Source organism: Rhinolophus ferrumequinum, chromosome 4 (assembly GCF_004115265.2).
Source record: "Rhinolophus ferrumequinum isolate MPI-CBG mRhiFer1 chromosome 4, mRhiFer1_v1.p, whole genome shotgun sequence".
NCBI lineage: Eukaryota > Metazoa > Chordata > Mammalia > Chiroptera > Rhinolophidae > Rhinolophus > Rhinolophus ferrumequinum.
Window position 1 is genome coordinate 82571774 of NC_046287.1, and position 288358 is coordinate 82860131.

The following is a 288358-nucleotide window of genomic DNA, read 5'->3' on the forward strand; positions in this document are numbered from 1 at the left end:
TAGTGAAGTGGTTAGACATTCATATAATTTATGAAGTGATCCCTCCGATTAATCTAGTACCCACCTGATACCATACATAGTTATTGCAATATTACTGACTATAATCTCTATGCTGTACTTTACATCCCCAAGACTATTTTGTAACTACCAATTTGTATTTCTTCATCCCTTTCCCTTTTTTACCCAGCCCCTCAATCCCCGTCTCCTCTGGCAACCATCAGTTTGTTCTCTGTATGTATGATTTTGTTTTTGTTTTGTTTGTTCCTTCATTTTGTTCTTAGACTCCACATGTAAGTGACATCATATGGTATTTGTCTTTCTCTGTCTGACTTATTTCACTTAGCATAATACCCTTTAGGTCTAGCCATGTTGTCAAACGGTAAGATTTAGTGATCTAGTCCCATTTGTTTATTATTTCTTTTGTTCCCCTTGTTCAATGAGATATATCAGAAAAATATTAGTAGGAGAAACGTTAAAGTTTACTGCCTATGTTTTCTTCTACGACTTTTATAGTTTCAGGTCTTACATTTAAGTCTTTAATTAGTTTTGAGTTTATTCTTATATATAGGGTAAGAAGGTGGTCCAGTTTCATTTTTTTTGCACGTGTCAGTTGCATTTTTATATGATAAAGAACTATCAGAAAGAAAAATTAAGAAAACAATCCCATTTACAACTGCATCAAAAAACAAATATTAATAAAAAACCTAGGATTAAATTTAATGGCGGAGGTGAAAGACTTGTACTCAGAAAATTATGACACTGAAGAAAGAAATTGAAGAAGATACAAATAAATGGAAATGTATACTTTGCTCATGGATAGGAAGAATTAATACAATTAAAATGTCCATACTACCCAAAACAATTTATAGAGTCGATGCAATCCCTGTCACAATAAGCAATTACATTTTTCACAGAACTAGAACAAATAATCCTAAAATTGATATGGAATCATAAAAGACCCTGAATAGCTCTCCCACAAAGTGGGAGGTATCACAATACATGATATCAAACTATACTACAAGGCTATGTTAATCAAAACAGCATGGCACTGGCATAAAGACAGATACACAGATTAATGGAAAAGAATAAACTAATATTTAAAGAAACAGGGAAAACATACTTTCTAGTTGGGAAAGCTCTACAAAAATGCAAAATCAAATGCAAAAACGTATTCAAAATAATCTACATCATGAAAATAGTTACATATTGCTCAAAGCAATGCATTACATTATATGGAAGAAAATTATGTGATTTGTGTCAAAAAATGCCTGAAAACATTTGGCATTAAAATGCCTGAAAAGTTGGGACAGTTCTACAAAGTATTTACAGAAAATGTGTACATATTTGAGAAGAGTTCGGGAAGATCAGCATCAAGTTTTCAAAATTTAGTGGATAAGTTTGAAGGTGTCATAGCAATTGAAGATGAGTGCGCTATTTTTGCCTGTGCCCTAAGAGAACAGCCTGAAAATTTTAGGGAATGAGGCCTCTAACAGAAGGCAATACATAGGGCTCCCTATGAAAGGGGAACCAGGCAGGAAAGTAATAGTGTCGCCCTGTTTTTGTGCTGGTATGAGGAACAGATTGTTCAAAGGGATTATCCATCTCTAAAATGAATAGATGTAAAAAAATGATTGAACAGTGAATAGTTTCAGCAGGCCCAGAACTCACTGAACGTGAAATCAATGAGTATGTCATTAGCACCATAAAGTGTAATGTTATAGTGTATGTTACTATGACAGAAAGAAAAGAAAAAGAAATAGAAAAGGCAGCACTCCAGTCCAGAAATCATATCAACACCTGGGCCAAGTTCAGAGGCAGGTTAATGAAAGTCTGTGGAAAGTGGTGGCTAACCATCGTTGAAGAAACAGGGTATCAAAGAAAACAAAAAAAATATTAAAACAACTTAATACATCTCTGGAAGGTAGCGGAAAGTCCATTTGAATCTTTCCCAGTTCTTTTACTCCTCTCCATGAAAGAAAGAGCAGCTTATTTGGTGAATTTAGAAGAAGATCCCGAGTGTTTTCCAGTTCAATTCTTTTCCTCCACTTGGATTTAGGAGAAGAATCTGATTCTGTGTTACTCGCCCCTGCTTAGGTTTTTAGCCACAGCATCTACCACTGCAGGGAAAGCTTGGGGATATCTAGCCCAATCTCTGACCAGCTGGGAAACTCTATCTTAGTTTAATGTTTCATATTAGGCAGCCCACTTTTGCCATTCATCCAAGTTACATTCTCTGAGCTAACATTGACAAGTAACGAAGGTAAATTTCTTCCATCTATCTACTCCCATTTTCATTTCTACATTGGTTCTAAACCTGGGTGGTGAAGAGATCGACTTTACCGGCCCCTTCAAGACTACAGGAGGAAGGATTGGAGCAATAGGAGTTTTAACCAGGATAGACTATAAGGCCACTGTGTCCAGTTATGGAGACTACTCTCACCCAGACAATGTTGGGAAAAGTATAATTTTCTTTTTTCCTCTAACAATTTTGTTACCATCTCTGTACAAAAGAAAATTTGGGATGGCATAAGTTATACTATTAAAATGTACACAATAGAGATGGGCAAATATGTGCAAAATAGACATGCTACAAAACTGAGCACCGATGGAAGTATCTCATAATTTCTAGACATTTGAATCCTAGTGAGATATCAGTACAAGGTAATAAAGGGACAGGAAGAAAGAAAGTAAATTGAGAAGTAAGCAACATTTATGAAATACTGGGATTGGCTTTTCCCTAAGCTATGTGCTATCAATTCAATAACTTGCATGAACATCACTTCAGTCCTACAATTAAATTCATTTAAATACAGACCCATAGAATTGTTTAAAAATAAAATCATAGCTACTGAGTAGCAGAGTTAACATTCAGACCGAGAGTCATGATCTTTCCCTTATTTGATGCAGATGATAGAACTATCTCATGCTCTCAAACTTCTTGCTCATTTCATTAAGGTATCTTGAGAAGAGTTTACCTGCCATTTACATTTTCCATCCTGATACAAAATAGTAACATCTCTGTTTCCCAGAGTATATGCTATCATCAGAGCAAATTAGCTATTATAAACATAAAGCAAAAACGATGAAGAGTTTTCTACTTGCGACTGCTCAATAAGGTATAAATGTCCACCTAGATTAGCAGAAATTGTTGTCCCCAAGTTGGGGAAGTGATATTTACCATAAATTGTCTAACCTTAACATGTTTTTCTTTTTATGTTTGTTAGTTGAATTTTTTGCTGTTTTCTGTTAAATGATTCTCAAGAGAGTTTTAGACATCTTTGTCTTAGAGAGATTTCACTCTTTTATATAATTTTAATCTTTTCATATCACATTAGGAAGACAGCCGACTAATGATGTATATTTGATTAACTAAGAATATGTGCCATATGGAGAAATTGACAGCCAATGTTTGTAATAATTGATTAGTAACCTGACTTCAATTGCTGTAGTGTATACATGAATTCCCTTCAGGCTCTGAACAGCCAAATAAAATGAAGGAGGAAAGCATTTAACAAATGAGCAAAAGTGTGTATTCTTTCCTCTTAAAACAGGGGAAAAAAAGTCATATGTGGTAGCAGGAATTACTATTAAAATTTCTCCAAGGGGTAATTTTTTTCCCTATTTAAATAAAATCCCAATCTCCCAGATTGTGCATTATATGAAACTTTCATCCACTCAGAGAGCACTCATTTCACATCTCATCTGTTCTGTGAATGAGATGAGAAAATCATTCTCTTTTTTTTTTCTTTAACAGCATAAAGAATCCGTGGTGAATTGCATATTTACCATACAGGATTATCCATTCTGTCTTTTCAGAACACTGACTCACTGCAGTTCTCCTGTCCTTTTGCATTCTGACATATTCATATCGCTCCACAACTATGCCATACTCTACTTACTTAGTTCAATAAATTATGATATTTTATGCAATCTTCAATAGCCAAAAGCCAAAGGCTTAAGGAAAGAAGGAAAAGTTAAGTCAAAGAAACTGTTAATCAAATTTTAGACAATATGAACTCTTTGAACCATTCTTTATTTTCAACCACTATGCTTAACACCACTTTTTCCACAGTTAGTAGTTAGAATTTCATCATAAAATACTCCCATAAAAACTACTTAATTTTCCACTACAGGGAGGGAGGGTTTGATCTCTTATTAAACATTTTATGGAAAGTCTAAAAATGCTTTCAATTATTTATCGAATTGAAATCTAGGCCTTGGAAACTGCTGGCATTACACACACACATAATATCATCAGCCCACAGAGTGCCATTAGGTCATAAAGTGCTCTGTAGCAACATCTCTGGTACAGCTGCTGGTACTCATGCAACTTTTACTACAGTTATAAAGTCATTTATTACATTTTCTTTGTGATGCCAATGCATTGCAGTCTGTTATTTTATTGTTCCCGCTGTAATAAAGACTGAAATGTATATTGTGTAAATATATTGTATACATATATATATTTACACACACACAGACACACAGACACACACGTCCCTAATAACAAAGCCTGCTGCATTAAAAATCTCTTAAACTTAATAAGTCCATAAAAATATTAACAAGGGATATCAAAAAGAAATCTTTTTGTAGGACATTTTTTTTGTCAGTTTGTTTCATTGTTCTGCACAGAATTTTTTTAAGTTTTACTTTGCCAAAATATACTAAAGATGATATGGGTATTTTGACTGGGTTTCTTTTTTCCTTCCTTAATTACAATATCATTGTTTTAGAACATAATTGGGAACTCACTTTGGAATACGAACACTGACTATATAATTTACAAATAATCACATGAAAAGAAGCAAAGTCATTAAAACATAATAAGCTCCGTGGACCCAAAGGTAACTATAACTGATCATTACGTCATGTTCAAATTGTCTAAATTGAACTTTCCCTAAACTGAACTCTCCCTTTGATTTAATTGTACAGAAAGAGAATACAGTTTTCTATGAAGAAATAAAATCAGTTACGTGAATTAACTATTACCCTGTGCTAAGTTTATTTTGCAGTTGACACCTACAACACTGTAACTCCAAGGAGCAATGCATTCCCAGATGGGAGTCCTTTGGAGCTGCTGTTATAGCTGTAATACTTCTACATTTCTCCTATTCTCCACGCTCTTTCACTTTTCCTTTCACCAATTAAAAGAAAAAGTTTCTAGAATGAGAAAAAGTTCAAGAAAAACAATTATTTGTTTAAGCAGTTCTTGAAGCTGGACATCCTATTTATGAATTTTTTGATATTTAATTTTCCCCAAAGAGTGGTCAGAATGAAAAAATACAGGACGTTTAAGGAAAAGCTTAGCACTATATTTTGAAATTATTTTGACTTTTATTCTATTTTCAGTAATGTTTACCATTGTAATTGAAGTGCATTTATATACAACATGATGTAAAAGTGTTACAGCAATGGGCTAATGAAATTTAAATAATGGGTCTACATATTACTAGACTACTAAAATGACTTGATATTGAATTTGGAGTTGGATGGGCTCCTCTTAGCAATAGTTTCTTTATGCTCTCATTTAACTAAAAACTAGAAAAATTCATTTCAATGAGAGATTTTTATGTAGCTGCATACGGTATTTCTTTTCAACCTGTTTTTAGTCTCCACATGAGCATCGAGATAGAAAAGGGACCGTTATATTGAAGTTGAGACTTCCTCCCAGAAATGAAAAGTGGAGTCATTAGGACATTTGGCACCTTCCTCTTATGGCTGCGATGTACAGAAGGAGCACAGTGTGAGCTGCTCCTGTGTCTTAGATTGCAATTTGATTATAAACGGAGGAAATTCAGACTCCTGGTCCTGTGTATTTACCTCAAAATGGGATCAGTAAACTCAATTTTATCTCAAATTCCTACTCATGAAGTACAAGTTGGAGTTAGTAAGACAGAAAAGCTATAGGTATGTGCAAAGTAAATGAAAAAGAAATGCCAATGCGTTAGATAAAACAATTTTAAAGCGTTTCTAAAACTGGGCTATTAAATACATTCCAAATATTTCCAAAGTCAATGTCTACTATGCTTTTATGCATTACTAATAAGTTCTTTATATTAGTTTAGAGAATAAGTTTATTATACAATAAACAAAACATTTTAAATGAAATGCTGATCATAAAAAATAAGAACACCATGACAGCACATTTTTATGTTCATCTGTTATTTACAATTACCTTCAGAGAAATATTGTAGAAGAAATGTCTGAACTTACTCAATACCTACCACATAAAGTTCCTAAATCAATGTGCTTAATATTTAAGTCTCTGAGAAGCAGTAGTCATAAAGTGCAAAAGAGAGTCCTTACACTAATGGTTATCTATTTAGTATAGCTTGAATACATTCTATCTTATCAGTACATATTTATTTTTATCAGTTTAAATTCAAATGTAATATATTTACTAATTTTTTGTCTAATATATATTGTTTTCTAAACCAGAAAACCAAGGAAAAGAATGACAGTCTTTTTCAATCTGATGTGATATTTGTCAATTAAAGTTTATATTTCACATAATATTTGAACCATATTAGGTTATATCAGTGATTTCCAGCCTTCTTTTAGTCCCCTAAATGTGTGACAAATGAGTCAATTTTTGCATCTCTAGTTATTTGAAGGAATCATGCAGAATTTTCAAAATATATATAATTAATTTTATTTGGAGACACAAAATCACATCAAAGCATCTTGAGTGCTTTTTAAAATGAAAACTGCATTGCCCATAAGACATAATAATTTTCTTATCACTGTTCTAGTCAGAAAAGGTGAGTGATTTCACAAAGTACATTAAAGTGTTTCTATATAAGGGCTATTTTCCCTATTTAAAAAGCATTATGTCCCATATTGGAAGGGTAGTTGATTTGTCCAGTCAGCATTGAAAAAACCCATCCCTAACTTCAGAACCAAGCCCATAACGGTCCATCCATCCTGAGACCTCTTTTACCCAGACCTATGGACTCAAAATATTTTCATCTGGATGGCGATGAATTTCTTTCTTTCATGGTACTTATCATAATTTATACTTTAGCTATTTATTTGTTGTTGCTCGTTTATTGTCTGTCTTCTGCTTTAACGTGTAATCGATCTCCCTGAAGGGGAAGGAATTATGTCTGATTTGGTCATAGTTGCAACCCCACTGCCTGGTGTAGAGCTGTTAGTTAATAGATATTGTTTGAATGAATCAATGGACATTGATAACTAAATTTTAAAATATGGGTCTTGGGAATTACCATGAAGTATTTAATATTTTCAAAAGCATTGTAATGGATATTAGTAAACTAAATTGGATATGCATTTTACTAGTATTTTGAAGGATATTTTATTAGTTTTCAAAGGATATTCATTAATTTACATTTTTTATACTTCGTGTAGACATATGTAGAATATATAATATGTGAATAAATAAATCTCCTAGAATAACAATGTACTTGTTTCTAAGTGACAAGATCCATTTTATACTCATTCATTTGGTAAAGGAAGTTTATTATAGAATACTATAAAGGATCAAGAGTACTATAAACATTACAAATATTGTCTTTTTAACTTATAGCATATTTTGCCTTTTCTGCTACATAAAGCAATGCATATTCTGTACTCAAAAATTTAAGACATGTTTCATTGCACTCTAGTAATTTTTGGTTTTTTTGGACTACTAAACTAGAGGGAATGAAAATTCAACTTCATAGTCGTCTATATAGACACAACCTTGCAAAATGCAATTGTTAGTGAACCAGAAACTTTGCTCATTGTTTGGATCAGAGCACATTAAAACATGTCTCTAGAATAAAACTGCTTTACAGTTAGTGAAGGAAAACAGCAGTGTTTTCAGTCTTAGGAGACACAGGGATAAAAGCCAGGCAACTTACTAACCATCTAATAAACTATAGATCATATGAGAAAATACCCTCTAGTCTCAGATAAAGATAGACATTGATAGGGTGGGAGGAGGTGTCTTTTCCCAGTTTATTGCCTCCTGTTAAAATGAATTTAAGCTCCTTTCACTATCCTAACACACAGTTGGTTTCCACATACGCATATCCAACTTCACACATGAATTACTTACATTTTGTGAAAAATAGGGCAAAGATGCCTCTAGAAACACAGGGATGAAGAAAATATGGTTAATGCTTTTTCCTACAGTCCAAGAGACTGAGAAAAACTTAAGAAATGATAAAATGTGACTCAATCCCAATAGAGATGATGAAATCTAGTCATCGGGCTCATTATTTATAGAAATCCCACCTGCTCTTGACTACATTAAATTTTTAAGTTGTGCTTGTATAAACCGGATCATATGTCATGTTTCTCCATATGCTTCTTAGCAGGCATAGAGTGTTCTTAGTACCTTTTTAGACAGACTGAGCCCTGTGATATGATTCATTATCATACGTAAGTCCTAGGTTATTACCATGTCTTTGCCATTTGGAAAATGGTGCTCACACACTTGATATAAGGTGATAGAGTGGAACTAGATGTGCATAGTTAACTCACCTATGGACTTAAAAACCACATGCATTTCCAGGATCCTAAATAGATGAGAATTACTGAGGATTAAATTCCTGTACATGACACTAATTTTGGAAGCAGATGGTCTACACAACTTTGATGGCCCTTCAGTTTCTTTATTGCAAATAAAATACTAACTAGGTTTGAAAAAACAAAAGAAGAGCACAGCTGTCTTATTAGTACGTATTTTGATAAGAATGTCTAATCAGCCTTTAAGTGATGTGACAAGTTAAAAAAAAAAAAAAGAAGAATCCTCACATTTGTCATCTCATGTGTCATTATCGAACATAATATGCCCAATAATGAGCCACCAAGTACTGGGACTCCAGGAATGACTGACTTCAGAAAAGTAGCTGTGAGCCATAGGATATTTTCAGGAAATAGGGGTTTATTCTGACATAAAAGGTAGTGTTAAAGCACAATGGTATAATAAAAATTATAACTAACTTCTGTGAGCTTTGAGAAAATGTAAACCATTACCTGTTTTATAAAAACTTTGATCAGATCAGGGTTAGATTATCTCTGGAAATACTTAAAGATAGGTAGTGCCCTGTCTAATCTAGAAAAATTACATTCATTTTATAATTCATAATCTCCCAGATCGTTTTTGTTTCTATACTCCAGTGACATTTTGCACCCAGCTCCCATAACGGATTTATCATGCTGTAGTGATTAGTTGTTTAAAGGAAATTCTTGCCACAGCACCAAGAAGTCTCAGAAGGGAAGGGCCATATCATTTTCTCTTTTGTAACCCCAGCACCTTGCACAGGGCTAAATATTTGATTATCAATTAATTGTCAATACTCAATAACTGACCATTTATTAATCTAACAAATAATACATGAAATATAGTATTGGGCCTATGATTAAAATATATGAATGAAAGATAACCATGGGAAGAATAAGGTGGAGATAAAACTCTATTTCGCGCTTTTTACTTGTGGGTGGTAAAAAGGATATGGGTTGTTCCAGAGATAGTCAAATGTACATTAAGCACATCAGGGGTCACAAAACTAAATGGCTATTCAGAGAAGCAATAAATTTATAGAAGTCATACTGCTTATTTTGCTATCAATAATATTACTTGCCTAAATACATTATTTTTCAATATTAGATGTGCCACAGTGATTGAGCCCTTATCTGCATGCTACTCTGAAAGGCAATTCATTTGGAATAAGGTACAGCTGTTTGAGGAAGAGGCCCAAGAGACAGTAAGCACTTATGAATGGAAAATTCATAAGGAACAATTACAGACTCAGAAAACTGCTCAAGGACATATCACAGAAAGAATAACCAAGCCAACAGAGGAGGTTAGCCAAACAAAAGAAAGAGGAATACAAGTAGATCACGTGGTCCTCTTTTCCCACAGAAGTGGTGGGAAACCACCCAATGCACTAAGACAATGAAGTCCCAAGGGCTTACTCAAGCACCTCTTGGGAAATTGGTGTGTTATCAACAATAAAGGAGTAATTATAAGTTTAAAAAAAGGTATTCTCTTTTACATCAGATCATCATGATTTCTCCTATAGAGAGAGGATACAATCTGCTTAAATTATTGAAATTAGCTATATACATGAAACCTGATATGTTGAACAATACATTTCAAAAATGACACAGCAATAAGGTTTAGCATGGGAACAAAACGAATATTAAAGGATGTAGTAAAATCTATTTCTATGATATCAAAAGTAAAACTACTCTCACATCCTGAAGCTTGTAATTCTTATATTTACTGATTTACATATCAAGTGATTTTTTTTTTTTTTTTTTGTGAGAGTTAACTTTGCAAAAGGGCAAATAGGGGCCTGCCATTCACTGCCTCTCAGCTTGAAACTCTCTGGCTTTGCCCTGCATTAGGCAGCTCCCAGAGGAGGCCTCACAGGTGTCTAACACCTAACCACTTCAATCCAGTCAGCCCCATCTTCCCTTGGACTTCCTTCAACCTCCTAGTCATCTCACTTCCCCAAACTTTCTCATTCATCCTTTTTTGTGGGGTCTTTTCATATGCTTCCTTTAGGTTAGGAGTCTACCACATCCCTTTCCTGCAGTGAGATTTTAGTTCAAGTTGTACTTCCTCAGAAAACCATTTGTGACCCCAAGGTTGTTTTTTTATTTTTTTTTTCCACTGTGATTTATGTGCTTATACAGCCTGGTTTCTTCCCTCACTGCACTTGCCCCAGTTTGCACCAATGCTCTCTGTGGGACTGTCTTGATGTGTATTTCTCCTCCACTAGAGAATAAACATCACAAGAGCCAGGCACCTGCTTGTTTTAGTCTAAATGGAAATTACAAGTTTCTGAAATACATTAGGCATTCCTTAATATTTACTGGTGAATACAGGAATGAATTAGCTGTTATGACATACACGTATTCTGAGATCTGTTATTTTTTATAGTTAATAAAGCAGATATTTTTTGTGATTAATTAGGGAAAAAATATAAAATGAAACAAAAATCCTGAAAACAGAACAACTCAATTGAATAAAGAGGAATAATGAAGATAGATATCAGGAATTGGGAGGCACTGATATTATTATCCACCAGTTGTAACATTTCGTTTTGGAAACTTTCTACATAGAATGACAGAGGAAGTGACACACAAAATGTGGAGTAGTGAAAAAGGTCGGGGGAAAAATCTGAAACTAACAGGTAAAACAGGAATGGATCAGCTTTGGATCATTTTTAAACCCCCCTCCCCACCACCTTTCTATCTTTAAGTCCTTACCTCTGTTTCCTGTGCTGGATTAAGTATTTTTAGTATCTGGAAGAGCTTTACTACAAGTGACACACATATATAGAATGTTCCTTTGAAAATGATACTCATTGTTTTTACTATTTCCTTCTTTTCCTTTTTGTATCGAAGCATTTTATAGCTCACCTATTTAGAGCTGTTAATTTAAATTTGCTTTCAAGGTAGTTCCATTATTTGGGGGTAGAAAAGCAACTTGTTAATTAAAAGAACTGTCCTCCTCACCCCTTTTTACATAGATTTGTTAATGTAATTAGGTGGTGTACAATAACACACCTTACAAAACAATGTCAAGAGTATAACGACTTTCTTTAATGAAGAAAGCAGCAATGGTGTGAAGATGAAATAAAGAGCTTCTAATGCAAGAGTATGACCTGCCTGTGAGTTTTGAGATATGAAACTATTACACATCAGAGGTCAAAAGAAAGTTAGCCTACACGATAACAGTCAAAAAAGAAATGAGTTTCTAGGTGAAATATTTTTGACTACTTGACTATGTCTAGTTAATATGCATAAAATATTCCATTTCGAGTTGTCTTTAAAAGGTCCTATTTTAAAAACATTGGTATTCCATTTAATGATTTAATTTTCCTTGCATACTTGGTGAAGGGTGTAAGACCAGGCCTATACTTAAAATTTCTCAGAAAAATTCTAGCCAAGATATAATTAAAAGTTTTGCACTTGTTTTGTTCCATGTAGATAAATGAATGCCTGACAGGGGAAAGAATGTGCTACCCCATGGAGTTCCTGAGAAAATGGGAGGAAAATATGAAAACAAGGGACAAAAAACAAAGCTACAGAAGATTAACTTTTATTTTCTTGGAAGCTGACCTTTAGCTAGTATATAAGGTAGACTTCTTTGAGGAAATCCTTTCTTAAAAACTCAGAGCATGTGATTCTTTTGCCAAGAAGTAACATTTTTGCCATATTCGACACAAGGTTCTAGTCATAATTCTTGAGTTTAAAACATGAGAGTACGTTTGGCCTTGTGAACAGGTTTTTTGTCACTGTCTGCTCCACATGCACACTGAGGTTATGCTTCCCTCTGCCCTGACTCATATTTCCTATTCAGTTCACATGTGAGGCAGCTGCTTTGCTAGCAAATTACTTGTTCTTCCCTGTACATACACTGTGACATGACTTTTCTTCCACAACTCATGACTGGGGTTCAGCTTAAAAGAATTAACATATGTAAGTGCTTTGTACAGAACCTGGTACAGAAGAATTCAATATATGTTGGCCATCATCTTTCCCCTGAGGTAAGAATAAATGTTTGAATACTCCAATGTGTAAGAATTTCACAACTTCTGCCAAAACTACAATATTTTTCAGTCCATTTGCAACTTTTTGCTTATACCTTATTTAGACGTACAGTCAACTCTTATCATTGGTGAATTTGGTATTTGTAAATTCATCTACTGGTAGAAATGTATTTCTAACTCCAAAATTAATACTAGCAGTGCTTTCACAGTCATTCACGGACGTGAGTAGAGCGGTGAAAAATTTGAGTTGCGGGATGTGTATATTCCCAGCTGAGGTCAAACAAGCGACATTGTGCCTTCTTGTTTTAGCTGTCACACTGTAAACAAGTGTCCTTTTCATAGTGACATATTTTTAGTGCCACGCTTCTCATTTTTGAGATTTTTTGTTGGTGATTGTGGCATTTAAAATGGCCCCCAAGCACAGTGCTGAAGTGCTGTGCAGTGTTTCTAAGTAAGTACAAGAGGCTGTGGTGTGCCTTGCAGAAAAAATACATTATTAGCTAAGCTTTGTTTGGCACTGCTGCTTGTGAATTTCATGTTAATGAACCAGAATTTCATGTTAATGAACCAACAACACATAGTACATGAGATATCTTTAAACAGAAATACACATAAATTACAAACTAATCAATTAATAAAAGTACTGTGAGCAGAGGTTTGCAGGAAGTTAATCCTGTATTTCCCGTTGAAGCAAATGGTTCAGTATTCACTAAGTAGGGTTCATGGCAACTTTGTAGAACATTTCCAAAATAATGAGAATTGACTGCACTAAATATGAAAAGATATGCTTGAAAATGGTTAAATTATTTAATGTTTCTGAGCAAATGCAAAAATATTTGGAAAAATAGATTGGGGCAAAGCTGAGAGAGATTTTGTATGTCATACATAATGTTTGCACTTTTTTTTTCTTTAGGCATTTGGAAAAGCAATTAAATGTGTTTGTTTAGGATCATTATCTAGAAACTACCCAAAAAGCAAACCAACCAGAATAGAAAAGAATGTTTCTAGAACTTTATGCAAAGTAAAGATCCTAGGGATGGGGGAAATCAGTACTGAGAAGTTGAAATCAAAGTTTAATTGGAGGGGAAACAGAGAAAAGAGGCTGAGAAGTGCTGAAACATCAGGCTGGATAGTTGAAATGAGAACCTAAATGGATGGCACACACATTCCATCAGTTGTGGGGGCAACAAAACTGAAATAAAGACTAACATGTGGAGGTAAAAATGCTCTGAACCTAAATTTTTAAATATGAGGAATCTTTATTTTATGAAGAATCACAAAATCTCTCCTAGGATGGGAGAAATCCTTAAAGAAAGAAAACTGGAATACATAGCATAAATATCAACTTTATTAACACCATATATATATCATATATATGGTGTTAATAAAGTTGATATTTATATATATGATATATATAACACCATATATATATATATATATATATATACACACATATATATATATAATATATATAAAGACTTCTGGGACTTTTTCATGAGGTCATAATATACATGGTTATTTAGCTTTAATTTAACTTTTTTATAATGTATATATAATATATATTATATATAAAATGTATATATAAAGACTTTAAATATATAAATCTTTATTTTATAAAGAATCACAAAATCTCTCCTAGGATGGGAGAGATCCTTAAAGAAAGAAAACTGGAATGCATAGCATAAATATCAACATTATTAACACCATATATATATGTATGTGTGTGTGTGTGTGTATATATATATATATATATATATATATATATATATATATATAGTATATATAAAGACTTCTAGGACTTTTTTATGAGGTCATAATATACATGGTTATTTAGCTTTCCATTTAGTTGAAAAGATTATTGAGAGCAAAAATCACTATTCGAACCACTACTTTTGGGCCATACCCCCAAAACTCGTGAACTCATGGTTCAATGCTAGGAACCAAGTAAGTGTTTATTGAATACATCAATGAGCTTCTTTATTAATAGAATCTTTGGAATAAATTCCCTCTCTTTCCCAATCTCTCACACTCCCTTCTGTTGCCCAGTATCACCTCCATTTTTAGCCTTTGTGTGGAGTTGACAAGATCAAACATGGATGCACTTGTTCTGTGTTCAGAGGTTTTGGGGAAATATAGAAATCTGTTTTTATTACTATAGCCACTATACTCTGATCAAAAAGGGAAGAACAAAGCTAGTTATGCCTATACTCAAATCATCAAATCAGGTTCTGTACGTTGGACATATTAGCAGGAAAAGTATTACTCTGGGGACATTATTTATAATAATGAGCTTTGAAGTCCTGGATTAAAAACTACCTACTTTAGTCATACAGTGCAGGCTTTCTGATAAACCTTAAATATGCTGAAATCAAATAATGAACCTAATCCTCTTTCCTAAAAAATAAAAGCAGCCAGTAACAAGGAAACCTGGGGAACTTGGTTACATAGCAAATAAAGAAAATATTAGTGATAACAATGATTCTTTAGATGGCAGCCAAAGTTACTCAACAACTAAGGGCTCCTGCATAAACAACCCTCTAGATTATGTAGTTTTTAAGAACATCCTTCAATTTCATCAACTATTTTATAGCTTGGTTACCAAGTTTCTAATAATCTAATCATTATTATTTTTCCATGTGATATTATTGCAAAATCACAATAGAAAATTATGTGCTAAGGTAAATAACAGCTAGAAGTAGAACTGAAAATTTTTACTCCCAACAAAACTTGATCTTTATTAGGAAGTTCAGAAAAAAAAAAGGAAAATATTCTCATATCATTATTTAATTATTTCACATTTTTCAGGTATCAGTTAGTTCCACTCATTTATCAGCAGTTATTTAACTTGGAAGTGAACACACATTAAGAATTATGATTCAAATGCACTAAAGAAAAGGAAACAAAGGAAAGAGTATTTCCATTAAATCTAGTAAATCTGGTATACATATTACAAAGAAAAAAGATGTTCTCAAATGTGTAACAAGCATTTTTCTTCAAAGTGATGTGATATTACTGCCCTCATTACTTTATTCGACAGTTGCAGACTGTGCCTCTATGTGAGAAGTCGCTTTCCTGAAGGATCTACAAGTCTAATTGCCCCTAGAAACACCTTCCCACAAAAATAGCAACATTCTGAAGTGTGCTGTAACTATCTGGTCATCTGAGAAGGCTGAAGAGGAAAGGTACACGTGTCTTTAAGAATAAGCAGGAGTTCACCTGGTGAAAACAGGCCATTCCTGGCAAGAGAAAGTGCATATACAAAGGAAGCTTAAAAAAATACATACGCCTAGAATCGTGAAAAGTTTAGAGTGGTTGGGAGCTAGATGGAAGGCAGATATTGGAGGTAAATCTGACAATACAGGATCAAATTGTGAAGGGGGGCCAGTTTATCATGCTAAGTTTTGAGCTTTCCTGGAGTCAACGAGGAGCCATCAGAAAGTCCCAATAAACGCGGGCATTCATCAGTCCATTCAGACTGCTGTAACCGAGTAGCAAAAACTGGGTGGCTTCTAAGTAATAAATTTAGTTCTCACAGTTCTGGGGCTGGAAAGTCCTCCATCAAGATGCCGGCAGATTTGGTATCAGGTGAGAGCCCACTTCCTGGTTCATAGACCATCACTTTGCTGTGTCCTCACATAGAAGAGACAAGGGAGCTTTCTCTAGCCCCTTTTCAAAGGGCACTAATTCCATTCAGGAGCACAGTCATCATCTCCCAAAGGCCCTATGTCCTAAGAACATCACCGTATGGGTTAGCTTTCAAGATATGAATGGCGGTAGTAGGTAGCAGGAGGGACAGACATTCAGACCATATCACCATAGCGGCATCTTATTATCAGGCTTCTCTTCTGTGGGTGCTAGAATATAATATTATTAACCTGAGTATGAAATACTGGTGTCTGGATCAGAGAGAAGACCAGACACTCTGCTCTTAAGACCCCCATTTTCTGACTGCCAAGTTTCCGTGGGGTCAATATTATTTCTTGATAGAAAATATTCTCAGGGAGGGCAGACACTGCCCTCGCCCACCTGTCTGAATTTTCCTGTTACCTCTTGTAAAGCTTTATCACAAGGCTTTTTGCCTTGTAACAGGCCTTCTGGTTTCCAACTAATCTATCACTGATTGAAAACATTTTTAGTTGTCTCCCATCGCCAGTTGCTCACTCTACAGACGTTCTAGGAATTAGCTAGTTCTAGAGCCGTGTCGGACGGTCTGAATATCAATTTTTAGTATATCTTTGGTTCTAAAGTCCTGTGTATATCGATTCAAGATCTGATAAATTTCAGGTGCTCTTTGGCCAAATCACTTATGTCCTGGATAAATGGTATAATTGGGAAGTCCTTCTTTGGCAGTGTAAGCAAAAAGCTTACTTACACACTTACACATTTCCATTCTGTAGAACTTCAGAGAAAAAGGAGAGAGAATTGTTTTCACAGAAAATAAATTTAGCTCCTTCAAAGCCATTTAAAGGGATTCTATAAATATAGACTAGGGAAAGGAAAAGAAAAAAAAAGACATATTCCAGGGTCAAAGAATTCTGTAGCAATAATCTCTATATTGATTTCAGGTCAGATAACATCTGGGTTAGTTGAAAAGAAGGGTGTATGAGTGTGAAGCACCATAGAATTCTTTGAATGTCTATTGCTGCAAAATGCAACATTATGGTGGTAGAGCCTAGGTCTTGTTCATGAACCCTTTTGCGGATTAGGTAATTCTTTTGTTATATGCACTTCACAGTAATACCTGTTAATGTTATAAGCAGTTTTTAACAATTGTATTCTCTGATATTTTCCTAATGTGTATATTTATGCATAATGCTGTGTGAACCATTACACTTTAAGCATTTTTAAGGACTCTAACCTGTGACATTTTACTAATGTGTGTATTTATGTATATCACAGAGAGCTGTTAATGTTATAAGCCTTTTTAAGGACTTTATCCAGGGGCATTTTTAACAAGTGTTTATAAGTACTCAGAAATTCAAAATGTCTTCTTAGGAAAATACAGCTTCAAGTTATTTTGTTTATACAAGGTATATGGCAGTCCTGTGTGCCTTGCTCAGAGTAAGATTTTTTTGTTTGTTTCTGGAATGTATATATGAATAAGAATGTTTTACAAAAGAATGAAACATTCAGGAAAAACATCATAAATTGTTTAATTCTAGATAATTGAAATTTATAAGTGTTTATTGGACAACTATTTTACACAAGATAGCAGATTGGATAATAGAGAGAGCAAAATAAGAAAATGTTCTTGCTCACAGTGAAATGATATATTCCTAGTTAGTTCTAACAAAGGTAACCATGGGAAAAGCCATGGTAGAGATATAGAGTGCAATGAGAATGTAGAAGTGAGAAAAATTCTGAAACAACCGCTGTCTCTAAACAGGTTGCACTCTTTATTTTTCTGTAATTGCCCTAATATTTTCTTTTCTGCCTGGAATACACCTCCCTCTCTTAGTTCACTTATCAAGACACTACTCATCCTCAGTGTTTTCCTTCAATAATCCTAAAATCTAGAGATTCAATAGAAATTTCCTATTTTTAAAACCACTTTGAGATATGTAAAAAGCTCTACATATTTAATGTATATGAATTTGGGGTGCATATATATCCCTGAAACGGTCACTACCATCATAGCCATAGAAATATGCATCACTTCCCAAAGTTTTCCCACCCCCTTGATGATTATTTTGTGTGCGTGGTAAGAATATTAACATTCTTTTCTGTGTGCATTTGGAAAGTTACCCCACAGCAATATAAACTCCATAATTTCAGCAGTTTAATACACAAGCCCTCGAAGTCAAATAAAACCCTAGCATACATTCCAACAAGGAGTTTTGCTATAGGTACTTTAAAACCGATAGATGGTGGCCCCGCCTTGTTGCAACGACACCACGTGGAATATGTGATCTTCTTGGTCACCACATAAATAGAATATAAAGCTAGAGTCATAGGCTGATTTTTCTATGGTTTGTCCTGGGAAGGATACTCTTTACTTTCTCTCACAACAGACAAAGTCATTTATTACTGTGTTTCCCCGAAAATAAGACCTACCTGGAAAATAAGCCCCAGATAAGATCGTCAGCCAGATAGATGTATTTAGTACGTTATGACACTGTTCCAGACAACATGACTGTATTTGAATAAATGTAGTCTGTTGTACATGAAAAAATAAGACATCCCCTGAAAATAAGCCCTAATGCGTTTTTTGGAACAAAAATTAATATAAGACCCAGTCTTATTTTCAGGGAAATACGGTATCTACTAGCAGGAAATGGTAATGGTATATCTAGGAACTTTCAAATTTGTAGAGCTTCAAGAAGATATGCAAATGACAGGAAGCAGGTTCTTAATTGGTGGAATCTAACACCCCTATAGTTGGAAGGTCTGGTCACACTAAGAGATGATGCCAATCTTTAAAATATTGCCCTGTAGAACTTACACCAAAAGTACTAGAATTTCAGTATCTGAATTCAGGATGTAATACAAGCTATAGGGACATGACCAATTCTAGGAACTAGTCTCTAAGGTAAGTTCCAAACAGAAATATTTAATGCTCACATATTTGACCCAAGAAAATCAGGTTTCTTAAAATATAGCCAAAAGTCAAAATTGGTTCCAAGGCATGAAAACAGAGATAAAACCTAAGACCTCAAAAAAGGCTAGGTAAGGAGGATGGAAAGGATCCAACTGTCTCTGCTGTGGGGTCAGGAGAAAAAAACAGCAGCTAGGAATCCAGCTAGCCGTTATAGTTTGAATCATACTTGCTCATAGGAAGACTCAGTAGAGGCGTATAGTTCTGAAAATGATATATGTCAGCATCTTAAGTGCATGTGAAAATGGATACAGCTGATTTCAAATACTTCTCTTAATAGTAGGTTGATCTTACTTCTAAATATTCATAGACAATCTTAAATGAAGTAGATATGCAATTGACAGAGAAAATAGTATACATAATCTTAATATACATTTTAGCTCAACTAGTTTTGAGAACATTTCAAAGTGTATATTCTTAGTTGTAAGATATACACCACGAAAGGTATCTGGCTGCCACGGTCTTTCTGGATGGAGAAAATAATATAAGGATTTCCACACAAGTTTCACAAGGCATTCTGTGGACTCTTTATACACATCACTGATTGATATATGACTCTGATTGTAATTCTCATAATAGCTAGTTATTACAAACTGTGGTTATCCATATTTTTCCCTCCATCAATCCTGCCAGAAAATACACATTAACTACAATCCTATCATTTTTACTGAATTTAGTATTAAATACAGATTATAGATTAACAATTTAGTCTGGACCATAATGGTTCTGATGTTTTTCAGTAGCAACAGAGAGTACATACATTTGTATGTGTGTGTGGATTTTTCCAAATTACTACTTGCTTTTCCTTTCCTTACCTTGACCTAACTAGAGGCACAGCAGTTTTTCAACGTGTTCAACTTTTGTATCTTCTCTTTTGTGCAAACTATGGTCATTTCAAAAGGTAATTACTTCAAGCCTACTAATTTGCAAAATGACCCCGGCATCTATCCTTTTTCCTACAACTTTGACTGTGGGTCAGGTTCTCCTCACCCACTATGCACTGAGGCAGATTTTGTGGCCAGTTCTTGCTCCTGTGAATTCACAATATGCAGTGTTTCTGCACTGACCCCAAAGGTCTTGACACATTGACAGACTTTTTCCACATCACTAAAGATTTTTCATGCAGTGACCTACAGTTCACATTCCTTGCAAGAAATGTCCTGCCATTTCTATTAGAGAAATGGGCAAAACCTGGCTGACATTTCAGCAAACTCGCAAGACACTTTGAAATACTTAATCGTGGTCTCTTAACTAGAACTAAGAATTCCACCTTCTCTCTAAACTGTGAAGCTAAACGAGCATCTTGAAACACAAGATTCCAAAAGACAGTGTGCTACTTAAGGTATTTCTAGCGTACCTTGTTAGATTAACTGCAAAAAAAAAATTCTATTTTATATATGAGGGTATTTAATATACGGCCATTTGTAACTATTCCATGGGTACCTGAAACTAACTGTTAATATAGAAATATAAGTGCTTATGTCTATATGTGTATATTACATCTCTGTGTATGTATATGATTGTGTGTATAAAAGTCACCTTCGTCCAGGTGACTCTTAACCTTCACCTGTAGTAGCTTCTGAACTGATTTCTGTCCCACCAGTTTGCCCTGTCTCATCCTTACTCCATTCCATTCTTCTCACAGCAGGTAGGCCTTTCTTCTTAAAGTACATATGTGATTATCTCAACCCCCTACTTGAAACCCTTCAATGGCTTCCTTGTGCCTTTAGGACGAATCCCACACTTGCTGAGTTCCGGCTCCTCTACCACTGCAGATTCATCTCATGTAACTGTCCCTCACTTTATTGGCTCCATCAAACCGGCCATGTCTGGACAATCCCTCTCCTCTCCTTTATCAAATACTAAACACGTGCCATTCCCTATTTCTATGCCATTTCCATCCTCACTCCAGAGACTCTTTGCCCAGAAAACTTTCCCTCAGCCTCACTTATTTTCTTTAGGGCATTCTTTTTACTCATATAGAATTATACCAGGCAAAGGGATTATGAATTTCAATTAATTTGACTTTTAATGGGGAATTTATAACACTTGTATATTTGTGTATATATACCTATTGTAGTATTTTGAAGTTTATTTTAATACATTTCTATTCTATTTATTTTTAAACTTTTTATGCTGTAAAAACATTGCTTTTACGTAAAATATTTTTAAGACTTGTTTACTACAGTCTATTTCAGTGTTCTCATGAGCCCTTTCTAATATTTACATATCATTAATTAAGAGAACTCAATCTAGCAAATATATTGGAGAGTGATCAGAAATATGGTCAGGACTATGTACTGTTCAAAGCTCTTTACCTGGATGTTGGTGAATTATACATTGTAGTTGTGAGTTACAGTCACAAGCCACTAACCCAACTAAACAAGTAATGTCACTTTATTTTTCTTTAGCTGAAGACGATCTCTAGAGAGTCAAGTGATTCTTTCAGATGGCGACGTAATGCCACTGCAAAGTTGGGTCTTAGTCTTGTTGGACTCGCATGATGTCAAGTGAGGGATGCATATTGTCTTGTGTGAACTTCTAAGGTCACAGTCATTGTCTTTCACTCCCAACCTTATAACCTTTCTAAGTTCCAGGCAATTCTGGGATTCTTCTGGGATAACCAGAAAAATTCAGATGTTTTTCCATGGCGCCTATGAAAATACTGGGAGGCTGTTTAAATGCTCTACTGCCACAAAATGACATGTAGTCCTTCCTAGCCTATGCTCCCCTGCCTTTCCCAGCAGAGTGCGATTTTATCACTTCCCAAGGCTAACCAAAAATGGGATAACAGATCATGTCCGCTCTCAAATTCTCCAGTATGCTATTCCAGGCCCCCTCACATCCTACAAATGAGACCCACTAGAATAGCACCTTTTTGAATTCTGACTCTCTCTCTCACTCCTACTCCAACCTAGTTTAGCAACTTTTTCTGATGTGAAGACAGGGAAATATCCGACTGTCTATTCTTCTAAGTTATCTTTTTTCTCATATCTGGAACTTCTAAAAATCAAAAATTCTGATTCTATTACTTTTGGATTCTGCTCTAGCAAACCTCCCACAAGCTATAGATGCTCATGTGCTAAAGCTGGTGCAAAAGTAATTGTGATTTTTGCAATTATTTTTAACCTTTTAACACGCAATTACTTTTGCACCAAACTAATAGTAGTTTACGTTGAACTAATTGACAGATACAACCAAATGTTCCATTCAGTGTAGGTGAGGATTCATCAAACAAACTAATATCCTATACCTGTCCCTCCACCCCCATAAGGCATGCCATTAAACAAACCTCAAAGATTTTCCCTTTGATATACTTTCTAGAACAAGGAAACCATTCATTTACTTTGCTTTGAGAGGTTTTCCATATCTGAGTAATTTCAAAGAAAATTACAGGAAAACTTTGAGACTGAGTGTGACACTTTTATTTAAACCATAGCCTAAACCAAGACTGAGTTGGGTTTCTCTTAAAGCGCAGTTCAACAGAAAATCTTATTTGCCTTTTGACTTGGGTTAATATTTCCTGAGTCTGGTTCCTTTTATCCACAACAAGACACTGATAAACTTATCTGGGTTGTACCAATCTTTTCTGTGTATAAAAGAGTGAACTTTTATGCCATGTATGAAACACCTTTCTCAGCTCAAGGGCAACTACACATAAAACAATGTTTGTTCCTTCTAACCACACTAAAAGAATGTAACAAAATGATTCTCTACTGATACTGAGTATATGTTTAATAAAAGAATCAGTTCACAGAATCAAGTTCCACGAATAATTATAATTTCATATTTATGTAATACTTTACGTTTTACCAAACATGCTCATATATTTTAATTTGTATTTTAATTTTTATTTTTGTTTTATACATAGTTCTCATTCAAATAAATTCTAGCTTTTCTGTAAAATTAAAAAATAATTCATGCCCACAGAAAACTAGAAATTGAAACATCATATAAACAGAATAAGTCATCTATATTCCTATTACATAAAAGATACCCTTGAGTATCCAATGGGCATTTGTCTCATTTAGGGAGACCACCTCAGGGATGATGTAGATGCCTGATCACTGTACTGTACACCTGAAGCTGAAGCTGAACAATAATGAATGTCAACTACAATTTTATATATATATATATATATATATATATATATATATATATATATATATATATGGTTACAAGAAGCAGAGTACAGCATTAGAAATAGAGACAGTGGAAATGTAATGGCTGTATGCGATGTCAAAAGGGTAGTATATGGGGGAGGGGAGTTATCACTGTGTGCGGGATATAAATGATAAATGTCTAACTTAAAAAAAAAGATACCCTTGAAATATTTTTGCTGTCTTTCCATTTTATTGATTACATATCATATTCTATATCAAATTTCCATGTATTTAGTATGTATCATAATTTTGGATCAATTAAAATTGTTATTTATGATCGGATGACAATCTACATACCATAATTTAATTATTTTCCTATTGTTAGAAATTTTGGTTATTTCCTATATTGTGTTAAATTTTAAATAAGGTATTTATAAATATCCTTCTGCATAAATTTTAGTCTGCATTTTGGATTTTTTTCTTACCTTATGTATCCAGAGTAGAATTACTGTGCCTTACACTATAAATCATCCCTCAAAATGTGACCCAGTGCATATAATTAAAGGTGACCCTGACCCATTTCCAGGGGAGTCTTGAGGATAGAGGCTCTTGAACCCCTGGGCCCCCCAGGAGGCCAAGATAGGTAAATGATCTTGAACCTAGAAGGTTGTAGTCATTAAGGTAGGTATAATTTTTCTTTTCTGACTGATAGTTATTAATGCAATGTTATTTTTATTTTTGCTGTTTCTTTTGCTAAGTAGTTATTTTTGAAGCTTTGTTTGAGCATGTATTATTAGTTTATAGATATTACTATGTTGGTGTAAATGTAATTGTGGTTTAAAGGTTAAAAATAATTGCAAACAACACAATTACTTTTGCACCACACTCATATTTGTGATTACACCCTGTTTTCTGCTTTCTAAAAGTTCATTAAATTCAAAACTTTTCTTGCATTCAAATATACATTCACTAAAAACCTTTCAAAATCCATTTATGATTTAAAAATAAATCTCAACAAAGTGGGTATATCAGGAACATACGTCAATATAATAAAGGCCATATATGAGAAGCCCACAGCTAACAACATACTCAAGAGTGAAAAGCTAAAAGCTTTGCCTCTAAGATCAGAAACAAGACAAGGATGCATACTTTCACCACTTTTATTCAACATAGTACCGAAAATCCTTACCAGAGCACTTAGGCAAGAAAAATATCTAAAAGGCATCCAAATTGAAAAGAAAGAAGTAAAACTGCCACTCTTTGCAGATGGCATTATATTATATAGAGAGAAAACCCTAAAGACTCCACCAAAAATTGTTAGAATAAATGAATGCAATAAAGTTGCAGGACACAAATCAATATAAAAAGATCAGTTGCATTCTATACACTAACAACAAACTATCACAAAGAAATTCAGAAAACAATACCATTTATAATGGATCAGAAAAAATAAAATACCTAGGAATGCATTTAACCAAGGAGGTGAAAGAACTATATGCTGAAAACTTCAAGACATTGATGAAAGAAATTGAAGATACAAATAAATGGAAAGATATTCGGTGCTCATGAATTGGAAGAAATATTTTCAAAGTGTCCATATTACCTAAAGCAATCTACAGCATCAACGCAATCCCTACCATAATCCCCAGGGCATTTTTCATCGGTATACAAAATACTATCCTAGAATTTATACAGAACCACAAAAGACCCCAAAAAGCCAAAGCAATTAAAAAAAAAGAAGAAGAAGCTGAGGATATCACACTCCCTAATTTAAAACTATATTAGAAAGCTATAATCATCAAAAAGTATGGTATTAGTATAAAAACGAGACACATAGATCAATGGAACACAACGCAGAGACCAGAAATAATCCCATAGAGTTATGGTCAATTCAAATACGTAAAACAAAGGAGCCAAGAAAGGAAAACTGGACAGTCACACACAAAGGAATAAAATTGGTGTATTTTCTGAACCCCACACTTATGACAATATTTTTCTGCTGTCATCACACATAGATGATAGCTTACAGAAAATTCTAACTGCATTCTCTTTTCCCCTTTAAAGTATCTAGATATATTATTTTCTGAAATTTTAAGTTACCAAAAAAAAGTTCTAACATTTGTTTCTTTGATAATTTGATTAATGCACTGAACACTGCCTATGTTCACTTTTTCTCAGATTCCTTTCTTATTTGAATATTAGCTTTGCATCATTATGCTATATATGTATACGTATGTATTCTGGAAGGCTTAGTTATCAATATCAATTCTACATTTCATTTATTTTTATTCTACAGCATTTCTCTCTTTCTTACACTGTCTATACCAACAGGAAACTAAACAGACATTTAATTACAAGTTGTGATCAAAAACTACATGAATGTTGAAATTAAAAAATTTATTATAGTAAAAGACACATTGTCATTAATCCCTCTTAAAATACCCGCCCACCCTCACTTCGAACGTACTTCTCCCATCGTTCTTACCACTTTCTGAAGCAGTTCTGAAAACGTTCTTTCGTGAGTGTCTTTAGTTGTACTGCCATGGCTCCTCGATGTCCTGAATCATTTTAACTTTAGGGAAGAGCCAGAAGTTGCACAGTGCCAGATCTGGTGAATAAGGTGGATGAGGCGACACGTTTTTATTTGACAGAAAGTGCCATACCAGAAGTGATGTGTAACACAGAGCCTTTCTGTTGTGATGACAAAATACACTGATTGCTGCTATCGAGTGCCATCCAACGGAAAGGCAGAGATCTTCAACATGGGAAACTGCAGGTCGAACCTTAGAAACAGTGTGTGACAAGTTTCAACTTGTTCGGTGCAGTAAGTCAGGTGGGAGCTATGGTTGAGGAAAAAAATGTGTTTTAAAGTGTGCCGTAAATCATCCTCCATCATGACAATGCTTCGTGTCACACATTGCTTCTGTTATATGCCAATTTCTGTCAAATAAAAACATCATGTTGTGTTCTCATCCACCTTATTCACCAGACCTGGCACCCAGCAACTTCTGGCTCTTCCCCAAAGTCAATATATTTCAGGACATAGAGGCAGCCATGACAACGCAACTAAAGACACTCACAAAAGAGGACTTCCAGAACTACTTTGAAAAGTGGCAAGAACAATGGGATGTGTGTTCAAAGTGAGGGGGAGTATTTTGAGGGGGATTAATGGCAATGTGTCTTTTACTATAATAATTTTTTTTAATTTAAATATTCACTGTATTGTTTGATCACACCTCATATGTTATAGGAATGTGATTTGTCAACACACAAAAAATTGGTGTCTCATTTTAGTTTATTATGTGATGGGATTTTATTGTTTTTTCGAAGCAGCCAGATTCTTGTTTGCACTCCCTTTCCATTACAATCAATTACATTCTTCTTTTCATCCTGTCATAGACTACAAAGCCCAGTAAATCACATTAATGAGTGTTGAAAGGGTGTGGTGGTTCATAGCATCACATGATATGCTAAGACCACAGATCAAGTGCTTTAAATTGTAGAAATAAGAGCAGACCTTTATGAAACGTATACTTTCAATTGTGGCTTTATATATTTCATCTGATCAAAGTATCAGATATCAGCCAACAGCCATAATGAGAGAGTGAATTTTCTTCGTATAGTCATCCAAGATAATGGCATTTTTTTATTTCAGGAGAAAAGGAGTGTAAACCAGTGCACATTACTGGTTCCTTTTTTCAATCAACCTCATAATCTCCACTCTTCTGAAAAGTGATAGAACATCGAGTTTAAGCATATAAACTCTGGAATCAGGAAGTATAACTGAAGTAGGCTTTGTCAAATTTGTCTCAAAGTCTTTGTAAAATAGAGAAAGAATAACTACTCCATGAGTTACTATGAGAATAAAACATACTACAAAGAAAATACAAAGTAGTGCCTGTCATATAGAAAACCCATGGAAGTGTTAGCTGTCATTATTGGTTAGTAAAAAAATCCCCCAAATCAATCCAATTAGTCACTCAGTATGTATCTCCTTGCACTTAGGACAAACTTGTACAATTGCTAACCAGACAAGACTCTAAGCCAGAATTCAGAGGATGCCTTTGATTACTCTAATGATGTCAACTCTCCTTTTACTCACCCTTCATCAAGAAAATGGACAATCTTTCTCAGGTGCTTCTTTAGTGTAATTTGCAAGGCTATGGCCACCTTGATTATTTCTAGGACTAGAGTGTTAGCAACTTGATGGCAGACACTATGACTTATTTACATTTTTATAAAGATTTAATGTATGCTCTGATACAGCCTGTCACTTCAATTTTACATAGAATAACAGACTAGATTAATGACAAAGTGATTAAAAGAATCTATGTAACTAATCATGGCTCTGTTTTCTATCTTCCCTGTACTTAAAAAAATTTAATCTGAAATTGATGAAGAATAGATTGAGAGGAAATACAATTAACGTGAATAAATTTGCTTAATTTTGGTAGCATCTTAAAGTAAAAATAGCAAACATATGGATTTTATTTCTCTTAGAATTCGCAAGGATTAAAATGAAAAGGAATAAAGTGTTTGGCAAACATGTTTTTAATTCAACAGATGGATGGTTTTTCTACTTTTGCTGATAAAAGAAATTAACATAATGAAAATGTGTATTCTGCCTTAATTTTTGCCTTTTCTTGCACTTCAGTGAGAACTTAAAGTCCCTTCTGGCCTCTTCAGGTGTTTCAACAGTAAAGATTGTATTTTAATGTTTTTTTTGTTTTCTTCTTCTGGCAGACAAGATAGTAGAACTTATCCAAGTATGCATTTCATTAGACTATAGAGATCTGCTAACTTAAACGGGTTAATGATCGTGAAACTATAGCAATGACATTTCAAGTTACATACCTACCACCAATAAATTATGATATACACATAGCTCATATTTCAAAAGCTACTTAAACATTTTTTGTTAAAATTATGATTATATTTTCTATTGGCATTATGTAGTGCTAAAATGACAAAATTATTTTTAATTTTCATTACCTGCTCTAAGAATATTAATTATTTTTGTTAAATTTATTGGGTGATATTGGTTAATAAAATTACATAGGTTTCAAGTGTACAATTCTATAATACATAATCTATATATTGTATTTTTACCCTTCTATAATTGTGTATAAAGTAATTTGAGTTTTATGAAAATAAAATATTTTGAACTAAAATGTATACACATGTAAAAAATATTTTCAAATACCTTGTGGGATATATATTTCAGCTTAGTTTTCATAGTCTATTTCAAAATAGTTATATTTTGTTTTCTAGGTTCCCTTTTTCTGCCATCAAAATAAACATACTTCATGTAGAACCTAACTATATATACACATATATATATATGTGTATATATAGTCAATCATATCTCAATAATGCTAGTTAAGTAAAATATACTTCGTTAAAAACTTTGAATAAGACTCCATTTTGAAGTTATGTTGAATTAGTGGAAGTATCTGGTAATTACTGATTGATCATTAGATAAAAATATGTGCTAAATTATATGAAAGATAAATCACATGTATTCATGATACAAAACTCATTTTCAAAGATTATATTCCTTTACAATGTTACATGTTCAAACTCACTAAAAATTATAGAAAAGCAAATCTTAAAAGATATATTTATCACATATAAAATTGTCAAAGATTTAAACAAAATGAGTATAGTTAGCATTAAGCAACAGTACATAAAACAGAAAATAATTAATGATGGTGGAAATTGGCCATAGTGTAATCTATTTTTGAAATCACTTTAGCAATATGCATTAGTAGCCTAAGACACTTGAAAAGTTAGTCAGTAATTCAGGTAAATACACATGTACCATTGGTGATAGTGCAAAAAGGCCTGGAATTATTTAAATGTCCAAAATATTGCAATGGTTAAATTATACTAGTTTTGTGATAGTATTAAGTCATGTTTCCATAGCTTTAAATGTTTCTATTCTTTGAACTAGTAATCCTAAAAAGCTCACCTTACCGATAATGATATATGTACAAGGGCATTACAGCATTATATAAAAGATCTAAAGGACATCTTTTTAGATACATGTATGTGAACCTTCTATATAATAAAATAGAACCCAGTAATTAAAATAATGCTTTTAAAAATACTAATACTGGGGGGGAAGGGTTCATAACAAACAGTAAATGAAAATACAAAGAGCAAACCAGCATATTCAGTATTATTCAAATTTTTTATACAAGATCCATAAATGTATAAATTCTCACAAAAGAAATACAAATAAAAGTACAGTGAATATACATACTAGAAGCCAAAGTGATTTATGTCTTGACTGCATGAGTTCTTTTCTTTATGTGTTTTTCAAATTTTCAACAATTAATGTCAATTTTATTATAAAATAGAATATTGTAGCATAAATAGCATTGGATTAATTGCTAAGAGCACTGAGCAAAATGGTTTATATATTTGATAAAAATTATATGAAGTATATTTTTGGCAGATAGTACGTTGGATGGAAATTATCAAATTGTATCTCAATTTTCTTTTTCATTGTTTCTACATTTAGTAATTGGAATTCTTCTGTTAAAAAAATGTCCCTTTTCTCTCATTTATTCATTTTGTTTTATCACTATGGACTTACAGATATTAATTTTATTTGGGAGATTATAATTTTTATTGTCACAATTTATTTTGTTGGTGAAACTGTTCCAGCTTTGGCCATTGGGAGACTTTTGAGTTCTCCTTTTAACATGCCTCCAGCCTTTGTTTTTAGCACTTTCTGTCACCTGCAAGATGCTCTACATTCATCTTGTGTATTTACTGCATCAATTCAGAATCAGCCATTTCTTCAAGGGGCATGGTTCCTTTTACTGTAGTATATTTTAAAACCCAGATTGTGGTTTCTTATCACTATTGGAGCATTAGCACTTCTAGGAACACCACAGTTATAATTGATGTCGGCAAATATGCACAGACAAATACTAAAATGTGGTCAAAGTTTTAACAAACAGATTTTTTCCCACCCCTGAAATATTTATTATTGTGATCACTGTAGCATATATCCACACATGTTTGATACTCTTCACCTCAAGAGGTGAAGTTTAAACACCTTCTTGAATGGGGCTGGACTTAATAACTTACTTCTAGTGATTGGACTATGGAAAGGAAAAGTAAATTTACACTGGAGAATCCTACCAGTCACTTCCTTAAATGATCATGGTTAACATCACTCAAAGTAAATCATGCTGCTATCACCTCACTATGGTGTGATAAGAACACTTCAGTGGTATTCCTTCACAAAATCTGTAGTACCAGGTTAATTATGAAAAATATCAATCAAACCCAAACTGAGGGATAGTAGACAAAAATATCTAACCAGCAATCTTCAAAAGAGTCAAACTTGTGAAAGAAAAGACCAAGAAATGCTCATAGACTCAAAGAGACTAAGAAGATAAAGACTAAATGCAACGTCATATGCTGAATTGGATCTTGGAACACAAAAAGAGCATTTGTGAAAAAACCAGTGGTATCCAAGTCAGGCAGTTTTGTTCATTGTATCGCAACATTAAGTTCCTAGTTTTGATAAACACACTATGGTTAAAAAAAAAAAAATCAGGAAAAGTCATGTGAAGGTATACAACTCTGTACTATCTTTGTAATTCTTCCACAAGTCAAACGTTTTGAAGAAAAAATACAAAAGTAGTAAGGACATGGTTCCAAAATTCATGAGTTTTAGTTCACACACAAAGCAAGGACTGACTGTATATTTCTTCGTTTCACATATGATAAAGCCCAGAACAAAGTAGACTGCATAAATGGAACTTTCAATTATTAGTGATAATTTCATTATTTTAGGTTAACAAGATGTAATTTAAAACTATAAATTGAAGTTATATTCTATGGGAAATTGAAACTGGGAGGAGGAATTTGCATGTAATGTCAGAGGCTGTGTAGCATGATTGAAGACTTGTGAATAGACAGACAGGGCTTCTGGGTACCCAAATGGGCAGTCATATCTACTGATGCTATCTAAAAGGAAATGATGATCTTCGATTTATTTTTATGCAGCACAACTTGGAGGCAGCAAAGAGATTAAACGTTATTTTATAGCAAGAGATGTCTTGCTGCAATACTGAATCATCCATCTTCTACGTCTCTGGGACCAGAGCCATGTCCTTGATATCTCTTTTATCCCTACGATGACTAGTCTAGTGTTCTTTACACTGAAGGCTCTCCATAAGTCCTTGCTGACGGTCCACCTTTCGTGATTCTTTCCTCCTCCGACTGACTGCAGTCTATCAAACCAACCATGAAGAATAGATGGAGATACTAATGCAGCTCTTCTGAAATCTATCCAGTTAGTTGTTACACTACAGTTTAAAATGGAGTGTGTGTCTGTCAGGATGGCAGAAAGGAGGAAATACCTTTCAAGAGCCCATGACCATTTGACTGATTCTAGTGAGATGGAAGAGGTTCACAACGCTTCTAATTTCAAATATCAGGATTTGCAAGCATTTCTGTTAAAGCTGTGGAACACAAGCATGTCTCCTGCCTCAAAGAATTATGGAACTTTATCGGTGCTTTTAAGAAGCATTTAGTGGTAGTGCTCCACATCTGACACATTGGTCCCATAAACCTGACTTAATATATACCACTTAGAAAACTGGGACAATAGAAATGTTTCAAGTCTCATGTAAATAAGAAAGCTCATCTTATTCTGATTCAATAAACTTGGAAAACAATGGGCATTGAAGCAAAATTAAGACTCGATGCTTATTAATGGTTAACCTTTCTTGTATCATTGTCAAGGTTAGCTAGGATTCTATTAAGCCACTATTTGAATTTGTTACAAAATTATTTAGCTTATAGCACTATATTTACAATAAATCTGGATAACCTGCATATGAAAACTTTATACAATATCATTAAGCCAGCTGACTGACTATACTCATTCTTCTAAATCTCCAGCAAGTGGGACACTGAACTTTTTCTTGGCTACATAAAGTGTTTAGCAATGACTAATATATGTTGGCTCCAGAAAAAAATTAAGAATTCAAATTTTAAAATAAACCTTGACAAACATAGTATTAAAAACCCAGTAGGTGGCTTTAGTTCTCTATAATTAAGGCAAGCCTGAAATGTAACTCTAACGGAACCCAAAACATTGATGCACGTGCAATAATTCATACCCCCCAAAAAAAGAATCTTATGAGGGAAAAAAAAAGTTCACTATCTTAGAAGGCATGATGTGATTAAACAGATGTTTGGCACGTAATGGTTTATAAGCCAAGAGGTACATTTTCTAAAGGAAGCACAGCATTATCACACTGGAATATTTCAATGAAATACATTTATTTAAATTTAAAAGAGAAGTGATTTCATCAACATTAAAGGTTGAAATACATTAGTAAAGAAAAAATGGGCAAATCAATTCTATTTCCAAAACAGTATTTTCATCTTAGAGGACCATCTTGCTCAGATGCTACATATTTAGATCAGGTATTCTATATCTCTCTCACCCTTTCTTTCTGCCTTTCCCTTAGTAGCTCACCTCCCATGAAGAGAATCCTTTTGCATTTGGAAAATCCCAGGGTTTTAGCTGTTTTGGCATCCTACTAAGGGATCTAGTCCAAACCTCACTGCCATGAAGACAATGATGCCTATAAGAGATGGCTGTGCTTCCTGCTCTGTCTTCTGTAGACTGTGTAAACAATAAAGCGGGAGCTGGAAAAGGCTCAAATAACACAATCTGCTTGGAAGCATTCCCTCTGTATAAACCCAGGACGAACTGAAAGGTAGCTTAAGTATCTTCCATTGAAAGACATCCAGAAACCTCTTACTGCTTCCTCTCCAATAGTATTTCTGTTACAATGTTGTATAAAGCTAAAAAACGACCACAGCATTTGATTGGTTTTTCAGTGGTCAATTTAAAAAAAAAAAAGCTTCATCAAAGTGTATACATTGAGCAACAGCATCTTCAGAATGTTAATTGATTCACCTGTATTTCCTAAAAAAACTAGATATAGCACAACACTGCAGAAAAAATAAACTAAACCCCACGAGTTTTGGTAGTGTAGCCAACTCACTGGTACTGAAGCAGCACAATTCCGTGAGATAATGACTGTAGGGAGGGGAAATAACTGCAGAGCAGCTAAGCAGCTTAGAATAAGCTGAAATGAAGCCATGTGGCATGGGGGTGTAAGTGTTCAATAAATGCCCTCGAAACACAGTGGGAATCAGGGACAAGCCCTGTTAACATGGGACCTTTGATGATGGAAGTTCAGCTTAATAGAGAAGGCAACATTTCTCTTGAGTGCTTGAACTTTTGTAAGTAGTCATACAATAAAAGATAGCCTTCACATACACTGTCAAATAGTTTATAGCTATATGGAAGTCATTTCAGTTAAAGATAGAGAAGAGTAATAGCAATACTCATCTTTTAAAAATATACAGGGTAAAAGCTTCAGGGAACCCACAGAATTCAGCACATCAGTTGGCTGGCATGAAGGACTGATAGGTTTTATGGGTATGGACTACAGAACACATTTAGTACATGTATTCTGAATTAATAGTTATTTCTTGAACTATACCAACTAACTGAACCTCTATGTAAACCTCATAATTTAATTGTCTGATAGGATTCTCCGGAGATCTTCAAAGCAAGGATGAGCTTGAGTCAGTGCAGATTGCTCAGGGCTGCCTGACACTGGCTGGCTCTAAGCAAATCAGTTCGGGAACTCACTTTGGACCACGTTAAAGCTGGGATGCTCCCAGCGTAAACATGGTTACCAAACCAAAGCACATAATGCAGGACAGAACATCCGCATTCCAACCCATGTCCAAAGCTCACAGCAGTTTTGGGACACATGTTGGTGAGCCATACCCTGTATGTTGGGTGGGAAAGAGAAGTCATATAACTGCTGAAAAATATGGTTTGACAAACTATTCCATTCCTCAAATTTCTGTCACGGCCATTGTTCACAAACACCACTATTTTATATGATAGCTCTGGGGTAATAATGAGATTGGTAAGGGGCATGTTTCAGTCCCTGTTGGTTTAGCAGAAAAATCAGAATTATGTTTAATGCATATTTCTATTAGTTATTCCAAAACGGAATAGATGGAAAAAATATAGTAGTGGAAAGTCATTATGAACTCGTTATACGTGTTTTAGAGAAAGAACTATTGTACTTGGAAGAATATGTTATAAGCCACTTGACAAAAAAGAGCAACTAAGATTATAAAACTGACTGAGCAAATAAAAAAAGCATAAAAAGGGCAGAGTGAAATAAGTAATGAAAGGCTTTCAGTATGAAAATACTGACTGGAGTACATTAAGAAGTGGAAATGAGATGGTGGGTGTATGTGTAGAGCTAGTCCTGTGTGGTGTTACAACTCAGTATGTAATTCTGCAGGCATGAAGATAAAAAGAGTAGGTGAACACAGTTTTAAAAGAAAAAATAAATGATTAAGTGATGCAGAAGAAGAATTAGTGGTAATGACTGCTGAAAACAAGAAACCCCAGATGTAAGTTCTTCCATAGGTGTTGAGCGTCACATGCTCACAGATGTGGATTTATATGCACCATAAAATAAAAGTGCATGTCAGATGTGTTAGTGATAAATAAAAGAGGTAAATTCCTACACATCAATCAAAACCGCACAGCTTAATTACAGATAGTACGGGCCTTGTTAAGTGTCTATATGACCAGAGAAAAGTGAGAGAAGTGAAGAAATAAACAGTAAGGATAAAAGTAGTTTTAAAGATTAAAGTACTTAATTCAAAGGCAAAATGATAAGCAATGACAGTCACTTCAATTACCACCCAGCACAAAGTAAGCAACAGCTTTCAAGGTTCTCTGTCTGTCTAGCACTGCATAAATCACTCCTCAGTCTGCTTTGATCCACTAAGTAAGACCTACATGAGTAAATAAGGAATACCTCAATTGTTTCATCGTAAGAACTAAATCACAATAATATAAAGCAAACTGTCAAGACAAGTGGTCACAGCAAGTCAATCAAGACAAGAGACTCAATATGGGAAATCTAACTTTATACTCAGGCCACAAAAATATACAACCTATATATTATGGTGAGATTGGTATTCATACAGCTTCAAAACAAGTCACCTAGCTCATGCTTCCAACCAGACCATTGCTCTTAAGCCTCTACTTTATTGAAAACAAGACACTATTTTCAGTCATAAAATAACTCTAATCGACCTGACTGCCCACTCCATGGAAGTCTATTGAATGTTTTGCATAAACTCTCATAGGCAGTGCAATCTGACGCTCCTGCCCTTGTGTCTGTACTGGAGGCCTGATGGACAGAACCTGAGAGAGGTAAGGTTTATCAATTCTCCCAAAGGAACACTCGAATACAAATAATCTCAAATACATTTGAAAAGCAGAGGCACACTGAACACTCTGTCCACTCCCATGGCAGGCCACTGTGTACATATTTCTCTCCTCCAGAGAGTAGCCAGTCACCCATGACAATTTCCTGGGTCAGTCAAGGTCTAGGAAAATTTCACAATCTGTACAATTGAACTAGAAAACAAAGGAAGGGGGTGAAGACCATGAATGCACGTAGGACTGAGCCTTAGGCTCCAGTCATGGAGTCCAAAAAAAGGTGGCAGCAAGAAATTTTTCCAACATGAAACTTAGAAATGGTGTGTTTAGACTGCTATCCACAGTAGCTCAATTTACACGTGGAACTCCCCTCTATCAGTATAAAGCTATAGAAATGTCAGTGACCAACTCTTCCATGGGTTGACAGCACTGGACAGGAAAGGAAATCAACTATTTATAAAGTAACCACTATGTGGTATGCAGTGTACAATCCACTAGGGGCACAATATTTCCTTTCATCTTCTCAATAGCCATCAAGTTACATATTATTGAATGGTTTATCAAGATAAAAAAAGTTGGAGGAAGCTAAATTGCTTAGTGTCAGACAGCAGAAAATGGCCTAGTACAGATTAAATCCAGTTCTATGTTATTCCAATCTCATGTTTTTTATAGTATACATGCTGACTCACCAGAAGGCTGCTTCCGCACCTCAGAGGCTGAATTAGGCTGAGGTAAGGGCATCCGTGAACTCCTAGGCAGTGGCAAATATCTTAGCAGTTGGGTTGTGGTTCTCAAAATAGCAAGATTAAGATGCTAGCCCAAAAGATTCTTGGAAGAAAGACATAAATGGGCATTTGGGATAAATGTGATCATGTTTGGGTCCGAGGTCAATGTTCACCAGAAAGGATTTTCACATTGGTGGTAGTCGACAACTTACGTGAAAAGATGATTTTCCTGGAGCTTTCAGCTGGTTCCTTTCCTCAGCCAGCCTCTTACTTGTCCAATAGTCCCCACAAAAGGAGTTGGCATGGTGGGCAAGGACAAATATGATACATGGGCACCACATTCATTCCGGAACACTTAACCTGTCACCAGCACAGACCCTACTGATGGTGGTTATTGACCTGGATATCACGTGTATCAAGGGGTGTTGCTACCTAAGGGGACAAGTAGTCTGGAACCCAGAGAAGTCCCTGGACCATCTCTTGGTACTCTGTGCCCATTGACAGAAGTGAATGGGAGATCACAGCCTTCATGACCTCACAGGAGCTCAAGTCCTCCAGAGATGATATTCTGCCCCTCAACTGCCATGAGCAAGCTGAAATGTTGGCCAAGAGCAAGGGAAATCTAGCATGGGTGATGGGAAAGGGGGATGAATATTCATTATAGCACTTGAATCACCTGTAGTAACGGAAATTCAAGCCTGTTACACTTACAAGTACTTTATGTAAGAAATCTTTTGAAAAAACTGTGGCCGACAACTACCACGCAGAGCTGGTAACTAAAAAGACCTAATGATGGATCTGAGTAGTACAAAGGGCGGACAGGAGGCAGATAGAAGATGCTTTTGCTGCCCCTTCTCATTTCCTTGGCTCGTCTTTAATGTCAGAGATAGCTAGATTGGATAGTTTCATGCAAACTGATCCTCGGACTGAGAGTAGTCCACCACAATTGCCTTTCCCAATTCTTTCAGATTTGTGTCATAAAGTCATCTTCAGAACCTATGATCCTGACTGACTCTTCCAGCACAAGTGCTTTACAGAAGTGAGGCGCCACCCTCAGCCTGTGCAGGACGAGAGCTGGTGGATAAATGCTGCAGCCTAGAGACAAATCTGGGAAGCCTTCTACGTGCTTCTCAGCTGTCCCTGCACAATCCAATCCCTTTTGCCTGCAGCAATGACAGTGATGACACATTCCTGTCTGTCCTGCTTCACTCTGCTTCCTCACTTCTACTTGTTGGAGTCAAGTCTCAAATAAGCATGCTGCCCCAAGTTCAGATGCTACTTTTAGAAATGCAACTGAAACACCTATGTTTTATGTAAACCTCCTAGATATTAAGAATGATTCATACATTATAATTTATAATATGGAAATCATTCAAATAGTACTGGATAAGTATGTGTTATTACATGTAGATTAGCATATGTAAGTAAGATTATTCCTGTAGGAGCCATGGTTTTAGTCACAGATTATATTAAATGCACCTGTCCATTAAGAGTGTTAAAGTATATGATTATCCATGTCTACTAAGCTGCTCTTTTTCATCCTGACATTTAATATTGTCACAAACAAGCAACTAGTCCTACTGAGCCTTGCTTAGGATTTCAAAGGAAGTGTCTCCAGGCAGAAACTTTTTAATTAAAGTTTGATTTAATGAAAATTATGAATCACAAAAACAACTGCATCACAAAAACAACTGCATCAAATATCCAGAATGGAAATAAATCTGTAAAGTTCTAACCTGTGAGCTTCCAATCATCTCTAAATTTGCTACAGCACCCAAGCACAAGATTCAGATTTCTGTCACCATCAATTTTGTTCTGTTTACTCCAGCCGGTTTCCCTCTTTGGAAATGAGCACTGCTTTTTGTTGTCGCTATACTGTTTTCAATTTTGGACTCCCCACAGTGACTTGCATATAATAATGATAAAAGGAATATTAGCTAATATTTGGGAGCTCATACTACGCAAAAGTTTACATTTCACACATATATCCCCGTACTTAATTTTCACAGTAGCTCTATGAAATAGCTATCCCCATTTTATAGAAAAATTATGGAACAAGAATATAAAATAAATGCATCTAATATCATGCCCCGTGCTAACACAAGTATACAATTCCCAACAGTCTGACTCCAAACCATTCATTCCTAACAACTAGACAATTATGGCTAAAAAAAAAAAAATACTAACTATTTCAGGGAGACAATTCCTCAAAAAAAAACAAAACAAAACAAAACAAAAAAACCCTCTTAAGGATTAAAAAGTATAGTTGTATCTGCACAGTTTTTCGCCATCTCACATGCTTTTTAATATTTTGCAAGATTTTTTTCTAAATTATAAGAACAATTTCCCCATCATGTTAAGACACCACTGTATTCCTTTATAGTTCACTCTTTCAGAATATGCTTCATTATTACTCTAACTCATCAAGAGAATTATTGAATACTTAAGTCAAAAACTCAATCTTTGTGATAACACAATAAAATTCCCTTCACGGACACCATATAGTAACTGCCAACTCCCCTTCCATCAAACCTATCCATACTTAAGACCATAAGTATCATCTTATGAGTATTTTACCAAGCTCTTTTGAGAGAAATTATGTTCTCTTGGCTATAATTAAGCAATAGAATGTAGGTCGTTTCTATGTGTTTAGAGAAATACGCCATTAGGAAATTAGGTTTTTCTGAAATTAAAACAATTAAGCAAAATCATCTGTGGAGTTTTAAAATCACTTGAAGAATGAAGGAAGGGATTTATGAGGAAAAGTCTAAGAAGCTGGATAGTATGATATCTGAAGGGAGATAATAGTAGTAAGATAAGTGAAAGTTATAAACGCTGTTGAAGAGACAGAACTATTTGTCATCCTAGTATCCTGCTCTGTCTTGAAACAATGTGATACTGCAAAGTGCCAAATACATTTTCCTCCACATTTAAGGTTATATAACCTGCTGCCCTGGAAATGCAACCCTGAGAAGAGGACTAGAAATAGCTTGCCATTTATGTAATAGGTACCAATTTGCTAGGAATAGATTTAATTTTATCAAAACTTTTGAGATTCCATATGAATCATTCTGTTAATATTGACTGCAATTTAGATAGAAATAGTTCAATTAGAATGTTTCGCATTGGAGGAAATAAATCACCTTACACCATTGCTATTTCTAATGTGGAACACAACACTTTCACCTGATTCCTGAAAGAAGGATTTCTGTATAGCCAAGTCAACTCTTTCCTATAGTTGGTAGAGCTGAGCAGAGGTTGAAACTGTGGGTAAGACAGCTGAGAATGGGGGGAAGAAAACATGCTGCAGTAAATATAATAGAACCTAATCTAATATCAATATTGAATGTCTGGAAATCCAGAAATTTCTCTCAAGCACTTAAAAAACCAAAACGGACAAAAACAAATAGAATCAAAACTAGAGTAAAATGTGAGTTATTCCCTAAGACATAGCAAATTGTTTACTTTTATTCTAGACTGATCAACCCAATGAGTCAAAAGAGAAAAATGCAAGTCTGATATACAAAATAATGAAATATAAGAACAACGATCTATTTAAAATCCCCAGTATCTTAGAGATTCGGTAACAGTTTTATTAAAATTTATTTGAAGAAACGTAAGCCCAGGCACAGAGCTATGATACAAGATGGAGGTGTCTGTGGGAGTCAAGCGATTTCAGGGGGGGGGAAATTGCCTTTAGAAATTCTTTTTAAATCACCAAGAATAACCACTAATCATTTTGTGGTCTAATCTTCCTTAATGTATTAACCATGTTTAAATAGATATACAAATCTGTTTAAGTCATAAACATAATTCTCTAAAATGGAAATTACTTAGTATCAAAAATAAATGACTCATTTATCCTTCGAATTGCAATTGTTTGTATTTGATCTATAATATCTTACCAGCTTGGTACTACAGTATTACTCACAGCATATTTCAGATGTCTTTATATGGTGAAAACCCTGTGGTGACAGGAATAGTCAAGCATAGTTCTTGAGATCATAACCCAGAATGATCTCATTTTTTAAAAGCCTATCTCATATGTAAAACAATTATTTCAGTTTGTCACACTGAACTTGAATTGTCAAGTCCAATATGTAGACAACCCACAAGACTAGATATTGTTCTTGACATGATCATTATACAAAGGTTTAAATTGTCAGTGAAGATAAGAAAACCCACAATATGTTTCTCTGATTTGTAATCATTCTTCCTTTTTTGGTTTTCCCATTATATATTTTACTTAACCTTATAAATGTAAATATCAGTTTTCTGGGAGGAAGCTGGTGGCAAGATCATTAGACTGTTGGATATATTTGATGTGAGCCTCTAGGAAACAGGCAAACCTCGTGTGTGTTTAAGAATGTTCACCTTGAACAAATTGCTTGTTACATACAGATAACTCCAAGTAGAATTTCAGGCTGTTAAATGTATATTATCCCACTGGACTAGTTCAGAAATTATAAATTTCTAAGCTTACCCTGCAGACAAATTTAAATAAAGTAATTTTTAAATAATGACTCACAATAATTTGTGAAGTTTCATAAAAATTGAAACAAATTGTAATAAAAATTATTCAAAATTACTATTTACAGAAAAAAGTAAATTATTTGAACTTTTTATAATCATAGAGGACAAGGAAAATTGATTGTTGATTGTCTATATTGAGAAAAAAATATGTAAGATATTACATGAGTAGCATTCTCAACGTAAATGTTTTAATCCCACAAATATACCTGCAAGTGTTTACTCCATTAAATTTACCACTCTTGATTTATCATGCTTTGACACAAAAGATTCAAAGTTATTTTTGTGACTTATCTATCACATCAAATTTGCTGTGGACATGCAATTTCTGGCATGGAAATTTTAGCCATCTTTAAACCTCGTATATGGGGAAGTTGAGCATGAAAAGACTAACTGGAGAAATCACAGATTTATTCTTGCTATATATACTAGTTATGACTGTTTTGAAAATTTCACCATCATTTCTATAGTAAGCATCCTCTTATTTTAGGATGGCTACTTTACATACAAAGCATGGACAGAGAGAACTCAAATCTTTAAGTAAAAGTGAATATCCTCCTTAAAACTTAACGTTTTAATTTCTTTATACATAATTTACATAATTTGTGTTAATATATCTTTAAGTTCCTTGCCTAGGTAGTTGGTAGGAAAGAAATTATGAATATGTATATGCGATATAATAAAAACTTGTCTGAAAAGTTTAGAACCCCTTTGGAGAAGTCAACCAACTAATGAAATCATTATCATATAGGTTAGACAGCAGTTGAAATGAAGGGAAACTCCGGAGTACTGAGCTCTGGGCCTGCCTGGAACACTCCGCAGGCAAAGCATTAACAACATGCAAATTATTTGAAAGTAATACAGTCTGCATTCCCAGAGTAAACCATGTAGTCATTTTCATTCTGTATATGGGTATAGAAAGCTTTCTGCATGACCCCGAAGTAATAGTTCCAGAAAGTTATATTTTGTAGATTAGAATAACAACACCTGCAAACCTTTGGAAAAGGAGATCAAGATTCCCAAGGACTTCTGCAGGGAAATCATCACTCAAAGCTTCATTTGGTTGTTTCTGTAAATGAGGTACTACACGTATGTGTGGAAGCTGTTTCCATTTCCACTGATAAAGGCCCCAGATAGGTAACAGATAGAGCCTTGGTGCCAGGATGAAATAACGGTTCCTCTCAGGAGCTGTGTTGCCTCAGGAAAGACATTTGACTTCTGTAAGTCCGTTTTTTATTGGTAAAGTGACCTTAATAATTCCTGCTATTGGACTTCAGAGAGCTACTGTTGTGAGAATTAAATCAAATAATAGATATGAAAGTATACTCTCCAGATTGTAAACCTCACAAATATTTTAGCTACACTAGGTTATCTGAGAAAAATTATGACCCTATTTTCATTTGTTTTCCTTTTCTTTGATTCCTCATTTTCTCAACTTATGAGGAAATATTTGTCCTAGAGGAGTCTATGATCTCCTCTAGCTCTGAAATTCTATGATGTTAAGTGGCATATATTGGTGAAGAGAAACTTTCAGGGTAAAAAGTCTAGAGTCTCTTCCTTTTGTATCTAAGAATTAAGGAATTTGGTTAATAAGGAGTAATAAAAATATTTGCTAAATCCTGTCAGTATGTATTCAAACTGTATTCATATGGTCATTTAAATATGCAGTTATAGCTTAATTTGAGGATTTTCAAGCTGAACTTGTAGAAACAGAGTAGAATCATGGTTACTGGGCCTAGGACGTAGAGGAATTGTGGGGTGCTATTTAAGGGGAGAACTTGCAACCAGTCAGTGAATAAGTTCTGGAGAGCTAACGCACAGCATAATGATTATAATCAACAATACTGTATTATTTATATTCTTCAAATTGCTAAGAGACTTAATTGTTTTCACCAGATAAATGATAATTATGTGATGTGACAGCGGTATTAGCTACCGCTATGATGGTACCATAGGGCAATATATGAATTTGTCAAGCCAACGCATTGTACACCTTAAAATTACACAATGATATAGGTCAATTGTATCTCAATAAATAAAAATTTTGAGGCTTTCATATTTGGGAAGATCAAACAACTCCTGGTGCCCCAACCACCCAACTTCCTATATCCTCCCCTCCAGGGAAAGGTCTCTTGGGAAAGAGCATAAAATTCAGACTGTTATTAAAGAAAAAAGTCCTAAAATCATATAACAACATCTCAAGCAGTGTTGGAATTTCAAAATTGGCTTCAGAGGTGTCTCTAGTTACCTCTTAAAACCTTTATGCTGACTTTTAGGTCACATCCTGAGACAGAGAACATTCCAGGCTTACACAAGAGCAAAACATTTTTACACCAAATGGTACAATAGAACATACAAAATTGTACACACACACACACACACCAGCTGCATTTTTTCGCATGACTCCAATATGCGTGAATTTCAGTTACTGTGGTTTAGTTAGATAATATCACACTCAACAACAGTTCAAATTTCAGTTGCCATATTAACTATGAGTAATTAATTGCATTAAATACAAACTTTGCTGCTAGCTCTTCAGTATGCAAACCCCTATGTAAATAACAGATGTGCAGCATGATAAATGCCAATCACAGCAACTATCTCAAGTTTCATTGTGATTCATCACCGCGCTTCGGTAATTCAATTCATGCACAGACAGGAGAGGATGTAAATGTATTGCTTCCTTGTCTCCCAGTGATAAACCTAAGTAACATTTTTACAGAACTGGATAATTCAAAGAGAAATTAGCTAATAAACATGAAAGTACAGCAAAACAACAACAACAACAAAAATCCAAACACTAGAAGTCCAGTTAGAATCAACTGTACCAGAGCCCTAGAAGCTGCAAACTGTGGGCATGCCATCACTGTTGCTGGTCCAGAGACTCTAGATTTACAGCCAAAGGAATCTAGTGATGGTGAACTTAACAACATAAAGGATGAAAGTGGTTGCGACAAGCAGGAAAAAGATGACCCAGAGGTAAAACAGTTGGCAAAATCTTCATGTTAAAGGAACCCATTGATGTTCCACAACACTGATGGCACAAGGAGAAAAATGTTGAAAGCTGATCCCACCTCAAGAGTATGACAATTAGTGCAATGCAGAGATGCTCGCCCCATGTCATAAGCTGCACAATAAGAAAAAACAAGTACTGTTCAAAACAATTTTTTGCTATGTGTTTTACCAAAAATTGGCTGTCCCATGCAACTGTAAATGTAACAACCAAATATCCTTTTCCAAGAGTAATCCTGACTCTGAGCCAGGCAGATACAGGATAGGCACAGTGTAAAACAGAAAAGGAGTCCTACAATGGGGACCAGCAACAGGTCAAAGAAACTTCTCTGATCCACTTACCTGATTTCACCAGTCCCCTCATGTGAAGAGATGAATGTCACAGTCGGACTAATGTTCAGTATTCATTGCAGTTGGCTAAAAAACAAAAAAATAATAATAATTCTCAATGTTTCCAATGTGTCAAATTACAGTGGACTAAATAAATATTAGTTTCATTATTTTTCATCTTTCAATGCATGTATAAATGAAGTAAGAGAGTTTTTAATATTTAGACTAAAGTTTACAAAAGTCTTGGAAAAACCATAATTTTTTCCATTGATTAATAGATTAGTAAGATCACTTCACACAGTTTCAGTTTGAATGGTAATTTTCATGGTTCCACAGTACCATTCAAAGAAATATATGTATCTACACACAAACACACATACACGCACATATGGTGTGATTTTTAAGAATAATAAAAGCCTTGATGGGAGGGGATTGGATCAAGGATATTTGGGGCACATACAAATACTCATGCCAATTTTGTTCCAATTTATTAATTTCTATAGCACTTGGTGCTCACATATAGACAAACCCATAAGGAACATGAATTTCTTCTACAAAGTTCATGTTTTTGCTCTTTACTTTCAAAGTGACATCTCTGTCACCAAAGATGGATTTAACAAGAGACTTATTTTTAGTTCCCCATATGGCTGAATTAACGTTGCTCCAGCCATTACAAGGCACATTAGTTCTTTGCCAGGATGTTTTCTCCTGGAAGTAGGCTTGAGACCTATCACACGCCATGATCTTAATGTTAAATACCTTTCTTTGCCTCTTAAAAGTCTCTTCTCTTTAGCTTATATTCCCATTGTCATATTATTTGTCGTATCTTTCATACTTTCTATTTTCATTCAGAAATGTTTTTGAGTTTTAACACTTCTATTTTGTATGATTATGTTTTAATTATCTATGTAAAACCTGCAAGCTCTAATAATTTGGCTTACCTTCTCAATTAAAAGAAAGTATTGCGTTAATAAAAGGAGGTCTATAGTCTGTTGCATTGAGGAACTTTTATTGTTAATCCATTGAAAGTTTTCCTGAAGAAGCTTCTCTAATGTGTTTTGTACTTTTCATGCCATCTGAATTTTTAGTTGTATCTTATATTTTGTGATTACAAAACTATAGCACTTTATTTATAATCAACTACATATTGTCATTAATAACAAATTTATGCTTAAAAATTAAGTTTTTAAATAAAAAAAGTTTCCATCGTCATCTACTGCTAACTTATGCACAGATTACAGAAAATAATGTATCATACAGAAAAATTTTGTTTACAAAGCTTTTGTTGTACCTTACTTATGTTAGCATTAAAACAAGATAAATGAAAACAAGATATTGCTCTAAGAGTTATGATTTTTATGAACCAACTACAGAGATACCAAAATTATGATATATAAACTCAGTTCAGCAAAGGTGATCCTCTAACTTGTTCTGGGCACATTTCAGGGTAAGTTTTCAACCTTAGACAGAAATATCAAATCCATCTATAACTCTTCTTGAAAGACTTATATTATCAAATAAGAAAAAAAATTCCTACCTGACTTCCTCATGATGGGACTTTGACACTTGAATCAACTAATAATTGTAACTGTTTCACATACAAGGTCACTTTTGACAAATGGCTTCTTACACATGGTGAAAACACTCTTTCACTGTCAGGCTAAGGGTTTTTTGTCAGTAAATGAAGTTATACAACCAGAAGCATCTTTGGATGGACCACAATACACACAACAGGGCACTGGGAGCAAAGAATAAGGCTACGTCTTAGTCTTTAATTATCTTCCCAATTACAAAAGCAAACACAAACTAGTATTAAAAAGCTATAGGTAACAGATGTACGTGAGTAAATCACTGCAGATACATAATAAGCCCCTTGTTTTACGTACAATTGGGGTAGATGATAGATAAAAGACAGGGCACTATGGGGGCTGTGTATAAATACCATTATAGTATGGCAAATAATTCCTAGTGACGTTCACAAGTAAATAAAAAGTCCGAGGCAGTGACCTTCCTCATGAAAGTTTGGTTAAATGGGGAAATTACACATATTTTTTCATTTACAGTTGAGACATAAACCCATATATGGACATTTTCTTCTCTATTCACTGAATAATTCTAATAATTCATTGTTAACTTCTAAAAAAATTATCCCTTAATATTAGAATTAGTTGAAGAGTCTTTTAGGAGTTATTATGTAATGAACACAGTAACTTGTCTCCTTTTAGAAAACAGAATTCTTGTTGTGTCACATAGAGAAGGAGCTATTCATGCAATTTTCTGAGAAATACGGGTATGTATTTTATGACCAAGAATTAAATCCATCAAAGTATTTGTTTATTGAATGCCTATGGTGGGCTTAGCCCTGCTGCATTATACGGGGAACAGGAAAGAAAAAAAATAATGATGTCGCATGCAAATTTAGTATGATCAAAGGCATTATTACACTAAGTGTTAAACAATTATGCCAGCATGATTTAATAATTTGAAGATGAGGATGGATGAGGGGAGTAGGAAAGGAGGGAGTCCGTTTAATGGAAGATACTGGTTTTTGTTTTTACCATCACAATTTACTAAACCTTGGATGGATAAGAAGGACGCTCAAGATCATGACAGAGAGAGAGAGAAAGAAGAATTATGGATGATGGAGAGAACGTGATCCATTTCTGAGCAGTGGGAAGAGAGACAACGGGAGAGAGGAAGAAAGGAGAATATGGGCTAAGGGATACCACGCCTGAGGGAAAAAGCAAGGTATGGGCGAGAAGGATTGCTAAGGAAAATACCAAATTAAGATAGTCCTGAAACTCCAGACAAGTCCATAGAGAAGACAGTAATTATTGGTTGCTCTTATTTGAAGACAGCAGTGAGAATGAGAAAAAAAGGCATTTGAGGCCTATTAATCTGGCAATAAAGTGCTAGGACAATGGCCTTTTGATCAAACCTTGTTTTTAGGTAAGCCTTAGAATAGAGTAGATAAATGTCCCAGCAGAAGTGAACATTTGACAATTCACAATATTAGAACAGATAGCGTGTGAGAATTCTAGACTCATGATAATAATTCATCATCACCACAGAAGCAAGGGTTGTAGCCATTAAAATGGATGACCAAGAAGGAATACCAAAGATAAAACTTTGAGCAATACTTGTAGCTGAAGCCAGTAGATCATAAATAAAAGCATTATGAAGAAGGAAAGAGAAGTAGGATAACATACTGTTATAGAAATGAAGGAGAAATTTTTAAGAGGCTGACCTAGCTAGTTGTATCAAATGTTAGAATAAAGTCAAGAAGAATGAGGTTAAGTAGGTAATAAAAGTAGAAATTTGGGAGATACAGTGGTTTCAGCAAAGTTCTGAAGAGAAAATTACAAGGCATGAAAGGAAAGAAAATGAGAGAAATAGGTAATAGAGGAAAAAAAGAAATGAAAGGAAAAGAAATGAGGGGGGACGAAAGGAGGGCTGCAGGGTGGGGGGGAGAGCACATCAGAAAGAAATGCAAGGTGATTTAAAGATTTATCCATGGAAAAGCAATGGAATTAACTTGGCTCAGTTCAGGGCTCAAGGTCTGACTTGTCTACTTGCTGTTACGTAACCTGGACAGTTTGGTCTTAGTCTTTTTCCTTCATCTGCAAAAATGAGATAATTATGGTGCCTGTTTCATAAGATTTTTAGGAGTTAAATAAACAAGAAAAGAACACAATACATCTTGGCAATGTATTAGTATTATAGTACTTTGACAGGCTTTTGGTGCTAGGAAAGGAGTCAAAATTAAGGAGAATATGCTGGAAAAGGAGTAACCAAGTTCTAGAAACAACGTTAACCTGATGTCGTTATTCTATTGGACTGCCTCAGTCTTTTGGAACAGATCAACTTAACATGGGCAATTTTCATAGATTACTAATTGTGTATTCAAACATTTTCCCACCAATACATAAATCTTGGCGATTTAAGATTTTAAAAATCTTATAAACTTTCCACAGAAGAAATTTATAAACCGAGTAAGTCTGGGACTTGTCAGTAATATATTGGCGTTATGCCATTCAGTTTTTGGGTTCTTGTATTCATTGGGGGTCATATAAAACACTTACTAAATGATTATAGCATAATGCTATTCTTGGTCTCTGCAACAAGGTAAAATACTCATAACCAGTTTTCATAACAAAGATAGGATGGGAAGATATTAAAGGCAATTGAGAAGATGACATTTTCTACCCTTTAAATCAATATCAGCTTAAGAGTCTCCAGTGGATTTAGGAATACCACATTTGGCACAGATCTCAGAATTAACTGTTACAGCACTTACTTTCTTAATTTATACTTAATGGTATAATAAATCTACATAAATTTTGAATGCTTCATAGTTATACGGCTTGCTTTCCCAAATGGTTTCATAATTGAGAGTTAGCATGGAACCTAAAATAAGAGGGCTTTCCCCAAAAATGGGCAAGTTTCCATTCACATGGCACCACGCAGAACAAGGACGAACTGCTCATCAAATTTAAACATTGTGGTTGTATACATTGAAGAAAACGATAAAAAAAAACACTTAAAGTTTAATATTCAAGGCATATAGTCTTTAATTCTATAAATATTTTTTGGGAAAATGTTTAATTATAATGTAAAAAAAATGAGACTATAAATGTATTGCCTGGTTTTTAGATGTGTAGACAACAGGGCACAACCAATGCTCTCATACCAGACTGGAATATTGTAACCAATTGTACACCAGATGGAAATGTTGTATGTTAAATAACATGTCCTGTTGGTTATTGTACTTTGAAGTATGTGAGATATATTATCAGCCAAATCCTAATTCAATGAATACCCTCAACAGATTGTATGATGGGTCATTTTCACTGTGGGGTGTAAAAGAATTACTAAAAAAGTTGACAGGCAAAGCATATTAGAAAATAATCTTATAAATTTGATTAATGATACTTGCCAAGCCACATTTATTCAAAAATAATGTATTCTATACATGTGGTGGCATGGGAAATCTTAGGCCATCCCCTGAGAAACCGTAATGAATGCAAGCAGCTAAAAAAAAACTGTCTTTTTATTACAAAACATCAAAATCAAAAATCAAAATCAGTCTATGTATTTGAATTAAAACAAACTTATCACTGAAAAGGGCATTTTTAACCAAAACCAAGCCAATGCTGTAAGCAAGTACCATAAGCCCTCATTTAACATGGTGGACATGGAAATTGTGACTTTAAGAGAAACGATGTATAACAAAACCACGTTTATCCTAGACTAATTAATAGAAACAAGAGTTAAGATCCTATGGCATATCACAGATTCTGATCACAAAATCATGACCAAACTTCTAATTAAAGACCCCAACACTTCTAATATTAAACACTGAAAAAAGTGTGAGATATATAAATACATGTAAGAAAGATGAATAAAAACAAGTGAATTCTTTTCCAACCAGTTAATTCCAATTCAGGGTTGCAGGTGAATTGAGCCTCTCCCTGCATCTCAGAACCAAAGTGGGACCAGCCCTGAACAGGATGTCCTTCCATTTCAGGGCCACTCAACCCACACCCACACTCACTCTGACTGCGATTGTGTAGACACGCCGATCCACCTCACGGCACATCTTTGGGATGTGAGAGGAGGCCAGAGTACCCAGAGAAAACCCACCCAGACACAAGGAGAATGTGCAAACTCCACTCAGTGGCTCTGGCCCTGAATTGAGGTGTTTTTTTTTTTCTCCTCATCGATGTTTTAAGTAAATGACGACCTGGACAGTCACTGTGGAGTGCCACTGCCCAATGAAATACGTGCATGTCTCCACCCCATAGAGTCAAGATGTAGAGGGAGCCTGGAAATCCTTAGTTCATTAACATATACGCAGTGTTCCCTTAAAATGTAAAATGAAGTTAAGTGAATTTAATTTAGTCCTATTTTTCCCAACCATATATACTTTATTCTATGAATACATAAAACTTTTTCCTACAAAATCTTCAAAAGTCAGTGTGCATTTTATACTGCAGCATACCTTAATTCAAACTAGCCACATTTCAAGACCTCAGCAGCAACATATGGCTAATGGCTACCATTTTGGACAGACCTATATTGATGGTACCCAATATCATAGCTCCTTTATTTTCTTATTCATCAAAACAAGGGTAGTCAGTAAATAAAAACTTGAAAATGCCTACAGAATACATTATCAAAAAGGACTATGAATATCTACTTAGTGAAACTGCAGATAATGAAAACAAAACTCTATCAAAATCCAGATGTTTTGCCTAAGCCATAATGTCAAAATTACATGTACATGGTTGATTGAAACATTTATTTTTCATCAACAACAATAGAATGCTGCTCTGTGATTTACCCTGTTAATTTAATTAATATAGAAGTCACAGTGGTTTAGACTCAATAAAATTTTGGGTCCTGAGTTATAGGATTGTATGTCAATGCTGACCTAATTGTATAGGAGGATACAATTTCTGCATTTTTATGATCAGAAATTATACCCAAATTTCTCTTTTAAAATTATTGAAATCTCTTTGTAGATAGATTTTGTAATTTTGTGACTTGCTTCTTGCCTTGATTTTTATTATCTGCAAATCCTATTAAGAGATCTCAAAAATTAATCATTAAAAAATTCTTAGCTATCTTTTTCTGCTATTCTGTATCTTAGAAAACTATGTAATTTTCTTATTGACACATTAAGGATTTAGAGATTTGTAATACCAATTTGTAGATAATGTATAATTACTTATGTATACTTAGTTATCTGTAATTGTAACTAAAAACTTAAAAACAAGGCAAAGGCCAAGAAATAAATGAAAGATTATTCTTTTTATTAATCTGTAGTTAGACTAATTGTTTCTTTTCTAAAGTAGAAATCCACTCTCTTTTGTAGTCTAACTTAGCATCTTCAAATGTACACTGCATATACTATTTTAAAAAGCCAGCATCAAGATTTTCAAAATGCATTCTTAATCTACTGTTTTACTCTTGCATTTATAACATGAAAATATTTATTTATACCCCCAAATACAGTACAAATTTATTTTACGCTTCCAATATTTGGTACCAGTCTTTCTCCATCACTGACTGTTATTCCTTCTTCATGTGACATAGTTAATTTCCCCCCCCCCACCAATCCTTCAAGTCCCAAAATAAACATTTCTTCAGGAAATTTTTTCCAGAGCACTCTTTCCTACCTCTGATATCCACTACTGATTCTTATTAATAGTTATTTAATAGTTGTTCTAGCTGGGATTTTTAAGAGACTGAAAAAACATCCTAAAGATGAAAAGAAGCAACTCTGCCTAACTTTTAGGATAACAGCTGTTATTCGAAGGATAGAACATCAATCACAGGATTCCAGAAAGAATAACCATACTTGGACTAAACATGCCCATGCAGCTATCGGTTGTTGGATCCACTATGCAAACTTAAACCGGCACGTCAACAGAATGCATCAATTGTGAACATTTTTAACTTCCTCATTTTAATAATTAAGTCCCAATGTTCCAGGAGAGAGGTTCGATTGGCCAAGATTATCAGCCAATTATTTAGCTGTAAGTGTAGAGAAAAGAGATCAAACAGAAGTACACCAACTAGACTATAATGGAAATGCAAGTACCAGATATACTACCTCACCAATGTAGAAAGAAATTTCCCTTCTTCAGGAAACTGGGATGGCATTATAAAGGAAAAAAAGATGATTGGTGCCAAAAATATATAAAGCAATCCAGTAGTTAACTAATTTATTGAACTGTTTGTCCTTAATGGCTATTTAACTTTAGCTACACAAAAAGTAATTTTTCTTATTAAAGTAAAAATTTATAAATAATTTTCTGTTTCTTAATATCTTTTACAATACTTTGTACATAATAGATCCTATTTTGATTTTTCCATTTATTTCTCATCTATGAACATTAACACATATTTCTACTATAATATGAACTTCCCTAAATTAATCTAATATTGTATGTATGTAAACATGCACACGTTGACATATTTTTTCATATCCATTCTTTCACCTGTCTCAGTTTAATTCAGTTCAAATGCAATATTCTGTATAGGAAGATACTAAGCTCTGGGATAGAAAACGGAAAAATATGCCCCTTTCCTTCAGTCTTGTGCTTCAGTGTTTATAGTTTTGCAAAATAATAATTACTGTAATAAGTTATGGTCTAACAACAACTTGTATTTTAAAATACCATTGATTTTGTTTTCAGAAATTTAGACTATCTAAAAATTTGAAACATATTTATTAAAGCAAAGGGACAAACGGAAAAGAATGCTAGCTGTGAATGAAGGTTTAATCTGAATTAAACTTGTGACTTACACGAGGACTATATAAAATTTCCAAATCATGCATTCCAAAATAATCCTAGGATACTGTCCCTCAGTATACAATTACCTATTAAACACAAATGAGAAGTTGCTGTTAAAAGTGCTGAGAAGGTCAAGATAGTGGATTGGGTAAACACTGTGCTTACCTCCTCCCACCACCACCTCAAAACTAAACTACAAAACAATCATCATTGAGAATCACCTGAAGTCTAGTTGAACAGAAGTCCTATAACTAAGGACATACAGAAGAAGCCATATTGAGAATGGAAGGAGGGCCAGAGATGCAGAACAAGCTGTTCTCACATCCATGCGTGGTGTTCAAAAATGGGGAGGGATATCTCAACTCTGGAAGTCCCTTCTGAGGAGTGAGGGGGTTTCCAGCCCCACATCAGACTCTCCAGCCCAGAGTTCCAGTGCCAGAAAGAGAAGTCCCCACAACTTCTGGCTGTGAAAATCAGTAGATTTTGGCTATGACAAATGGTGGCTGGAGTCCCAGGCATTCCTCTTAAAGTGCTGGCACATGGACTTACCCCTGATGGCCTCACTGGCTCTGAGCTCCAAGTCTGGGGCAGCAGCTTGAAAAGCACGAAGGACATAAAAGAAAATGAATTGTCTGGCTTCAGAGTGAGGGCTAGAAGGGCAGCTTTTTCTGACACACAAATGCTGGTAAAACCAAAGAGAAACAATAGAGAAAAACAAAAAGGCAAAGAAACAATGGAGACACAGTCTTACCAGAAAACTAAAGATAAAATGATAGGAAATCCTCACATATCAATAATCACCCTAAATGTAAATGAACTGAACTCACCAATAAAAAGGCACAGAGTAGCAGATTGGATCAAAAAACTAAACCCAACCATATGCTGCCTCCAAGAGACACATCTCAGCCACAAGGACAAACATACATTCAAAGTGAAAGGGTGGAAATTAACACTTCAAGCAAATGGTATCCAGAGAAAATCAGGTGTTGCCATACTGATATCAGATGAAACAGACTTCAGTATAAAAAAGGTAACAAGAGACAAAGATGGATATTTCATAATGATAAAGGGGACTATACAACAAGAAGACATAACAGTCATCAACATTTATGCCCCCAAATAGAGAGCAATGAAATATACCAAGCAACTACTAACAGAACTAAACAGAGAAATTGTCCAAAACACAATTATAGTAGGGGACCTTAATACCTCATTGTCAGCTATGGATAGATCATCCAAACAGAAAATAAAGAAATATCAGCCCTAAATGATACATTAGATGAAATGGACATAATTGACATTTATAGAGCACTTCATCCTAAAACATCAGACTATACATTTTTTTTTCTAGTGTACATGGAATATTCTCAAGGATAGACCATATATCGGGACATAAAACTAGCCTCAGCAAATTTAAGAAGATTGAAATCATACCAAGCATATTCTCTGATCACAAGGCTTTAAAATTGTATATTGCAAAAAGAAAGCAGGAAAAACCACAAGTATGTAGAGATTAAACAACATTTTAAAGAACAATCGGGTCAAAGAAGAAATAAGAGGAGAGATCAAAAGATACATAAAAACAAATGAGAATGGATTTTTAAGATGCAGCAAAAGCAGTTTTAAGAGGGAAATTTATATCACTACAGGCCTATCTCAAGAAACAAGAAAAATTCTAAATAAACAACCTCACGTTACACCTTAAAGAATTAGAAAAAGAAGAACAAATGAAACCCAAGGTCAGCAGAAGAAAGGAAATAATAAAAATCAGAGCAGAAATAAATGAATTAGAGAACAAAAAGACAATAGAAAAAGTTAATGTGACAAGAGCTGGTTCTTTGAAAAGATTAACAAAATGGACAAACCCTTGGCTAGACTAAGATAAAAAGGGAGAAGACACTAATTAACAAAATCAGAAATGAAAAAGGGGAAATTATCACAGACGCCACAGAAATACAAAGGATCATCCAAGAATACCATGAAGGACTATATGCCACCAAATTCAATAACCTAGAAGAAATGGACAAGTTCTTAGAAACATATAGCCTTCCCAGGCAGAATAATGAAGAATTGGAAAATCTAAATACACTGATCACCAGTAAGGAAATTAAATCAATCATCCGAAACCTTCCCAAAAGCAAAAGTCCAGGACCAGATGGCTTCACTAGTAAATTCTACCAAACCTTCAAAGAGGATCTAATACCCGTCCTGCTCAAACTCTTCCAAAAAACTGAAGAAGAAACAATACTCCCTAACTCATTTTGCGAAGCTAACATTATCCTGATACCAAAATCTGGTAAGGATAACACAAAAAAAGAAAACTACAGACCAATATCTCTGACGAATACAGATGCAAAAATCCTAAACAAAATTCTAACAAATCGAAGGCAACAATACATTAAAAAGATTGTTCATCATTATCAAGTCGGGTTAATCCCAGGGGCACAAGGATGGTTCAACATATGCAAATCCATCAATAAACACATAAAAAACAATTATCACATAAACAAAATAAAGGATAAAAATCATATAATTATATCAATTGATGCAGAAAAAGCATTTGACAAGATACAACATCCATTTGTGATTAAAACACTTAATAAAATAGGTGTAGAAGGAAAATACCTTAAAATAATAAAGGCCATGTATGACAAACCCTTAGCTAATATCATAATTAATGGTGAAAACTGAAGCCCTTTGCTCTACATTCAGGAACACGACAGAGCTGTCCCCTATCACCTCTGCTTTTCAACATAATGTTGGAAGTCCTGGCCAGAACAATCAGGCAAGACAAAGAAATAAAAGGCATCCAAGTAGGGAATGAAGAAGTTAAATTGTCACTCTTTGCAGATAACATGATGCCAGATATAGAAAATCCTAAAGACTCCACCATAAGGCTATTAGAAACAATAAATGAATACAGTAAAGTTGCCGGCTACACAATCAACGTACAAAAGTCCATTGCGTTCCTATATACTAACAATGAAATCTCAGAAAAAGAAATTTAAAAAAACTTCATTTTGCAATTGCAACAAAAAGAATAAAATACCTAGGAATAAATTTAACCAAGGATGTGAAATGCCTATATGCTGAAAACTATAAGATATTTTTAAAAGAAATTGAAGAATACACAAAGAAATGGAAAGACATTCCGTGCTCATGAATTGGAAGAATCAACATAGTTAAAATGGCCATATTACCCAAAACAATATACAGATTTAATGCAATCCCCATCAAAATCCCAATGGTATTTTTTTTAAAAAAATAGAACAAACAAATCATCAGAGTTTATGGAACCACAAAAGACTCCGAATAGCCAATGCAATCCTAATAAAAAAGAAAAATGCTGGAGGTATCACACTCCATGACTTTATAACTTGTACTACAGGGCTACAATAATCAAAACAGCATGGTATTGGTAGAAAAACAGACACATAGACCAATGGAATATAATTGAGAACTCAGAAATAAAACCACATAAATATAGACAGATTATTTTTGAAAAAGAAACAAAAAACATACAATGGAGAAAAGACAGCCTCTTCAATAAATGGTGCTAGCAGAATTGGAAAGCCACAGGCAAAATAATGAAACTGGACTGCTATCTGTCGCCATATACAAAAATTAAATCAAAATGGATAAAATACTTAAGCATAAGACCTGAAACAATAAACTGCATAGAAGAAAACTTAGGTACTACACTTACGGACCTTGAGTTCAAAGAGCATTTTATGAATTTGACTCAAAAGGTAAGGGAAGTAAAAGCTAAAATAAATCCTGCATAGAAGAAAACTTTGGTACTAAACTTATGAATCTTGGGTTCAAAGAGCATTTTATGAATTTGACTCCAAAGGCAAGAGAAGTAAAAGCTAAAATAAATGAATGGGACTATATCAAACTTAAAAGCTTCTGCACAGCAAAAGAAACCATCGACAAAATAAAGAGACAACCAAAAGAATGGGAGAAGTGTTTTGCAAACAGTGCCTCCAATAAGGGGCTAATGTCAAAAATATACAAGAAACTCATGCAACACAATGAAAAAACAAACAACCCAATTGAAAAACAGGCCGAGGACCTGAAGAGACTTTCTCCGAAGAGGACATAAAAATGGTAAATAGACATATAAAAAAATGTTCAACATCACTAATCATCAGAGAAATGCAAATAGAAACCACAATGAGATATCACCTCACCCCAGTCAGAATGGCTGTTATCAACAAGACAAATAGTAACAAGTGTTGGAGAGGCTGTGGAGAAAAAGGAACCCTCATACACTGTTGGTGGGAATGCAGACTGGTGCAGCCGTTATGGAAGGCAGTGTGGAGGTTCCTCAAAAAATTACGAATAGAATTACCATATGACCCAGCAATCCCTCTCCTGGGTATCTACCCCAAAAATCTGAAAACATTTATCCATAAAGACAAGTGTGCTCCAATGTTCATTGCAGCTTTATTTACGGTGGCCAAGACATGGAAACAACCAAAACATCCTTCGATAGATGAATGGATAAAGAAGTTGTAGTATATATACACAATAGAATACTATTCGGCAGTAAGAAAAGATGAAATAGAACCATTTGTGACAACATGCATGGATCTTGAGATTATAATGCCAAATGCAATAAGTCAGGCAGAAAAAGTGGAGAACCATATGATTTCACTAATATGTGGTATATAAAACGAAAACAACAAATGAACAAGATAAACAACTGAAAGAACAAAAACTCACAGAAACAGACAATAGTCTATGGGTTACCAGAGGGTAAGAGGGGTGGGGGAAGTGGGGCTCTAGAAGAGGGTAAAGTAAATGCGGTTTAATATATGGTGATGGAAGGAGAACTGACTCTGGGTGGTGAACACACAATGTGAGATACAGAGAATGTATTACAGAATGGTACACCTGAAATCTGCATAACTTTACTAACAATTGTTGCTCCAATAAACTTTAATTTAAAGGAAAAAAAAGAGAAACCCTGGTAGAAGTCTCATTTCCTTGTTGAGCCCTCCTATCACCTAGTCTGCACACGGCAGGCACCATATCTGAGTCTCTATCAACCTGGCTAACGCTGTTTGCTCTGCCCTGGTGATTCACTGACACTCCCCCGCCCCCCAACTTGCTGGCCAACCCAAGCTACTTCTAGAGGTTTTTCCATACAAATGGCCTGTCTTAGCCCATGCTACAGCATTTCCTAAGATCTCTCAAAGGTTCACATACTGCAAACAAGCAGAATCTGGCGATTGCATACCCCATACATCTTGCTAAGCAGCACCAAACATGAAACTAGAGGCAGCAGACCTTAGTTGGCAGCTTACCCTTTCCCAGGCAACTCCACGCCTAGCAAAAGTGACAAGCATCCACAGATCACTTTGTAGCTCATACCAATTGTCCTCATACAGGTCACAGGCTGCTGGTGACCTTGGCCTGTAACAGAGTCCCTCCCAAGAGGTCCTGAAACCAACATACCTGGTGGCCTGCTTCAGGCCCCACCAGAGCAACACCCAACCACCTCAACAACATACCCAAAGGGCAGACTGCGCAGGCACCAGAGCCCCACTAAAGAAAATCCTGCTCCACAGGGTTTATCTCTGCAAAAAAGCTCCTCCACTCTAGTCACAGCCAGTCCTTTCAAGTAATCTGCCCAAGGGCCAATCACTCCCATTGATATGCAAACAGCAACCAAGGCTCAACTGCAAGAGGAAGGCATGGACAATCCACACAAGGGATATATCTGCTCAGGTGACCAGGGAGACCATACCACTGGGCTCCACAGGACAGCTACTACATAAGGACACTCTACTATGACTAGCAGACATAGCAGCTCTACCTAATACATAGAAACAAACACAGGGAAGCAGTGAAGAGACAAACATGTCTCAATGAAGAGACAAACATGTCCCAAATGAAAGAACAATACAAAGTTCCAGAAAAAGAACTAAACAAAATGGAGACAAGCAATCTACCAGATTCAAAGTTCAAAACTCTAATTATAAGAATGCTTAGTGATCTCAGTGAGAGAACTTTAACAAAGAGATAGGAAATATAAAAATGGAGATAGAAAACATAAAAACAAACCAGTCCGAAATAAAGAATACATTACAGGGAATCAACAGGAAAGTAGATGAAGCAGAGGATAGAATTAATAATTTGGAAGATGAGGTAGCAGAAAACACCCTATCAGAACAGCAAAAACAAAAGAGAATCAAAAACAGTGAGGATAGTTTAAGGGGTCTTTGGGTCAACACCAAGCCTAACAACGTTTACATAATAGGGATACCAGAAGAAGAGAGCAAGGAATTGAAAACCTATTTAAAGAAATGACAGAAACATTTCCTAACCTGGCAAGGGAAATACACATTTCCAGGAAGAGCAGAGTCGCAAACAAGATAAACTGAAATAAGCCCTCACCAAGACACATCATAATTAAAATGTCAAAGGTTAAAGAAAAAGAGAATCTTAAAAGCAGCCAGAGAAGAGCAGTGAGTTACCTACAATGGAACTCTCATAATACTGTCAGCTGATTTCCCAACAGTAACTTTATAGGCCAGAAGAGATTGGCAATAAATATTCAAAATGTTGAAAAGCAAGGAGGACCTACAACCAAGATTACTCTACCCGGCAAAGCTATCATTTAAAATTGGTGGACAGTTAAAGAGCTTCCCAGACAAGACAAAGCTAAAGGAGTTCATCACCACCAAAACAGTATTACTAGGAATGTTAAAGGGACTTCTTTAAGAAAAAGGGGGGAAAAAGATAAAAAATATGAATAAAATTGCAATAACAACGTATCTATCAATAATTACTGTCAATGTAAATGGATTAAATGCTCCAATCAAAAGACAAAGGGTGCCTGAATGCATTAAGAAAACAAACCCTTACATATGTTGCCTATAAAGGACTCACTCCAGATGAAAGACACACACAGACTGAAAGTAAATGAATGGAAAAAGCTATTTCACAAAAACAGAAACAACAAAACAGCTGGGGGTAGCAATACTTATAGCAGACAAAATAGACTTTAAAACAAAGGCTATAACAACAGACAAAAAAGGACCCAGTAATTCCACTTCTTAGTATTTATCAAAAGATACCCAAAACACTATTTCAAATAGACATATGCATCCATATGTTCATTGCAACACTATTTACAATAGTAAGATATTGGAGGCAACTTGGGTATACATCACTAAATGAACAAAGAAGTGGTACTTATATAGATATACAAATAACACACACACACACACACACAGCAACATTACTCAGCTATTTAAAAAAAAAAAGGAAATATTGCCATCTGCAACAACCTGAACTAATCTAAGTGTTATTATGCTGAGTGAAATAAGTCAGACAGAGAAAGACAAATGTCATGATTTCACTTATACGTGCAATCTAAAATAAATAATAATAATAATAATAATTGAACAAACAAAACAGAAACAAACCCATAGATACAAGAACACTTTGATGGTTGCCAGACGGGAGGGCGTTTTGGGGAATGTGTGAAGGGGAGGAAGGGATTAAGAAGTACAAATTGTCAGTTACAACATACTCATGGGAATGGAAAGTACAGCATGGATAATATGTCAATAACATAGCAATAACTATATATGGTGTCAGAGGGGTACTAGATTTATCAGGGTGATCACTTCGTGTGTTATGTAAATGTCTTCATCACTCTGTTGTATACCTGAAACTAACATAATATTGTATGCCAACTGTAATTTAAAAATAAAATTAAAAATAAATAAATAATAAAAAAGTGCTGCGAATTTCAGAACTAGATATCGTTGGAACATGCTATGGTCACGATGGGCTCTGTGAATTGGCCTCTTGCCTTGGCTAAAGCAACCATTGCTAGATTAGTGAAAACTAAGTATGAAATTCTATCTAAAGTAATGATCATAATGATTGTCCTCAGATTATCAGATTAGGGTATCACAAGAAAATAAGCATCTGCATAGTTTTGGTTAAACAAGCTACAGTTCTACTGACACAATCAGTAAAATGGTGTATATTTTTTGTCAGAAACATAATTCTATGGCTCACTAACAAGGATTCCGTAATTAGTATCATAGTTTTCTCTGAAAAGTCTTCCATGACATATTTTTTCTAATTTCATATGCCTCTAGATGTCACAAACAAGTTACCCAATACTTTGTTTTTAAAAATCAATCATTTAGAAAAGTGTACATAAGTGTCCAAAATAGTTATAACCCTCAATTGAACCACATAGGTAACCTATCAGGAGCCCATCTCCACAACACAGGCGTCTTTTAAATTTGCCTTCTAAGTTAAATAACAATATTTACTCCCTCTAGTTAATAATAACTCAGTGAAGTGTATCAACACCACAGCCATATATGCTGCCAAAGCGAGCACCACAGCCATTAGATTTAATATTATGTGTAATGATAACTTTGTTAATAATTCAAGTTCAATTTCTTAGATTCCATATATACAATATGCATTAATCACTTTAATGTAAAATATATATCAAAGACAACATCACAGGAAAAATATCAAATTTTTCTCCCTAGATGCATAAATCACTTTGATTTGTTTTTTTGTTTTGTTTTGTTTTACTGTAATTTAATGTCCATATTTGTGAAACCTGTTATCTCCTCTTGATGGATGTGTCAAGAGGTTCCTCATGTATGGAGTTAGTGGAAATAATGAGAAAATTATAAAATGCAGCATATGGGATTGGACAACATTGAGAATGTGGCCAGTGGAACCAAAGTCTGCTTGTATCTACACTTGACTTATCCATCTGCTTCTCACTCTAATCCCAGCTTAAAACTTAACAAAGGACCAGAAGTCTCAACCTAATCTTAGGAAATCTATAAAACCAATGTTGGGTCATGGACCAACAAGTGTTGGATTAAATATCCAAGATGACACAGAAGTGCAATATAACCAGCTCTATGCATAGCATATAGTACAGTCGGTAAAAGTTGAGAGAGTTCCAATTAAGATAGATATTTCTTGTTTACACTAGGCCACCTCCTCTACCATAGAAGATAGAATTTATAGCCTCTCTAGATATTATTACAGTCTAAATATTCCAGTTACTTATAAGGTAGCACTTTATAAAGGCAAATCTAGGAAAGTAAGTCAATAGATGCTTATTTTTATGTTCAGTTTTTAGACAAATAGAAAAACTCTCATTTCTGATTTTAAACAAAACGTGGGAATATAAATATGGCTCCATCCCTGCTGAAGTTGAAGATGGCCAGCCATAAACACTGCGAACCTCCCTGACTTAAACCCAACCATGTATTAGACATAAATGACAAACACTACAATTAAAAAGCAGAAATTGTCAGCTCTCTGTCCCAACTTCATGCTGCTAAATGTACTTTCAATATTGATATCTAAGTAGGAAAAAAAGCAAAAGGATGGAAGTGATAGACCATTCTAAAATAATCAAAATAAATCTGTTGTCACTACATTAATAGTAGGCAAAATAGATTACAGATGAATATGACTAAGAATGAAGTCATTTTTGAGATAAAGATGTCAGTACATAAAGAGGATATAAAAAAACCTAAATTTTATGTACATAACAGGTCTTCAAAATACAGAAGAATGTGACTAAGAATGAAGGCTTTTCATAAGGATACAGAGGTAAGGTCTCCTGGAACCTACTCACACTGAGACTGTTAACTATTTCTCCTGCTACACTCCACCTCAGGCTATGGAAAGAAGCAGCCTCCTTGAAGATGCTTTCCCCTCTCCCACCAGAGAGGAGAGTACCGCACAGGGAGCCTCCATCCCCCTACAGGGCCTGGCACCTTCTGCCCTCAGGGCCTTGTTCTTCTGCCTGTCAGCATGGCTCCCAAGTTTATTAGATGCCCCATCTCAGTGCCCTGGCTCACAGGATCAAGCAGGATGACTGGTCCCTCTGCGGTGCCTGAGTTAATCTCCCTGTCAGGTTCCCCTAGGCCTCTCCTACTTCTCAGCCTCTATCTTCCTTGATGCAACCACCATCATCTGTGAACTTCTCTCCTGCAGGCTCTCCACATTCACAGTGTGCCGCCATTTCACTCTTCAGTGTGTAATCTGAGCTGCTGTCACTCCCTTAACAATTCCTCACAGTTCTGCTCCTTTGAGAAATCCTTTTCTTCTTTTTGATCACATGGTATATATGTGTTTTCTATCATTACATAGTTTATTTGTATAGCTTGGGTAGGAGACGAGACTGTAAAGCATATAACAGTTTGCCCCAGGTCTGACAATTTCAGAGTATCCTAGAGGGTACAAATAGCTTAAACCATTTTACTACAAGTGTCCTTTTGTCTTCAAAACTCTTTAAGGCAGCACACATATCTTTATTAACCCTCTAAGATGTATGCTAGATCTATGATAAATCAAACAAAGCCCTCCATATCCATTTCTTTACATCCCAATAGACAATTTAGGCGGGCTTAGTCTGAGTTATTTTTGGTCTTTCCTGAAGGGAGTAACACCATGTTGAAAACGAAACTTTCTAAGGCTCAGCTAGACAAAACTTTGTTTTTTAAGTGAGAGGGGCCATGATTATAGGGTAAGGACAAATCTCAGAACTTGCACAGATCACAGTAAGAAGGGCAGGCTGGTGGGCAGGCCAGGCTGAATATGACAACAGGAGAGAAGCTTTACCTCACTGTTAGGCCACACCCCAAACTACCTAATCTGACTCTCGTGGCGGGAATCAGGTGTTAACAGATTTTGAACACTCCACACTTGATTCCTTCAACCTGCAGCCAAAGCTGAGAAAGAGTCCTGGATGGAGATTCAGTCAGAGTTTTGAAAGCCATGTGGTCTCATCCATCAAGCAAGGAGAATTTCCATTTGATTTTTAACTCTGTTACAAGCTACTGAGTCCTACTTCCCCATTGCTACTTAACACCACTGAAGCTGCTCCCAGAAAAGTTATCGAATTCAGAATACCAGAAACAAGTACTTTCAAGAAGAGAGAAAGAAATACCATACGACCTCACTTATATGTGGAATCTAAAGAAAAGAATAAATGAACGAACTAATCAGAAACAGTCTCAGATATAGAGAAAAAACTAAGGGTTGCTAGATGGGAGGGGGGTAGGGGTGAAAGAGAAGGTGAGGGGACCAGAAAGCATAATCGGTAACCACAAGATTGCCACAGGGATACGAAAGTCAGTTTGGGGAATATAATCAATGATGTTGTGAAGATTTTATAGGGTACCTGATGGACACTTGTCTCATTAGGGAGACCACCTCAGAGATGGTGTAGGTGCCTGATCACTGCACTGTACACCTGAAGCTGAACAATTATGAATGTCAACTATAATTACATATATATATATATTTGCAAGAAGCGGAGTACAGCATTAGGAATAGAGACAGTGGAAATGTATCAGCTATATGTGATGTCAGAGGGGTAGTACATTGGGGGAGGAGGGTTATCACTATAATAAATAATATGAATACACAATTAACCACCTGTTTTATACAGACATTTGCAACATTTCTAAGGTGCGGTAAATGAATCCTGTTGTGACTGATCTTCAAATACTAGAGAGAGTTCAGGGATCTCTTTATTTTAAATGGTACCCATCCTTAGTTTCACTCCAGGAAAAAGCAGTTTGGGAAACTGCAACACAAGAAATTCTCAAAACAAAGGACATTTTCCCCATTAGCATAAAAACCACACACAAAGCTCCCCCAAGAATTCATGTAACAAGTAGCTTTCATTGATGCATCGTATCATTAGAACCTAAGGGGTAATGCCTACTGAGATTTTTATTCCAGGACTTGATTTATTTTCTTGAATTAAGTGGACCAATGAGATCAAAGTAGAAATAATGATTCTATCACAAATGGGTCATTTTCAAACTTTTCCACTCAACTCAAGTGTATTTATTTTGGGGAAATAAGGTGGATAACATGATTATTCATGTAACTAAATAAATTTTGTGGTGCATCAGATGGGGCCTAAAGGATGAAGAAAAATTAGTCCTTTTAGTTGAACATGTTAATCCATATGAATTTCATCTATGCCTCCCCAAACTTCCTAATATCCGTGTTATTAATGGGTCAGAGCTTATAGTTTAAATATTTTTAAATAGGTCTTCACAATTAAGCCTCTCTAGTTCATTGTTAGTCGTTTAGGGTAAAATGCAGTTAAAATTTTTGGTAAAAATATTTAATAAAATAATCATAACAATAATGTAAGAAATTAGGACTGTAATTAGTCAGTTTCTAACTATACAATAATTTGTAAGTGCTACCTAAGCTTTATTTTATGCATATATACTTCCCTAAGAAGAAAAGGAAATATGATTTTTTAAATGTAGTGTAGTTCATCACTTTATATAATCATAATAGCCTCAATTATACACATTTTCAATATCAGATAATTCATGTAATTGCTCTGCTTTGGTTAAGCTGAAGCTCATAATTTCTCTGATTTTCCCTGAGAATGATTGAAAGACATTAAATATCTGGGATATCAGGTAATATTATTAAGTCAGCATTGAGATAGTGTCAGAGAAATTAGTGTTTTGGGAAGTTTAAAAGAATTTTTTTAGGATAAAAGGCATCTGTTATTACACTATACCTTTACCTCTATCTGTATTGTAGAGAATAATTAAAGGCAGTAAAGAGGAAAATATTTTAAATAAGTTACTACAGGCTTTTCTAGCCATTTAAATAAAAATTTGAAATGCAGTCTCAGAGCTCATCTGTCTATTTCATGACAATTCTACATTGTTCTGAATTTTACTTTTGTTAACTAACGATAGAAGCCACCAACTAAAGACCACCGAGAATATAGTTGTGGCTGAAAAAAATGTAGCTTTATTTAGTTTGTAGCAAAGGATGATACACACAAGAATAATCATGGGACTTTCCCAGAGAAGAAGTTAGGGAAGGATAACTTTAGAATTCTTTTTCTTAGAAGTTCATCTCAAAATATTTTACCAAGGTAAAATATGGTATACCTGTCATAACAGTGATTGCCTGTATATATAAAGTTGAAGCCATTTAACCATTAGTGGTACTTTGCATTGGATGACAAATTCTCCTAACTACACTGTATCCTGCTCATTCAGCTACACGTATACCTGCACACTTTTAATAGACTCTTGATCCTATCGAAGTTGCCATCCACCTATTTAAAGAAGTGGTACAACAGTACATATTGAAAATTATACCTTCACACAGACACACGCAGATAAAACGTTAGCTGAATTTCTGATGACTGAAAGTAAAATTATTGCTATCTTACTGCTTTTGCACATGAAAATTCAAGTGAATACTATTTATTGGTCTTATTGTTGGAGGCCTATAACCATATTACAGCAAGATGCAAAACAAAACCAAAATATACTGGCTTACTTCATTTATCTGGAACATGGCATAAAGTAAGCTGTAAAAAAAAAATAGCTTGCATCATTAGATTGAGAATGAATATAAGGAAAGGATATGCTTTAAGATTTAACTACTGCTGTTTTTACGAAGGTAAGCATTCCTAGAAATATCAGATATAGGACAAGCACTCTTACCACAAAGATTTATTAAGGAAAATAATCAAACCACATATATAAGCTGATAAACAAAATAAAACATGTATAAAACATGTTGTATGTATGTATGTATATCATGTAGGTAGTGAGAAACATGAGCTAGCTCAATTCATAAAATCTCTTTACCCAACAAATCATAATAATTTAGACTTTCTTGCTTGGTTTTTAAGAGCACAATTACTATATTCAGCTCCCAAATTCCTTATTCCTCACCACGTGCTTTCACCACTGCTGTCACTCAAATTGCTATCCTCTGTGCTAACATGTACTGCATTAATGTCCAAATACCCAGGCTTTGAGGTTTTTACCTCCTGTCTTTCAAGAATCTATTATCTGCCTATTCTCCTCATGAAATACCACTCACCGTGTTGTTCAAGATATAGTCTTCCAAACGAAATTCTTGCTTTCTCCTAGCCCACCTCTTCCAAAGATAACCATAGATGTATTTTTGGCAATTTTTAAATTTCATCTAGATGGAGTCATACATTATATAATAATTCAGTCTGGCTGATTTTCCACACATTGTTGCAGGAGGTCAGGGAGAGGACATGACTGCCCACTGACCCACAAGCTGGTCCCGGGTAATTGGAGGCTGCTTACCCCTCCCCTGTCCTTGGAATGTATGTTCTGCCTACTGTTCCCATACTAGGAGCCACTTCAAGGACACAGCCCTGAGATGGTAATGCATTATTTATTGTATACGAGGTCCGACGATTAAGTTCACGAACTTATCCTAGAAAAAGTGCTACATTCCTCATTGCTGAATATCACTACGGTCACCTTAGAAGTGCTCCCCTTGGGAAGCTATGCACTAATGCCAGTGTCTAGTCCACCTTTCAAAGCAATTTTGGAATTCTTTTTCTGGAATGGCCATCAGAGCTGTCGTCGTATTACCCTTGATGTCCTAAATGTCATCAAACTGTCTTCTTTTCAATATTTCCTTTACCTTCAGGTAAAGAAAGAAGTAATTAGGGGCCAGATCAGGTGAGTAGGGAAGGTGATCCAATACAGTTATTTGTTTACTGGCTAAAAACTCCCTCACAGACAGTGCCGTGTGAGCTGGTGCATTGCCGTGATGCAAGAGTCATGAAAAGTTCAGGTCATCTAATTTTTTCACGCAGCCTTTTCAGCACTTCCAAATAGTAAACTTGGTTAACAATTTGTCCAATTGGTACAAATTCATATTGAATATTCCCTCTGATATCAAAAAAAGTTAGCAACAAGTTTGCGAACTTAATTGTCTGACCTCATATGTGGACTATCTGGACTGTATAGGTGACTGAACCCCATTAAGGTGTCTACACAGACTCTTAAGATTCCAACAGGAAGTGCAGAGTTCTTGTAGCCACCTAAGACAAGACTCGCGTGTAAGTTCCCTTGCGTATAAAAGCTGCCACCTGCCAATCAAGAGCGGTGCGCATCTTTCCTTGGTCTTTCCTTGCCCTCCGTGTATGGGGGCCAAGTTCTAATTTTGTCTGTGGATGCTGTGAACCAACACACATTATGTCTTTGAGATTCTCTTTGGATATTGAATATAATAGTAAAGGCAGATTGTTTGTCTTTCATTACTGTATAGCAGGCTTCTCAACCTCGTCCCTATTCACATTTTGGACTGACTAATTCTTTGCTATCAAGGAGTGTCCTGTGCACAATAAGATGCTTAGCAAGATTGCTGGCCTCTATTCAATAATACCAGTAGTATTCCCCCAAGTTGTGACAACCAAAAATATCTCTGAATATTTTCAAGTGTCCAGTGGGAGACAAAATTGCCCCCAGTTGAGAACTACAGTTACATAGCATCCCATTGTTGGACTGTATCATATAATTATATATCTCCTTTACTCCAGTGGAAATGTGGTTTATTGGAGGCCTGGTAACAACCTGGACTTATTCAAGAAAATAAGGCCTGAGAATAAACTGATCTTGTATATAAGTGAGAGTTTACACAAATTTTGTGAGAGCTTGGGGAAAGTGGAGGAGGCAGAGAAGGGAAGTGAGGACAACTATACGGAAATTGCCACTAAATGTAAGCACAGGTGAAGAACAAAGTTCACGAAGCAGATTCTGGAGACGTTAACCTAAAGCACCAAGGCAGGTAGTTGTCCAAGGCCCCAGGAGAGCTGGAGGTCTATGAAAATATTCCCATCAACTGTCTCAGAATGAAATTGGAACTGGATCTTACACCACTCAAAAAAACTAACTCAAAATAGATAAAGACTTAAACGTAAAACCTGAAGCCATAAAACTCCTAGAAGGGGAAAGCTCCTTCATATTGGTTTTGGCAATAATTTTTGTTTGGATAGGACACCAAAAGCACAGGCAAGAAAAGCAAAAATAAACATTTGTGTGGGACGACCACACACTTAAAAAGCTTCTGTGCAGCAAAGAAATAATCGACAAAAGGAAAAGGCAACCTACTGAATAGGAGAAAATATTTGCAAATTACATATGTGATCAGTGTTTTATCTAAAAATATACAAGGAACTCACATAACTCAACAGCAAAAAGAAAAATCGAATTTAAAAATGAGCAAAGGACTTGAATGGACATTTTTACAAAGAAAATATACAAATGGCCAATAGGTACATGAAAAGATGCTCAATATCACTAATAATCAAGGAAATACAGATCAAAACCACAATAAGATATCACCTCACACCTTTTAGAATGGCTATTATCAAATGACAAGAGATGGTAGATACTGGCAAGAATATGAAGAAAAGGGAACCTTTGCGCGCTGTGGGTGGGAATACAAATTGGTGCAGCCACTACGAAAAATATTATGAGGTTTTTCAAAAAAAATTAAAAATAGAACCTGATCCAGCAATCCCACTTCTGAATATGTATCCAAAAAATATAAAACCCTATTTCCAAATAATGTCAGCTCCTGGGTGTTTACTGCAGCATTATTCACAATAGCCACAGAAACAACCAAAGAGTCCATTGACAGATGCATAGATAAAGAAAATGCGACAGAGACAGATACTATAGATAGAGGTGAGAGAGAGACATGGAGAGAGAATGAAATATTATTCAGCCATAAAAAAAGAAAATCCTGCCATTGTGACAATATGTATGGAAGTTGACATTATGCAAGGAGAAAGGCAGTCAGACAGAGAAAGACAAATACTGCATCATCTCACTTGTATGTGGAATCCAAAATATACTAAACTCATAGAAACAGTAGATTGGTGCTTGCTAGAGGTTAGGCATGGGGTGGGTAATGGGTGAAGGTGGTCAAATGGTACAAACTTCCAGTTATAAGATGAATAAGTTCTGCACATCTAATGTAAAGCATATGACTATAGGTGAAAATACTGTTTTATATGCTTGAAAGTTGCTAAGAGAGTAAATCTGAAAAGTTCTCAACACACGCACACACATACACACGCAGTGACTATGTGAAAGGATGCATGTGCTAACTAACCTTATTGTAGTAATCATTTTTCAATATCTACACATATCAATAACATATACCTTACAGTTGTCTTATGTTAGAAATCAATTATACTGCATAAACCTGAAAAAAAATGCAGTTCCTCTTTGTTCTTGCTGTTATTGTTTGTACTGCAAAATAGGCTAGTACTCTTAATTTTTCTTTTGAAGAAACTGTATGTTTTACTCTAGCTACTTTGAAGATTTTTATCTTTATCTCTGTTCAGCAATTTTATACGATCCACTTAGGTGTAATTTTCTTCATATTTTTTCTGATTGGGGTCCATAAAGCTTCCTGAATTGTAGGTTGATGTCTTTGCGAGTGTTGGAAATTCTCAGGCAATATTATTTCACATATTGCTTCTGTTTTATTCTCCTCTTACTCTGGGACTCAAATTACGCATAATTTAGATTTTTTTTCAGTACAGCCCCTATACCTTTTACATTCTTTTCTGATTTTCCCATCCTGTTTCTATATTTGTTTAAAATATTCTGATCTTTTTCAGTCTTCTATTTTTTTCTTCTGCCATATTTAATATGTTGATAAGTCTACCTTTTTAATTCTTATATGCAGTTATTGTATTTCTTTAGTTTTAACATTTTAAGTTGACTTTCTTATAGGTTTCATGTCTCTGGTAAATCTCTCTTTTCCTTTCGCTCTTGCTCTCCTTTTTTTTTTTTTTTTTTTGAACGTGATAATCATGATTATGTAAAATAAATATCTAGATTTTCATCATCTGTATTTTTAGCTTGTTTTCATGCATTTTACAGACATTTCTGATCATTTTTAATAACAATTGTAGATGTTCTAGCTGATGATCTTCCTTAACAAATAATTAATCTTCATGCAGACATAGTGTCTTGGTGGGTCGCCCTGATATTTATGAATATTGGATTTTCTTTGGTAAGCTCTCACCCTGTAGGCATCAGGCATAGACCTTTTTCTTAAAGCATATGCTTTCTGGGAACTTAACTGAAAATCCTTGACTTTCCAGTGGGGGTCATCCAATTTGTTAATCTCTACGTTGCCGCTTCACTTTCTCTATAACTGTAAGACCGCCAAAATGTTTGCTCAGTTCTTTAGATATCAAACTATAGCTTGCTAGTCGGTGCCTGGATCTGTTCCTGCAGACCACACAGTTTAGGAAGTGGTCAAAGCCTTGGCAGTAAACTATGCAGTCTCGCATTCACTTCTATGCAGTTACTTTCCCCGTCAAGTTCAATTCTTCTTGGAAAGCCCAACACCAATTTGCACCTCCCCAGCACAATGAGACCTCCATGAGCTCCAGGCCCTCACTTTCTGCTCTGCCCCCTCACCCACTGACTAGGAAAAATCCTGAGAGAAAATGTAGAGATGAACTTGGGGCCCACACATCTTCCTCTCTTATCTCCAGAATTTGCCCCCCACCCTGCCCCAAGTTCTGTCTATCTTGATTGTTCTCTGATACTTTCAAAGAGTTGCTTTATGTACTAATGCAGCTTTTTAATACTTTTACAGTTTACAGAAGGTTAATGTGATATGTAGTAACTTGTTATAGTTGATAATGGAAATCACTGAATTATATGTGTTTTCAGTTATGAGAAATACTAGCGAACACATCTCTTGAACAGATGTGAAATCCCTAATGATGAAAAATATCTGGTACAGTTACTTCTATTTGTAGGACTGCCATGTTCTCTCTCTTTGTATGTTCTTGAATTGTCTGTCATTTCTTCTGTCCTTCTGTGATGGTAGTGGTAAATTAATCCCAACCTGCCTGTAGGCAACTAGAAAAGTTGCCAGACCAAATTTAACCTAAAAGGTTTTGGTTTTTTGTTTGTTTGTTTTTTTAATGATTGTGATATTTCCAGCGTAACACAGTAACTATCCTCCCTGTTGCAGCAGCTCAGAATTTCATGGTTAACCAATTTCACATTGTCGGTAACAAATTTTAACATTTATAACGAGTTTATTTTCCTGTAAAAAATACCCAAACATGTTTTTAAGGAACAAAACATTTGAGCAGTTATGTGGCCCTTTATTGATGCTGCATTATGCTTATGTTGAAAATCTATGGGTAAGTAACCCTCAGGATGTCAGTAGAATATTTTAAGTGCTATGAACTGGGTTATTTAAAATCTACTCTCCAAAAAGTACTTGAAATGCCTATAACTCAGCTAGCTCAAGACATAATCACAGAGTGGAACTTTATATTTCATATGGTAAAGTAGCTCATTGAACAAAAAGGTACATTAATGTCTACTACACAGAGAAACCTAATGTTAATTTTTTGACTCTTAGCCAGTGGAATCTGCTGAGCCTGTTATGGTAAACATGAGATTATCAAAGAGTTTACCAGAGAAATCAACCCAATAACATTTTTTTTTTTTCTGGAGGCTTTCTTACCAAAGAAAATGCTTGCTGTGAAATGGGAGGTGATAGTGTCAGGATATAAAAACTTAGAAATAGATTATTCTACATAAAATTGTACTGGATTTTATTCCTATTCATTCCTATAAAATGGGAATGGAAGTTTATGGGGATCTGTAAGATAGATCAGCACTTTAAATCACATCTGTTCAGTTTACTACAAGCTGATGTCTTATTAAAATCAAACAACAGCATACTTTAGAGCCAAAAATTATTACAAGACCGTCACACCAGGAAAAACTATGAAACAAATAAAACAAGATGTAGTGAATAGAGCTACTTATTAAGCATGAAAATGATCCTTATCTGGGACTATTTGGATGCAGTGTTAGAAGCATTTCATTTCTCAGTTGTCATCCCTGCAATAAATATGAAATTATTGTTGTATTTTTCCCAGAAATACATAGATATCCCATCTTAGAGCAGGAATTGGGGGAAGTATAGAATCGGATTGTTTTTATGAAAGAAAGGAAAACTAGGAAAGAGACACAAAAATATTGATTGATGAAGTGATATGTAAAAAATAAGGGCACAGTTTACACGTGGGGGTTGGGAATGGTATCAGAGTATCATGTATTTTAAAGAAACAGTTATTTTATTCTTTTTTCCCCCAAACATGGATGCAGGATAATAAGATTAATATAGCCTAAGCTTGAATTACAACAAAGATTTCAATAAACGGCTTGTGTGGGTAAAAAAAAAAAAAAAAAAAAAGCCTATTGTGCTATTCATTTCAGAATGACATAAAATGTACACAAATCTCAAATCCTGACAATATATATTTTTATTTATCAATGAAGATAACTTTATGCAACTAACTTTATGCAACTAACTTTATGCAGAAGTAGATTAAACATCTATTACTGTAATTCTGGTTATTTTTAATAAAGTAAAATTTACTCCTGGGAAACACCCAATTATCAATCATTTGAAGGTGCTGTATTATTTTAATTAAAATAAATGACCTGCATAATGCATGACTATATGAACATGTGAAAAGTTAATAGCTTAAAATGCAATGATATTATGAAGTACTTGCATCAAAATCTGTGGTCAAAGAAATGTACATAGATCCAACTACCTTGAAATATTTGGATATTCTTCTTTTAATCATTTAAAAAGTAACAATCAATTTTATCTGGAACTGATAGCCTTTGCTAATGATTAGGTTTAATCTTCCTATTGATCACTTAAAGCTTGCTCTGAATTCAGAATTAATGGACAATTTATTAAAACACTAGATAAACAGAATTGGATGTCTGGAATAACTGTAGAAATGTGCAAAGGTGTGAGGTCACACCTGATGGAGTTGATCCTATATTCTTTAATTGTCAAGAAGTAAGGGGAACTCAGTGGAAAAACACTTTCCAAAAAGTAAAACCTACTAACATTAAAGTTCAGCCTTCTAAGTTTTCATTTATTGATTGATTCCTCCATTCACTGTCAGTCAGTTATTGACACATTTATTAACTCCCCACTGCATTATAAACTAGATTTCTTATATCTCCCTCCAGCCTGCTTGACCACTTGATCACCAAAATTTTTCTTTTATTTTGTCTATATTCATTCTATGAAAGTCTTCTAATTTTAAACCAGTGATATGCTCTAACTCAGATACCAGTCCCATAATAGACTAACTTCCCTCGAAGATGCACTACATCTCTATATATAATATTAAAACATCAAATAACATGTTTGTCTTACTTCAGATGCTATAACAAAATGCTACGGACTGGGTGGCTTAAACAACAGACATTTATTTCTTACAGTTATGGAAGCTGCGAAGCGCAGATAAAGGTTGCTAGCAGCTTTGGTTCCTGGTGAGGTCCCACTTGTAGACAAATGCATTCTCACTGTGTGCTCACAACCTTTCCTTGGTGAATGTGTGTGAAGAGAGAGGTCTCTCTGTCTTCCTCTTTTTACAAGGGCACTAATCCCTTCACGAGAGTCTCACTCTCATTACCTCATATAAACCGAATTACTTTCTGAAGACCCCACCTTCAAATACCATCATCGTACTAGGGTACAGCCTTCAACACGTGAATTGGGCGGGGACACAAACATTCAACCCATAACGATGTTTATTAGAGTGTCTGTAATGCTATGTGAATATCTCCGATTGTTTTCTTAATATCCATGCATTTTTTATGAAAAAACGATTGAATACTTACCATATCCTAGGAACTATGATAAACACAGGACATGGGATCTCAAAGCTCTCAAGTTCATGAGGAATTTATAATTTTATGGCATAGATATGCACATTAATAGATATTACCAGTTATACTACTGAGATTAAAAAAAATACGTGTGTGTGTGTGTGTGTGTGTGTGTATCATATTTACATCATATAAGAACGCAAAGGAGAAACTGATTACTTATGACTGGAGGGACCAGGGGAGGTTTACAATAGGAGGCAAGAATTAGCTGGATCTTAGAACATGCATAGTGAGACGTAAGGTTGAAAAATGTAGAATGTGATCTGGACAAAGCAAACTTGTGTGAAAATGATCATGGCTTTTTGAAAATAACCCACTTTGATTTGGTGTATAGTACTATGAAGCTCTATCAGAAATGTGTGATATTTACACACCCACATCCTTTTGGATATACAGAAGGTGAGGATGGAAAGGGAAGTTTTGATTAGGCTAGAAAAGACCTTCGATAGCATGCAAAGTTCTTGGCTTTACTGGTAGATTGTAGGAAACCAGGGTTTTTAGATGATGAGTTAGGTTTCCAGATTATTAAGATATTGAATAATAGCTATGTATGGAGTGCTTTTGATGTATATTCTTTGTACACTTCTACAAACTTTACAGGCATTGACTTATTTCATGCTCAAAGTAAATGTTGGTATTTTCTTCAACTTACAGGTGAATAAACTAAAGATTGGAATCACTTGTATAAGACCACACAGGGGAAAAGTACCAGAAGCAAGTGTCAAACTCCAGTCTTTCTGACTCCAGGGACTACATTACTAACCTCGGCACTGTATAAAATCAAATTTCTCAAGGTGGCTTATAAAATGTAATGTACAAATAAATGATTAAAAATTTTGGTGATAGCTTCCTCTGCATTTTGCTTTCCCCAGCCTGGACTTGGGATATGCTTGCCTTAGAGGTAGGGGTTGGAGCTGTAGGGGACAATGGACATCTATTACACTTTCTAAACATTTTCATTCTATCTGAAAAAATAACTAGAAGTAATAAGGAAAAACTAAATAATACTATCTCCCATCAAAATCTATGACTTCACTCCACTACATTTAAATGCTTGCTCTAAAAAATTATTGATACGCTCAATATCTTTCTTCTAATTTCCCAGTAACTTCCAGAAAACTTAGGTGAGGCAGATAATAAAAGAGATAATGTGTTACATGAAAGGTGATGAAGTTTAAATTTAGGGACATACTTTAAAAATGCTTCTAATAAGTGCTGACAATTTCAAAGCTCTTTTTTTCAGTTCATGGTGAAGAAACAAAGTAGCAGCATTACTAGTGATTCAAAGTAGATTCCAATTTAAGTGATGTTACACTATATACAGCCATAGAAAATGATCTTTTCTGTTTTGATGATCAGTTTCCTATGCTTGGTTACCTTGACCCACTATCTTGAGTTTGTCCACCTCTATTCTTGATTTATGATTTCACAACTCAAAACCAGACCTGGTAGTTTTATCCTGATACTTACATGCATTTCTCTTTCTGGAAATTGTTTTTACACTGTGAAACTTCTTTCTCCTGATCTTTGTTTACAACCCTGATACAAAGGAATCATTCTGCTCCCCTCAAACTAATGCTCCCTAAAAGAGCATAGCTTTCCACCAAGGATTGGTGCAGTACCCATCCAACTGGATCATAGAACTAATAAAAGCTCATTTAAACAGACAATCCAGAGTTAGAGAAGTTGTGAAATAATATGATTATTAGATGACAATATGGTTGTTCTTTTAAAATATCTATCCAATTAATAATCTTAACCCTACAAATTGACAATTCAACAATTTAGAAAATTATTTATATTAATGTATATTTTATATGAAATAATTATTAAGCACCAAATTTTTTTTAAAAATTCTGAGAATTTAATATGAACCTGAAATTGTAATATGCCATTCAAAATTAGAAACTCCAGTTGTGTATAATAATTTCCCTTTATATTATAGTATTTTTTTCCTTCTCAGTTCCCATATGCAGTTAGGTTATATAAATTAGGATTGCCATGGATTGATCATCACTAAAGACAACATAATAAATAAATACATACATACATACGTATATATCTACTTGTAAAAACTTAGCATTTCTATTACACTAAAACATCCACCATTCAATTGTCAATTCGCTTTGCTATTTTCTCTTTAGTCCCTTCTAGTATAAACGGCATTATTCAACAGTAAATCAACAATATCCAGCAATGGTAAGACTGAAGTATTTAGGTTTATAAGTTAAATCTAGGAAATGCATGATAGAATATGATATGATTATTTCCTTTAATTAATGTGCTCCATTAAAGAGAAAATACTTGCAATTTTACTTAATTTTCAGGACTGAACATGCTATATGTGGAACAAGAATTTCAACAACCATAATGCAAAGAGCCATTAGCTTACACTTAGTGAGGGTAAGAGTCATATCCTTGTATATTTCAATGTTCCACATATTTTCTACTTTTTAAATACCCACAGCTTCTAAATATGGAACTTTGAATTCCAGACCCCAAGCAAAATAAAATGTTATCATTATTAGGTTGACAGTTTTTCAAAGACATCAAAGATATTTATCACTTCACAAGACTTTTATACTAAAATAAAAATACTTGCCTATTTTAAGCCATCTTACATGGATAATTCATTTGAGTTTAAAAATCAATGGAAGTTGTCTAATTAACCAATACCACACATTCATAATTTAACATGTAGATTTTTAGAAGTTGGTTTAATGTGTGTTTTATATTAGGATAATGTTAACACACAATTTAGACCTGAGGTTAGCTTTTGATAATTTGGTGGTCGTGCCTCTTTGACACTTCCCTCCTCACACTCTTCCAATGGCTGTTTTTTTCACTCAGAGTAAAAATCGAAGCCTCTTCCTAGGGCCACAGGACCTACCCTGAACAGTCCCTGTTACTTCTCTTAACTTCTCTCTTGCTCTTCTTCTAATAACTAATAAATAATAACAATGAGGATTTCTTGCATCCATAAAATGAATAGATTAACCAATACAAACAATGTATCTATAATATAGGATAAGAGGACCAAAAATGCTATAATGTTTTGTACAGGTTTAAAAACCTGAGGACACTCTTTAAAGGACATTTGGAATATAAGTAGGAAGTTTATTCAACTTTTTCAATAACCTTATCAATTTTCTAGGCCAGATAGGGGAATAATACATAAAAATGATTTTGAAAAAGTGATTAAAGTTTTCGTTATTTTGTCTTTCGTATACTTATCTTGAAGAAAACAAGCTTGATACTAGAGGAAAAGGAAGGGAAGGGAAAGGAAGAGAAAGGATGGGAAGGGAAAAAAGAGGAGGAGATGGGAGGGGAGGGAGGAAGGAAGCAAAGAAAGAAGGAAGAAAGATCTGTAAATATAAATATAGTCGTATATCACTAAACATAAAATTATTTTACACAATATTCTTGTTTTTGAAATGCATAAAGCAACAGTTCATTTCTAGATAAATTATAGTCACATAGATATCCTGTTTGTAAAACCACTTATATATTCAAATAGCAAAGCATATTAAATAACAGTAAATATTTCAAAACTGATACCAGCTGACACACTACAAGAGTTACGTAACTAAGGAATTCTTACTGATAATGACTGTCACAGTAGCTAACATCTTGTGAAATAAGTTATCTATAAGCAGAGAACTTGAGTACAGTTTGCTAATGTATCTTTTACTTGTGCATGCTTTTTATTCAGCATCCCATATAGATTCAAAATTCATATGCAATTTATAACTACTGATGGAGTGGTTTTCTTTGTGTTTGAGATGGAGAGCATTACTGTTCAATTGCCATATCTGTGGGTTATTAAATTTCACATCCACCACTATTAAAATATTATTACCCATGATTGAATGTGTCAATGAAAAATAACTACTTGTCAGAGGAAAATAATATTAAAAGAACAATAGGGCAATGAAGACCACACAACCAAAACTGTAATCCATTTATCATTTCATTGAAGAATCCAATAACATTAGAGACATGCAATAATGTAACTAAGTAATCTTGGTTTATTTGTGGGAAAAACATTAAGGAAAAACAATGATAATATTTTGGGTTTAGTTTTCCTTACTTGCTCAGAAAATTCTTGTAATATCTAAGGTGTCTGGAAACAGAATAATATTTCCCATGTATGGAAAAATAAAAGAAAAAGTCGTATATTCTGATAAAATGTACCGGGAGAATTAGTTCAGGCCATTGGATAAATTGATCACATAAATCTCTAGCAAAATATATTAATAGCTACAGTAAAATCCAATAAAACAAAATTAGCATCTTTCTGCCTCAGGCACATTCGACTTCTCTCACAGATCTGTTTCTAGCACCATTTCAGTTCGATGCCCTCTGTCGACAAAGAAAGTTTGTCTTTATGATACTCATTTTTTTTCCCTCAAATAAAGAACCTTTCTAACATTGAAAAACTTTGTATTAAAACTGTACAAAGATTGCTTTGAATTAGCATCTGGACAAATAACTAGAAAAAGACTTGCTTTTCCTTGCCTTCCGGTCATTAAAGAAAAAATACCCAAAAGAATAATGCTTGTAATTCTGGCAGTAATGGCTCTGTTTGAATGTCCATTAACTGAAATAAATGTTGTGATGATATTTTGCAGAATGTAAAGCAATAAATGTTATGCAGTATGATCATCATTTTATTTAATCAAAGACGGGTCTTTATAATGTATAGTTGGCCAACTAAACATTACTATCTAACCTAAAATAGCAGTTTATTAATAGAATTTTGATTTTTCCCCCAGAATACTTTTTACTGATATATTAAAATACTTGATCTTCTTCCAAAGTAGGTAAATTCATTGTTAAGCAAATGTTATAGTTACTTATTAGCATAATATTGTTATTAATTTATTATTTGAAAGCTGACTTAAGTTATTAAATAGTTAATTTTCAGAATGCTTTGCATGAAAGATCCATAATATTTTTCTTCTAAAAATAGAACAGAATCCACATCTTCTCATAAGGATGAGGTGGGGTTATAGTAGTCCTTAAGATGCACACCAATGAAACACATACAAGTTTTTCAGAAGCCAACCAGATTCAATATGTAGGTCAAATTATTTTCATTTTTCCAAACATATGAAGACAAGCTAATAGTAGTGTTGTGTTTGAAAAGGAGGTAATAACTTCGGTCTACTCAAAACTACCATGTGTAGCAAAAGAAAATAAAAAAAATAAAAACCACCTGCTCTTTAGTTGGTGTCTGTATCTCTCTCTTGCACAGATATTAGGCTTAATGCCTTGTGTTCTGAGTGTCTGGCTGCCCCAAGTTAAAGATACTTTTCCCTGTGGTTATCAGTGAAAAACCATGGTATTTGTTATTTCATTATGATACTTTTTTTTTTTAACTCTAAACTTCACTGAAAAAATAAAGAGGCAATAATACTTTTAAAAATTTGAAAACAGAAGAGTAATAGGGAGGGACATGCTTTTCTGAATGTTAGCCTAAATAATTAAAAGAGAACTGTACAAAAAAAATCCAATATAATAATTCAATAAAATAATAATCTGGTGCAATAACAAATTCAACTGGCAAATTAACAGAATTTGCCATAAAATAGACCCTACTATTTATAAACATTGGTTTTATGCTGAAGAAATTATCACAAACCAATGAAGAAGGAATGTAGTATTTAATAAATAGTTTTAATATCATAAACCAAAATCAGTTTCACATAGACAAAAGAGTGAATATTTAAATAAATTATAAAAAAATAAATGTAAAGGAATATTTAGCTTGTTGCTGAATTGGAAGCAATTTGTTAATTATTTAAATATCAGAAGTAATATAAAAAATGTTGAGAATGTAACATACAGTAACTAAAGTTTCTTAATGCCAAACCACAACATAAAGAAATTTAAGTTTTAAAACACTTTAATGGGAAAATATGCCAAGATTAATGTTGTGTTTGTATACACACACACACACACACACACACACACACACACACACACACACACACACTGGGTGTGTCCCTGAATGGAAGAATAGATAAAGAGCTGTTACATATATATAATGGAATATTACTCAGCCATAAAAAAGAAGGAAATCTTGCCATCTGTGACAACATGGATGGACCTAGAGGGTACTGTGCTGAGTGTAATAAGTCAGACAGCGAAAGACAAATGTCATACGATTTCACTTATAAGTGAAATGGAAAGAACAAAATAAACAAATAAAACAGAAACAAACTCATAGATACAGAGAATATTTTGATGGTTGCCAGATGGGAGAGGGTTTGGGGGTGGGTGAAAAGGGGAAGGGATTAAGAAGTACAAATTGGTTGTTATACATAGTCATAGGGATGTAGGGCATAGCATAAAGAATATAGTGAATAATATTGTAATAACTATGCATGGTGTCAGAGGGGTACTAGATCTATTGGGGTGATAGATGGGAGGGGGTTAGGTGAAAAGGTGATGGGATTAAGAAATACAAATTGGTAGTTACAAAATAATCATGGGATGTAAAGTATAGGGAATATAATCAAGAATGTGGTAATAACTATCGATAGTGCCAGGAGGTACTAGTCATGGGGGTTCACTTTCTAAATTATATAAATGTTTAACCACTATGCTGTACACTAGAAACTAATATAAAATAATATTGAATGTCAATTCTAATTGAAAATTTAAAAAAGGGGGTGAAGATCAATAATATTGTGATACCGTGGTACAGTGTCAGATGGTTGCTGGATTTATCATGGTGATCACTTCTTTAGCATAGGGAAGATAATCAATAATGCGTAATAACCCTGATAGTGCCAGTTGGGTATTGTTGAGTAACTATGATGTACACCTGAAAATAATATAATCTTGTATGTTAGCTATATTTTAATAAAAATCTTTTTAAAAATAAAAAAATGTGAAAAGTAGGAAAATATGATAACAAATAGGCCAATTAGACTTAAGAGAAAATAAGAAAATATAATTATTTAATAAATGTATAAAAATTTTAATTTCTGTATTTACTATAGTAATTAAAGAAATATATGCCCTAATATATGGGAAAAAAATTTTTTAATATTATCCAGTGGTCAAAAGTGGGTAAAGGGAATATAAATTAATTTGAACATCTGGAAAGCATTTAACAGTTTGTATGGAGAGACTTAGAAATGTATACACCAGTTACTTATCCTAATTCTGATATCTTTCCTAAGTATATCATCACATATTTGGATATAAAAATATGTAAAAGTACTCCATTGCAATCTTGCTGCAATAATAATCTTGTTATATGATATAGAAATAAGTCAAATTTTCAAAAATTAGAAAACAGGTCACTTATTTTTTTTATTTATTTATTTATTTATTTTTTGCATTTACTCAAGAAAATTTTATTTTGTATCTACCAGCATCAACACCATAGTAGGCACTGGGACATGAAGATGAAATTAGATAAGGCTATTCCTAGATCTCATTTGCTGCCAAGAAGATATCTATGTTAGGGAGTTGCATTCCCCTGGTCAAACATTCACATATGTTTTTAAGGCATGTGTTTCCCGACCTAGACCATCCTTTAGGTCACTTATTAATTAAGGTAAATCTATATAAAAGTATATTTTATGTAATGAAATGATGGCATGAGAAAAATTTTGTAATATAATATTTAGTGAGAAAAGTACACTGTAAACTGTACTTAGAGTTTGATTACAATTTGGGCATAGAAAAAATATTGAACACAAATATACATAATGCAAATATGCTAATGATGGCTATCTGAATGATGGGTATGAAGTGATTTTTTTTTCAGTTTGTTCTCTATTTTCTAAAATTGGCATCTACTTCTGCAATAATCATTGCAAAAATCACACCACAGCAGAAAGTGGCTTCTCTGAATATCTATTATGCTCTTACTTCATCATTTTTTATTTTCTGCTAGTTTGCAATTATTAAAATATAACTATGAGTTGCAGAATTACTTTGAATTTCATTTAAATGATAAAGCAAGAATTTTACCACTACCAAATTTACCAAAAAAAATGATATTTTATGTTATACTATCTATTATCAACCTGGATGAGTTTTATGATTCATAAATAATAATTTTAAAGACTATTAGTATATTCACATCTTTTAAATACGTTCATAGTTCATATTTTCCCAAAGCTCTGTCAAGCAATAAATGTTTAAAGAAACAAGTTTAAACAAACTTTTTTATACTATATACATCTATATATTAACGCTTTGTGAGATATGTTCAGTTTATGAAGAAGTTTATGAAAAAAATTTGAATTATAAGTGAAACTTATGAGTTTAAAGTACATTTATTTAAATTACAGGCACATAAATTAATACAGGACAAAACCACTTTTAAGTAGCAATGAGGTGGAACATAATACTAATTAATTTGCAGTTGCTTAAATTCAAATGCATATTAAAAGTAAAGGATTTCTTCAGATCATTGTTTCCATTTTTTCTAATAATGATCATTGATAAGAAATAGGCATCATTCTTCTGATGTATAAGAGTACTTTTGAAAAACCATATTGCAACAACAAATTATATAGAATACTTTTTGGCTAAATCATTTAAGTGAGGTTATTATCTCTTCTGTTCCTGTATCCTCCACACACCCGCCTCTCCAAAAAAATCCAAATATTTTAATATTCAGGCAAGTTCACACACTAAAATAAGGGTAATATTTAATTAAAATCCCCTCCTTTTCCTTAGCCCTTAGTTCTTTTTTAAAAACTTAGTATAACAGCATAAAAGATAGAAAGAGTATCAGCAACCTATTCTAATCTAAGTTTACATCCCATGATTGCTGCTGGTTAGAAGCCCTCATTCCTCAGACATTTTGTAAGAAATTGTTTTTATGAGACTAAATGCCCAAACACAATTTTTAAAAAGACATTTACACATTACAGTCTTGTGAAAGACTGATTCAGCAGACCTTCACTTTCTTTCATTCTCATGTAAGCAATTTTAGAAATTGGTTATTCACTTTTTGGGTAATTTACAAAGTATATTGGTACAAGTTAGATTGTTTCGCCCATCTCATTTTTATACTAAATCTATTTCCCCTAAGCAGTCAAAACTACTGTAGTATAACATTTATTACTATCTATTTTTTATTACTTCTCAACCCTGTAGTTATGTATCACTTCTTTGAATTTCTCTCATTAAAAGTAATACAGGTATATTTTTTAATCTTGTAAATACATTTCATGTCATATCTTATTGGAATAACTAAAATGATATTAATAAATCAATTTGTATGTAAAGGGCTTCCACACCCCTCTTCTGTTTTCCCTCTCTCATACTTGACTCTGCATCCTCAAAGTGTAGAATTGATTAGATATTCATTAAGTCTGCTAAATAAGTCTTTACACATTTCAATGAGCAGCTATCACTTAGGAAATGTCAATAACCTTGGAAGTCAAATCACGCCGATTTCCACTAAAGCATGGAAAAAACTATTCTTCTGGATGTATTAGCTAGTCGTACTGAGAACATTCAAAAACAATTAAGCTTTTGAATATGGACAGGAGACTTGAGGAGTGTGGAAAGCGCACACTGTTGAAAGTAGAAGCTGTAGCTTCTAATAGTGGCTTTGTCACTGATCAGCTGCATGATCCATGACAGGCCAGTTATGTGATCTTTCCTGGATCTCAGATTCTTCTGTAAAAACAATACTTAGTTAAAATTTCAATTTTTTTACTCAGCTATCATTGGAAAAATATAATTAAAAACAAAAATTTTCTTCCAACCCATAAAAACATACAACATATAATTACATGCATGTATATATACATATAATATACACATGTATATAAGTATGTATGTATGCATGTGTACATAGAGACAGACACAGAAAGAGATTAATTATGGGAATTAACTCACATGACTATGGAGGTTGCGAAGTCCTACAATCCGCCATCTCCAAGCTGTACAACCAGGCAAACCAGATGTGTAATTCAGTTCACGTCCAAAGGCCCAAGAGTTAGGAGTATTGAAATGCAAGGGAAGGAGAAGAAGGATGTCCCAATTCAACCAAGAGAGAAAATTCACCCTCCCTGTCCCTCAATTGATTGAGTGAAGCCCACCTACGTTGGTAAAGGAGGATCTTCTTTCCTCCCTCCACTGAATCAAATGCTAACCTTTTCCAGAAACACCGTCACAGACACACCAAGAACTTATACGTTATCAAGCTATCTGGGTAACAATTAGCCCAGTAAAGATGACATGTAAAATTAACCACCACATAGCACAAGTTAAAAAATGTTATTTCCATGGTCTCTAATGCCCAGTAAGACATATGTGTTTAAGAGAGAAACTTGTGGAATATTGATTGGATAAAAATTTTAATACACGCACATGCTAATAAGAATCTGTCAATGGTGGATATACTATGAAAGGTCCAGCCTGGTAACAGAACAATCAGGAAGTAAGTGCAAGGAAGAAAGGCGAGTGTAAGCATGAGGGGGCCACTCTTTCCCTGGAAATATCAGTATAATATTACTGTAAGACTTCATGGACTTTTGATTAAACCCAGATCTTTGCTGATGCTGGTGCAGTATTGACCGATGTTCAATTAAACCTATGTTACATCTAAAATCATAGATTCGATAAAAAAAATAATCTTGATCTGTTACTCACCTTTTATTGATGAAATCATACATTTATTCAGAAGGAAAATGTAATAATGTAGAGAATTAGTGTTTGAGATAGATGGAAAATGCTACCCGGCCCCTGATGAGTATACAGCAACTCCTTTCTAACATTTGTTTCTTTTTTTGCATTCCTCGGGGGGTCTCCTTTTCAAGGAAAAGAGATGGGCTTATTGTTCAGTCAATAAAGTATTGAACGCTACACTCCATAAATGTTGATTTTTTTTAATAAAGTTTTTAAGTTCAGGTATTTTTATCCTGGTTTTTGTTGTGTAATTTGCACAAGGGATTCGTGTGCCTGCTCTATACTGTCATTTTTGTGTCATTTCTACTCCCGCGAAGAGCTGCATGGAACCTTTGAAGAAAAGAGGAAGCATTCAGAGTAGACTGCTTCACATACGTAAAGAAACATGCTTAGCTTAGATTGAGATACTTGATTTAAACCACATCCCTACAACATGCGCATTATCCAATGATGCCTGCAAAAAGGAGTAAAAGAAAATGCTTTGTTACATGTCTTACCTACTTTAAGGTGCTGACTATTGAATAATTCTGCTGCCTCAGAACTAGGTTAACTACTTAAAGTTGTGTAAATGTTACTGATCATTTCTGTTGCTTTTTCATACAATTAACATAAACTTGATCTATGTTGGTAATTTTAAAAAACACACACACAAAGAATCTTAGGCAGCATTAAAAATGCTGATCTGCAATTTGCTCCCAGGAATGCAGAAGCTCATTCTTACATACCCTAAGGGTGAGCAAGTTTAGATATTTTAATAAATTCACAAGTTAAATTCTATAAAAGAGAACCAGAAATTAATACTAAATTAATACTAAACTCTAAACAGGCTTGGATATACCATACTAGATCATAATTAATATGCAAATGTTTCATTTTAGGAAAAAACACTAATATATTTCCAAATTATAGACATGTAAGGAATCATTCACAAAATTACTCTATAATTACAGTTGACATGGACAAAGAACAAGAGTTTTCTAAAGGACTTAATCTAAGTTATATATATATAACCATGATAAAGTTTGATTTATAAATTAGACCAGTAAGAGATTAACAATAGTAACTAATAATGAAATAGAACAATTATAATAATATACTGTAATACAAGTTATGTGAATGTGGTCTCTCTCTTTCTCTCTCAAAATTGATCTGATAACTGAGTGACCAAGGGGTGGGGAGCATATACAGTACGGAGATTCTGGAGAAAGGGATGATTCATGTCCCAGGCAAGACAGAGCATTATGACGGGAGACTTCATTACGCTTAGAATGGCCTGCAATTTAAAACATATGAATTGTTTATATGTGGAATTGTCCATTGAATATATGGTTAATTACAGGTAACTGACACCACAGAAATCAAAATCACAGATACAAGTGTACTACTGTGTACCTTCCAGATGGTCTCGACAACATATTTTTTTCAAGGCTGTGTCCTTGAAAATGGCTCAAATTGTGGGAACAAGTGTTCCCACAGGACAGGGGAGGGGTGAGGAGCCTCCAGTTGCCGGGGACCAGCTCTTGGGTCAACCAGAAGTCAGTTCCTCTCAATGACCTCCAAAATGTTTGCCTAATTTGAGATGGACGTTTAGAAACAGAAAATGAATTCACTTAACTGTGGAGGTGAAGAGAGAAAATTTTTATGTTAGATAACCCTACAGCAGAATTACTAGCAGAATAAGGTAGTATTCATCCATACTGACCCTAAAATCGTATGCTTCACTGTCCAAATTCTAGTTCTTACCAACATGCAAAACATGGAAACAAGTTCATGTTGGTTTACAAAAACAAACCGAAATCAAGTCTGGAGAATAACTGATTACTTTCATCTCCAGTCCTCCCTATTCCGGTACAGAAACCTATCTTCATTCAAAAATCAAACATGGAGACTTCTGCTTTAGGCTATTTCAGATTTTGTAATACTGAAATTGCCTCCCTGCTATTAATAAATAGAACATTTGACAAAGTATATAAGGAAACTACTTTTAGACATTGTACAACAAGCAGCACAAGGCTGAATCCCTGAAGGACAGAAAACAAGCAACAAACTCAGCCTTCTGCCTAGAGAAAAATCAGTCTCCCTTAGTTGAAGAGAAAGAAATCAGAGTTCGAAGAGGCTGAGACAGCCAGAACAGAGTACGGCAGGAGAGAAAGCTATACAGAGAAAGAGCTCCAGAAATCTGCTTAATGTTCCCCTAAAGCTTATTGCTGAAAATTAAGTTGCACAGGCAACGAGTGAAACTCCATGAGACCAGGTAAAGAAAAACAGGAAGTTATAAACGGAACAATTCTCAAAGTTCACCCAGGGAAAGAGAACATTTGAGTTCTAACCATCCTGAATAGAAAATCCTCATTGAACACACAGGGTATTCAGTAAGATGACAGAAGAGTGACACCTTAGTAAAACTGGGTTTAACAAGCCTTGCATGAAGATTAATCTATATTATCTATGGTAGACAGGTTCCTGTTCTCTGTCATACAAATTTGTAAGTTTCCCTCCCCTTGAGTGTTGATGGAACACTATGCACTTAACAAAGAAGTTACACTGATTTATAATTTAAAAACTCTCAACAAACTTGGAATAAAAATAAACTTACACAAAAAATAAGAGCAAAAATCAATGAAGTAGACAATGAAAAGATAATAATGAAAGTAAATGATACAAAAAGTAAGTTCTTTGAAAAAAATCAGTAAAATTAATAAAACTCTAACTAGATTGATCAACAATAAAAAGGAAGATGCAAATTATAAATGTCACAAATGAAATATGTAACATCGCTACAGATATTGTAGACATCAAAAGATTAACAAGAGAATATTGTGAATAATTATATAAGCCGATATATTTGACAAAATAGTTGAATTAGATTCCTTAAAAGACACAAAGATTGACTCAAGAAAAAAATACAGAATCTAAAGAGCCTTATATCTCTTAAAGAAATTTGATGCTTAATTAAAAAAAAAAAAACACTTCTCAGTGGTAAAAAAATTAAAGGAAGAAATATCCAGCAACTATTCATAATAATAACTCCAAAGAAATAAGGAATAGAAGGGAACTTTCTTAACTTAATAACTAGTATCTCCAAAAGCCCAGAGTTCACCTCACAGTGAAGGTGGAAAGACAATAATTTTCCACTAAGATCAGAAATACAACAAAAAGTATCCACTCTCATCTCTTCTACTCAACGTAGTTATAGTGCAATAAGGGGGACATGAAATAAAATTCAAAAAGATTAGGAATGACTTGATTATCCCTTATCGATAAAATCTGAAGGAATATGTAAGAAAGTTATCAGAATTAATTAGTGAATTTAACAAAATGCAGAGCATAGTCAATTAAAAAATTACATTTCTATATAAAAGCACTGAAACAAACCTAGAAATTAAATTTTCAATTAATTTATCTTACAATACATCCAGAAACAAGATATTCAGAATAAATTTTGAAACTTTGGGCAAGCTATGTACAGTGAAAACTACAAAAAGTCACTGCAAGAAATCAAGGAAGGTTTAAATCAATGGAGAACTACATCATGTTCAAGGATCAAAGAATGAAGATTGTTAAGATGCCAATTATCTCAAAATTGATCTTTAGAATCAATGCAGTCTCAATCAAGCACATTCTGTCTTCCCATTCTCCCTCATTATTACCATCGATTTACTTTCAGTCTTACATGTAAAAACCAAAGTTACTGAAGAGTGTTCCCGAGTCTATGGAGTTGGAGGAAAAAGACAGGCAGGTAGAATGAAAGCAATAATGGTAAGTGATTTACAAGGTCTAACAATTATGTTCGTGAACTTGCCACCGTGCGCTTACATTGGCAGCACTGTACAAACAGCTCCATAAGGTTTCATAACCTTGGTATATGAGTGTCTCACAGCTGTGTTTGTGTCGACATGTGGCGGTATCTCACTGAGTGGCGTTCATGATCGTTTTTGCATGTTTTTCTGTGCAGTCGTGAGAATGTCTGAGCTTGAATTAATGCAATGAAGAAACTTTAAATTTCTTGTTAAACTTGGCAACAGTGGAAGTGAACTCAGGGACATGTTACTCCAAGTTTATGGTGATAATGCCATGAAGAAAACAGCAATGTACGAATGGATTAAACGTTTTTTGAGAGGAGAGGATACATCACTGATGACGAGAGGTCAGGGCGGCCATAATGAGCAGAACTGACGAAAACATTGCAAAAATTCATTGAATTGTTTGTCCAATTCATCGGCTGACTGTGAGAAGCATAGCAGACCAAGTAAACATCGATAGAGAAACAGTTAGGAAAACCTTAACTGAAAATCTTAGCATGAGAAAGGTGTGTGCAAAAATGGTCCCAAAGGAGCTCACTGATGAACAAAAGCAAAAGAAGAGTCGAAGTTTGCCAAGACCTTATGGAGAAGCAAGATGATGTTTTGGGCCGTGTTATCACTGGTCATGAAACAGGGGTGTACTAATACAACCCTGAAACAAAGCGTCAAAGTGCATAATGGAAGTCACCCATTTCTCCACCACCAAAAAACTTCCGTCAGTCCAAATCAAGTCTCAAGGCAATGTTATTAACCTTTTTTGATATCAGAGGGATTATTCATTGTGAATTTGTAATAACTAGACAAACAGTTAATCAAGTTTACTTTTTGGGATTGCTGAAAAAGCTGCATGAAAAAGTTAGATGACATGAACTTTTTGCCAACAATTCATGGCTCTTGCATCACAACAATGCACCAGCTCACACGACACTGTCTGTGAGGGAGTTTTTAGCCAGTGAACAAATAACTGTATTGGAACACCCTCCCTACTCACCTGATCTGGCCCCCAATGACTTCTTTCTTTACCCAAAGACAAAGGAAATATTGAAAGGAAGACATTTTGATGACATTCAGGGCTTAAAGAGTAATATGACAACAGCTCTAATGGCCATTCCTGAAAAAGAGTTCCAAAATTGCTTTAAAGGGTGGACTAAGCACTGGCATCGGTGCATAGCTTCCCAAGGGAAGTACATCTAAGGTGACCGTAGTGATATTCAGCATTGAGGTATGGTCGCGAACCTAATTGTCAGACCTTGTATAAATATAAAAGGATTCTTTATTTTTATTATATCTGATTTCTATTTGATTTCCACAAACACTCTTCTGAGCCTTGAGAGTAATGTTTTCTTCCCCTCATGTTGCAGATTTTAATAGATTTCATATTCATTTGACATATTTTTATTCATTTTTGAATAGATTTTTTTTTTAGGTCTGACTTTGCCAACAAAAGAGTGTTCAAATTTTCCTCATCACCCCTGACTTCATTTCTAACTCTAATGCCATTCATGTAATATTGAGAACATTGTTCTCTCAAATCTAAAGCCAGAAGTGAATTGATGGACTACTGCCCTTAGCCTTATTTCCAATAACTAGCTAAAGATTATTCCAGAGTTAATTAGTCCAGGCTACACTGGACTATTGATTCTTTCTGTCCCTTTCTAGGACTCTGAAAAGAGAACAAATGTAGAATAAAAGCAGTGGTCTCCAAACTGTTTTCGCAAACCCTTATCAGAAAAACAAAACAAACAAACAAACAAAAAACCCACAATGTATGGACAAGTGACATATTAATGAGGCACTCCTGTTCAGTAATGGAGTGACTACATGTTATCTAGTTTAACATTCTCTTTAACCCAAGCTGGACAAATAAACAGAAGTCTTCTGTTGCCTATCTTCTTATTGCTCTCAAAGCGTGCACAGGCAAGGGTTATGTTTATCATTCCAGCCTATTATTTTTTCAGTTAATTCTTGCATAGGTTGACTATTATTTTTAGGTTTCATTGTCATGGTTTATTTTCATCACTTTTGTGTACAGGGGACAGAATGAAATTTTCATGAGCATTTTCATTTGGATATGGTATAAGACATATTGCATATGGCAAGCCAACAATTCACCTGAGAGTACCCGAAAGGTCAATCTTCTAAAACAAAAATCTGATCATGTTACTCCTCTTGGTAAAATCCTTCAGTGACTCCCAATCTCCTACAGAATACAATTCAAACTCCACAGTGGGGAGGACATAGCCACTCATGATCTAGCTTCTGCCTTCTATTTCAGCATCACCTCTGGCCACTGCTTCAGACATACCCTAGCCTCTCATACTTAAGAAGAGTTTTATTCCCCAAACACAATTTGTTGTTAATGCCATGATTTCTCGGCATGTACTGTTTCTTTTATGAGAAATAAGGAGTGTCTGTTATTTTCCTTACCTGCCTGTTTGGCCAACAATTCATTTTCCATAGAGCTAATATGTAAATCACCATAAGAAATGGATACTCAGTCTACTATATATGACTGTATATGTGTGTATGGTGATATGTATACACAGATATGTATAATTATTATTATACATGCACACATATATGATTATGATTATATTATATAATAGAGCTTCAAAGAAATGAAGACGTCTTCAAGCATATCTATCTATCTATCTATCTCAGACATGGTACTATGATATGTATTTATTTTCCATCCATCTACTTCCTTCTTCTATTTTTGTAGACTGGATTTTTACCATCTACATCATGCTTTACCCCAGTTTGCATCCCACAGTCACTGTATCCCAAATACAAATTCTAAACCTAGAGGAGCCAATCTGATTTGTGTTCACCTATGAACCCATGAACTGAAGAAGAAATACAGAATGTGAATTGAAGAAAAATGCCACCTATCAGGCTTTGGTCCATGTAGCTACTCTAAGGGGACATATAAGGGGAGTCAGGGAAGTGAGAGAAGAACTGAGATCTCTGCAGGCAGGAGGTTTAACACCTGTATCTTCCGCCTGTATTTTCCATTAGACTGTGAATTTCCTCAGACAGAGATTTTGTCTCCTTCATCTTCATATTGTCAGAGTCTAGCACATATCTGAAACACAGTTTGTTATTTAATGAGTTGATGAAGGAAAAAAAGATAGGGTGCTAAACTAAAAGGGAGTAATTGGCCAGAAAAAAATATTTTAATATGGGAAGTCAAACAATATTTGTAGGCTGAGAGGTGGTACAGTTGAAAAAATATAAGATATAAGCCAAAACAAAAATATACAGTTAGTAGAGCAGGCCATGAAAAGCTGGAAGAGGACAAGCCCTGGATTACAGATTTAGCGGTTTACTGCCAATTTTATAACCCAACACAAAGAGAAAAAAGTTCACCCACTTTATTGATTTTTAGCCCTCAATTACAATTTCATATATTATCCCACCCAACAAAATATGTCTTATAATTATTAGTTGGTAATACCAGTTATAATGATATTGGAAAAATAGCATATTTTTTATTGTTTAAGATAGTCTTTTACTTCATTCATGATAAGCCCTGAGGTATTAAAATTAAGGAAACATATTACAATACAATCACATATATTACATAAAGAATATATATGTGTATATATATATATATTAAATAATAGCAATCATATACATATATATGTATATGTACAAGTTCAATTGGGAACAAGTATCTAATTTTAATATTTTCTGGATAACACCTATTTTATGATCACTTTTTACCAATGTTAGTAGCCAGCTTCTTACTAAAAGGGTTGTAGTATTTTAAGTAAAGTAAACCGTTCGCAGAGGTCGGAAAAATTATCTAAAGAAAGAGTCATACTTTTGTTCTATTAACTCAGTAACTTAATAGTGAGGATATGAAATAATTCTTATTGAAAATTACTATTCTGCTAATATTTAGAAATAATATTTCACATTTAATTACATAACTTCTTTAGGATATTAACTTACAAAATATTAGGCACCATTTTAAGAGATTTACATTTAATTTTCACAACAACCCTAGAAAATTGACAACATTATTATTCTCCCTTTATATATGAGGTAACCAAGGCACAGAGAAGCGAAATAACTAACTTGAGCTCTCACTGCTGGGACAGGTTGACAGGCTCTTGGCTACAACGCAATAAATACTGCTCACACGAAGTTTGTAGGAGTCCTCATGAATTAGTTTATGATTAATGATTAAAGTAAAATTGCACATGGTATTTATGAATATTTTAAATTATAGAAATCAAATAGCATTTATGATTCATCGCTGATTGCTGAATTTTTGTCATCTTATTTCTGTGAGGAAAGACATGATAATCTGTATATCTTCAGTAATTATAAAAGGTCCATCCACATTGCTTTAATATAAGTGAAAATTTGGAATTACTGAGTGATTTGATTAAGATTGTGGTTAGAGAACAGGACTTGTTAAAAGACTCCATTAGACCAATTTTGTAATTATTAAATCTTGACTTTGGAGGACAGCCAATACCTAACATAGAAGTTTCTTCCTGTGCATAAGGAAAAGTATAACTACTGCTAACGGCAGCAAACGACCATTGGTGTGAAAGGCATCCCAAGAGGTGTCGGTACATCGTTCTCTTCCTGAGATTGACTTCTCTACTCAATATCCATGAGGCGCGTTGCTCTGACTTGGCCCTCCCTGGTCTCTTTACCAAAAATGCAAATCTATGTTCCTGGAAGGCAAATCTGGTATTTCACCCATAGCCCAACACCATGTTTCTTCCTCTACTTCTTAAGTCTTTGATAAGGACATACTGCAGATCAGTGCAGACAAATCAAAGGTCAAATATGATATACATTTGCCAAATGGAGTATGCCTCATATTAGAGTGAAGTTCCCCTGAGAACATTTAAGGAAGCATTTTAAATAGCTGTTTAGCACATATTACTAATAGACAAGTAGTAGCTAATCATCAGCAACAACGCTGTTACATTTAACTCCTAATCATTTACATGTAAGAAAAACATAATTATCAATCAATAGTATATTTACTTTAAGTAACACTGAATGTAATTTATTTTTATAATTTAGAACCATTTACCTTTAAGTCCTCTAAAATTACATCATGAGATTAGGGCAACTGAAAGGACATTGAAAACTAAATGATAAGTATCATTAAGCCCTCCATGCACTTTTTTTCATGCCAAAGTGCCATCTAATGCACAGTGAGCAAGTACAGACCCTCTGAAGTTACCATATATAATATATTATGAAATACATTACATGTATAATAAATGTTTATGCTACAAAAGGAATACCTTTATTGCACACAGTGTGCCTATGCTGTAATATATATATAATCCCTACTATGAAATGTACTTGCTCCCAAAATGAAAAGTCAGAATTTCCTGATTCTACTTCTGCCGCTATATTGTTCTATAACCCTTCTAAACTAACTTCGGTTCTCTGGCATTCCACAAAAGATCACGCTCAGTCTCATACTCCTCCTGCATCCAAGGCATATAAAATTTTTAAATTAAACAGATACATATTTTGAAGTGCTTTCAGTAACAGAGTGCAGGTGGGTGGGAAGCCACAAAGTTTGAATTTCATATTGTGACTATGTAAGATGTAATATGTAGATTTAAGTAACACCCATGAGTTCATCTAATGGTACTGCATATACAATATTTTGAAAACAGTTATTAAAGAAAACAGTATCAAACTTTTTTATATTTAAGGTACTTAAATTATTATAATATTATTTGTACATATTGATTAATGTTCTGTTTATCCCTGAATGAACTTGAAGTCATATCAATAAAATCTGATAAAATAGCTCATCTAAAATCATTTTAAATATGAGAATCCAAATGATTTCTGATTACTTCAAAAGGACCCCTACATATATGAAATGTACAGTTTATTTTAGGAAGAAATACGCTAACCCACTTAATCACAACTCAGCCCTCTAAAATTCTTAAGCTAAAATTCTGTATTCTGTTGCTTTTTCTAAATTGCTTTATATATAATTCCTGGAATCCAAGCCTGTAAACTAGAGATTATCTTTATTCTCTTCTACAGTTTTGACTTAGCAGCATTTTTGATTATTTTCGTAAACACATTCAGTCTCTTTGGGGGATTATCCAAACCACTGCTAACCCAGGGTGTTATTTCAATGTTGAAACTATTGTTTTGCTATTTTGTAATTAAAGAGATTTTTCTTGATGCAAATATTCAGCAACATTCTTTAGGGACATTTTTAAGCAAATGTTCCTACTTTGTGTGCTTTAGCAAATGAAGTAATTTTTGTATTTTGCCTATTCCATTTTCTAAGATTGTGGAAGTGCTTTGCTCCTAGAATGTCCTACAATGGCTCTAAGCACAGCAGTCTGAAGAAAGCTTCAAGAATACAGAAACACAATTTGAAACAATGTGGAGTAACTGCCGACTTTTGGGAAATAACAACAGCAGACAGACCGACCTGGCACACAGCAATCAGAAATGAGGTCAGGTCATTCACATTCAGCAAAAGCCGCAGGCATTTTAAGGGAAGAGAATAAACCAAAAACAACCATTTCCCCAAGCCAAAAGAGTCTTCAGATGTACAGTGAAAAAGGCTCCTGTCTCCACCTGGATCCTTGCAGGTACCTTTATGCCCAATTAACAACATCAGTTCATCATGTTATCTTCCAATGTAGAGTCCACCAACATAACGTAGTAGTGTAATTTCAATAAATTTATTTGACCAAGCTATTCAACGTGACTCTCTCCATTTTCAACTGCTGACTTTAGCATTCTTATTTTCTATAGTCATTTCTTCAAGTAATTTTCTGCATATTCAGAGGACTGGAAAAAAAAAATTTGGTTGAGAATTGTGAATCATGTGCAGCTAGCTAGTAATTGAAATGTTTTCTAAGCACACACTTTTCAGTAGGGTATTGCTGTGGGGGTAAATTTACCTCCTGTGGATTGTCTTCGAAGCTATAAAAATGCCTCATTTTGTTTTATTTTGCTTGAGGTTGGGGTGGGGAGTTGATATTACATCTCCATTCAGATAAAATGATTTTTGTTCCATATGTTCTGTTTGAAGGCCTGTAATTTCACCACTGTTGATGGTGGAAATGAAGTCTGGTGGAGGAAATGATGTGGAAAGTTGCATTTGATATTTCTGGGCTGTCCTAGCGAGTTTGAGAGTGAGCAAGCTAACAGATTTTACACACATCTTCCATGACATTCGAAAGCTAAATAGCCTTTCCTTTTCAAAGAGTAATTATTTTGGTTTGATTTATCAATAATGTTTTCACTGTAATTATAATAGAAATAATGAATGGATCTTCTGTCTGCTAAGAATTATGCTCTCTTGCATGGAGCTTGTTTGGTGGACTTTACCAATAAGTCAAACAAATTTAACACATTAAGGCTGTTATACACATTAATTTTCAGCAGAGCAACACAATAGCTCTGTTTCCAGCCAATAGTTTCTTATAATAAATTGACATCAAAACAAACGAAAAGTTGGAAAGTTATTTCTGCTAATATAAATATATGTATTATGTAATGAACCTGTTTCCATGCAGGTTTATGGTGAAATCGACACTTCATCTTGATACATAGCAGTGTTAAAATGTAGAAACAAACCTCAAGTAGAATAAACACAAATAGTACTGAAATTGATGGTAGAACAATGCATAGGTTCAAAAACCATCACCACTATTTTGATGAGCTTCTCCTTCCTTCCTCCCTTCTTCCCTTCCTATTTTCTTTCCCTCCTTCTTTCCTTCTTTCCTTCCTTCCTTCCTTCCTTCCTTCCTTCCTTCCTTCCTTCCTTCCTTCCTTCCTTCCTTCCTTCTTTCCTTTGATAGAACTTACTGAAAAGAACAATGCGATCTTTTGAAAGAAATAATGCCACATGATTTCTCAATCAGTTAGCCTTTTGCTTGGCCATTTGGAGTGGTCACACCTGTCACCTTATGGCTATATGCAATAATGAAAATGGACCTTTTAATCAGTTACACACAACATATAATGGCTGCAAGACTCTAACATCCTTTATGCAAATTATTCTTTAGAGATTATTAATTAGTTTTTGAGGAATATTAATTTCTTTAATGCTCCAAAATTATTACTACTGGGAAATAGGCCTAAATTCATTTTAACTATGATAAAATTGCACTCAGTGACAATTAATTGAGCAAGGCAAAAGAGATCTTAGCATTAAATGAGAAGTGCATTCTTATTATTGCTTCCTGTGGATACTTTTAAGGTATGTGCACAAACATGATTTGAAGCACAATAAGTAATATCTCTGTTCAGATAAATGTTCTGATACCTGATTTAAAAAAAATTTATATGCAGTAACACTGAGTTCAAATGTGTTTTTATAATCATCATTCTTATGTTTCTGTATATTTTTTAAAAAAATACAAATTTAAAACATGCCCAAGAGACCATCTAGTACTGATTTGCTAGAACACTAGTGAGCTTTTTAAGCTCAACCAGCAGGACTGCCACGCTATGCCAAGAAGTCCATCCTTTTTGACTGCAAATGAGGCCCTCGGTTTTAACTAGAAATATCCTGGGGCAAATATAAAAAGAAATATAAAACACTGACAAAGTTAATTTTATTAAAATTAACATTATCTTCTATTCTACCAATTCACTATTAAATATAATACCTTAGGCAATATTATGAAACAACCTATATTCAAATTTGTGGGTTAGGAGTGTCAGCAACTTTGTTCCATTTTGTTTTCTATCTTAGTAGTAGTATAGTTTCAGATCTCAAATATATATTTTTAAAATACATTCTTGGAAGACTGAAGCTAAAAACTCCAAATAAAAAGTGTTTAAAAAATAAAATAAAACAAAACAAAATATTTTGGACCACATTTTATGATTTTTTTGCATTAAATGCTAATTTAAAAGATTAGTATCTGTGACCTATTAAGAGAGGAAACTAACTAGAGAATAATTCAGTTTGTGGGAAAAAATAACCCTTGAGGATTGTGAGATTCTCAGATTGGTAAAGGACAAGCTGTAATAAAAGCTCAGGGTATGGCAAACTATTAATGTGAGACTATTTACTATTTACTATTATAAATATACACCCAGTAGTATATAAAGTGACTATATGTAAGATGAGCAACTACTATTCACTGTTCACTAATTTTTATTGCATGCATATTTATTTACTCCATTTAAATGTGTCTTTGAAGTTTTTAAAACTAGGTCAAAGATTTTTAACACATTGAGAGGTCACAGATCCCCCTGAGAGTTTGAATAACATTTGATATCATCTTTCCAAAAAAAAAAAAAATGTAAACATGCATATACAAATTGTTGCAAACTCCGTACAAACACTTGGTACTCCAAAGGCAATCTTTGAATCCTCTGGGGAGTCAAAGATATAGCCTGAGTTTAAACCATTAAATTATGGTTTAGCCAGTGATAAGCTTCAAAAGTTGCTGAAAAACTAACATGTCCAAAAACATTACTTTTATTAGTCTGCCTTCATGCATGAAATGACTATTAATATTAAAATGTTATAGCTTGGAAACCATCTGCTAAGCATGTTATGATAACTGTAAAAACTTACAAAATATTATATCAAAATACTGGCATATAATCTTGTCAAGGTAAGTCAAGTGGATATTCATAAACTGTCTACACTGAGGTTTAAAACAAAGCAGACAAACACCCAGGTAAAGTGCTATAGGAAACAGGTAGCATGAGGACTCAGGTCTTGGTTACTGGCTGGAATGCAGAAGGCTCATAAAGAAGTAGTAGAGGGGGCTGAAGACCAACAGTTCCTTTTTCAAAATTTCTTGGACGAATGATACTAGTTTGCAATACAGCTAATATATCACATATTATGCATGAGAACGGTGACCATACAAACGTGTACAAAATCAAAATCTTCAAAATATGCTGGTTTAATTCATGTTTAATAACATTACTTTCATTTATATCCTGAATAAATAGTATGGGCAAGGCAAATTCAAAGGGAAATAGCTTTGTTCTTCTTGTTAAGAAATCATCCGGGGACATTTCAAATAATCAGAATATGGCCTCCTGATCAAACAATGGTACAAAAATCAGCTTAATGAAGCACCTGAGTCTGGCATGCCTCATAAATCTTTCCTTTTCTCATTTTCACTTCCTACTAAATAATAATAATAATAATAATAATAACTCATCCCAAATAGGACTCCTTGTAAGTAGGACATGTGGTCCACTCACAAATGTGTATCCCTAACTCTAACCTTAACACTAGGTAGTTGGTGACATCCTGGACCAAGACCCTCCAAATCAGGAGGTAATGATACAGACTAATCTGCAAAGGAATAATTATACCATAGAGCATTGTGATACTACTAGGATGGAGAGCTTGCTAAAGAGAAGTAAATTGTGAGATGGGACTCGAGGGCAAATAGTGTTACCCCGTGGCAGGCCTGCAGGACCTGCCTGAAGGTCTAAGAGGACTGGCTGAACCTCCCCCACAGCTCTGAGAAACAGGAAGGTACTGAGTCAGCAGTTAAAACTTGTCAAGATTGGCTGAATCCAGTGGAAAGCAAGATGACTGTCCAAATGACCTCCAAAAGATTTTAAAACTCGCTGTAATATAATCTCCATGCTAAATAACACACCTACCAGCGCCATGACAATTGACAACCGCCAATCCAATGGCAGGAAGAGACCGTAACCGAACAAAAAGAGGTGGGACCCTGATTCCGAGAGAGAGCAGCCACCCCTCCCCCAGAAAAGCCATGAATATTCCTCCTACCTATTTACCTAAACCCCCTCTTCATTTCTACTGCCCTATTCAGGCCACTTCTCCACCGCTAAGGGGGAAGTTGATCTGCGAGCTGAGCTCCCGTTTCTCCTTTCTCTGGCCGTAGAATAAAAGCTTGCGCTGTTGATGCTCAGTTTCCATCTCATAATTGGCTTCGGAATGCCAAAGAGGAAAAGAACCCCTCTTGGAGTCCTCAAAAGAGACTGTCACCCTTTGGTAACACTAGGATTTCTAGACTGTGAGGTTATGAGCCTGTAAGTGGAGGGTGGGACACAGAACGAAGAGGGGAAATGTGGAAGGCATTAAACCCAGGCAACATTTGAGGCAATTACAAACACAGGGTGAAGAGGTAAGCACACAGCAAAGAGAACAGGAAACCCAGGATGTCCCTGATAATTCACTCTCTTTAGGATTCAGGGTAAAATGAGAGAGATCATAAGAATCATCTAACAGAGGGCTACGCTATTACTAAACCAACAATAATCTTGGAAGTAAGAATGGATAGTTTTTCCTCAGAGAGAAAAGAGTGGGGAAGGGCAGAAAAGAGAGAAAAGAGGACATTGTAAGGTATAGCAGAGGGAGTTAACATTACTCGGTTATTTTATCAGAATAAAAAGTCACGAATTGAGAGGGACGTCAGGCCTTGATGAGAATCAAATAATTTAGAAGAGCTAATGTTTAGAATTTAAAAGCTAACAGGAAGAGATCTGTGAAGCAGCCATAAGGATCCAACTAGTCCTGAATAATGTGATTTGAATTGAACTCAATCAGTTCAATCACATAACTTGTCACAATAACAGTTGTCAGAATTGAAGAGGAAACCGTGGAATCAAAACAGCGGAATATAAATATATATATTTATATATATATATATTCTGGGAAGAAAATTTCTTAAAAGAAATATCTTGATAAACCACTTCAAATTCAAGGTTAACCACCAAATCTACCTCATTTTACCAATGAAGGACATGATCTTGTAACAAAACATAATTCCAAACCCGAATTGCACTTTGGTTGCTGGGCACTGATGTGAGGTTTGGTCAGCCAATCTGAAGACAGAAAGCGGGTAGAGCAGAATGAGTTTCCATAATATAGAAGAAGAATGCTGGATGGGAACTGGCTGAATATCCAGGGAGAGTAGAGTTGGATTATTGAATAATCCCATTTAAAACTTTATCCTATCTTTTCAGTGAGTTGGGAACATGCCATAGGACAAAGTTCTGGACATAGAAAGCCCCCAGTCTTGTAAGCCCTTTTACAAAGACATTGGGAGGATACTGAATAGGTTAGCGGGAGTCTCTAAAGTGTGGGGTCTCCCTATATAATAGGGAGGGTTGAGGATAAATCAGGCAAGTTATATTTGGGTCTCTGCAAAGTCTGGGTTTTTTCCAGGTAGGTGAAATGGAGAGCAATGTTTAGCATCCAAAGAAGAGAATGGCTGGAATAATGACCCTTAAAATCTTAAGTACATAGGAAAGAAAGTAAAAACAGAAGAGGATGTTGAATGGCATAAATATGGAGGGAATAATAGATTGACTTTTCAATTAAGATCAAAAAAAGGAGTGCACTTTTAACAGTAGAATAAATAAACTAGAAGGATGTTCTTGGAGATTTGTCAATTTTAAATTATTAGTACTCTTCCTTCTCCAACCTCCCTTCACCCACAGCCTTTTGTACATCCTACCACACACTCCATGGATACTTAATGTATGCAAATGACATTATGCATTAAAGGGATTTTTGTTGTCTTCCAGCGGAGCTCAGAGACCTAAAAATGCCTGCTCTTGATTTTATCTTCATAGTGTCAAGACTCCTGCAAATGTACTTGCTTACAAAGTGCTGTAAAGCAAGAGTCCTATCCTACAATATCATTTCAATCCTTACAGTATACTCCATACGGGGGCAATGGCTTCTGTTTATAGTGAAGTATAGCAGAATGGGCAATTAACTCAGAATTCCTCAAAAGAATGGGGAAAGTATTTCTCCAGGGTTTTTTTCTTTTTATTAATGACTTGTTATTTTGTACATGATATATGAAGAAGTAAAAGCAAAAGGGAGACCTGAAATGCCATAAGGACGTGACTCTAGTGTGCTGCAGGTATGGTTCTTAAGGCACCTCTGGGAACAAACATTAAATGAGTTAGGGGCTTATTCAGTGGACCCTGGAATGTCTCATGCAACATGTCATTTCAATTTTTTATGCATGAAAAAGAAATCCCATCATGTTTTGGACTTTTTTTTAGATTTAACTCATTTTTAGAAAGAACGAAACTTTGTGTTTAAAGAGGGCATTTTGCCTTAGGAACACAAAGTGCTTTGAAAACCTTATTGTAGGTTTTCCAATAGAGTGAGATTAGATGCCTGTTTTTATTTTCATGCACTGGGTAGAAAAGTGACTTGGACAAAGTACACCAAGTTAGTGACAGAATTCAGAATTAAACTCAGTACTCTTAAATTCAAAAACAATGCAGTATCAACAAAGATAAATACTCCAAGACAAAGAAATACGTTCATAGGAAAGTAGCACAATATTTTTGGCATTAAAATATATCTGTTTTCAGATGTATTTTAAATAGCTTTTTCAAATTAGAATTAAAGATAGGGCAGGCTAATAATGAAATTCTTAAATTCATTTAGGCTACACAATTAATGACTCAACCAGTTCTAATAAAATATATAATGCTGAACACATACAAATTGACGATTTGAAATTTTTCTCAAGAAGTAAGTTTAATCATTTAGGAACTATGATGGCACTATTCTCTTAGATTAAGAATATAGTGTCGTTAGTTTGTTTCTACCTTGTCATTATTTTAATACTGAGATTAAGATTATTTTGCTAATTGGGTAATTGCAACCTTAATCAAAACAAAAGGTTTATGCCTTTGATATTTTCTTCAAAATAAACACATAAAATCAAACAATCAACTACTCTAACCCTACAGTGGGTTCAGCATTCTCCTGGATTTTCACTAGAGTTTTCACATTGTCACAAATACAATTTCTAGAAACAAAACTTCTCACATTCCCAGTGGCATTTTTCTGCCTTAATTTTACTGTAATCTATTTATATCCTAGTCCTTTCATTCCAATTTTTGAAATATTTTTATTGAAATATTTTAGATCAGTGGGCATTTATTAAGGGATTACTATGTGTTAGGTTCTTAAGAGATGAAAATGAGTGAGAAAGTAGTTCCTATAGTCACAACCTAGTGAAGAGGGCAGTAATGTGAACAAGTAAGTAAAATGTAATGACAGAAATATAGATGGAGTGCACAGAAGTAAGAAGTACAACTGGACAACAGCAGAGGAAGCATGGCCTCTCTGGTTCTGTGGGTGGACTGGTGGGGAGCAGCAGCTAATTATGGACAGGGCTTTGGGCCAGCAGATGTCAATGTCATGTTGGTAACATCACCACCAGGCCTGTCGAAGGCTAGAAACTACATTTCCCAGAAACCACTTGGTCTGAACATTGCCAAGATAGAATCTGCCACTGAGAGGAATTTATGGAAGATTTGGAAGGAAGAAGGAAAGCAAAACCACTAAGTTTGGCATTCTATAGTTACTGGTGCGACAGGTGTCCAGATCCCGCCACAAAATTCCACCTTGTGGTTCCCCAGAATCAGCAGCTTCCTTCACGCTCACATAATGACTATTATTCCAATTCTCTTAGCCTCAGCCTTCCAAGCCTTTGGTCTTCCAGACCCAACCACAGACAGATAAAGTCTAATTCCTATATTAGATCCCATATATAGATTCCTATATTAAACAGTTTTTTTTTCCCCCTAATACTTGTAGTGAATCTTTTCCTAATTGTCTGAATCCAGACAGATGCAGACAATTTCACAGAGAAGATGAAACCTGAGCAGGGTTTTGAAAGCTAAATAAGAGTCCATCAGGCAAACAAGCTATAAAAGTCATTCTTGTAAACAAGAAGAGCATGACCACTGGATGCAAATTAAATGTTCTAAACCCATGAAAGAACAAAACCATTTCCTATGTAACTGCTCCCTCTCTATCCACGGAAGCACAGATGGTGCATTTTCCTGCTTAGTTTTCTTCTTTACTCAAATTCCAAGGAGTGGCCCAGACTTGAGATCAAAGGTTGAAAGGCAGTTGTCAGCTTGGGGCTTTAGGCAGTCCTTATTTCTGTCACCACTTAGAGATAGCTCGTGGGAGAATTAATCCAATCACTGTGAACAGAGCCAGAAAGAGAGATGGAAGCTGGGCTTTGGAGAAATAAACTGAACCTTTGATCCAGGCATGACTGAAATTGGTTCCTTTCTTGGATTTCTCATTTGTGTGAGGGAAATGAAAAAGGAAATCTTTTCTCCTATAAAACACTTGATGTGTTTATAGTCACTCAAAAACAAGGGTCCTGATTAATAATACAGTGTTTGAGAAATGTAACCATTTGAGTTACTTTGAAATCGCTCCTTGGTTTCCACACTGATTCTGCCATTTCTACAAACTGTGTGAGAATAAAAGTTGAAAAGTGTAACTCATTTTTCAAAGAATATTTATTGTGTCAAATAGGGCCAGACACCATACTGGGTACCACTGGTCATTTAAAAAGACAGGCAAAGATCCTTGCCCTCAAGGATCTTAAAGTCCACTATGTAGATACAAGTAACTTCATAAGAAAGTAGGTTATGTAGCATACCATACCATATAGCTGCAATAGTTTTGCCCTACCTCAACTCCAGGTGACTGAAATGAGAAGGGCTAACCGGTTTGTGATGTGTGAGTGATAACTGCTTAACACAAGTCCCTTTTGACTTAGGGATGCCCCAAGTCCTACAACATGCCTCTCTCCAGTCCTCACCCTGCTTAACCAACACATCATAACTTATGCGGGGTCCTTATGACATGCTGTGTTAAATCAAGAAAAACAAATTCCCTGTTTGGTGGCATCTGCAAGTGTTGGTTAAGGCTCAAATACAATTAGGTGATGACTAGTAGGAAATGTAATGTCTCACTAATCAATGCATACATTCTTTCCCTTCTGTAATCCTGCCACTTCTCCGATGTCCCAATCTCCACCAACCTAAAGCTGGTGAATTCCATTGCTTTCTGGAAGTTCTCAATAGTATGCTATTAATAGCAAACTCTATCTCTTTGCTCAGTCTTGCTTATGTCATTAGCTCAGGCATCTGGTGACTTTCTGGAAAGGGGAGTTTGTGGGTTTGGGCAGGTCTCTCTAAGGTTGATTGAAACACAGATTTATTACTTCACTTAACTGCTCATGTCCCAAAACCTCCTCCTCTATCCCTTCATCCACTCTTTTAGTTAATGAGTTTATTCTTACTTCACGAAGAAAAATGGAGCAATCACAAGGTAACATTTAACAGACTCTCAATATCACATCTATTACCTACCACCATCTGCTCCTATGTAATCTACTCTCCCATCTGTTAACTTATATGAACTTTCAATGACCCTTTCTAAAACCAATTCCTCCACTTTGCCCAGGCTCCCAACTCCTCTCGGGTACTCAAGAACACTGCTGAAATGATTCTTTCCTTGTTTTCCTTTTCTTATTTTTAAATTCTAATTGGCTTATTCTGATGACATACACATATCCAGTTATTTCTCTCATGGAAAAAAGAAATCTCATTTTCTGTTGTATCTGCAGAGGTGCCTGAGAAGGAGTGTCCAGTGATTTAGGGGGAAATGAAGTACATGTGATTATTGTAGCCCATGTGAAAAAATAGTGTATTAAGGGAAATGGAGGAAGTATCATGCCAGTGTTGCTAAGACAGACAATATAATGGCAGCTTGTAGCAACAAGGATGGTTCCAACGTGGAAGTCATTGGTGAGTCATAAGAGCAATTAAAATGAAGAGGTAAGGGTAAAATTTGACAGGAGCATGTTTTAGAAGGATTAGGATATGAGGAATGGGACATAGAGTGTTAGCTATTTCAAGGAATAAAGTGGTAGTGTGTTAAACAAAGGAAGTGGAGATGTTTGTTATACACAGCATCGCAGAAATTCCTTTTGTGGTGACAGATAGAGAGTAGCATATGTTTGGTGCAAGCACTGGGGACAGAGAAGGGACAGTCAGTCTGTGGAAGTTCTCTTCTGATTACTTCAATTTTTCAGTGAAATAGAATGCAAGCTGAGGGCGGGGGAGGAGAGATTGGGGTATAAAAATATAATAAAATATACGAAAAAGTCTTTTTGGAAGAATAGGTTCTGGACACACAGTCTGAGCCAAGCAGCCCACTTGAAGTGCGATCGGTCAGCATGATTATGTGTTTTCTTCAACCTCATTATAATACAGGTATGGAATTAGGTGCAGAGTTGAATTTCTTCAGGGTTGTAGGTTTGCCAAGCCAGTACAAGCAAGAAAGGTGGGGTAAAAAGTTGAAATTAATGCAACTTTTAACAGTGATTTACCATGAAATCCATGCTAGGTAAGGATCAAGAACATTAAGCAGGTGAGGGATGGTTAAATGATAGTGACACCAGTGGATTAAGGAGTCTTGGTGGTACTGGATGATTTTTGGACTAAGAGTGAGCTGTGACAAGTGTGGTAATAATAGGATACATAAAATTTGGATTTTTTTACAAGAGCTATCGTGACTGACAAGGTCTAGTACCATTTGTGGAAGTAAATGCCTGAGAGAATGAAAGGTAAGTAATGTTATAAGCTCTTTCTCCTTAAAATTGTTGAGTAGCTTTCTGTTATTGCAAGATTAAAGTCAAAGCTCTATAGCACATGGTATAAGGCCCTATATGGTTTAACTCTCTATCTGTCCTATTCTAATCTAAACCCCCACCACTCCCTCTTAGGCATCCTACACTTCAGAAATTTCAAATTACCTCAGTTTCTCCGAATATGTATGTATATATATATATATATGTGTGTGTGTGTGTGTGTGTGTGTGTGTGTGTGTGTGTGTATATATATCCCTCTGTCTGTAATGTTTTTTTTCTTTGCCTGACTGATAAATTACATTGAGCTCAATCATCTGTGAATTTTTTCCCAATGAGCTATCTCACTTGCTCTCTCTCTATATATATAGATAGATAGATAGATATAGATATATATCAAAAAATGTATACACATTTTAAGAAAAGGAAAAACTGTATTAAAACTGTAATGCTTAATATATACTGAAAACAAAAGATGAATACAAGTCATGTATATACATTTTTGGCACCCCCGGTATAGATAGATAGATAGATAGATAGATAGATAGATAGATAGATAGATAGATAGACAGATATAGATATGTATTTGTATATAGATAGAGGTACATCCAGTGTTTAGTGTTTATCCTCTTAGCAAAACATTACTTCCTTTAGAAAAGAGCCAACTTGCTCATGTTTGTACATTTTGTGCTTAATAGAATGTCTGACACATAAAATAAATACAAGTATGATGACTAAGTAGAACGACAAGTATTAGCAGTTTATCTTCTTGATAAAAGGTTCATACTCCATTTCCTAAGTCATTTTACACCTTCATTTATGGATATTTCCTTATGAAATCAAAAGCTACCAGGTTGATTGAAAGGCATCAGATACTATTAATACAGACAGGAAAAATAAATTTCTCTTCTTCATATTCCACATTGACTCAAACATCTTCAGATTGTTATAACCCAGAAGTCCAAACATTCTTATTGCTCCCCTCCTATATAACCTAAGGCACACATTTACAAATCATCCTTACAACGTATTTGGAAAAACTCTGCTTTACAAAAGTCTATAGATAGGGCATTTTACTTTGTCATAATAAGAAGGGTCGTACTGATTAATGCTATTAGAGTTTTCAAATACAGAAAAATAATATTGTTAACTGAATATTATAACTTAATAAGAAAGACCCTGGGAATACAGGAAGATATCTAATAACTTTTGAACTTGACAACTAATGCATGTTTTGACTTAGTGCAAAGAGACTGTGGTTTGTAAGAACTACCACTCTATCTACTAACCTTAAAAGGAAAAATAACAAAGAATCTGATACAGGAGATGCGAATCAGAATACCATGCTGAGTAATGTAACAGAAGTCTCCCGGAGTGACCAGAGGTATATCCAAAGAGGGCAATTGTAGCAAAATGCCTTTTCTGTGGTTTAACCCCTATCTCTTACTGAAAAGATAGATGAAGTAGTTGGTATGTGTCTTTTCTACTGTATTGTCCTTCCCACAATTTACTGCAGTGTCTCTCTTTGACCAGAACATCTAAACACTGCCCAGATAATCCAAGGCTTTGTAAAGAATACAGCAACTGTTGCTCTCTATCTAAAGATTCTGGGTGCAACTTTATTTCACATGTGGTCTTTGAGGGACCTAGGAACCAGAAAAGAGCCGCAAGATGCCTTTGTATGAAACAGTCGGTACCAGAGGTGGCTGCTCCAAACAAAATGGTAACATCACATCGACTTCCCCTGTAATGATCACTGAAATCCCTCTGCCAAACAAGGAAGAAGCCCTGGATGAACCCATGAAAAAAATCTCCCGACACAAACCTTTTAGAGATGCATAAGAATGGAGATGCCTGTGTATGCATGTGTGCATGAGCTATCTGTAAGTAAAGAGAGAAGAGATGTAGAAGAGTGTACAGAAAATCCTGAGAGACAAACACATGGTTTTGCCCATGATCTGAAGCTGCAACAGAAGCCCATGAACTAAGGGATTCTGCAGATCCCAGGAAACTGGGGCTTGAATAAAACTCACACACTCACACATGAGGACAGGGAAAAGGACCTTGAGGAATTGTTACTAAGAACCCACATACACTTTGGATGAAGACTCAGTAAAAGCATAAAATTAATAAAATAAAATAAAAATGCTCTCCCTGATGGAAGAAGATATGTTTTGCTTATTTTTTCCTGGGCTCTATTCAGAAAAAAACCTGGACAAATACATGCAAAAAAATGAAGCTGGACCACCTCCTTACACCATATACAAAAATAAATTCAAAATGGCTTAAAGACTTAAATGTAAGATCTGAAACCATAAAATATCTAGGAGAAAATATAGGAAGAAACTTCACAGACATTACCCGGAGTAAGATTTTTACTGATATATCCCCTCACGCAAGGGAAGTAAGAGAAAAAATAAACATGTGGGATTATATCAAACTAAAAAGTTTTTTCACAGCAAAGGAAACCATCAATAAAACAAATGGGAAAAGATACTGAATGTGAAAAGATATTTGCCAATGATATATCTGATAAGGGATTAATATCACAAATCTATAAAAAACTCACTCAACTCAACTCCAAAAAAACAAACGACCCAATTAAAAAATGGGCAGAGTACTTGAAGAGACATTTTTCTAAAAAGGACATACAGATGGCAAACAGACATATGAAGAAATGCTCAAGCTCACTAACCATCAGAGAAATGCAAATAAAAACCACAATGAGATACCACCTCACCCCAGTCAAAATGGCTATCATCAATAAATCAACAAACAACAAGTGCTGGCGTGGATGTGGAGAAAGGGGAACGCTTGTGCACTGTTGGTGGGATTGCAGATTGGTGCAGCCACTATGGAAAACAGTATGGAGGTATCTCAAAAATCTGAAAATGGAACTACCCTATGATCCAGTAATTTCACTCCTAGGTATCTATCCGGAGAAATCCAAAACTCCAATTCAAAAATCTTTATGCACTCCTATGTTTATTGCAGCACTATACACAATAGCTAAGACATGGAAACAACCGAAATGCCCATCGGTAGATGACTGGATTAAGAAACTGTGGTACATTTATACAATGGAGTATTACGCAGCCATAAAGAAGAAAGAAATCTTACCATTTGCAACAACATGGATGGACCTAGAGAACATTATGTTAAGTGAAATAAGTCAGACAGAGAAAGATAAGTACCATATGATCTCACTTACATGCAGAATCTAAAGAAAAGAATAAGTGAATGAACTAATCAGAAACAATTTTGGAGACAAAGAGGAAAAACTGAGGGTTGCTAGATGGGTGGGGTGGGTGGGGGTAAGGGGGAAGGTGAGGGGATTAGAAAACAATCAGTAACCACAAGATGGCCACGGGGTTTTGAAAATTAATCTGGGGAACGTAAAAATAGTGGTTACCAGAGGGTAAAGGGGTTGGGGGGTAGGAGATGAGGGTAAGGGGGATCAAATATATGGTGATGGAAGGAGAACTGACTCTGGGTGGTGAACACACAATGTAATTTATAGATGATGTGATACAGAATTGTACACCTGAAATCTATGTAATTTTACTAACAATTGTCACCCCGATAAATTAAAATAATAATAATAATAATAATAATAATAATAATAATAATAAAAGAAAAAAAAGAATAAAGGAAATGAAAAATAAAAATTAAAAAGAAGAAAGAAAAAAGAAATGCCTGAAATATAGGATAAATAGTGAGAAAAGAAATTATTAAATTTGTAGATAAACTTTAAAAAGCATTAACTGTATAGTTAATGCAAAAGCAGCATAAACAAAAAATAATGAGTCAATTTTGTAACCACTGAAAAGTGAGAATTCAAATATAACAATTGTTGATAAGAAAGGAAAACATTTGTCCTAATCAATCTTATTCAATTTCTTTCTTTTTGAGATGAAGGACTGTAGACTTACACATTAATGTTAGATATTAAAGTGAGCAGGCTTGTGAATCTCAACACACCGAAGAATTATTTAAAAATGAATCATAGACAAATATAAAAGGAAAAACTACAAAATTTCATTAAAAATGAAAAATTCATTGCAACTTTTGATTAGGCAAACATTTCTTGGAAAAGGAACAAAAAGCACCAATAGAAAAGGAAAATAATGATAAATTGGACTTCTTCAAATTTAGAACTTCTACTTGTAGAGATATTCTCTTACGAAAGTGAACAGCCACACACTGGAGAAGATATTGATGCATTTGAGCAAAATATTCAACCAAGAATATAAAAAGAATTCTTACACTGCAATAAGAAGAAGACAAGCAACCCAATTAAAAATCAGCAAAAGATTTCAACAAACACTTCATCAAAGAAGACATTTGAATAACAAGTCATGAAAAGATGCTCACCATCTTTACTCATTCAATGAATGCAAATTTAACCTACATTTGGATACCAATACATACCCACCAGATTGCTAAAATTAAAAAGACAGGTAATACCAAGTGTTAGAAAAGACAAAGAGAAACTGGAAAACTTACATATTGCTTGTTGGTAGGTAAATTTCTACAGCCATTGTAGAAACTCTCCAGCAGTCCCTTGTAAATGTAAACATACATTTGATATGATCTAACTATTCCATTTCTTGGTGTTTTCCCAGGAGAAGTGAAAACATGTACACAGAAGAAGATTCATATACAAATTTTCATAGCAGCTTTACTCATAACATCAAAACTGAATGCTTTACTCAAAACATCAAAGCTTTACTCAAAACTGAAAACATCATGTGTCCATCAACTGAGGAATAGATAAAAAAATGTATATATTCATACAGTGGAATACTACTTGGGATTAGAAATAACAAGCTACTGATACACACAACAACATGAATGAATCTCAAATAGATTATGCTGAGCTAAATAAGCCAAATGCAAAAGAATGCACCCTCTCTAATTTCCAGTGCATGAAGTTCTAGAACACACAAAGATAACTTACAGGGATTGAAATCACTTACATGGTTCATAGCGCAGTGTTGGAAGATTGACTGCAAAGTATCACGAAGGACCATGTGTGGTAATGGGTATGTTGTATACCTTGATTAAAGTCATAGCTTTGCAGGTGTATACATTTGCCAAAATTCATCCACTATACAATTTAAAGGAATGCATTTTTGCACATAATTTATACCACAACAAAGTTTTTAAAAATCCAGCATGATCAAGTTTCCAAAGACATTAGAGTGGAATGTGCTGAATTGTGAACCCACCAAATTTATGTGTTTAAGTCCTAACCTCCAGTACCCAAGAATGTAACTATATTTAAGTATTAGGCCTTCAAAGTGTGATTATATTAAAATGAGTGCCTTTAGGATAGGCCCTAATCCAATATGACTGATGTCCTTATAAGAAGAGAGACAGACAGAGAGAGAAAGGCGAGGGGTGGAAAGGAGGGGGAGAGAGAGAGAGAGAGAGAGAGAGAGAGAGAGAGAGAGAGAGAGAGAGAGAGAGAGCGCCTGCGAGAGCGCAGGGATGCACACATACAGAGGAAAGGTCATTTGAAGACAAAGAAGGCAGCCATATACGAGCCAAGGAAAGAAGCCTAAGGAAAAACCAAACTTGCCAACATCTTAATTTTGGACTTCTGTCCTCCAGAACTGTGAAAAAATAATTTTTTGTTGTTTAAGCCACAAAGTCTGTGGTATTTTTTTATGGCAGCCCTAGCAATTTATTACAACTATATTTAGTGATTAAATATAAAAATCTTAAGTGTATTTTATTAGATACATAAAAAGTATATGCTAATATTCAATTTCACTACAAAGCTTAAAAATAAAGTTATTGGCAAAAGGAACAAAAGGATATTATCTAAAGTGATTATGGTATGTTTCTAAAACCTTGATCAAACATGACATATAATGGTGAAAGATTAGAGGCCTTTCTTTAAAAATCAGAAACATATGAGTATGCTTAATATGACTTCTTTCATCCAGTATTCTACTGTATTTTATAAATAGAAAAATAAAGAGTGGAAAAGAAATAAAATCATAAATATTGGAAATGAAAAAGGAAAACTCATTCTTTGCTTATGTTATAATTGTGTATATATAGGCAATATAAACATATCTATAAACTTACAACAAAAAGTTAGTTCAGCAAGTTTGATAACAAGAACATTTTTTTTAAATCTATTATTTTACTGTAAAATAGCAACAACACAAAAATAAATTTTTAAAAATTAAATTTCACAACAACAAACAAAACTATAATTTATCTAGGTAAACCTATAGCAATGATATGCAATAACTTTATGGAATTCTAAATACAAAAAGAGATATATGAATTGAGGATTCAATATTAGAAAGATGTCAATTCTTCCAAAATTTATCTCGAGCCAAAATAATTCCTTTCAACATTAAAACAAGTAACATTTTTTGCTGTTGTTTTGGAGAAACTTTACAAATTGTTTCTAAAATGTATATGAAAATTTCAAGTCCAAAAATAGCCAAAATTCTTAAAGAAAAATAACAGTGGAGGGAGGGGTTGAGATACCTAAAAGTCATATTATAAAATTATAATAAATAAGATTGTGGGAATTTGTTAAGGATAGACAAGAATAAAACTGGTTCTCAAAAGTGCTTAGAAATGGAGCCACGATATAAGATAGAATTATCATTGCAAATCAGCAGGGAAAAGAAGACGTTTTTAATAATTTGTTCTGGGATAGTTGGGTATCCATGTGGAAAATAAGCAAAATGAAATTAGATCCCTATTTCAAACCATATATAAAAATAAATTCAAGGCACATTAAAGATATATATGTGAAAAGCATATCTATAAAGTTTTTGGAATAAAAGATGAAAGACTATCATAAATATCAAATGAGAAAGGATTTTTTATGTAAGCAAAAAGCAAAAAACTTAATATAAAAGACAGAGTAATTTCTCTACAACAAAATTCAATATAAACAAAATAGGCAAGAAACCACAAAACAGAAGAAATATTTGTACTCTATGTAACCAAAACAGAATAAGCATTCAATATGTTTAAAGAATTCTTTAAATTAATAAGAAAATAAAAGCAATTCAATGTAAAAATAGGCAAAGTAATTAACAATTCACAGAGAGCCAAATAGCTAACAAGCATATAAAAAGTTTCTTATACTCACTAGTAATCATAAAAATTCTAACAATAACCTACTCCTTTATGATTGTTATTTGTCAATATTTAAAATGACAAGATTTCAAAAACATACAAGTTTGACATTACCAAATGTTGGTAAAAATGTAAAGCAATACAAACTCTTGCAAACCGCTAGTAGGAGTATAAATTAGTACAAAATTTTTGGAGAAATAGTTGAATATGGAATTCCACACCCATTACTGAAACAATGCTTGTAAGAGCAAAACATATATATGAATGTTTCCTATAAGAAGTGAGGCATAAAGAGGTTAATTCACATTTCTAAGGTCACTCAGCTAGTAAGTGGTGAAATCATTATTCAAATCCAGGAGTCTGACTCCAGCATCTCAATCCTAACCACTCCGCTGATGTATAATATAGCAATATCATAAAACACTCTGCAGCTATTAAAAAGAATTATTCAGTTCTGTATTTACTAATATTAAATGAGCTCTAATGTATACTGTTACACAAGAATCAATGCTAACAAATGTAAATAATCTATCAGGATCTACAGATAATATATTAGAACTAATAAGTGAGTTTGGAAATTTTGTTGGAAACAATGTCAATATGTAAAAATTATTTTTATTTCTATACACCAGAAACAGCAATTACAAAGTTAAATTTTAATAAGATATCATTTTATGAGCACATACAAAAAAACAAATAATATGACTAAATCTAAACATATACAGTTATTGAAAGAAATGAACTAATCCTAAATAAATGTGTGCAAATGCATATACATTAATAATAAAAGATCGATAAATTAGAATACAGTAAAGTTTTAAAATTCTGTTCATGAAAAGATACCATTATAGAAGTACAAATCAAATCACTTAATGAGAGAAGACACTTGCGACATATATAGCCAAAATACAACTTGTATCCAGAATACTATATAAATCATTTATTCAAATCAATACGAAAAGATAAACAACTCAATCCTAAATAAGCAAAAAGGATATCCTTTCACAGAAAAGATATACAAATTATTATTAAAAATATGAAAAGGTATGCTCCCTCTTTAGTAATCTGAAATAAAACCTCCATGAGACACCATTAAACATGCATTAGAATGGCTTAAATTAAAAAGAGATTTACAGCTAAGTTTTGGTGAACATAGAAGTAGGAACTCTCATAAGTGCTATAGGTGTGCAAATTGGTACATCCACTTTGCACACACTGCTTATTAAAGTTGATCTATGACCCTACAATTCCACTCCCAGTATATATCAAACAGCATTGCATGTATGTGTACATCAAAAGACGTTTTCAAAATATTTATAGCAGTTTTATTTATAACCACCCTCAACTGAAAAAAACAAACAAACATCAATATTAAAATAAAATCTTGTTGTATATTCATGTAAATAAAATCCCATATGGTAGTTCAATGAATGAACTATAGTTACACATTCACAAACATAATCTGACAAAGATAATTTTCAGCAAAAGCAGCCAGACTCAAAAGGATATACACTGTATGATCTAGTTATGTAAACTTTAAAACAGGCAAAAACAATTTTCTAGGATATTAGAGGTCAGAAATGGGAAGGGAAGAGGAACTTGTTGCTGGTTTGTAGTTCGAGCAATGTTCCATTTCTTGACCTGAGATGAGGTTACATTCATATTAGCTTTGATAATTCTTTGGGTTATACATTTATTTTTTGTACATTTTTATATATGTGCATCACACTCCAATAAAGATTTTATAAAAACAGTATTTAAAACTGAATGTGTATTTTTATATTATCTGCCTGTATGTGCAGAGTTTAGATGAATTGCATAACTGACAATGACTATATTTGAGGATAAGGTAGATAAAGTACAGGGCTGTCCAATGTGTTTTAAAAAATCATTCCCATATTTAGGTAATTTCCCACTTTACATGTCAAACTAGAAAACTGGCCTGCTCAGATTTAATAGTCATGTTTTGTTGGTTTACATTTCAGAGTATCCAATCATCTTGAGAATTTTTGGCTATCTGATATTTTAAACACATCCCCTTTCTCTGTTAAAAAACAGTGGTATCTGTTGTTTGTGTTAGGGAAATAGAATTAAAACACAAAATATCCTCCCAATTCAGAAAATGTTCCACAAAAATAGAAGAGAAAGAAATCAATTATATTCTTGAATAAGCATTAAAACAGAATGTGATGTGCCTCACACACAATGCAGTAAGAAATTTCAAAGATAGAAGGAAAAAAAACTCACCTTTTACATAGCCAAGCAGAAATAGCCAATTACATACATGTTCTCAAGATCAAGAATAACTGGTTCTCAAGTAAGAAGATGATAGTACCATATGTCAGACATTGTTCATGTTACACATGGTTCATGTACCCACATAATTGGGGTGACCTTCTGTGTTAGTTAATTGGCTTTATCCAAAGGAAAAATAAACTTCTAATATATATATGAATGGGGATAGTTTTGCAACTTGGAGTAAGATACCCACAATGTTAGGCTCCAACTTTGCCACAGATACAAGGAGCTAGGAGTGCTTTCTTCCTTAGTAATTACATCTTAAAGAGATAGTTCCCAGATCCTTCAGAAAGGCAATCTGTGTTGTAAAGCTGGCCAGAAGCTTAGTGAGTTTTTAAAATATTTATATACATTTTAAAGAGAGAAAGACTTACAATTATAAGTTTTCTAAAGTAAATCCTGTAAGAACAGAGAAAGGGGAGAGTCTCTTTATTTTTTTTAATAAAATTTATTGGTGTGACATTGGTTAGTAAAAGTATATAGGTTTCAAGTGTACAATTCTGTAATACATCAGCTATACCGGGGGTACCAAAAAAAGTGTATACAAGTGGACACTTTGGTCAGTGCTGCTCAAGCAGTAGTTTGCCCTAATCAGAAGTTTCTGGACACTGATGGTAACCACTTTGAGCACCTCTTGTAATTGCAGAAGTCAAATGAGAATTGTGTTCACTTTTGTTGTTGGTATATATTGAGTATTACAATTTTAATAGTATTTTCCTGTCTTAAAATGTGTATACATTTTTTTGGCACCCTCTCTACATTGCATTGTGTGTTCACCATGCAAAGTCAATTCTCCTTCTGTCACCATATATTTGATTTCCCTTAACATCCTTCTGCTACCCTCCTACCCCTTATCTGCTGGTAATCACTAAACTGTTGTCTGTGTTTATGAGTTTTTGTTTGTTTTTTGTCTTGTTCATTTGTGGGTTTTAGTTTTATATCCCACATATGAGTAAGGTCATGTGGTTCTTGATTTTTCCTGTCTGATTAATTTTGCTTAGTATGATAATCACAAGATCCATCCGTGTTGTCACAAATGACAATATTTCATCTTGTCTTAGGGCTGAATAATACATATATATATATATATATATATATATATATACACACACACACACAACCAAATACATATATATATTATTCATATATATATATATATATATATATATATATATATATCACATTCAATCATCAGTCAAAGGATATTTTGGTTGTTCCTTGTCTTGGCCACTGTGAATGGTGCTGCAATGAACACAGGGGTAAATATATCTTTACAGATAAATGTTTACAGATTTTGGGGGTAGATACCCAAAAGAGTAATTGCTGGTTCATATGGTAATTCTATTCTTAATATTTTTAGGAACCACTATACTATTTCCAATAGAGGCTGTACTGATTTACAATCCAATTAGCAGTGTATGAGGGTTCCTTTTTCTTCACAACTAACACTTGTTACTACTTGTCTTATTGAAAATAGCCATTCTAACAGGTGTGAGGTGGTACCTTATTGTGATTTTGATTTGCATTTCTCTAATAGCTAATGAAGTTGAGCATCTTTTCATATATCTATTGACTGTAGGAAATCCTCATACAGCAATAATCACCCTTTGAAGTAATTTCAGATTTTCAGAAGTTACAAAAACAGTAAAAAGGATTCCCTAACAATTGTTATAGTACCATGTTTGTTTTATCATTCCCTATAATATATTTTTTCAACTGTTTGAGCATAAAAAAATAATAATCACCCAAAATGTAAATGTTATTAACTCACCAATAAAAAGGCACAGAGTAGCAGATTGGATCAAGAAACAAAACACAGCCATATACTGCCTTCAAGAGACATACAAATATCTCAGCTTCAAAGACAAATATAGACTCAAACTGAAAGCGTGGGAAACGATATTTCAAACCAATGGAATTCAGAGAAAAATGGGTGTAGCCATACTTATATGTGACAAAATAGACTTCAAGATAAGGTAACAAGAGACAAAGATGGACATTTCATAATGATAAAGGTGACAATTCATCATGGAAATGTAAAACTTATTAATACATAAGCTACCAAACAGGGAGCACAAAATATGTAAAGCAACTAATAATAGAACTAAAGGGAGAAACTGACAAAAACACAATTATAGTTGGGGACCTAAATACCTCATTGACAGCTGTGAAAAGATCATCAAAACGGAAAATCAATAAAGAAATATCAGGTTTAAATGACACATTAGACTAAATGGACATAATTGACATTCACAGATCCTTTCATCACAGAACACCACAATATACATTCTTCTCTAATGCACGTGGAACATTCTCAAGGTTAGATCATATGTTGGGACATAAAACTAGCCTCACCAAATTTAAGTAGATTGAAAGCATACCAAGTATATTCTCCAACCACATGCTTTGAAATTGGAGATAAGTTTCAAAAAGAAATTTGGAAAAACCACAAATATATGGAGATTAAATAACATTGTACTAAAGAATGACTGGATCAAAGAAGAAATTAAAGGAGAGATCAAAAGATACATAGAAACAAATGATAATGAAAATAGAACTTATCAAAACTTTTGGGATGCTGCAAAAGTGGTAATAAGAGGAAAATTTTATCATTACAGGCCTATTTCAAAAAACAAGAGAAATTCCAAATAAACAACCTAACATTACATATTGAAGAACTAGAAAAAGGAGAAAAATGAAGTCTACAATCAACAGAAGGAAGAAAATAATAAAAATTATAGCAGAATTAAATGAAATAGAGAACAAAAAGACAATGGGAAAAATTAATGCAACAAAGAACTGGTTCTTTGAAAAGATTAATGAAATTGACTAACTCCTGGTTAGACTCATTAAAGACAAGAGAGAAAAGACACAAATAAACAAAATCAGAAATCAAACAGAAATTACGATGGATACCACAGAAATATAAAGGATCATACAAGAATTCTATGAAAGACTATATGCCACCAAATTCAATAACCTAGAAAAAATAGACAAGATTTTAGAATTATATAGCCTTCCTAGACTGACTCATGAAGAACTAGGAAATCTAAATAGATTGATAAACACTAAGGACATTGAAACAATCATCAAAAACCTCTTCTCTTATTTTCAATAGGGAGAATTAAGTCTCTTATTTGAATTGGCATTTGCCCTTAGACTTGCCACTTAAAAACCTAATAAATGAAGAAACTGTCTTTATTTTTTTTTTATTAAAGTTTATTGGGGTGACAATTTTTGGTAAAGTTACATAGATTTCAGGTGTATGATTCTGTGAAACTATCTTTAATAATACAATGTTTGACACATTTTGGATATTTATTAAATCTATTAATTATCATGTATATATGTATTTTTATTTGAATATTTACTATGTCCATTAATTATGTATATACGTATTTCTATTTATACATTTATACAGACATATATGTAAACTATATATATTTTTAAAAAAGAAATGTTAATTCAGTTCAGATATATAGAGGTTAAAAAGAAAACTGAGTTTAATTGTTTCCAACATAATATCTATAAGTATCCCAACTAGTTTTCCCATTCACATGGCAATATTGAATCAGGCAAAATTCCTAGTGGTAATTCAGAGGTAGATTAATACTTGTTAATTCAACAAAGCACTGTAATGAGCTGTAAGGATGGGGGATATGCAGATTCTGATTTGTGGCTGCAACAGGACCTCCAATTTTGTCATCACTGTATTTAAATAGCATTTTAATATTTTGAAACTCAGCATCTCCATTTAAAAAAATACAGTAAGTCTAATTGCCAGCCTCATCAGGGTCTTACCTGGTTGATTAAACCTTATTGAAAGGTCTAGTGGGGGATTTTCAAGCTCCTCCGTTGTCTAATAAGTTTGTATTAAGTGATTCCCTTCACTCACAATACAAGAAACTCAGATACATAAGGGACCTAGTTAGGGGATAGTATTACGAAGACCTGGTTAGCTTCTTAATTAAGAGAAAGAATCTATGATAGAGTCAAGATGAGAACATTTTTTAAAAAGACTTCCACCCTCATTTCACTCCGAAGCCCAATAATCTTTACATGAAATTTGAACATTTGTATGGCTATGCATTATATTTTAAATTATTTTCAAAAATATAAAATACTCTGTGCAATACACTTCTTCACTTAATCAGGGGTAATCAAACCCTGATAAAAATGAGTGTAGCAAGGAAGAAAAAATAAATTGTTTAACCAATACACCCTATACCATAGTTATTCTCAGCAATATATTTCAAAGTATTGAAAGTCTTTACTAGGAAATTCTTTCTTATAAAATCAAATTATGTCATGCCCAATTAAATATATTTAAATGTACTCCTGTATTTTTCTTTGTAAAATATATCAATATAGCCCACATTTTATGACCTATAAATCCTATACATACTAAAAAAAAAAACAGATTAAATCTCATTTTTCCTAAATAGATTTTTTTCAGTTGTTCCAAACCCATTAAACTATTCTCTGAATTTGTACTAAATGATTAGCCCAAACCTTACAATTTATTAATCATTGCCCTTAGCTTCATATTGTTGTATAATTGTATTATTTTCCAGAATAGATTCCTGGAAGACTTTTATTAATCATTTCTTCCCAGGTAAACTATTTCCAATTGACGTAGTCCTTTAAACATCACTATGATATTCCTATTGAACCTCTTAAATTCTTTGCATTCCTTTTATGTTTGACTCTAATACCTTTCTCAGAAATACTTCTCTCTTGTCTATCGATTGCAATTTCACGCATCTTTAGAGTAGGATCAAGCACTAGAGTCAGCTTTTGAATTTCATCCTGTTTTTTCACTTGCACAGATACTTAGCCATTTATTTCCTATTATTTTTTGTTGATTATTTAGGCTTTTGTTTGTTGCTTGTTTGTTGTCCTATTACAGTTGGATTTTTTTCCCCAGGAATATTTGTTCTTGGTGAGCTTCACTTAATTCCTTTTTAGTCATGGTTCCAACTTTCAAGGGTTATTTTATAATCATGCTATCACTAAAATTCACCTCCTCTCACAGCCTGGCAAAGGGAAGAGTTAAAATTGGTAAACTGGATAAAAGATAAGTTACCAAAATCAGATTACTAAAGAAATTCAAGGGAAAATAGGGGGAGTATTAGCAAAGATGTATAATTTGCCATTGTGAAAGGTGATTGCTGCAGAACACTGAAATTCCCACTAGAATTATCAGTCAAATCTCAGCCCTGCTTCCTCTGTCTGGGATAATACGGGCCCAGACATGGACAGATTGCCACACCTCTTTCAGCAATCAGTAGGATCTAGCCAACCAGCATATCTTTATGCCCCTGGCCCTGTTAACTTGCAGGATCTGAATATAGTCTTGATCCCTAAACTCTGTTTCTGCATCCCATCTTCCCGTTGCTATAAGCTTCACCAGAGAATCAGGTTTCCCTAACATTCTCTCTATGAAGGTCTCACAAGAATCTTCTCTTGGAAACTTGATGCTTCAAATGAGGAGGTAAACTATCTTTCAGACCATCATCAGGGGATCAGATTTGGACCCCAAGACCACCACCACCACCACTACCACCACCACCACCACCACCACTACCACCACCACCACCACCACCACCACCACCACCACCACTACCACCACCAGCACCACCATGATACTTGCTATTTCAAAGATTAAGTATTGAATAACAGACACAGGGGAATGTTGACACAGAGTTATCAGAGAAAAATGTTCTTGGCGTCATCTCTCTATGGTGTCCCTCCTACATAAATTTTATTTTTAAAAACTAAAGAAAACTTATCCATGTTTTTTTAAATTTTTCTAGCAACAATTACCTATCAAATCTATAAAGTTGATATAGGATTTAGCAAATATATTTAATTATTTTCTTTCTTCCTGGTTTTTGTTCATTTCATTTTGGTTTGTTGTTGTTGTTGTTGTTGTTGTTCCGTTTTGGTTTTTGTATTGCATATGCCCCATGAGTTTGCTAAACCTCTTCATCAAATACCCAGTATTGTTTGTCTTTAATGGGCTAATGTTATTTTGACCAAAATAATAGTACGGGGTGGGTTAGAAGTCCATTTACTAAATGTCAGTTGCTGTGTCAATCATCAAGGATACAGGGCTATAGAACTACCCCACGTACAAAATGCCACATAGCGCAGTACAGCTGACTGATTCACAGACAAGTCATTCCAGGTACACAGTACAATGATAAACTCACACATTAGGTAGGGGGATGGTGCAGAGGGATTTCCCAAATCAAATTGAGAGAATCAGAAAAAATTTCCTGGAGAAGGCGATAATTCAATTGCACGTAATAGGGGATGTTAGGTATTTCAGAAAGAGAAGAAAGGGTAAATAGTGTTTAGTGGTAATAAGGAGCCCTAAAAATGTTTTGTATTACTGATTAATATGCTGCAAAATATTGATGCTTCTCTCTGAATTGTTTTTATCTACCATTCAATTTCAGTATGAGACCACCCCCCAGAAAAGGAAATGGTTAAACTAGGAGGGTTCTCCTGCTGATTTAGTAAGTCACATGTAAATAATGTTATGGTTGGTTATAACACAGGTAAGTAAGCTGGTAGAAAACTTTTAAGTGTCAACTCTAGAAACATTCTCCATTTAACATGCAGCTGAATATTATCAGTAATCAAACACAAAATGATTTAAAAGATGAATTACTGTTTATCTAAAAACTGGTGCCTCACTGACTCTCTTGTCCTACAAAGTTAGCTAAGGATACATACTTTGTTTCTTTCTCCTTGTAAGAGACATCTTGAATTTGATTTGTATATGGATGAAACATCAAACATGCTAATTTACTGGTTAATATTCCCCTTTGGCACATACCAGCAAAGGATAATTGGCGATAATGTGATTTAAACTTACATGAATTTGTAGCTGTTAATTGAACCTTCACTTTTAGTAACTGCATCACAGCATAGAAATAACTGTATTCTCATAAGATGTTCCCAAATCTCCCTCTGAAGAGATAACCATCAGAGTGGGCAAGTTTCAGTATCCTCCCTCCCATCTGGAATCTAGGGGATCAACTCTAAATCACCTCTAACATTATCTTCTAATCTCATGATTTGATGATTATGGAATGGGCTACTTATCTATTTATCTCTCAAGGAAAGGAGAGCACAGTGTGAGGAGGGGTCATTAATCCAAGGAGGGGACTTTGAACTAATTTCAGTGAGGGATGAACAGAGTCAAGAGGTGATTTTAAATTGTAATGATGAAGAAGCAATCAGCTGATGCAGATTTTAGAAGTTATACCAGGAACAATAATGAGAAAAGAGGATACTTAATCACATTCACAAAAGAATTATAGGAATACATAATTAAAGCAATGATAATGAGTAATAAAACTCTTGGTAAGACATCTTTCAAATATCACTAGAAATAGAGTAAGAAGCAAAAAGACACTGTCGTCTATATTAGAAATTTTGCATGGAAGTTCAAGAAGACGATTGGTAAAGGGAGAAAATCTCAGAGATAAACAGAAATGGCCATCAGATATGTGATGAAGGGGTTTAACAAAAGTGTACGGCATACACTGTACAAAAACAAAAAGAAAAACAAGAAGACAATTTCGTTTTTTAATATCTTCTAAGAATAGAGGAGTAGCTGCAAGGATTTTATACATGAAACTGAGGAAAAAGTGTAGAAAAAGCAAATGTCTTTCAAAAATGCAACTGTTAGTACAGAGAAACAATACAAAACATCTCATGGCTTAGAGGGGGAAAAGCAGAGCAGGAAAATGTGTAAATAGAAGTATTATTAGATGCTTAAATAGAATCAGGACAATGAATGAAATACACTGCAAGGTACCAGCTTGGGAAAAGGATAAGTTCTCTAAATCCTAAAATCCAAAAATTATTCTATAGAAAATGAAAGTGAGGAAAAAATTCAAGACGAGGTATATATAAGCAAGCAGAGACCAAGTATAATGGAATACTGTAAACAATAAATAGCAAAATGCAAGGGAATTGAATTATACAGCAATATAAGGTAGATATATTATCATATTGACATATATAAATAGATCAGTAAGCACGTTTATTTCATCATTCCTGATGACCTGTGTGTGTGTGTGTGTGTGTGTGTGTGTGTGTTTTGTATCCTCCTTTGAATCTTGTTGGGTCCTTCATTAATTGGTATGTCAAATGAAATATTTGACATGTAATCTTTTTATATTTTTATATTTTTATATTTGTATATTTATATTTCACCCATACCTTGAAAAGCTTTTAATTTCTCATTTAAATATCTATAAAACATATATGTGTATGGAAAAAGTAATAACATACAAGGGAAATAGAATGCAATGTTTGTATTTATGCATGTATGTATATATGTGAGTATGCAATAAATATGATGCATGTGGTAGATACTATATAGACATAAATATTACTTATTTAAATGAGAATTAATAATCTTAGTGCCCACCATATGCCATGTACTGCTTTAAGTGCTTTATATAATAACTCATTTCATCCTTGCAGTTTCCCTATTAACTGAGTGTGAGGTAGGTCCTTCCCACTATGGCTCCATTTTACAGATAAAGAAACTGAAACCCAACGAACAAACACACTCATAAAAATATTAAGTGGCAGCGCTAAGATTCTGAACCCAGAACACTTGGTTCCAATGGCCTTGCTCTTAATCTTCCATTGTGTAAAGATGATTGTCCATAAGCAGACAAAATAACCTTCAAAGGAAATTAACAAATATTTTTAAATAAAAGAGGAGATCTAAAATGTCAGGCGTTAAACTTCATTTACTTTCCTCTTCCCAAAAGGGATTAGGTGTAATCACAGTCCTCACATAAATTTCAACACTGATAGCACAGTGACTATAAACAGTAGCTTACCAGGAGAGGTGACTATTTAGTCAAGGTACATGTTTTTCTGTGACTTCATGAAATCTACCCTGGAGCAATCAGAAGTTACTGATTAAATCTCAGAAACATTACTTATTATATTTAAAGACTAAGGAACAATGAGATACCAGATGCTGAGCAAATGCAAACATATTACCCACTTTACAAAAGCACATAAATAAATAAATAATGTTATCCTCAGTAATTATAGACTAGTAAACTCAAGGAAGGACTTGGAAAGTTTCTGCAGCAATGAATAAAAGAATCAATCTATAATTATGGGGTGACTATTAGGAATCACTATAGATTCATCAGAATAGATAATAGCTCCCCAATGTGCTAGCTTCCTCCTTCTTTGAAGCAAAAAAAATGACTCTGTGAATGTATTATGGGGTATTAAGGAGGATAGGTGGAGAAAACATGGGTGACATTTTCAACTCTAATGCTGTTTTCAACATTTTCACACAAACCTGTTTCCCAGCCAAATATTATATTCTTCACCTGCTCGTGTTTATACATTAACGTAAATGTCCCTGAGTTTCAGTAGCCTGCAAGTATCAGGACCCTGCCAATCAATGTACACGTGTAGTATTGTCAAATCCGATAGTTAACGTGTGACAGAAGAACAGTACCTGACTAAGTAGGTACAGAAGCAGAAAAGTGACATAATAAGTTCCAGCTCTACGCCCTTCTTGGTGATCCTTCCTCATCCAACATCTGTGTCTAACTAAACCATTTGTGGAAATTTTTGCTCGTGAATTCAATTTGAATTGTTGTTTTTCAAATTTTCGAAATTCAAACTTAATTTTCCCAACCCAACCTTCTTTTCAGTTTCCCTCCCAATTCCTTTTGCTCAGTTTAACCCCACTTTTTTTTATTATTTTTTTTTTTTTGAAATGCAGTATTCCTTTGTTAAACAACATGTCACATTTGCACATCAAGTTAAGCTTCTCGTTTAGTTCTAAAAAGAAAATCTGTTAGGAAGATTCCCCCCTCAAACTGGTTCAAGGTAATTGGAGGCTCACTCAGGGAGCAAAACCGTGACACTGTTGATATCAGTCTACCTGAAGCAAATTACTAAAAGCCTGTCAATAAAATCTGTGTGAAACAAAAATATGAGGTAAGGTTTGTCCTCTTTTCTAAGAATTTCTAGGTCCTATTTATTTTTGATGTATTGAAAATGTTTTGAATGTGTTTCCTTCTGCTTCCATTATCTATGAAATACATTTTTATTAAGACTGATCAATTCATGTCCTTGAGGATATTGTATTTCCAAATTGACTACTTATTACTACTTATCATCTTCAAACCTAGTTATTGTCACTTTCCAGGTTTTGCTTTTGGAAAAATAACAGATGATACAAATGAGTGCTATTAGCCTTAATATCTCACTTATCTGGATGACTTATCTGTCCATTTAAATCAGGTGATAGCTACCCAAAGTTATCCAGAAATGCAACCAAAATATGCATCACTTGAGCTATTTACTAATATTAAAAACTCACAGAAAAGTCATGACTGACATAAATGCAACTAATGACTGATTATTTGGTTTTCCCAAAGCAGAAGAGTAAATTAGGGTAGAGAGATTAAATAAAATATATTGACAACAGCAAGAAGGGACTCTGATGAGTGGGAATACAGAAAGAAATAAAGCACATATAAAGGGCAATACATTAACTAAAAGGTAGAATACCTGGGACAATTTAGTATTTATTAATAATTTATCTTTAGATGTTCTGTAGGTTATTCAAAACAGCTTGAAATAAAAGAGCAAAGCATATGTAAGCATATCATAAACCAAGTAGTGCAGAAATATAACCGTAAAATATGAACAAGTAGAAAAAGACAAATATATTAATGATTTGGTCAGCTACTGTTAATGGGTATTAAAATTACCGTCAGACTTTTTAGAAGACTGGATGATATCATTAATATGAGAAACATAACCCCAAAATCTTAAACAAGTAATAATAGCCAACACTTACAACGTTTTCTTACTATTCTAAGTGGTTTACATATATTGATTCAGTCAAACCTAAAGGTGTTGGTAAGATTACAGCCCCATTTTAAAGATAAGGAAACTGAAGCCCAGAGATCTTAGACAAATTGCCCAAAGGTCACTCAGTGAGCAACTGAGGAGACAGGATTCCCATCCGAGTCCATGATGATATGAATTCCTTAAAAGAAACAAATCTTTTCTAAAAGGAATTTATCAATTGAGTCTTTATGTGAGAATCATGCAGGAACGTGATGGTCACTTTTTCAATAACAGTGCTTTTAAAACATGCACAGGGATTTTTTTTTTCTTCCCTAATGTCCTAAGAACATAACAGTCAAGTATAACTAAGTAAGGAAATTTCTGTGGCAGGTAAACTGCTTTGTTCACTCATCCATTTGACAAAATTAATGAGTGATTACTATGTGCAAGCCACTGATACAGAACATAAAAGAAACCCAACCCCTGCTCTCAAGAAGCCTGCAAGCTGGTCAGGAACAAATCGGAATAAATACAAGAGCACTGGACGGAGTGTGATAGATGCAAGAAAAAGATATACATGGTGTTACCTGTGTGCACAGGGGAAGGAGAAAGAACCTTGCTCAGGGCTGGGGTTAAGACCACTTTTATATACAATGCACAATAAGCGGTGAACTGGAATGCAAAATAATTAGAAGGACGAGGAGGAGGATTTAAGGGAATGCACTAAAGGAGAAGCAAAGTCTCTAAGACATGGAACAAAAATCATCTGTTTAGGGAATTGAAATTAGTAACTCTCTTCAGCTTTATTCTATTTTAGGAGAAGAAAACTTCTACTAAAACCACATGGTGTGACTGTGAAAAGTGCCGGTTCCTCAACCACTCCTTAAACCTACTGCTTTAGAATCTTTTGCAGTGGAGCCTAGGAAACTGCCTTTTGAACAAGCTCCAGAGGTGACTTTATGCACAGGGAAATCCAAACAGGATGGAGACCACCTAGTGTGGAACATTTTCAGGGATTTTACTAGTCTCCCACGTCAAAGTTCCTCTCTACCCTGTGGACTGCTGCCTCAAATTTAGGGTAATACCACCACCACAGCACTGGGCCTGGAGAGTTGAGTCAGTATCAAGATATGCATGCATGTAATTGAGCAAAGTGGACAGTTCATTGGAATTTTTAATACTGATTATTTGTAGTTATAATTTGGCAAACTTCTGTAAAAAAAGAAAATAAACTTAACATATATAGTTAATAATACACTGTTCTTTATGATAGTTATTAAATAATATGGTCACTTGAGTCTTGAGAGACTTGTGAGAATAAAATTGTATCATTGGTGCAGGAAATGTTACTACATGCAGAGGATTGTTTATATGTTTTATTCTATGATTCACCATAATTCTTTACCTGTGGTCATACACCTGCCTGGTATAAGCTTGGGGAGAGAGCAGAAAAGAGAATCAAATTCAGTATTCAGTAAGAATGAGTGTGCCAGATTTTTCCTTCTCTTTTTAGGATGCATGTCATGCAACATAGTTCAAGTAAAAGAGAATAAATAATGAAGTAATTTTACTGTCTTCAAAAAGAATCAGACTTGGATAAAAGTTAACATACCTAATGAACATTTCCACATAATAAAATGCAGGGGCAGAGAAGGGTGACAGTCTGTACTTCTATCATGTTCCTAGTTTCAGTAGAACATTTCATTTGTCCCCTATCACTCAAAGTTTTCTGTATATTGGAGAGGCACAGGGCTGCAGTGGCTCAGTGATGGGCTGCAGTGGCTCAGACTGGTTCACAGAAGAGACAACAAAATATTTGGGAATTGTGTGAGGTTTAATACCCTTGGTAGTCTAACTGTAGCCATACTGGGAGCATTTACATCATCATAGAGAAATCACAGCCAATTTACCAGGACACCAGTGCTGAGGACCTGAAAGCACAGGACTTTGACTTGAGGTTTGTTGGACAAAAGCTTAAATCCTTACTCTGCAATCACTACCTGTATGAACTAACTGAGGTCACCTTTCCAAACTTCCATTTAACTTCTCCCTAATAAGGATAAAGTTACTTACTTTGATAGACAATTGACTTTATATAAAATAACTTTTGGTTGAAGCACTTAATCATTTTAAAATGACACCCAATATATCATGCTGGACTTGAAATTGTCCCCTTGTGTTTTAATATAATAAATATCCTGCTGTTTGAAATGCCCATGGCCTTTATCACCCAAAATTCTTCAGATCACAAAATGTGAATTCCTTCGAAAGATTGCTTAGACTGTCAGATTTCTGATGCAATTACAAAACAAAACATTCTGAGGAAAATCGGTCCAAAGTTTCTCAATAAAGGCAACACTTTTTTTAACCTGCCTTTAAACATTTTGAGATAAATGATTTAAATACAAATTAAGTACAAAAGAAAGTATCCAAGCATACATTCTCACTCTTCATTTCCCCAAAGAAAATATATCTTCTCTGCTCTAAAGTGCAATTAGTGAACAACCTGTCCAGTTATCTCATGAGTGCATTGTTGAGAACTTAAACTTGACAGCAAACAGTAACGATGATCTTTTTTAAATTTAAAGTTTGTGAAATATATATAGAGGCACATCACAGCTCCATGCTAGTGACCAGAACGGTATAACTAGATATTAAAATATCGAATGCATAATACGATGACATCATGCAAGAATCAAAGATATTTCAAGAAATCTCCACACTGCGAAATCCATTAGTAGCACTTTCCAATAGAACTTTCTGTGATAATGGAAATGTCTTAGACCAATGCCGCTTAGTATGGTAGCCAACAACCACAAATGGCTTTTGAGCACTTGAAGTGTGAACAGTGCAAATGAGGAAGTGAACTTTTTGTTTTATTAAAATTTAATTAAATTTAAACCTAAATATCTACATGTGGCTAGTGGTTATCATGACAAAAGCAGAGACCAGACATTTTAAATGTGTTCATGATGGTGTGTGTGTGTGTCTGTGTGTGTGTGTGTATAGATTGGTGGGAAGGATAAAATGGTGCAATCTGTAATTGTGGCATTTATACAATAGGCTAAAAACCTAATGCCTCTTCCTTATTTTAAAGCTACGTGAGAGTCATGAATCCCATCTCTTGATGTGCCTTATTTTATGTCCTGTCTGCTGTAACGCTATGAAAAGTAATCCCCCCTCAGGCTTGTAAGTGGCTTAATAGGTTTAATCTTTGTTGTTTAATTAATGGCCTCACATAAGCAGTAAACAAATAATAAAATATTTTGTTTCCCTCCAAAAATAAGAAAGAATATTTGTGTTTCCAAAACACTGATGGGTAGAGTATATTGAAGGAGCCAGTGACAGTTAATAAAACATTTTTAAACTCTCCTATTTATAATTTACTTTCCTTTTATCTAATAAGTACAAGTTATTTCTTCCAAGTATATTAGCCATTTCTCTCCTTCATGTTTTTGTATAGAAACCATATTTAAAATTAAAATTAAAAAGTTTATCACAGAATTTTTAGTCTAGAGATTTAGATTTATTCTTTAAACTAGTGGTACAGCTAAAGCGAGTAATTAATTTTAAAGTGGATGATTTCTTTCATATTTACAAAAATGTTGGCATTACACTAAATGATTTGTACCAATGTACAAGACACCTAAATAAATGCATTCTTTTAAAATCTTTACATCTGTTAGAAAGAGATGTAAAATATCAATATGTCATTAATATTAAGAGAAATGAGGTTAGCAAGATTCAATATATGATGGGAGTTTTTTTCTTGACATTTAACCCATCATATTAAAATCTTCTTCAAAGGAAAGAAATATCAGCTTGTCACCTGGAGATCGAAATTGAGCTGCTCTAAGACAAACTGCTGTTTCTTCCCCATGATGAAATTCATAGGACAGACAAAAATGTCAGGACAAAAATAGACCACCTGGGGAAAAAAAAAAGTCATCAGGAGAAGTATTGCTATTGTTATAATTACATCTAAAAAAAAATTTAAAAGCCAGTTATTTTTTCCCTAGTAGCACATGAAAAAAATGTTGATTTATATTGTTAAATACTTAGGTTAGAAAAAAATGTGATAAGATTATACTTTTGGTAGTTTGTAGATTTAAATTTGATAAAAGATAAATCATGGATAACATGATATTTTAAAGAATAGCAAATAGTTTAGTTCATAATATACAAAGGAGATACCACAAGCTGGCATTTTGAAACTCCAAGAAGACAAAAACAAAGATATATATCAATATTAAATATCATGCAAGATATTGGGAGGTTGGATACCATAATACATATTTTACGAGAAAAATCTCCGGACATTCCAGAGTGACAGGACAGAAAATAAATCTGCTAATAAGATTCAATAGTCTGTATTTTCCTGCAATTTAAAAATTATCTGGGATTGGTGTCTTCTGGTCAAGATGGCAAAATAGGTAAAAGTTGTTCTTGCCTCCTGTCAAAACCACATCAAAATTATAACTAAACCACAGAACAACCATCACTGAGAATCGCCTGGAGTCTAGCTGAACCTACAATTAAGGACATACAGAAGAAGCCACCTCCAGACTAGTAGGAGGGGCAGAGATATGGAACAGGCTATTCCCTCCTCAGCCCAGAATACCAGTGCTGGGAAGAGATATCCCCATAACTTCTGGCTGTGAAAACCAGCAGGGATTGTGGCTGAGTGAGATGGAGAGTGGCTGGAGTCCCAGGTGCCCCTCTTAAAGGGACAATGCACAGCCTTACTTGATGACACATTCACTGGCTCTGAGCTCCCAAGCTGGGGCAGCAGCTTGAAAGGCGCCCCAGGGACATATGGGAAAAAAATGAATTGTCTGGCTTCAAGGAGAGCTGGAGGGGCAGCTTTCTCCCAGTCAGAAGTGCTGGCAGAAGACATTGTTCCTTTGTTGAGACCTCCTCTTACCCCAGTGTGGAGATGTGGGGAAGGCCGGGGGGTGGCGGGGGGGGGCACCATATCTGAGTCTCCCTCAACCTGGCTAATCCCTTTGCCCTGCTCTGGTGATTCCTAGAGATCTCACCCTATCCAAATTGCAGGCCCACCCAAGCTCCTTCCAGTGTCTTTTCCATACAAATGGCCCACATTGGCTCATGGTACAGACTCTCCTAAAATCTCTCAAAGGTTCACAAACCCCAAAGAAGCAGCATCGGGCCTTGGTGTGTCCCCCACCTCTTGCTAAGCAGCCCCAACCCCATCACTAGCAGCAGCTGGCCTCAGTTTACAATTTAGCCTCTCCCAGGCACCTCCAAGCGCAGCACAAACAGTGATCTATCTGCTGATCACTTTGTAGCTCATACCAAGTGGCCTCGGGCAGGACACAGGCAGCAGCTGACAGTGGCCTGGAACAGAGCCCCTTCCAAGAGGCCCCAAAACCGACATACCTGGTGGCCTGCTTCAGGCCACACCAGAGCAACACCCAACCACCTCCACAAATGACAAACTGAGCAGGCACCAGAGCCCCGCTAAAGCAAATCCTGCTCCACAGAGTCAGCACTGCAAGTCAGCTCCTCCACTGTAGTCACAGCCAGTCCTCTCAAGTAATCAGCCTAAGGGTCAATCACTCACATTAACATGCAAACAGCAAGCAAGGCTCAACTGCAACAGGAGGGCTATCATTTAAAATCAAAGAACAGGTAAAGAGCTTCCCAGACGGGAAAACGCTAAAAAAGTTCACCACCAAACCAGTATTACACAAAATATTAAAGGGACTTCTTTAAGAAGGAAAAAAAGATTTAAAAAAATATGAATAATAAACACACACGAAGGACACACCTGGATCACCAAGCTCAGGTAACCAGGGAGACTGCACCACTGGGTCCCAGAGGTCACCTACTATATAAGGACACTCTACTAAGACCAGGAGACATAGCAGCCCTACTTAATACATAGAAACAAACACAGGGAAGGATCAAAATGAGAAGACAAAGAAACATGTCCCAAATGAAAGTACAGAACAAAGCTTCAGAAAAAAAAAAAAAACTAAACAAAATGAAGACAAGCAACCTATCAGATGCAGAGTTCAAAATTCTTATTATAATGATGCTTTTTATTATAAGGATAGTGACAATTTCAGTGAGAACTTCAATAAAGAAATAGGAAACATAAAAATGGAGAGAGAAACCATAAAAAAAGAAGCAATCAGAAATGAGTAATGCAATAAGTGTAATGGAGAATACATCAGAGGGAATCAACAGTAGATTAGATGAAGCTGAGTGTTAAATCAGTGATTTGGAAGATAAGGTAGCAGAAAACAACCAATCAGAACAGCAAAAAGAAAAAAGAATTGAAAAATTGAGGATAGTTTAAGGAGCCTGGGACAACATCAAGCATAACATTTGCATTTATAGGGGTACCAGGAAAAAAAGAGAAAGAGCAAGGAACTGAAAAGCTATTTCAAGAAATAATGACAAAAACTTCCCTAACCAGGTGAAGGAAATAGACACAAAAGTCCAAGAAGGGCAGAGAGTCCCAAACAAGATGAACCCAAAGAGGCCTACACCAAGACACATCATAATCAAAGTGACAAAGATCAAAGACAAAGAGAGAATCTTAAAAGCAGCAAGAGAATAGCACTTAGTTACCTACAAGACAGCTGCCATTCGACTGGTAGCTGTTCTCAACAGAAACTTAACAGGCCAAAAAAGATTGGCAGGAAATATTCAAAGTGATGAAAAGCAAGGACCTATAACCAAGGCTACCCTACCCAGCAAGGGTATCATTTAAAATCAAAGAACAGGTAAAGAGATTCCCAGACAAGCAAAAGCTCCAGAAGTTCACCACCATTTATTTATATATATATATATATATATATATATATATATATATATATATACACAGTGGAATACTATTCTGCCATAAGATGAAATAGTGCCATGTGCGACAACATGGGTGGATCTTGAGATTATTATGCTAAGCGAAATAAGTCAGACAGAAAAGTCAAGAACCATATGATTTCACTGACATGTGAGATACAAAACTGAAAAACAAAGGAAAAGGACAAAGAAACAAAAACTTATAGACACAGACAATAGTTTAGTGGTTACCAGAGGGTAAGGGAAGTGGCAGATGAGGGTAAATGAGATCAAATATATGATGGTGGAAGAAGAATTGACTCTGACTCTGGGTGGTGAACACACAATGTGATATATAGATGACGTATTACAGAATTGTACATCTGATAGCTATGCAACTTTACTAACTATTGTCACTCCAATAAACTTTAATTAAAAATAAATAAAATAAAATTGAATACTAAAATCAAAATAAATAAATAAAAATTATCTTCAATAAACACCATATAACAGATACAGTTGATACTCCTAAAAATATCACTCCAAAGAACGGACTAAATACAGTAAAATACCAGGCTTCTCTGTTTCTGTAAAATGGAAGAATATATATTTGTGCAGGTTTTATTACACGCACTATTTGCCAATAGCCACCCCATATTATTAACTGCTCGATTTTTAATGTTACGTACTTAGAAAACTATTAGCAACTTTCATGGATACTTTATCCTGTAGGATATGTTACATTATTTTCTAATGAGATTTTAATTCTTGGTAAGTGAATACAATTATCACTTGTATTTGGATTTAACTTAACAATTATATCACTTTTATAACTCATTTTCAATTATTTAGTGAAGTATTTTCTAGTCTTCTTATCTTTATTCTACATTGCTTTCCAACCAAAATTTCTCCTATATGATGAATAATATAAAGAGAGAAGTTCAAATACAGTGTGACTTTACCAAAAATAAATAACCATCATGGTATGTGATAAAATTGGTACATCAGATTGACAAAATATTCTTTAATTTTATAAAAGTATTGGATTTAGAGTTCAACTGTAAAACAGGGAAAGAGGGAGAGTACCTAGTGGATGATTTGGGTTGTGCATAAACTATGACAAAGTTCTCCAAAACAAAAAAATTAAAGCATAATTCTGGCCAAGTTAGACTTTGTGTGTTTCAGTTTTCCAGAATGAAAATATTGTCTAGTAATAGAAGAGCAGAATGGCAGACTTGTCACTTTTCCAATTTACGATGACAGAAATGTTTCACATATTTGTTGTGTGTTTGATGGCATTGTGAAGACATACAAGAAAATTGCTTTAACCACAGAATGCCCATACCATATTCAAAAATGCCTAACATTTAAGAACCTAACCTTAAGAACAATTTAAGGAATAACACTAAACATCCTACTTCGTTCTGTAGAGAAATTTCAAAAAAATGTATATTTATAGTATTTAGAATATGTCAGCACAACCAATTATTCTTATGTTTTAAAATACAATTTAACATAACATTTTATTTTTATCACAGGTTCAAATAACTGAAATAAACATTTTACACAAACCACGTTTTCACCTTTTTCAGTCAACATTGTTTTGAAGATTAGACATGTCAGTTCAAGAGTATGCATCCAATACATTTTGCTTTTTTTTCACTCCCCTGATAATAAAAGCCTAAGTTGCTTCCAATTCTCTACCTCCACAAACACAATTTGATGTGTTCCTGCTTGGGATTGAGGGCTTTCTGGAATATAATAACAAATATCGGATTAGTGAATAATAAGATACAAACATTTGTAAATTCACCACTACATGTTTCCCTTCAGGAAGGCGACATCAGACTTCCTACAAGCAAGAAATGACAAGTAGCATTTCTCCATATCTTTGTCAACACATGGTTGTATCCTTCTCAGTTTTTGAATCTAGTGGGTGTGAAATAGTATTTTATTCTTGCTATATTTTGCATTTATCTGATTATTAAAGAGATTGTGCTTTTTAAAAACATAACTGGTCATTTTGTGCCTATTTATATCATTTGCCAATTTTCTTAAAATTTCTCCATCTTTTTTGGTTGCTTAGAAGACATTCTTTGTATAATTTCAATAGTAAGCCCTTTGCAAACATCTCCCAATCTGTCACCCATCTGTTGATTCTGTGGTATTCTTCACTGAATGAAAATCCTGAATTTTTATATAGATAAATTCATTGCAGTTAAATCCAAGTGCATTGTGCTTTTAGGGTTTAAAGAACTTTCTCCCCCATCCCCATATTTTTTATACATTTACTATCTGCACTGGTGACATTAAGTAATCTGGAGTGCATTGCATGTGATGTGAATAGGGAGCCCACTGTATTTCTCAGTTGGGTAAATCTGTTTTCCCAAAATAATTTATGAACTTTCATCACTGGATATGGTGCCACTTCCATCATCATCTAGTTCCCAGGTCAAGGAGTCTGTTTTTGAATTTTATTTTGTTACATTAATCTTTTTGTGTTTTCCTATAATAGTATTAATTGCTTTTATCACTTAGGCTTTATACTGCATCTATATATTTCCTCAGAGATATCTTTTTTCTTAACTAAGCTTTGCATGAACATTTGTGTATGTACGTTCAATTCTTCAAAGTGAATTTTTATTGGAATCACATTGAATTTGTAAATTAATAGAAGAAAATATTATTTATATTGTTAAAGACATACACTGCCTTACATTTATTAAAACCTCCTTTCATGCCCTTTACCGTGTTTTTAAAATTTCTATTATAATGGTTTTGCAGGTCATTCTTTCTCAGTTAATTTCTACATACTTTTCATTTTTATTGCTATAGTTTTATATTGCATTTTTAATTAGTCATTACTGATTTAGATGAATGCTGAAGAACTGAGTAAGTTAATCTAATGCTCAGTAAACTTATTTAATTCTCTTATTAATTCATAATTTGCTAAGATTTGTATGGAGATCATATAATCCAATGTTAATAAATATCCATATTTAAGCTCTTATTTTACTATTTTATTCTTTTTCTCAAAATTTCTAAAAATTCACATTTATTTTACTGGATTTTAAAGAATTACCCCTAATCTCCAGTAATTTATTGAATTATAATAGTGAAAATTGGACATCATGGTTTTGCTCCTGATCAAAAATAATGTGTCGAAAATTAATCTTTAAATATGACTTTGTTATATTTATAGTATAAGCTTTTAACATATTAAGACAGGTACCTTCTAATTTTCTGAGTGTTTTCAACGAACATATCATAAATAGAAATACACTTTACAAATTGTTTCAATATTTAAAATAAATAATAAACTGTGGAATGCCTGTTCAGAAACTATTGATATATTTATGTGATTTTTCTCAATCTATTAATGAGCTGAATTACATTGGCAAATTTTACCAAATGAAAGTATGCTTTCTTTCAGACTTATGATAAATCTTATTTGATTTAAATTGTGTTTGGATTTAGGAAGCTAATAAATTGTTATGCTCACGTGGAATTATTTCCATATGTATAAATTTAAAAAAATTATTATAGTAAAAGACATGTTGTCATTAATCCCCCTCAGAATACTACCCCTCCCTTTGAACACACTTATCCCATCTTTCGTACCACTTTCTGAAGCAGCTCTGGAAGTCCTCTTTCATGAGTGTCTTTAGTTGCACTGTCATGGCTGCTTCAATGTCCTGAATTCATTCAAAACGTTTACCTTTCATGGTCTTTTGTGACTTTGGGGAAGAGCCAGAAGTCACACACACCGTAATATTTTTATTTGACAGAAATTGCCGTACCAGAAACGATGTGTGAAACGGAGAGTTGGCATGATGGAGAATGAAGTAGACACTCACGAAAGAGGACTTCCAGAACTGCTTCAGAAAGTGGCAAGTACAATGGGATAAGTGTGTTCGAAGTGAGGGGTATTATTTTGAGGGGAATTAATGGCAATGTGTCTTTTACTGCAATATTTTTTTTTTTAATTTAAACATTCATCGTATTTTTTTATCACACCTTGTATATTTATCAAGAGCCTGAGATGTTATTTTTCAAGTTGTGTAACATAAAATCCTTAAATGTATCAAGACTTAATTGCCTTCTAATCTCTTGCACAACAGAGGCTGTCTTTATGTTCTTTGTATCCATTATTTTATATAGCAAATATATGCTAATAAGCCGACCACTGTTCTAAGAACTGGAATTATAGTAGGAAATAGAGCTGAAAGGCCCTGTCCTTTTGGAATTTACCTTTTAGTGAGAAAGCTAGATATAGATAAGTAAACAAATAAATAGTTTTATAATAGGTAAGTGCTATGACTAACAATAGAATGACTGACAAGGCTAAGGTCTGCATGGAATATAGTTAGGAAAGGTAATGAGTTAATAATTAAATAGAAGTTTTAAAGCAGTGATAGAATGAAGCATGCATGCACTAGGGAATAACGATCCAGGCAAAGGAAAGGACCCTCCAAGAGAACTTTGAATATAAATGGCAAAGCTATGAAAGTTATGTAAAGTTCTGGAGGCACAATCACCTTTTTCTTATTATCCACCTTATTGATGACAAGTTCACTTCTTAGTCTGCACCTGGAAAGCAACACAACACATACTCTTTTTATATAGCCTCGCTGTGTTGTCTACCGGGTTTTTATTTGATAAAACTCTCCCAGAAACAGGTAGGACTGTCACCTTCCCAAATGCCCATCTCTAGAAAACTCTGAAACAATAGCATAGATGACAAAAACACAGGTTGTGCAAATAACCTGACTGAACGATGAAATTTTACTAGACTCACGCCTATCAAGTTATTGAAATACAAATGACTACATTTAAATCAGAGATAAACCATATAATTTTGAAGGTCTCCAATTATTAGCTCTTTAATTTTCTCTAGGTATGTTTGCAAACATCATTCTTGCTTCATTCAATATTTTCAGTAAGTCTAATTTTAGTAGATATTTTATTAGAGTCTAAACTTTTTTTAAAAGATTAAAAATAATGTGGGACTTGCATGAGCTCATAGCCATGTAAGGAGAAGAGAAATGCAATAATGTGTGATAGAGTTACAGAGGGCTGGTCAAAAAGTACAGAGAGAGTACTGGGGGTACAGAAAGATGGCCCCAAATTCTTTGACATTCCTCCCATCAGGAGATCAGGGCTCTGTCCCCTCCTTTGGAATCAGGCAGGCCTGTGACTGCTTTGACCTACATATTACAGAGGAAATAATGCTATGTGACTTCCAAGGCATACGAGTTCCAGAGAAGCATGCAGCTTCCATCAGGCTCTCTTGGAATGCTAGCTCCCTGGGTATCTCCTCTCATAACACAGCCCTAGGAGCCTGCAGCCACGCAGTGAGAATCCTAAGCCTTATGGAGCAAGCACATGTAAGTGTCCGACCAACAGTCCCAGCTGAGCCTTCTGGTCATCCCAGCTCAGGAACCTGACTTGTAGGTGAAGAAACCTCCACATGGCTCCAGCCTCAAAAGTGTGAGTTCCTTCCAGATATTCAAATCTTCCCAGGCGCAGCCCCAGACACAGAGCACACAACCATTCCTGATGCCATTTTTATTCTTGATTCACAGGAAGTCACAGCAGAATGAACTAGTTGACATTTTATGTCCTTAAGTTTGTGATGGCTTGTTATGTTGCAGTTGATAAATGGAACATATAATGATCATACAGTTCAGAATTTTCAGACAGCCTTTATTTCAAATATTCAGTAACTTTAATCCTTCAAAATCCTTCAGAGTATCAGGTACTGGCCTAAAATTTTCTTTCAGTAAGAACAGTCCCTGTACCACTTATCCTGCCCGGGAAAGTTAAGGAAGGCTTCACAGAGCAGGTACCATTTGTCAATATTATTGAAAAGTGGCCTGATCTATTTTTGGTATCCTCTGTACCACTGTTCAGGGCCAACACCCAAAAAAGCGTTTAATGTTTTGAAAAACACCTCAAAATCATTTCTCAATTGCATATTATTTCATCTTCAGTTTTGTCATCTTCCTGAACTTGGTACAAATTCTGTGTCATTCTAGAGGTAATTTAGCAAGGCAGGCCAGTCAGTATTGTGACAGCAGATGATGGAAAAAGGAAGGCTGCTTTCTTTTGTCCCTACAATGGATAAGAAGGAAGGTGAGAGGGAGACACATGCAAGGATTCTATTGCTTTTTGATCTTTATATTATCTCTGTCTGTGTCAGCTCCTCAATGTAGAGGTACCATTTAGTCTTTGCATCTGCAAAAAAGGAGGAGTGGGGCATTTTTCTTTTCTTTTTAGCTAACCTAATTTTTTTAAATTATTTAATTGGGCCCAGAGGCTGTGCAGTGGGAGTATACAGTTTAGGAAAAATAAAACCAATGAGTAAATCAGGGCATTTTATGCTTTAAGCTTTTATGAGGACAAGTGTTAACTGAGGACGGTGTAACATTGTTATTACGACTGATTAGTCACTAACAGCAGGATTTCAGAAAGAAAAGAAAAGGAAGAAGCCACTGGCTATTACACACAAGAAGCTTACTCTCAGTTTCTCCACAGTGAATGCTACATTCAGCCACTATTAATCTATTGTTTTTCTATGTAGATTTCATATTCATCTGTTTATTATATATTTATTTCACATATCACTTTTTCTTCCGAGTATTCCTACTTGATTTTTTTCCGTCTACCTTCAGCTCCCTCGGGACAAAACTCGCACCTACTATCTGTTCAGATAAATTCAAATCTCACATGATAACACTTGCCACAGTATCACAACTAATTTTCTCCTTTCAATTAAAGGTCATAGTTTGTTTGAGAAGAGCAAAAAGAACTGAAACCAGCATATTGACATTGTGTAAATGAGAGCTGGACATCAAGGGGTGTGTAGTTAATGAACAAAAGATCATTGCTTAGTGTTTAACGGCAGAATTACGGCTTCGGATTAAATTCACTGAAAAGATGAGTGCCAGAGGACAGTCAGCCAGGCAAAAGGGCATCCACCCCGCACAGTGGGTTCTCCAACCTCTCCCTATTTATTCCTATGTATAGTTTGAATCTTAGGACTAAAATGTGCATTTGAGGGAACAGCATGCATTTTTCTCTCTTGTATGGCATATATAGCAAAGTACTTGTAACATATGAACTGCTTTATATTCTTCAGCACAACAACCTGTATCATAAAATTGCATTTTTTTCTCCTGTGGGCTAGGAAAAAATACGTAAGGCGGAAACACCATTCTGAAGCACATGTTAGATATTAGGCCTACTAATTTGAAGACTAGATAAATGAGCAAATAATAAATGCAGATATACCTATATTTTATGATTTAATTATTAATAAAGCAGGATAATAAACATTTATTGAAAAGGAAAAGTTTGAAAAATAAATTGCTGGAATATTTTTCTTTCATAAAGAAGTTTTTAGATTCCTACTTTTAAATTAGTTTTGCTATGCTGGTATAGTTACATGTGTGTGTGTACCTTCCATAAAGAGGATATAAAATGTATTTTAATATTTTAAATTTCAGTTTAAATTTTTCATTGGAATGTAACTTCAGTGTTTACTAGTGGCTCAGAGATATGTAGTTGCAGCAAAAGAAACATTGATGGTTAGACTAGCAATTTCTTATATCATTACATGATATGAAAGAGTTATAAAATACATAGAAATCTTTAATACAAACTTTATGTTTTATTCCCTCAATAAACTTGACTGTCAGATGTCAGTTATACATCATAACCATCACTATAGTCATCAATTAACAAATTCTGGTATTAGCTGAGAGATGAATTATTGCTTATGTTTCATATTTTAAATAATCTAAATTGCACGTTTTAATATATGTTTAGACAGTCTCTCAGCTAAAATAAAAAAGGAATACTATTTATACCCATCCACCAATAAAGATGCTAATAGACAAGCAGTGTGTATCAGTGCACATTATAGAAATGAGCAAACATTTCAAAAAGGCTAACGAAACAACTTTGCTCTATTATCTTTCAGCGCTCGTTTAATTTGTATGGATAATTTTCCTTACCTATAAAAATTAAGGTTTAAATTAACTTGCCTGTATCTCTACAGTCTTATTGTTAAAAGTTAATCACCTGCATACATATTCTTTGTTTAGAAATTAGAGATAATCTGTTTGATAAAAATTCAATCTTTGTGGTAACAATTTAACCTTTGGAACTATAGCAGCATAGGGAATGTATAAATATAACACATAACCACTGTCCTGAAAAAGTTTACCATTGATTTCAGGAGGGAAATCTAACACAAAATAAATGATTCAAGACAACATAAAACTGGGACAAAGGTGTGTTATATAAGCTGTAAGAATTGCAAAAGTTCACAGGCAAAGAGATCAAGGAAGCTAGACTAATTGGGATCTTTCATGGGGGATGCTCTCCCATTTGGCATTCAGGATATTGAATGCTTTCAGCTAACAACCCCACGGTAAATGTGCATCTAAATTTTTACTATAAAAATATAATTGCACTTAGAAATGGAAATGAGGAAAATTATTGTTCTTTAATGATAGGAAATGTTAATTGACAAAATTATGGAGATATTCTATGGAAAATGTGATTCACAATTTTTTAAAAATGAACAATTTACAAAATAATAATGATAGGAGGACCCGTAATAAATGAAGGCTTAAAATAAATAATTTTTGGTGGCATAACGATCAAATAAATTAACCTAAATCTTGTTAGTTTTGCACTCACAAGTTTAGAAAGTAAATCATTCTGGAGGAAGAGGTTATCTCTGGAAGAATAAAAAAGGACTCCAAGTCAGAAAAATACACAGTGACTGAGGAGTAATAAGAGATTCTCTCAGCAGAATTCAAAAATTTAATATGGGCCAGCAAGTCCATATTACTCTTCAAATTTAAATGCAAGAAAACTTATATAATAACTTGTTATGTGGTCATTGGGAACAAAAACTCAAAATAATGGCTTTTTAATTTACAAACAGTACTAATGGAAATCCAAGTATCTGAGATCCTAGCAAGATGAGCGTAGATGGGGAACTTATCAAAATGGATTTTCTGTCCACCTTCAAGATTCATAGAGGAGAAGTCTTCCATTGGTGGGGAGAAATTGAGATCAACCAAATAAATTAAATGGAAAAGATATAACGGATCTGTATGGGTAGGGACATGATGGTAAATGCACAACAGCTGGAAAGACAAGAGGGATTTTCATGGGTAATGATCAAGTGACTTGCCAGTGTTGAACACACAATGCACGATTAAAAAGTAAATACTCTGTAGTCCTACATTCCAATATGAAGATAGTTAATATCCTAGAGCAACATAGTACATGGAATATAAATATGAAGTGGATCATAAAAACAAAGTGAGAAAATACTAGTTATATACCATTATAGAAGGAAAGCTAGATTTTAAAATACACATTTAATAAAATATGGATACTGAGTAACATTTACAAATGTGCTCTTGAAAAAAACAAGAAAAAACTTTAAAAGCTGAATATATTCATAGGGTATCATAAAATGTTCACATTTTCTTCAATACCTTTTAAGAAGGAATATAAGAAAACAAGTTCTACAAAATTGTACATCAAATTGCACTTTGTCATTCCCCAACAAAGCATCAGTCATAATAGTTGGAGAAATTTAGCAGTCATGAGTAAATAAGAATCAGATTAATATTGAAAACGAAAATCCAATGAACGATTTATGACTTCATAAATTGAGGCATTAATAAATTTGAATGAAGAACGATAAAGTACACATGAATTCAATAAATTATTTAACTGATAACATATTTGAAACATGAATATTTGCCTTAATTGAGAATAAGCATTTCTTCCACAAAAAATCATGTCAAAGAAAAAGACAAAATTGAATAAACCTCTAAAATAAACAGTAAATATACTTCTACGTTAATAAAAAGGGGTTTATTTGCTTGTTTAGATTTGATTTTGCTTTTGAAGACTTAATAAACATGACAAAGGAAATGACTGATTTCCAGGTATTAATTGGGGCTAGGGACCAGGATGCATTGGGCACATTATTGGAAGTACACAGTTAATATCACTGTTCTTATTCATTCATCCACAGAAAGAACAGAAAAGCAAAATATCAGAGAAGCAGTGGGAACGACTTTACTAATAGTGAGGATCCGTTGTGTGAAAGAGCCTCAGAAATGTATGTTAGTCAAAAGACCATTAGACTGTAACTTTATTAACTTCCAACAGAACATGGCAACAGGTAGCAGGAGAGCTTCTTTGAACACAAAGCAACAAGAAAGAGCACGTTCTCCAATCAGAAGACATGTGGTTTGTTATCCATTACCTTACTGCTTTATTTCCAAAGGGGAAAAAAATAATAACCCCTCTGGTTTTCTGTGTTACCATGAAAATAAAGCATACAAAGACATCTGCTACATTGTCTAAAAAGCCATGGGTATGCATTTCTTTCATATCTAAAATTTAACCAAATATAATTGATACAAAAGATATTTAAAGGGGAATTTTAAATAGTTTTATTTATATAAAGCAAGCCACAATAGTTATGGAATTCATATTTGTCTTATATTAATACAACTTTGAGTGCAATTTTCAAAATATACCGATTTGAGCACATGTTCCATAAATTCAATATATCATGTTATTATAAATTATATAGTAAAAGTCATATATAAAACTGACTCTAGAGAAAAGGAATAAGACTCAAATGACAAAGAGTTCTTTTTTTTTTTTTTTTTTTTTTTTTTTTTTTTGATGTGTCTCTACCACCCCAGGTAGTATGTAGCCTGGCCTGGGATGGCTCCCTAATCGCCAATGTATCTACCATGACTTGAGTTGCCTCCCTAACTTCTCAGATGTGTTGACTCTCCCTGTGGATATTATCCTAATTTCCCACGTGTGTGTACACTGACTTGCCATTTCTCCCTAATTTCCCAGGTTTGCCTACTATAAACCTAGGATATCTTTAATCCTAAGGAGTTCCTAAACTATCCTTGATGTTGCCCTAATTTCAAAAGTTGTATACACAAACCAGGAAAGTCTCTCCAAATTCCTAGGTGTGTCCACACAGATCTGGGATGATTTTATAATTCCCCAGTTCAATCACCATGCTTGGATGCTCCCTCAATGCCCCAGGGCTATCTTTTCTGATCTGTCTCTTTAATTTACAAATCTTTCAAACCTAATCCCAAATGTCTATCTAACTCCCCTTGATTGTCTGTATTAAACAGCCATTGTTCGCTTATTTTCCAAGTGTGTTTACCCTGACCTTGTAGGTAAGCTTAATTCCCCTCAGATGTCTACAATGACCTGGGTTGTCTCCCAAATTCCCCGGGTATATCTACACTGAACTGGTATGTAAGAGTTAATTTAATTTGTTTTATTTTAGGAAATATGATTTAAACCAGAAGAAAAATCATTGGAAACATTAGAAAAAGCACACAATACATTAGTCATAAAATACTGATAAACTTTCCTTATGAAATAATGTGTTTGAATAATAAAAGATTATACATGGAAAGAACAGAGCCTATTAAGTTTACAGAATACAACAAAACTTGAGGATGTCAAAATGAGTATGTCTTATAGATGGGTCTATTAAAAAGATAACACATGGTAGTCAAAAGGTATACTTTACTAAAATAAATAATTTGTTCTAATTTGAGAAAAAGTTAGCATTATTACTGTCAAAATAGGTTAATGTCACTGTTATTGAATGCTGCATCTCAAAATTTTCTAATGGCAGAAACAGAGATGGTAGATACAAAGTGGAACTAAGTGTATGTCTTAGGGAATCTGTTGCCATAGTAAATTAATGCTGCTGGTGCTTGTTCCCTAATATATCACAAATAATTGTTCATTTCTTTAAAAGAACAGTATAGAAAATTGTACTTTAATATTTTTTCAAATAATTCACTTTACTTTGTAAGAAAAGGAATATCCTCAGGGAAATTTTCAAATAGGATTAAACTGAGAGACACACTGCTTCAAAACAGAGATCATCAACTGTACTTGCAAATGAGGCATCAAAGCAGAGCATTTGTTAACATTTCCATTTTAATTACTAGTTAAATTGTACTTATTTGTAATTGTGAAAATCAACACTCTGAAAGTTATTTTTAAAGCCTGTACTGCACAGAGCAATCATGATTTTTCTACTGTATCACTAAAACCCTCTCGTACATAAGCAACACCTAGGATTTAGGTTTAATGTCTTTTCCCTGAGTTTTGAGACTAAAGAATCCAGAAGAAATCCCCAACTTATCTACCTTGTCTATATTTCAATACTAACAATTACATACCAGATGCAAGGAATTGAGTCAGTTATCTGGATAATACTAAATATTTTCCCATTTCATCTCACACAGGGGAAATGATAGCTGTTTAGCTAGGACTCAATTTTAATTATTTATTCAGACATTCAGTGTCATGTGGATAAAATTATATGTGAATTTGTTGGGATTTTTGGACACTTGTTAAAAGTACCTAAATATCTTCCATTTTGAGTGCAACAGCTAAAATGTATCTTATTGATATTTAAATTTTGGAATTAAAATGTAAATGGTATGCCAGGCAACTATTTTGGTTTATAATTTATTTTTAATCTACATCCTAAGTTTTTGATCCTCAGCAATTGGTAAAAATACTGTAGTACTTGCTAGAGTGGAGATTATGTAAAATATGTAATATGTATTTGTATTTTATGCAGCAGTTAAAACTATGCACATATTTTACACACATAAGCCTGATTTGTTTTGAGGTATTGGCTCTAAAATACAGATATGACTGCAACTTTAAAATGTTGCATATATGTTGTTTAAAATATAGCTATAAGATCATTAAACTTTCAAGTAAATAATAAGATATACCTTACAGTTTGAGAGACAACTGTATTTTATTTTCCTAACATACAAATCTACAAGCAATGATTTTTGCCAATGCTATTTGAATATAGCAACCAAAAAAATAGCTACTCAGTATTAATTTTTTTCACTCCTTTTAAATTGTATCAATGAAATTCATGCATCCATATTGAAGAGAAAAACCTACAAATACATACACACACACACATACACACACACACACACACAGAGTCAAAACATGAATTTTGTTGTAGTAAATGGACTTTTTAATGATGCTCTCAGTAAGGAAAAATTGTTTCCCAGCAGGAATTCCACAGATTTCAAAACTGTCTGAATGCACAGTAATAAAATTATTCAAGCTCAGGTATTGCCATTTTTATTATTTTTAGCGTCTGCCATTCTTCCATGAAAGCACACTCATTCATTCTGTCACCTAATTAGCATCATGGCAAGTTATGACAAGCCAAATAGCATGAGTACGGAATCAAAGATAGCATATTTTGTCCACAAAAATAATCTTATCTGTTTGTCTTCTTTTTCAGACACATCTCAACCATTTTATTAACTCAGTCACTGAAAATCAGACTAAAGTCCAGCTGCTTTGCTCTGAATCAATCCGAATAAAATCTACAGTCTACAGAAAAGTCAGTGATCTGAATATTTGATTATCCTACTAGAAAAGGCTTTCCAAATGTGGGGATTTTCAAACTTTATTTTTAAAATCTGTGTGGTGGAAATACTCGTAAGTGTTCATTTTTAATTCCCTTTGTATTTTACTTCAGTTATTTTTAAGCTAGAAAAGTGCTTTGCAATAGAGCAGATTCACCTGCTTTGCAAACATGGCCAGGATTGTTTCCGTTATCTTTCAGCTATTACCATGACAACGGCCTTTCGCACACAAATTAATGAATAATCTTATCGAATAAATTTAGGAAACATTACCGTGTTTGGGTTGAGAAGCTTAGGACCAGTGCACTTCATAATTTATAACACATTCTAAAAAGGTGGGAAAATTTGTTAAAGACTACCATTAAGATCTCTGCTTTTGAAAGATCAAATTTGGTTATTCAGATTGATTACAGGCATGACTTTTTTATTGAAAACTATATCTTCATGATAAAAATGTCCTCTAATCTTATATTTATAATTATGTAAATCATCTTTGAATGGCAGGACTTGATGTATATTTTTTTATATAGGATTTCCAGACTATTTAGACAGAAAATTCCAGAAATTTAGAATATAATCACATCAGGAGTCTAACCTGCCTCAAGAGAGCACTATATTTGGCATGTACACACTTGCTATAAGTCATTGTAAGCATTGTTCAATCAACAAACGTTTATTGACTGGTGTCTTTGTGTCAGCCATAATGGAATGCTGAGGACATGGTGATGAAAGACATTCAAGACCTCAAAGGGCTACAAAGTTACAATCTAGCAGGGGACACAGCCAAGAAAATCAATTATAATTTAATACCATTATATAGGAGTACAACACGTGCAATGGGAGTAAAGGGAAAGAACATAGAATCTGACCTGAAGGGAGTCAGGAAGTGTTCATCACTCAATTGTCCCTGATGGCTAGGGTGAAGAAGGCTAGTCCATGAAGATGAAAAGGGGGTTTTGTTGCTGCTGTTTTTGTTTGTTTGTTTATTATGAAGTAACAGCAAATGCATTAACAGAAAGACAACAAAATGATATAAGTTAAATATAGCTAGAGCAGAATTTGGTGATTTCCACTGACCCAAAGAATTGATGCTTATTTTAATGGTTGAGTAGTTTCTATATGTTCTTCTATATTCTTCATTTCTATGTGTAGAAAGTCCTTGATGGAGAAACATACTCATTTTTTAAAAATCTTAAGCATTCCAACATCCAGAAATAATTGATATTAATATTTCTGTATATTTATTTTCCTTTTTCAAATGTAGCTACATATTTTTTTGTATTAAATTGGAGTTATTGGGTATATGTAGTTTTATACCTGTTGTTCTATTTAACATTGCAAATACTTTCCCATGTCATTAAATATTTTAAATTATTTTTTAAATAATATATATTGAGTGATTGTGAACACATCACCATCAAAATGTACCAAAATATACTTACTCAAGCCCTGAGTCTTTTTGCCCTTAGGTATTTGTTATAGACTAAATCGTGTCCTCCCAAAATTTATATGTTGAAATCTTAACCCCCAATGCTATGGTATTTGGAGATGGGGACTATGAGAGGTAATTAGGTTTAGATGTAATCCACTCCCCACCCCACCCCCAAGGATTACTGTTCTTATAAGAAGAGAAGAGAGATCAGGGCTCCTGCTCTCTCAGTCATGTGGGGACACAGTGAGAAGGCAGCCTTCTGCAAACCAGGGAAAGAGCCCTCACCAAGAACCAAACTGACCACCTCCTTGACCTTTGACTTCCAGCTTCCAGAACCATGAAAGATAAATGTCTGTTGTTTAAGTCATCCACTCCATGGTATTTTGTTACAGCAGCCCAAACTAAGAGAGCATTTACAAATTTAAAAAGAAAAAGAAAAAATATCAATATACACTTATGTGTCATATTATCCCTAATTGTTTTGAGAAATAGGATTATGGGAGAAGATTATACAAACATTTTTAAGGATCTTGATGTAAATTTCTAAACTGCTTTCCAGAAAGAATACATTCCTACCAATACTATATGAGAAATTCCATCTTCTAAGCATCTCTTATTATCATAGTTATATCTTTTGATTGCCTGAATATTTTTTTATCTTGGCCTAACTTTTCATTTTGAATATGAAAAATAAATCTTAAGTTCCTTAGACACATGCTGTGTAGTAATGATTCTTATTAAGCTATTAGGACAGCATATACTCATGGTTAACAAAGTCAAAAATTTTTAAACCTGAGATTCAAAACGTTTCTTTTCAAAATGAGAAGACCATAAAAGGTATAGCTTTCCTCAACAGTTGACATTTTTGAACACTCATCATCAGGTGACAATCCACAGGCTCTATTAATAAGGGAATATAATGAAGGAATGAAAATGAAGTTATGGAGTATCATCACCTATATGCTTGACTTTCTCATCTACAGTTATTTTACTATGTTGCATATTGAGACTAATGTTGAACTTCCCTTAGAATGCAGACTATTTCTGTACATTATGTCATTCTTCAAAATAACCTAAAATAGAATAAGTTCTTTCAGCTGAGCTTTTTATTCTTTTATTTTTCAAGACCAAAAGAAGAACTTTGAATAAAATCCCAGATTCCAGGGTTAATCCCCTTGACCAACCATTAGTCAATAATATTTCTAACTAAGGTTACAACCTTTCAGAAGGTTCAGATATGGTATTGACAATGTTTAATGCCAAAAGGAAGTCGGAGCCAACATTCGCTATAGCCAAGAAGAGCTAAGAATGAAACGTATGCCTTTGATTTCTGTAGACAATGTCACCTCACCAGTGACTGCTTAGGCTTCCAGTCCGTGCAGCAGTCTCTTCCTGCAAGTCAGGGGGGCTAACCCCCGAGAGACTCTCAGACCTCCAGGATCTACCTGGCACTGACTGAGGCCTCGGCGGTCGCTGTGACATGAGCAAAGAACAGAGCATGCAAGATCGTAAATGCCTTTCTATAGCCTCTTTAGTCAAACATCAGCCATCAACACACCAAACAGTAAAGCACATGGAGTAATACAAAAATTGGGTAAAAGAGAGTAACGAACCAGGCCCAAAGTCAGAGTCCTGGTGGAGGGAGGGAGGTGGGTCCAGCAGAGGTTCTGTTGGAGCGGAGCAGAGTAGAGGGTTCTCAGAGCAGAGTGACAGCATGGTCACCTCTCAGTCGACACCGGTTCTGTGAGCTGCAAAAGTCCTTAGTTCTTATGCAGTTCTGAGTGCCTTCCTGATGACACCTTATCAGGGCAGCCAGCCTTATCTTCAGCAGCAGACCTTCGGAGTGTAGCTGGTAACACCAAATTACCAGGGCAATAGGGCAGCTCCCTGGGCATTGTCTGCTAAGTTCTCTGTGCATGTCCAAAATGGAGTTATTCTTGTTCATTCAATATGGAGTCACTCGTGCTCACACAAAGCTCATTCTAACAGCTTCCAGGGGCACTCTACAAAGACACGAACAATTTTAATTCACTCAGAAGTTCCTCAGTATTTGCAGTTCTGGATTAATACAGATCACTGGATTAATACTTAAGGATTCTATAAAACATACATACAATAATTTTTAACCTCATACTCCTAAGGATAATTAAATTCATTTTTGCAAGAGACAAACTTCAAAGTCTCCATGGCTTAAAACAATTTTGGTGGATTTTTTGTCCACCTAAAGTCCAGTACAGGTCTTGTTGTATCTCATTGTTCTGTCATCTAGAACATGTGCCTCCAAAGTCACAAAGAAAGAAAGAGTAATTAGGAGAGACACATCAGCTCATATCTACCTCAGCTGAAAATAATACGCCATTTCTGCTCATCATTCATTAGCCAGGACAGCAGGGAAGGCTAGAGGATGGAGCGTAGCAAAGGGAAAGGCTGATAAGCACTCCATGGTCTTGCCACGTATCCAAATGAAGGATATTAGAAATCCATAATACATGAAAGAGTTAACAGAGGTCAGGTCTCTACCATAAAATGTTTATTGAATGAGTCATCAACCTTATATTAGACACTATAGGGAAACATAAGACCTTTAACACATAATCTCTATCCACTAAAATTCTAAAATGCGTAAGGTAGTTAAGAAGTTGATGAAAAAATATGAATAATTTAAGGACTACTTTTTTTGCAGCACAGAAACTGCAAAATTTAATATTAAAGGGGGAGATTCATGAATAATTAGGGTAGTCTTCATAAAGAAGGTTGTAAGGGTGTAAGTTTGTCCCTAAAGGACAGATTAGTGGGATTTATTCAGGAACAGGGAAAAAAAAAAGTGCATTAGAGGCAAGATAATGGGTTCCAGGCAAAGCAAAAGTGAGAATGAGAATGACAGCCTCAGAGAACCTTAAGAAAATGGGCCTAATTAGAGTAGAGAGTACATTCTGAGAAATCGTGGGAGCTAAAATTAAATAGACAGAGCAGAGAATCTTGTAAACCACACCGAGGAACTTAGAATTGATACAGTAGAAAATTGGGAGACATTTAAAGTTCTTGAGCAAATGTTGAAATCTATTTGCTTAAGAATTATACTTCACCTATTTCCATGAGGACATGAGGTAGCTTACAAAATTAGGCATCGAGAAATAAAACCGAACAGTGTCTGCTTGATGAATTTAATGGACTTAATGAATTTAATGAAACAGAAGGAAGAGATACTGGGCTACACAGCACTTGAAACAACAGCTGTGCTATGAGTATAGCTCTTAATTTTCTTACTTAAAACCAAAAAGAAAATAAATTGGATTAAGTAATTTTCACTGGTTGGGCCAAAAGAAAACAACATTCTCCCATGTGTGTCATGATACGAACAGTGTTTGAGAAAGATTTCATTAACAGTGCTCTGCAAGGTAAGCTGGCAGGAATGGCAGAAGTCAGAGGAAGCAGCATCATGTAGGTGCTGCAACAAACACCCAAAAGACCAAAATAACATGGCAGTCGTAGTGATCCAACTAGCGCAGAAACGGCCTTGTGTGAGTTTATCATTGGAGTCCCTAAATAGTCTCTGACAGTAAGCGTTACTCAAGGAAGGTGAGGGCATTCTAGAGTTTTCACAAATTAAAAAAGACATCACTGAAAGTGAAACCAGGTCACATTCACTGATCTCAACACCAACACTTCAACGAATGGAGCTAGCGTCCCTTTTCCTTCAACTCACCACTTTTATTTCTGCTAAGGGGCATAACATTAATGTTGCTAAAGCTTCATACATGCTAGCATTGGTTATTCAGACAAGGTAAGGAAATGGCTTATATGAATAATTTAACTTACCATGACTAATGGTATTGCTTTGGGAACACCCAAACTTTACTCAGAAAAATCACAAAATCTTAAAGCTGTAAGAAACCTTTGGCGGTCATTCATAGCACCTTTTCTTATTCATGTAATGCCACGTCTAAATCATTATAATGACTACTATTTAAAAGTCTTTTGGAACAGAAGATGGCATACTCTCTAATTGATATGTGGCCTTACACGGTATAAAATATATCCAGTTTACAGATTGCTATTTTTATAGAGAAAGATAATTAAACTCTCCATATTATAGAATCCAAAAACCAATGCAAAAAAAAAAAAACAAGTTTAAAAATGCAATAACAACTACTGTTCTTAAGATTTTAAAACAAATTAAGTGAAGAAAATTAAGATAAATTAGTAAATTTTCCAACAATCCTTCTGGAAGCTTGCTAGGTTCCCTTTTCAAATATATAAAACATGTGATACATGTTCTGTATGACTACTAAAAAGGGGTGGCTTAAAAAAGCACGTTGTTAAGAAATATACATGACCTTTTGAAAAGGAGGTAATGACAACTGGCTTGTTCTCATTGAGTACTCTCTCCTATGTAAATAGAGAAAAACAAATTTCAAAACCTATCCAAGAAAATATGAACAACTAATTAACTACAATGAAATGTCACTATAGGAAACCAGCACCCTTTCAGCTACTTCCATCACTTGTTCTGATTTCTGAGTAATAATTAAGTCAACCGTGTTCCTGCACAGATATTTATTGATTCTCTTGTCATAATGAAGATGATACAGTATTGTTCCTTGGGTTAACATGTGACAATCCTCTGAGTCACTGGATTCCAGACCATGGACCTCAGAAATTATTAAAGACATTATGATTTGTTGTTTGGGGCTCCTTTGAAAGAAAAGGTACCAATCTGTTCATTCTATCACATACGGGCTGTACAACAATATCACTGCACAAAGGTTTTATAAGCTTGGCAATTCTACGAAATGTCACTCCACAATGAAAAAAAAAAGGAGTAAATTCAGTGAACTATGAACATTATGCGATCAAATAAGCTCTAACATTCGAGATTCTCCAAACAATGGACTAATTCTTTGATTCTGTCAGATTAAGTTAAAAATAAAAATTTGAAAAGTTATTATTTTCTTTTTTTTGCTTTTCTTTGCTTGTTTCATTTGTTCACCAATTTTGCTCATTTCCTTTAAATAAAAATTCTTTAAAATGGAGGCAACCAGTGACAAATGCACTAGAAAAGATCAATTTGATATAAAGGTATATATGGACAATTTTGAAAACATTGTTAACATACAGTAAATTCATGAATATGTAGCTTGACATCTTTAAATGCAAATTGTCAAATCAACCTACATGGGTCAAATTGAGACATTACCGACAATTAAGTTAATTAGCATTTAACCATTTTTGATCTGCCTATTGTTTTTTTGATAACTTATGGCAGTTTCTTTGTAAACATGATCTATAATTTTCTAAATGTATATTGCCATTTCCATTATCTAAGGATAATGAATATAAAAGGCCTATTAAAATATTTTAAATAAGCAAATAGTTTATTGAAAAAGAAAACACAAAAACAAAATTTCAAGACAGATGGTAAGATTTTCAGTTCCTAATCTTATAAACTGATGAAATTTCAAATAACTTCAGGTCAGTTTAATTTTTTTAACAATCCATCTAAACTGAAAGGATTGCATTGACTTTTCTGTGATTTATTGATGATCAAAATAGTATCACTTTTGATTTCAAAAAAAAAAAAATCCAGAGGATTGGGATATTGATGCAGGGAAAGTAAGTTTATAATTAGTTTTGAATTGTCAGAATTGCTGACATCACTGTAGTATCTCAGTGCTGTCAGATTAAATTCTAATCTTATCAAATGGGAATGCTGTTGGTCCTAAAGTTCAATTCTCAACAGCTTCAGCAAAGTTCCCTTCCAGTGAGACATGATTTGCCAACACATAGAAAACACCAATTCTTCTCTTCAACCACTTAGAAAAGAATTTACTAGTAAAACTTATTTTTCATCTATGCATTTATTGAACATGCTGTAAGAGAGTGTATATGAATATATATTCACAAATATATATATATGTACATATGTAACATTAATTATACCTGATATTTAAATGTAAATTTATATAAGTCAATTTATATTGGTCATATTTAGATTTTGAGTTCTTAATAGGTGGAGACCCTACACTATACACACTGTGAGTATTTAATATGTTTCACATGTAGAAACAAGTAAGTCTCAGACATGGATGAGAACTATGACCTCTAATATTCCATCAATATAGCACACAATACTATCAAAGTTGTGTATTCACCAGGCACCCATAATTCTACTACCTATAGTTTCATGAATTCTAGTTCAGCTTTGTAGAATATCCAGCTGGCATAATTTATATATACATTTTTAAAACTTGTATTACAATCCCACAGAAATAATGCAACCTGTCAATATTTTTCCTAAGAATAGGCCCCACTGCATTTTATAGTTTAGTAAAAAAGGTATTTTTTCAACTAATCTCATCTCTGTGACATAATGTGTCTAATAAAAACTGGCATTTAGGTGCAGATTGTACATTAAGCAGAAGATAACAGATGAGCATATCAGCTCTTTTACAATTCCAAGGGTAAATTTAGTGATAAAACTGTACAACATGAACTAACCTGACTTTCATCAGTAACATCTGACTATATCAGTTTTCCGACTAGTTACCTGTTTGTACTACTCCTTAAGGCACAATGAAACAAATGACTCTTGCAATATTAAGACAATGGGCATTGGTTAAAAGGCTTGGAAATTTTCTTCCACAAACCTGGAAAACGCTTGTTTTAAATTTAGTCTTTTAACCTCATATATATTTTTCTTATAACCTCTTAATAATGTTTGCGCCAAAGTGTACCTATTGTGCCATCTTCAGGACATTTTTAGAAAACAACCGTACAAAGTATGTTAGAACTGATTGTCCTTTATGGAGTTTTTTATTATTATTTTAAAGATATAGAAAGTTTTGTCTATATATTTATTGTTAAATTATAAAATGTGCTTGTTAAAATTCTATTATAAAGCAAAATAACCAAACTCTAACGTATGTGGGATATAAACATGAAAAAATGTACATGTAAATATAAACATACACACGTATACGTACATACATACATACATACACATTTTTAAGTACTGTACAGCTTCTGAAGCACTTACATATAATCTTATTCTGCATTTACAGCATTCCTGTGAAGTAGGTAGAGCATAAACTAATATATTCCTTTTAGAAATGAGAAAACTCAGGTGTAAAGATGTAAATTAGTTTGTCCCAAGTTTCAGTTATTGAACCATATAGCCAAAATTCAAGCCTACTTCTTTGTACTCCAAGAAAATAATTATTTCCACTATCATAGTGGTTATCTTTATAATCAATGAAGAAAATTATATGTAACTCCTAATTTTCTTATTCAACAATTTCTTAAATCACCGATACTGAAAATTGGAATAAGTCTTGAATATAATGAACATATTTCAGAGAATCAGCATTTATACCTAGCTCAATTCTTTCATCATTCCTGAACTTTACTTACCTAAGAAACCTATAGTAAGACAAGGACTTATCTCTCTAATAGAAAATTATAGAATTATACAAATCAGTTCACATATACAAAATGAATTGTTTATATGATAAACCTGATTGTGCAAATTCAATTTTGCTGTACTTACAGTTCTAAGATGTTCTAGAGAGAACCAATACATGCTAGTGTCATTTTGGTTAACCATATATCTTGGTTTGCTTGGGACTGTAGTATAATTACTAGTAGAGTAATTTTTTACATTCAAATGTGTACTAATTTGGACAATGACCAGTAATGAAATGATCAACTGAAGATGGTTTATGAAGGAGAGTGGTAGACCTGATCCAATGGTACTAATTACAACCTGAACGTGGAAAGTATTATAATAAGTTGACAGCACAGTGACAGGCATTCCCTCATTGGAAATCCATTCATTTTACATGCATCCTGAAAACACAGGAGACAGAATCAGAAGCCATAGGTTCCAATTCTAGCTTTGTCTTTTATGAGGCTAGTGAACTTGTATGTATCTCTGAAGTTCTCTAAGCCCCTGTCCCCTTGTACAAGGATAGTAACAGATAATAACACCTCCTCTCCAAGGTTTGTGTAGGACTAAATAAAACCACCTTGCAAAATCAACTAGAACTACTCCTGGCAGCCAGGACTGCATGAATGAATGCTCATTATCAATCTGCACATCTCTGAGGTTTAGAGAGACCACCCGGACATGAGTGATATCAAACAGATGCTTCTAGTGAGTGAATTTTAAGGGACATGGAAGGCATTATCTCTACAAGAGATTTTCCCCCTATAATGTAATCAAATTCCATTTTTTAAGATAACAATCTCACAGATAAACCAACAAAATATGGCTTTCCCTGGTCTGAAAGAAAAGCCAAACACCTACCGGATGCTAATTGATTTGGGGCATCACTGATTCATGGACTTTTCTAATGAGAACACCTCTTCCTAAAGATAAGGTTCCTAAACTTATGAGTTACAAGCCCAGTTTTAAAGCCTGATGCAAGTTATGACTCCACCCCTAAAAACAAATGATGTATAAATGTGTGTGTGTGTGAAATACACACACCTGCACAATTATACATACAATTTCAAGAGGTTTATGGAAAACTTTAAAGCCCAAATGATAGGTTTTGGGTTAAGAATTCCTAAACTCGAGCAATGGTGTGCTCTTTGTTGACCCCATAATACATATGGTATTATAGATATTAACAACTGAAATGACTGCTTACTGAAGCAATACTTAGCCTTACTGTATAGCTGTATGCTGATATTTTCTACTCTGTTCCATACCAGTCTGTTCCATTACATTTTACTCTAAACTATACTATCTGGTTAAAAATAATAAAGCTGGTTTGACCAACTATATTGATTTCAGATTTCATGCTCAAGATAGAAAATTACTGCTGTAGAGTGTGACAGCTGTGGTCTCAGGACTTGTACAATGGACGGCAAGTTAACACTAATTATTAGTCAGAAACTTAAAGGAGATAGCCTTTGAAGAGGGAAAGGTAAAGTAGGACAAAAGGGCTAAAGGAACTGGTGGAAGCAAAGCCTTCAGGCCTTCTCTCTGCTTGCACACAGATCTCTGGTACACTTTTAGGATGTGGCATTCACTACAAAGCCATTTTTGGTGTTTAAGTAGACTATATAATTTGCATTTGTGTAAAAATAAATGGTGGAGGAGGGAAACATGAGACCTGGACAATGCGACACCTCCCTGAAATGAAACAATCCTGACACACTGCTTTTAAGGAAAAATATTTTCTCAGCAAAGTTCCAAATAAAATAAGAGGGAATCAAAGTGTGTTCAACAGTAAATTCCTGCATTTATTGATATTGACCTTGTTTCCAAAAGGATTTGAGATAATTTCCAAAGGAATTAGGATCTATTTTTTTCAAATTAATTTGGAATTAAGTGCATTAGTAATGAAACTCTTAAAATCATGTAAGAATTGGTTCAATGATACTACTCTGGTATGCATGAGCACTCTGAGTCATGCATCAAGACTCAGACAGGCTTGTTCTACTTCTGCGGAGGGCGACCTGTATCATCAGAGCTGTTAACCATCTGAATTAAAGCCAAAATTGGGGTGATCTTTGCATTGTTGGTTTTTTAAGCAAAGAGAAAACGGATCCCATGCAAAAGTTATAACAAATAATACTTGCAGTTAGATCCATATTTCAATTTAGAAAAAGAGACTGGAAAGCATTAGTTGATTCTAGAGTGTGCAAGTTAGAAGGAGGAACTGACAATAAACAATAAACATGATAAAAAAGCAAATTGTACTATCTCTTAAAAGGGTATCAGAGGTTCAAGAAAAAAAAATAGACCAGTGAAAGAAAGATCAAGAGAGCAGGGCTGGGGAGAGCTCAGGTGGCTTTAGAGAAGTGGCGCAGGGATAGAAAAGAATGGCTTAAAGCAGAGGCAGGGAAAATAGGTTCCTCAGAAGTTTTGCAACCTACATGACTCAGATCTTTTTGATGTACCGATGTCATGAATTCAGCTGCCCATTTTTTTTCTGGCAAATTATAGCTTGTGGTGAGTTTTAAATAAATGAGTTTACTTTGTTTAAAAAACAACTGTGAATGTCTCGATTTTATCAAAAGAAAACTCTGATAGTATGATCTTAATGCATCAAATAAAAGGCTGATTTAAAAAGCAATTTGAGAGAGTTTTACAAATGTTAGTTTGAGAAAGAATATTAATACCATTTTCTGATAACCTATGGTGCCAAAACATTATGAAATAGAATCATAGTTTACTAAAAGCTATGTAATGCTTAGTTTATTGTTAAGCTCCATGAATCTCAGTGATAGTACCTAGTCACTAGAAAATGGTTTAAATACATGTCTATATATAAAACAAATGAGCTAGTATCCAATGCTTGGATTGGGAAATTCAATGAGTTTTGACTGTACTAAAATTATAAAATATTTCTGAAGAAAACAGTAGATCATTCTTTGAACATTAAATAATTTGGATTAATAACCTATATCATTTGATTGTATGTATTTGATAGTAATTTTTCATTTGTTTTATATAAGCTAAGGAACTATTTGAAGTAGCCCATCAATTCTAACCTTAAAAACATCAATGGACACTCTGTGTCATTGCTTCCAGGCATAATTCTCAAAAAATGTTCCTGATAGGCTGTATATTAAATGGTGCTAGTATCATATATATCATAAATATTAAGTCTAGGGGAAAAAAACATAAAGAATTTTTCATGTGAGAGCTGAGTTAGAAAGCATTAGAGAAGAGGAGAGTATAGGGTATGCATGGGCGTGTGTATGTGTGTGGATCTGGAGTGTGGACCTATCAATCAAATACATATCAATTAATCATTATGTTCATTTTTAAATCATTTTCATTTGATCTATTATAGAAGACAGGTTTTCTAATACTTAGACTTTTAGCAGTTTACCTGAATATATGTCTGCAACATCTCTACAACTAAACATGACTTTATCTGCACTGTATCTTTTACCTGCCCACTGCCCTCGAGAGTTCTCGTTACACTCAAATTTGTAGTTGTAGACTTGAGACCTAAGCTCAGCCCTATTCTCACTGTTGATCTCCCAGCAATTTCCCAGAATTTGAGAATTATAGTTTCTACCATTTTATTCTAAGGTTTATTCTCCTTGGGTATAAGAAGAAGGTGGTCTTGCACATTGCACACACCAAGTAGGAAGCACACGTACATAAAAACATCAACTCTGGGGAAAACTTGTTTTCTCTGTGGTTATGGCAGAGAAAATGCTATTTACTCCCCAAGCCTCATTTCCTTTTCCCTTATGAAAGCTGCTGGCTTATATGTCACAACCTCACTTACAGTGACTGAGTCCTAGCCAAAGGAGTGTGGACAGAAGTGGTGGATGCCCTGTCCAGATCTTCCAGTTCTGCTCCCTTTTCCTTCATCTGTAGAAACCTACAAGATTTAGGAGCCACTAGCTAAAGCCACTCTGTTCTCTTAATGCGTGCGTGGAGAAGAGCACCTCTGACACACCTCCACTGAGATCTAAACAACAGTCTGGAATGTTTGTCAGAAATCAACTCTATTTGGCAGCCACTACAATTCTGGGTTGTTGATTTCAGCAGCACGTGTAATTTACCATGACTAATAGTTTCTGGGGATTGATATGATGAGATGCTTCAAACATTGCTTTTACATGCTTTAGTGAGGCCACTTACCTCTTCAAAAAGCTGAGAACATTGAGAAAAAGGGTCAGAGGACCGGGAAGACACCAGAAAAAATGCCTTACCTAAGGTATTAAAGGTGGGTGTTATATAGAAATGTTAGTCCTCAATATGGACTTAGAGAACATCTTGTTTTTCCTAGTTTCTTTACAAAAAAATGGAAATGAATACCCCATGGTTTTAAATGAATGGCCTAAAAATCACGTAAACAGTTGGAAACAAAACTAGAACAATAAAATAACCTTAATTTTTATATTGTATCATCCCAGAACTCCTGGATACTCTTTGTAACCTGTACTTCCTGAGAAATTTAATGACATTGAAGCCTGCAAAGAATTCAGGAGGACGTGAGAATTTAGTAAGAATTCTTATAACTCAAAAGACATAATCAAAATTGCCAGCTGCTTTTTCTATCCTGTACTGCAAAAAAATTCCTAAATTACTCTAGAACAAGTTGTTTAACCAGTGTGTTACAGCACAGTGGTTTACATATGTGTGACCATCTTGGGATACTGAGAGAGACCTGGAAGTTAGAGATCTAAGTTACATTCCATCATCAATGAGAAGCTTCATCCATTCACCCTAGTGTGTTATATAAATATTATTCTTTTCCATACATGCCATGACAAGAAAAGGAATTGGAGTAAGCACTGACCTACAGAAAACTTGATGCCTTGGCAGAATGGCAGCGGGAACTGGTAGCACTGTAAGAACCCTACCTGATTATAAGAAGATAGAAGTGAAATTTATGTCCTTCAATGAAGTTTAGGAGCTAACAGCTTGTGTCTCCTCAACCATAAACGGACCTCGGTCTTATGACTTATCAGCAGAGGCACATTAATATTTGCAGTTAATATCAGAGCCTATTCACTCCATGTTTGTTTTAATCCACAAGTTGGCTAACTATGTGCCACAAACCAAAACCAGACCACTGCCTCTTTGTGTAAATAAAACTGTATTAGAACACATCCATGCTTGTTCATTTATGTATTGTTGGTGACAGATTTCTCACCATTACAGAACACCATATAGCCTGCAAAGCCCAAAGTATTTACTATCCGGCCGTTTACAGAAGAAATTTGCCTATCTTTGTTTTAATTTATCAAGATCTAAGTTCTCAATTTCATATTTACATACCTAGGCCATTCCAAATTTAATAATCTAGGTTTTGTGCTTTAGTCTCAATAACAACAACAAAGAATTAAAATAAAGACAGTATTTTCTAAATGTAATTATTTGAGGAAAATTTCACAGGAACAAAAAAAATTTATGTAGGGTACATCATGATACACTCTGATATTTATATTTCAGAGCAAATCATCTCTATTGTATGAAATAGTCAAAAGACTGAGGAAGACTTTAGCTTGATATTACAAAGAAGGTGGGAAATTGAAAAAAAAAAAGGTTTTGCCTTTTAGAAACGAATATAAAATTGAGACATTGATCTCTCATCAACTAAATACGGTACTTTTTATTTAACCCGTGTTTTAACATCTTTGTATACAACTTAAGCAAAACAGTTTTTGTTTTCCATAGACTACATTATATACTTAGTAAAAATATTGCCTCTATTTCACAAAACAGGACAATCTACAAATGTCCAATTAGCTCTAAAAATAAATCACATTTCTGTATCGGTGCTAATATCTCAATAAATTGTGTTTTATGTGTTTGCTGTTGTTTTGGTTTTAAATTTTACTTGGTTTGAGATTAATTTTTAAATTAGAAGTAGTTTAATTCTCTAAGGTCACTGAAGGCAAGGAGAGCATCTAAACCTTTTGTATCTCTTGTACTTTACACAGTGTGCAGCACCAAAAAAACAAATGAAACAAAACGAAACACATTTTTGTTGTGGTAATGGTTCAATAATAAGTGATTCAAATAATAAATATACATGTATTTTGTATTTAATTCAAGATTTTTCTGAATTTTTACAAAGTCCCATTTTAACCTTATCATTTTTAGAGCTGAATATTTTGGAAATATAATAATGTATGTTAGAAAAGCTGCTAATTATAGCTTGCTATTCAAAATTGTCAAGTTTTATCCTTATTTGAATTTTTTAGCATGCTGACTTCTAAATTTTACTGGGTTGATATACATACTACTGATACATGAATTTCACATTCAGATATTCTCCTACACACTTAAACATAATATATTCATGTATCACTTTTGATTATACAAAAAAAAAATCCTTGATGACTGAATTTGGTAGTTTATTAGGCTGAAAAAACAAAACAAAACAAAACAAAACCAGAACCTTATGGAATTGAAGAAAATATTTGCAAACCACATATCTGATAAGAAGTTAATATCTAAAATATGTAAGAAACTATCATTCAAAAGCAAAAAAAACAATAACCCAATTTAAAACTGGGCTAAGGAGTTGAATAGACTTTCTCAAAAAAAAGACATACAGTGGCCAACAGGTGTGTGAAAAATGCTCAACATCTCAAATAATAAGGAAAATGTAAATCAAAATCATGATCATCTCATACCTCTTATGGCTATTATAAAAAAAAAACAAGACAAGTGTTGGCAAAGATGTGGAACATTGGAATGCTTGCACATTGTTGTTGGGAATGCCAAATGGTCCAGCCATTATGGAAAAAAGTAACAACTCTTTTCAAAAAATTAAAAATAGAACTACCATATGATCCAGCAATCCCATTCTGGGTATTTGTTCAAAGGAATTGAAATCAGGATCTCACAGAGATATTTACACACCCATTTTTATTGCAGCACTATTGACAACACCCAAGGTTTGGAAACAACCTAAATGTCCATCAACATATGAATGGATAAAGAAAATGTGGTATTACAAACAGCAGAACACTATTCAGCCAGAGACACAATTTCAGAAGGAAATTCTGCAATATGCAACAACATGGATGAAACTTGAGTACATCATGCTAAGAAACATCCCCGAAAGACAAAGATTGCATGATTCCATTTATATGTGATATCTAAAATAGTCTAATTCATAGAATCGAAAAGTGGAATGGTGGTTGCCACGGGCTTGGGGTGCAGATGGCAAGTTACTAATAAATGGACACAAAGTTTCAATTAAGCCAGATGAATGAGTTCTAGAGCTCTGTTATACAACATTGTACCTATAGTCAACAATAACGTATTGCAGAAGTAAAAGCTTAAGAAGGTAGATCTCATGCTAATTGTTCATACCATAACAGAATACTTTTAATTAGATCACTTAATGTGTTCTACTCTTATTTTTTTTATCCAAATTTTAAAAAGAAGAAAAAAACGAAACTCCTGGAAAGTAACAGAATAGATAGACTTGCATGAATAAGCTAGACTTTTCTCTTTTCCGAAATTGTCAAAATAGTTGATAAGATAGCACTATAAAATAATCAGTGGTTAGCTTCAGAACTCCTTTTTAAAAAAGGCTTAAGGCTATCAATCTATTTAATTAGGCTTCATGTTTACTTGGGTGACTCGTGAGTAGTTCCTGGGTATTATGGAGCAAGGGAGCTATCAGTGCCCTGCCCTCCAGGACCCTATGGGTGTGTTTATTCTGCTCTTTTTTCACTGAAAAAGAATACATGAGTTTTAACATTTATAAGTGGACAATAAACAAATTTTTTAATGGATGTCTTGTACAAGATTTCAGATATTGAGAAACTAATTTTGCTGAATTTTGACTTGTAAGTAAATCAAGTTCTATTCTACAGAGATAAACTTTCTATCCCCAAGGAGCATGATTTCTCTCTACCTCTCCCCTCTCTCTCATGCTCTCAAAAAAATTCTCTATTAGTAAAGGCTAAAGGGAACCCCTTGTAGTTTTGTAGATGTCACACCTGAATTATTACAGTCACTTTCTTAATTGTGATATTTGATAAATAGGTTTCTTTCCTCCAAAAGAGTAGACAATATAATGAAAAATGTTTGTACAGCTTTGAAATATATATCAAAAGCTGCTTAAGAACGACTGGGAAATATATTACTTAAATATATATTATAAAAATGCTGATGCAATCAAATTGGAACCTAATTTAATTGAGCTATTGATTTGAAAAGCAATTTTCTATCAAGAACTGTCATTATTCAAAAACTAATTTTACGCCTTTAAGGAACTTCTCTTACCATTTTCTTTCAAATGATGGCTGGGAAAAGCAGAAATGAACTGTCACTACCACTGAGAGCATATTTGTTCAATGTTTTGTTACATCTGATAAAAGGCTGTAGCTGAAGAGATTTTTATTAACTTCAAAAAGTGTCACTTTTTCCTAACAAAGATACCAGAACCACCAATTAGTCCTTCCAAATATAGTCAATGTACTAGGAGGGCGTTCTCTAAGTGTGTAAGCAATGGCAATGGTAACCAGTAGGGGAGGTATGTAGGAAGCCTACCTGGGAATACTTATCAGGCAGGTTTCAGACATCAGGGGTTTGGAGTCTGGATAACAAGCCTGACAGGACAGCAGATCATGGTCTATAGATTATTTACTCAGTATGTGATCACCAGCTTTAGCAAAAGAGGGAAAAAAAGCAGAAGTTTGAAGTTTAGCGAAAGTTTAGGAGAGAAAGTGGGACAGAGAGCGATTCCTGCTGTCAAAAAAGCAAAGTGTGCTGCTGCAACGGTGGCAAAGGCTTAGAAACTGGGGGGCTAGAGGAAGATCTGAAGCCTTTTGAACGGTAAATGTCCCCGAGCGGTATTCCACATAGTTCACTCCCCAGCTGAAAGTTTGAGAATAATTAGTGTTGATCATTTTCCCCACAATGGATGAGTTTGCAAAGTCAAAGCTATTTGGCAGGCATGGCTATTTGGGGAAGGAATTTGGAGCAACCGTCTGCGCTGCAGCCCATCTACATGCTGTTACCCACCACAGAGGCAAGGCAGCAGAGAAATGCCCATCTTGCTGATCACAGCTTTTCAAAGAAAAGGGGGGCGTGAGGGGCGCTCATTTCATTCTTCCAAAAACCTTTGTCGGTGAAGCAAAGAGAAAACTGTTGAAACACATCTGGTACAAAAGAAGTCAATCAGGTTATTTCTCAAACACAGATCATGAGTCCGTAACAGTGTCTAATGAAATTGTTTAGCATATTAATATGCTGTTAATTGAAGTTGAGAATTTAAGAAGCATTTTAAATGATATGCCCACCCCGACTATTAAGTAATCACTGTTTAGTCTAGTCTTGTTGTAAATATAGTAGAGAGACTTAAATAATTCCCAACATGAACAAAGGGAACCAAACATTGCACAGGACAGTTAATGTAGAAATTTCAAATGCGACAGATGCTTCAACTTTTGTGTTTTTGAACTTTTCAACTCTGGTCCCAATGCTATATTTTCATAGTACAGAAGCATGGAAATCTCCAGTAAGTCGTGGTACTGGTGTTATTCAATGTTCATAGCACATATTTCCCTAGATCCCTTTGATGCTGCCATTCTAAAGGTCATGGTAGTCCCCCCTAGAATTTTCTGCATTCGCTTTGCTCTAAGATACAGAAATAAAAAACAAAAGCATGAAACACAAAAAAATAAAAAAAATTTAAAAAGTAGACTTTGAGTCTAAGTCTAACCTTAGGACTCTGTAAGCATGCAGTAATCATTACACTTTTATTTTTTTTACAACTAATTAGAAAATAATTACTTTATATTCACCAGTCACAGCTACAATGTTATTCTCAAGCACAAGGTAGAATGAACCAGTTACATCCAACTGGGGATTTACACACACACACACACACACACACACACACACACACACTCTATAAAAATATCTCTGAACATTCTCCAGGAAAATTAGGATCTGTCTTAAGCACTTATAAAAAATGAAGAATAGGTATCAAAGAGTCACGGATATGAAATATATCTAGTGTGCATATGCATGTGAAAAGGCTACTAAGTAAAATACTATAAATGAAATTGTGAGCATAAAATTCATATTATGCTCTAATATGCTACCATTATTTTTAATCCAACATTTGCTCATTTTTATTAGAATTCATATTCCCATTAACTCTCCTAAAAAACCAATGTCTCGGTACTGTTAAATTCAGCTGTAATACCATGTTGGCCTAAGTAAGCAAACCAAAATCTAAGTCTGTACATGCCTCAAGGTTGGGAAATCAAAATGCTAAGGATGACCAATCACAAACAGCCAAGTAGGCACTGAGCTATAACTAGTCAATATTTCCTTACTTTGCTTCTGCCTTTTCTCTATAAAGTCTCTCCCCCACTCCTGTAGGTGGGACACTCCTAACCACCTCCGGTTTGGCACTGCCCAATTAGAATCAATTTTTTTGCTCAAATAAACTCTTAATTTTTATTTTTTTTAATATGCCCAAATTTACCTTTTAACAGTTCTGATGTCAGAAGAGATAACCAAAGGAGACTGCCAACGGCCTACAGGAGAAACGAGCAACCAGGCAAAGGTATCTTTCTGAACCCCTTGAGCTCCTGCTTTCTCACACCTGTGGAAGTACTGGGCAAGTCCTTTTCCCATCTTAGCTCCACAGCTTTTGCATTATGAGCTTTCAGACTTTGAGCATTGCTTTTTGGAGACTGGCTCCAGAAACCAGTCAGAGTCAGACTGGCTTGGACTTGGAAACCAGACCAGATCTGGAGTTGTTCTGGGTCCAAATTAAGCTGGACTGGGTCTAGTGTGAGGCCTCAGGTGAGTCAAAGTTTGTGTTAAGGCTGAATAAGCAGGTTACCTTACCAAGGATAACCTTGAATTACAGTGGCCACAGTGGAGAGCTTTTAACCTAGATGAGCTTATCCATATAGGAGGCGCCCTAGAGAAAAAAGGGGTCTCAGCCAAGCACTCACCATAAAGGGCAGAGGGAAATTTGTTTTTCCTCCTGTACAGTGACTAGGATGAGACCTGCTGGGACACCCCACTCACTCCAGAGCCTTCAGACAGGATCCTGAGAAAACTGGCAAAAGCCAGCAGGTGATAACTCCTATCAAAGACATCTCTCCCAGACTTCCACCTATGGTGTCTGGTCAAGAAGATACAGTAAAATTTCATATTCCTTCCTCTCCAAATTCAGATTGATGCCAAAAAAAAAAAAAAAAACATTTATAAGCATTAGATCTTTGAATTGTGACTTGTGAATTAGCTTTTAGATACCCACTGATTTTCCATCCTTTCTCTCCCAAGGACAGCTATTGCCTTCTTGTTTCTGTGTGTGTGTGTATGTGTGTGTGTGTGTGTGTGTGTGTGTGTGTGTGTGTGTCCTGAGAACTTGGACTTGGCTTGGTAACTCTCAGATTGGGGGCCCCCAAAATATGGCCAGACAGAAATGTGTGTTACATGCCATTTATGGGTAGATATGGCTGGACAGAAATGTGAATTGTACTTTATTTGTGGCTAGGGTCCTACTGACTGCTGCCAGTTCTCAAGGGAATTGTCTGAGTCATTCTTTCTTTTGACTGTCTTTGGGAGAATCTGTGGATCTTGGAAGGGTAATATCTTCTGCACCCTTTCTGAGCCTGCCTCTTGGGTCCAGGGAGTTGTTCAATATTGCCGGGAATATTTACTGTTTGTCTTTGCTGAAAGCTTACAATATATTTGGAATTATTACTTTTTAATAGTTTTATGGTCAGAAGTTGGCCAAATTTGGAAGCTAACATTTAGAGCCTGGTAGGAACTTTTCCTTTTTTTTAGGCCTCCTCCCCTAAGTTAAAATGAAACTATATACTGTAGTAGAGGAAAAATAATTTTCCCTCTACCCTTCTAGGTTCTTGGCTGAGACTTCCTGTAATAAAAGATAGGAAAACTGAGTAACTCCCAAAATGTCCCAAGTCACCACCCTAAATACTATCTGCAGGTAAAGACAAAAGAAAGATGTTGGGTTTGGGGACCCAGTTATGGAAGGTTACCAGGAATAGCAGAGTAAAGGAGGATAGGATTGGTATGCAGATTTAAGTTGGTGCCTTCTCCACTGATAAGAGTTTCTAGAGATTTGGTTATCCTACTCTCACTGGTACAGAAAAGGAGACACGCTTACAAATGGAGATTTCCATTTTAAATGTAAATGTATCTTACAAAAGCATAACTACTACTTGGTTTTCAGAGCTTCTCCTGTGTGTGCTGTTTCTTAAAAATAATCAGCCTAAAATAACCCTTATGTCAAAGAAGCATATTTGAAATGGCAAATTCTGCTCCCTATCAGTACCCAGAGAGAGAGAAAAACCTTCTGAAGTCTTTGCGGAAGAATTTACTGACACATTCCAAAGGCAAACAGCTCTAAAACTAGAAAACAGAAACCTTTTGCTTTCCGTCTTAGTTGAAGATCTTCTCCCTCATATAAAGAAGCAAATTGAAGATAATGTAGTTGGATGGGTTGCCAGCACCTTCAGGTTCATTCAGGTTGCAAACCAATTCTTTGAGGAATTAAAAACAACTGTCCTTCAAATTGAGGACTACTTGTACATCTAGTCCTCCAAACTGAGGTTTTACAAAAGTGGAAAAAGCCCACCTATCCCTTTTACTTATTCCGAAACCTCTCCTATTCATCTCAAAAGGCTTGTAGGTATAAAATTCTAGATTCAGGAAACAAAAATCATTCTTAGAAGAACTTGCATTCTGTCCCTATGCCTTTGAGATGTAAACATTCTACCCAGTCTTCTCTAGGAATGGAGGCAATTCTAATCAGAGGGGGAAAAAAGTGGGGAAGCTATTTGGAAACTAGGTAAATGAAAAATCTTAAGTCTTCTTCACAAATATTAGTAAAAAATTCAATCCATCTGAGCAAGTAACCTTAACATATTCCATGTCCCAGGAACACAATTTGGATTTGTTATTGTATAAACTAGTGAGTTTTGCGTTATCATACCCATATCATGGCTGAAATTTTAAAACAAAAGCTATAAAAATCTCTGTTTGCATCTGTCTGTATGTTTTTGTATGTATATACGTTATAGATGTAATATTTTTCTACCTCAGGATGATATTACCAAAATTAATTTGTAAAGAGTTCTATCTAATTGGCTTAAAGACAAATAAGCACTATATAAATTAAGTATACTCTCAGAAAATAAAAACTAATCCAAATGTTTTCTAAGTTTATGTGATCTAAGATAATCTTCAGTGAATAAAAGCTAGTTTCTTTCTTGGTTTAATTAAAATAAGCATGTGCTCAGAGTTGTCAGCATTAAATTTAATGCAGATATGCAACCTTTATTCCACTTGGGTTCACTAGCCAAATAAGTTATCTCTGTTACAAAATTTGTCAGCAACAAAGATAACTTTTAAGATAATGGTTAGCTATTTAATGCCTCATGAAATTTCATGAGTAATCGAAATATGATTGTTATGAACAAGTGAATTAGATAGAAGTGGAATAAAAGTTTATAAATGAACTTTTCAACAATGACAAGGTTTTTATAAAACATGTCTACTTAAAAATAATCCCTAAACTCTTTTAGTAACTTGAAGGCTTAGCGTTTTTGCTGAGTTAAAGTTAAATGATAGAAATTTGTTAGCTATTGAGATCATTCGCAAATAAGATAAAATACTGAAACATTAATTAATCAACATATGTTTATCTACTTTTGGCTGCCTATCACAGAAAAACTAAAGATATTTGGGACTACTAGTAAACATGTTTTGTGCCACACTGAAAATTTTACTATGAAGAAAATATACTTCTAGAAATTATAAAATGCTTTTATATATTTAACAATCCACAGAATGTTAGTGTCCACAAATTGCTGATTCCTTCATTTTCACTTGGAATTAAGAAGTCTAAGGGTTAAGACTAGACTCATTTTGCAAACAAATCGGTCTTCCTGTGATTATCTTTGATAGAAATGAGGGTGATTGTAGAGGAAAAGAATACGTTTTAGTAGTAATTATAACACAATCTTATGGATATCAGATTCTAGTCCTGTTCATTGTTTGAGGTTTAGTTATATATCTGTAAACTGAACTGGATCATGAATTCTTCTAGTTTCCTCTAATATCTAGCTACAACTCTTCAAACTGTCTTTTTTCCAATTTTCTCCCAACCTTCTAACTTGGAATCACTAAGAACAAAGACTGCCTTTGAACCTCCTTGGAAGGGACCATACCAGGTTGTCCTCACTACCCAGACCACAGCCAAACTTCAAGGACTTGAACCTTCAGTCCACCTCCCCCAATTAAAAGGACTCCTCCAGACTCTTGGAACTACATGTCAACTGGAGATCTAAAATTAAAATTGATGAGAGAGGTTCCTCCCCTCAGACAGCTCCTTGAGATGGACAGCTCTCCCAAGATCACAAATCAAGATCTTCATATCCAATATGAAACCTTTATACCTTTTACATTTTTTCTACTTGATTTTTTTTCTCTGTTAATGTACAGGAAGACCACGCTCCTTAACTCTGGCAACTATCGCTGAATCTACCGCTAAGGCCACAGCTGCACAACAAACATCCCTAGACTTTCTTGCTAAGGTGGTGTTAGATAATACAATTGCTTTAGATTACCTACTGGCTGAACGAGGAGGAGTCAGTACCATAACAAATACTGTACTATGATCAACACTTCCGGAATTGTATAAAATACAGGAAATTCACAAACAAGCCAACTGGCTATAAAACAAGTTGATGCGTCTTCGGGTATATTCTTTGATTTATCTGATACAAACCAATTTGGTTCATGGGGGACCCCGACAAAGGTGCATGCTTCAAAGTCTCTTGGTGTTATCCTCCTAACTGTAGTCTCTCTGGTGTGCTATATTCTCTCAAAGTTCTTAAATGTATGTTCATAGCCATCAGCAGTACATCAGATGGTCTCACTGTGCTTGAAGAAATAGTAACAAAATGGACAATGAGATGAGCAGCTAAAACAATTATTCCGTGGATCTTACATCATAACCTATGAATTTCACAATGAGACAAGAGCAACTTAACTCTGATATCTCTCTCATATATGAGAGGATGAGCAAAAGGGGGATATTGTTAAATTACTTAAACAAAGAGGCCATTAGACTGAAATGGCTGTAAAGTTGTGGTGCCCTATGTAAACAAACCAAAATCTAAGCCTGCAAATGCCTCAAGGTTATAAAATCAAAACACTAAGTACAACCAATCACAAACAGCCATCTAAGCTTTAAGCTATAGCCAATCAATAATTTCTTTACTTTGTTTCCACCTTTTCTCTATAAAAGTCTTCCATAAGTTCCCGTTGGTGGAACACTTCTAACCACTTTTGGTTTGACGTTGCCCAATTTGAATCAATTTTTTGTTCAAATGAACTCTTAAACATTTGAATATGCCTCAGTTTATCTTTTAAAAGTACACAGTACTTCTCTAATTCTTCAGCTTCAGAGAGCACACAATGCAGTTTTCAGCTTACTTTTCCTCTCTTGTCTGATTTGCAAGTCCATTAATTCATTCAGAAAATACTTGAACAGTTAGCTGCAATCTAAGAGATCTTTTTTGAGCATTTTTATTAGAATACCAGAGGAAATGACTGACGAAACAAAGAAAAATGCAGGATCATAAGAACTGAAACAAGTTTGGGGTAGTTTTTAGTTCATTTAGGATTCCTGAGATGGATCCACTACCTATACAGAAAAATACTGAACTTTTAATGCTTTGAGAACCTGATCTGTACCTATTTTATTCAAAAATGAAGTTATTTCCATCCTCAAACCACATCTCTCCTTTGATCAAAATCTGTTGTTACTTCATTGCATTTTGCACTATTATTTTCTGGACTTCTTTTATTAGGTTGGTGTAAAAGTAATTGTGGTTTTTGCAATTATTTTTAACCTTTTGAACCATAATTACTTTTGTACCAACCTAATGCATGTTCTGCCTTTCATCTGGTATTTTTAGATTGCCATATATTCCTTCATTCCCCAGACTTTATTTGATCATTCCAAAGAAATTTGCTCCAAGTCCTGTTAGCATGTTTTTATTCTGGAGTCTTTCTCTAGTTTTTCTATAGTAGTAAAAAAAAAAAAAAAACCATGACTGAACACAGAGACACAAGGAATAAAGAATATCTTTACCAGATTTTACTGCATTTACATATAGTTATGTGACTACATTCTTGTCAATAAAATGTAAACAAAATTGTTATTTAGCAGTTTCCTAGACACTTCTAAAAAAAAAAAAAGCTGCATGTCATTCATACTAGTACTAGTAGTTCCTTCATACTACCACCTGGGACCATCTCAAGCCATGAGTCACACAGAGCTAAAAAACAAAGCAGAAAAATACTTCGTCCTTGACAATGTGGGGTGCTATCGTGACCATGGACCTACTTGGACTTCTATGTGTGAGACAGAATTAAATTTCTATCTTGTTTTGAGCCCCTTTATTTTCTCTCTTTCAGTGTTGTTCTGACACATACAATTTAATGTAGTCCTAAAACAAAAGTATTCAAACAAAGTTTGAGAGGTTGGACTAATGTTTCCACCTCCACCCTCACTTCCTGTATTCTGTTTCTACATTTCTGCCAGTTTCGTGTAGCTTACCCTGCGCCTTCTGTTGGAATGTAAGGCCCTGTGGGACGTAATGACTTGGACCTTGAGAGCACACGACACTTTGCACATCTAAGCAGAAAACTTCAATGTGACGGCAGTGAGCTCAGCCTGTCTGTTCTTGCTCTCCTTCATGAGACCAGCACGAGCCATGGAGGCTCCTCCATCACCGTGGGTCTCAGAATGAGAAGACACAAGGACCCAAGCCAAGCAGAAATACGTCTTTATTGAAGTAAACCACTGAGATTTTTGTTGTTGTTATCTCAGCAAAACTAATATGGAAATTCTATATAAACTCAAACAACCATAACGAGGCATGGAAGCAACAAGCTCTATAGACTAGGTTCAGTGTGGTTTTGAAAAATGAGGCACACCTGTTTACTTTAGATGGCAATAACACCATATCCATCACCAAACTCACACGTGGTAAAACATGAGTAAATGAATGAACCTTCTTTTGTGAAAAGACTCAAAATAATCATAATGGACTTTATGATTTATTATTTTAAACAATTTATTCATTCTTGAACTTCACCTCACAAGTTAGGCTATTTTTCTCCTTTTGTGCTTCTGTAAAAACTAGTATGCAAACCTCTATCATTATCCTTTTAATATTGAATGACCACTATCTCTAATAGGTGTGCCTGGTTAAAAATACAAGTCATCATTTAAAACAAAAATAGGCAAACAGTGACTCCTCTCAGAAAACAAGGCTGATACAGAGAAGAGAAGGGATTATAAGTAGCATATCAATATCTGCCTGTTAAATGATACAGCCCATGAATATAAGCTAGTAGTAAGATAGCCTCTCTGTGACTAATATATACAGACTAAAATCACAGGAAAACAGGGATTAAAAAAAGGAAAACTTCACAATATATTCTCATCATCCAAAAACCCTATAAGCAATATTGAGCATCTAGATTTTGGTTTCTAATAAGATACTGAAATAAAAGGAATGAGGGATCCTTGGAGAAATGGCTGATTCTAGTACTAGGGTAGGAGATAATACAAGCATGTAAGAGGGGCTTGGCACATCCTGTAAGACAAAGAAAGCGAGGAAGAGTTCAAAAAATTAATTATAAAAATAAAACACCACAATGGTGTAGGTATGTCAAAGGAACACAGGAGCCAAACAAAAGTGCTCCCAATGGCTGAACCTGGAACGATAGGAGCAACAACATAATGTTGGATTGTTTCCCAAAATAAATATAAATACCCACAAGGATTTAGTTAATTAAGAAAGAAGTGATAAATATCCTATGCAGAAGAATTCCAAATAATTTTTGTAGATGCTCCATCTTGCAGAAGGTGGACCACAAATCCCTACTCCTTTACTGTGGACCGCACATCATGACTGATTTCTAAAGAGTACAGGATGGAAAAGGGACAGGGAAAGTAACTTTAAAGTGGAGAAACCTGTTGCACACTATTCTCAGTTGGATAATTCTGTCAATAGGAACAGTGACTAGTCATGTGGTTAGTATGCACCCTTGGTGTGATGAAAATGGCACGCTACTTCTGTGGTTTTTCTCCCCAAAACATAATAATCCCATTCCAATCATGAAAAAAACAGCACACAATCCCAGCTGAGGGATGGTCTACAAAACATCTGACCAGTAATTCTCAGAACTATCAAAGGCCATCAAAAACAGGGAAAGCCTGAGAAACTGTCGCAGCGGAGAGGAGCCTAAGGCAACATGACGGCTAATGTACTGTGGTATCCTGGATGGAATTTTGGAACAGAAAAAGGACATTAGGTGAAAGTCTAAGGACATAAGAATGAATTATAGACTTTTAAAGTAATAACGTATCAATAGCAGTTCATTAATTGTAACAAATCAACCATATTAATGTAACATATTAATAGAGAAAATTTGGTGTGGGGTGTATGGGAACTCTCTGTACTATCTTCAAAATTATTTTGTAAATATAAAACTGTTCTAAAATTTTAAAAAGTAAATGCAGCTTTAAAATTTATTTTAAAATCCATATAATACCTTTCTTCATATCTCACATTTTCTTGATTAAAATGGAATTTTAAAGTATCTTTTCAGGATACATTTATTTTATTGCCCATCCTACAGTATCAAAGTAACTAAAATGTTATCTATATTAAACTTAAAATGCAATTTCATAATTCTAAAGGTTTTAGCATTTTAAAATATCTAGAGGTGATTTAAAAGTCATTATAAATTATATAGATTAAAAGCTATTTCAAATGAATTAGATTCTTATTCATATATTAAGCTTTGTTCTATAAATATAGGAAGCCTTCTAGGAAAGCTAACATTAATGTCTTTTAAATATGTGAATAAAATAATGGTAAGATTTATACCGTGACTAAACAAAGAAGAAAAATCTAAATAACATTTTGGTCAGAAAGGTCTGAATACTGAAAAGATGGATGAGAATGAAATTTCTAGGTTTCAGCATCTAACAAGGAGTTTTGCATCAAAATTCAATTCAAATAACACCAAATTAGAAGGGATCAGTAAGTATAAATACAACCTAAATTACAACTATGTTTCCAATAACTAATTACATTGTGATTTATTAATGCTAATTCGAGCCCTTCTTTGCTTGAAGAGCAAATTGAGAAAAGCATCATAGCACAAACTCTCTGAGGGATTAACATTTCTATAATAGTTTGCATTAAGTGATTCTGTATATTATATATACAGATACACATGGACATACACTCACACTTTCTTCTTGTAACACATATTAACTTTTTTTTTTTTTACAAATATTACCATATAACTTACTTTGCTGGGTATTTATTGATTTTCTATTTCCTATCTGAAGCAACTGGCTTACTTTACTTGTTGATGTTTTCATTGATTTTTCTATTTCCTTTTGGAAATGAGATGAGAGCTTTTAAAGAGGTCATGCTACTTGGCAAGAATAAGATGTTAAGTTGTGAGGTGTTATTTCCATAGAAAGTAGCATTTTCTTTTTTTTACTCTATATTGTACGTCATCATGTTGCCTCTTTATTTTACATCTATATGCATTATTCTACAGATTAACTTTGCAAGAAAAATGTGATCCTAGCCTGATTTAAATGTATCACCACGTGAATTTCCATTACAGTGAATTCTCAAAGGGAATAACCCAAGTTTTGGAAGGCTATTTCAAGTCTCATAAGATATATGTAAAATCTTGAAAACCAGGACAATTTAATACCAGAAATGTTAGTTGCTCACATATCACTTTTACTCTGAAAGTAAACAATTATTGGGATAATTCAAGTAACTATCATCTTTATCACCCTAATTAGGGAGAAAATCCTCTTAACTTACTAGAATGTGGAGTTCTGCCTTAATGGAATGACTATCAGAGTGAGAAGACAAACCGGCTTCTAAGTTTTCTAAGAGAATGCAATTTTGCTACCTACACAGAATCAATGATTCAAATGCCATCTGGCACTAGTCAAACATACGAGAGATGCCTGATTTTTTGCAGTTGCTGCATGAGGGGCATCATAGCCAATCATTCTTCTAAAACTACCCTGTCCAATTCAATAGCCACTAGATACCTGAAGCTACTGAGCACTTAAAATGTCACTAGTATTAATGGAAATGTTATATAAGTATAAAATACATTCTGGATTATCAGAGTGCATAATATCATGCTAAAAATTGTATATCTATTATCTTGAAATAATGTGTTGGATACATTGGGTTAAACAAAGTCCATGATTAAAATTATTTACCTGTTTCTTTTTCCTTTTTTTTTTTTTTTTTTTTTAGTGTGCCCACTGGAAAATAAGAATTAGCTGAGTGGCTTGTATTATATTTCTATCTGACAGTATTGTACTAGAGTCTTGAAGCTCTAGTCCCATGATAGATCATATGATAGAGAGGGCTTTTATGATTGAGCCATGCTAATCTTTCTTCGGATTAGGCTGTCTCAGCAGATCTGTCCAGCTATGTTTCATAAATACTTCCAAAGCTTTCCATGCTCTGTTACTGCTCTGGCTGTCTTTCTTCTTCTTAACTTTTTTTTTAATATAACATAAAAACACTGAGTCCAGATTTTGTATTAGTAACTAAACATGTAAAATTTAAAAACCAAATTATAATAGCATTCATATTCATTGGCAGAAAACAGTAATATCTATGGTATGTGACTTAATGTGGTGTACATTCCATGTGTACTTCTAGTTAGTTCTCAAACATTTGCTGGAGGGCCCATGTTATATCGTAGAAAAGATTATTAGTTTAGAAAAGAACTCTGTTTACAATGCATGTCTAGAAAATGAGAAACTAGATTTGTGTGTCTTTAAAGAACAAGAAACGAGATTTGTGTGTCTTCAAAACTAAAGATGCCAAGTAGAGACCTGTTTCACCAGCTTTTCAGCAGGTGGTAAAAGCAACTGATAGCAGTAGTAAGTCATTTAGAAATGAGATGGAAGAACAGCAGCATAATTTAGAATAGGCAGCTGTAACCAAGCAGCCGACGGTCAACCTGCCTACAGTCTGCTACGGCATAGAACTGCAGGAATCAAGCAACATGAAGCCAGCAGAGAGTCAGACCCAACTGGAGGCCACACCGGTATGATATGGGGTTTTGTTTGTTTGTTTTTGTTGTATAAGGGGAGGGAAACTTGTCCCTTTAATTATGATGGAGGGTTTCACACTATGTCCCACATGCCCAATCACTGTGATGGTAGAAGGAACTTTGCAATAAGAAAACTAAGTAAAATATGCAGAATCATACCAATAAAGAAATGCTGGTTTATTTCAGTGTTCTATCCCTGTTACCAGTTGTAAGGTCTGAAATCTATATTCAATCTTGAAATTCTTGCCATTAGAAGGAACATGGAATTAAGATATACTCTGAATTTTGCATGTCAGTAACCATATTTGCTATGGAGCTCAAGACTAAGAAGCAATGCATGGTCCTCAACAGGTTGCATTCTAGGATAAGCATACTGTGCCCTATGTATCATTTCCTACCAACAGTGTATTTTATGGTATAGCTATAAAGGAACCATGCCTCGATCGTGAATCTTACTGGATTAAGGCATTGAGTAATTTTAAAAGGGCTAAGGATAGTGTATGTCTGAAGTCTCATGTCAATGAAAAAAGAAATATGCTCTCTTCCCTTCTGATCCCCTCTTAATTGTAAAATCAATCAAGCTCTAACATTAATCTAATGCCTTTGGTACTATGCATCTGATTATTCTGGGATATTTCCCCCCAGTGATCTCTTATCTCTTTTATAACGATTAGTAAATTCTCCAAAAAGAGTTGTGCGGACCTATCATAGAAGAACTGCAACAAGCTTCTCTGCTGGCAGTGACCTAGTTGACTGGTCATCCAAGGAGACCTGGTTTGAAGACATGGCTAGGAAACCAGACAAATGGTGTAAATGGGGTTCTTACTTCCAGTTGGAAAAATAAGTGGTTTAGAGTCTTCATAAAATGAAGAAAAAAAATCCACTATATAATCACCCCCATTTTTACACATTTGGAAACTAATATGAAAAAGTTAGAATAACAATCCTGCAAATATTACGAGCTTCCAAGGTCAGTAACAGAAAGGAATGACAGTTTTGTGCTTTGGCTACTAGTTGAATATACTGCCTTACTTCAACAGAAACTGTCTTACCTTAATGGAATCCAAGTATTCCCTAATGGAAAGAGAAAGAGGTATTTCCTTTTTAGTCCTCCAACCTTTTATATATTCTTTACTTTGAAAATAAGCCCTTAAAATATTCAAAAATGTGAGTTAAGCCTGAAAGGTAATATATAGACTTGAGTAAAGTCAGTAAATGTCGTCTCTTACATTTTCGCCCAAATCCTTAATATTTCTGCCTCACAGTTTTCCTTACTGAAAATAATTTAAAAAATAACAGTAATAAGTAAAGTCCTGTACAAATAAATAGTAAATAGAGGAGGATTGGTTTGAAGCAAATTTCAATTCATGTGAGCGCAATTAACAAAGAAATTATCTGCTGACTTGAATAAATCAGTCTTAAGAAACTGACAATAAAGGAAAAATTCGATAGTTGTATGCTTACCACAAAACTAATACACATTCAAATTAAAAGACCTCCAATTTAATTCCCAAATCTATTTTGTATATGAAAAAGTAACCTTCGCTTAGACTATTATAAATGATATTTAGCCAATTTGCTTTACAAATGATTCCTTTAAGATCTTTGGAGATCACACAAGTAGAAAAATCCCTACTTTCCTTGTATTCCATAGTACTCAGCGATTCATTTTGATACATCCTCACACCTAACCAAAGCAATCAAAATATGTATCTGAAATCAGTCATCAATCACAGCAGCTACAAATCTCCCAGAGGCAGCCTGCCAGTTTTCTAAATATCAAAAATAATCTTCCATCAAAGTGCCTCAAAGTCTACAAATAGGCAGTACATTCTAGAAATATTAAAACCTACTGTGAGGTGCAGAAACTGCATTTGTATTCTGACTGGATCATTCCAGGTTTAAGAAACTCTGTGCCATATTCAGGAACTGGTGTGTTTCGACTCCGCCATTACCCTTCTGATACTGGAGTTATACTACACAGAAACATGGAGATTTCCTGCCAGTCTCATTGCTGTAGGGAATTTCACATTTTTTTTTCCTTGCTCATTCTCTCTTAGAAGCATAGTATGTTACCTCAGTAAAAATATCATAAGGAGAAAATTTACTTTAACATATCTCCCCCCACTTTACATATTAGAAAATTAAGGGCAAAAGGATTAGATTAAAGCCAAGAGGCCAAGATCTCATAGTTCATGGAAAAGCCAGGCTTTCTAATGCCTAATTCCGAATATCTCCTCTAACCCGTAATGCCACTTGAACCAGGAATGAGCTGCATGCTCTAGTTGAAATGGAGAGGCATAAAAGAGCATGTGCTTCCTTAACCTGGATACCATGGGTGGTCACAAGGCACGTCATCCATACCTGGATTCCTATCATTCGCTGCTTGAAGATGTGCCTCTTACACCACTAAATCATCACAGTTTAAACCCACATTATAAAGGACCAGTGAGGTGACGTAATCTGGGGTTATATCAACCTGCTCAATATTATGCTCTTCACTTTGTCAGGTTTGTTAAAAATCAAATGACAAAGAATGAAAACAACGTTGGATTACTTGGTTGTGCTGCCTCCTGGTGGCAAATTAAAATACAGATTTGTTGCGTTTTGTCCCAAAATCTAGTAGTCTATCAGCTAGGGAGCATTTTGTTTTAAGTTCCATCTCATTCAAGTTAGTCCTCAGCTCTCTTATGGAAGTCAATTCATGAAGAAGCATAAAAGTAAAGGGCACTGCCCTGCCTGAGAAAAGGTGAAAAATGATCTCTAAGTATAGCTGGTGCCTAACTATACGTAGAGATCTTTTTGTTTTTTGGATAAATACCAAAAATAACTAGATCCACTTTGCATTTTCCATATTTTTATCAAAAAAAAAATTATTTTAGCAAAATGTAATGAAGTCTACCAATTATAATCCTTTATTCAAATCATTATTATAGATGGTGTAATTAAAACACAAAAGAAGAAATGGTATTTGAGTCAAATGAATTAGGTTGTTGATCTGACTCAGGCATGGTTCATGGTGATGCAACTAGTTTGACCTCCATGGTCCTATCTGCAAAGCAGTGTGCAAATCTAGATGATCTCCAAGAACATTTTGCTTCTACAATATGTAATTGTAACACAATGATGAATCTAATATATTTGTTTATTTATTTGACCATGATGAGTTAAAAAAATTCTATCGTGTCTTTACATTGTCATGGTAGATTAAATGAGGCTTTTCAGGGGGAATTCCCCCATGCTGTGAGGAGAGCAAGCATAGTTCTCTGAAATTAAAATGCTGGCTATTTATGGTCTCTCTAGGTTTTGATCTCCAAATTAAATAGCGGAAAGATCCTTGTCCATTAAGAAATAACTACCTACAGTACTTGCTCCTGTGGCCTTTATTAATGTATCACTACAGGGGATATATTAAGATCTGAATTATTTTGACATTTACAATAAAGTTTGTGCTTATAAACACAAGACCATGCCATATTAAAACTTATTAGCATCTTATAACAGATGAGATGCTTGCAATGTGCAAAGTCAGTTGGTTCTACAACCCCCTTGGGGGAAAAAAATCTAAGAGCAATAATCTCAAATCACAGAAATGCCTTCGAAAGTGTGTCCCTGGTTTTATAGCATTAATTTAGGAGAAAAACATGGATAATAAAAAGAAAAATTTTCAATTGAAGTCATTTTTTAAGCCATTCATCAGCACCAGAATACAGAGCCAGCTTGTCTCATAATTCAACAGGATAGTTCAAGACCTGCTGACTGGGGCATCTACACAAAGAGACGCAGGAGCGCCGGGAAACTTGACAATGCCCATGCATGTGTGTTATTCCTCTGACAAGGGAAGTGCTAATAGGTTACTTCTTCTTGGGTTCATAAAAAAGTATGTACATACTCACAATAAAGAGGTGAACAATTTGCTTTTCAGTATATTAGGAATATGTTTTAAAAGCCATGGGACCCTAAATTTCAGTGCTAAAAAGACTTCAGTTAGGTTGCTAGAATTCTATTTATCAAAAGTAAATAACTTCAAATAATATATTAAATATAAATATCTTCAAATAATAGTTAGAATGTACTCATTACCACACGCCTAGGATTATTCTAAGCATTTATATATTTAATGTCAAAATTCTCTCAACATCCTTATGAAAAGATGTGTTTATTATCTCTATTTTCAGGTGAAGAAACTGAGACAAAAGAAATCAACTTGCTCATGGCTATACAACTAATAGGGGACAAAACTGATGTTTAGAGCCAAAAAGTCTGGCCACAGAGCAATTAACCCACTCATACCACCCTTGCACGCGGGCTGTCTCAGACAGACTGCTAGGCAATTGCACTCCCTGGCTCCTCCCAGAACCTAAATGAAAGGGCCAGCTTCAAAGAAAAACAACAGCTGGTACAATAAAAAAGTACAGTCAAATCTGCTCTTCTAAGAGGGTGTATTATTGTACTCTAACTGCCACAACGAAGCACCACAGGCTGGTGGCTCAAACAACAACAAATTATTTTCTCATAGTTCTAGAGGTTCCAAGATCAAGGTGTTGGCAGATTTAGTTTCTTTGAAGGCCTCTCTCCTTGGTTTATAGGTGGCGGTCTTTGCCTTGGGTCTTCACATGGTCCTTCCTCTTTATGTCTGTCTCCTATTCTCCTCGTTTTATGAAGACACTAGTCAGATTGGGTTAGGGGCCACCCTAATGATGTCACTTAACCTTAAATACAGTCACATTAGGAGATACTAGGCATTAGAGCTTCCACATATGAAATTTGGAAGAACACAATATAGTCCATAATGACTGTTTCTGTTAATTTTCATGAGAATTCATACAGGTCAAGAAAAGGAAAAAAAAGTGATGCAAAGGTTGGATTCTTTGAACATGCTCCAATTAGAACAGATGTAATATAAGTAATTATCATCATATTTACTAAACATTCACACTGTGCATAGTTCTATACTAACCACTCCTAAAACGATTATGAATTTTAGTGTATATTAATGCAGTTGTTCTTTGGACTGTCCAGGTGTATAACAATCTGCTTGGAGCCATGAGAAATGTGAAGACATGTAAGGGCCCCAACCTCTAAGTTGTAAAGAAAAAAAAGTCTTGGAAAGAAATGGACAAAATATGTGTAAAACACACAAAAGCGCAAAGCATTACAATAAGTGAAAAAAAAGAGTTTATAATTACAAATAGTTGAGGACGAGGAAAACACAGTTTGAACTCAGAAGAGACAAAACAAGTTATAAAGAAGATATCAGGGACTAGGAAGGCTATGAGAGGGAAACAAAATTGATTTACAGCTTCAAGTGGGACAAGATTGAAAAGACAAAGAGAAAAGAAGGCATTTCAGAGACGCCAAGTCCACAAGACTGATGCGAAAATGTTTACTAAAATTAAGGGTTCTACAGGAAAATGATAGAAGTTGATTAGAAAGATAGATTGGAAAGGTCAAAAAGTTTAGTGAATTAATGGTTACAGTGTAATAAAGTAGGTAATAAACAGCAGAGTTGGGATTAGGAAGACTTACTCCAAGTTTCAATAAATCTACAAGAAATTTTGGATATTGGGACAAATATACCCTGGAAATATCTTCATGTTTCTTTCCACCTCAACCAAAAATAGAATTTAATAATTTTTTGAAATACGTCCATTTTAGGCTCTATAATATAAAGACTCCATTATTAAGATCATTATTCAAATGGTATGGAAAGTCTTTCTGAGAACCGGGACTAAACACCACTTTCAGGCTCAGTTTAATTGGAATAGGAATGTAGTAGGATCTCTAGGTGTCAAGAATCCTTTATTTGTCTCCCCGCAAAACTTCTTTTAAATGCTTCTGACGAAGAAGCAATGCCTTTCATTCCCCTCCTCGTCCTGTTTGGGTGTCTCTTTCAGTACTACATTACATGTGCCTCTCCTTGTCAGGTTGGGACCCACTGACTTCATCTTGAGTGCTATGGAATGAATACATGACCAAAGCAACTATGTTAATTACTGACTAAAACATTTCAAAATTTAGTAACTCTGAATGGACCTAGGAGGATAACTGACTGACTGCCATTCAGCCTGAGCCAGGGGGATGCAATGGAAAGATAGTAGGCTCTGAAATCATGCATACCTTGCGTGGAAATTCAACTCCAGTTCTTATCATCTGTTTGACGTTGGGGAAATAACCTTTCTGAGCCACCATTTTTCAGTATGAAAGTGGAAGGAATATTTAACTGACTGAGTTGTCATAAACATCAACTAATATGTAGAACAAGCACTGTGCTTGATACATAACGACTGCACAAGAGATATTAACTTCCTTCCCTTTCTCCATTCTTGTGAGCTCTGTTTGATAAGAAAAAGGAAATAAATAACAGTTACACTGGGCATCTGAAAGAATAAGGATGAAATTTAAACAATCTCATCAAGGAGAAATAGGGCGGCGGTGTGTGCTCATAAACTGCATTAAAAAAAAAAAATCCCTGATTTGTAGTATTTGTCAATTTCTGCGTAGACACACTCCACTATGACTAACTCCAAGTTACCAATAGTATAACTTCCAGTTCTCAAACTTCCTGTATATTTAATAATTTGTTCTTATAACCATAATAGCTGGCCCCACACCGGAGGAAACTGATAAGTATTTTCCTCATGCAGTGTTGCGCAATTCTGTTCCTGTTTCCTGTCTTGTCTTCAAAGCCTGGGTGTAGGGAATGGTTAGGCTGAATTCAGAGAAAAACAAAGTAAATGTTGATGGTTGGAACGAAATCCTAATAGCTGAGCAACTATAATGCCTATAGGTAAGTAGAGAGATATATAACAAAATAGTTAATTATGAAGGCCCAGAGTTATATCTTCAGCACCTCGGATAGGGCTCGACACGTAGTGTTGCGGTCTGCAATCCTTTTATTGCAGTTGCAATCAGAGTCAAGGTTTGCATTGTGTTTTCAGGTAAGTGGAAGTTTCAACTATAACTGACATAGTTATGGCTGGTGGACACCAGGCATATCAATCTGAAAACTGGGATAATGACACCTGTTGTGCAGGATTGGTTAAATGATTAGGCCTAGAGCTTCACTGTGATGTTGGATGGCAACGTATATAAGTGACGGGCGTGGAAAGCTACATTGCCTGGGTTTACATCTTCGCTGATCTGCATGCTACCTGTGTAAAATAGTCTGGTGACATATTCTCCGTCTGGCTTGGTTTTCTCATCGTTAAGATAAAAATGATAATGATACCTACTCACAGGATTGATCTGAGAATTACAGAATATAAATTATGTAAGCTTCGTAAAACAGTGCTTGGCAGAGGATAAACTAATAACACATGTTACCTATTATTATTTATAATATATGACCAGTAAATGTCTGTTCTCCTGCCCATCTGTTTCTTCTAGCTTATATTAGTCTTCATGGTCTTAAGGTCCGTTCCATTCGGCCCCAGTTGCTAATTTAATCTTCGGTTCATGCTGTACTTACATAAGTACCAATAGTTCTCCTCACAGACCCATATTCAATACCAAGCTTTTAGGACTGTCAGCAATATCTTTCCCACTTTCTCCCACTCTTCTAAGTCTTACCTAACCTTGCTGGATTAATCTTCATTCCAACTCCTGTAGGAAGAATACCTATGCCTCATAGTTAATAATTTAATTATGTATTCTCCTGTATTTTTTTTCTGTTTGAGAAAGAGAATTATGTTAGATATTTATCCTACCTCTAGAATTGTACAGGAAAGATAGTACTTCCCCAATAACTATGCATTAATTGATCTATTATTTAGAGTTAACTTCGATGTGATGGTATCAATAGAGCATTTATGAAAAGAATTTTTGTTTGCAACTGATACCATCTGTATTAAAATGTCAGTCATGTAAGAGAGTATAGTTAAAAGATAATATTTAACTGTGTAACATTATTAAATCATTCATTGTACTAGTATGCCATTTAGATGCCAGATATCTGTAAGGTTTTATTTTTTTAAGTCTATTATGGAATCAAAATCATTACATTATGATAAAAATTTATTTTAGTAGAGGTGGAAATTTTACATCCCAAATTGGAGTGAAACTATGCCACATGTGCTCTGATTTCAATTGCAACATAAAAAAGAAACAAAGAAACACCCTTAACTGGATGTAACGTGAAGCTTTCTTTTCACTTTGATGGTGATGAATAAAGTGTGGTTGCTCAGGCTTCTAAAGTTGTCAGAATATCACTTGGGATATCCTGAGATAGCAGAAAAAACAATTAGGAAGAAGTAATGTGCTTCCAAAGGGCTCAACTCTGCTCTTAAAAGTAAGCGAGTGCTGATGTCGGAGTGTCTGGGGAAATGCCCAACTGTATGGTGGGCTCATGTGCAGTTGCTATGTGAGACACACAGCAATATCTGTCAGTTTATTTGCAGTCTAAAACTTATTTGTAATTTTCTTTTTTCTTTTTATTAACTCTCCTTGGTCCCATGAGATGAGTCTTTTGCCATACCACAGAAATTTTGTGACTGCAAAATTAAGGCTACTTAGACCTGCAAATGTCACACATAATGTAAGAAAAGTACATTATTTCAACATTTAAAAAATTAAACTAAGATACGCCAGGACTCCTCAACTAATGATTTCCTGAATTAGCTATCTGGGACAGCGGATTTTCTTTTTTTCTTTAATTCCTTTCTGTAATGGACTGCATTTCTTCTTTATACAATCCTATTTTTCCAGGAAAGCAATGCCATAAAGCAGGCACTAAAGAAATGTCTGTTTCTCTATATCCTGACCTTTACAACATAGAACAACAGACACCGAAAATAATCAAACTCTAAACCAATTACAGAGTGTTTATTTGTACACATGCAAATTAAACCCAAAATACCTACATTTACAAAATTAAACACTCAAACACATACGGAATTTTAAAAGATCATGTTGGATAGAAGCTTATAAATTTTAATAAGTAATACCGATCCAATTGGATAGTCCTGACAGAAAAAAAAAAAAAAAAAAAAAAAAACTAAAAAAAAACAAAAAAAAAAAAAAAATAAAAAAAAAAAACAAAAAAAAAACCCTATCAAGAAATTTGATGCTGGTTGCAGCATCTTGGGTGAGGCTAACCATCGCCATACATTACCTAATATAGGACAGGTATCCCAGGGGCAGGACCTTGAGGATTGTATTTCCCTGGTATCCTCAGAGCCAAGGAGAGTGCCTGGCTCTCAGCAAATGTTTGTTAAAAGAATTAAAGCACAGTTGACCCTTGAACAATGGGGTTAGGTGTGCCAACACCCCATGCCATCAAAAAAATCCATGTACAACTTTTGACTCCCCCAAAACTTAATGTCTAATACCGACTGTTGACCAGAAGCCTTACTGATAACGTAAACAGTCTATTAACAGATATTTTGCATGTCATATGTATTGTATATTGTAGTCTCACAATAAAGTAAGTTAGAGAAAATAAAACATTATTAAGAACATCATAAGGAAGAGAAAATATATTTAGAGTATTTATTGAAAACAAATTTGAGTATAAGTGGACACTTGGAATTTAAACTCATGTTGTTCAAGTGACAAGTGCAGTTAAGAAAAAAGAAAAGAAGGATTTCCAAAGTGACTGAATGGGAAGTTGTCTACTAGTACAGGCTAAGTTTCACACTAGGAAAGGAATGGGATGGAAAGAGAAGGGAGATCACTTTAACACGTGTCTCTCTTTTGTCCCCTTATTATTCATTTCTCCCTCAGTTCTTTTGCTATTCTACTTTCTTCTTTATTTTAATGCCCTTTTGTCTGCTTCTATTGTATCTCATTGCTTCTCTTTATTCATTTTTTTCTACCTCTAGTCACCGGTACTACTGACTCTATTCTCTAACTTACTATTAATTATAGTTTGTTCCAATGTCCTGAAGCAAAGTGGCGATATATTGTTTTTAACAGGAATATTCTGTCATTTTTCAACAGATTTCAATAGTGATATATGAAAGTGTCAGGCAAAGCCTGCAGCCAATAAAATAAAGAAAGAGAACAGTTATGTAAAGAAGTGCTACTCTTCCTAGCATGAAGGGGTAATGGAGAGGAAGTGAAGAGATCTTACTACCCAATCATAACCAATTTCCAGAAACAAGCATCATTCCACTTGGTACTTTCATACTTGCAAAGCTCTGTGGAAGGGATATTTGTTACATGTGCAATCTTTTAGCAGTGGCAAAATTGTAGTAATTCCACAATGCTTCTTTAAAATGTAACCAAAATAAGGACATCACTGTAGATGAAATAACAATTCTCCCAGGTGAAACTCTGAAAGTAGGTTTTACCTTTAAACCAGTTTGCTGAATGGATTTAATAGTTTAGAGAAATATGATTATAATTCCCAATAAGAAAACATTCAACATGTAAACTTGCTATTGAAGTACAAGATACAGAAAAGAAGACTGATCATATGTATACAGATGGGTGACTTTTCAACAATTATGTATCTAGTTCCCAAATCAAGAAACAAATCATTATCAGAATCCTAGAAGTAGCCCTTGTTCCCGTCCAATTACAACATATCACAGCCCCTGGGTAACCCCTGTCCTAACATCAAACACAATAGTTTCCTTTTGCCTGATTTCGTACGTCACACAGTATTTAATATTTCATTTATTATTCATTTTACTTTTGCTAATGTTTAATAGTTTTAAACAGTTTTCATTTGAAAAGGTTGTTTTTCTTGAAAGTAACATGAATGGAATGGAAAATCTCTATGAATGAATAACTCATATAAAAATTTACCAATAATATAATTAACTTTGATATTTTTAAAACAAGCATGTGAGTGATTATGTTGCATAGTTAGAAATTTTTATGTAATTCCAAGAAATCTAATAAATGGAAGGAAAAGAGAACTATTTCACTTATCAATAATATAAATTTATACACAAACACAAAAAAATGCGTAATTTAAGTTGTCATACTATAGAATTAATCTAAGTAATGTTTACTTTGAAATAAGAATTTGGAAATTATTAAAAATGAACATGAAGTTCTATATTGTTTTCCAAAATCCTATAAATAAGAAAAAGATAGATGAAACCTGAGTTTGATAACAGATTATGAGGAAAAGTCCTGGGAGATGTAGGTGATCCAATTACTTGTTCAACTTCTAAAAAAGCTAATGTAATCCTAAGCTATAGTAACAGAAATAAAATACCCAAGAAGTCTGAAACTGTCATATCCTTTCTGGCATGTTATATGTTCTTGGTGTACCTTAAAAGAGACATTTCTAAACTAAGTTGTCTGGAGGAGAGCAATTAGTTTCATCCAAATGAGTGGTAAGGGTTTTCTGTAATGAATGGTTGAAGAAACAGAATATTTAGTGGGTAACATGACAGCTGTCTCCAAACATTTTAAGAATTGACATGTGATCAGCATAATGGATCTAATATAAACTTTTCTTGAGGGTTGAATTTGCAAAAATTAAGTAACAAGGAGAAGATTTTGATAAATATTAAAAAAATAAAATGCAACTAATAATTATAGCTGACCAGCAGCAGAATTGGCTGACTCAGAAGACAATTTCCTACTAGAGTAGAACTTAACCTTCAGGAAAATAATGTTCTCCAAAGAAAGTTCCACCTAACAATTGTAATTTTCAACAACAGATTTGCTGATTCAAGAAGGCAATGAGTTTCACAGAGGCAAGACCATATTTAGGGTTGTTTCTGCCTACACAGGGCAGTAGAATAGATAGAACTCTAAGTTCTCTTTGAATTTTAAGTTTCAATGATTTTTATATTTTCGAGTCATTGAGTAAGTTTCCATATTACCTATTTTTCTTTTAGAAGAGTGATATTATGTGGTTAAATTGTGCACTATGTTTTAAACTTTGGGTAAAATGTATCTTCTTAAGTAACTAAACCTATTGAAACATTCTGCACTAGCAATTTAGTGAATTGCCAAATATTACCCCTTGTATCAATCAGGATGATCCAAGTTGTGATGCAGTAACCAATGGCCTCCCAATCTCAGTTGCTTTAAAGAATAAAATTTATTGCTTTCCCTTACTACATGTGCATAGCAAGTTGCCTGGATCTAATCTCCACCTGGATCTAATCACATCTTCCTCGCCCCTGGACCCAAGATGGCAGAGGAGCCATCCTCTGTCACTTTGCTAGTTATTATGTCAGAGGGAGAAAGAGTGGCAAACGACACACATCTGCTCACATCTCACTGGTTAAAGAACATTTAACAATTAGGAAGTTTAACAAGGGTGGGAGGACCTCTCAATTACACTTTCTCTATTTTGTTATTTTGCTTAATATCAAGGCTACTCCCCAGTAGGATAAATCCTATTTACCTATGCCACTGGGAAACACAGCCTTCCCACAATGATTCCTCTGTAGCCTTAAAAGCACTGTGCAGCACATCCATGACACAAGTGTTCAAACTACAGCTGAAGTTGGAATGAAAGACACTAGAACTTTGAAATTGGTATATTTTAGCTCATTTCATTTTCTTTCAGTGTATTAAGTAATGAGAGTTCTTAGTTATTAATTTGGTATTATTCAGTGATTAGAAGTGAACTTTTTCCTGAGAAATTATGAGGTTTATGTACTAATTTCATGCTAATATACACAAATCTTGAAAAGATTGTTTGATCTGCCTCACAAGCAAATGAAGTTGAACAATTGATCTCTTTCCCTCTCTCTCTCTCTCTCTCTCTCTCTCTCTCTCTCTATCTATCTCTCTCTCACACACACACACACACACACACAACACTATGACAAAAAAGTCTCACTGGTTACTGCTGCAGGAACTAAGAAATTAAATAAACTTTCATATATCATGACCTTTCCCTGCCTTCTATTACTGTGATTTTCTATCTGGAAATATAAAACAAAATTTAAAATTCTCCCCAAGGATGTCTGTCTTGATTTTACCAAAATTCCATTTTTGGAGGCAACAAACTGGAAGATGTAACTGTGAGTAGGATATCCTGTTACAACCGCGAAACATTCAATACACGGGGATATTTTAAGTGATCTTCAAAGAAAGGCGGCAGTTATATGTTGAATGTTAATGTTTTCAAAATCATTTCCTGCATATCTCAAACATCTGCCTATTTCCCTCCACATTTTTCCTCTCATGTGTTCTTTCCACTCACTCCTGCTCTGGAGAGGACTTCCTCTCTTGTTTAAATCATCTATCATTTTAAATGGAACTGGCTCCAGACTTGTCCTGACAGATTCTCACAAAGCTATAACCATTGGTAAAAAGCAGTTTGGACAGTTTCTATATTCAACAAATCTGTGTGGAGGGTCCCCATGTGTCAAGATGGAGACAAGGTGAAGTGATCTGGCCTCCAAAAACAGTCCTATAGGAGAAACTGAAAACCAAACATGCATTAATAATGGAGTATCTCATAAATGTAAGAATGTTTCCCATCTTCATTATTTCATTTTCCTCAAGTATTTAAACACACTTAGTCCCAAATGGAAAACCACTTAACACTAGTTCCCAAATATCTCTGTCCTAGAACTAATGCTGACTATCTCACCTAAGATTTCCAGCGGGGGCTTGTTACGAATACAGCTCTTGGGGTCTTTATCAGATAATTCAGATGTGTGAGTCTGGAATGACTCCCTGAGAATCTAGTTTTCCCAAAGCTCCCCAAGTGATTCCTCTACACAAGCAAGTTTTGGAATTCCTGCCTTAGTATAGGAGTTCACATAGGAGTCCATATAGGAGTATAGTAAGATGGCCTCTCAAATGAAAACAATTACACAACAGGATAAAACAGGCAACGAAGAATATTTTCATGAAATTCAGAAGAGCATACCAGTGTATTCCCATAAACCAAAGTATCAGAGGTAATCTAGGTCTAAGTAAAAATAAAAATTTTGTGAGTAACTTGTGGATATGAGAAAAATATTGTTTCTTAACATGAAGTGGTTAATATGGACCAACACCTTACTTAAGTTGTAGTGGTATGAATGACAGATTAGGAATATATAGAAGAGCTAAACTACTAACTAAAATGAATTGTTACCAGAGTAATATTAAATGGATAAATAGTTTATATAAAACAAATTTTAGAGTATTACACAACGTAGGCGGGATAAAATATATGTAATCCTAAATCTATACAAAAGCAAAGAAAATGGGGATTGTTAAAGGATAATTTTTCTTTCCTCAATGTTAGGAGGCTCATCTAGAAAGGAAAGTACCCTGAATAAAAAATGGATAAATAAGAAAAACAAGAAGTAATCAAGTTTGAGAAAGAGGCATTTGGGAGAGCTAAAAAGATTATAAAATGAAGTTAAGGAAGTGATAAATCAATCAATATACATCAGCGGCTGGTAAGGAAAGGGAGATTGTGCAAGAGTTGGAAGTACATGCTAAGGCATTTCTCAATTACCAGAGGAACTGATATGAAATTTTATTGAGCAAAAAGATGTACAGATGCACATCTCATACATAACCACACAGCTAAGTCCCGTGCCTTGGCTTATTCCCACAGCTGAATATGGGAACTCAACTAGCAAAGTGGGGTTTGGGAGAGGATCATTTAAATTCTATTATATGTCCCGATCCCATGCCCTGGGAATATAGCATCCATCCACAAAGAAAAGAATTGCAAATATTACATTCAAACAAGCTGATGGTGCAGAACTGAAAGGTATCAGACAAAGAAGAAATACAATAAACTCCATCAACTCATAAATAAACTAGGAGAGTCTATACAGTTCCAATAAATCTGGAAAGCCATGGAGTTAATGTTTCGGTTGAAATCAGCTGAGCTCTATGATATCACAAAAGGCTATCACATGAAAAAATGTGTATATTAATTCATCAAAATCAGAAACACAGAGTAAAAAGAAAAAAACACAATGCACAATTTATAAAACTCAAAGCAGCCAAGTAATTGAGGGTTTAGTGAGACCTACAGTTGCAATGTTTCGCATAGTCCTTGAAGTAGAACATAATATTCCAGAACATATCAAATGCTCTCCAAGTATAAGAACACAGATTATCATTGTAAGCAGGTTTGAGAATTAAATCTGGCTTTGGAAAATTATGGACAGTTTGGGTCAACTCGTTAGGGGATTGGTCACAGTCCATTATGTGACATTTGACACTAACTGTTTTTAAGCACAGGCCTGCTTCTTCTATTATTAATTTCTACCTAAGGGCGAATGCCAAGAGAACTTACTTTAGTTTCTGCCTCCTGCTGCCATTTCAACTGTCAGGAACAGCAGGAGTCAAAAAATGAAAGGCACCACCTTAAAGAGAGACTGTGCCACAGTGTCATTTTTAAAACTGACAGCTTTGTGCAGTCCCAAATCTTAAGGAAATGGGGTTGTCACTTGTGCCTCCCATTGCCATTTTGACAAAGGAAGACATTCACCCCCATCCAAAGGCAACAGTAATTTAAAAATGGCAAGTAGAGACATATTTGCAAGTAGCAGGTGGGAACTTCTTTACCCCAATGGCTAAACTATTGTGGGACAGGAAGCAGCTTAGAGTCTGTTCATGCAACAAAAAACAAAAACAAAACAAAAACAAAAAAAAAAAAAAGAGGAGGAGAAATAAATTTTTTGTCTGACTTTTAATGTAATAAAGACAGGCTAATTTACAGTGTGAGAGAGCCATAATAAGCCAAGATGATTTTGGTTAAATTTACCAAAAATAATAAAGAGAAAATATATTAGCTGTGTAATTTGTAGAAAAGGTAATTAGGAAAAGATAGCTCTGAAGGAGTCGAGCTGCTGAAATAAACAGAGTGGGAACTGCTTCAAGGCTAATTGTTAAAATCCAGGATATATTTTTATAAAAAACAATTATTTTCAAATATCAAAATTCAATGTTTAAAAAGTGCCAAAGGGATCCTGGAATCGTTTCTTACCTTAAAGCATAGTTGATATGAAAGAGATAAAGAAGTAGAATAGTTGTGATCATGAGGCAAAAGTGTTGTGGGATAAGTGTACTAATTGAAAGGAAAACCAAGATAGATATACATCCATTTTCCCTTCAGACAACTATTGTCACAAAACATAAGCATTTTGAAGAAATACAAATTACCATAATTACTGGCCTTATTTTATAATAAAAGATACATTGAGTTCAGTTCTGTCATCTTCATATGAGATGAGAATTGACAGTACAGTATTTTCACATGTGAGAAAACTGCAGTGAAAACTCTGGGTACTGTGTATGGCTGCACTGCTTTGGCATCCAACTGCAAACAAGGGGATGGAGCCTGGGATAGAGAGAAACAGGGCCGAGGAGAGATGTCAGCTTCCTCAAACATCTGTGTCCACCTTGCTACATTCCACTGGGAAGTGTAGACCCAAACCCATTTCAGAACTACACACCAGAGTGTAGCCATGGGACAAAATATGATATTCACTAGTGAAATGATGGTTAAGCCCAGTTTGATTAGATCATGTGGAAAGATGGCCGAGGCGGCCTGATCACCCACCCTCCAAATGTAATATGGATTCCGATTATAAGAGGAAAATCACCATCACCAACTGTTGTAACTAGATGGCACAGAGCCCTCCTTTCCCACAAGAAGTGTATTCTAACCTGAGTCGAGCAACAACACCATGCAGAGAGCTGCCAAAGGTTATCTTCAAAACTGCATGAAGTAGGTGAATGTTCACTTCCACTGAGTCAGTATCAGGATCTGCTTTGAAAGGATGAGCTGAGCATCGCTCGGTAACTCCAGTCACAGTTTGTAAGGACCAGAGTGGTATACGTGGCTACCCGGGACTATTTTCTGAGCACTGTTCTTCTACCATCTTCTTTTCCAATCTGAGGAACCTCAAACCACCTTCATTCAGAGCAGCCAACTAATTCAGGATTTAATTGTTATTTTCCTGTCATTGCATGGGGAGACAGGTTATATTCTGCTTCTTTAGGAATTTTCTGCGTCTATGAGCAGCCTAATTTCTGGCTTTTTAGTATGTGAAATAATAGCTACTCTTCTGACAGCAGTTGCCTTAAAGGCGTTGGTCACAACCTGAGTGCTAAATTAACTCTCCTTTGCCACGATGCTATGAATGCACATTAGTAAATCTTAAATTATTTATGCCTTTGAGTAAGAAATATCAAAACAGGCCTTTCAAAAATCTACCATTTGCTAATAGAATAACTTTGGAAAACCAATTAATACCTTTCATCCCAACAGGAGGAAAAGCCAAACCTCAAAGAATGGGAAAACTAAGCTATATAAAGTATTTGGCACTTAAGCACACGATAGATAGTTACTTAATATGCCTTCACTGAAAATTGTTGATAGGAAGAAACATAATAAATTAGGCCTGAGCAGAATGGGTCTCTTCCTATGGGACGTGGCTACAAAAATTTAAACTAGTAAAACTGATTAATTTTTATGTTTTAATTCGTTTTTTGCATAAAGCAACTGGGTGAGTGTCCCTGGTGCACCTGAGATTGAAATAAATCAAACTGATGAAAACCTGACCCTTGACGCCCATCCTCAGTCCCTAAGTTCTGGGCTGCCCTCACCCGGATACCAAGTTTGGGCGCTTGCAAGAGTAAGGAGTGAAGGAGGACTCCCGTGTGTCCAGGACGTGCCTGTTTCAATCTCCCCTCCTCCCTTCCCACTCACCTGCTTTGTGGACTGCCCTTTCATGACCCACACACAGCATGTGGTCTTGGGCTTTTGAGAAATCGCATTGCTTTGACCTTCTACTCCTTTCAACCTCTGCCTTCTTGACCCACCTTCTTTTCAACCCAGCCCCAGGTTTAATTCTGAACTTTGAGCTTGCTCTCTGAGTCCAGTTTCCAGGTCGGCTATCGCCTGGGGATCAGCCTGACAGCTCCAGCGGATTGCTCAGGACTGGTTGACAATTTAACACTAGATGGGTGTGTTTGTGTCACGATTCTCAAAAGACTTAGATATACGTTACACAGGGTATGTGAGCAGGTTTTACAATGAGAGGGACTTGTTCAATCACGGCTACGTCATGCATTGTATGCCTGCTATTTGATAGGTGACAATCAATTCTGTGTTCCCTTTTGGCTAGTTGCTACATCCACCCTCTAGTTTGGAGCTTCTAAATAACGTGTTCCTTCCTTAGTTTTTGACTGCTACTATAAATGTAGCAAATCATCCTTTTTCTTCTTGCTGTTTTTCTGTGAAGAAAAATACAGTATCACTTTTTATTGTTTTTCTAATCTTCTTATTTAGATGATCTAGAATGTGATACAAAGTAAGTGTTTTTCAGTGTTTCTATTTCTTCCAGCCTCTTGAAATTGCATTGTTAATGGTTACCCGTGACATTTCCATTGTCCTTCTTATCCTCATTTTCTGTATTCCATGCCAGGCCATATATGTTGAATACACACAAGGGGTGAATAAGTAACCAGAACTAGAGCAACCTAGCACAAGGTTAGGAGTACCAGAGGATGGATGATTTTCCGTCTCAAAGCAATTCATCCTAAGGACAAGAGATACACCTGTCTGTCCATCAAAAATTGTAGGTGAGTAGAGTATTCAAGTGTCAGGTGGGCAGCAATGCCAAAAACCACATTAGATTCAGAAAACAAAGGAGGTTGAGTCCAAGCATTATTAGATAACAGAGCTCACACAGAGTTAACAAGTTGTTCCACAGTGGGTTAAACGCCAACATCTGAGGATTAGCTACAGGAAACATGCAATGATATACAGCCTGGGCGAAGGGTGCTTCGCTCTATCTTTTGCCAAGAACAGGAACCCATTTCTGAGGACTATTTGTGGAGGCAAGAATTAACTGGAGCAGGGAGTTAGAAGGTAGGAAATAATGGCCGATCCTGACACCACCACAGAAGATGCTAAAGAATTTTGACCATCAATTCTATCTTAAAATCCTTCTTTCCTTTTTTTCAAGACATGCTAATTTTCCTCTGACTTTTTTTATTTTTCATCTCTAAATTCCTTGAAAAATGTCTTCTTTTTCTGAACACTAAATTTAGATCAGATTTTGGTTCTTAGATCGCTAGATATAGATAAATACATATAGATATAGAAGAAAAACTGCATACAGAGTTAAGCATGTTATTCCACAGGAGGTTAAACGTTTACATATATATGTGCATGTGTATGTATGTGTGTCTGTATGTATTATATACATATATATAATATGTATAAAATATGTATTTGTGTCTATACATATTTTATATACACATGCACTATAATGTGTATATTGTATATGTGTAGGTGTGTGGCTCTTGGTACGTGGACATGTATTCTTATTCTACAACATGTTATCTAATTATTATAAAACTATGACATATTAAGGTAGATAAATTGATAGATAGGATAATTTTGTCATAAAATCTTACCATGACGACACAGTCCTTCATCATAGCAACTGAATGACTAGATCCAGTTTTGATCACCTACAATACCTCAAATTTAACATATCTGATACTAAACTCATCATCTTCAAAATCAACTTAATTAAGTTTTTTAAAAGAGGGTAGCAGAGGGACATTTATTGAACCCTATAACTGAAAATCTCACCGTGCACAACTGCATATAGAGGCACATATAATGTGACTGAACATTTCTCTTTCCTTCACTAGGCTCTGTTTTCTTACCTGATGGCTCCCTTCTCACTCAGGCTCTCACCTCATTGCATCCTCAGATGCTCCACAGTTTACATCTTTCCAGGTGACCCCAATAGGAAGACAATTTTTTTTTCCCCAGTAGATCCAATTAAAGGCCAGAAATTCAATGACATTTTCCTATTTTGTTTAAATGTTCATCTTCAAAGTAATTATGGCAGCCAGACGAATATTGACTACTCAGGTGTGCCCCACAGGGGCCTGAAAGATGAACCAGATGATGCATGAGGATTGTTCCCCAAAAAAGTGAAATGCCATTCCTTGATGTGAGAAATGAATACTGGACAAAGAAAAGAGATTTACTTCTAAAATTGTTTCTTCTTTTACTGTCTACGTAATCATGTAACATTTTTCTTAGCTAACTTTTTCTAAAATAGGCTCCCTTTTAATTGCTTATCTTAACACATTTCCTTCATATAACATAATATTTGTAATTTTAAAAATTAGTTTTCACTCACTGATTATCTCCTAAAACACTAAAGCAAGCTCCATGAGGACAGGAACCTTGCCTGTCTTTTTTTTTTTTTTCAATCTCAAGTGACTAGCACAATACCTAGTACATTTTTAAAATTCAATATATTAAAACTCAAATATATATATATATTGTTTATATATAACTCAAATATATATATATATAACTCATATATATATATATATAACTCAAATATATATATATATATATATATATATATATATATATATATATAGTTTTAATTAAAGTTTATTGGGGTGACAATTGTCAGTAAAGTTAAATAGATTTCAGGTATACAATTCTGTATGACATCATCTATAAATCCCATTGTGTGTTCACCACCCAGAATCAGTTCTCCTTCCATCACCATATATTTGATCCCCCTTACCTTCATCTATCACCCTCCTCCCCCCATACCCTCTGGTAACCACTAAACTATTTTCTGTGTCTATCAGTTTCTGTTTCTCATTTGTTTGTCTTGTTCTTTTGTTGTTTTGGGTTTACATACCACATATCAGTGAAATCATATGGTTCTCTGCTTTTTCTTCCTGACTTATTTCACTTATCATTATAACCTCAAGATCCATCCATGTTGTCATAAATGGTCCTATTTCATCTTTTCTTACCACTGAATAGTATTCCATTGTGTGTATATACTACAACTTCTTTATCCATTCATTTATCGAAGGACATTTTAGTTGTTTCTATGTGTTGGCCACTGTAAATAAAGCTGCAATGAACATTGGAGCACACGTGTCTTTATGTATAAATGTTTTCAGATGTTTTGGGTAGATACCGAGGAGAGGGATTGCTGGGTCATATGGTAATTCTATTCGTAATTTTTTGAGGAACCTCCACACTGCCTTCCATAATGGCTGCACCAGTCTGCATTCCCACCAACAGTGTATGAGGGTTCCTTTTTCTCCACAGCCTCTCCAAAGCTTGTTACTATTTGTCTTGTTGATGGTAGCCCTTCTAACTGGGGTGAGGTGATATCTCATTGTGGTTTTTATTTTCCTTTCTCTGATGATTAGTAATGTTGAGCATTTTTTCATATGTCTATTTGCCATTTGTATGTCCTTTTTGGAGAAATGACTCTTCAGGTCCTCTGCCCATTTTTCAATTGGGTTGTTTATTTTTTTGTTGTTGAGTTTCATGAGTTCCTTGTGTATTTTTGATATTAGCCCCTTATCAGAGGCACTGTTTGCACAAATCTTCTCCCATTCAGTTGGTTGCCTGTTTTTTTGTCGATGGTTTCTTTTGCTGTGCAGAAGATTTAAGTTTCATATAGTAACATTCGTTTATTTTACCTTTTACTTCCCTTGCCTTTCGAGTCAAATTCATAAAATGCTCTTTGAACCCAAGGTCCATAAGTTTATTGCCTATGTTTTCTTCTATGCAGTTTATTGTTTCAGGTCTTATGCTCAAGTCTTCGATCCATTTTGAATTAATTTTGGTACATGGTGACAGATAGCAGTCCAGTTTTATTCTTTTGCACATGGCTTTCCAATTCTCCCAACACCATTTATTGAAGAGGCTGTCTTTTCTCCATTGTATGTTTTTTGCTTCTTTGTCAAAAATTATCTGTCCATACTTATGTGGTTTTATTTCTGAGTTCTCAATTCTATTCCATTGGTCTACGTGTCTGTTTTTCTACTAATTCCATGCTGTTTTGATTATTGTAGCCCTGTGGTACAAGCTAAAGTCAGGGAGTGTGATACCTCCAGCATTGTTCTTTTTTCTTAAGGTTGCTTTGGCTATTCGGGGTCTTTTGTGGTTCCAAACAAATCTGATGGTTTTTTGTTCTATTTCTTTAAAAAATGCCTTTGGGATTTTGATGGGGATTGCATTAAATCTGTATATTGCTTTGGGTAATATGGCCATTTTAACTATAAGCACGGAATGCCTTTCCATTTCTTTGTGACAAATATACTTTTCAAATAAAACAAGTGCACACAGTGCATACGAAAAATATCTAGCAATACATTTTTTGGATGGTTAACAGATATCGGTATGGTACAATTCTGGGTAATTTATATATATATATATATATATATATATATATATATATATATATATATATATATATGCTATTTTCTTTGTTTCCAAAATGTCTAAGCACATTGTAATGTTTAGAGTTTTTTTCATAAACAATATCCCATTTTAACACATGTTAACATTGTAAAAAGTCATGCAACTTTGCTGAATTTCCAGCAAGCAGGTGCATTCCAGGGGCAGGTATAGTTTCCAGGCAAAGATAGGAATGGCCTGGATTAGGTGGGACCAGAAGATCTAGAGACTGAAAAAGACATTCTATCAACAGCTCCCATCCCATTTTAACTAACGCCTTTGTTATTCTACCAAAATTCAAAGTATCTACCAAAAACCATACCTCACTCATATAATTTGGTTCATTCTTTGTATATATCCTTCCTTGAAGTTAAATTCCCTGCTTCATTTTTATAAACATGTGATGCAGACAGCCCACAGAGCATATAAAACAGGTGATGTGGCAAATGAGAAACAGCAGAACCTTTACAAACAAATACTATGAAAGGGCAAGTAGGCTTTGGCATCAGAGAAATGTGGTTTGACTTATGGGTCCCTGCACAAGCCACTGGACTTCATATTTACAAGTAGGGGACACTACGTATGTATCGCATGTGGAGAGTTGTATGGGAGCTGGGATCATCAGTCATCTTCGAATATTCTCTTTCCCTTTTCTTCATGTTTACCAGTTACAAATGTCTGAAAACATGTCCTTTTTACTGTAACCTGAAGGAACTTTCTTTTCACATCTATATCATCCTTACCTTATACTGTCTTAATTGCCTCAATAAATCCATTTTTGGGGCTACCCTACTTGTCCTTATCCTTAAGTCCTTACCAAGACTTTCACACTGTGATATGATACTCGATCACTTAATCTGGTACAGCAGTGAACTGGGGAGAACAGGAGAGCTTGAAATGACCTCTATCAAACTGATTGTCAGATGCTTACAGAGACCACCAAATGGAGTCAAATTTCTTTTTTTCAGACAAATAAGTGTAACATGAGCTTCATCATTTTTCTAGATGTTTGATCTCACAATGACAAGTGTTGGATGTTAAAGAAAAGATTCTTAAGAATCACTTTTTAAAATATACAGTAAGTGGTTACATGGCAGAGATAACAAAAATACAACCAAAAAACAAATTAAAAAATATAAAAGTAAATGAATTCCTTTTTAGAGGGATGTATTTTCCAGTGACACCATCATACATTTTAAAAAGTGCTTTGTCTCCGATAACTTAGATGCAATTAAAGACTATCAGCTCTAAAACTTATGTGTCTGATAATGTATCTCAGATAATTTAGATGGAATTAAAGACAATCTGCTGTAAAAACTGTGTGTTTTTATGATAAAAACTGTGTGAGATCCTTGTAGTGAAAAATACATGAGAAGAGTTTGAATAAATTGTTTCATGGAAATTGAGAAAAGAAAAAATTTATTAATTTACTAAATTAAATTATCATTTTATATAATATGTGTTTATAAAAACTTATCATGTGACAAATGTCAATAAATTAAATATTTTAAGTGGCCTTTGACTATCTCTGCTACATCTCACAGCGAGGCAATAGACAAGAAGAAATAAGCATCGATCCGTAAGCCAGCCTCCCTGCCTATGAGTCCGCACTCTACCACTTACGACCTCTCTGACCCTGGTCATATTTCTTAACATTTCTATGCCTTAATTTTCCCCTTGGAGAAACAGGGATGTAGATCTTACCTTGTAAGTTTATTCTAAGAATTCAATGAACTAACTTCTCTATATGGCAGCTACTATCACTCTATACAAACTTACAGAGCATTTCTTGTCTATTCTACTCTTTTGGCATTTACATACCAACTTGATATTTAGTGGCATATTCATTTCTTTTGTCATCGTCCTGGTGAACTAGAAGCAAAAGAGAACAGAACTCATGTCATCCATTTTCAGATCACCATCACACTACGAAGTTCCCATGTACAATGAAGACACTCAACGATACTGTTAATTCATGAAATCTGATTCCTCACCAGGCACCTCAGCATTTTAGGAGTCACGTGTCCCACAGAGTTTATAAATGCATCAAATCAATTATTTTACTAAACATGTCAGACAGCGTGTGGCTACAAACTTGCAAATCACTCAGAGAGAATCTCAGGCACTATAATTTTTCCTGCAGCTATCTTTATCTGACTTAAATAAAATTGCACCTTTCCAGTTGAATCAAAGTGTTGATATATGTAATGTGTGAATACTCCTAGTCTGTCTCTTTCAACAATATTTGCGTCTTCCCAGAAAGGCCACATAGGCTAAGGGTATAATCACAGACTCCATCATCTGATATCCATCCAATAACCAGGTCATAGGGCAGACAAACTCATGAGAATGCAAAGTATAAACAATTCGTAATCTGCATGCAGTGGTTTTCAGTCACTAAGAATTGTCCAGTTCCCCAATGCTTTCCCTATTCTCTCTGTCAATCTCCCCTTTGCTCGGTTCCATTGCCTGAAATACAGCAAATAGAAATTTATTTGTATTAACAATCACTTAGAAATATAAGTAGTCTGTTATATTCAAATATCCTCGAGAGATATGCTGATAGGAGAAGAGAGGGAGGCAAGTAACAAATCATTTATAAGCAAGTAATTCTAATTGAAAAACTTTCTCCCCCCAGAGGAAGTAACTCCCCCAGGAATAAGAAAAAGGGGGATGTCCTGCATTGCCTGAGAGGAAGTGAGCTAGTGAGGATGTTTCAGGAACATCCATGAGAAGTGAGCAAGGCAGAATAATAGACTTCACCAGTCACTATTATGAAACAAATATCATATAGCAAAAAAGACATTCGCAATTGCATTAGAGAGTTTTGCTTGATTTTACAAGATTTTAGTTTTACTAGAGTTGCTAGATGCATAAATGATAATAAACGTCCTTGAGTTTTCTCAATAGATGACAATGATAACTACGGTACGATGAGGTTACGCATATAGAATAATTACCCATCTGAAGAGCCTAGTATTGTGCCCAGAGAAGCTAAATAGAAGTTAAATTAAATGGAGTAACAAAATTAAATGGAGTAACAGAATTCTTTTGCCACAAGGGTCATTGGGAGGACTGAATGAGCTAATATATACAACAAGAGCTTTAGAAAAGGTAAAGCACCAGAGTGAGAGTCATTATTATTGCTACTCGCAGGAGAACTGTATCTGGTCAGTTGACAAGGATCTGTGTCTCCAAACTGAGCTCGGAGGTGGCTGTAGTCGGTTCTCAGTGTCACAGAAAAGTCCCCGTCCCGGGAATCAAGAACCCTGAGTGTGATGTTAGCTCTGACACTTCCTACCTCTGTGACAAGGTCACAACATAACCAAGCCTTGCTTTAAACTTGTATGAAACAGAAATAGTTATGATATTTAAGCAAACTTATGAAGATGAAAGTCCTTTTAAAATTGCAGGGCGGAAACAGGTCAGAGATAAAGTGGTAGCTGAGTTGGAGTCTCAGCTCTGAAGCCCAACAAATTGCTTCACTTCTGTTTTTCATCCCCGCAAGATCAATACCTCAGGTTCATCGTGAAGATGAAGGGAGGCCGTCCATCAGCACTTCTCCAAGGTTTCAGACAAGTCCCTCTCAGAGCAGAGGAAACCGACCTGTACGGCCACAGGAGTCAAGTGGGCATATGGAAAGGGTCACAAAAGCACAACATTTCTGGGAGGTTTTTAAATTAAATGTTACTATTTTATGTAAACATGCTTTCTCCTACAGAATATGAGTGTTTATTTTAATTAAAAAAAAAAAAAAAACTTTTCCTCCCCAACTTTCAATAATATAAATTTTCCAGGATGAAACACTGTATTTTCCAACGGATTTAGGATAATCCAGAGAAGCCAGTTGGAGAAACAGAATATTGTGGAAAGGTTTAATAGGGCTTGGATTATGGTAGTTATGTCATCAGTTTGTTCCCTCCACATGGCAGCCATACTGTCCCTATCTGAGGTTTCCTGGCTCATTAACCAAGTGTACCTCCTCCTCGTGCCCGCTCCCAGGGAGGAGGCAACCCCAGAGCTCTCTGCAACACACATAATCCACCCCTGACCGCAGGTTCTCTCCTAACCTAACCTCCTTCCAGAAAAGCGTGTTGTTTCCTTCTGAACATTTTATGGTTACATAGAATGCATCAGAATTGTTTCAAACTCAAATTATGTGGTGGTTAACTCACAGATGATTTTGAATAGTAGCAGAGCGTTCAATCTTGCATAGCCATATCCCAAGTTATGTAATCTAAGAATGCAAAACTGATTGGTTGTCTTAAGTAATTGTACAAATTACTGTCATCCTGTGTGTTTATAGATGTTTCTGTCTGGATCTGGGCTCCAGTGTAGTGTATACGTTTAGGCTATTTTCAACTTGCAAATTACGTCTATAGAAACACTTGGTTAATGCTGTCATTCTGCATTTTAGTGACCCAATTTTTTATGTCTTAGCTGTAGCATTAAAACTGTATATTTCTTGAATGCAGCCTCCATGTCTTGTTCAACTTTGCATCCTGCCTTTCACTTGGCAAGCAGCCTTGTCCATACAGGAGCTTGAAAAAGCTTTGCTCAATGCATGAATTATAGATCTTTCCATAAATGCCCTTTGAGATTTAATGACTCACTTTCTCTCACACACCGCTTTATGGATACTATAATTTAACCTGTGACGGTAGCCTTCCTTCATCACAAAAATTTTGGAGTCAAACCAAATTTGTTTTTCTGAAGTATTGTAATTTATTGGGATTCTTTATGTCTGGGTCATTCAAATTAAAAAGTCTATATATTACAATTAGTAGAATCTTCTCTAATGAAAAGAAATTCTCACAGGTGCTCTAAGAATTTTCAGATTTTCTATTTAAAAAATATCAGTAAATGGTTTCAACTCAACACATTTGAAAAATCAATTATCTTATGTAACTAAATCTAGCATGTTCCCACAGGATTCAAGTCAATTCATGTTCTGCTCTATGACTTTTCATTATTCTGATGTTTTGTGTGGTAACAGTGACTCCTTATTAGCAACCTACAGACAGTTCGGGATCTTTGTTCTTATTGGCCCTGACTGATGAAATTCGGCTTCATTATTTAAACATCAGGCATCTATGTTATTTTGTTCATGATACAATTTTTTATCTTCCCATTATTCTTTAAAACTCAAGTAATCTCTTCATCTCGGTTCCCTTCTTTGCTGACTGATCCTAATTTGCCAGTTATTTTGATGGAAATAAGTGTGATTTGTGTCTCTCTCTTGAATGTTATACCTTGTAATGATGTCTAAAAAAAAGTCTTTTTCTAAAAATATTCTATTAAAATATTTCATGCTATTTAATAATTCATGTTTTAAACAAGAAAGATTTTAATAAGTAGGTACTCTGTATTATATTATAACATATTTCAAGTAGATATTGTCCTCACCTTCCAAAGGCCAGGAGTCAATTTTTTGGATCTCCTAAAGGCAAAATGACTACATAATACTGCCATTTCTTTTTAGAAATACCCACCAAAAACAAAACGAACCAAAAAAGTCTAAACAAGCATCAATCCCCAATTTGGACATAAAACTCCCACCCTTGCTGCTCACTGTATACTTCTTTGGCTATGTATTTGCCATCTCTCCTTCCTAGCAATACTAAAATGCAATTATTACTTTATCAGTTTATCAAAGAGTGCTACCTTATTGCTTTAATCTACATGACCAGTAGGTTTACAAAGTATTACTATTATAGCTACTATGTCCAGAGTTACAAATATTTTCTGGTTATTATAAATAATCAGAGGCATCTTTCTAAGTCTTGTTTAAAAGGAGGTCATTCAACCATTGAGCTCAGTGGAGGCCATTGGCATTCAATTGATGAAATCGAGTCTGCTTCTGTGCACAGTGATTCTATGAATGTGAGTTTGGATTAGAAATATATTCAGAGTGCATATTATTGCAAACTGGAAAAGGTGCAAAGATCTGAGGAGAAAAAATAATGTGAGGGCAATTAAATTAGACAACAAAATGATTATGATGTAAGGTTGTGATGAAACCACACTCCCTCTGTGTGCTTCACTTGTGCATTTTCTTATAGAATTAGTTATCTTACAAATTATGTCGTATGCATGTGAAGATGTTTATTTTTATTTTGAATGAAAAAATATTAAGCAAATTTGGGACTATCGAATATGAGTGACGATTTAGCTGATAGTAGATGACATGAATATACAGAAGGACGAGACTTTCTGGGAGAGGAAGATTGGAAGTCCTGTTATGAGAAAGGACTCTGAGTGTCATGTGCCTGATTGAACAAGAATGAGCAAAATGCATGATCTACACCTACCTCCAGCAAATTTGAAACCCAGTCACAGGAATGTTTCAAGTAAGTAAAAGGGTGTATGGTGGGTGAGGGAGCGGTTGCACTGGGAGAGTACAGAAGGGTAGAGGAATCCAGACACCTGGAAGGCAAAGCAAAATGTTTGAACACAGCCTAGGATAGAAAGGGGGCCCAGAAAAGCATGCATAGACTGGCAGAGTAAGAAAGTGTTAGAACTTGAAGGTCCTGTCCAAAGGGAGTGGAAAGTTAGGAATTTAGGCAACATTGTGGAAGGTTTGGTAGATACTGAGCTGCAGGTCAGAAAGGACTAAGCTTACTTAGAGGCCACAGAGCCTAAGCTATGCCTTAAAAGATTTGGGTCCAAAGGGTACCATGTTTCCCTGAAAATAAGACTGGGTGTTTTATATATAATATATATAATAATATATATATATATATAATATATAAATATATTTAAGACTGGGTCTTATATTAATTTTTTGCTCCAAAAGACACATTAGGGCTTATGTTCAGGGGATGTCACCCTGAAAAATCGTGCTAGGGCTTATTTACCAGTTAGGTCTTATTTTTGGGGACACACGGTAGTCATTTTGGTCTGGCAATGTGAAATAAAAACAAAAGTCTACAGAGCCTGGGAAACTGAACAACTAGGAGGACCCTGAAGAATCATTACAATTGATGTTGAAATAACTAAAGATACAGAAGAAATGTGATTGTGATCCAAGTCCGGCAATGATGACATTAGTGAATTGCAAATTACTGTGAAGTGAAGTGGAAATTAGTGAATTAATTCTACTGACTTCTCATTTTAGGGCTTGTTGAAAATCAGATTTTCGTATGTGAATCTTACATAGGTTGCATTTTAAAGAAATCAGCTCAAAGGATAGAGCTTTTTGAAAGACAACCAAACAACATCAGGCCAGGGGTGTTCAGTAAGCACATCACCCCTTTTCTGCTTGGGAGATACTCTCAGGTGATAGTGATGGTTTCCAGTTCATCCAGGAGGGAGACATGCAGGGACATGGAAAGCCATGCACACAGCTCTCTGCGCATCTTAGTCCCCAGCCAGGTTTGCCATACTCGTATTCACCTATTATGGTGGCAAATTACTTCGATAAGCCAAATTACCCAAATCTAACTTCCAGGTTACAGGTACAATCTCATATATACTCCCAGTGCCATACGGCTGTGTTAGACAAGGATTATACAGTAATGAGCAGGCAACCTGCATGCACTGTCACATTATAGTTACGTTTTAATGGCCATGATGTGGAAACAGACAATCATTTATCTTCTGCACCACATAGCCTGGGGGACTGAGTGCAGCAGGATGAGCTGAGATCTGTCACCATAGGTTGAAACAAAATGGGAAGGCCTACAGGGAGATACCGGGGTATACAGCTCTGATGGAATTTGATCCTAGCAATAAAGAATTCTTGATGAGCTTCTGGTAAGGGAATTTAAGAGAGACATTAAATCTTGAGCTCTTCAAGATTACAAATTTTTACTATAATACTGTAAGAAGACAGCCATCCTCAGGTAAAACAGACAAATTTTCTAAATGAGTCTTAAATGTCCAATGATTTCTTTATTCAGAACTAATATTTGTCACTGTGTCCTATCTCCAGTTCCATCCTGGTCATCATTTTATTCACTGTCTTAAATGGGGACAGAAGACAAGCAACAAATTCTAAGAATGTACTGAGCAAAAGTCAAAAAGCAAAAACCCAAACAAAACAAAAACCTAAAGGCTAAAATAATGAGCTTAATAACATAGAATATTTAATTTGGGGATAGAAATAACATATTAGTACCAGATGCATCATTTATGGTTTTTAACAGGCCACAGCTGCCTTTCTGAAGGGCTTCCCGCCTACTATGCAGGCTGCAGTTGTGTTTTGTACACAATAAAGCACCAATTGGACACAGAGGAATCAAAGGTGAGAGCACCTGATTCAAGAGCCCTCTCCACAGATTGTTCAACGAGTGATGGGGGGAAAAGGGAAATGACAGGATCAGATTGTAACTCTTTTCGGAATATCACACGATAATTTTCACACGACTATTTTCAAGAAAAGCGAAAACTAAAGCAAAGCTAGAGGAACCACACAAAAGAAGAAATTACATTCTTTAAAAAGAAGAAGCTGTAAAGTAGAAAATTATTAAGAAGACGAAAGCGCTCTGCATCCGGGGCAGGTACACGGCTGCCGCTACCGTCGTTGCAGCTGTGATGGGGACACTGGGTCCTCCTCTCCGCTAGGCGCTACCTTCTACCACCTCGCCATCAGCCCTGCATTGGCAACCTCGAGGGGCGAAGAAGGCAAAGGGGCCAAGGTTTCCTCCGGGAACATTTCCTCCCTGGATTCTGAGGAGTTTGTAGTTAACATTGCGTCCAAGCTGAGGGTGGCAAGTGTGGAATTTAAGGAAGGATGGCAAGATGAAGATTTTCCAATACCTTTACCAGAAGATGATAGTATTGAAGCAAATATCTTGGCTGGACCTGGACCAGAGAGCCAGCCTGACTCACTAGAGATTAATGGAAATAAAGTAAGAAAGAAACTAATGGCTCCAGACATGAGCCTGACCCTGGATCCCAGAGAAGGCTCTGTGTTGTCAGATGATTTAGATGAAAGTGGGGAGACTGACTTAAATGGCTTAGACACACCATCAGAGAACAGTGATGAATTTGGAAAATAATCTTCCAAAACCCCAAACTCCTGACGTTATTAGGAGAGGTTCAATTACTGAATACACACTACAGAGGAAAAGGAAGATGAATGACGCTAGCATATGTTCAGAATTGAAGAACAGGACCACAGGGTTGACATGAAGGCAAGCAACTGAATCCTATGAGAAAGTTATCAGCCATGGAGGATGGATTAAATGCCATTGCTGTGTTTGCTGTCTGTTTTATGCCTGAAAGTGGTCAACCTAACTATAGATGCCTGATGGACAATCTCTTTAAGTGTGTTATTGGCACTTTGGAGTTGTTAGTAGCAGAAAACTACATGACAGTTTATTTAAATGGCAATGACTCGAAGAAATATGCCCAGTTTGGGATGGCCCAGGACATGCTACCAGCAAACTGATAGAAGGTTACAGAAAAACCTAAAATCTCAAATCATCGTACATCCCTCTTGGTTTATCAGAACACATCTGGCTGTTACAAGACCTTTTTTAGCTCAAAATTCAGTCAAAAAATTAGATACACCTTTAATTTAACAGCAGTAGTGGAACGTTTCCCTATGGAATGTGTTGGCATACTAGAATGCATAAAGCAGCATGTTTTGTTTTATGTCTTTAATTGTGTTGGATCTCTATATGTTGATGAACAAAAGGTAAATATTTTGCATTACTCATTTTTATCTCACTTCATATATATAAATATTTAGTAACTTCTCTTGTTTTTCTAACAAAGAAAAGAGGAAGGAACAATTTTCCAACACCTTCCCCATAAGTCACCATTTTCTTCAGGATATCAGTTGAAGAACTAGAAAGATTTATTTCTGGTTGCGATTCATTTATATTTGTAAAGACTGGTTACAGTCTAAGAGATGATTTCCCAATTGGTGAGTACTAAAGAACACTCTCCAAATTTAAACCTGCTGCTCTCCTAATTTGAGTAAGCTCATCGTGACATTGAATAATTATATTACTAGAGAAATAAAATATTATTTATATCAGTATAACTTTAATGTTTTTCAGTGATTGGAATTTATTCTGTTTACCAAATTCACTTATTTCCATCTAATTTTAAAAGGACTTGGTAGAGGCTGTTAACATAAATATCTGAGTATCACAGTGTTATAAAGTAGAAAAAAGTTTTTTTGTTCTGTTCATCTGAGGTTTTAGCCTGTTTAACATGTCAAAGCCAGATTTCTCAAGTCAGTTTTGACCTTCTACAGTAGTGTGTTAAATATTTTTTGGTTTTGCATGCAAACTTTGGTGGTTTTATTTTTAGTGAATTTTTTGTTTTGTTCATCTTCATAACATATATATTTACAGAAATAACTCCCCTACCAAGGTATGAAGAAAAAAAAGTTAAAAACGAAACAAAAAAGGTTTACGCACATCCTGACTGGGTTGCATCTAGACTAGTTCATTTGCACAGACTAACTCTTCTTTATTGGTTGGTTAGCTTGCAGACAAAGATAATCGCATTTGTAAATATAAATATACCCCCGAATCCAAATACAGAGTGAATCCAAAGTTCCTGATGGTGAATATGGCTTGAATTCATTCTGTTTTAACACCATATATAATGCCAATTACACAGCCTGGCCTCCTCTTTTTTGGTATACATACTGATAAAACCAGAGAAATTACTAAGAATACTAGTTGAAAAAACTAATTACTTTTAAGAGTTTATCAGTTTCACTACATTTTTTAAATCTTTAACTTGTCCTTTTGAAATATTTGTGTGTTTTTTTAAGAAATCAATTTATTTCCCTGGGCTGATGATTATATTTGCAATACACGTATGCTTTGGCTAACTAACATTGATTTTCTTGTACGCTTAAATGGCCTGCTAACCACTCAAAGTCTACATGTGATAAAATAGCCTAAAGCTCAATGTACCATTTAACAGTAAAACACTTTGCTTTACATCTTAAATTTAATTTTGAATACTTCTGCTTTGAAAATGACAAACTATTATCTATTAATATTTTGGCATAGAAGATGAAAGGCAAGGGTACAAAACAGTTACATTTTTATACGGTAATTTTAAAATGTGTAGGATTTGGATCTAACTTGTTAATATTCAATAATATTCAAAAATATCGACAATTAGCAAATACAGTTTAATACAATCTTTCTTAAGAGTTAACATGAGAAACTTACATGTAGTTATCATTTTGACCATTCAAAGGAACTAATTGTAAGTAACCGGAATGGGAACATTCTTAACCTTGGAGATATTTTGTTCTGTTGATGAGCAAGAGTTCAGTTGACCAGGTGATAGTATCACAGCTTTACATTTCTATGTGATACAGTTTAACAAACATTTTAACATAGAAATATAGACAGTGATTTTAGATCTTTCTATTTCCTCATTCCTTTCTAGGCCTTGATGTACACTTGCCAGACAAGTGGCTGAAATTAAAAATTTAATCTGGAATTGTAGAGTATTCTGAAGCCAGCTTCTTCAGGGATTTCAAAATGAATTGCCTTTAATGATGAAATATGCTATATTGTGCCTTTTTTGTGAAGTTCTTAGTATTTTACTACCTGTTAAGTAATTCAGTAATTAAGTGATTTAGTGGAATTTATTTAAATATATTGGTTGAAATCTACCACTATTATTTTATCTTGTTTTTGTTTGTTTGTTTGTTTTTTACTTTTGTTTAACTTTACATGGAATTATTACGTGTATCTTTCAGGTACTTCTTAGTTTTTGTATAAAGTTTTTGTAACCTTAAAAAATATAATAAATCCTTGTCAAAATGATAACACTCAAGTTTTAAAAATAGAGGGGCATGTTTGTAAAACCACAAGTTAATAGAGCTTACATGTCGGGGAGCTTACTTAAGGTGAAATCTGGTGATAAGGAGGATACAAAACTGAGTGTTGAAGTACAGTCATGTGTCGCCTAATAATGGGGAGTATGTTCTGAGAAATGTGTCGTTAGGTGATTTCGTCATTGTGCAAACATCTTAGAGTGTACTTACATAAATCTGGATGGCACAGCCCACTATACACCCACGTTATACGTAGAGCCTATTGCTCCTAGGCTACAAGCCTATACAGGATGTTACTGTACTGAATACTGTAGGCAACTGTACCACAATGATAAATGTTTATCTAAATAATATCTAAATACAGAGAAAATACAGTAAAAATACCATGTAAAAGATCAGAAAATGGTAGACCTGTATAGGGCACTTACCATAAATGGAGCTTGCAGGACTGGAAGTTGCTCTGAGGGAGTCAGTGAGTGACTGGGGAGTGAATATGAAGGCTTAGAGGACATCACTGTACCATATTGTGTTGTGCTATGACATTACCACATCACTCCATTACGATCTTATGGGACCATTGCCATACATGTCGTCCGTCATTGATTGAAATGGCATTATGTGGCACATGACTACAGTGGCGTTTTAATAATTCACTTAAAATCATTTTCTAGAGAATTGTTTTTCCTGCCACTCTCTTATCACTACCCCAGCTGTTCTACAATTCAACATTTCAATACGTATTTTGTGTCAGGTTTGTGCAAAAGGAATTGTGGTTTTTGCAATTATTTTTAACTTTTTAAGCCGCAATTACTTTTGCACCAATCTAATAATTTGAACTTTTCATAAAGTTTATGTGCATTTGTAAATATATATATGTTTACAATTTATAAATTTTTATATATTTATATATTTACATATATATTAAATATATATTTTATATATTTACAATTTTTATATATTTACAATATATAAAATATATATATATATATGAGAAGCAGAGAGAGAACTAAAATCAATTTTGTGCTGGTAACTGATTAATAATAGGTGGGATGGGGAAGAGATCTCTGATTTGCAGCGTTTGACAATTTGCATGGTGTAAATATTCTCAGCGTGGCTGATTTAAGGCTACCAATGTGAAGTCACCAAATGTGCAGTTAGGAAGAAACACTGCAGCTGCATTAGGAAGAAACACTGCAGCTGCATGTACCACACCTCTGAAAATGAGGGTCCACTCTTCCTGCCGCTGAGCTCCAGGGAGTTGCAGAAATCTGTTTCTAGTCTCCATGAGATTTGAGTTTTATATACTTGTTGTTTGGGAGCTGCCATTAAATTGAAATCTCCCTAATTAAAACCTAACCTAAGTGAATCGATAATCACTATAATTAAAATAGCCCCTCAAAACAGTATTTTTTTTAACCCAATTAAAAAAAAATGCAAGTAGAGGATGTGGAAGTTGAAGTTTTTCAGTAGCACAGGCTAAAAATATTTAGATGCTTTAGATGGGAGAATGCTGTGGTGAATTCTCCATCTCTGTTTAACGTAAGCTGTGAAAGCTGAATTTCCACCTGCCTTTATTCTTTTACCTTTTCGGCATAAATGAAAATGACAATAGTAACACAAGTTGTCTTTAAAGGTACAGCAGTTGCTTGAAAAGAACTGCAGGAGCAAAACTCTCCCTGCTTATTCCCCTTCCATGAAGCATTGGGACTGGGGTGGGCCATTGAATCTATTCTGTGGCCTTTTAAGTGTTCTACTGTAGCTTCTTGTGTGTATTTCTGCTGTAACACTGTGGTTTTCAGAATGTCATCCACAGACCAGCAGCAGACACCTCACCTGGGAACTTTTGCAAACACAAATTTCCTCTGGCAAACCTACTAAATCAGAAACTCTGGGGATGGGGCCCAATAACTTTTGTCTTACCAAGCCCTCCAGTAGATTCTGGTGCATGGGAAAGTATGCCAGACTTTACTCTAACACCTTGTGCCTTAAATACGCAAATATGGTATTACTCTTCCCAAGGGTGGTTCGCGGGTTGAATGAAAGAAAGGCTTCTTCTCATTTCCTGTGCTTTCACAGTTACTCAGTACGAATGGTGGGGACCACTTAAATTTTCCACATGATTCCTGTTATTAACAGTAATAATTCAAATTTCACTGGCTTTTGCTCTGTTCACATCTGCCTAACACACAACCCTATATTCCCTCAACTCTTCCCACTTGTGCTAGTCTTAGAGGACATCTCCTGCTAGTTTCTGAGAAGCACACTAATATTGCCTGGCTCTGACACCCCCTGGTAATGTCCACTGCCCCTGAAGCCACTTGGGAGCTGCACCAGAGCGATAGAACTTCCAGATCACAGGGCCAGGGGCAGCAGGCTTGCTGGGAAAGGGGTTAGAAATGTGTCTTTAAGTTACATTTGAGAAGCAGGTACACTGTTTTTACGTTATTCGTGTTACAGAACAAAAGAAATGATGCCGTGTCCAAAGAAGCGCCCATGCACATTTTACATTAGGTCCCCAAAATGTCATTTTCTTCATCATTTTGCAGGTGACTGGAGAACTGATGGAGATATTGGGGAGGGGAAAACTAGAGCTCCCTGCTCTATTGCCAGTCAACTCTTTAGTGGACAGGAAATCTAAGAGAATTATTAGAACTCACAGGAGTTTCGGTGAACTAGTTAAAGGAGGGTTTATAAAACCGAATCAGTGAACAAATGCCAAAAGCAATCATTGTGGACAAGTCCTGTGACACTGCTGTTGGGGAAAAGTTTAGGGACGTGATAAACATCTATTAGGAAATAAAAAGTAGTTCAGAGTTAAGCTAATTTCCTTGGCCACCACAGTAACTATGAAAGTCCAAGCAATATTTGAATTTCCACAGAAGACAATAAAAATAATTTATGGGCCCATCCAGCTCCTTGTTGAATCTTTTGTCTTTGTTGTAGAGTAATTATGTCAACTTCCTCAAATGTGAACTCTCCTCAGGAGAGGCAGAGGCTGAGATATGGAGGTGAAAAGTTGCATGTACTTTAATACCTCTGCCAAATGCATTTTCTGTTCATTCTCTAGGAAATTTTTAAACTGCAGCTTCAGTATTAATTGAGTTATAGTAGAATATAGTTGCCTTGGGTGTATTGATCCATGTTATAAGGACTATAATAAAATAGCATAGTAACTTATTTTAAATTTAATTCTAATCAAAACCATTTACATATAAACTGATGTGGTAACAATTCCTAACATTCAGAAACTTTAAAGAAATGAAATGTAACAGATATTATATATCAGTCAGCAGAATATGGCATTTATATGAATAAAGAGGAAACTAAGAAAAATTTAAGTGGACAAAATATAATTAACCCAGTTGAAATTTAGCCAGATTATTATAGTTTGTCTCAGTGAACCTCACAGCAGTGTCGAACTTTTCAGTGCCAGTGCCAGGAATTTTTCTTTTAATTAAACCTCAAAAACGTAATTCAACAGCAAAACTTCTACTCAATGAATATCTAAGAGAACTAATTTCAACATTCATTAGTCTGCAATATAACATAAAGCAAGTCTTGTATAGCATTCTTTCTTTTTTTAGTGAAGCAGCTGCAATGTAGATTTTAAGAAAATTTCTCAACTGAAAACTGTACTTTACATTTTGAGGACCCTGTCATATTGTGCTCCCTTCACACCTTTGCTGCCAAGAAGGAGCATATCATACACGCATGGAAATGGACCGAAGCCTTCTTTTACATACTTTATAGTAGACTCCAAGCAAACATCAACATGAGGACATGAATTAATTAGCAACACCCCAGAAATAAGAAAATACAGGCCCCTTAATTTTTGCAAGTGCTTATTTTTAAACATATTATTGCCATTGCCATAATATATACAGATTTAAGAAATCAAATTCTAGGTATCTGATGAAAAGGTATTAGTAATGTTTTTTCAATCACAAGTTAATATTTATTTTTTAAAATTGAAATGAACTTTTATGTGTGTCTTGAAATATTTTGACCTTGAGTAAATACATAGCATATTCATACCAGAATCCGTAAAATATAAACACTCTTAGAATAGAATAGTGTTTTTCTAGCTGATAACAAAAAGGAAGTATGTTTTGCTTAAATTGTGGCTTGATGCCTTGTACCTCAGGGTAAGAGATTATTTTTCTAAGCACCAGAAGGGGAGGAAAGTAAGTTGATACCCAGTTCAGTTGCTGTCTTTCCTGTCTGAAAGCTCAGAGAAACAAAGGTAACATTGTCATTGTTTTATGATTTTAACTCTGCTGGGAAGCTTCTCTAGTAAGTTTCAACTGCAGGAGATACATTTGATGAAAATCTTGAAAGCAATTGAGTGATATAAACTGTTGACTTTTATCCTTCCCTATCATGAGTTGCTTATTCTTTTGAAGGATCTTTACCTAGGAAGCTTTCAACTTCCATTGTCATGGGAAGCCTCCGGTATCCAGAGATAAAACAAAATTAACTTTTCAAGGACATGGTGGTCTGGAAAGAAGAAAGTTATTTAGGAACTAAACATAAATTCAAAAATTTAAACAGTTCCTCCACTGAATTTTAAGTTTTGTGAACAACGCATTTCCTCTCATAGCTGTAGAGATTGCATGTGAAACTCTACAAAAAAAAAAAAATCTGCAAAACAGATGATCTATACAATTTAATGAATTCTGGAAGCCAAGTATTGGCACTACAAATTTTCTAAAAATTTCTTAATTTTAAGTGTTTTATACTGTGCAAATCATAGCATAACTACTGTTTTCACCTCAATGATAATAAATTTGCTCTAGAAGAAAGGATTTCCTCTTCTCAAAACTTTTATTTTAAGGCTAGCATTACTCCCCATTCACATATAGTGTAAAGTCAACTGAAAATTAAACTCTTCAACCAACAGTTTAAGTTGGTTAGTAACAGGCAGCCAAAACTGAACAACACTGGCATCTTCATACACTTGTAATTACACATCCATGTGTAATGATTCATGTTCATTACAGATGAGAGACTGAGGGAATGGGGATTGTTCTACCGATGAAGACAGACACAACTATTAACCTCTGAAGAAGAACAATAATAATAATACTGTTTCCCCGAAAATAAGACCCAGCCGGACAATCAGCTCTAATGCGTCTATTGGAGCAAAAATTAATATAAGACCTGGTCTTATTTTACTATAATATAAGACCGGATCTTATATAATATAATATAGTATAGTATAATATAATACAATACAATATCATATCATATCATATCATATCATATCATATCATATCATATAAATACTGGGTCTTATATTAATTTTTGCTCCAAAAGACATATTAGAGGTGATTGTCCAGCTGGGTCTTATTTTCGGGGAAATACAGTTAGTTAATTAAAATTTTTCACGTAAATGTAGAGCAAAAACTAAGTCAAGACTGGGCTCTTTCATACATTTATTCAACCTGTATTTATTAAATGTCTACTCTGTAAAATACTTTCTAGCTATATTCTCCCAGTATCCCATTGCCATTTCATTTCAATCTTTCTGTCCCTTGAAGTTGACTAGTACATTATCTTTTATCACGTCTTAACACTTTAAGCTGTTAATGAGATGGCTTTAACGTTGAGTTATAGACATTCTTTATCCCTCTAGTCCCTTCAATGTTAGCAAGGGTGGAAATTAAAAGCATACATTCCAGAACCTTAATTTATACCATTTTATCATTTTATATTAATGATTTTTTGAGGACTTTGTGGGCAACCATGTCAGAGCCCAATTCCCATGTGCCGCTCTGTTTTCACAAGCGTTTCTGAACAAGAAAGCAAATATTTCTGAGCCACAGCGAATCAGATTATTAATGTCAAAAGATGTCAACAAGAGAATAACTGGAAAGAAAAAAAATGAAGAGTCTAGGCCTTGCTGTAGAAAAGTGTTGAACAGATACAGAATTTAGAGGACGTAAACAATACATTTACGCTTATGAAGAGACTAACTTAAAGAGTTCTAGTTACTTGTCTGGCCAAGTTTATGACAGGACAGAGCTAGAAACCAGGTTTCTGGGGTTTTAGTCTAGTATGTCTCCCATTATTACCTCCCTCTAGCATTACTGTTTCCATAGAGAAAAAATATCTATAGTATTCAATAATTTACCTGAGTTATTTTTTTAAAAGAATGAGGGAGACATTATTGACCTTGAATCAAAAGTAATGTTTCATTATCTAATTAGGTATCTGCTCTTCGCATTATCCTATTTACCAACTCCACGTTTTTATCGAATTTTACATTCCAATAACACTCAACTTCCATGTAGATGTTTTATTTTCCTTTGTCTTTCATTTCTACTTTCCCTCCTTCTTTCTTTGTTTATTTTTCTCTCCCTTTATTTTTAAGATTATAGATGTTTTCTATCTGAGCAGTTTTGTCTACAGTAGCAAATAAGATGGTATGAACAACTGCTAAGTAGATAGAGACAGACTTTGTGGAACATGATTATATCAATATGTATTCTCCTTTTTGTTTTGCAGTCAAGTTGTCGCTTCAGATAGTGATATCTCTTTGTATAAGTGGAACTGAAAATGTCTGTGTGTGATCAGTGCAGTGCACATTGTGAACATAATAAGCCTGCTGTTTGTCTTCCGCACAATATTAATTTCAGATTGAGGGGATATTCTTCATTATCACCAACTCCTTCTTACCCCTGTTAAAACCTGACAGCTATATTGGGGGTGCCAAAAAATGTACACATTTTAAGAGATGTTATCTATGTATTACAGTACTTTTCAAAGTGGAATTGAATCACAGTAGAAATGTGTGGTATAACGATTGCTCAAAAGATGGTGTTAATCAAATGAAGGCTAGCGTCATTCGTTGCGTTACAATTTCAATACAGTTTTTCCCTTTCTTAAAATGTGTACACCTTTTTTTGGCACCCTCTGTATGTACCTCCTTCCTCTTCCTCATTTCCCAAAATTAATTGATCATAAAGTCTTTCTAATTTTTCTCATGGATAATTTCCAAATTTATTCCTTCTTTTACATCAGCCCCTACTATCCCTACCCTTTCTATCTCTCAACTGGATGATGGCAATATATTTTTAATTGGTCTCTCTTGCTCCCAAAGCCCCAACTCCATACAGCAACATACTACTATCTAAATTAAAAATCTGCCAAAAAGCCATCAATGGCACTTAATAATACATCCAACCAAGCTTGTTACTCTCCCACACATAGTCCTCTAGGATCTATCTTTCCAGTGCTTTCTCACTGTCTGCCCCACCCCTGCCCCATGTGAACCGAGTCCTCTTCAGAAATTCTGAACTGCACATCATTCACTAAACATTGTTTATGTTATTCCCTCCTGCTAAACTTCACTGGTTAACTTCATAACATTTTTTTCAACTCTGTTTTGGCATCACTTCCTCCAGGAAGCCTTCACTGGCTTTCCAATTCAGAACTAAGTAACCTATCTTCTGAACTCGTAAGATAACTCCAGCCATTATTCTAGCAACAAAAAAGCACTATATTGGAACTATCTATCTATATGTCTGTTTCTCTTATAAATTAACAAGCTCCTTTCACAGCATGAAACTATCTCCTGAAACATGGTAGGTGTTGATTTAAGATGTGTTGACTTCTCTAAACAGTTAAAATTAATTAATAAGGTGTTCTGAAAAAACAAAACAAAATAAAAAAAAAAAAAACAAATAAAAAAAAATGACCTGCAATGAATATTTAGGGGAGGAAAGATCATATTCAGACAGGACAATAGAAAGAAAGATTTCACAATGGCTGTGGCAACTGATATGAACATAGTAAGATGTGAGAAATCCAATAAGCAATGTTCCATGAAAGGACATGTCAGAAAAAATTGTCAAACACAGAAGTGAAAAACTTATCAGGCAACATGAGAGTCCAGCTTAGCAAAAATGAAACAGAGGGTTGGTGTTAAAGAGCAGTGGAAGCTAAGTCTAGGACAAAAGGAGGGAGGGTTTTTACTGGCAAACTAGAGATATTGACCTATAGTCAACAAAAATGATAGTTATCATTTATGTCATATGTATTTTGTGCTATACACTATTCTACCCAGTTTAAATGTGCTCACAATTAATTCATGAGTAGGTGCTATAATAAACCTATTTTATAAATATAGCAAGTAAGACATAGAGGGATTAAGCAACTAATACAAGATCGCATAGCCAGTTGGTATAAGACCAGGATTCAAAAACTAGACAATTTGGCTGCAAAACTCACACTCTTACAAATTCAGAGGACTTTAAATCAGAGAAAGAGAAATAAAATCTTAGGATTGCTTTATTTTTAGCCAACGAGAGCAGTTGTTGCAAGTTCTGATTGTCTACTTGACTGGTTGGTTGAAACCACGGCTCAGGATGATTAAAGTTGAGAGGACAGAAATTTTTTTTTTTTTTTTTTTGAGTAATGTGAAAGGAAAACAATGAATAGGGAGACTAAATCATTCTGCTAAAATTTTAATGAGTGACCTACAAACCCACGCCTTAACTCTATCTTCTAAGAGCCCTGATGTTAGTCCCTTTGTCAAGACACTGAGAACTATACGGGTGAGGTAAAATATCAGCATTCTTGAAAAGTCCTATTATTATTTGTGGATAAAAGTAGGAGTAAGTTGCATGAGCAAACAACTCAAATTCTCACTATCTCTGTTCTTGGCGTACTGCCTCCTCTCCCTTATAGAGTCTTACAAGGACTCCTCTTCCAGTTGCTTGAGGAAGAAAACATTTGAGCTTGGTTTGCATATATATGCTACGTTAGAAGCGTGCAGACGTGGACTGATAGGGCAGTTCAGGACCATCAGGGAAGCCCTGGGTGGGCAATAGGGAAGATGTATCCTCCCAGTGGGTGCCAACTCCAGCATGATTGGGGAACTGCCCTTCAGGTTTTGAGATACGCTTCAAACCATCATTTAGTATGTGATGCTATGTCTCCCAAAGCCAAAATGCACAGGCCTGGGAACCGAGGAGTGAAAGTGGCACCTCTCACTCCTATCTATACCTACTGTCCCTCTCATAATATTTTTGCTCCCCGTCCCTGGAACTGTGGTATCTTGATTGTTTAGAGGCTTTAGTACTGTAGCATAGACTGATCATTTCCCCAAGACCAAGGGATCCCTTTCTGCATAAGAATGGAACACCTTCTGAGTATTTGTTTAGCACATGGTTGCCCAGCTAGACTACAAGTTCCCGGTTTCCACTGCATCTATGCTGTCATGTGATTAAGTTCTAGCTAATGAGGTGTGAGCAGAATGATGCATGCCACTTCCAGACCAACTCCTTTAAAAAAGAAAGTGATTGAACTTAACTTCCTTTCTTTCCACATTCATGTGCACTAGAATTCATAGGTATAATGCAAGCGAGCCACTTCTGACCAAGCAGACAAGACCCCAAGGCATTACAGAGCAACAAGATAGAACAAGATTGATGGAACTCTTGAAAAATCTCATTAAGCAGAGACTGTTTTATGCCCTGAACCACCTGCCAACTCTGAACTTATGTGAGAAGGAAATAACTATCTTGTTTGAGCCACTCTATTTTCAGATTTCTTCATTATAGCAGGTTAGTCTGTATTGTGACTAAAACAGTACCCAAGGGGGAGGAATGTTCTCAGCTGAGAAAATAAAAATGGTCACACTGCACTAGCATATGAGAGCTGGTCATTTGGGGGTCCACATGGCATTGGACCAACACAGGGAAATGGGGATTACCGTGTTTACTGGGGTGATCAATACAGTTTAAGGGGAAATAGAGTAACTGCTATATTGTGAAGATAGGAAAGAATATGTCTGGAAAACTGGGGATCCTCTGGGTACCTCCCAATGCTGCTATGACTGGGAAGATTTCAGTCACCCACAGAGAATAAATGCTGTTTGCTTATTGTCATCTGAGGGAAAAGGCAGTTTAGAATGGATGATGTGATGGTTAATTTTGTCAACCTGACTGGGCCACAGATAGTAGGGCAAACATTACTCTGGGCATGTCTGGGAGGGTGTTTTTGGATGAGATTAACGTTTGAATTAGTAGGTTGAGTAAAGCACACTGCACTCCTTAATTTGGGAGGCTCTCATCCAGTCAGTCTGAAGGGAACAAAAAAGCTGACTCTTTTTGTTTTATGAAAGGGAACTCCTCCTGCCTGACTGTTGAGCCAGTGGGACGTTGGCCTTTTCCAGTCTTCAGACTCAGGCTGAAACATCAACCCGTCTTGGGCCTGGAGCCTGTAGGGTGTCGGACTGAAAATTACATCTGCTCTCCTGGTTCTCAGGCCCTCAGGCCCAGCCTGGAACTTACACCATCAGCTCTCCTAGGTCTCCAGCTGACTGACTGCAGATCTTGGAACTTGTCAACCTCCATAATCATATGAGTCAATTTCTTATAACAGATAGATAGGTAGGTAGATAGATAGATAGATGGATAGACAGATAGATAGATGGATAGATAGATAGATGATAGATAGAACCAGATCCTACTGGTTCTGTTTCACTGGAGAACCCTGGCTAATACAGGTAGTGAAAGAAAGAAGTTATGAATGCCCTCTATGTCCTCATATAAGCTGTAGAAAAATAGGGCTGTAGCAACTGCAAACATTTTATTAATTGCTCTTAAGTATGTGATACTCCTTCTTTATCCTTCCTCCTTTTTTTGCTGCTTTATAAAAGATCAATTTTCCAAGTAGCAGTCAACTTTATAATGCAGCCCACAGCTTACAGGATGGAAGGGAGGAAGGGCTATCACCCAGAAATGGATGTAGGGATGGATAAGACTTTGGATAGCCGTCTGGATGGAGACTGTTTTGTTGTTTGTATGAGCGAGAGTTGCATTTGGGTAGGTAACACCATTTTATTCTTGTGTGTCTATTATTGTTTTGTGGAAGACCAAGGATGGGAAGCAGGGAGTGTATGGTTACTGACAGAATCAAGAGCATGACCAGTCTATGAACTGGCTCCATCAACACCAATCCCAGCGCCCGGCTAGTGTTTCTTCCTGCACCGCCAGAGCTGAAAATCCACAAGACAGCTGGAAAATGACCACCCATCTACAACTCTCCATGCCCCTTAGAGCATGCCAAACAAGTCAGTCATTCCAGATTTAGATTAGAAATTGATTAACATTGGGAGATGCAGACCACCCACTTAGCTGATGTAGATTACGCTAGAACCAAGAGTTTCTTGAGCCGGAATCTGTAATGGTATATTCTGGGTTCCACAGATGGATGTCCTATTGGGAAGCTTCCTCATTCCCACAGATGTGGCTTGGTTTTGGAGCCAGAACCAAGTGGCAACTTCCTGACGATGGCAGAGGGAGCAGCTTCCTCACACAGCCACGCTGATGGGGTTTCCTCCATGGAAGCTCAACTCTAAACTTCAGTTTTCGTAATATGATGAATCGCTTAGATTGATTTCCGCTTTTAAATTACCCAATTGGTGTAATACTCAGCTGTAAATATCAAGCAGGTGATTTTTATAATAGTACTATGATTTTTTTTTATTACTACCTCTCCTTTTTGATAATTTACTTGACTAAGTAACTAATACAACTAAGAAATATTTAATGTTAAAGTTTCTCTAAATCAAAAGGATGAGGTGTAGAATTCAGAAAAGAGATTTGGACTAGTGATTAAAAAAAAGAAAAGAAAAAAGAAATGTTTAAAGTTAGGAGAATGGCTATAAAGGCCAAGAAAAGGCTGCAGAGGGAGAAAGATGGCCCAGCGTGGACTTTCTGGAATAACAGAAACTTCTGGAATAACAGAGGGGGGGGAATTAATAGTCACAGAAAAAGCAGTGAGAGATATGAGGACTGTCAAATGCTATGCTGAGAAAGCCAGAGTGATTGACTTCTGCAAAAGGGATGGAAGGGACATTAGTGTTACATGTCAACCGCTTTTCAAGGAGGATGAAAACTGCAGAAGGACCACTCACTGTTTGTGTTACTATACAATCATGTGACTGTCAGGATTGCAGACCAGATGTTACAGAGTTGAGGTGGAAGGCAGATAACTGAGGGTTAAAGAATGAGAGCATAAAGTAGGAGTTGAGGTGTTGAGGGTGGAAATTTTTCTCTTTCAAAGGATTGTTTATTAAAAAGGAGGATGGCAAGCCAGATCCCTGAAGAAATAGCATGGCCAAAAGAAAATTTCAATTTTGTTTCTGTTTCTAAATAAGGGAGATGCAGGCACGTGTGTAGACACGAAGGAAAAGAGGTTACAGTAGGGAGGGAGAAATTGAAGATGCAATAGAAGAGAAGATAATTAATTTTTTTTTAAAAAAAAGGGTTCAGAAATAATAAGGAAAAATTAGGATGAGAAGCTGAGGTTATGCAGATAATTTAATCAGAGACAAGAGAAATAATTATTTCCTCCAACAAAAATTTACTTACTGTATAGGTTTAAAAAAATTAACCAATAAACCTTTCAGACTAAGTTTATCTACTTTTTCTGTTCTCCGAAGGAATACAGAAACCAAATGTTTGTTGTTGTTGTTGTTACAATGTTAGGAGATTGTACCTTTCCGTTCACACTCCTGGAGTAGAAGAGTTCATTGCTACTAATTACAGTTCAGAACAACTCTCTGTACCTTTCTGAAACACAGAATTGAAGAATGCTGCATCTGGAATGGACCTTGCAAGAGAAAGTTAAATTCTTTACTCCTCATTTAAATTAAGGTTTTAAAAGAGGTCAGGCACACTATGAGCACAGGAATTCTAATTGGAAAACAACCATAAAGAAAAAAAATTGTTTTCTCTTCCAAATACACTTCAGAAACAGTTTACAGAAAGCATGTAGTTCAAGGAGAATTTTCTAAATTTATACAACTTAAGTTAATTGGTAGTAAAAATCTCAATTTTGTGTGTTTGATGGAACTGATCTGGGCAAAATAGAATCCATTGACCCTGAAACAACACAAGTTTGAACTATGCAGCTCCACTTACACATGGATTTTTTTTTTCAATAGATACCTGCACTGTTCTCAAACTACAGTTGGGAGTCCGCAGATGCAGAAGGCCGACTGTATCCACTGACCTATGTCTTTTTATACAGGAAGCTTGAACAGCCATGGATTTTGGTACCTGCAAGGTGCCCTGGAAGCAATCCCCTGGGGATACCGATGGACAACTAAGTTTCTGGAGAATCAAAAGTTATACTCAGATTTTTGAATGCAGGAGGTGGGTGGGTGCCTGTAATGGTGGTGTTTGTTGTTTAAGGGTTAACGGTATATCTGGAAACTTTAGGGCCAAATAAAATCATAGCAGCCCTTATCTTAAGACATTATTTCCCTCTTTTTGTTTCAAATGATATAGGTTCATTATCCTCACTAAATTCAAAATGTACTTGTCATTACATCATTTCGTGATCGATCCTCATGGTTTGGTTTTAAGTGAATGATTAAAAACATAACATGGTTTCTTATAAGGGTAAAAATACTCCGTGAATCAGATTTTGGGGGCTTTGAGGACAAAGAAGCCATTATGTTTGGGTTTTTCTAAGAACTCTTCCAAATGCCCTGGTCTTAACTAAATTCTCTATGGGGAAGAAAAACAAAACAAAACAAAACAAAAAAACAGCAACAATAAACCACACACAAAGAGAAATTTAAGGAAAGGCGGTCTCACCCATGCCATCTGTCCACACCTGAGTCACAGAAGAATGGGAGGAGAACAGACCCTGGATGGTGAACACATAGTGTGATATATAGATGATGTATTACAGAATTGTACACTTGAAACCTATGTAACTTTACTAACCATTGTCACCCCAATAAACTTTAATTGAAGAAACAAACAAAAAAAAAAGAATGGGCCCACACAGCCTATGCCGGGCTTATCACCTTGGGTGGGAATACCTGTCTTTGTTTCAGGCTCAGCGAATGCTCTTTTGTACTGCTTAACCCTGGTGCCCTGTAGCACCTGGCCAACCCCACTGCTTTCTCTGTCCTCTATGGGGAGGAGATGAGCTCCTTCCACTGGGGCATGAGAAGCACGCAAGTAAGTGAATTGTCCTGGGAAAGACCTGCTGGCCTGGGGGACTGATGTCCACTATTAAAGCTGATCCGGCTCTGTTTCTTCTCTATGTGAGTAAAGGGTTGTTCCACCCAGTGCTTAACTGTGTTATGTTTTCCTTGCTGCTTTGATACCAAGACACAATGCTCAGAGGTGTTTGGACTTCAATTTCTGGTGGTTGGCACAGTGATGACCCCTGCTGGCCTCCATGTACTTGGATCCCTCCCCTGGGATTGATGATTGATGCAGGATATTCTACTCCATTAGGGTTCAGAACTAGTGCCTGGTACTCAGTACTCTGCCCCACAAGAAAGAGATTCAGAGAAAAGAAACGCTATAAGCTTCCAGTGCTAGAAGACATCTATTTGGTAACCTTAAAGTAACCAGAGGTCTTTGGATCTTTCAAAGACAGACGATGGAATAATAGAAAATGTAACTAAACAATCTGGCATCTGAAACAAAATATTATTTGGCCAAATGAAGTACACTCAAAGATTGCCAAGTCTCTGGAGATTTTAAGAGACTTCAGGTTCTCTATTATGGACATGTATGATATACAGCTTTCATAGACTTAAAAATATGTCGATCATCTCGGTGATTAGCAGCCTTTAAGATAGTCCCCAAAGAAATCCACCTCTGGCATTCACATCCTTATGTAAATTTCCTCCCCTTGAGTGCGGCCTGGAACTCGCGACTTGCTTTTAATGAATAAAATCTACTAAAAGTTATGGAATGTCATTTCCTAAAATAATGCTGGCTTCCATTTTGGTGGTCTTCCACACTCCCTCCATCCTTCACTCTATGGGGAAGCCAGTTACCCCATTATATAATGACCTATGAAGGGCCCACGTGGCACAGAACTGATATCTCCATCCAACAGCCTGTGAGGACCTGAGACCACTCAATAGTCATGTGCGTGAACTTGGCAGCCAATCCTCCCCCAGTCACATCTTGAGACAGCAGCCTCCTCTAACAGCTTAGTTGCAGGCTTATGAGAGACCCTGAGCCCGACACACATAGCTAAGTCGTGTCCAGACGCCTGACCCACCAGAAACTATAAAAGAATAAACGTTTAAGCTGATAGGTTTGGGGGTAATTTGTTACACAAAAATGGATGACTAATACAATCTTGAAATGTCTAATGTTAGATTTGTCCTTGGGAGAAGCAAGACACTTTATTTATTTTTAAACAACTATTTGAATCCAACTGAGCTCTATTCTAAGTACTTTACAAATACAAACTTTTTTCAGCCTTACAACAACCCTATGAGGTAGATTCTGTTATTTATGTTTTGTAGATGAAGAAACAGACATCAGAAAGATTAGACCGCTTTTCCAATGTTCAGCACTTTGAGTAGTAAAACCTAAGAGTCCCAGCTTTTAACTATTACACTATGCTGCTTCTAAAGCCAGTAAATGTTTATTAGTTTCACTGTTATCTAGACAGAAACTTCCCCCCAAATAAAATCCCTACAACTGAAATATTCTAGTCAAATACAAGGTTAGTTTATGAGTTCCTCAAGCCAAGGACTATATCTGTACGCTCAACTTCTGCCATAGCACCCACCACACAGCATATGTCCAGTAACTGTTTGTTGAAAAATAGTGACTTAGGGGATACAACAGCAGTACGGTCATGTAGAGAAAAATTCATTCTATGTGAAATGAAATATCCAGAAGCTAATTTTATTGCAGGTCATCCCTATAATTACTTCAACGTAGTGTACAGAAGGAAGTCCACCCATGGATTTACATACATATATGTATTTTGTACCTCCTTCTGTTTACTTCATTTTGTACCAGTTGGAAGGAAAGGTTTATTAGCTGGTCAATGATACAGGAATTTATGAGCACTGGAAGTCATTTGGGGACACCAGAGCTTACCTGGGTGTTGTGAGACCTTACTATGCTGTTAGCACCTGTGCTATATCACATTTTCTGTATTCTCTTTAAAGCTAAGTAAACTGGCTCTGGATGAAGCCTCATGGGTGTTTTATAGTTAATACACAGAACCACCGTCAAGTGGTGAGCATTGCATGAACGTGCACAAATCAGTGGTTCATCTCTGAGACAAGCTCCCCACTTAAAAATATTCTTTTTCTAAAAATTAATACGTATAAGTTTGGCTATGAGGTAATACAAACGACAAGAAGAAAAAATTCAATAGTGAAAGGTTTAGGGAGAAAACACAATGAATTAAGAAGCCGAAAAGCCTGTGAGCTTAAAACAGTTCAAGGGAAAAGATGTCCTATTGTTTGGATCTGGGTCACTAGGTTAACTGCTTTATTTGACCTGCAAAAAGACTTGGTCCATAGAATTAAAGGAACTCATTTGTGATTCTCTAAGAAAAACTGCAGATATGCTTGCTTTCTCAGAGAAAGAGAGCAATTTCACAAAACAGAGTAGAGACCAGGGGAACTAAGAGGGGAATGAGATCGCATGTCCCATCCCATTCTACATGGTACTATCTATACACTCCAGCGTTGAAACATCAAGCTTCCCTTGCTGGGAAAAGCTCAGGGATAAATTCAGAAATGCCTCTCAAATCATCTGAAAAAAAATAATCTGATGTTTAGTCTTTGTAATATTGAAGACACACTGTAGAAAAATATAGAAATGGGTGTGCATTAATCCCAACACAATTACCAGTATATTTTGTGACTGTCATGCTGATTATTTTTATTATCATGAATTTACAGAATGAAATATTTCAAAAAGGGCTTAATAAAGGATATTTTCACTTCTATATTTACTGCTATGTTTTTGTACATATTCAATGATTTGTTTATCATCTGACTTTTACTAAGATACATATGCATTGTTTTATACTAGTAATAAACCCCCAAAGTGGAAGAGAATATATAGCAAAAAGAAAAAAAAAAGTCTGCTGTTAATAGAAATTGTGTGCTTCAAAATTAAATACTGAAGTTAGTTGCTAAATACTTTGATTCTTGTCAATAAAAGCTTTCCTCTACTACAGCAGTAGTAGAGGAAATAACTAATATGCAAATAGTCTCATAATTTCTGAAGTGTTTTCATATGTCTTTTAATCCTTACAAAAGCGATGTGAGGTATAAACTACAGCTACTTAGTTGATAGATGAGGAAAAAAGCTCAACCAACAAAGTGATTTGTCCAGGACTACCACACTTTTCGATTTCAAATCTCATTTTTATTTTCCATTCCACACTGCCCATCATTATACAGCTAAGGAATGTCCCATGCTCAGGAGGAATAAAACTGAGGTACGTAGTCACTAAGAGTATATCTTTTTCTTAAAATAGGTATTACTGATATTTAATTTGCATAAAACTGCTGTCACATGCCAAATATGGCCAATAGGTAAAAAGGGAGAATAATTACACTGCCTCTAATACATATGACCTATGTGTGCCTAGATAACAGAAAAAACACATTGAAAAGAAATAGGAAAATGCCAGTAGATAAAGAAACCAAATTATGCACTGAATTCAGAAATACAGGCCCTTGTTTCTATTTCAATTTCCAGATAGTGAAAAAAAAGTAGAAAGGCGTATTAGACTTACTTTCAAATAAGATTGACACAAATGTGGTGATCTGAGAATTAATGGTAAAAATAATATCTGTGAAAAATGATACAATATTTTTTAGGAGAGATCCTATACAATAGAACTAACGTTATAAGGAAAAAAACAGAATATTTGTTTTTTCTCTTTCACCAACAAGGAACCTCTGGGATTATGGCTAAGACGTTACCATGCATAGCAGAATATGCATATAAATTAATATGCATTTAAACAAGATTCTACCAACTATGTCTATTTTAAACAGGAGTTCTAAATATTAGAATGCTAAAAATCTAAGTCTTAATATTAGAATGCTACAGGACTTTCAAAATATCCTGTCAAAGCCACATAGAATACACAGAACGAATACAGTAGTGTTGAAAGAAAGCAAATTAAATAAGCCACTTTAGTCTTGACCTAAATTCAATGACAGTTCTGATATTCTGAATCTGTCCAGAAAAAATATATATATTCTACAATTGCTTGAAAAAGCTATGGGGCATAGTGATTTATAATAGTAGTTCTGAACAAATGAAAACCCAACATTTTTACAGTTGAACAAAATTGGCTTGGACAATAGGGAACCTGAAACTCATTTGGATTCACGCAGTGTTTCAAAAACACATCCCTAGGACCTCTTACAATCAATCCTGGACCTAACTCGCAGCCAGAACCAAAATCTCCAAGCAGAGGTATACGTGGACCAGATTCTGCATGCTTAAAATCTCAGGGGTTGCATACTTGTACAAGCTATCTTTTCTTTTTCCAGTGGGATACCTGAAGGAGACATGCAGGAAGAGAATTACTGTAATCCAAGTAGGATATCATAAAAGCATGAATTAAAGTTCCACTGCCCATCTGTGACATTACATTCTAACTCACTCTATTTCTAAACTGATTATATACAGGTTTTCCCCAGTAGACTGAATGTAATTCAGGAAGAGCAGCCATCAATTAACGTTTACGCCTTGTGCACAGATAAGAGAATGGCAATCATTTTAGCTTTGTAACAGGAAGAGATGAAAATCTGCAGGCACAGAGCTTTAGGAGCTTTAGTATGCATCTTTTTCATATTATCTGAATTGTATTTCACGATGTCGAAGGTCTCTGAAGCTAGGCCTCTGATACCATATGATACTGAAGCAGGTGTTATTCCAAGCTAATGGTGAAAAATACTCTCTAATAGCTAGGTCAACTTCACAATTCTATTCTTTTTCTTTTCTTGGTCCTTAATATCTATTTATTTCTGAAACACTCAGGCACATATTGAGACAAATCGTCGTAGAAATGATAGGAAGAAAAGAATATGTAACTTCTGTCCCTTTACCAGAAGGGGTTGCAACAGAACTTAAAAGGAACAAAACTAGATAAGGGGCAATCCAGGCTGATAGAAGTGGTTCTGATCCCGTAGGCAGAGGCTTCTAAGGCCTCACATGGCACAGAAGGATATCAAAGTTTCTAGGAGGCATTCAGGAAATCCAGTTAACATTACCTTTTAGCCTGAACACATGGTTTGAATACAATAGATGGTTTTCATTTTTGTGTTATAAAGTCATATGGTATCTTGGTATTTGACCCAACTATTCAGAACATTTATACTTTTTCCATAAAAGTAAACTGATGGGCATTTTTTTCATTACTAATACTGGTCTACTTTTCTAAAATTGATTAAATATTTCATTTCCTAAATAATGTCAGAGAAGTACTGGTTTCTTTCATCTTCTTTCTTCATTATCAGAAAACCTTTATGATTCTATTATGCTATCAGAGCAGAAGTTACTAATCCATGAAGTTATAAGCCATGATGGTGAGTACAGCCTGGGCCTTGGAGAGTCCAGTGTACAAGAAGATTATTTTATAATAAAGATGAATTTGATAATGATGGATATACAACTAATGTTTATATCCAAAAAGTCTTTGCTCCAAACTGCTTACCTTTCTGGCCTCCTTCTCAGAAATCTCCAAATTAAAGTCGTGTATCTGCATTATTTTCATGCTTCTGGAACCAAATAATCTATGGCTTTACCTACACAGTCAGAGCAAATGGGAGTTGAAAGCAATTACCAAACTGGGCAAGTGAAAACAAACCTATACAGACCTATCAAAAATGCTATGCTCTTTCTAAAAAGGAATTTTCCTTCTAAATCCCACAGATGAAGGCCTGGACGCCTCACTTCCCTCTTCTTTGGCAGAGATAACTTAAACGTGTTGAAGCACGAGGTACACTCTGGCTAATATACTTTTTCCCAAGCCTAGGAAATTTTACTGGGCCGGTCAGAGAGAGTGTGCCGATCACCACTTTTCCAAGTACTGATGTTTAATCTAGTATTATTTTTATATCAGAACTATGAATATACTATGGAATTTCATTTTAGCATTTTATGTTCACTCCAAGTTTAATCTGTATAAATTTTAAACAAGAAAATATACTACATAAACTTTATTTCATGCCACCTGCTATAATGGTTTTATTTTAACATGAGGACTTACTCCCTTTATTCCCCTTTATATACCCTAAATAATGTATATTACATATCATTTTCTTAAAACATCTCATATTTTACTGCCTCCGTGGTCTTTGTCCTGTCATTCTTTCTACTTGGATTGTTTCTCCCCCATCTTTACCCATTTTAAGTCTTTTCAAGAATCAGTTCATCTGCTAACTCCTCAAAGATTACTCCAGATCAATAGAATTTCCCCCTACTCTGGACTTTCATAGCATTTTAGGCCACACTTATTATATTTATTTAGATGGTTTTTTTCAAGCTAATTATAGTAGGCAGGGGTAAGAAGAGGGGTAGTAATACGTTATCACCAGAAAGCACTTAATGCATACCTAGTAAGCAGCACGGTGTCTGGGCGATGAAGAGCAAGTCAACATTTTAGTACATATTTCTTACTAAACGCCATTTATTAAAAACTGTGAATTGGTTTTAGGAAAAAATGACATGTCTTTTCTGAATTTATTGTGAGCACAGAAGGTGGCCTTTTGTATCTAAAGTCAGTGTTCATCATCCAAAGTTCTGTTAAAACTCTATGAATACCAGAAACTACTGGCCAACATTTGACAATAAAAGGAAAACAAATTCCTCTTTCTGATAACCCAGTTTTCCTAATCACTAACACTTTCCATGGTGCCTCATTGTAATGAAGTGTGGATCAGGAGGCAAGTCTAAGGAATCTCTTCTATTTTTCTTTCATTTTTGCTATCCCTCCTTGGGAGTCAAAGACTATCTGAGTAAGAGAAAAAAAATCATCCCATGTGCCTCTTATTTAGGGTAGTTTTAAAGTTTTCTTCTCCTATTCGTGTGTGTGTTTGTTTTAGTATCGAGTTTTAGTCTCTGCACCCTCTTTTTCTAATCCATAGGTATGAAAGTGAGTTTTATATTAAAATGTCTGATGTTTTAAAAAATCAGAATTATTTATTTTTCAAATCATGAGAGTTTGCCTTATCTAAATAAAATCCCTGATTCTTTTCATTGGTTTATTCTTGAAATTGGTGCTTGAATTTCCTTAATTTAAAAAAATTTTAATTTCATCTCCCAGCAAGAAATTCTTAGTGTTCTTCAAATGTATCTGCCTTCTCAATCTTTTCCAGAATCTCAAAGGCAGGATCGTCCTCACGGAGACTATTATGCCCTATGGCTAGCAACCTTGATCCAGGAATAATGAGCTCTCAGCATCAACCCAATGAAAAGTTTTAATTTTATACAGTCTATATTACTTAAATTATGTAAACTGATTAGATTTATTAATAATAAGCCCCAGTTTAATATACCCTTTTTTTTACTCAATTTTGAGGCCTTTATGGATGCTTCCCAATGACTATGAAAAACATTGTTCTGACACTTCAGGTTAAGAGCCTGTAAACTTGTTCCATAAAGGGCTGGATAGTAAATACTTTAAGGTTTGTGGGGCATACAATTTGGGTCAAAACTACTCTGTTCCTCCATTGTGTCATGAAAGTAACCATAGACAATATATAAATGGATGACTGTGGCTATGTTCCAATAAAACTTGTTTTACAGACACTGAAATTTTAGTTTCACATAATATTCACATATTTCAAAATATCTCTTTCTTCTGATTTTTTTGAACCATTTAAAATGCAAAAAAAGAAGAAGAAGAGGAAGAAGAAGAAGAAGAAGAAGAAGAAGAAGAAGAAGAAGAAGAAGAAGAAGAAGAAGAAGAAAACACATTTAGCTCCTGGACTGTTCAAAAACAGGTGATTGACTAGATTTTGTTCTCAAGCTGTAGTTCCCCAGCTTTAGGAACATAAGAGAAAACAGATTTACTACTAGGGAAGGAAGGATATGTAGACAAAAATAGTAGGCTAAAAAGTACTGTAAAAAATGTCCAAGTTATTAGGAGAGTTCAAAGAAAGCAGGAATAAAATTGTACAATGTATCATTTCATGCATAACTCTGATGGTTATCATTAATAGAATATTTCTAGTAAAGTACAAGTGTGTATGTAACATTGAACTGAATTAACTGTAAGTGCAGTACCACAAATTAGTACCACCAAAGAATTCTCAAATCTGTTAATTAACAGGACACAATCTGAATGAGTAAAACACGAATGATGGAAAGAAGTCAAGAGTGCCATGTCTAGAAAGATGAAGAAGCAGACAGAGCAGAATACCAATGTAAATATGCAACATAGCAGGAAACAACCCTTTAAAAACACTGCTATCAAGCAAGAAATAAATATCAGACCAGTACTATGTAAGGAACTGCAGGCAAAATGAAATGCAAACCAGTAGAAAACATTCACTGACTTCTACTAATGTAACTGACTTCTACTAATGTTCATAAATGGAATAACTTACAAACAATAATGGTGCACCCATACCATCCTCCAAAGCATTAAACATGTCAGGTTTAAAGAAAAAAAAATAGTTCAGTTATATGAAATGTATGCTAGAGAAGCCAAATCAAACAGCACAAAATGAGCTAGATGCTTCACACTGGTGAAAGAAATCACACTGAGGAGAAATGGATTTGAACTATTTAGGGTAATAACAAAATCAAAAGTCAGTCCAACCACGATTTTCTTGTCAAGATGGCAAAATAGGTAAATGCTGTGCTTGCTTCCTCTCACAACCATATCAAAATTACAACTAAACTACAGAACAACCATCCTTGATAATCACCTGAGAACCAAAGCCCTGCAACTATGTACATATAGAAGCAGGAGGAGAGATGCAGAAAGGGGTTGGTCCCACACCTGTGTGTGACAACTAAAAATTAGTAAGGCTATCTCAGCTGCAGAGGGCACCTTTGTGGAGGAGCAAGGGGTCCCAGCTCCACACCAACCTCTCCGGCCCAATGTTTCAGTGCCCGGAAGAGAAGTACCCAGATCTTCTGAAAACCAGAAGAGATGGTGGTTGATGAGACAGAGGGCAGCTGAATTCCCAGGTGACCCTCTTAAAGGGCACACACATGGACTTAGTCAGTGACGGACTCACTTACCCTGAGCTCCAGTGCTGCGGCAGCAGCTCAAAAGGCTCCAGGGACATATAGGCACAAACTGCATTGTCTGGCTTCAGGGCAAAGGCTGGAGGGCAGCTTTCTCCCAGACAGAGGAGCTGGCTGTGGCCATTGTTTCTTTGTTGAGACCTCCTCCTTCCTGGCTTGCAGACGCAGGCTGCTATCTTATTTGAGTCTCCATCAATTGCCCCACCCGCTGGTGATTGCCGGAGACCCTGCCCAATGCATCTTTCGGGCATACCCAATCCACTGCCTGTCTTGGCTCAGGCTATGTACTTTCCTAAAAATCTCCCAAAGGTTCACAAAACCAGAACAAGTAGTATCTGGCTTCAGCATGTCCAGTACCGGTTGCTGAGACCGATACTAGCAAAAGCAGGCCTCAGTTCATGGTTTGGTCTCTTGATCCATCTCCAAGCCTAGCACAGGTGGCAACCATCTGTGGATTGCTTTGTAGTTCATGCCAGGTGGCCCCAAGCAGGGCACAGACTGTGGCTGAACTTGGCCTGCAGGGGGGCCTCTCCCAATGGGCCCCGAGCCTGGCATCCCTTGAAGGCAGCTTCAGATTGAGCTAGAGCATCACCGGGCAGATTCCGGGAAATGACACACCCAAAGTGCAGGTGTCAGAGCCCTACTGATGCAAATTCTGCTCTGTAGAGTCAACCCCTGCACAACAGCCCCTCCAGTGCACTCACGGCCAGTCTTCACAACTGATCAGTTAAAGGGTCAATCCCTCCCACTGATGTGCAAACAGCAGCCAAGATTCAACTACAACAGGACAGCACACAACCCACACAAGAGACACATCTACAGCACCCAGCTCAGGTGACCAGGGAGAGACTGCGCAACTGTGCCCTACAGGATACCTACTACATAACGCCACTCTACTAAGACTGGGTGACATAACAGCCCTACCTAATACATAGAAACAAACACAGGAGGCAGCCAAAATGGGGAGACAAAGAAATATGTCACAAATAAAAGAACAGAACAAAGCTCCAGAAAAAGAACTAAACAAAACGGAGATAAGCCATCTACCAGACGCAGAGTTCAAAATAATGGTTATAAGGATGTGCAATGCTCTCAGGGAGAACTTCAACAAAGAGACAGAGAACACAAAAATGAAGATAGAAAACATTAAAAAGAACCAGAAATAAAGAATACAATAACCAAAATAAATAACACATTAGAGGGAATACACAGTAGGTTAGATGAAGCAAAGGATTGAATCAGTGATTTAGAAGATAAGGTAGCAGAAAACACCCAAACAGAATAGCAAAAAGAAAAAAGAATCCAAAAAAATTAGGACAGTTTAAGAGGCCTCTGGGACAACATCAAGCGTAACAACATTCACATCATAAGGGTAACAGAAGAAGAGAGAGAGCAAGGAATTGAAAACTTATCTGAAGAAATAATGACAAAAATCTTCTGTAATCTGGTGAAGAAAATAGACATACAAGCCCAGGAAACACAGAGAGTTCCAAACAAGATGAACCTAAAGAGGCCCACACCAAGACACATCAGAATTAAAATGCCAAAGTTTAAAGACAAAGAAAGAATCTTAAAAACAGCAAGGGAATAGCAGTTAATTACTTACAAGTGAGCTCCCATAAGCCTGTCAGCTGATTTCTGAACAGAGACTTTGCAGGCCAGAAGGGATTAGCATATAATATTCAAAGTGATGAAAAGCAAGGACCTACAACCAAAATTACTCTACCCTGAAAAGTTATCATTTAGAATCAAAGTACAGATAATGAGTTTCCCAGATAAGAAAAAGCTAAAGGAATTCATCCTCACCAAACCAAACCAGCATTACAAGGACTCTTAGAAGGACTTAAGACAAAAAAAAAAAAAAAAACCAAGAATATGAATAGTAAAATGTCAATAACTATAAATCTATCAACAATTACTTTCAAAGTAAATGAATTAAATACTCCAATCAAAAGATAGGGTGGCTAAATGGATAAGAAAACAAGACCCATACATATAATGACTACAAGAGACTCACCTCAGAAAGACACACACAGACTGAAAATAAAGGAATGGAAAAAGATAGTTCATGAAAATTAAAATGGAAACAAGCAAACAAAAAAGCTGGGGTAACAATACTCATACCATACAAAATAGATTTTCAAGCAAAAGCTATAACAAGGGACAAAGAATCCCTGTTTCTGGGTATTTTTCAGAAGAAACCCAAAATGCTATTTTGAGGGTACATGTGCATCCATATGTTCATTGCAGCATTGCTTACAATGGCCAAGATGTGGAGGCAGCCACAGCATGGGTGTCTGTCAATGGAAGAAGGGATAAAGAGTGGGAGGTACATGTATGCAATGGAATATTGCTCAGCCAGGGAAGGGAATGGGTTCTTACTATCTATGGCAGCGTGGACGGACCTGGAGGGTATTGTGCTGAGTGGAGTATGTCAATCAGAGAAAGACAGATGCAATGTGATTTCATTTATACATGGAATCTAAAGAACAAAACAAACAAACAAACAAAACAGAAGTAAACTCATAGATACAGAGAACTTTTTGATGGTTGCCAGATGGGAGGGATTTGGGGAGCTGACCCCTTGGTGAAAAGGGGGAAGGGATTGAAAAGCACAAATTTGTTGTTACACAGTAGTCATGGGGAGGTAGGGTACAGCATAAGCAATATAGTCATTAATATTGTAATAACTATGTATGGTGTCAGATGGGATTTATCAGGTTGATAGACGGAAGGCTGTTGGGGAGCAGGGTGAAAAAGGTGAAGGGATTAAGAAGTACAAATTGGTAATTACAAAATAGTCATGGGGCTGTAAATTAAAGCATAGGGAATATCATGAAAAAAAAAAAAAAAAACCTCAGTCCAACCACAATTTTCTTTCTGGGAAATACCTACTACTGCTGACACTCAGTTGTGCTGTGCAGACTTCATTAATGAGTAATTTATTCAGATACAATTATTTGCTCTATTAGAATATCCTTATTTAGGGCTAATCCAGTATGATTTTCATTTACTATAAATTTGCCATTTTCTCATTTCGATCTTATTTCAGGCATATGGCTGAATAGTACAATTATAAAGGGCTATACCTTAGTGAAAGTCAAAATCAGACTTCTTATACACCAGTGTTTTGACTTTCTGTCCATTTAGAGCGGATATTTTTCTTTTAATTTTTACTCTCCTGAAGCCCACATCCAACAGTACCAAGGCTGGAAATTCTTCTCCATATCGATTTTATTCAGCCATCTGTGGATTCTGCACCTTCAAAGATAGCCTACAGAACTGTGAATAGCTAGTTCTTGTATCCTTCCCTTCCCCAAGCTTGTAATGCTCTTCAGTTGCCCTCCAGGGTAGCTATCTCATTCTTCTTGAGTTGGGGTAAATTTTTGCATAATAAAAACAAAAAAAGATCTAACAAAGGAAGTTAATTGTCCAATTAGATGTTATCAAAGCCTAATTAGGGGGGAACAGAGTATACCCAGTGACCTAATTCTTAGGAGGTCAATTGGGACAAAAACATCATGTTTCTGCTAAATGCAACCACTTGCAAAATCTTGTATGTTAGCTCTGCAGAAGTTCTTCCTTGTAAAATAGCTCTCTGTAGAATTATTGGTTAAAAAAGAAAAAAAGAAAAAACCTGTAAATCAAACAGATTTCTCCTGTAGGCTCTGTAAATGACCAGTTATTTTGTTAACATTTTATGATTGTAAAATTTGGGTTAGGTATCAACGCCTATACAGGATTTCACAGACCCTTCTAGGAGAAAGTGGGCTATTATTATAAAGTACTTATTTATAGAATCGGGTTCCTAAAGGACATTTCATCCAGGTCCCCAAGACACGCTAAATAAACCTTACATAAAAGTGCTGGCATCAAAGAGGGAAAGGAAAGGAAATAGCACTTATTGAGTTGTTCCAAGGCACCAGGCCTGGGGACCTTAGGTGCTTTAGATATGTTTCAGCATTTGATCCTCGCACCCCAGCCAGGTAGATGTCATGGTGATTTTAGAGAGGCCCAGAGACTGATTTTCTAAGGTCATGCAGCTCCTCACTGACAGCGCTGAGTTAGACAGCTCCAAAGTCTACATGCTTTCCACCACAGACACATTGCCGTATTTATTAAATTGGAGGATGAAAAGGATGAGCTTGGGATAAAAAGGGAAAGCACAGCTGTTCTTTCTAAAATTTATCTTTGCTTAAAACCCTACCCATCTTTCCAGGTGTAAATCAAATACCTCCTTCTCCATTCTCTTCCTTTTCTCTGAGTCACAGGACAGAAGTGTTCTCTCCCTGCTAATACTACTCTCCAAATATTTTTTTCAATCCGACCACATAATTAATATGTCATAGTCATGGTAGGGTGCAAAACATAGAGTCCCTTCTTAGAGTCACAGACCTCTCACACCTGTTTCTTTAGTTTAATGGTCACAATGTTAACTGATCAGATGTCCCGGAGAATTCTCTGGCCACAGCTCAGAGTGAGTAAGGGCTCAGGATTATTGTAATATCTCTGCATATTCTAATTCACTGTCTTTAATTCTCTTTGTCCCTCCAAAAACATGGGATTTGGAAGAGTTTGTTCAAAATGACAATAATCATCTGATAGGTCTCATAGATACTTCCATTTCTGTGCTTCTAAATTTGTTCCACAGCCCATGATATTTACCATGTTTCCCCGAAAATAAGACCTAGCCAGACCATCAGCTCTACCGCATCTTTTGGAGCACAAATTAATATAAGACCCAGTCATATATTTTATCATATTATATAAGACCCGGTCTTACATTATGTTAAAATAAGACCAGATCTTATATTAATTTTTTCTCCAAAAGATTGCAGTGGAGCTGATGGTCCGGCTAGGTCTTATTTTCAGGGAAACATGGTACACATGCAAACTGCCAGATAGATTTGTGGGGCCAGAGAATGTGGGGAGTCCAGAGTTCCATTGCATGGGGAGAGCCCAGGGCCAGCAGCAGGGTTGGAGCAGAAATATGGGGCCTAAATAGCCCCACAGGTTTTCTGTGTGGCCAGGGACAAAAAACCATAACTAACACAAATCTAAATCATGTTTCATTGTCATCAAATTGAATTGGAATTGCAGAAGAATCTGAAATTTCAATTCACCTGATATATTTTAAAACTCACTTCCCATTTTCTCTTGTTTAACCTTTCTATAGTTAATGATGCACAAAGAATAATTCCTTACACAAACTAAATATAACTAAGCAAGAATCTTATTAAAAAACAATTGGTTGAGCTGTGAACTTGGTCATTATTTCAGTTAAATTATATCCCTCATATTGAGCAGGATGGATACCACATCTCAATAAGTGTAACCCAGCCTCCTATTATGGGGCCTTGATTTCTTGATGAATGGCAAGGAGTACAGTTCTCATACTCATAGAAGGGAGGAGAGGAGGGCAAGAAGGAAAAACCTCGACATAATGCAGATTTGTTGAGTACAACTTAGATCAGATTAATTTAGAACAAAGCCAGTTAATGTAGCAAAATTCTCCCTGGGATGAGCAGGAAGAAAGTGCAGCCATCTGTATAGGATCATGTAGCTATTTTTCAGAGGTTCCTGAAAGCAGGTGTCTCCTTTTCTTTCTATTCCATTCATGTATATTTCATATATGTCTGGTACTATGAATTAAAATCCAAAAATGAAACATTACAGGTAGTCCCTAAATTATGAACAGGTTTATAATTCTAAACATTTTCTCATTTGGAGTTTGTTTTGTTTTTTTTACAGGAACATTTGACGTAAGAGTCTACAATTGAAAAAAAAATCTAGCATTATACAAATAAGGAAGATCTGCAACTTGTATGAAGGTGATAAAAGAATGCATTGAAGAAGATGGAATTCATACCCAGAAATAAAAACTTTCTACAGTTTGTAGTACGTAGTTCTCCATAACAAACAATGAAGTTTATATAGAGGGTTCAAATGCACGTAGACTGACTCCAGGTTATGTAATCTTAACCACTCTGCTGTGCTTTTTGTGCACCAAGACACCAGGAATAAGTATTTGAGCTCCCTTATTAATAAACCTTAGGCTTTGCTTGCACTTGCTCAAAATATATATCTTTAAAACATGAGTCTACATCAACTAATTGCTATGAAAAGTTTGCTCTTCTAATTAGGCTCTGGGTATAACTGTAGGGTGCTTCAGCTCTGTATTTCCAACCTGAGTCCTAGATGTTTATAGTTTCTCAAAGGGTCTGCATTTTTCTGGGTATGTTAGGAGGCTTGGGATTTTAAAGAGCTGCCTGCAACTTTTCCACTGGGCGGGCTCAAGTGTGTCATGACGATTCCCATTTCTCACCACTAAACAATCTCTTCTACTCTGGGAATAGTGACTCAATAGTTACCATTTAGACACTTCCTGCCCAATATGGTAGATGTCATACCTATATTCATGGAATGAGTTTTTAAGGTCATCCCTAAGTCTTCTGAAATCATTACATTTACTTCATGTCAGATAAATGGGAATGTTTATAACCAACAGACTGAAGAGGGTAATTTCTATTCTAGTATCTAATATCTTGTAACGCTCATGGTCAAACATTTCATGTTTAAATAACCTAATCATTTAGGCTTCGTCTTAACCAGATTTTCTTTCAATTTATCCTCAACAGTTAATGAACTTGAAATGTCACCAAACATGTTAAAAGGGATGAAGAACTTGGAAGACGGGATGAAATTTTACAGTGACTTGGAATAAATTATTGAAGTGATGAGAACTTTAAAAGTAGCTTATTAAGATCCAACAAATTATATACATATGAGATTATAACCAGATAGAGCATAGATTCAAGCAGGTTGATTGCAGTGTGGCAAAGTCATGTTTTTATATGTAAAAAAAAAACACAACAAATGATAAAGTGCTCTTTTATGTTTCTGAGAGCTCTATTTTACCAATAGTGTAGATTTCATATCTAAGGGTGGGCCTAGAAAATGTGGAAATTTCAGACAATAGTAATATATGAGAAAGGGTTAGTAATACATAGATCAGCACTCTTAAGATTAATGAATACATCTTCATAAAACTTATCATTTTTATAAATGTCAAGTAATTGTTTAAGATCATTTAGTTTTAGCCCCAAAGAAAATTTTCCTTTGTTCCTCTTTCCAAACAAGTATTGAAGTGATTACATATATTTTGTGTTAAAATTTTAGCCTAAAATCTTCCCATCAGAGGGAATTATGTCTTCTATTAGATTGTTATCTTGGTGATTACAATCCTTCCTAGTAAGATTATGTGTTCTTTCTTAACCTAAACTATATATTTGGTTAGAGGCTTCTAATCCGTGAATTGGTTAACTTATGATTACCAACCCATGCTTGGTTAGAATTTAATTGAAATTACTTCAGATACTATATAAGAAATTCAAACTGCATGGAACACCACCTTCAGCTCTTACAGTATGGTAACAATGCTTTTCCTTGTATGTTCCCAATGCTTATGTAGTCCCCTTTAATATATATGTTTACAAAAGCCTGACAATTAAGTTTGTGACTTGTCACCGTGCGCTTACACTGGCAGCATGGTACAAGCAGCTCGGTAAGGTTGTGTAACCTTGGCATATCAGTGTCTCACCGCTATGTTCATGTGGACATGTCGCAGTGTCTTGCTGACTGGCGTTCATTATTATTGTTGCGTGTTTTTGTGTGCTATCGCAAGAATGTCTGAACTTGAATCAGAGCAATGAACAAACATTAAATTTCTTGTTAAACTTGGCAAGAGTGGAAGTGAAATCAGGGACACGTTAGTCCAAATTTATGGGGAAATGCCATGAAGAAATTGGCAGTGTACAAACGGATTAAATGTTTTTCTGAGGGGAGAGAACGCCCTCACTGATGAAAAGAGGTCAGGGTGACCAGTAATGAGCAGAATTGATGAAAAAAAAAATTGCAAAAATTCGTCAAATTGTACATCAAAATCATTGGCTGACTGTGAGAACCAGAGCAGACCAAGTAAACATTAATAGAGTAACAATTAGGAAAATCTTAACTGAAAATCTTGGCATAAGAAAGGTCTGTGCAAAAATGGTCCCAAAGGAGCTCACCAATGAACAAAAGCAAAGGAGAGTAGAAGTTTGCCAAGACCTTTTGGAGAGGCAAGATGATGTTTCGGGCCATGCTATTACTGGTCGTGAAACATGGGTGAACCAATATGACCCTGAAACAAAGCATCAAAGTGCACAATGGAAGTCAGCCAATTCTCCACGACCAAGAAAGTTCTGGCAGTCCAAATCAAGAGTCAAAACAATGTTGCTAATCTTTTTTGATATCAGAGGGATTATTCATTATGAATTTGTAACAACTGGACAAATAGTTAACCAAAATTACTATTTGGACCTGCTGAAAGGCTGCATGGAAAAGTTAGATGAAAATGACTTAAACTTCTCACCAACAATTCATGGCTCTTGCATCACAACAATGCACCAGCTCACACGGCACTGTCTCTGAGGGAGTTTTTAGTCAGTAAACAAATAACTGTATTGGAACAACCTCCCTCCTCACCTGATCTGGCCACCAATAACTTCTTTCTTTACCCAGAGATAAAGGAAATATTGAAAGGAAGACATCTGGATGACATTCAGGACATCAGGGTAATACGAGGACAGCTCTGATGGCCATTCCAGAAAAAGAGTTCCAAAATTGCTTTGAAGGGTGGACTAGGCACTGGCATCAGTGCATAGCTTCCCAAGGGGAGTACTTCAAAGGTGACCGTAGTGATTGATATTCAGCATGAGGTATGCAGCACTTTTTCTAGGATGGGTTCACGAACTTAATTGTCAGACCTCGCATAAGCATCACAATCCTTATAATCAAGTGGTATTAGTTTGAGGGGACAGGGGAACGTGGCACCACTGTTGGTCAACTTCAACAAAATCATAGAAGTGGAAGGAACTGTAGTGATACACTTAACACTCAATAGGTACGTGAGTTGTGATGAGTAGTACCAAGTAAGTCTCTATGGCTTTGATCTATTTTCACATTATCTTAGAAACAGTTATTTATGTCTAAACAAAATCTGCTTTTTTTGGGAGCAAAATCCATTTCCTTTTGTCCTGTCTTCAGGGTATAAAAGGATGTGAAAACTTTGCCCTTCATTGCTCAGGAACTGGTTTTAATATATCTGAGTACAATTTAGGTTAACCTTCCTTAAGTTAAAGCCACTTATGTTCTCTGTACTGTAGGACCCATTTCAGTAGCGAAATGATTCTGCTTCCTTTCACTTGATCACGTTCTAAACTGCTCTACTCATGTTCTTTGCAAAATATGAAAGTCTCTGACTTAAAGGAAAATGACTCAGGAATTACTAATCTACCATATTAAACACTCTAAATACAATCATTTCTTTGGTTTGTTGTTTAAGGAGGAAAGAGCACACGTGTGTGTTATGTGTGTTTATGCATTTTGAGTCCTGGTTGTTTATGAAATCACTGCCAGATATTATTATATAATATGTTGTAACACAAAATAATAGTTTGGAGGCAATATAGTTTACCATAAAAGGATGTGGTTTCTAAAATCAGACTGTACCCATACATAAACTTCATTTCTTTAGCAGGCATACTGCTTTAATCCAAGCTAGAAGCCTGATAGAACGGTAACTCACTTGCATGCCTTCCCCAAATCCTCCTATCTATTCATATCCTGTATGTCCACTCCTTTTAATCATTAAGCCCTCAGGACATTAAGCTCTGGTCAACACCAAATTCATTTAAGAATAAACGTTGAGGTCTATCAATCATGACCAAGAGACAATAACCAAACCTCAAACTAGAATAAGGTTTTAGTCAAACACCTTGGCCTCAGTTATGGTGCAGGTCCAGACTCGGGAAAGCAGAACAGCCCCACAGACCACATCCCCTGGGAACCAGACAGAACAATACCAGGACTGACACCAGGACCTGATGCCATGATCAACTGCCCCCTGTCTTAGTCCCGACCAATCAGTAGATCCCACGACCCCAATTCCCACAGCTGCCACGATGAATGATTTTTTTCCCTTATGTAACCTGGCTACCAGAGGCAATGGAGGAGCCAGGGTTTTGAGAGCAGTAGCTCACCTGTGTCTCTGGGCTTGATGTCAACTCCTTAAATAATCCTTTACTTTCTTTGTTGCAAACTCCTGTTCATGTCTTTTTTTGCTTGGATGCACACAGGAAAGAGGACCCTTTTGAGTCTACGGTAACAAGATGTTATGAATTTGTGTACTGGCTGTATCATTTACTCACTGCGAGAATATGGGCAAGTTATTTAAATTGTCTGGGTCTCCTTTCCTCACCTATACAGTGTGGATAATAATGGTGGTGAGAGGATTCAAATAAATTATCACACGAAATGATTAGAACAGTACTGGGCTCACAGCAAATACACCTGGTAGCTGTTCGTCATTAGGTCACTCACTGCTGTGTATATAACATAACATACTGACATCTTCAGGCCCCATTTGTATCACAGCTCCTAGTACATCCCCTAACTGGAAACCAAAACGCATGCCCCAGTCAGGGCAAATTACAAAACAACAAAAACAAATCACTTCTCTGTTGTAAAATGTCTGCATCCACAACATGTCTCTTCATACAAACATGATATTTCCTTGGGTGATTTCCACCATTCCCCATTTTGACCCTGAAAGTTTCATGGTATAACACAAGGATTATATAAATACCTTGATTGATTTCAAGTAGTTTTAAAATTCAATTCAAGAGATTCTCGCCCATCTCCCATTTTCAAAAGAAATAATTCACACAAAGTGAATAGCCAAAGTCACTGAAAATTAGTTTTCCTTATACTTTTCCCACGAGTCTATCACCTTTCTGTTGTGAAGAAGGGACATTTGCCATCACCGACGGGCTTTTAGGCAGCAGTGTGGAGACTGGTAAAATGAACTTTTCTAAGTCAAATAATGAAGGCACTAACACCAAGTAGCAGCAATTTTCAGTTTTTTATTATCTACACTTTGAGTTACAGAAACATGTAATAAAATTACTTTTTAAAGTAGTCAAAATGAAAAGAACAAAACATAATTAGTCTAAAATTTAACAACTCTCTGGGTTTAATCTGAAAATAAGAGGTGTAATATGAGTTTCGAATCTTTGTAAATTTAAAATCATTATAAATTTATGTCTTCTCTCCTTGCTGCTTCTCATGTTTGCTTTGTGATTTCTAGGACCGCAAGGCCTGCCCCTTAGTGCTCCACGGACTTGCTTTAATTGCTATGATCAGCCCCATTCAGTCCTGAGAATGGAGTGTAGTGTGTGGGTATCTGTAGAATTCAAGGGAAGGATTTCTTTTTTTTTTTTTTTTTGTATTCAAAGGATTAGTAGGGTTTTAAAATATATTTTTTTTTTTGTAGAAATTACTAAAGAATACATAATCCTGATGCCAATTCTAAATATCTTTTCTGTTTAAATTCTCTTTCCCCAACAAACATATGCAAAAGGCACTATACATGAACTGTAGCAACACACATTCAATAGCTTACCTAAGACCTCTCAGATATTTGGAATCAAGTCCTAAACTTAAACCCATGTTATTAAAATGAAAAGTGTTTCTTAAAGATTTCTGTACTTAGAATTCAAAGGAAAATACACCACCAAATGCGAGTGTACTCTGTGGTGGTTGATTTTTTGTGTCAACTCCATTGGCCTCAGGAATACTGGGATGCTGGCAAAACATGATGTCTGGGTGTGTCAGTAAGGGTGTTCTGGTAGAGGTGAGCATTCCATTCCGTAGACTAAGAAATCTACACTCACCTGTGGGGGCAGAGTCATCCAAGGCCTTGATGGCCCACGTGAAACAAAAGGCAGAGGAGGGGAACATTCTCTCTCTTCTTGGGCTGGGACACCCATCTTCTGCTGCCCTGCAACATCGGAGCTCCGAGTTCTCCGGCCTTTGACCTCAGGCTGGGAGTTCCTGGGAGATACACCATCAGCTCCCCTAGTTCTCAGGCCTTCAGAGTAGGACTGAATCACACCACTGATTTTCCTGAGTCTCCAGCTTGCAGACCTCAAACTGTGGGACTTCTCAACCTCTATAACCACGTGAGCCAATTCCTACAATAAATCTCCTATTAAGTTAGTCTCTCTATCTATCTGTCTATCTATCTATCTATCTATCTATCTATCTGTCTGTCTGTCTGTCTGTCTGTCTGTCTATCTATCTATCTATCTATCTATCTATCTATCTATCTATCTATCATCTATAGCCTACTGGTTCTGTTTCTCTGGAGAATATTTACTATTATACTACATTTTCATTTGAAGTTTGCATTACTATGCTTACCTCCTGTGTTCTGGTTACTCACATACTCCCCCGATAAGATTTTTCTCTAAACACACTTTGAAAAGAAAATAGTGTATAATGAAAAATTTCTCTACACACACCCAAATTCACTTTTTTATATGTTTAAATTACCAATTGCAGCTCCCAGAACAAAGTTCCATTAGCAATAAAAGGTTAGTTTTTCCAATCAGAAGCCTCAGAATTGAATAAATTCATTTTAAAAAAAGAGAAAAACATTTTATCTCAATACTGGCTAAATTATTTGACAGCTAAAACACATTAATATATAAGGGCCCTTCCATCACTCTATTCTGCACAGTAATTAATATGTCCTAGTGTTTTTTGCTTTAGATAAAATTATCTAATGAGCATTCACTAAAGAAAATATTGCAATAAGTTACAGTAAAAGTCTGTTTCTTTAAAAAGTAATAAAGATTAATTCCATAATTCCATATAGTTATACACAGGAATGCCTAAAGACACTGGAACAGGCTAATTTTTCAAGGTCTTTTTCTTCCTCACGACTCCACAATTAACCACATGTAGGAAAAGGTCAAGGCAGCATTTTAAGGTCCATTCCTTGAAAACATTTGGAATTGAGAAAGGGGTCCAACTGAGCACAGCAATGACTGCTGTGAAAAACTATTGCTTTCTCCTATTTCACATACCTATAGACAGGATGATTCTGGAAATCAGGCTAATTACCACCCTTGCTGTCTTAGGTTTTACGGACTACTTGATTTTTCTTCTCATTGTTCAGAGATGAGTGAAACCAGGCAGTTATACTGTAGATTGTCCCTATAAACAAACAATTTGAAGAAAGTTGAAAAGCTTCGTTCATTTTATTTTGTTTTATTTCATACAAAGAAAATAAAATGATGGAATAATTTTTTGTTTGGTTTTAGTCTGGCAAATGCTATAATTGAAAGTATAGAACCAATCAATGGCACCTCTGCTTAAAATTTATTCCTGAGGAATATCCCAAAGGAGTGATATCTGAGGAATAATATGCAGCCTTCAATTTACTTTATCACAGCTGGATATGAAGTTAAATCCCCGGCTGGAATTTAACTACCCGGAACCAAGCACCAGATGGCTTATCGGCACCTCAACCCGACAGCTGTGTCCTGATATGCACAGCTGGTCTTCACATTTGAATGACAATATTTAAATGATAACATCATGTAATGTAGAAAAATGTGTTTGGGTAGCACAGGTCTTGAAAACTAGATTGCACAGTTGCTCTTAATAGTAAATGCACAGTCTCAACAGCTAACTCACATTCTTTCTATTTCTGTAGTTGGGCCTTGGTTGCCGTAGGAGTTTACTGTCAGACAGAAACATTGTGGCGCCATTCAGATTGTACCGCTCTCTGTCCATAACCACTCCACTGGGTACTCACCATGTTAGATTCTCCTTCACATAAAAATAAGCACAACACAGTTTCCATTGTGAAGCTGGAGACTTTTAAAATTTTGCGATAATTAATAGATACTGCATTCTGCCAAGATGGACGAATTAAAAGGCACTTGGTAGTATGCAGCTGCTATAAAAAGTCTTCAGCAATTTGCTGATGTAATTATTCATTTCCTAGTTGAGTCACAAATATCACCAGATCAAAAAACATATCAAATTTAATACCAAAATTTAGCACTCAAAAAATTCCACGAAGGGCATCTGTCAAGAAAAATGTATTTGAATACATTTCAGGCACACAAAAAATGACATATTTCAAATGAGAGATGGATGAACAAATGTGCCAGGCTTTAACTAATAAAATATACGGTGCAAGTTTTCTATTTTCACAAGTTGACAGAGGTTCCCTATGCTGCTGCTCAAACTTTGATGAATGTGTACATTACTCCAGTGACTCAAAGAAAACTTATCCTTAATATATTTCCAAAGTAATTGTGGCTATAAGAAAAAAACGTGTTTAGTGGTAAGGAGACCTGGGTATATATCTCACTGCTACTTTTAGTAACTGAGTTTGGTCACGTCATTTAACTTCTATAGACTTCCATTCCTTCACCTGCAAAATGGGAGCCATAGGTGAGAGTGTACGTGTAAATATATTCTGTAAACTGTTGTGAAACAGAAGAAGGTGGTGGGGCTAGTACTCTCTCTGGTTGTCTAGGGGACTCAATCAATAGTATTTTTGTCCCTCACCAGTGTTCTGAGTAAACTGAAATATCAAATATAGGAGTGGCAGACAGAGGTCTGAACCTCACTTCCATAATTAAGTCCCAGCCAGAGGACATCCCTTACTAGGAGAGTGAAATGAACTTCCTAGCATTAATCCTGAATGGCCAGCCTACCAACCAGGCATGACAAAGCAGGGCCAAACAGCAGAGCCCCTGTGAGCAGTGCAGGCTCCAGAAGAAAAAGGGCAAAGGTGAGACCACCCAATTTAGTCTTCCCAAATTTATCAGTCAAATAAGTCACTCAGAGTAAAGGAGTAGAGTGGCCAAAGGTTTAACAAATACCCTCAACACGAAAGGAAATACAAGGAGCTAGGAACAGGGATCTCTCCCTGACTTTGCTCAGCTTTTGTTCTCTTCCTCCAGAATCTTAAACGTTGGTGTTTAGTCAGCCAGGGGTCTGACTCTCCTCTTTGAAGGAAGACCGCTGCAGTTCATCAGGAGAGTCCTGCTGCTACTGTCGTGAAGCTACACTCTCAACACCGGTCATCACTCCTGTGAGTATCCTCCTGAGACCCCTGTGAGCAATACGGATGTGACCCTCAGAAGACTTAGAAATGTGTCAGAGTACTACATTAATGAAATCAACTCCAAGGCCACTCTACCCCAAACCAAACATTCCTTATCCCATTTCTCATCCTAAATTACGTCTAGTCACATAACCCAATCTAGCTAGCTAATCCTTGGTGCCAAAATCGAAATCCTTGCTTCCTTTCACCACATCCAAACCTTGAGCAAGTCTATAGGTTCTTCTTTCAAAACCAATCCAGAATCTCCATTTCTCATCAACTTCACCACTAACCTCCCATCTCAGCAATCCCATTAAACTGCTTTACTTTCCTCCAGGGCTTCGACTACTTGTTAACATACTATATTCTTATATTTGTTTAGTGGCTTGGTTAAGTTCTCTCAGAGTAGGAATTTGTCTGTTTTGTTCACTATTGTATCTGTGTCACATAAGAAACATTCGTGACACATAAGCAACCAATAAATACTGTTGTAAAGAAGAAAGTGAGAAAGGAGAGGAACAGAGAGAAGGGAAGGAGGGAGGGAGGAAAGGAAAGAGAGAGGAAGGAAAGAAGGAGAAGGAGGGAAAGAGAGAGGAAAGAAAACAAGAGGTAAGGAAAGAAAAAAGAAGGCGACAATGGTTGGGGTTTCTAAGGCTAAGGATATCCCAGATTGCAAATTTCCCCCTCCTCAGTTTGAAGACTGAACCTGCCTTTGCAGCTTAAAATGCAACAGTCAGCAGCATGTGAAAAGAGTTTTTATTGTTTATTACAACCTCCTTATTTTTTGACTCTGTAGCCATTGTCCTTGCCATCCAGCAAACGGGCACTCTACTCTCACTAGAATTTCCAGACACTCAAAACCTTCCACTCACTCAGTTTGTTAATTCTCCATTAAACACACACACACACACACACTCACTCTTGCAGTGCTCAGTCTGGACTTTGCCATTATCAGTGATACCAATAAATGTCCCATCAACTCAGTACACTGCCTTCCTAGTAGGGGATAATTCTCACTTTTTACATTATAATTTAGGTGCTTTAAAATGACATTAGAGAAAGGCAAAAGTCTGTGATTAAGTAGGATTCAGCAATATCAGGATATCTGATTTCAAATGGACCTTCTACTCCACAGTCTTTTATTTAATGATGGCTCGTCTTTATTAGACTTCCCAAAATGAATTCTCTAAAATTCCTCACCAATTTCTAGTCACCAATTCCATTTCAAACGTGGTGTAATCTTGGTAGGTGATTTTTAGTACTCCTAGAAGATCAAGATTATCAGGCACTAAGTACCCCACTTTCCTTTCATCTCTCATTCTCAAAAATAACCCTCTTTTTATCCCAGGGCAAGAAATGTCCTTTTGTTTCCAATCTCCCACTGAGCACCACAGTCATAATTCTAATGTTGAATGAGATGTTTTGATCCTTGAAATCTAAATATGATTGGCTCAAACTTCAAATTTACACTCTGATGAAGTCCAAAGTCCTTCCAAAAGTTTCTAGAAATTTACAAAGGTTTTGTGTTCTCAAGGTCGCCTCAGTATCTGACCGCTTTCTGTATGTGTTGTTCCTATTATGCACTATACTGACCCAGAAGTGACATCCAGACCCTTCCTTCAAAAAAAAGAAAAGAAATAAGAAAAAAATGTGAGTGTTGCAGGTTGTAGGCTTTACTGAAAAGGCCAAGTGACATCATTCTAATGAAAGAGAACGAAGTAGTATCCCGCTGGGAATGTCTGGGAATGCTTTTGCTTTCTTGATAAAAAGGAAAAGGTGCGGCTGATACCAGACCTGTTTCTCATCCCAATGCCTGAATGTTGGTATACACGTGGAGCAAGTCTTGTGACCATAAGGCAACAGGTAAGTTCTGAATGCTAGCAGCTTTCTGTTTCTGGTTTTGTGCAAAAGAGTAAATCCCGTTTGCTTTAAACCCCCCTGAGTTTTCTGTTATTTGATACAGAAAGAACTTAAAGCTGATACAAAATTTCAAAATCACAGTTATCAGAGTCCTAAACCTATGAAATTCAATGAGCTTAAAGATGTATGATCTGAGCCTTAACTGTAAGAGCCATTTAGTAATTAGGTCACCTAAACTAGTGAGTGCCATCCCACCTGTAGGATGCAATTTAAAGCTAGACAGTTCACAGATACTTAATTCGGTACCCAGAAGAATATGAAAAAGATGGTAACAGGGTTGGAAATCCCCTTCCTTTAAATGAGAGCTCCTGTGGTACCACGCCCTGAAACCATCTGAGTCCCTGAATTTGCCCTGAATTTGGAGATCTGCCTAAGCTCTAAATCTGCCCTGACTCTTCAGAAACCCAAGTGTGAGTAACGGACTAAGATAACTCTCCTCACCCATCTGAGCATGTAAGAGTCCTGAATTCCTAATATTGACCTTCACCCATCATCTAGCATGACACTATTTTAATTGCTGTAGTCTATCATACAAACTCAATGTAATATCTGACAGGCTAATTCTGAAAAAATATTTACATACAAAGACATACAATCTAAGAGACGGGGGAAAACAATAAATTTTAGTCGCATCATAAATGGGCACTTAGGGGTTTTCTGGGGGTGCTCAAACTATTCTGTTGACATGAGTGGGGATTACACGGGTGTTCATTTTAAGCACAACTCTTTAAGATGTACATGTATGTTTTATGTCTTTTTCTTCATATACATTATATTTCACATTAAATTATATTTAATAATATATATATAATAATTATATATATAATTAATTATATTTCACATTAAAAAGTGTTTAAAATAGTATAAAGGATATTAGTGACATACAAAGAGGTTAAAGATATCTTAAATAAAAACCAGTTTACACAACAGTGTGTATAATGTCAACATTTTTCACCAAATAGATATATCCCCAAAGGTTAAGAGACAGGTGATCTTCAGCAAGGGCCAGACTACTTAGAGATTGTTGAACATATACACGTTTCTAAAAAGTGAAAAAAGATGAATTCTAAATCACATGGAAAGTAACCTTTCCTTTTCAATCTTTATTTGAATTATTGGGATATAATGGACTAGTTGGATAGTTATAGACAGAATACATTTGTGCATTCTTAGAATACTTTTCCATTAAAATTATGATCAATACTTGCATATTATTTTAAATGATGAGAGTGTTTGATGTAAGTCATTGTTGTTTTAGAATTTTGCTTTTATTGTGAAATTGTTTCATTAAAATTATCTGTGACATCAGTTAATGATGTCAAAGTAATTTTTAAAGTGGGAAGAAGACATCATGAAGTTTGTTCTGTTGCCCTCAGCCTTTACTGTTGTAATTGATCACAATCATGAAGACATCACAATATTATAAACAATTGTCATAAAACGTAGGTTCCACCGTGTAAATGATCTATATCCTTATTATGATTACTTTATGGTAGTACTAGTAGCACAGTATTAAAAACACAAATAAAAACTATGTTGTATATAATTTATTTTTAAAAGAAATCGCTTAATAGACCAATATTCTATTATACAACCTTGGTCCTAGAAGTCACCAAGATGACTTTTAAAGGTTAGAAAGTCAAAAAACAGTTTGTGATTTGAATCTGCTATTGTTTTGACAAATAAGTTCAGGGATATGAACCAGAAAAAATATTCCAGAAAGAGAAACTACTTTCTTTACTCATTTAGAGAATAATAAGATAAGACTTATTTCTGTATAACTCGAATTATATCCAAAATGTACAATCAGGTAGTGACATCAACTGTTCCCAAATTAACGTAAAAATGGATTTGAATTAGAAACACAGTACCAAAATGTTCTAAGAATAGTAACAATCATTACTTACAGTTTGTGAAACTGACGAGCAAATGTCAACCAAATAAATAACTTGTATTTAGATAACCCTGGTAGTAGTTCAGTGAGCAGTTTTTGAAAAAGAAATAATTTCAATGCCAAGTCACGCTTACAGCTTTGAACAAGTAGCAAAACATGGGCATGTTTCTCAAATGAATTTCACAGAATCAGTGGAAAAGCTGGAGGGGATGGCTTAGTTTTTTTAAGCCTCAGATTTGAAATACCTAGACTCCCTGCAACTACAGCATTAAATCCTCTGTGGAACCACAGCTTCAAATGCTATCAGGAGAGACTCAACTCTTCATCCTTCTGAGACTGATAAAATGAAAGCCATGAAGTTTAGAGAAAATGGAGGGGATCCTGCAGCCTCCTGCACCCCCCTTCTCACCCCACACAGGAAGGCTCTATTTGTAACATCATTTAAGCTTCTATTTGAGACTATCTCTTTGGTGAGACTTCAGGATGCTATTTTTAAGACATTCAGAAATCTCACAGTCCGGCCATGGGCTATCTTTATAAACATTTAAGCCAAATTTTAGACGGCTCTAAGTAGACAGAAAACATTATTTTTAATTCCCATTTAAGACAGTCGAGGAAATTCTAACTACTTACTTTAAAATGCATTATAGGTATCCGGCCAATTCTTTATCTATTCCTGGGGAAATTTCTGAATCTCAAATTGATTTCCTTTTGCTGCTTTATGTTCCTGGACTGCTTCCTCTCTGACAGCAAATGATGCATGCTTGGTAAATTCCAATTAAACAATGTAATTTTATTTAATTTGCATAGCACTCTACCATCCTCTCACATCTCCTATCTCATTTACAAAACTTTATAAGATAATGAAGAACACTTATTTTCTCCAGCTACAGATGAAGAAAGTGTGGCTTGGGAAGTTTATATGAGTTAACCATGGCTGATATACTGTTGCCTTATATTATAAAATACAGGCCTTGAGAATCCTCCCGAAGCACTGCTAGTTCTAAGTAAGTTCTATTTAGGAACATAAACATTTTACTAAAGTGTCTAATGCATTCTAAATTTAAATAAAAATACTTTATAACTAACTTTTTTGACTTACTAGTAATGCTACATAGCTCTGGTGTTGTGTATAATTGATGATTTACAATAATGGAAAACTGGAGAGGACGCTGAGGAAACTGTGGGCCATTTTCTTAAAGTCTCCTACCTAACTGATTAACAGATGTCCCTTTTCACTTACATTTACCTCAAAATTAAACATATGGATCTAGTTACATTAGGGCCCAAATGAAAACCTGAGAATAACATGAGATGACTTCTAGGACTAAAACTCAAACTTTCTCCAAGTGTTAGTCGAAGAAAAATTAACCCATAAGGAACTGAAATATCCAGACTAACTTAACACCTTTAAGACAGCTGCACAGATGACTTTTAGTTTCGGCAAACTAGATAATGGGCCCACTGGGTGTTTTAACACGAGATGCTAAATACCGGGTATTTTAATACCGTCGATACTAAAACATTACCAAAGATGTTTGATTCCTTTCAGATGGCAAATTAATTATTTTAAATACAAATACCCTTGGAAAAGCGGGCATACTGAGATCTCTTCTAGACATTGCCACACTAGTATAATTTAGCTGTTTTCCTCCAACAAACAGATGAGTTGAACTTCTCTGATCGGAATTTTGATTTCAAGTAAGGAGAGAGGAATTTTGGAGAAAAGAGTGGACTTAGTAGAGTGAAAATTAATAAACAGAAACCTCATTTAAAATGGAGTTGGGAGGCTGGAAGAGAGAACTCTCATGCATGTCACCAACACACACACTACTGACCCAAACAGGAAGAGATATACCTTGCATCTCCGATAGGAAGTGACACTACTTTACTACCTCAGCAGGAGGAAGAAAAGATTCCTCCTTGTCCAGTACCAGCTCAGCCAATGGGAGACTGCCGTAACTCAGCCAAAGAGAAGCCTTTGAATCTTTGAATCTTCAGTTTCCTCCAAAGGACTCTTCATTTACAAGAGCCCCTCCCAGTCCATAAAAGAGTGTTCCTCTCCTTTGTTTTTCTGGACTTGAAAATTGCAATTTTTTGTTGTTTCTGAGTAAACCAATTTTGCTAGAGAAATATCTAGTTATTGGTTAAGGTCAATAGGACAACAATCTGTTTTAGCCAGAAGAAACACAAATACCTTAAGAATTAGGGAGAGGCTATAGAGAGCAGTGGGCACTGAGACCGATTTTTCATGTATTGTATTACACAATTTTTTTTTTTTTTTTTTTTTTTTTTTTTTTTTTACTGAAGGCTATCCTGGCTCCTGAGCTTGTATCAAGAATACTAGGGCTCAGCTCAGGTGCTAATGAAAATGAATTCAAAGTACAATGTATGTTTTCCTTGCTTTCTTACGTTTAACACCTCTTTTAAATTTCACCTGGCATTAGTTTATTCTGATTACCCCATATAAATGACTTGTTTCTCCTCCAAAATTCCATAGAAATGTATAACGTTTCTCTTTAATTACACCTAACTTTTTAATAGCACTTCGTTGCCTTAGGATAATTCTTCTATTTATACGCTATTTAAATTGTATATTTAATTTCATAGCAATAAGAGCCTTGAAAACCTTGTATACCTTTCAACTCCTACTAAGTCAATATTTCAAAAGTCTGGATAGATTTATAAATACTCTTCAAAATTACTTAAATTACTTGATTATGTTTCTTCCCTTAGCAACATAGGCAGGTATTCCAGAGCCCCAAAGATATGATTGGTTCATGCTTGTCCATCTTCCCAGACAACTGAACTATCAAAAAGTTTATTTCTATCATACTTGTTGTCATGCAGGAACTCTGATCCCGCTCCCCGCATAAGAACTCAGGTCATGGTGAGGTCAAAAACGAACACCAACGGAGCCATAGATAGGAGAGTCATACCACTATATTCTCGCTGGTGGATGGGTTGGAAACACAGGGAGCAAACATCCACCAGTACCCCAACAAGTGGTCTTCCTGCACCCCAGCCTCGCTGGCGCCAGGCGAGACACAGGAAGTAGGATCCACAGGATCCACAATCCGCTGTCCGCTTTTCTGCCTGCCAACCAACCAACCATCGTAGCCACGGCAGTTGCATCAGTGGCCAACTGGCTAAGTGGTTACAGCTGATGGCCAACCAGTCACAGCTGATGGCCATCTACAACCTGAGCCAGTGTCTTTCCACGTGAGGCCGAGAGCCTGGAAACTGCTCTCTGGGGCTCTGTCCCCACACATATTAAGTCTCCATTCTGCCTTTTACCTGTGAAAATGAATAAAGGAAATCTCATTCAAAATGGAGTCGGGAAGCCATGAAGAGAAAGTCCTCATAGGTACCATTCTGCACCTCGCATAGTGTAGCAGGAAGAAAGATTTCCCCTTCACCCAGCAACACGTTTCCAGTGCCTGAAGCAAATGAGGAGCTGCCACCACGCTGAACTCTCATTTTCATCAAGTTAATTTTTGTTCAGAACAACTTCTCCCAACATCCTCTTTTCCTCTATAAAAGAATGATCTTTTGTTCTCTGGACTTCCCTATGGTTCACCAATTTACTAGTTCTTTAAGCAAGTCCTCTGCTATTCCCGAATAAACTTGATTTTGCTCACTGAGTCTCTTGTTCTTTAAAAAGGTTGACACATTTAAACATTTATTTAGCACTTAATGGTAATGGTGCCAGGCATAAGGTAAAACACATCCAGAAAGGCATAAGGATAGCTTCTTGCCCAGGAGATGCCAGAAGCTGCATTTCAGTGAGCTGTGTAGGTTAATTTCTGCTTCCTCAGCTCAGGGACTTATAAGGAGACCATGTCCTACAAAAACCTGTGCTGGAAGCACCACTGAAGGTACACAGGTGGGGAGAAATCTAAAATGAACTGGTGGTAGGCTAGCACGCTTCACTTATACTCAACAACCATCCCAGATCTCTGAGGCCAGGAATCCCAGAGAGTACATTCTGAGTGTGGCAAATGTCAACTTCAACTTTTCCTTAAAAGTATAATAAATTAAAAACAAAAAGTTGCTAGGGTCACGCAACCCAGGGCTGCATAATTTCATACTACTTTTCTAATGTGAAGCTCAATCTACTTTTAATAACGGGGTTAAAAAAACAACAACAGCAGCAACAAAAACACCTCTTGGTACCCCAATAAAGCTCCTTAGCACGGAGCCACGCCCCGTCCCCGCCTGACAGACACCTCCTGCGGTCCCAGAGGAAGCCAGATATCGCGAGAGTTGAGGAACCGCTGACTCCACCCGGAAGGGGAGGGCGTGGGGTCCGGTGGGCGGGCCGCTGAGGGTCACTGGTTCACCAAACAACGGCGACCGAAGTCCTTCTGCTACTGGGCGGGCCATCGGGCCCCCATGGCGCCCGGGTGGAACGTAGTGCTCTTCATACAGCTCCTGCTCAGCCCAGCTCTCGTGCGCAGCTCCAGCCCTCTCCCCCTGGTCCTCAACACGTGGCCATTTAAGAATGCAACCGAAGCAGGTGCGGGGTGGTAGCCGGGGGCGGGGACTGCGCTGCGATCGCCTGCGAGCGTGGAGGACCGGCCGGCTGACCCCACTGAGGTTACGGGAGCCGGGGGCGCGGGCCAGCGCCAGACCCGGCCAGGCCTTCCGCAGTCTCGCTTTGCAGCCCTTTCCGCACCCACTCCGTCGCTGCGTCCTTTGCAATTGACCGTGACTCTGCTCGCTTGACCACTTCTGCATTTTCCGTCCTCATCAGTTAGGCCTGCTCCTTCTCTCCACCCCCGCGCCAATACGTTCTCCACCCTGCTGCTGACCCAGAGCAATCAGGGCCTTTTTGCATAGACTTCCTGCGGCGCCTAAGCTGTGTTTTGCTTGTTGTCATTTCTGTTCACGGGCTATCTGGTGTCTACCTCTCCACTTCTCCTTTCTAATCCCTCAGTTCTTCCCTACAATACCCTGTACTCCAGCTTTGCAAACGATTAATAATTTACCAGAGAAAGCACATTTTCCTCCCTACATGCATATATGCTGTATTTGTTACCTGGAATACGGGGTACCTGGTACCTGTCTGTGGAGCTTGTCAAAAATACCAGTGATTAGGCCCCACCTCCTGAGATTCTGAGATTTTGAATTAACTAGAACCAAGGCATCTGTTTTATTTCGTTGTTTTTTTAAAGCTCCCCGACTGATTTTGATTTGCAGCCATGATTAAGAACCACTAAGCTAAAATATTAACTCTTCCAGGAAGCTTTCCCTGATGTACTCACTGCCCCTCTGTCCAATCTGAGTTAGGTGCCTATCTTCTGTTCTTTGCTATTATCCTACACATGCCATTATCTTGTAATTTTCTCATTATATTGTGGGTTCGTTTCATTCATTTCAAGACATAATACTCCAAGAGTAATTTCAGACCCCTTCTGAGGCTACTGATTTAATTTTCTAGGGCACATTTGGCGACAGAGCCCCGTTCATATATTGTAAGCAGTGCAAACATTCAGAAAAAATGAGGAGACAGGCTGTGAGAAAGAAATTCCCACTGATAATAATACAGAAAAGAAAGTGCAGTAGCCCAGGAAGGGGACAGTTCTGTGTACGTTGCCTATAGCTTTTTGAAATATACTTTCAAGCCAGTATGGCCAGTAGTAATATTTAAATTATTGACCAATAGTAACATCTACCGTTTAAGGAATTCTCTTCTTATTAGTAAAGAAATTGACCATTGAAGATCTTTTTTTCTTTTTCCTAGTCAATGTACAGGGCGCTAAAAGCATGGCCTCTGGAGCCAAAATGGCTACTTTTCAATACTGCCTCTATTACCTACTAGCTTTGTGACCTTGAATAAGTCCCTTAACCTTTCTGGGTCTGTTTCCTCCTATTTAGAATGAGGAAAGTAATTGTAAAGTACTTGCCTAGAAAACTGTTGTGAAGATTAAATGAATTAATTCATGTGAAGCCCACATGTAATTTGCTGTTATGGTACTGTTACTGAAATTTGCTGTGATAGATGTTATCTCAATAAAAGTATTAGTTATATGTATTTTTAATGATCTAATGATGCAGAAGAAATTTATAAGGCTATGATTTAATGAGTTTTTAATGTAACTGTCTTTTAGCAGTTTCAATTGTAACTTTAAATTGCAGGAGATAATACTTTCTTTGCTCACACACACTAGGTAGAAATACATATTAATAAGTGTAAAAACTCTCACTTTGCATCAATTGCCAAAGTCTTCAAATTCACAGTAAATAGTTGGGTTGTATAATTTTGTCTGTATCACTGTGTATATCACTCTGACTCCTTTGTAGCACTTAATACACTAATTGACAAATTCAGTTTAACTTAAGAGTAAATATGGGGGGGAAATGTAAAACTATGAATTCTCAAAACATTTCTGGTTTGTTGCATTTGGCATTGAAAAAAAAAAATATATATATATAAACAAGCACTGTTGGGATTTGATTTACAGCGTGGAGGACATTATCGTCTGGAGGTTCTCCCCTGGATGCTGTGGAGAGGGGCTGTGCTGTGTGTGAGACAGAGCAGTGTGACGGCACTGTGGGCTTTGGAGGAAGCCCGGATGAGTTTGGAGAAACCACACTGGATGCCATGATCATGGATGGGTAAGAATGCTCTCCAGGACAGATTTAACTCTACGCTTTCGCTTCAGGTGGAGCTAAATTTAGAATCGATTAGTCTTATACAGAGAACAAGAGAGATGATTATGTAAAGTTTGACATAGGTCAAAACCCCTAGCTTATTGGAGGTAGCCTTTCCAAACACAAGGAGTTTCCCTTTCAGTTAAAAGAAAATCATCATCATAATAGAAATATCACATGGATGTTCTCCTTTGCACAGGAGAACACCAAACTAGAAAAACATGTCTCTGATCTGGTAAACAGTCATTCACCTGCCATCCACAAAGGCCGTGGTTTGCCTGACCTGAAGCCTTAAAACTCCTTTCAGAAGCCATGTTAAAACAAGACAGGAGAAACTAAGATAAATTTTAGTGCTGTTGGATTATATGGTAAATTGATTTTTTATTTGTTCTTTAATTTGTCTGATTGTGGGAATTTGTATGAACTTCATGGATGTGCTGTGACTTCTATGTTAAGTTGGTGTTTATCCTACAAGACACTATGGCTTGAAGGAAAGCAATATTTTTTTTTAATCTATGAACCTATGAAAATACCTTAATAAATCTTACTCCATTTTTTTTTTTCCCTTACAGCACTACTATGAATGTAGGAGCAGTAGGAGATCTTAGACGAATTAAAAATGCTATTGGCGTGGCACGAAAAGTACTGGAACATACGACACACACACTTTTAGCGGGAGAGTCAGGTATATTTTAACTATATTAAAATAGTAGATAAAAGCCAATTTAAGTTCACATTCCAGCTGTTTTACTTAATATCTGTTTAACTTTGGATAAGTTACTTCTAAATTCTAATTTTCTCCATCTTTAAAATAGGATTTTAAAAAAATTAGTGTATTTGTAGATGGGGAATTATTGGACTGAAAGAGGATTCAGCATCATTTCTCTTCCTAGTATTACATATTATAGGTGTAAGACCCATGGAACACTGTTAACATAGGAAGATGGGTACAGAGGAGTTTTGCTATGGCAGTGGCACTGACTTGAATGCCTTTCATGTTAACAGCAAAAACCATACAGTGACCTATATCAAAAATAACTTAATGATGTTTTAGCTCACAACTGCAGTCTTCAATGTTGTTGAAATACGGAGTTGAAAACTACCTGACTAACAAAGGATCTGTTACTCGTTCATGGAATCCAGTTGTCCCTTTGGTGTCTCAAAGCTGTTTACATGCTGGGCATTCATCCTAGTGAAAGCAGTAAGATTCTTAGTTGGTGAGCAGTGTGCCTTTTCTTTGGTAAAGAAGAAGAAGGGAGATTGTGGAGGCGAGGGAGACAGCAGAACAAACTGTCATAACACACCCCAAGGGTCCCAAGCAGATCAGTTTTGGGAAGGACAGTTGACATCTAGAAACTGATGCCTTCCAAACTATTCATGTCTGACTATTCCTTTGTGTACCCCGGGATGACTGTACCCCACGTAAGAGACAGCTGAACTATAACACTTCCCTGTCCATATATTTTGTTTAGAAGACAGTACTTCACTAATTTCCATTTTTCTTTTCTTCCCAAACGCTAGCCACCAAGTTTGCCGAAAGTATGGGGTTTGTCAATGAAGATTTATCTACCAATACTTCTCGAGCTCTTCATTCAGATTGGCTTGCTCAGAATTGCCAGCCAAATTATTGGAGGGTATGTATACATAATTTTAAAAAATAAATTATTTGAAAATATTACATGCCATCGCTTCTGCTCTCTGTGGTCTACCTATTGCCTAAGGGGCTAGTTAGCACCCTGGTTGCACTTTAGAACCATTTGGCTCTCTGGGCATGGGTGTTCTCAAAAGCTCCCTAGCTGCATGTAGGGCATGTCCCGGGTACAGAACTACTAGTCCTGGGCAAGAGTTTCCAAACTCGAATGTTCTGTGGGGAGAGAGGGCTGCCTCAATCAGAACCACTCTGCTTGTATTTCCTTAAAACAAAAGATCCCAAATCTGAAAAAATCAAAGTTTGCAAACCATTAGTCTATAGTATTTCCTAGATTTTATCTATGTGACGTGTACGCAGTATCTTGCCCTTGTTTGCCTGGAGGTTTTATACTATTAGGTGTCTAGTACGTCACTAGTGGGATACTTTATCTTTAGATCAATGAGACCTTTAGCATCCATCAGTTTGTCTTTGCCATCCAGAGTTTTTCTGTGGACTCTCTTCGTCTCGCATCTGTTTCTTCCTCAAATCCTCATTACCGGGGAGTCTCTGAGGTTAGCACTTGAAAGAGGCTACTGTGTAAAATCAGGTCAGGGGAGGCACTTCGTGTACTCATAAATAAGACATGAATAGTAGGTTTCTTGCTTTAATACTAATCCATACGTAGAACCTAAATATATGAATGTGGATTATTTCCTGAGCCTTTAAGATTCTTACAGGAATCTAAGAGTAAAATTTAGAATATGTTCATGTGAACCTAGCTTTGGGAAAAAAAAGATGGTTTTAAAATAGATTTTGTTTTAAATCTCATAATTCTTTGGCCAGGGAACAAATTCTGAAATTTAAAGGTCAGGTTGCATACTTAATTCCTTTTAGGATTAAAATCTAACAAAAAAGTATTCATTTATATCTGCCATTATGCTGAGAATTTTAGGCCTTTAAAGGAGAAAAATCAGGGATCTTTTCCAGATGATGTAGTTTTCTATTCCACATTATGTAATTCTGAGAGCAGGCTAGGTATTTAGTAAAATTGTATCCATCTGTTCACATAAGACTTAGTTAATCTTTGACTTCTAATTCTTATCTTTTAGTGACCAGATGTCCTTTTGGTTTCTTGCTAATGTTTAGAGATTGTACATAACTACTTGCTGATTTCTAAAATCACCCTTTCTAAAATATAACTCTTAAATCTTGTTTACAGAATGTTATGCCAGATCCTTCAAAATACTGTGGACCCTACAAACCACCTGGTATTTTTAAGCAAGATGGTTTTACCTATAAAGAAACAGGCAATAATTACGGTCATGATACTATTGGTAATTTGCCTTTTATACAGTTTTCATGGTTAAAGTTCAGCCATTTTTAATTGCCTTTCTGTAATTCTTAACTTCTTCACCCCTATTTATGTACCAGATGATGATTTTGTTTTACCTGGCAAGTAACACTATACACACACGCACGCACGCACACACATACATTCTTTTCTAAGCATCTGTATACATTTTGGTAAATGACCTTTTTTTAAGACCCCTAAAATCTAATGACTATTCACTTGTGGATTTCTAAATCTTTATATTTAGTTCTTTAAAAATTTGACATTGTTTGCCACAATCAAGAGATCTTTCCAAGCTGTAATGTTGAAAATTTCCATTAGTCTGTCTTAGTGATTTTCTTTGGGATTCCCTTTGAAAAATGACATTGAAAAGTAACTGAGCAATTGGAGAAGTATGGGATATCTGCCAAATGATGCTATGAAACCAGGTCATTGCAAAGCACAAATTATACCACTGCTATAATTGTCAGCATTCTCAAGTTTTCTGTTTCTTCTACCTGTCATTAATGAAAGAGGATATTTTGAGGTAAATTTTAGAATTGATACTCACAAAGATTTTTTTTTTCTTTCTTAATTCTAGGCATGGTTGTAATCCATAAGATGGGACGCACTGCTGCCGGTACATCTACAAATGGTATAAAATTCAAAATACATGGGTTAGTGTTTCTAAAAGAATAGATCTCACAAATATGTATTGAGTGTAAACTGGGAGTGCTGCTCTGGGAGATGCAAATGCAAAGCAAGCCCTGTCTTCATGGCTGAGATAAATAAATGTGAAAGAAAAGAAATTAGTACCTGCTGAGTTCCAAAGAGAAGGAGTCCTGGCTGGTGCTATAGCATTCAGGGATGGTGGTGGTGATCTGATTAGGCAGCAAGAGTTAGGGGATCCAGTAGGGGGATTCAGAGAGCTGAGCCTGAGCCTACGGAAGGGGAAGAAACATCCAGGCCAGGGCACTAGCAGATCCAAAGTAGTACATGCTGAGTTCAGAGTTCTCCCTGGCTGGAAAGAAAATTGAGTGTGTGTCAGGTATAGGGGTGGAAGCCTGGAGTCAGATTTCAGGGGTCTTAAGTCAGTTTAAGGATTTCTAGATTTTATTTCAAAGTAGTAGAAAAGCATTGAAAGTTCATTACGAGGATAAACCTTGGTAAAATTTTGACACATTAGCTAGAAAGCAGAAATAGACTATAGGTGAGGAAAGCCTATATGAACCTGTTGAGATAATCCAGAAATTCGGTGATCAAGGATAGTAATAATAGTCACTATAAATCTGTGCCATCTTGAGAGATAACCAATTGGTATCTAGTTCTTACATAATTAATGTAGGTTTCTGGAAACTGAAGTCGAATGACTTAGGAAATCCTTTTTCTCTGTGTTCTGATGAAGAAAATACTTAAAATAATAATCAGTGGCTAAGTAGAAATATCCCCTATTATTGAAACATCATAAAATAATTGTTTTTACACTTGGTTTCCTGTCCTGAATTATCGTGCTGTATCCTCACAGTCGAATAGGAGATTCGCCGATACCTGGAGCTGGGGCCTACGCTGACGACACTGCAGGAGCAGCTGCAGCCACTGGGGATGGGGACATATTGATGCGCTTTCTACCAAGGTGTGACTTCTTACCTATGAGACTCTTAGAGATCTTTCGAGGAAATATTGTCAATCAAAATATAAAATAGTTTGTGCCATATCATCCGAATTTATGTGCACAAGAACTTTTGAGAAATTCTGCGTACAATTCTACCTATCCTGTTGGTAATATGGTAATTCAAATTAAGTAATCATAGTCCTCTGAAATAGAATATTTCTCACTGTACTTCACAGATGAGAATACTTAGGATCCATTTAAATAATTTATGTAAGGCCACTGAATAAAGGAACTGGTAATTGATGATAAAAGTAAGAAATGTAGTCACTGTATACAATTACTGAAAAACAATCATAGCAACTAGATGGTTCGAACATGCGTAGTATTTTCCCTATTGATTGTAGCATCATTTTGTATTTAAATATAACGTCTATACATTATGACTTCTGGCTGTTATTACTAAGTAACAGTTATTCAGCCAAAGACAAAAAATAATAGTCCTTATCTGAAACTAATGGCTGGATTAAATGAAAAGATGGACATTGTATCCAGGTTTACTTGCTCTCATATTGATGCTTTCATAGGCCTAAGGACTCCTGTTCACTTGTTTTTTATAAAATATAACAGTTTTGATAGTTTTAGATTTCTAACTTAAAGTAACCACATTTGGAGTTAGTTTACTCTGTGATACTAAAATTTTGCCTCTGTTTCAATCAGCTACCAAGCCGTAGAATATATGAGAACAGGAGAAAATCCAACCATAGCTTGCCAAAAAGTGATTTCAAGAATTCATAAGTATTTTCCAAACTTCTTTGGGGCTGTCATATGTGCCAATGTGACTGGAAGTTATGGTAAGTTTAATTTGGAATTCGTATTTGTGTGAACTTGCAAATGTTGATGAAAACATACACTTTAAAATATTGTGGTGTATTTTATTCCTATATAATGGAAATAGGAACTATATTGAGTTGACACTGGGTAAGTATTAATTGATGATCTGTTAAGACCCACAAAGTGTTAAAAAGATACCTAAAACTCTCCTTTGGTTGACTTCTGATAGTTCTGATTCAGTCTATGGCTATTAGTTCTTATCTTTGACTTCTGTCCTAAGTAAACATTAGCTTCAGCTCCACTACATGGTGAGACGGGCTAATCTAGTCAAATGCTTTTATTAATTAGAAGTAGATAGGGATAAATTATCTTCCCTACTTCTTTTCTGTTCATTATTTAATGTCTCAGTCATTTAGATCTTCTTGGGGCTCCAAGGTATAAAATGCATTACTAATTAGTAAACCAAAGAAGTTAGTGGAGTTATTTTTATGCTGCATTTGAGGCATGTCCTTTGCTCATTTAATTTCTTTATGAGCCTATCACAGTTTCAAAGCATTTCCACATCAACCACTGCTGTTTCTCATTAGTGAGTTCTCAGATGCGGAAGATATACCGCTTACTGATCGATATGACTTATTAGGTTAGACTGCTTATTATTGTTCTTTGATCTTTTACTTCCCACAGTTCTGTATTTGAAAAACTTGTTTGAAGATTTCCGTATTCTTTTTTAAGTACTAAGATACAAAAGTCAATATAAGTTATGGGAGGGAAAGGCTTTATATATAAAATAAGTCAGTTTCATTGATTCCTTCTTAAGCAATAAACCTTAGTTTATTTCTCTCGAAGTTGGATTTAACAGGATGTAAAATGATAATTATATAATTGTAGATTAATTTAAAACTGTAAATGATAATTACATAATTTTAGATGAATCTATCCCCTTCTATGTAACGTAATGGCTTTGGAAGGGGACCCTTCAGGTGTTTGCACATAGTTAGAGCAATAGGAAACCTCTTCAGTACGATGAACTTGATTAGACAGAGAGCATCTTGAAAATAACTCTCCTCACTTTCTATAAGAATAAAAGAGTAGCACAGAGCAGGAGCATGGGGAGGGGAAGATTATGGATGAATGATTAGAATGTATTAGTGGCTAGGGAAATAAAATCTTTAGCATGTGCCAGAATTTTTTTTTTTTTTTTTTTTTGCTAAGAAAAGGATATGGGGCCAGGATATGGCTCAGGTGGTTGGAGCATGGTGCTCCTAATGCTGAGGTCACCAGTTGAATTCCCACATACGCCAGTGACCTGCACCCTCTACAGCTAAGATTGTGAGCAACAGGTCTTCCTGGAGCTGGGCTGCCGTGAGCAGCCGGAGGTTGGCATGTGCTGCCGCTGGCTGCTGAGTGCTACCTAGTGGCTGGCAACCATTGTGAGTGGCCGTGGGCTGCTGTGTGCAGCCATGAGTGGCCAGTGGCCAGTGTGAGTGGCCAGCAGCCATCGTGAGTGGCCGGCAGCTGGCAAGAGCTGCCATGAGCTGCTGTGAGTGGCCGACTGACGACCGGCAACAGACTGCCTCAACCAGGGGGAGCGCGAGGCTCGTAATACCAGCATGGACCAGGGTGCTGTGTCCTACACAACTAGACTGAGAAACAACGGCGTGAACCATAGTGTGTGGGGGGGAGGTGGAAGAAAGGGGGAAAATAAAAAAAGAAAGCATGCACTCTTATCTTTAAAAAATAAAAGAAAGAAAAGGATATGAACACAGTAAAATAATAGAGGCAATGACAGCATGCTTATAGCGCAAAAAATCAGCCTACATTCTGAGGTTCAAAGAGATGACTTACCCACTACTACCTTTCTTCCCTCTCCTGGCCTGTCAACTACTCAGCACTAAGGAGGATGACACAGTATCCTTCATGTGCCTTAGGTGGACATCAGGTATACAACAGGCGATGTCTGTGCAGTTGTAAATATGTGCATTCTCCAACTAAACAATTTTCTCTTTTCTTGGCCTCAGGTGCTGCCTGCAATAAACTACCAACATTTACTCAGTTTAGTTTCATGGTTTATAATTCTCAAAAAAATCAGCCAACTGAGGAAAAAGTAGACTGCATCTAATCCATCTTTTCTGTCAGCATCTATATTTAAAGAAGAAAGAAGCAAAGGCTGGAAAGGTTACTATCACTGCAGAGTTGCATTCTAAGTTCTTTGTGTAAAATAAACACAAAAATAAATTTATGCTGAAGTCGCACTTTTACTTTGAATATATGAAATTTTTTATTACCTATTTTTAAGTTTTGTATGAGTATATTGCCTGAAAATGAATATGTATGTGTGTACGTGTGTTTTAATGTTTAAATTTTAAGTGATATTTGGATTTCTACTCAATGTTTTAAGAAATTGCTCCTTTGACGATTTATTTCCATGATGATATATTAAAGTCAAAAGAAATAATCTATATTTTACATACTTAAAATAGAGTATCCGTGTTTTTTAGACCCAAAGAAAAAGTCACGAGGCCCAGCGTTAGTCCTGATTGAATTTCAGTACATTACAGTGATATATATGTCTGTTCCCACTGATTATCAATTTTATATAATGCTCCCTGCTAGCTTAAAGAAGAAAGAATGCTGTTCATAAAGAAGGTTCTTTTTGTTTTGCTCATATTAGAAAATATGGGCAATTTTCTGATGAGCAATTAATTGTGTTGATTTTCTTGTTTTTTTTTCCCCTCTGATAGAACTCTCAATGTGAAGGTTCTTCAGCCACAAAAATCTCTGATCTTTTAGTTATTGATATTCCATGCTAATAATTTTTTCTGAAAATGATTTAGGGAGTTTGATCTATACTGTGGTTTTACTAATCTCGTGTTCCGTGGTCGGTGACTGCAATTAGAAATGAGTCAGTAAATCTATGGTGTAGCTTGGTCGTGTTTTCCTAAGTGCTGAGTCTACTATCCGACAGCTATAGAGAGTTGTATGTGTGCTTTCTCAGCATCGTCTTTTCCTTCAAAATCATTATCTTTACCATCAGGAGTCAGTAATAAAACCGTATGAACAATATTGTCCTCAAGCTTTAGTATATCTGCTCTGTTTTTCTTCTACACTCAGCTTAATATGTAATGTTCTGTATAATTTAGGACTAGAAAGCTATAGTTTTGAGAATGCTATTAGGGCACTTGTTCTCAAACCTTGCTATGTATCATAATTGTCTGGGGAGCCTTCTTTTCTATCCTACCAAGTCAGATTCCTCACAAATGAGAACTTGAAAGGTGGAATTAGCAGCTACTAATGGTAGCCTGAAAGCTAATAAGGAAATAATCCTACAGCTTCATTTACAGAGCAGAAGGGAAGCCCTTACTCTCAAGGGTTCCCATGAGGTATGTGGACTTGCTGATATCTGATATAGGCCTTAGAACAAGGGGAAGAGGTCAGATGTAAACTTTCAGTATACTGTTATCAAATGGAATGCTTGTTTTGCGTGTTTGCTGTCTATTAATGTTAGGCAGCCCTGTAACACCAGAAAAATGAACTGAAAGAATTCATGGCCTGTCAATTCCCAGCAAATTGTAAGTTGGGGTGACAAAAAAACAACCCACATATTTTTTAAAAGGTATTTACCCTTTAACTCAGGATCTTCCTGATGGAAATAATTTTTCTGTATATCTAATGTAGCAAGAAATGGAATTAGCTTTGGAAATATATTTTTAAAGTTCTAGATTTGAATATAATGTAATTTAAATGTTGCAGATGTGTTCTTTCTTTTGAAAAGTTAAAATTACGATTTTGTCCCTGGGGATGATGTGCACCCCTCACCTCTTTGATGACGATGTTTTGGTATCAGTGATCACTGGCCTTGTGGGGGGGACAGGTAGGAAACTAGTGAAATCGTGCAGTTTCTAACGAGAATTGTGAGCCAGTCATAAATTGAACATGGAAATGATTCACTAAAATTTGATAAAAGCAAGAAAGTTACTTGGGAAGGGAACCGTGGGAAATGTAATCACGATCTAACTTTATATGATAGACAGTAGTTGGTGGTTTGCTTCATATGCCCTGTTTCCCCGAAACTAAGACCTAGCTGGACAATCAGCTCTAATGCGTCTTTTGGAGCAAAAATTAATATAAGACCCAGTATTATATATTATATTATATTACATTACATTACATTATATTATACCCGGTCTTATAGTAAAATAACACTGGATCTTATATTAATTTTTGCTCCAAAAGACGCATTTGAGCTGATTGTCCGGCTACGTCTTAGTTTCAGGGAAACACCGTATATCCTTGTTTGTATAGATTGCATGGCTGTTAGATAGCTTAGGGTAAAGATAAAAGATACAGTTACAACACTTCTTCTCTATTCTGCTACTTTTTTTTCTTTTCACCCTATGGAAAATGTTCTGTTACTTGCCTACTACGGTGAAATTAAATTGCCCTAGCATACATATGGATTAATCAACTTTCTTAAGTGATTCATTAACATTGTCACTTGAATATATATATATAATGTGTATACAAATACACACACAAAGTGATGGCCATCTAATTCTGTTCTTACCTCTTTTCAGCTCCCACCTTCTATCTCCTTTAACATTTCTAGCATACATAGTGAAGGAGTTTAGTGGCTTTAATTTGAACATTAGCTCATGTCAGTTTAACAACACTTAGAACAAGGAAATGATTTTGGTTTGAACAATAGGAAAGTGTCTTGATTATTACCCCCAAAGACTGTAGATGAACTTCACTCAAGTGTTTGGTATTTTTAGCACAGTAGGCAAAGAGGAAAACCTTAACCACAAACATATAATAAAGAATGTGGTAATTTCATGCTCTTCATTTATTTGGGTTGATTAATCCCGGGAACAAAGTCTTTTTAGTTTACTCTGACTTTATTTAAATGGGGCAACTGACTCTTCGCATGGGCTGGGTTTTATTTTTCCTAGCCACAGCATAAACCGTGGAGACATCCTGTTCACCAGGCAGCTCAGGCTCTGCTTACACTGTGCATGGTAGGACTGCTCTTCCTGGCTCTTGTGATTTGGTTCAGCCATGTGACGGGTTTTGATAAGGAGTGTTGAGCAGAAGTGAAGCTTGTAAGACCTTCCTAAGCTTTCTTCTTTTCAAGCATCACTACCTGGTGTGGCTGCCCCATCATTCTGAGTCCTTGAGTGATCATGAGTGACCCCCTATGACAGTACACGAAGGACACTAGTGGAAACAAGAAATAAGCCTGCTGTTGTGACCACCCAGCATAAACTACCCTGTCCTGACTGATCACATTGAATTTGCATAAATAGTTCAGTTTTTGTGGAGATTATTAAACTGATGACAAATGGACTCTTTAAAGGGCAAAAGGATTTAAAAAAAAAACACATAAAAAAAAGGCAAAGATAACCTGGTGAGAGAGATACTGGTTAGAAATTAACCAAAAGGGTTAAAAGTATTACTGGTAGGAAAGTTATGGATGACTTTTTCTTAATACTTTTTTTTTAAAAAAAGCATACGAGGTCTGACAATTAGGTTCGCAAACTCATCCTAGAAAAAGTACTACATACCTCATTACTGAATATCAGTATGGTCACCTCTGAAATATTCCCCTTGGGAAGCTATGCACCGACGCCAGCGCCTCGTCTACCCTTCCAAGCAATTCTGGAACTCTTTTTCTGGAATGGCCATCAGAGTTGTCATCATGTTACCTACCCTTGATGTCCTGAATGTCATCAAAATGTCTTCCTTTCAATATTTCCTTTATCTTCGGGTAAAGAAAGAAGTCATGGGGGGCCAGATCAGATGAGTGGGGAGGGTGTTCCAATACAGTTATTTGTTTACAGGCTAAAAACTCCCTCACAGACAGTGCCTTGTGAGCTGGTGCACTGTTGTGAGGTAAGAGCCATGAATTGTTGGCGTAAAGTTCTGGTCATTTTCATCTTTTTCACGCAGCCTTTTCAACACTTCCAAATAGTAAACTTGGTTAACTGTCCAGTTGGTACAAATTCATACTGAATAATCCCTCTGATATCAAAAAAGGTTAACATCGTTACAACAAGTTCGTGAACTTAATTGACCTCTTTATACTGTTTGATTCCAACTATTCCAATCTGAAAAAGGCAAAATTATGAGAACAGTAGTGTTTGCCAAGGGTTACAGGAGAGGAGGGTGGAATAGCAGAGCATAGGATTTTTAGGGCAGTGAAGCTATTCCATATGGTGCTATTATGGATACACGTCATACTACATTTGCACAAACCCATAGAATGTACAAAACCAAGAGTGAACCTTAATGTAAACTGTGGACTGGGTGATACAGTTGTTAGGATTGATGAGTCTACACAGATACATTTAGTATAGGCTCATCAATTGTAACAAGTGTACCAGTGTAGCCTCATCAGTTGTAACAAGTGTAACAAGAATGGTACACTTGTTACAATTGATGAGCCTACACGGAATAGTATGTATCAGTGTAGCCTCATCAATTGTAACAAGTGTACCATTCTGCTCCTGAAGTCGATAATAGGGGAAGTTGTGTGCATTAAGGGATATTGAAGGAACTTTGTACTTTCTGCTCAATTTTGCCGCCAGCCTAAAACAGCTCTTAAAAAAATAATCTAAAAGGATAAAAAAAGCATATATTATTTTTTATACTGGAGAAGGGAAGCTCAAGTATTAAAGGTCCTAACATCTGGGTATGTGCTGGAGTATTATATAATACTAGCCTGCATTAATTGAGCACTTATTACTAAGCACTTTTACATGCATTGTCATTCTGTCAGAAGCCAATGAGGAAGGTAATCGTACCCTCGGTTTAGATATTTGACACATAGAAGCTGCAGTTCTGTCTGGCATGCATGGTGCTGGCTTTTATTCTGGATTATTTTTTCAAGAATGTTTTGATAATAAAAACCTTGAAAATTGAGATAGCATCTCCCTCCTGGGCAAAGGGCAGTCGGTTGCTGTCCAGTATAATAGTCTCTCCCTTTGAGGCTGTCGTGCGGGGCATCCGGCGGGGTCTGTGGGGTCTCTGGTCCCGCTCCCCACACAAGAACGCAGGACATGGTGAGGCCAAAAAGGAACACCCACGGAGCCATAGGTAGGGGAGTCATACCACTATAGTCTCGCTGGCGGCTGGGTTGGAGACACAGGAACCAGGAGCAACACAATTCTCAACCCTCACTGTGCCGCTTGCAGACTCAGCCACCATCTTCTTGCTAGCTCCCCCCTTTTCTGCTAACGTAGCCACAGCAGTTATTTTCGTGGCCAATGGCTCACTGGTTACAGCTGACAGCCAACTAGCCACAGCTGCTGGCCATTTGGTCACAGTCGACAGCCGTTTACTACCTGAGCCAGCACCTTTCTATGTGAGGCTGAGAGCCTGGAAACTGCTTTTTGGGGCTCTGTCCCCACACTCCACCCCTACAGGGTCTCGCCTCACAATCTACGCGACAAGCGTCTTCCGCGAGGGGCCCTGTGCGAGGAGCCTGGAGGTGAATGCTATTTCCTGGACACAGCCAAGCTCTCTGGTCACAGCCAGGGTTTCTCAGGGCACCACCAGTACTTCTGGGCACAGCCAGACTTCCTGGACTTCTTAGGGTACCACTACTCTCCCCGGGCACAGCCAGGGTTTCTCAGGGCACCACCAGTACTTCTGGGCACAGCCAGACTTCCTGGACTTCTTAGGGTACCACTAGTCTCCCCGGGCACACGAGGGCCTCTCAGGGCACTGCCACTCTCTCTGGGCTCAGCCAGACTTCCTGGACTCAGCCAGGGCTCTCAGGGCACTGCCACTCTCTCTGGGCACAGCCAGACTTCCTGGACACAGCCAGGGCTCTCAGGGCACTGCCACTCTCTCTGGACACAGCCAGACTTCCTGGACACAGCCAGGGCTCCCAGGGCACTGCCACTCTCTCTGGGCACAGCCAGACTTCCTGGACACAGCCAGGGCTCTCAGGGCACTGCCACTCTCTCTGGGCCTCTCAGGGTACCGTGCTGGAACAACAGTGGCTCACAGTCAAGGTGCTTACATATTCTCGATGGCGGCCAGTCAAGACACAAAAGCAAACATCCCCCAGTTCCACTACATGGTGGTATATTCCCAGTCAAGTGGTCCATTAAATTAGGGATGGAAGGCAATTCCCCATAGTCCATAGTTCGCCAGGGCTGTCCTTGGGGTGAGGGATGACCTTGACCTCACCCTCATCTCCCACGGAGGACTCAGCAAGCCTTTCCTCCTGGGACTACAAGTCCTGCATCCGGGCTGCCTCAGCAAGCACTTCCCAGCCCACAGGGCCGCAACAACCTTCGCTTTCTCCGGCCTTTGCTGGTTGGGGAACCGTCCACATCTTCCCACCCCTCCACGGGGGTCCAGCTCTCCGGCAGCTGCTCCTCCTGGTCTTCCTGAGACTGAGTGTTCATATGCACAAACTGCTCCACTGCCCTTCGGGGAGCTTTGGCCAACACTGTACCCTGCTCGCTGCACCATGTGTCGTGCAGGGGATCCCGCCGACTTCGCCATGTGTCGTGCGGGGCGGCCTGCGGGGTCTGCGGGGTCTCTGCTCCCGCTCCCCACACAAGAACGCAGGACATGGTGAGGCCAAAAAGGAACACCCACGGAGCCATAGGTAGGGGAGTCATACCACTATACTCTCACTGGCAGCTGGGTTGGAGACACAGGAACCAGGAGCCACACAATTCTCAACCCTCACTGCGCCGCTTGCAGGCTCAGCCACCATCTCCTTTCTAGCCCCCATTTGCTGCTAGCGTAGCCACGGCAGTTATATTAGTGGCCAATGGCTCACTGGTTACAGCTGACGGCCAACTAGCCACAGCTGATGGCCATTTGATCACAGTCGATGGCCATTTACTACCTGAGCCAGCACCTTTCTATGTGAGGCCGAGAGCCTGGAAACTGCTTTTTGGGGCTCTGTCCCCACAGAGGCCCAGGGTAGGTAGGTTTGCTCGCAGCCTCTTACGTAAGATCTGGGTTTCTTAAGCCTGAGTTTCCTCAGCTGTGGTGCAAACTTACTGTGTGCAGTATCGACCTGAATCCACCTCTCTGTGCCCCCAGGAGAACCTAGGAGGAACCTGAATGTGAAGACCATGCTACTTGAGGTGCTGTGAGCGATAAAGTCCTTTGTCTCTGATCCAGGTATCTCTTCCATGAAGCTGGCAGGCTAACTTGTTAGCTGGCAAGTAGGGAAAAATCTCTTGACATCGTCACCAGTAATTAGTAAGAAATCCCGGATTGTGTTATTATTACTGTCCCTTGCACATTTGGGGTAAAACACTGTAGACCTGCAGGTAAGGTGAAAATAACAGCAAAGACTGTAGTGCAAGCCTTAGAGGATGGTTTAACAAAGGCCGAGGACGACCCTCTGAGATTGTTCACACCATGGACATTGAATTAAATGTTCAATGAATTAAATTGTGGTAAAATTTCCAACGATCCATTATCCTATCCAGTAATCCCATTGAAAACACCTAAAGATTAACCTCATTCCTTTGAGTAAAATAGTAACTAATATAATTCAAATTTTAACAGGTTACACTACTAAATAATGGATAGTAATCTCAAACAATACTCAGTTTCCTCCCTTTGTTCAAACTACTCTTAGTAGATCTTGATTTACTCTTATAGAATACTGAACTGAAGTTATTAGAAATATTCATGAATGCTATATACACATAAACAAACAAACGACAACAAAAAAACACATCTATTTCCAATACTAGCACTAAAGTGATTTCTTTTGGTTTCACAAAGCAAATAATAGCTTGTATTTTAATTGAGATTATACACAGACTATAAGATAGTTTTAAAGCCCATATTTTAAATCGTTGAACTTCTTTTTAAAGAGTCATCATATCTGATGCTTGGTGATTATAGTTTTATTTAGTATCTTAATAGTTTAATTAAATTCATTTGAATTAAAACTGGTAACAAATATATATCTTAACTGGATGCTAATTATGAATAACCTTACTGGTTATTTTCAAAAAAGATTCCTAGACTTTTTAAAAAGCTTCTAGAAAAGGCATTATTTAAAATGTTTGCCTCTTTTCTTGAGTATTACGCTATTTGTGTATTACTCCGTATATTTTCAACCCCTGACTTAGGAAGTTAGAAAGATGAGTTTACTGAGGTTTATAAAAAAATGCAAGTTGTTTGTTTGTGGGTCACTTGTGCTATAAGATGAATGTTCTTTTATACAACTGTAGGTTGGCTACTTAAGAAGTGCCATATTTCAATATTTGGAGAGAGCATACCCATTTGAAGGATAAAATAATTGTCATATTTAAGACAGATGTAATGGAAGTTAAAGCTGCCATGATCAACCTATTTGCCTCTGAGTTAAAGGGACAAGAAGTCATTTATAGCTCTAATGCATGGACAGCACACTGAAGTATTGGTCAACTGATTTAAACTTGTGACCTTCCTATGCTGTGGTTGCTCTAAATGTGGTTGCTCATTTATTTCCTTCAATTAAAATTTGGTTCCTATAATGTGGATATTGACATATAATATTTCTAAGAAAATCAGAATTAGAGTAGATGTGGAGAAGTAAAGTCTCTTCCAGTTGCTAGCAATCTATCTCTAACTCGTGCAAAATCCTTAAGCATCATAAATGTCAAAATACTTCTTTCCATTCCTAACTAAAACCAGTATCATGTGTCTTCCTTTCTTGTCTTATTCATTGTGATTATAGCAGATTGAAAGTTAAAGCAAAGACAAGTGCAGAATAAAAGCAACATCAGACACTCCAAGTTTACTTAAATTTGTTCTGATGAGGCTAACGCGGTGCTATGTTGGAGCCTGCTTTTACCAGCAGAGCCAATTGTTAAATCATTAATACCTTGAAATTAGTCATGGTAGGAGTATTTGTAACTCACATGTCAGCAAACGTTACTAATTTTACCCCCGGAGAGACACCTTACCTGCACAGCACTGACTAAAAGTGTTCTGAGATATTATAGTATGTGTAGATACATATATTTATATGTATCTATAAATACATATATCTATAGATAGATGATAGATAACACATACACACACACACACACACACACACACACACACACACACACACTACACACCTTAAATGAACTTGTGGGCAGAGCTACAGAAGCTACCATTAGGGTTGGAATTATCATTTCAACTATTGGAATCAAACACAAAATTAAGTTGGTTGAAGTCTAGACTGTAACTATACACTTATATACATGTATAACAGTAAAATTTAAATATAAACAATAGAAGATGGGAGATGGAAAGGGGAAGAAAGATCAAATAAGGATTTTCTACAAAGTGGAAAATCAGGACATAGGTAGTGGGAAATAAAACAAAAAAGGCATGAATGTTTGCAGGTGATCAAGAAAGTAACGATATCACTATAGTGATTTAACGACAGTGGGAGGTATAAGCAAAATCTAAACTTGATTAATCAGCGAAAAGGCATATGCATCATTCTCTCTTAATAATATGGAGGTTACCAGCAAGAGAAATCATTAAGAGTGATTTCTTATAGGGAGTCAAGATGGGAGATAAAAAGATCACTGATGCTTCCATGGTAAGTTTTCCTCCAGTAGATTTTTAAAATTTCTATCTTTGATAATATATCAAAGCTAATTCAAGCTCACTTTATAAATATAAAACATGATTCATAGGATCAGAGTTTTAGAAATGAAACACGTATTTGAGGTTCCCCAAGTCTACCACCTGTATTTTGTAGACGAGTAAGCTCAGACTAAGAGAAGTGACTCTTAAATTAGAAGGCTGCATATAATAACTAGTGTCAAGAACATGTCACTTATCTCTGCCTCTGTCATCCAGGCTTTCCCTACCAAGGGTGCAACCACTATAGTTAATTCTATTCTTCAAGAATCTGGTGTTTCACTCTCTTTTTTTTCCCCCTTTTCAGCAATAGCAGTAAATTATAAGGTTCTCAAATTCTAGATGAGATGTCATGCCCAGATAACCTCCAATGGATCAATAAAATAAAATTCTAAAGAAATTAGATCATATATAAATGACAACCCAAGTGACTATATTCTTTAACAAAATATGTTGTGTTCAATACTATATGTTCGTGCTAAGTTACTAGGTGTCAGTTTGGGCTATGATAACAAAGAACCTTAAACCGGGTCACTTAACATACACTGGTTTCTCAGAATTCTGGAGGCTGGGAAGTCCAGGATCATGGCATCTGGTGGGAACGCCTTTCCTGGTTTGCAGATGGTCTTCTTCTTTGTGTCCTCACACGGCAGGCAGCAACGTGGAAGCAAGCTCTCTGTGACTTGGCACAAATTCCTTTCACGAGGCCTACAACTCCTGATCCCATCTGATCTTAATTACCTCTCAAAGGTCCTACCTCTAATACCATCAAATTGGGGATTGGATTTCAACACGTAATTGTGGAAGGAGGGAGGATAGATAAATATTCAGTCCTGTAACATTCAGTCCCGTAAGGAGGCTTCTCAAAGTCTAATTTGTACATAAAATCACAGATATGGAGAATAAATCTACTGACTCCATGATTCTGATATCCTACAGCAAAGAGGACAGATCCATATTTTGAATTGTGGCTATAGAAGAACCTAAGGTCATTTTGTAAGGGTTATTATTTACAGGATAATTTTAAGATCCTGTTTGGTAAGACAATTTGTTTGAATTATCTGATGTACTTGAGAGTTAAAATAATATGCAAAACCCATGAAAATACCTACTTCTTTCCCTACATTTGGTTCATTTTATAAAAACACTTAAGTAGATCTAAATCACCCAGGTGCCTCACTTAGCCAGATGTTGGTATAGGAAGAGAACCACTAGTTGATATTATTTAATAAGATTCTCTAGCAGTCTATTGCCAACAAGGCAGCTCCCTATTCAGTGGCGCATTTTGAAGCCAAATTACAGAAGTTTTACAGCAGACAAAATGGAGGGAAAGGAAGTCTGATATGACTGTGGATTTATATGAAGAGCAGGAAGGGCAGAAACACATAATTATTTTACCATCCTTTTATCATCACGACTGCATGGAGATGCCCTCACCCGACGCCATCCCCAGTTCCCTGGAAGGTCCTAGATATTCTGAGAAAAATCAATAATTGGAAGAAAATGCAAAGAGTGTAGTTTAGTGAGATCCCAACTAGTTGTGGAAGAGTTTAGACTGAACTAGCCTTTCTGAATTGATTAGAATCTCTTAGAACCCAACCTACTGTACTATGGTAGACCCCAACTTCAGAGTTCTCCAAGGGTTGGTGGAGGCCTTTGCTTGTTCTGCATCACAGCCCTGTCCTGCTTCCTTCCTTGTCCTTCCTGGGAACCGTGTGCGTATGGGCTACCTTCTTGGGATAGTCACAAGCTCGGAAGTGTGTCGGCACCCTGACAGGCCTGCCTTTTCATTACTTACTTGGCCATGGACATTTGAGCTTCTGATCCCTGTTGTAAATAGATTGCAATGGCTTTCTTCCGTTACATATTTGTGTGTCACACTTTGAGATTATTGAGATTATACTTGAGTTACACTAGAAAGAGCATCAACTGGAAGGCAGAACACAAGTGTTTGTAGCGTGGTGATTCCAGAATTCCACAGAGAAGGGAGGGACAGTAATCTGGTTGAAAAAGGGGGGCTGACCCACTGTCCCGCTGGCCTGGTTGCTCAGGTGGTTGGAGCACCGAGCTCCTGACCCCGAGGTCCCTGTTTTGCTTCCCACATGTGCAAGTGAGTTGCGCCCCCTACAGCTAAGATTGTGAACAACAGCTCTCCCTGGATCCCTGGCGCTGGGCTGCCATGCGCTGCAGTGGGCTGCTGTGTGCTGCCATGAGCGCCTGGTAGCCAGTGTGAGTGGCCGGCAGCCAGTCCACCCACAACTGGTGACTGACTGCCTCAGCCAAGGGGAGCACAAGGCCCATAATACCAACACGGGCCAGGGAGCTGTGTCCTACACAACTAGACTGAGAAACAATGGCTTGAATCGGATTGTGGGGTGGGGGGAGGTGGAAGAAGGGGGGGAAGAAAAAGGGGCTCAGGCAGTTCTTATAACTGAGTTCGCACAGCAAGTACCTGCATTTTAATATGGGTCTACTCTGGGGGTGCCGATGGAGAATACCAAGGGCCCTCTCCCAAACCATCTTTTGGTGTCAATACTGGCTCAACGTTCTCTAGTTATGAGTTCTTAGCCCCTTAATCTCTGAACCCTAGGTTTCCACAACAGAACCCAAGGGGTAAACTAGAGACTGGCTACTCTAAGTGAGGTCCCCAAACCAACATCATCAGCGAGGTCTGGGAGCTAGTTAAAAATGCAGGATCTCAGACCTACGGCATCAGAATCTGCATTTTTCACAAGCTCCTCCGCTGATTCATCTGCACATTAGAATCTTAGCAGCCCTGAGCTAGATGATGGAAGGGCCATCCCTGATGAATCAGAAAGCCTTGTGAATTAGAAGGAACACAACATTGGAACACAATAGCCCTTAATTGGAGTTCTTCTGCTACCACAGTATCTATGTGCTATTGGACAAATCACTTAACTTCTCTGAGCCTTTTTCACATCTGTCCAATTAAGGATATTAATACATGCTGTATAAGGCTGCTGTCGTTATTATACATTATGAAGCACCTACCACCATGTTTGGCACACAATAGGGATTGAATATATCTTAATTCCCCTCCCTTGCCTGTTCTCTCCTACAGAACCAATACTCTGTGATTCTGTGGATCTCATTTCCTGCCATACACCTCATTTCCTACTGCCGTTGACCCCAGTTCAACACGAAAATAAACATAAAGTATCAGATTTTGCAAAAGTAACATTATATTTTAAAAATTGTTTTCACGTGGCAGCGAATGGAATTAATGCCGGCCTAGATATGCAATATCCTTTAGAAATAGATAAACTGGCTTCTCCCTCTACTAGTGTCAGTTTAGCTCGAGACAATCAAGCTGACATTTTTGTTTTACACATTATCAAAATGATGCTGTCACTTGGGGACAAGATGTGTGTATCCCTGGAGTGCTGTCTCAAAAACAAGGAGACTGTCAACCCAATTACCTATTAAGTGTTTTTAATCTTTCAAAGTAACCCTGAATAAATTTGTTTATTCTGAAGAGTTGTTAGGGGAAAGAAATGTCTCCCAAGATATCTTTTTCAATGCTGTTTCACCGTATTTTGAAGTGATATGTTTTGTCTTTTACTAAACACGTTATTTTTCAAAAATGCTCACTTATCTTTACACTCTTCATTTTGAATTCAACTGCATCGTGACTTTTCTGTAAATCTTTTATGAACAAGGTCTCAGGTGGGTCCTGTTAATTTGTTAAGGATTATCAACAGAGAACATTGTCAAAACACTAGACAGTATTTCTTCTAAAAAATGATGGTGCAAAAGTTTTCCTGAGATAAGATGTCTAGATGTAGATAAAAGCGAACCATGCTCTCATACCCACAAATACTACTTGAACCTGACTTCTCAAAACAAGAAGGGCTTTCAAGTGCTCCATGAGCAATCATATTCTAGAATGGCTTTGTTTTTTTTTAAAACTGAATTATTTGTTACAATTCTGGCAAGACTGGTTGAAAGAAGGAAGGTGATTGGAGACCTTTGCTAATAAAATATTCTTGTAGCTATTCTTTTATGAAGAGTAACAGAAGTTTTCAAATGAAAAAGTCTCTGAAGGGTTTCTTTCTGTCATCTTGCAAATCTAGACAACAATGTCATTATCTAGTATAAAGGAATAAACATAAACACACATACAACCTCCTGTCACACGGACACCATTTCCTCCTTTTCTTTCTTGGGTTATGGTCTGTCTAACTCAGAGAATTCACACTTGAGTGTGTATTGGCCTAGTTCAAAATCTTCCCTCACTCTCTTCCTTCCATTCCTACCCCCAATTTAGGGATATCTTCCCAATCCTTTCTCTGCTCCTGTCGCAACACGCACAAATGTTTCCTAGGTTTTGCTGTCTGTGTCTTTGGATGCTCCCACTGGCTAAAATGACTATCACTACATTTGCAGTTAAAGGTATTTCTAAATACAGTATTAAACTTAGAAGTGGTACTACAGTCAATGTTATATGTTTATTTTAATGCTAAAATGTCTATACTGTCATGCTTATGCATTAACAGGGCTATTTTACATTGCTTTTTAAATCAGTTTTAAGTAGAACTGGCATTCAAACTCAAGATTAAACTAAAAAATATTACCACATGGGCAATATTCTGTATGACTCCAGAAGTCAAAATCAGGGAAAGCAAACTGATTCCAATGTTACTATAAGTTGAACATCATTAAGAGGATACATTTCCTGCCAAGGTCTTCCTAGCAGGCATTCCACACCTAATACTGCATCAGCAATGTTTGGATTATCTATTTTTGTTGGTTTACTATTTGATTTCTCTTCACTAGTCTATCAGATATAATATCCCCCTGTGGTTTAAGATATATATCAATGTTTTGCCGGCTTCGAGAAGTTGTTTTAGATTGGCATAATTGATAATCAGAAATAAACTTAATTATATGACTATTTAGCTATGCCTTAATTAATCCTATTTTGGATTTATGATACATTTAAAGATGTCTTTATGTCTATTGTTCTTAGATTTTTAGAAAAAATTATTCAGTCATTCGTACATTCAGGAAAATCACTAATTCCAGAACATCTAGATTTGTGTTTTCCCCAAACCTGCTTTTATTCAGGCTACTTCTAGTCTGTAGTTAGTGGGGAGGGCTTTCCCACCACTCTGCTCCATCAGAGAGAAATTTTCTACAGGGAAAGGGACCAGCAATGTCCGCTCTGAACACAGGTGCTTTCCAGGGAGTCTCTTTCCCTTCTTTTGAGATTCTGATCTGCTTTGGGAGAATGGCTCAAAGGGTCAGAGAGAGTTGAAAGAACTGGCAGAGGGGACAGTTTTTATGCATCTCTTTCACCTGGGAGATTTTTCATAAGCCTGCTCAGAACCTCTCTGCTTGGTATGCAATACAGAAATAATGGGGTGAGTCTCTCATAAATTGAATTGAACTGACCATGGATTTGAAGTCACTGCCTTTCCCACTGAGTTAAAGCCAAATAGAGTTGCCTCCCCAGCCAGGCTTTGATCAGTAGCAAGGTACTTTTCTCTTCCTGACTTAAATGCATCCAGTCCATAGCACTGATTTTATTTAATGTTCTTGTTCACTTCACTGGAAATGCTTTAACTCTGGCACCTGCTGGCTGGGAAAGTGATTAGGATTTCGTGGGACCAGAGCGTTTCATTTCTTGTAAGCCACACCACGGCCCATAAATTAATACAGGATTATGCTTCAGCTTTTACTCTGCAGGCTTGTTTTGAACTGTAAAGGAAAGGCAATTAAAAGATGAAGAAAAAAGAAAATGATCAGATGAAAAGTGAACAGTTGTACAAAACCTGACAGTGTGTATTAGCATATGCACTTTCTTATGAGGAAACTAAGAAACTTACATCATTGCATTCTGTTCATACTGGTAAGCATCATTTCTTCCTCTCAAAACCAGACTCATTCTACATATGGAAAATGTCCTACCCTTCGTCAAAATTTTTCTGGGTAATAAAATCTCTCCGAAAGTCAGGTTAGCAGCTGCAGTCACATTCCCAGCTGAGTGCAGCCTTCCAGGCACTCCCCACAGAGGGCCAGATATACGAATAAAGCCCTCTTCGACCCTCCAGACCAGCACATCCAAAACCAAGTGCTACCAAGTGAACCTCAGTCAACACCCCAAGGATGCAGAAGAATCACCCTGCTAAGCTCTGTCTTACTTCTTAACCCCCAAATTTATTAAAGATAAAAAATATTGTTGTTGGCAAACTCTGACCCATGAGCCAAATCCAGCCCACTGCCTGCTTTCATATGGCCTGTGAGCGAAGAATTGATCTTACTGTATCAAGTGGTTGAAGAAAATCAAAATAACATTATTTTTTGACACAAGAAAACCCTATGAAGTTCAGTGCCCATCAGTAAAGAAGTATTAGAACACAGCCTTGCTCATCTGTTTATGTCTCGTAATGGAGGTTTTTGGACTTCAACAGCAGAGTGAAATGATTGCAAAAGAGATCTCTAAAATATTTACTACATGACCCTTTACAGAAAAAATTTAATTGCTATTTCTAGCTACTAAGTTGTGTGTGTTTGTTACAGCAATAGATTAGAAACTGCAACCTGAATCAAAAGTCAATACAAATGTTGCAAATGGAATACCTAAGAAACACATTTTAATGTAACAGTTGATTTCTTAACCACAGACCCTTATAGTTAACACTTAAGAGGACACTAACACCTGAAAAAATTGTTGAATGTCCTGAAGTGTTTTCTCAGTGATTGTATACAAATGGCAACATTTTATACCAATGTAGAATAGGAGGAATGTAACATTTCTTGAACTCCTACCATATACCAGGCATTGTCCTGGGCTGTGGAATGAAAGCTGAAGATCCTACCCACCAGGAGCTTAGAGTCAAATGGAAAAGGAAGGCAGCAATCAAATAATTCCACAACACAATCTGCAATGTTTATCAGAACAATTACATATAGTGCTCTGATAACTATACCAGCAGAATCTGACCTAGCCTGGATGGCAGCTAAGGTTCCCCAAAGACCTGAAACTTGGTCAATATGGTAATGGTGAGTCACAGTTAATTAGGCAAAATGAGGTGGGAGTGCTGAAGGCAGGAGAATTTCCCAGATTTGGGGAATATGGTCCTTTTGAGAAACTGGAAGATCACTGTGGCTGGAGACAATGAGAATGGTACAAGATGAAGCCTGAGATTTGGGGCTTTGTAAACTGTCTTACTTAAGCTTTTAGTTTTTATCTTGAGAGTCACTGAAGTAGTTGAAGCAAGTGGCATGGGGAAAGAGAAGAACTTTGGCTTTGAGGGCATCAAATTCACATTTTGAAAATCACTTCATGGTGTCGAACAAGTGATTGGTGGGCAGCAGGATGGCTTTACACAGAATGGAAAAGGAGAAGGTTGGTGATAACCAATGTTGGGGAAATAAAACCAAATCTTCTCTCAAACCAGAAGACCTCTCCACAAAGTTAGCAGAGGACAAAAATCCTTTCATTGTGGAATAAGCATTAAACCCAGTGTGATGTGCATCGTGGACAATCTGCGAAGAGATTGAAAAGACAGAAGACATCTCGCCCTTGTATATAGCCGGCGAGCAGAGGGCCATGCACCAGCCATCAATCCTGAGAGAACAGCACAATCCTGCATTTTACCAACCCCAGCGGAGGGCTCCAACTACACGGAGGCTGACAAAGATCATTCACAGTGCCAGCCGCCCGGAATAAAAGGCCACACACTTCTGCCCCCTGCCACTGGTGGCAGCCCACACAGGGCAAGTCCCCTCCAGGCGTCCCTCTTGTGATGCAGAGGAAGGAGACCAGCCCCTCCTCACAGAGGACAGATACAGCAGTAGGGTGGCCAGGTGCCATAGGATGCACACGCTTTAAGTAAAGACAAAAGCACATTCATGGAGCCTAAAACGAGGGAAGATATTCCCACACCAGTGACAAGCCCAGCACAGTCTGTGTGGGCCTTTACCTCTTGTTGAGAAAGGGTTCCGAGGCCCATTCTTAGGCTGCTGTGTGAGAGCTGAAAGACTGCGTGCGGCTTTTCCCAGCAGCAGCCAAGCAGATAACCCCTTACACACATGCTCTCAAGATAAATACCTAGTCCTCGAGAGGACTTGACTGCACCGCTGGTTACACACAGTCCATCCTAAATTTACCTGGTAATTGGGGTGACCATCTGTAGTAACCAACTAGCTTTACCAACTAGGAGAGGAAAAACCAGCCTCTCCTATCTGTGTGACGGGTGGTAGTTTTGCAACTCGGAGAAGGCGCCCACTGGAGATCTGCCCCTAGCCTCCCACAGACACTGCAGGACAGGGACGTTATCTCTCCAGATGTTTACATTTCAAAGAGATGGTTCCCAGGTCCTTGAGAAAGACATTTCTCAAGGACCTCAGTCTATAAGCTGAGAAAAGGTCTATCAAGTCTTCAAAACGATTTATATACATTTCAAAGAGAGGAGAAAGTACTTACAAGTTTTCTAAAGTAAAAGCTCTGAGAAGAAAGGAGGGAGGAATCTCATTTTCAACAAGAATTAAGCCTCTTATTTTTAATGGGTTTTTCTCCTTACACCTGTCCAAGGGGGGAAAATAATATATTTCAGAAAGGATGGAGTGCTGAGAAATGAATACTATCCATTGAATGTAGGGTCACAGAATTCATGGATGACTTTAATGCAGATTACCGGCACTAAGCTGTACTTAGAGTGGAAGCCAGACAGAGTGAGCTCAAGGTGAGGGACCAGGAGGGTAAATAAACGGAACGTCAGTAGTTTTAATGAAGTTGCCTGTGAAGAGAGGACAGGGCAATTCCTGGAGGGAATGGATCAAGTCTGAGCTTCCCGCTTTTTCTTAAGAAAGGTACCTGTGCATGTTCAAGGCCAATGTGTGTGTTTCGGGGGGCGGGGGGGCGCGAGGGGTGGATCTGGTAGAAAAGCAACAGGGGAAAATTCAGGGTAGAGGGGCAGTAATTGCCGGTGTGAGAGGCGGGGAGGTGACTGTGGATGGAACGCAAATCTTAGGTAGAAGGATTGAGGCCTCACAAATGAGGAGAGGTTGGGTGCATGTAGACAGCGGTGTCCTGGAGCATGGAGAATTTCATGGATAACTTTTTGAAGAGATATGGATGTTGCTCTATTTTAAGGTGAAGGCTATATTCGTCCTCATCCCAGGAGGAAGCGGTATGTAACCCCATATTAGTTCAATGGAGAGACTTTAGTGAAGGAACTACGCACAGAGTGTAAGCTGCACTCAAGAGAAAAAAACAAAAGGAAGAATCAAACAAACAGCTGGTATCCTAGCTAAAGAAAGTGTTTTCGGAGGCCAGGGACACTGGGTTCCTATCTGACACTGGAACTGTGGAGTAGGAGGGGCCATGGAGGGAGCTGGAAACTTGCCATGCTGGCTGCTGCACGGAGGAAGAGGTACGGGAGCGTGGAGGGAACCAGTAATAACACCCCAGGCTCTCTCCCCTTGCCCCACAGTCTCCTGCCACTGTTTCCTCTTGGCAGGGCAACACAGCTGGAGATAAAGGGAAGGGGACAACCTGCGTCCCAGGGGGCAGAGCTGAGGAGAAAATGAAAGGGTTTGGGAGTGGGACAGAATGGAATACATGCATTCTTATTACATCTTTAATCTTGAATTTAACTTGAATTCTGTATCTGTCTCTTAACACACACGCAGATACAGGAACATTAACACAGACAAAAAGAGAATGTGCCAGACCCAGAAGTTTCTGTGGTGACCCTCCCGTTTGTGCTCTCGCTCCTCTAGCATTCTCAGATTTCTCTTGTTGGGCCTCCACCTTGAATGTGTGTCTTCCCCCCAGCTCTGTCCTGTGCTCTGTGATCCTTTGCCACAGTCTTCCTCTTCTGTCTCATCCACTCCTGTGGCTCCAAGGCTTAGCTACAAACTAATGTCCCTCACATCCCTTTGTCTGTTTCTCCTGCCTAATCTCTCTCTCTCTCTCTCTGAAACTGAAATCGAGGGTCCTTATGACTTTAAATTTAGTTTTAAATTTTAGCTCTACAAATCACCTCTCCCCACCCCCCTACTCCCCCCCCCAGAGGTCTAGCCTTTCCCACAGATAATCAGCCACCCTGACTAACCCTTACACAGTCTGGATCTGGCAGGTTATGTTTCAGCTCCTGAGCTCTAAAGTGGAATGACTGCCCCTCCCACCGCTGGCTACTTTCCCAAGAGACCAGACAGAGGAACTCAGGAAAAGACCTCAGAACTGTCCTCAAGTCCTGAAGAAATGACTCATCACCCTTACCTCACCTCCAATCAACAGCTCCCTGCGTGACCCTAAACCCCGAACCCACAGGGTCTTGTGAGTTTTGTCCGGTGTGATCCGTAATCTCACGTCATCGGGGTGCCAAGTCTTGGAGCTCGAGCTCACTGGTGTCTCTGGGCTGGGGGCCATTTCCTTAAATGCACATTAACTTTCTTTATTGCAAACCCCTGTTTAGGTCTCATTTGGTTTTGAAGGGCGCAGGCAGATGAACCCCCATCAGTTCGGTAACAAAACGGGGACTCACAGAGCAATGCGTCCACTGGAAAGTCCCACTGGGGTGTTCCCACAATCACCCCAAACTCATCAGACTCAACGGAACTCATTGTCTCACCAAGTATGTCTCTTCCACCATGTTTTTGTCTCAGGGGACGGCAACGCCATCGATCCAGTTGTTCCAGACCCGGACACGCTCTCATCTGTCACCAGACATGAACTCCATCAGAGTCCACTTTACTCCCTAACTATTTCGAATCCGTGTATTTTTCACCGTCCTCCCCAGTAGGTCCTCAGATTGGCCATCACTTTCTGTTATGGAGATTATTCCCATAGCGACCTACCTGATTTTCTAACCCCTGTGCGTGGATCTTCTCTGATCCATTCTCTAAACTCCAGCTAGAGCAATCTTACTATAACCCAAACGTAATAGCAAATGTAAGTTCGTAGTAAGTGCATTGGTGCAAGGATAGAGGGCTAATCTTCAACATGGTTTAAAAATGGGTCATGATATGGTCACTGGGACATCACCAGACCCATTTCCCTTACTCCCACTCCTCTCACTCTCTAACCGTACCCCTTCTTTGCCAGGATCACGCCTCTACCTCTCCACCGACCACTGTCAACCTTACCACTTTTCCGGTGCTTTCTCTCACTTCCTTAATCCAGGCTATGTCTCTCCTAAGGGGTCACCAATCATCATAACATTTATTGCACTACTTTGTTCTTGCCTGTTATTGTCCTTCCTAGATGATAAGACGGAGAACTATTTCTGTGTTACGTATTGTCTCCCCAGTTCCAAGTTCAGTGCCTCCTTAACCTTAGGAGGAAATGAATAGATATTTTCATATAAAAGAAGAAAGGGAAGAAGTAATAAAACTCTGAGATGGAGCAACATTGAACTTAGTCGTAAGAAAATTTTGCAAAGGCGGAAGATGTCACAGTAGCTAAGACTGACGATGAGGGTGGTTTCCAGTTGAAAGGGCAGAGGAGGGCAGACTTATTTACTACGCTTGGTACCTGTTGGCAAACAGGTCTTGCTTTCTTGAGTTTGAAGTTACAGGTAGCATTAATTCCAGTAGAGCTTTCATAATAAAAAATTTACATTTATTAGTGACCAAGAAATGGTCTCTGTTTATATCGGTATATGACAATTAAGCAGTAAGATGTGACAGACTGTGAATGAGTCTGCAATAACTCATGCCTTGGGTGTTTTGCACAAGTGTGATAACAGATGCCATCTTGGCAGGAGGCAGAATTCTAAACCCAGTCTATAAAATATTTAACTTCAAGTTTCCATGTAAAAATCTTTTTCCTAGAATTTTTCCCCTTTAAGTACTTTAGTATCAATGCAGAAAATAAAATAATTTGAACTCACTTTTTTTATTGAACTTCTGGACTTTTACAAACAACATGGAATCTAACTACCTTTCCCTTACTCGGCCAGGTAGGATGGTGGGATACAGTGAAAGGGAGGGGCACTCCCAGCTGCCTAGCAGTTGGTTGCCCATCTTACCACCCACTGTAGATTTCTGCCATCTTTCAAGAAAGGCATTTATTCATACAATGGCTGCTAGCACAGTGGATACTTAAATATTTTCTCTCCTTCAAGTTTTGGAACAGCACATTCCACATCTTGGTAAGATGGGTAGATGTTCCTAAGTCAGGGGCTTCCTCCTGTCGAGAGAGGGAGAGAGAGAAAGAGAGAGAGAGAGAGAAGAAAAAATATATCCTGGGAATTGTCCTTGGCCAAATAATTACACCTTCAAACATTCACTGCTTGACGTGACCTACGAGGTCTGACAATTAAGTTCGCAAACTTGTTGCAACAGTGTTGCTAACCTTTTTTTGATATCAGAGCGATTATTCA

At 35.8% G+C, this 288358-nt stretch overlaps 1 protein-coding gene and 1 pseudogene across 1 annotated transcript; both read left to right on the top strand.

Annotated features, from left to right (window-relative positions):
* Positions 1-43532: 43532 nt before the first annotated feature.
* Positions 43533-209224, top strand: LOC117021200 (BCL2/adenovirus E1B 19 kDa protein-interacting protein 2-like; annotated as a pseudogene).
* A 47405-nt stretch (positions 209225-256629) lies between these two features.
* AGA (aspartylglucosaminidase) lies at positions 256630-266542 on the top strand. Its single transcript, XM_033105205.1, has 9 exons — positions 256630-256851; positions 258800-258953; positions 259562-259674; positions 260511-260623; positions 261839-261953; positions 262551-262626; positions 263475-263582; positions 264279-264412; positions 266411-266542. Exons 1-9 carry the CDS (start codon positions 256728-256730, stop codon positions 266509-266511), a joined length of 1038 nt encoding a protein of 345 aa, XP_032961096.1. The 5' UTR covers positions 256630-256727; the 3' UTR covers positions 266512-266542.
* The last annotated feature ends 21816 nt before the right edge of the window (positions 266543-288358 follow it).

Coding starts and splice junctions, on each gene's coding strand:
- AGA (XM_033105205.1), top strand. CDS start 256,728: ATGGCGCCCGGGTGGAACGTAGTGCTCTTCATACAGCTCCTGCTCAGC. Junction 260,624..261,838: donor GCCAGCCAAATTATTGGAGG/GTATGTATACAT, acceptor TCTTGTTTACAG/AATGTTATGCCAGATCCTTC. Junction 263,583..264,278: donor TTGATGCGCTTTCTACCAAG/GTGTGACTTCTT, acceptor TGTTTCAATCAG/CTACCAAGCCGTAGAATATA.